This window comes from Taudactylus pleione, unplaced genomic scaffold, assembly GCF_031769625.1.
Source record: "Taudactylus pleione unplaced genomic scaffold, aTauple2 ptg000093l, whole genome shotgun sequence".
NCBI classification, from domain to species: domain Eukaryota; kingdom Metazoa; phylum Chordata; class Amphibia; order Anura; family Myobatrachidae; genus Taudactylus; species Taudactylus pleione.
The window spans coordinates 23,680,093-23,962,500 of NW_028284495.1; the positions used below are offsets into that span (position 1 = coordinate 23,680,093).

At 44.8% G+C, this 282,408-nt stretch overlaps 4 protein-coding genes and 1 pseudogene across 7 annotated transcripts in view; 3 read left to right on the forward strand and 2 right to left on the reverse strand.

Annotated features, from left to right (window-relative positions):
- Positions 1-22,580: 22,580 nt before the first annotated feature.
- On the forward strand, positions 22,581-115,272 carry NPC1 (NPC intracellular cholesterol transporter 1). The gene is made up of 25 exons (XM_088469609.1): positions 22,581-22,834; positions 52,541-52,663; positions 54,112-54,218; positions 60,615-60,790; positions 61,806-61,973; positions 63,058-63,307; positions 73,302-73,378; positions 74,746-75,113; positions 82,953-83,182; positions 84,632-84,732; positions 86,950-87,052; positions 87,320-87,509; positions 90,445-90,627; positions 91,760-91,874; positions 92,161-92,288; positions 93,404-93,544; positions 93,984-94,073; positions 94,203-94,393; positions 94,508-94,623; positions 95,646-95,775; positions 96,907-97,107; positions 97,439-97,670; positions 101,940-102,053; positions 103,388-103,550; positions 114,466-115,272. The coding sequence occupies exons 1-25, from the start codon at positions 22,772-22,774 to the stop codon at positions 114,546-114,548; spliced, it is 3,843 nt and encodes a 1,280-aa protein (XP_088325735.1). The 5' UTR covers positions 22,581-22,771; the 3' UTR covers positions 114,549-115,272.
- Positions 114,805-173,419, reverse strand: RMC1 (regulator of MON1-CCZ1). Its single transcript, XM_088469610.1, has 20 exons — positions 173,091-173,419; positions 169,329-169,405; positions 168,627-168,711; positions 166,314-166,370; positions 154,085-154,171; positions 148,874-149,014; positions 146,915-147,015; positions 146,629-146,718; positions 143,236-143,341; positions 143,047-143,158; positions 142,793-142,837; positions 140,941-140,994; positions 139,940-140,068; positions 139,744-139,850; positions 139,440-139,559; positions 134,934-135,011; positions 134,081-134,185; positions 133,673-133,741; positions 131,917-132,142; positions 114,805-115,109 (listed from the first exon to the last, which is right to left on the reverse strand). The coding sequence occupies exons 1-20, from the start codon at positions 173,382-173,384 to the stop codon at positions 115,030-115,032; spliced, it is 2,163 nt and encodes a 720-aa protein (XP_088325736.1). The 5' UTR covers positions 173,385-173,419; the 3' UTR covers positions 114,805-115,029.
- Positions 160,559-162,337, forward strand: LOC148526887 (uncharacterized; annotated as a pseudogene).
- Positions 173,420-183,557: 10,138 nt separating the features above from the next.
- On the reverse strand, positions 183,558-196,803 carry RIOK3 (RIO kinase 3). The gene is made up of 13 exons (XM_088469611.1): positions 196,362-196,803; positions 193,687-193,808; positions 192,753-192,898; positions 192,562-192,669; positions 192,181-192,290; positions 190,375-190,518; positions 190,106-190,233; positions 188,578-188,760; positions 187,654-187,813; positions 187,322-187,402; positions 185,478-185,567; positions 184,794-184,901; positions 183,558-184,612 (listed from the first exon to the last, which is right to left on the reverse strand). The coding sequence occupies exons 1-13, from the start codon at positions 196,398-196,400 to the stop codon at positions 184,499-184,501; spliced, it is 1,533 nt and encodes a 510-aa protein (XP_088325737.1). The 5' UTR covers positions 196,401-196,803; the 3' UTR covers positions 183,558-184,498.
- A 16,855-nt stretch (positions 196,804-213,658) lies between these two features.
- The window catches only part of SLC35D4 (solute carrier family 35 member D4), a 159,338-nt gene continuing 90,588 nt past the window's right edge, over positions 213,659-282,408 (forward strand). For 3 of the 4 annotated variants that reach the window (XM_088469789.1, XM_088469793.1, XM_088469792.1), the window contains exons 1-10: positions 213,659-213,928; positions 226,320-226,366; positions 238,490-238,567; positions 250,443-250,524; positions 256,626-256,703; positions 259,724-259,749; positions 262,066-262,117; positions 272,783-272,831; positions 278,135-278,180; positions 279,658-279,693. In XM_088469789.1, coding sequence (XP_088325915.1) covers positions 213,857-213,928; positions 226,320-226,366; positions 238,490-238,567; positions 250,443-250,524; positions 256,626-256,703; positions 259,724-259,749; positions 262,066-262,117; positions 272,783-272,831; positions 278,135-278,180; positions 279,658-279,693 — 566 coding nt within the window. In that variant the 5' untranslated portion in view covers positions 213,659-213,856. The remainder of the gene's footprint in view (positions 213,929-226,319; positions 226,367-238,489; positions 238,568-250,442; positions 250,525-256,625; positions 256,704-259,723; positions 259,750-262,065; positions 262,118-272,782; positions 272,832-278,134; positions 278,181-279,657; positions 279,694-282,408) is intronic. The other variant, XM_088469790.1, reaches the window with a different exon arrangement.

Genomic DNA, 282,408 nt, shown 5'->3' on the forward strand with positions numbered 1-282,408 from the left:
CGGCTTCCCGACTGCTTCCCCTTCAGATGGCATTAGCTGCAGGGGCCAATATCCGGAATGCATTGCACTCCGGAAGTTGGTCAATTTGGCAGCATCGCATGCCCTATATGGGGGAAACGGCTGCCAGCAGGAATGGAGGGATTGCAGCAGGTATCAGAGATATTTCCTGTGGTTCCTCCTTTATACAGTACATCTGCCTCCTGTCAGAATACCGACAGCGGCATCCTGATGATTGGTAAGTATAAGTATACTTACCCACCCCCCTTTCCCCCCACTGCAATTTTGGTGGCCAGTTAAGCTCATCTAGACCTAGTTTACCAAAATTTTTAATTTGCATGGGCCCAAAAGGGTGCAGACGACACTTAGGGCGGGATGTAATAGAGATCGAGTCTGCCAGAGGTGCGGGATGCAGACTGATCTCGATTGTTTTTTTAAAATTGCAGTCATTTACAGGGCAAAGCCGAACTGCAGATCGAGATCAGTCTGCATCCCGCACCTCCGGCAGTCTCGATCTCTATGACATCCCGCCTTTAATATCTGAGCAGGTAATCGTGTTGAGCGTGAGTATGAACTGAACTGAGTGCTGATCTTCCAGAATTGGCTTTTTAAGTACATGTACTGTACTGTTAAGTCTTTCAGATAGCCAAAAGATGGACAATTGCTCTGTGTATGGGCACATTTTACAATTCAAACCAAGAGCCTAAATAAATCTTTACTCAAAGAAATGTAACTCTAATATATGTGGCAGGGGTGCCGGACTGTAGATAGACAGTAATTAGACAATGTCTAGATCGACCCCAGATGTTAGACAGTCAATAGATCGACAGGTACAAAAGGTCGACACACTAAAGTTTGACATGTAAGGTTGACAGGTACAAATGGTCGACAGGGTCAAAAGGTCGACATGAAAATGGTCAGCACAAAAGTGATTGACACATGATTATTTTTTTTTAGGTTTAGGGTTAGGCACTTTAGATGAGCCAGTGTCCAACGTCATTCACTACCATCCAAGTGGGCATGGAGGGGGAATAAATCCATGTGGCGAGCGAAGCGAGCCACTGTGCCCGCAGCGTTGTGAGCGAAGCAAGCCCACAAGGGGCCAAATGGTATTTACGGGAAAAAAAACATGTGTCGACCATTTTCATGTCGACCATTTGTACCTGTCGACCTTCTAACATGTCGACCTTTAGTGTGTTGACATTTTGTACCTGTCGATCTATTAACTGTCTAACATCTGCGGTTGATCTAGACATTGTCTGTCTAATTACTGTCTATCTCTTATACCAGACCCATGTGGCAGAAGGAGCAGGCAACAGTGTTATTATAACCCTGTAATAACATATAACACCGTCACTACCGTCACAGCTTGTCTCTCTCTTTCACTCCTACTAGCTGAAATGATTTTAATAAAGGTGAATGTAAGTACTGCATATGGCCACTGTCACTGGCACTTCACCTGGGAGAGGCATCCTCTCACTGTATAAATACAATCAGAAGGCAGCCGTTCCTGGATCCTGTGTTCCCACTTGTTGCAAAACTTTACTAAATCAATAAACCTTTCCAATATAAAGTGCTTAACACTAAATAGCATTAGGTAGACGTCATATCAGATCATTGGGTGAGACAAGGCGAAAACTGGAGAAAAAAGACTTGTGCAGTAATGACATAAAACAAACAAAACATTGTGTAATTTATCATTGCACAGCACAGCTCAGATTACAGGTGGTGTGATACTAGTCCCTCCTACAAATAACATTTCTATGAGGATAATAACAGACTAAGGGAATACTGCTGTAGCACATGGTATAATAGCTTTTAAAATAGCATAGCATGCCGATTGTATAATGTACATTTCTATGGTCTACCCCCTACCCAGCCGTACAAACCCCAAAACCTTGTGGAAAATAGTATGACTTCCTAAACAACATGTGTACAGAACTGGCTATGGCTTCTCTACTGTGAGATTTACAGTAATTAGTCCCTTTGTTGTACAGCTATTACTGAATGGAATGGGATTTTGTATCAGGGGATACTAATACATAAAGTAGCATGTCTGTGGTTACTAGTATGGCAACACAAGCCACCTGTAAAGATATTCACTTTAAAATGTGCAGCTAGACATTACAGTATACGTTCAGGAAGCCGACGGACGCAATGCCGACTGCCGGCTTCCTGACTACTTAATCCCGGCTAGGGTTAAATGACAGGCATCTAAATCTAGACGCCTGTCATTTTACCGACGCCGGGAGACTGGCGCCCGGCATCCCGATCAAAGGTATGCCGGGCGCCGAGTGCAGACAGCCGTGGGGGGACAGGGTTTGGTTTAGGGCTCCCAAGGGGTGGATTTAGGTCTAGGCACCCCCCCCCCTCCCGGGAGGTTAGGGTCAGGCTAGGGGGAGGGAGGGTTAGGCACTTAGAGGGGGGATTAGGGTTAGGCACGGGGGGGAGGGGGGGTTAGAGTTAGGCACCCTAAACGAGGGTTAGGGGATAGAATTAGTTTGGTTTATACTTACCTTTAGGACGATCGGGATTTCCTCCTCTGTCGGGCTGCTGCTGCCGGGATTTGAACTGCCGGCCGTAAATCATACCGAATGCCTTTAGAACATTAAGAATAAACAGAACAAAGAACTTAGAATTCGATGATACAATGTAATTGAATCTTCATGCAGTTTTTCTACCTGCACATTGCATTATCTGTCAGGTTGTTTTGTTTTTTTCTGTTTTTTGTTGATATTGATTTGTTTTACTGTTTCATGTATCTATTATATCCCTTTGATCTAGAAAAGTGCATTGCACATTATAATTTTACTAATAGAATTATTGCTTCTTTGAGTCCTATGGGAGAAAAAGCGCTATATAAATAAAATTATTATTATTATTGCATATGAATTGCATACTGTAAATGTACTAGCATGTCATAAAGATTCATGCTGAAAAACAAGCTGATCATACAGTAGGTGTTCCTGGGATTGGCAGCGCTAATATATACACTGTATCTATTTGTTACCCTTTTATTAAACTATGTGGCCAGGGTGGTAACAGTCACTAGATCCCTTTACTTATTTACAAAGTCACACTTACCAGCCTGACTGGGGAATGTACCGCTGTGAGTGAGGCTGCTGAGCAGGGTCCCACACAGGGGAGCATTTATGAATGATCATCTGAGCATGACATTACCGCCCATGATCACATTGCAACATGCGATCATAGTGCCAGCATGTATCATCAGGCACACGTAGGTACAGGGGCTCCGAAAGGAGGCTATCCCTGCGATGTGCCCGGAGTGCTATCGGGGATACTGTGCATGCGCAATCCCGATGACTGCACATACGCGGCCGCCATTGTCAGGGGAGGATTCCTATGGAACTCTCTCTCTCTGTAAGTTTGTGATGTGCAGCCCATTGGCTATAATGGGCTAATGCTATCTTCAGATGACGTTAGCTGCAGGGGCCAATATCAATTTAGCAGCATCGTATCCCCCATATGGAGGAAGCAGCTGCCAGCGAGTATAGAGGGATCACAACAGGTATCAGATATTTCCTGCGGTCCCTTCTTTATACAGTACATCTGCCTCCTGTCAGAATACCGACAGCAGCATCCTGATGGTTGGAATCCCCCTTCACCCTCCCTTCTTGTAGCCTAACCCTAGCCTTCGCAGCCGCCGGTCTCATAACTACATCCTGACATTTATTGGTCATGTAGCTCCTATCTCCCTGCACTTATACACTGAGAAGCACAAAACAGGCTGTAAAAAGTACACTTTCTAGGGAAGGGGAACTACCCTGGGACGAGCTGAGCTGCAGGGTTAGTAATGAGCTGGGGGGCTCTCGGGTCATCACATACCTCCCCCACTTTTTCAGCCGCTGCTTCTCAGTAACTCCAGGTTACCCTGCCGCATTTGCACAAATAGAGTCGCCCCTCGCTCACCTGGGTCAAACAATTGTGGGCTCAAGTCACCATCTGGGCCCACTAGTCCTTGTTCTGGGTCTAGTGGATCTAGGATCAGCAGTTCATAGTTTTTACAACTCCATCTATGCGCTTGGTTCAACTACCCAGCTCAGTAATTGGGCAACCCAGGAAAGAAATAAAGGTGAAGAAAGAAAAACATGCATGCGCACCTGGAATATAACAGCTTCTAGGGCTGCCCAGTGTGCAGCCCCTAGAAGCACATTATAGTCGGTCAGTAGCGGCTCTAGGCCCGGGCAAGCTGGGCCATCGTCCGGAGCGCCATTGTATCCACCGGGCGCTGGAAACGCCCACCCTCCCTCCCGGCACTATAGTGATTATGTAGCTTCAGGGGGATGGAGCGGAGGAGGGAAGGGGCGGCAACACAGGACGGCGCTGGGCGCAGCAAAGCCTAGCGCCGGCCCTGTAGTCGGTGAATCAGCACAGTGTTGGCTTCCTGCTGGAATCTCTTACTATGCTAATCACACTCTAGACTGGCTGGCAGTCCCACAGGGGGAGGAGTTTCCTCCCCTGAGACTGCTGGCCCTGTATGAAAGGGTGTAGTAGGTATTACCGCCGGACGCAGGGCAGGCAGTTCAAATCCTGACAGCGGCAGTTCAAATCCTGACATCAAGGGTGATAATCCTGATCGTCCCTAAGGTAAGTATCGCTAACCTAATTCCCCCCCTAACTCTCCCTTAGGGATGCCTAACCCTAACCTCCACCCCAAGTGCCTAACCCTAATTCCCCTTCCCCGCAGCCTAAACCTAAGTCTCCCAGGGGGGTGCCTAACCCTAACCCCCCTTCCCCTAGCCTAGACCTAACCATCTCGGGGGGGTGCCTATCCCTAAGTCCCCCCGGGAGCCCTAAACCTAACCCTCCCCCCCCCCCCCCCCGCGGCTGCCCGCGCCCAGCTTACCTTCGTTCGGTATGCCGGGCATCGGTCTTTCGCCATCTGGTTAATAACGTCTAGAGTTCGACGCCTGTCATTAGTACCACGCTGGGATTACAAAGTCTGGAAGCCGGCAGTCAGCATTTAGACCACCGGCTTCCAAACTACATCCCGCATGAGATCATCAGTTAGGGCTTCCAAAATGTTTATGTGGCTAGGATTCACGATACAGTAAGAAACAAATGTTTCAGTTTTATTCTTGTTATGCCATTTGCTTTTTATGTGAAGATTTGTCTTTTTTTTTACAAACCTTTGTTATTGTATTAAACTAGTGATTTATTAAACAAGCCTCATGTGTTCCTATTAGAGAGCAGATTTATTTATCTATATTAAAACATATTGTGGTCATATTATACTGTATATTTCTCAAAACCTGGTGCAGTAATCAATATACATTGGATTGGGCTTCCAATAGGAAGCCCCTACACTGCCTACACATGCAGGGCAGATCCACACAGGGAGACGTTCTCCTGCTCCCTGCCCTGCTACCGATATTGTACTCACGCAGGTAAGTGTGGGGGTTCCAGAGCCTTTAAAGGTGCAGCAGAGCACACTGGGGACACGCAGTTGTAGATTTTTTCTGGAGGGCTGCAGACCCGCAGTCCCTAGGTAGAATGCACCACTGGTAAAAGGTACAGTCTGGCTTACTACCCTTGGACAAGCCAAGCTGCACAGCTAGTAATGAGCCGGGTGGCCCTTGGCTCGTCACACTCATTATAAGCTATAAGCTCATACCAGCAGGTGTATTTTACTTGCATTTGACACTGAACAGGTAATACACTAAAAAAACAATGCCCCTACTGTCTACATAGCCACTACAGCTTCTATTAGTGTTTGCTAGCATTGAAGTAGTGCACAATTTGGATTCTGGTTTCATAATACACTGTGTTCTGTTTTTTTGCATTAACACAATGGAAAAAACTATAGTATACTTGCCAACATCCCTCCGTGAGGTCCCTGGAGGTGAGGTCCACGTGAGACGCTTGGATGGCAGACAAGGCTAAGCAATTTGTGCTGCACAGTGCTGTGAATTGCAGCAGCATGCAGTGGGTGTAGAGCAGGGGTGGGGAACCTTTTTTCTGCAAAGGGCCATTTTGATATATACAGTCAGGTCCATAAATATTGGGACATTGACAGAATTTTCATATTTTGTCCTCTATTCACCACCACAATGGCTTTGAAATGAAACAAACAAGATGTGATTTAACTGCAGACTTTCAGATTTAATTTGAGGGTAATTACATCCAAATCAGGTGAACGGTGTAGGAATTACAACGGTTTCTATATGTACCTCCCACTTTTTAAGCGGCCAAAAGTAATGGGACAAACTAAACAATCCTAAAACTAACTTTCACTTTTTAATACTTTGTTGCAAATCCTTTGCAGGCAATTACAGCCTGAAGTCTGGAACGCATAGACATCACCATACGCTGGGTTTCATCCCTGGTGATGCTCTGCCAGGCCTCTACTGCAAATGTCTTCAGTTCCTGCTTGTTCTTGGGGCATTTTCCCTTCAGTTTTGTCTTCATCAAGTGAAATGCATGCTCAATCGGATTCAGGTCAGGGGATTGACTTGGCCATTGCATAACATTCCACTTTTTAGCCTTAAAAAACTCTTTGGTTGCTTTTGCAGTATGCTTCGGGTCATTGTCCATCTGCACTGTGAAGCGCTGTCCAATGAGTTCTGAAGCATTTGACTGAATATGAGCATATAATATTGCCCGAAACACTTCAGAATTCATTCTGCTGCTTTTGTCAGCAGTCACATCATCAATAAATACAAGGGAACCAGTTCCATTGGCAGCTATACATGCCCACGCCATGACACTACCACCACCATGCTTCACTGATGAGGTGGTATGTTTTAGATCATGAGCAGTTCCTTTCCTTCTCTTCCCATCACTCTGGTACAAGTTGATCTTTGTCTCATCTGTCAATGGGATGTTGTTCCAGAACTGTAATGGCTTTTTTAGATGTTGTTTGGCAAACTCTAATCTGGTCTGTCTGTTTTTGTGGCTCACCAATGGTTTGCATCTTGTGATGAACCCTCTATATTCACTCTTGTGAAGTCTTCTCTTGATTGTTGACTTTGACACATATACACATACCTCCTGGAGAGTGTTCTTGATTTGGCCAACTGTTGTGAAGGGGTTTTTCTTCACCAGGGAAATAATTATTTTGTCATCCACCACAGTTGTTTTCCATGGTCTTCCAAGTCTTTTGTTGTTGCTGAGCTCTCCGGTGCTTTCTTTCTTTTTAAGAATGTTCCAAACAGTTGATTTGGCCACACCTAGTGTTTTTGCTATCTCTCTGATGGGTTTGTTTTCATTTTTCAGCCTAATGATGGCTTGCTTCACTGATAGTGACAGCTCTTTGGATCTTATATTGAGAGTTGACAGCAACTGATTCCAAATGCAAATGTCACACCTAGAATCAACTCCAGACCTTTTACCTGCTTAATTGATATTGAAATGACGAGGGAATAGCCCACACCTGTCCATGAAATAGCTTTTGAGTTGATAGTCCCATTACTTTTGGCCCCTTAACAAGTGGGAGGCACATATTGAAACTGTTGTAATTTCTACACCGTTCACCCGATTTGGATGTAATTACCCTCAAATTTAATCTGAAAGTCTGCAGTTAAAGCACATCTTGTTTGTTTCATTTCAAAACCATTGTGGTGGTGAATAGAGGCCAAAACATGAAAATTCTGTCAATGTCCCAATATTTATGGACCTGACTGTATATAACATTATTCGTGGGCCCAACGCAGACCATGCCCCCTCCGTGTGATGTCACACGGGGGTTGGGCCACAATCAGGGCCGGCTCTAGGTTATGTTCGAACTGTGCAGTCGCACAGGGGCACCACCCATAGAGGGCACACCCCTCCCCAACATCCCGCGGGGTGGTCAAATCGGGAGCTTTTTTCTGCTAGCCTCATCTGGCTATCAGGTTGCCTAGAATGGCATCCTGCAGCCAGAATCTACAGTATGCAGCAGTGCCTGAGTTTCCCCATCCCTGCTGTAGAGCTTAATGATGCTATACACCACAAATTGCAGCATCAAGTCATGGACTGCCCCTCAATGGGATCTGAGAGGTTGGTCTTCTTGTCCTGGGAGTCTGGGAGAGAACTTGCCGAAATTCAGGTGTCTCCTGTGCATTTTGTGGATGTGGTATATGAGAATGTCGACATGCAGCATGTCCTTATGTATCATTTGGACACTGCTGAAAAGTCATCATAATAGAATATTAATATGTTTTGTGGTCTACAGGAGGCAGCGGAGTCTCCAGCGGTGGCTTCCATGTCTCGGCCATCATGTGTGGTACAGCTCTTGTGCTGACATCTGATAGAGCGGCAGTTCCACTGAGTATTCTCCCTCTATCCATAATCCCTACCCCTAAATCTCCCTAGTCCCTAACCCTCCCGTCCTGCAGCCTAACCCTAACCCTCCCGTTATGCAGCCTAACCCTAACCTCCACTAGTGCCTAACCCTCCCATCACGCAGCCTAACCCTAACCTCTGATAGTGCCTAACCTTAACCCTCCCATCATGCAGACTAACCGTCCTGTCATGCAGCCTAACCCTAACCCTCCCGTTATGCAGCCGAACCCTAACCTCTGCTAGTGCCTAACCCTCCCATCGCCCAGCTTAACCCTAACCCTCCCGTCACGCAGCCTAACCCTAACCTCCGATAGTGCCTAACCTTAACCCTCCCATCATGCAGCCTAGCCCTAACCCTCTCGTCATGCAGCCTAATAATAACCTCCGCTAGTGCCTAACCCTAACCTCCGATAGTGCCTAACCTTAACACTACCATCATGCAGCCTAACCCTCCTGTCATGCAGCCTAATTCTAACCTCCGCTAGTGCCTAACCCTCCCATCGCGCAGCCTAACCCTCCCGTCATGCAGCCAAACTCTAACCTCTGCTAGTGCCTAACCCTCCCATCGCGCAGCCTAACCCTGCCGTCATGCAGCCAAACTCTAACCTCCGCTAGTGCCTAACCCTCCCATCATGCAGCCTAACCCTCCCGTCATGCAGCCAAACTCTAACTCAGCTAGTGCCTAACCCTCCCATTGCGCAGCCTAACCCTCCCATCATGCAGCCAAACTCTAACCTCTGCTAGTGCCTAACCCTCCCGTCATGCAGCCAAACTCTAACCTCTGCTAGTGCCTAACCCTCCCATCGCACAGCCTAACCTTCCCATCCTGCAGCCTAACCCTCCCGTCATGCAGCCAAACTCTAACCCTCCCGTCATGCAGCCAAACTCTAACCTCTGCTTGTGCCTAACCCTCCCGTCAGGCAGCCTAACCTTCCCATCCTGCAGCCTAACCCTAACCTCCGATAGTGCCTAACCTTAACGCTCCCATCGTGCAGCCTAACCCTCCCGTCATGCATCTTAATTCTAACCTCCACTAGTGCCTAACCCTAACTCTCCCATCACGCAGCCTAACCCTCCAGCCATGCAGCCAAGACCTAACCTCAGCTAGTGCCTGACCCTAATCCTTCCATCGTGCAGCCTAACCCTCCCGTCATGTAGCCTAACCCTCCCATCATGCAACCTTACCCTAACCTCCACTAGTGCCTAACCCTAACCCTCCCATTATGCAGCCTAACCATAACCTCCGGTAGTGACTAACCCTCCCATTGCGCAGCCTAACACTCCCATCATGCAGCCGAGCCCCAACCTCAGATAGTGCCTAACCCTCGTGCAGCCTAATCCTAACCTCCACTAGTGCCTAACCCTCCCATCATGCAGCTTAACTCTAACCTCCACTAGTGCCTACCCCTCCCATCACGCAGCCTAACCCTCCCGCCGCGCAGCCTAACCCTAACCTCCGCTAGTGCCTAATCCTAACCCTCCAATCACGCAGTGTAACCCTAACCCTCCTGTCATGCAGCCTAACCCTAACGTCAACATTCTGAGAATGTTGGGATTTCACATCGACATTTCAGATGTCGACACTGTGAACATGTCAACATTCTATGGATGTAATACTTTCTGAAATCACTCAAATCATTGGTAAAATCGTTCATCTGACAGATATGACCGTGTGTATGCACCATTAGACAATGCACGCACTCGGCCGATGTTTTCGCATGCGTATGCATCGCAATGCATGCGCGTGAACCACCAACTGTGACGGGAACTGCGTGAGCAGAGGCTAAGCAGACCCAAGGCAGAGTGATTGACAAGAAGTGCCATTTGTGGGTGGTGGTCGGGCAAACGCAGCTGTTGCATACATAAATTAACCACTGTGGTGCCGCACACAGCCGGGCGCCTCTCTGCATGCAAGAATCTCTCAACTCCTGTGGCAGGGTCAGGTCTACCTTTAGTCTGCGTGCAGCTCCGATGTTCCTGATGTTTACTCAGCCTTGCGAATCAGTACGGACATTACTGAGTGTAAAGGGGGCATCATTTTGTATTGCTGGGCGTCTGCCTCTTGTGCTACAATTGCAATGCGTATGCATTCATTAGCATATTCTCGCAGCAAATGGGTGCATGCGTACGCACATTTGCGTTCCTTGCTGAATCAGGTATTAAGACTGCACAAGCATAGAAAACTACTTCCTACCTTGGACTGCGTGGTTACAAACACAGGTAATATGCATATTTACAAATAGGGAGGCCAATCCCGGAATCGGAGGGATCCCGGGATATGGGGCCAAAGAAGCCGGGATTTGAATCCCGGGATTGGTGCTTCCAATCCTGGGATTTCTGAGATTGAATTGAGCATGCGCAGTTTAGCCGGGCAGCTCTGAGCACTTGGCTCAAAGCGCGCTGTTCTGGCGCGGCGGGAATGCTGTGTGTGATGTCAGAAATCACTCTGCGCAGCCCTACGACAATCTACCCCCACAGCCGCACCTGCCCCCCTGTAGAGGTGAGTGACTTGAGTGCCACGGCCGCGAGGGTGTCTGCTGTGACATGTTGAGTGACACTGTCACTGTGTCACTCTGAGGAGCACAGGGTGGACTGTCACCGCCATGCTGCCAGGTACCTGCTGTACTGACTGCTGTGCTGAAGTGAGTGCCTGGGCTGGCCTCCCTGCACTCTCTCCTTATACTTGGGTAACATCGAGTAACATCGGACCGATACCAACAGTTAAGGCAGGCCAGACTTCACTCAGGAAATGCTAACTTCAGCTCACGATATGATGCCCCTGGCTGCATATGGCCACGAAGTGGATAATTTATGCACGCCCCTGAAACGGCGTTGCAACGCACCGGAACGCCTGCATTTGCCCGACTCCCCCACGTCACCACCCACAAACAGCACTTTCTGTCAATCACTCTGCTTTGGGTCTGTGAAGCCTCTGCAAATGCAGTTCCCATCACAGTTGCTAGTTCGCGCCCATGGATCCGGGGATTGAGATTTTTCTTATCCCGAATCCCAGGATTGAAAAAATGAGGCGGGATTGGCTTTCCTATTTACAAGCAACAGCAAAACTTGTGATATTCCTGCAGAGGTAACAAATAGAGGGATGGCAGAAACCTTATTGGCAGTAACCATTGCACTAGCAGCACTATACAAATATTGACTTCTTAAAGTTACTATGCACTTTATGTTGTAGATACTTGTAACAATATTATTCTCATCTCAAAGCAACTATATGGTAGGGATGGACATTGGAAGCTGATGGTTAGCAACCATAAATGTTTCTGATTAGATGGAAGTACTTTTTTCATGGAAAACTGGAAATTACGATGGTTGCCAGTCATCATATGCAGCTTTTCGATGTTGTGGGGGTGAGCACACACCACTGCTCTGCTATGCAGCAAAAGAATAGAAGCTGTGCGTATCTTAGCTTCCTGTGTGGAAGTGTATGGAATCTGACAGTTCTGGACTTCCAGTGGTGGGTCCTTGCAGCTGAGGCAAGTCACCTGGCTGAATGGACACAGGATAGCAGGGCCGGCTTGAGGCATGTTCGATCAGTGCGGTCAAACAGGGGCACCACCATATTGAGGACACACCCCTGCCAGCCATTCCCGATTTCAGCAGGACAGTCCCGTTTTTCGGGCACTGCCCCACTGTTCCACCCGCGGGATACTTCGGGATGTTGGGCACCCCCACCGCCGCAGCTGTGCGCGGTGCCGGCCCTGGAGAGGAGGAATGGATGCATACATTCAGTCCAGGAAGAGAGCTGGGGGCAGCCCAGTTACTGACGTAGTGCTCGGCTCGTAGAAATAGAGATAACAAGGGTAAGTTCTTACCATATCTCATATTTTCTACTTCAGGGTCCATAGGGTATCCACAGGATACCTTGGGGATGTCCCAAAGCAGTATCCTTTAAGGGTGGGGACGCTCCTGTGCTGTAAGGAGAATCCGACGCCTAAAGGAAGCATCCTGAGAGGCGAAGGTATCAAAAGCATAATACCTTACAAAAATATGGACAGATGACCACGTGGCTGCCAATCACCGCTGAGGCGCCACGTCTAGCTGCCCACGAAGGACCCACAGACCTAGTGGAAGAGCTTTAATAGAGGATGGAACAGGAAGACCTGTGAATCCATCCTGCCAAAGTTAGCGTAGTGGCAGGCCAACCCTTTTTATGGAAACCAGAAATGACAAAACCGAGAGTCTGATTTCCTAAAAGGACTGGTACGGTCAACTTAAATTCTTAGCGCCCGTACCACAGCCAAATAAGCCTCACCAGCAGACAGGACTGGGGAAGTAAAGGCAAGCACTGCCCTGTTCCTAGGAAAGATGAGAAAAAGGCAGGTCTACATGACAGAGCCTCCCATTCTGAGATCCTACTAGCCAAATTAAGAGCCAGAAGGAATACAGTCCTAGCCGTAAGCCATTTGAAATCCACTGAGCCCAGTGGATCAAATGGCGGTCCTCAGAGAGCCCTAAGGACCACAGCCAAATCCCAAGGAGCCACAGGTTGAACAAAGGGATGCTGAATATAACGTACACCCTGCACAAAGGTGCGGACATCAGGAAGAGTAGCAATCCTACACTGAAACCATACTAACAGGGCAGAAACCTGCACCTTCAGGTAAGCAAGGCGAAGACCGTTATCTAAGCCCACCTGTAGGGAAGCCAACCTCTGGATATCCGGAATACCCGAGGAGCCTAGCCTCTAGGGCGACACAACTGAAAGTAAGTATACCATACCTAATGGTAAATTCTTGCAGATAAAAACTTCCGAGCTCTTAGCATGGACAGAGCCCCTGTTAACTATAGAGCTGGAAAAACTCCTAGACCTTAAGAGGGCAGTCTCCACCGCCACACCGTCAAGGACAGACAACCCAGGTCTGGGTATCAGCCAGGATCCTGAGACAACAGGTCCGGGCGTAGAGGCAACAGCTTCGGAGTGTTAACTGAGAGGCTCTGAAGATCTGAGTAATAGTGCCATCTGGCCTACGCTGGAGCTATCAGCAGGAGCGTGCCTCCTTCTTGCTATTACTGGAGGAAGAAGGGATAACGGAGGGACGAGGTACACAACTTGGAAGGTCCACTGGACCTACCTACGTCTATCAGAAGAGTCTCATCTCTGAAAGGCTCCACTTGTTCACTAGAAGATTGAACACCTCCTGATACAGAGAACATTTCCCTGAATGTACGTCTTGACGGCTGAGAAAGCCTGCTTTCCATCTGAGGATTCCTGAATGAACACTGCCGATGACGGCAGGGATATAGCCTTTCACCCAAGCCAGAATTCGGGACACCACTGTTAGTGTCACCCGACTTCGGGAACCTCCTAGGTGGTTTACATAAGCCATCATGATGGTGTTGTCAGGCTGTACCTGCACGGTATTTCCGTGGAGGACCTGTCCTGCATGCTGGAGAACCCTGAATACTGCTCAGAGTTCTCAGATGTTTATGGGAAGCGCAAAAACTACTGGTGTCCACCTGCCCTGGAACAAGTGTGGACCCGTCACTGCTTCCCAGCCACGGATACTGGCGTCCGTCGTCAGAAGGACCCTGTCCGCAATCCCAAAGGGGGTGCCCCTTGTTTAGGTGAGCTTTCTGCAGCCACCAGGCCAGAGAGAGACAAACCTCCGGGGAAAGCCTATTGACTTTATCCTATGGGGCAACCCATCCGGAGAGGATCAAGTTCTTTAGAGTGAAGCTGGGTACTCTCCACCATGTCGAACAGCGACATCCTGGAACCCAGGAACCACATTGCCAAGTGAATAGACACTCAGCAACTCTGCAGGCAACTGCGTACCTTTGCCTGTAATGCAGAGATCTTTTCCTCAATCACAAAGATCCTGGGATATGGAGCATCCTCTGTGAAGAATCAGAGAGGACCATTTCCAGTTTATCAGTCAGCCCTAACTTAGCAACACAGATATTGTCCGTTGCATATGGCACTGAAGTATCTCTGGAGACCGTGGTAACAACAGGAGGTCACTCGGATAGGGCTAACAAGCGGACCCCCTGCATCCGCAGGTGGGCTGCTATAACTACCATGACCCTGGTAACCGTGAGGCGCGGAGGCCAGACCAAGGGGCAATGCCAGAAACTGGAAATGCTTATCGACCACTGCAAACCTGAGGAAAACACTGGTGTGCTAAGAAAAGAGGGATATTCAGGTAGTCACCCTGAATATATCCAACGACACCACCAAATTCCCAGGCTCCATTGAATGATGGAATGCAGGGTCCCCCTCCCGAACCGAGGAACCCTTAAGAATTTGTTGAAGGATTCGAGGTTGAGAATGTCCTGGTAAGACCCATTGGGTGTCTGTACCAGAAAGAGGATGGAGTAATACCTCGTTCCCCTTTGGGGCAACGGAATAGGTACTATAACTCCTGCCTGGAGCATAGAGTGTAACACCCTCAAAAATTACAGGGCCTTGTCCTGAATTGACAGAAGACCTGTAACGAAAAACCGCCTGGGAGGCTTTTACCGGGAGGAAAGGACATACCTTCAAGAAAATACTTCTCTTACCCCAGTGTCCGTGGTGGTCAGACACCAGCACTGGGCGAACTGGAGAAGCCGGCCTCCAACTCTGGGGTCCCCCGAGAGGAGGCCCGTCCCGTGAGGATGAAGGCTTATAGTCCAACTTGGGAGTAGGACGTCTTGTACTCCAAGCCTGCTCTTATGGCTGAGCAGATTTCCTGGCTACTGACTGTCTTGGAAAGCTGTATTTTAGACTTACCCTGGCCTCACAGGGCCGAAAAGACAAAGTCCCAGACCCTGATGGGACTGTAGCCGATGGCAGACACGCAGACGTAGCTGCTGCCTGCAGGGCCACAATTGCGTCCAGACGAGGGCCAAACAGGACTTGTCCCGTAAAAGGCAAAGCATTCCAAATGGAATCTGCGTCCACTTTCCAAGAGCGCAACCACAGGGAGCGGCAAGCCGCTACTGCTGCCGAGGAGATTCTGGAAAGGAGTAGGCTATATGTAAGACCGTCTCATTATGAACGTGGCAAAGTCTCTGAGAATCTGCCATTATCCACCTGCTCTGCTAGAGAGTCAGTGTGCAGAGATCCAGTTACCTACTCAGTGTTCCATGGCTCTGGCCCCCCAGCACACGGCCATAGCCGGCCTGGAAGCCCCTCCAGCAAGGGAATATTGGATTTTAGATATATTTGCACCTTGCAATCTGGAACCTCCTTCAAAGAGGACCTGGAGGGCATGGGCAACGTAACACTCCTCACTAGGCGTGTAACATGAGAATCTACCCGTAAAGGTAACTCCCATTCGGAAATGTAATTATCCGCAAAAGGGGTATGCAAAAGGTCAACCGTTTTTGAGGCTGGAACCGCTTACCCGGATTTTCCACGCCTCCTCTAAATGATCCACCTGACCAGATAGAGGAATTACAGTGGCAACACCCTTATCCTTAAAGAAGGCATATTTGGATTTAGCCACGGGGGATATATGTAATAACCAAAGCCGCACGGACTGCCCGTAGAAGGCCAGGTATATAAACTTTAGACCCAGACTACGCCTCCTTTGCACTAAGGGGCTCGTGTCTGAAAAAGTCAATAATGTCACCGTCATCAGACGTCATGTCTTTACCCGTCTGAGACCCGAAAGGCCGTTTAGAAGGCCGAAATGGTGACTCCCCCTGTAAAACGTCCATCAGGTGCTATACCATTTGGACAATAAATTCACCCACACAGGCTCCTGCGAGACCTGGGGGGGGCGAAAAACAGGATACACTGGGGTACCATCAACTGTCCAGGGACCCCTGCATGTGATGAGACCACCACAGGCTGCGATAACCCCTATGGGGAAACGCAGGGGGCGTTGCCCACAAAGGCTGTAAGCATCTCAGCCAGCCGAGGGCGGTCCCCTTTTTTGTGCAGGCACAGTGACAGAAATGGGGCGTGATATATAATACAACATGCCCTCCATAAACCCTCAGCGTCTACATATCCCTCCGCTAACTGCACATGATATCAGTACATTATAGCTGGAAGAGGATATCCTCGTTCACTTTCCGACATGAGGAGTGTGAACGGAGCGTATGTGACCTCCCACACAGAAAAACCACGTTTACTGTGAGGTAATAAACACCCTGCGACACCGCACCGCAAGGGCTGTAGCAGAAGAACAGGGATAGGAAAAGGCTGACAGAAATGAAAGTACAGGCAAACAGCGCTAGCATTTAAGTCACATACAATGCACAGATAACATCCTGCATTACAAGCACTGCGATCAACTACACAGACCAGAGCCTGGTAGGAAACAGTGCTGCATACACTGACCTTAATTGAAGGAGAGGTATGCGGGGGACCCGGACCGCAATGGCATCTGTATCAGCTTCCAGCAGCGTTTGCCATCCCCAGCACATGTAGTGAGAAAATGGCCACCGAGGAGCAGAGAGAAGGCAGGGCCCGGGGGAGGAGCGCTGACACAGCCCGCTCAGACCGCTGTGGAATGGCACTGTGCAGCGGGGGAGACGCCGGCTGTGAGACAGGGAAGGCGTTCTCCCCTGGCGTGCTATCAACCCCTGGGACGCCGCGCTGTACTGCACATGCTGCGGCCCGCTGTCCCTGGTGGTCTAGTGGAAGGCGCAGGATCAGTACCTGGCCCCACGCACAGCCGGTCCCCAGGGTGCCCCATGCCTGGGGACCAAACAGGACTGTGTTACCGGCGGGTGCCCACCGCGGAACCCCGCCGCTTACCTTGTTCCCCGTGCATCCGGCCACAGTCCAGGTAGCCGGGGATCACCGCTAGCTGTGACCCCAGCTACCTACCAGCATCCCCGGATCGGTACCGGCGTTCTGGTACCGGCGGGGTGTAGGAGTGACAGCATGGACGTCAATACTGACTGTCCTATGCTGGAGCACTCTAGTTGTGCAGCCACAGCTGCGAAGAAATATTCAGGGGCCTTAAAAAGACCCCCTCTGTACGGTGCGACTGGTCCGGCCAGGCACCTACGAAAACTGAGTGGCCTGAGGCTCGGGGGCGGGGTATAGGAGAGGGACCCCAGTGCATCCTGGGAGGCTGAAAATTTTACTCTGTGGTGCCTGGATGTCTGCCGCCATCGCCTATACCCCAAGGTATCCTGTGGATACCCTATGGACCCTGAAGTAGAAAAATTACTTTCTGAGGATGTTTTGTAAAAAAAAAAAAAAAATATCAATAATGTGGTTAATGTCCCTCCAACATTTGAGTCACAGTTCTTTGGGCCTGATTCAGCTTGGATCGCAAGTCTGCAATTGCACGCACCTGCTCTCTGTGAAATTATGCAAATGAATGTGATTGCAATGTGACCGCCACACGATATAAAGCCACCCACCTCCCATTACATACATCTGAAAGTCAGCAAATCATCGGACCCAAACCAGTATGATTATACATACACACATATATACATACATAGACACACACATACCTTACACACACACAGTCACATAATTACAAAAAACTTACCTTGCAGCAGATCTGATAGGGACAGGGTCTAGCAGGCTGGCACCATGTTCTTAAGCCCCGCCCCCTCGTGACAAATTGCAGCTATTTGCGGGTCAAACGGGAGAGGGCGGGGAAAAAATGGCTCGAATCTAATTAAATTGTGTCATATTTGCACCACCTCCTCATATTGACCTGCAAGTCGCGACAAAGTTGCCACAAGGGGCACGGCTTAAGAACACATTGCCTGCACTCCAGTCTGTCAGGGGAAGTTTCTGGGTATTCAGAAAATCTATGCTTCTTTTTTTTCCTTCTGAAGAAACCGCTACCCTTATATAGTGGAGAAATACGTAAAGGGATAGGGACAACACCACCGATGTGCAGCTACTCCACAAAAGACTTTACACTTGTTGCCTGTCTGCTAGCCGGAGGACTCTAGCCGTGTGCCTGTCGTTTCATCAGCCAGAGGTCCCTGCAAACCTGCACATTTCCCTTCTGAGTGAAGTGATGGCGCCGTGTGATATCGGTTGCCTGCTGCATAAATATCAAAGCCCGAGTACTGGGAGCGGTAAGAGGCTACTATAAGAGACATTGCTCTTGGACTGAAATTAACTTACACCGCACAAACCCCGGGTGGGCTAATAACAGAATTTGTGGGTCATACACGTAAAAGGGAAACTGGAGATAAAGAAATAAACCTGGCAACAAATATTTTGGAGACAAAAGGCTTAAGTGATGGAGAAGCTGCACTAATCATGTCAGCTGCACAATAATTTATAGACAAAGGTGGATTTTTTATATGACCTTTTTACTGTCTTTCATTTTTTAAATAATGCTTTGTACAACCATAAAGTGTACGTTTACAGTATAACATTGAATGTATATGTATTTATATAGATATTAAAATATTGAATATAATCTACACCTGTGCTCCTTGTTGATATAGGCCCTCATTCAGAGCCACTCGCTAGCGGCAGTACGCTCGTTCCGAGCGATGTTCGCACATCTGCGCATGCGTACGGATCGTTATACGCATGCGCGAACCAGTCAGTGCGGCTGAAATTCATGTGCTCGCAATATAGCGAATGCCTGCTATTTTGAGTGACAGAATGAGGCGTATGTGGGTGGTAACAGGGGAAGGTTCTTGAAAATGGGGAGTGGAGATCCGAACGCAGGCGTGCTTAAAGGTCAAAACGGGCGTTTTATGGGTGTGCATAATTAAAACAGCAGCGTCATTGACCACGTCACTGGGTTATTTTATAGCCAGAACTGCTCGCAAGATTGTGGTAGCAAAAACCAACCACAAGAATAGCGAGCAGTTCATACGCTGGTCGATGTACTCGATTAATCTAATAAATAGCGGACATGACGTATGGTGCGAGCGGCCAGGGGGCGTTTTTAACAAATAACCGAGCGTATGTTTTGCTCGCTCGTTCAGACTTAGAGGTGGGAACAGACTGCAATTTGCGAACGGATCATTTGAATAGCCACCCCTTGTTTTTGAACGAACGACCGCAAATAGCGAACGGCTCTGAATCAGGCCCATAATCAGCTGTGGAATATTCAAGGGAGTAGATCAGAACTACTCAGTAGGAGCTGCAGTTATATTTATTATCTATTTTTATAAGGAGAAACATTTTCACAGATATTTTTAATTTTGTTCAAGCGCCTGAATATTGATAAATGAATAGTATTTAGAACCCCCCCCTGCATACGCACAGCTGTGGTTGAGCTTGACCTGACTCACAAACTGCGAAACTTCCTGTCACCATCTAGACCTCTGGATGCATATGCCGTAACAGGGGCTTAATTATGCACGCTCATGTAACGGTGTTCAAAAGCGCAGACATTCCTGCGTTCTTTCGACCACCCCCCCTCTCCACCCCCAAACGGCACTTCCTGTCAATCATTTCTTGATGCCTCTGCGTATCTGTGCATTCGCTTTCGCAGTGCCCGGTTCACGCACTGCGGTGCATACGCATGCCCAGAACGCAAACATTGACCAGGCCCTTTATCCATAAATTACTGAACAGCAAGGGATCCATTTAATAACAACTCATCACCGCTGTAGCATTCGCTAAAGGGGTTATGACATTTTTTCAGTATTTAGCAAATAGCGAATGTACCACTTGCATCATCTATAGATGGAGTTGGCGACATGGAGATCGGGATCTTTGCCCAGGGGGATTACCTTGCAGGAAATAGCGTAATCGCGAGTCATGTCCCAAGTTTTCGTGAAATCGGGACGGTTAAGAGGCATGGGTATGGTGCCACAGTAAAAGCCATTCTGGCTTCAGCAAACCCTTCCAGGCTATGTCGAGTCCCCTCCATTAGACAGTAACCCACTGCTGGCAGTTCAGCAGAGGATGTCGGTGAGGAAGAGGACACAGCTGGACCTTGCAGGACAGGTCAGTTATGGTAAATACTTGCCGATACCTCTGGACCTTGCAGGACAGGTCAGTTATGGTAAATAATGGCAGATATCTCTGGACCTTGCAGGACAGGTCAGTTATGGTGAATACTAGCCGATACCTCTGGACCTTGCACGACAAGTCAGTTATGATAAATACTGGCATATACCGCCGGACCTTGCACGACAGGTCAGTTATGGTAAATACTGGCAGATATCTCTGGAGCTTGCAGGTCAGGTCAGTTAAGGTAAATACTGGCAGATACCGCCGGACCTTGCAGGACAGGTCAGTTATGGTAAATACTGACAGATAACGCTGGACCTTGTGTAGCAGGGCTGAGTGTACCAGTGCGGTCACTCACCTGCTACTGGGCATCCTCACCTTCCACGCCTGGGGTCAGAGGGAGCCCCGGGCATCAGAGTGGGGAGGGATCCCAGCCCCGTTCGAGGGTGTGGCGGGGCCCAGCAGCAAGCCGGGCCGGAATCGGTCGTGATCCCGTCCCCCATCCGGTGCAGCAGGCGTGGAAGTAGCGGCGGATTGCCGCCGCTGCTCCACGTACGTGATGGCAAGTCTGAATCCTGGTGGATTCAGACTCAGCCAATCAGCACACGCCCCTTTGAATTTGGCGCCGGCTGTGAACCAATCAGGGCTCACAGATCGGCAGCCAGCAGGGGATGACCGCGACGAGCCAATCACAGCTCGCCGAGTCATCGCCCCGCCCCCTGGCGTCGGCTTGAAGTAGCTGGCGGGAGGAGGGTACGGGGAGTTCGACAGTCGGGACGGAGCGAGGAATAGCTCCCGAAGCACAAGGAAGATGCCGGAAGTCCCGCAGGGCGGTGGCCATTGATAAAGAGCTCACCCAGGCCGCCCGTCGGGCGAAGAGCTGCAGACCAGCGCCCACCAGGAGTGAGGACGGAGAAGGCAACGGAGGCCCTAGGGCAGCAGTGTGCAACGCAAAAGAGCTAGCCCCGGCCACTGCTGCCCAGGTGAAGACTGCAGAAAGCCCAGAGGTGGCAGAAGTTGTTACGCCTCCGGCGAAGACCACGCAGAGGCTGGGCCAGTCTCGGCTCAGCCAAAGGCCCCAGGACTGGTAAGTCCCTCATACCTCCCTAGACCACCAGGGTTTGGTAGTAGGCCGCGGGACATGTCAATTCGGCGCTAGGCCGTGTGTCATGGTAAAGTCGGCGTAGGCCGTGGGTCATTGTAATTCAGCGCTAGGCCGTGTGTCGTGGTAAAGTTGGCGCTAGGCTGTGGTCACCGTAATTCGGCACTAGGCCGTAGGAGTTGTTGCTGTCTGCGTTAGGCTGTGATCATTGGAGTTTGGCGCTAGGCCTAGGGTAAGTCAGACTAGGCCGCAGGTACATCAGGGCAGAAGGCCCTCGAAGCATCGTTGAATTTGGTCAGGCCCCCATCGAAGGTAGACCGGGCTGGGACCAGTACGTTCTCCCCCGCAGTCAGGCCCCCATTAAAGGTAGGCTGTTGGTAAGTCGCTGTATCTCCCACAGTCAGGCCCCCATTAAAGGTAGGCAGTGGTAAGGCATCTGTTATTGTATCGGGTCCTGAGCAAAGGGACAAGATTATTTTAGGTGAGCGTAAACTGTTTTGTGGCTGTTTGTGTCGTGTGTCATCCATTTCCCTGTCGGGTGTTTTCGTTCGTGGTACACCCTTGTGCTTGGCACGTAGGTGTAGCCAGTCTGAGGCCTAAAGTGCCAATGATGACCATCCACAGATCCCAGTGGAGGTCACCCCGCCTCAGCACCTTGTTCTTTTCCAGGGCCAGGAGTGGAAACCCAGTTTGCGACTGTCCGCGTCCGACCTGTGTTCCAGGACCATCGACGGGAGCGCCCTTGACTGCCTGAAGGTGAGAGGTTGGGAGTCAGGAGGTAAGTGTCCGAGTACACTGGCACCGCAGCTGAGAACCATTCCAGTCCAGGGGTAACCCCCCACCTCTTACACTTGCAGGACAGGTCAGTTAAAGTAAATACTGACAGATAACGCTGGACCTTGCAGGACAGGTCAGTTATGGTAAAGACTGGCAAATAACGTCGGACCTTGCAGGACAGGTCAGTTATAGTAAATACTGACAGATAACACTGGACCTTGCAGGACAGGTCAGTTATGGTAAATAATGGCAGCATATTTGTCAGTATCACTGTGATACTAACCGAAATATGCCACAGGAAACCAGTACAGTTATTAAATGAAGTACAAATTTCAAAATAATATTAACCCCAGCTCTTAGTAACAAGCTGATGTCCCTGGTATGTAACCAGCCATCACAAGAGGATGTCAGTCACACAGCGCAGATGCAACGTTATTGCCGCTTTACTCTGCGACCTGCATCTGCAGCACTATCGCTGTCTGTGACCATCTACAGGTCAGATGAGGCCAGACGTGCGTGTTCCTCCCGCCTCCCTGTGACAGTCCCGGTGAATGGTAGTGACTAAAGGTCGGTGTAGGAGGGAGGGAACTGCGGACGGGAAGAGGAGGGGCGGCCGGGGCTGAGCCCTGTGCTTGTCATCAGCCAGTGACCGCCGGTGTGTGTGGTAACAGGGAGCGGCTTCCTGCACACACGGATACACAGCCGGGGCATCCTCAGCATTACACACATCGTCCTGGTCCGTGCTCTGCTTGTGCTGTACCATGCCCGGCTGCAGCCTCATTTCCTCCGTCTGCCTGCTCATAGCATTGCATCTAGCTAGCAAGGTAAGTGTCCCTATGCTGCGGGCGGGTGTAAGCTTCTGAGCACATCTGGTATCAGAGATTGGTGCTGTATGTGGTCTGCAACTTTACAGTATTTCATTTTACTGTGAATTACTACAATAATCATCTTTTTGCTGATGGAATGTGTGTGTAGCCTTCACAGTGCAGTAATGCTGGAGGTGTACACTTATTGTATTATTACTACTGCTGTAGTTATGTGCTCTGGCTGTACAGAGGTGGCAGTGATACCACTTGTGGCATGTGCTCGCTGGCAATAGCAGAAGCTGAGATTCAGTTTCAGTTCATTTGCTAATATCGGTTCCTGTAACCTAATTTAAGCCAAAAAATTTCTCATTTCAGTAAAGGTTTAAAATAACATAATGGAACTTGAAGCATGCCCATTAGAAAGGAAGTTTAGTGTGGCTGCCCTGTGCCCACAAAGCTTTGACATTAAATAGTTCCAGTCTCAAATCCTGCTAAAGTGGAGCACACCCTAGCTGGATGCACGCTATATGAAATGTTGGGCAATCTTGCGATCTGCAAAGGATTGCTTTGACCCTCATATAGAGCGTACCCACAATTCCACCCAATGTGCTGTACATCAGATGGGACAGATGATGCGGTGCAGTTACATTAAGCATGTAACGATATTGCATTGTTGTACGGCAGACTGTGTAGTATGCACGGCCATGCGATGTATCGATGCATCACCACATTGCTGGGCTAAAGTGAGAGTTTTTAGAAGTGGAGATGTTGCCTATTGCAACCAATCAGATTTTACTTAACATTTAACTAGCACCTTCAAGATAATAGCTAAAATGTGATTGGTTGCTATGGGCAACATCTCCATTTCTAAAAACTCTCACTTTAGTAAATATACCCCTAATAGTCCAAGAATATTAAGCTTATTTTTTTTATCCATTCACTTTTTTTAATAAAAGTCAAGAGCGTGTGTTTTACTAGAGTAACTTTGTGGTCTTTCCAGCTTGTGCTGTACTTCTCTGTTTGGACTCCTGGAGGTGTTAGTGGCTACAGGTGGGGCTTTTTCTATGTCTGTATGTTATTTCAAAAGTAAGCTAGTAAGCAGCTTGTATCAATAATTGTTAAACATTCCATTATGACTTTACTAATTATCTGGTGACAACAGGTCTTTGGATAGTTGGACTTGAAATCACTGATGATTAAGCAGTTCTCCGAGCCCTTACCTGCTGTCCCAGATCCTTTTTTTTATTGCTCGTTTTATTTGTTATAACTTGTAACACTTGTTCACTATGCCTGCTGAAACACTTCTACAGATGGGTGCAATAGGTATTACCGCCGGCCGCATGTAAGTATCGCTAACCTATTTCTACCCCCTAACCTCCCCCACTTCCCCGCTGCCAAACCCTAAACTCCCCTGGGGGGGGGGGGTGCCTAACCTTAACCCCCCCTTCCCCTAGCCTAAACTTAACCCTCCCGGGGGGAAACCTAACCCTAAGTCCCCCCGGGAGTCCTAAACCTAACCCTCCCGCGCCCCCCCCACCCGCGGCTGTCCGCTCCCGGCTTTCTTCTGGCGTATGGTTAATGACAGGCTTTGAGTTGTCGACGCCTGTCATTAGTACCACGTCAAAAACTCGAAGTGAATCTGAATGCCAGCGGTCGGCATTTAGCCCATCGGCTTCCAGACTACATCCCCTACATATAACCCCTGCGCTCCACTTTTCCCCCACATGCCTCTTTACTCTATGGAAGAGAGTCCCACGCGTCCTCCACAGAGGTGTTGGGGGAGGTGGGGGGTTTACCTTACCTCCATCAGTACTACTATTGCATTACTGACAACCAATGAGGACTCTGAACACCCGGAAATGCAAATTGGAAAATAACGTATTCCCTTTTTGTTTCAAAATGTAATGAATAAAACATATATGGGAGTCCCTATATCTCCTGTCATCCATGGCAACTACAAAGATGGGGTCAACCTCATTTGAAAGAGGTCAGTCCCCTTTTTCGAATTTTGTACCCCCCCCCCCCCCATACAAGTTTCTACCTGGCCTTGTTTGGCTTCCATATTATTCCTATACATAGTAACAGTTTAAATTGAGACAGGGAAAGTAATATTTTAAAAAGTAGTGTAACGGTTAGAATACTTACCTAATCTGTCTGGATATTTACCGTTGTGATGCCGCTGTTGGTATTCTGACTGTCTGCATCTTGACTGCTGAGATCCCGTACCCAACCCTACCATACTAACCACACATAACACAGGACGTCCTCTATGGAGACAACCTGGTGACAGCTTTGTAACTATAGAACTAATTATATCTGCTGTCTGACATACTATACTGTTTAGGTGTGACTGCAGTCAAGTCAGATTATCATATGCATCAGACCTGCTATTACATTTTCACTTGGCAAAACCAGTTTGTCATAGCTTGCCTGCCATTTACACCACCTTGTCCAAGTCACATCACCTATAGCTGGTAACAATCTTTAAGATGTAAGAAAAAAAAGTCTTTCTAAAGGTCTTCTTCCAATATTCACTGTAGCATGTTCTTCCTGTCTCATGCTTTTAATTTTGTATAACCATCCAATCCCAGATTAGCTGCGCTGACTGAGTGAATACGTTTCGCTCAATTTGTGAATTACTAGCAAAGGATCAAAATTGCTTTGGTCAGGAGGGCCACCTCTCGCCCGTTTGTAGGCGTTCTATTTCCCTTGGGGTGTCTGTTGTGTAGATATCGTCTAGTGTGTACCCACAGTACACAGACTGTTTAATCATCTAGCTCAGTGGTGCTAGTGCTATATCTGGGGCTTAAACCTATTTGAGCTGTTCACATTTGCAGTCAGGATTACCTGTGCTATCATTCTGTCTCCACTATCTAACTGGCAATGTATCTGCTCAAAGCTAACTGGCCTTCTACAAAAAGATGAGCATTCTCACCCAAGGGCTTGTTTTTCTACTTTGCTTTAGCTACAGTTCCATGTGTGTGAATGCAAGTTGCACTTGTTTCGTTACAATCTGTTTCCCTGGTTTACAGAGTGCCGCTGGGAAGGAGGACTTGATAGACCTATAATGTAATGCTTTCGTTGTTGACATAATATTGAATTAGAATAATATAAACTTCATGAATTTGTGTAAAAGCATTCCTTGAAAATTGCTAATGCATTCTTTCATTTGACATTTTAAATTTTGTTTCAATGAAATAGAACAATTTTAGGAATCTAGTAATAGCATTAGTAAGGGTCAATCACGAGATTGAAATCTAAAAAGGAAAATAATTCTGTGTATTAGCTGCAACATATTTTTATATTACAGTATTTTCTTACTGTTCAGGACTTAATTATATAACTATTTTATATGTTTGTATATTGAAAAATGACAATCCTTGGTCATTGGCACCTTAATGTTTTTGTCCTGGCTACTTTTGTTTGTTTTGTCTGCTGTTTTGCAAAGGCCACCAGACTGGTAGGAAACAAGTCAGCCCTGCTGACTATCATGTGCTCTGCAGTCATTACTGACTTTTAAAGATTTGTAATGCAATGAGCCAGTCACAGTGTTTGTGCCTAGTCAGTCACTGCTTTCTCCTTGTTGCCATACACAAGCATGGTGTCCTTTTTTTTTTTTTTTTTTTTCTTTTGTCAGACGTTCTTTATTACTGTACACTAATATTTGTGCACTTTTGGACTTTATATTGTTTGTTTATAATCTATGTATGTTTACAGTCTTGTTATGAGCAGGCTGCAGGGAATGTCATGGTATTCTCATAACACATTGCAATTTATTTATTAATACAGCCTTAGATATTGACACTTTGCCAAAGATATTCCCAAATATATAACATTCTGAACATATAAAATTAGTTGTAAAGAAGTCTTTATCAGCTCCTTGCTGTCACATAATTTGTTCCCAAGTCCCACTACTGTCTGTGGTTTTTTTTTTTAATGTTAGTTATATACCCTGTTTAAATACTTACTTGCTCTTACATTTGTATCTGTCTTTTGGATGCCTCTGTTTTATTTGGTTGCTCCCTATTCTCCTCCTTCCTGATTACAACTGGGAGTGCTGGTTAACAATGCTTGTCAAAGGGAATTGTAGAGAGAGGGGACAATTGTTCACTCTTGCTATCGCCTTTTAGACTGGTCTGCCCTGTGGATGTTTCTGCTACTGACTGTAGCAATGAGTGGGGGATGTAGTTATGAGACGGTATCAATCCCAACAGTGTCATCCCGGCAAGGGATTTAACATAGGCGTAGAAATGCCGACGCCTATGTTAATCCCGACGCCAGGACGCCAGACCGATCGTCCTCCTGCTGGGTAAGTATACACTTAGCCCAGGGATGGGAGGTTAGGTTTAGGGTCCCCTGGAGGGACTTGGGGTTAGGCTAGGGAAAGGGGAGTGTTAGGGTTAGGAACCCCCCCCAGGGGACTTAGGTTTAGGGTGTGGGGAGGGGGGGTAGGTTTAGGCACCCCTGGGGGGAGGTTAGGGTTAGAGAGGGTAGAGGGGAGGATTACTATACTTAAAGGCACCCGTCGGGATCTTCATTTGTCAGTCTCACTGTCTGCATTAGAACCGGCGGCTATTAAGCCTTTAGTATTTCAAACACATTCCATGAGTTGGGTGCATGTTACATGAAGACTGCTACTAACAGCCATCTGGTTTCATGAAGATCCTGCATTCTATAAAATAAGTAGAATCTGATTGCTATGGGCAACTTCTACTCTTGTCTTTTGCGGTTGTTGTAGCACTTATGTTGGCACAAGACTTGGTGATGGTGAACAGTTTTTCCAAAAGTTAAGTGTTGGCAGTGACTGTAGGACTGATTGTTATATTAGGCATATCGGGTTGAGTACAGGATCCTGGCGCACAGAATGCCGGTGGTCAGAATCCCAGCAGAGTAATCACGAACGTTTGAAGTCTCAACGTATGCAGGTAAGTATTGTAACCCTACTACTAACCCTAACCTTTCCCTCCGTCAGCCTACCTTAAACCTAATACTAATACTTAAGGTGCCCATCCACTAGACGATTAAATTGGTCGTTCAATCATTTGCAAATCGTTAGGAAAAATGTCTAAAACGACCAGCGATGCGCGCTCCCACTGGTCGTTAAGACATCTATCATCGGGCAAACATGCTGGACAACCTGACGATAATATCAGATTCAGCATGTTTTCAGATGACTGATGTGCCTACACTGAGCGACTGTCAGTCTGTGATGTGCCTTCATTGAACGAGCAAACGACTGTACGATTACATGTACTAAAAACACACAAACGCGTTTTGCTATGATCTTTATTTTTCTCAAGGCCTTGGGAAAGATAGACCAAATCGAAACGCGTTGGTAAAAGGGGATTTAGAGGAGGAAAAAGGGGATTTAGATGAGGAAAACTTGACTCCAAACCAAGGACGTTGGAAGCTGTATTGTATCCAGGGATGCTTGATGGACTGCTGCTAACACCTATTTGTCTACTTTGTGTTAAAGTGGATCACTACATCTGGTGAGGGGCCAAGCATTTTCTGTGTTTTTTAGTACATGTGTTTCTGTTTAATAAAAACTGTATAATACCATATGGAGCTTCTTTTCTATTTATATGTATGGAACTGGGTTCTAAGACAGACAATATAGTTACCTGACATCTTGAAATCCTGGGAGGTTAAAACAACCATAAAAGTCGATTTATGTCTACCTCATGGGTAGACTTACTTTCTGGTAGGGGTTTGGAATTACATATGACCAAAGTGGATTAACCATTTTGACTATATTACCCTATGTACTTTTTGTATGTTTTTTTTTTTCTGGGTTAAACACGCCGCTTTATTTGAAGAAGAATTATTATCCTATAGCACCTGAAGATCTATTTGGTGATATTTTTTACAAAAAGTATTATATTTACAAACAAAGTAAACATTAATTTTTTTCAAAGTATTCAAAAGAGGAGTCCATGCAAAGTTGCATGAGTTCAAACTACTTGGTGAAGCAGGTATGTATTCTACATGCTGGACGAAGGTCTCCATTGCAGCTTCCGGTGACTCAAAATGAATCCCATGCATCTTACACTCGATTGGTCTGGGCTGTACAGCGGGTGACCAAGCTACTGGATGCGTTCATGGGCCTGAAATTCCATCACTTTCATGGACTTGTGGGCAGGTGCATTGTCGTGATGAAGAAAGGCAGCGCAAGTTCTTGGGACAGTGCCAGGAAATGGCTTCCAGCACGTGCCGCATTCATTGGTTGGTATACCAGTCCTTTGTGATGTTGCGCTACTGCAGAGTGGTACAGTAGCTACATGACCAGTCTTGGCCACAAAAACAGCCACCATCTGCATGGCTATGCTGCGCTCACGTTGGAATTTCTGTGGTGGCGCACCTCCAGCTGTGGTCCACTGGGCTGACTGTTCTTTGGTCTTGGTCGAAACTGTAGATCCAGGATTTAGCGCCACTGATCTCCCAGAGTTTGAGTGACTGTCCTCAAACCTGGTCAGCATGTTGCAGCTCCAAGTCACCCGAGCCGCCTTCTCCTCTCGAGTCAGCTGATGGGGCATCCAGCATGTGGAAACCTTGCTTAGGCCAAGCTTTTTGTGAAGTATTGCGGGATGTGCACTTCTGTTTAACGTGCAATCCAATTGGAAAGGCTTATCCCAGCGCTCACGTAATTCTGGCTGATAATACCCGCATTAATGGGGTATCCAATTAGCAGCGCTGCTAATTGATCGCGGCAGGGCTATCTTATTAGCTCCGAAGTGCTGTCTGGCGCCGGCACTTATCGTGGATAATTTTAGGGACCTGATGTGTCCCTAAAAATAATCCACTATAAGTGTTTTTTCACCACCTAAATGGCGAAAACGCATAGATCTGTGAGCTTATCGCAGGCCCTTTGTATTTTCAGGAGAATTAACTTATTACTTTGATCGAAATAACAGTATAGTTTGAGCGGCTATCCATTAGTGCCCAAACTATGTTCGGGGCTAATTGGATACCACCCTCAGTGTGGGGAAAAATGGGGAAATCAGCCTGTACCCCTAAAAAAGTACAAACTAATATTGGATAATGGTATAGAAGTCTATTAGCTTAAAACACTTATCCCATCAATACAACACCCTATATACCTGTCCCACATCTTTTAAACCATTCTTCTGCATTTTGCAGAATGTCACCCTAAAAATGACATGTCATTATTGCCCAAATTAAGCTAATTAAAAAATATTAAGAGCTTAATCATTTAGGGGGGGAAGGTTCAGAGATTAATTTTGAACTAAGTCCTGACATATTTACCTTTTAAAATAGGATGTTCCCCATCCTTTCTCCTAACCTGTAGTAACTCTCTGAAGGATAACTTGTATGGCTAATTGAATAGCGAAAAATGTACGCTCGACGCATTTACCTGTGTAAACCCGTGATGTGCAGAAGTGCACGTCACCATATATTACAGTAGCCCAACACCACCAATTTTCCTGCGCAGTATTATGGGGTGTGAGGCAAAATTTACAATTTTGGTGGTCAAGATGTGGTATTCCGGAACACACATAATTGAGTCGCCCCGCTAAATGATGAAAAGTCTATTGGGACAATCCAAGTATGTGTGACCTGAGTCCTGGGAGCTGTTCTCATAGTGAACTCCCACTGCTTATTACATTTTCTATCCGATTCCAAACTCACTTATTTTACAGATGAAATTCATTGTTGTTGTTTGTGTGCACCCCCTGAGAAGGTAGGGAAAAATCTTGATTTTGAGGTAAAAATGTTGGCAGAACCTCTGGTACACCCCTCCCAATGAATAATTACGTACTTGGAGGGGTTTATATAGCATTGTTTGCCCAATAAAGACCTGTCAGTTTTCAGGTGAATTTCTCTAAAAAGCTTAATAATGGGTTAAACATGTGGGACAGGTATGCAGAACTATACATGAAGCAGAAAAGAGCCCTGTTTAGCTGAAATCAGGGCTCTTCTCTGCTTTGTGCTATTCATGGAGCAAGTTACCATGGAGAAGTGTATTACTTCTCCAATAGCACCCCTGCTCCATGCCTGCATCACATCACCATACTTTTGTATGGTGAGTGCTGTTCATAAAGTACAGTAACGGAAGCTCCGCTTTCTGTTCCTCTCCTGCGTACAGATTCGCCATCTGAGGATAGCGTTATCTGTACTGCAACCCGAACAGATAAGCTGCATACTTCCCTACTGTCTGCCCAGCGCTGGCTCCGCCCCCTTTTCCCAGAGTCCATTGCAGCAGGTCTGACGTGACCTGCTGCTCTCGAACGCCGGGGCATGCGCAGTGAGAAGCGGGCGTAACGGGCACCCGATATGTCTGTCTTCTCACTGCGTACAGGGATCGTGGATGGGCCGGATAGCGCATGAAGACGTCGGAGAGGTAAGTATACATGGATGGCTACTAAACTTCACAATATATCGCATTGATGTGATGCGATGCGATATATAGTGAAATCTTTTAGGAGCCACTTCATGTTGTACATGAAGAGACCCCACAGCGAGGTGTTTTATGGATGGTAAAGGGTTTTTTTGAACTTGCAGATGAGAAGTAAAATGGGGGAATTAAATTGTTTTTGCCTGCCGGATTGTGCCTTATCCACTGCCTAAACTGACAGAGTGATACTAACTGTCCGTTGCACAATACTGCTGCAGGCAGCGAAAACAGTTGAATTTCCCCAAGAGTGTTTATTTAATATTTTTTTACAAGCTTGTATAAAAACACTGAAAAGGTGCTATTTAGATATTTTTCTGTACCTCAAAATGCTGATAAGAATTTATTTGATGCAAAAACCCTTGCTTGCTATAATTTTATCCACCATTAATAAAAGTGCAAAAATCAGACATTTTACACATTTTATAAAGATCCAGTACTTTCCTTATGGCCACTAACAGCCTTATATATGGTCCTGCTATCTCATTTGTCACTTTTTTGGGGTCCAGTATGGTTTCCCCACTTTTTCATGCACTTCTCCCAGGTCGCATTTTGTAGAAAAGTCGCACACCCTCACCACAAGTCCTGCAAATTAGCATTCCTGCGATCTCTGCACGTTATGATGAAACAAACTGACATTTGCAAACTCTCATCTAATTGGATTGAGCCCAGTGTATAATGAAGGTGTTAACTGCGATCTCCTCAACAATATCAGTTCATTGGCAGACATACATGCTAGTATGTGTTAAGTCACATAATAATTGCCCTTTTAACCACTGAGATTCTGACAGATGCAGACATGGGTTGCAACAGGGGCGTAACTAAGTATTTAAGGCCCCGTTGCTAAAGTTTGTAAGGGTCCCCATGTACAAAAACATTTGAAAAATGTATATAACATATGTAACTTTGACAAGGAAGATGGGCCCCCCTCAGCTCTGAGCCCCATTGCGGCTGTACCCCTTGCAACTATGGTAGTGACGCCCATGTGTTGTAAAGTAACAAAGAAAGCCCTCCATTGTAAAAGACTCCTAAAAACCGAAGGTCTCAGCAGACTCTGTTTTAGTTTTGCCATTTGGCTGTCTATTGCATGAATCACAAGGCCACTCCAGGCCCATATCTCAGAGAGGACAACCTTGATCTTAATGTTTTTTTCCTTCTTATAACATTTTATATTTAAGCTCCTATTCAAGGGTACTTAACTGCAACACTTCATGGAAATTGGAGAGCAGAGCCTAACTGTATTACATCATTCTCTGTTAGAGGACATAACTATACAACAAGCTAATTCTATATGATAGAGATTTCATATGTTAGTACATGATTGTCCAGATACCCTGTTTCCCACCTTTCCTATTGCCAGAAATGCCAATGAGGTTCGAAATGATGGGACTAAAAAAAGTATTGAAGCGTAATCTTTGAGTGTGAAGCAATTTTAATATTGATTAGATAGTAATGTTTTGCTCCTCCAATAGCTATATCTGTCTCTGACGCGCCCCCTGTTCATAACTCTTGGGGGTGTGCCCGGCACTTAGGGACATGCTGGGCCACCCCCAAGCTCTCCTCTTTGTGAATAGATGCCATGCGCACAGCATCTATTCACTGGCGGTGAGTGCTTCACTTCTATTTTTCCCACCCGCAGGACACTGCGGCCCGCAGGTGGGAACGACAGCCGCCATGTTATTTTAGTGGGGCGCCGCCAAAAGGGTAGGGCACAATCTGCCCTTTTGAAATGGAGTAGGGCACAGCGCCCCGCTAAAACAGCCTAGCGGGAACGCTAATATAATAGAACAGATGGTCGTACACAAATTAATGCGGTGAACATACGCTATACATAGATAGATATATATATATATATATATCTCTATCTCTATTTATTTGGGATGCCGGTAATGGTCAGGGCTCCCAAGAGAAATCCTGGGCCCCGTTACAGGAACTATCCAGGCCCCCCCCCCCTTAGCAGCGCATGACATTGCTGCTGTCTGTTGGAGGGGGAGACAGGAGAAGATCTTATTGGCCGCAGCACATAGCAGCCAGGTTAGTGTTTCCGCTAGACCGCGGGCAGGGAGTCTGTTTGCGCTTTCTGAAAAGTGGTTGTGGCCAACCAGGAAGGGTATGTCTTTGTGACACGCTTCCAATTCATCACACTTCACTTCACACAAGCTCTCCCCTCACGGTATAAAAATGCTTTGCGCACACAAGCATGGCTTCTATTAACCTGCCGGTGATCAGTCACTGAAAATTTCCCACCAGTGGGACACGGCGGCCCGCTGATGGGGAAGGCACATGGCAGGCTGTTTTAGTGGGGCACCGCTAAAAGGACAGTGCGCATTTTGCCCTTTTAAAACCGACAGGGCATGGCATCTCACTAAAACAGCCTAGCGGGACCACTACCGGATGCTATCGTCATGCTGTGTATCTCAGCTGTCATTGGTTGCATACCGCAATCCCCAGGACCCCTAAATATATATGTATACCGTATAAGCCGACCCGAATATAAGCCGAGGTACCTACTTTTACCCCAAAAGTATAAGCCTAGTGTGGGAAATGAAAAACAAAAAAATAGCAGCTGCTCAATCAATCCAGCAGTACTAATCAGGTGCATGAAAGGGAGGGGTCACACTAAGTAGAAAAAGGAGGGGGATTTAACCCCCTATTGTACCTTAGCACACTGAATAATACCTGCAACAATATATGAAGACTATATGGTCATAGAAATTCAGAGATATTAGTTGCATGCATTTGCAAATACATGGGAGGCTGCTGGGCCACGTCACGGCTTCTCTGTTACCAGCAGTCCCTAACACTAAGGGGTTCACGTCCGGGGCGCAGTGCACCCCAAAAAACGTCCAGCCCAGGGCCCCCCCAGGGCATCGCCTCGGACGTGAACCCCTTAGTGTCAGGGACTGCTGGTAACAGAGAAGCCGTGACGTGGCCCAGCAGCCTCCCATGTATTTGCGAATGCATGCAACTAATATCTCTGAATTTCTATGACCATATAGTCTTCATATATTGTTGCAGGTATTATTCAGTGTGCTGAGGTACAATAGGGGGTTAAATCCCCCTCCTTTTTCTACTTAGTGTGGGAAATGGCAGGAGCTGGTAGTGACCCCAGTAGTAATTCCCCCTGGTTGTGCCCCCAGTAGTAATCCCTCTTGGAAGTGCCCCCTGTAGTAATCCCCCCTGGTAGTTCCCCCAGTGGTAATCCCCCCCCCTTTTAGTGCCCCCTGTAGTAATCCCCCCCTGTAGTAATCCCCCCCTGGTAGTTCCCCCAGTGGTAATACCCCTTTTAGTGCCCCCTAGTAGTGCCCCCTGTAGTCCCCACCCCCCAGTAGAGAGAGACGTGACAAGATTAAAAAAAAAAAAATCACTTACCTGTAACTCCCGCTCCTGGTCCCGCCGCTGTCCGCTCCTCCGGCCGCTTTGCATGGGAGAGACATCGTCATGACGTGTCTCCCATTACCCACTGCGGGAGCCGGAAGATGGCTCCCGCACTGGGAGCAGCAGCAGCCGCTGAGAGTCTGACAGACTCTCAGTGGCTGCTGATTACACCAAACACGCAGCTGCCGGCTCCGGCGGCTGTGTGTTTGGCAGTGTGTAGTGCTGACCGAACTCCGTCCGGTCAGCGCTACACTTGACTCGAGTATAAGCCGAGGGGGTACTTTTTCAGCACATTTTTTGTGCTGAAAAACTCGGCTTATACTCGAGTATATACGGTACTTATATCACTAAATGTATATCCACATATATACTGTACAAAACATTTATAATATATATATATATATATATATATATACACACATATACACAAATGTGTGTGTGTATGTGTGTATATATATATATATATATATATATATATATATATATTTATTTATTATATATCTAGCATCCGGAAAGTGTTCACAGCGTGTCACTTTTTTCACATTTTGTTATGTTACAGCCTTATTCCAAAATGGAATAAATTAATTTTTGTCCTCAAAATTTTACACACAATACACCATAATGACAACGTGTAATAAGTTTTTTTTTTTTTTTTTTTTTTGAGATTTTTGCAAATTTTACTAAAAAAGCTTGGCACACCTATCTTTGGGCAGTTTCGGCCTGACGATATTAAAATTGAACCTCTATATACCCCTGCCTGTACCTTCTAATATCCTACCTATCAACCTCAAAGGATGATGCCAATTTACGTACCCAGTCATGCAGTAAATAAAAGACTTCAGACTTGGAACGTGTGGTTCCGAAGCACAAAGTATTATTCAAGTAAAAAGTACAGTCAGTTACACGCTATTGATCCATACACAATTAGACGCAAAGGAATTATACAGACCCCAAGTACAGTATACATACGCATGCGCTCTGGACCAGATCCCGGCATTCAGAAAGAAAACCTCCGTCAATCAGCATTCAGCAAGAAGACTAAAGACCCAGTGTTTTAGAACACATGTTTATACCCCCCCAGAATAGACAGGACAATAGAGAAGTTTCTTGCTTATGCCGTTGGTTCCCATGGGGGAACCATCTGTTACAGAGCGTTTAACAGGCTGGTTCAAATAGACTCAACCCAGCCTCCAACAACTGGGGGGTCTCTACCCTCCCGCCCCCCTAACAGTCATCCTAACAGTTATTTATATCATATACATTTTGTTGCTTGAAGTCTCTGCGGTCCATAACTCGAGGATGCATGATGCGATCTCCCCACCGATATCACCGGAATACTGTGGAAAGAGTACGCATCAGTACAAATCCAAACACTGCTTACTTAGCATGTATAAAACCTTAGTTAGGTGGCCATTTCGCAAAATGGCGTCTTGCGGCCAGTCGCAAGATGGTGTTGCTGCAATTCAATTTTAAACTGATCTTGTCTCAGCCAATAATCCAGTTTCGACAGGCCATTCCTCTTTGCACCACCTCTCAAGCTCCATCAGGTTGGATGGGAAGCGTTGATGCACAGCCATTTTCAGATCTCTCCAGAAATGTTCAATCGGATTCAAGTCTGGGCTCTGGCTGGGCCACTCAAGGACATAAACAGAGTTACCCCGAAGCCACTCCTGTGATATCTTGGCTGTGTGCTTAGGATCGTTGTCCTGCTGAAAGATCAACAGTCTCCCCAGTCTGAGGTCAAGAGCCATCTAGAGCAGGTTTTCATCCAGGAAGTCTGTTTATTGCTGCATTCATCTTTCCCTCAATCCTGACTAGTCTCCCAGTTCCTGCTGCTGAAAAACATCCCCACAGCAAGATTCTGCCACCACCATGCTTCACTGTAAGGATGGTATTGGCCTTGTGATGAGCGGTGCCTGGTTTCCTCCAAACATAACTCCTGGATTTCAATCTTTGTCTCATCATTGTCTGAGAGTCCTTCAGGTGCATTTTGGCAAACTCCAGGCGGGCTGCCATGTGCTTTTTACTAAGGAGTGGCTTCTGTCTGGCCACTCTACCAAACAGGCCTGTTTGGTGGATTGCTGCAGAGATGGTTGTCCTTCTGGAAGGTTCACGTCTCTCCACAGAGGAATGCTGAAGCTCTGACAGAGTGACCATTGGGTTCTTGGTCACCTCCCTGACTATGGCCCTTCCTCAATCGCTCAGTTTAGACGGACAGCCAACTCTAGGAAGAGTCCTGGTGGTTCCGAACGTCTTCCATTTATGGATGATGGAGGCCACTGTGCTCATTGGGACCTTCAAAACAGCAGATATTTTTCTGTACCCTTCCCCAGATTTGTGCCTCAAGACAATCCTGTCTCGGAGGTCTACAGACAATTCCTTGGACTTCGTGCTTGGTTTGTGCTCTGACATGCACTGTCAAGTGTGGGACCTTATATAGACAGGTGTATGTCTTTCAAAATCATGTCCAATCAACTGAATTTGCCACAGGTGGATTCCAATTAAGCTGTAGGAACATCTCAAGGATGATCAGTGCAAACAGGATGCTTAGGAGCTAAATTTTGAGCTTCATGGCAAAGGCTGTGAATACTTATGTACATGTGATTTCTTTGTTTTTTTTTTTTTTTTTAAATTTGCAAAAATCTCAAAAAAACTTTTTTTACACGTTGTCATTATGGGGTATTGTGTGTAGAATTTTGAGGACAAAAATTTATAAAATAAAAATATAAAAACCGCAGTGTCAGTCACTGGGCACTCCTCAGGCTCTTCACTTCCCCCATCACATTGACACCACTCCGTCTCTGAGCCCAGGGTCATTCATTCAGCCCTCCTTCCTGTTGTCCCTCCTAGTCCCCATCCGCCTTCCGGAGCCTGGTGTAGAGTGAGTGAGTCTCACGAGTTGATGTAATCATCCCGCGAGAGCATTCGCTGCGAGGCTGCAGAGTGCAGGCTGCTGAAACAAGCAAGTGACACCTGATATGCTGTCAGTCTGTGACACACATTGACACAAGACAGTGCGGCCAGTGACCTTCCCAGCTGTATGCGACCCTTAACCTATCTGGTACCCCCCATTGATGGGTTGGTATTAATGAAGGTTCTCCAAGTACAGTAGCTGGAGGGAAGGGGCTGCAATACAAACTATAAATTAAGTGTGGTCTGTATTTTGTTTCATAGTCAAAAATATATTTGTTCAATACAGTATCTCAAAAAATGTGATCTATAGACCAGAAAAGTGGGTTTTTGCAGGAAACTGCAATATATTTCTTGCCAACAGCAAAAAGCCACAAAAGATCTGATTGGTGTTTTCACTTGGCTTGACCAAACTCGCAAAATATGTGTAGATAATGCGTTGAAATTAGAAAGCAAGTCTGATGCTCCATTTTGACAGTAAGATAATTTACACCAGCCTGGTTCCTAGGAATCCGATGTCTGATGTATCTAGATGAACAGGGCTGGACAGTATAGTGACAAAATGGGGTACATTCAGTAGTGGTGATGTGCTGCCATACTTTTCTGCGTATCTTAGCGTTATGAAGGATAAAGTCAAAGTGCCGTTCCACATTGTCACTAATTTAATCCACACCTATTTTTTTTTGTTTTTATTGTTATGCTCAATGAGCTGTGATGACAAAAGTCATGTTCTGCTCATTAACCCCTCTACCTAGTAGTTCCTCATATCTGGGTGTGTTCTGTCATTACTAATTGTTTTATAGTATGCTGAATTGTGCCTATTCAGAAGCAGGGCATCAGCACATTATATGGGTTTGGTACTGGATGCTGGCACTCTGGATCCCGGCGGTCAGAATCCTGACACCGGTATCCCGACAGGGTTAGGATACCGACAACTGTTGGTCGTTATCCTAACCCCCTCCCTCCCACAGCCTAAACCTAACCTCCCCCTAGTGCCTAACCCTAAACCCTTCTAACCCCAGTGTTTACCTTTTGGGGTGTCGGGATTCTGGCGTCTGCATTCTGAACGCCGGAATCCCCGCGGTCAGGATTATGACCGCATCCCCATTATACACACCGCATAACAGCTTGTATTGATAAGAGCCATATTCTCCATACATTACTCCCCATCCCAAGTACATTCTGGAGGAGCTGTATCAAACCTAGCAGCCTATCAGCTTCTTGCCATTATATCTAATACATTCTTTAAAATGATAGCTGACAGCTGATTGGTTGCTATGGGCACCTTTTCCATCTGACCTCTTTAGAGGGTTTGATACACCTCCCAGTTTGTTCTTAAAGCAGCAGTCATTATTGTAACTTAACATTGCAAACACAACTCAATATTCATATAGGAAGCCTCTCAGTCAGTCCAAAGTCCATTAGATATGTTGTAACTATGAAAGAAAAAGCAAATGGAGTGCAAATTATGCTTTTTACGAAATTCCTCTGCAGAACGGTGACAATGTAAATTCACTACGGATCCCGCCCGACCCCCGTTTTTGTCATTTCTACTGATGTCAATGAGAGCACAACTTCCTATGCCCAAACCACATCCATCGAATGTGCAGCGCAGCCAGTGCGATATGTTTGTGAACGACATCGTTCAGACATATTGCTGGTACACACTGGCCGATGTGCAGCAGATATATATATTGGCCGATCAATTGATCGGCCAATATATCTGTCAGTGTGTACCCAGCATTTGCCTACTGGCTCCTGAGTTCTTCATTATCTGTCCACTCCATTTTAATTACATATCATATGCTTTAAGAACTCTGTGTATATGTGTGTATACATATATAACTATATCTATAGTATGTCTGCTTGTTCTTGTGTAAATTAGCACTATTATGTTAGTTATTAAAAAATATCTTCACATAAGTGGCAATTTTAAACACATTTGTATCTAGTGTTTTGCAATGGACAGAGGATAACATAATTATCAGCCCTCATTGTTTCCATGTGTAACAATTGGCTTTCTAAGGACTAAAGGCCCCCATACATCAGAGATGGATTGCAGCAATCGTGCAATATGCAATCGATTGTGTATAAAAATCTTTCCCTTTTTCAATCGATTGTGGCAGTTCTGCAATCGATTGAAAAAGGGAAAGATATTTATACACAATCGATTGCAAATTGCACGATTGCTGCAATCAATCTCTGATGTATGGGGGCCTTCAAGGCCCCCATACATCAGCAATCTGAAAACCACAATTGAACAATTTGCTAGATTGGGAAATCCTAAAATCGGACAATAAATCTTCAATCTGCGCCCATACATTACAGACATTTTTCAGTGATTTGCAGATCGATTGCAGCAAACACAGATCTGCCAATCTTGAAAGGCCCATTATTTTACTAGTAACGGTCTGCAAATCTGCTGATCATCTCCATACACTAGCAATCTACAGCCCCATTCCATCTGTGACATCCAACATGTTGGACAATCTGATTTAACAATTACAATCACTTTTCGATTGCGATCTGTGAAGCCCATACACTGCAGATTGTGTATAAAAATCGATTGCAAATTGCAGAATTGCCACAATCGATTGCTGATGTATGGGGGCCTTAAAGCTCCAGGGTGACCTATATAAAGATTGGTGCACACTACGGGTTGAGTCTCCCATATACAAAATGCTTGGGACCGGGGGTATTTTGGATATCGGATTTTTATGTAGTTTGGAATATTTGCATACCATAATGAAATATCTTTGGAATGGGACCCAAATCTAAACACAGAATGCATTTATGTCACACACACACACACACACACACACACACACACACCATAATTTTATACAATATTTTTAATAACTTTGTGCAACAAACAGTTTGTGTACATGCATGAAATGAATTTGTTTCATATACGGTACACCTTAGACACACAGCCTGAAGGTAATTTTATACAATAATTTCATAATTTTGTGCCTTAAACAAAGCGCATGTACATTGAACCGGAATGGGATTGAAATACCGGCGGCTGTTCAAATCCAGACTGTGGAAGCCCGACACGGGGAGATCCCGACGCCGACTAACCCTCAACCCCCCCACTCCCCTCTCCCTTTACCCTAACCCTCCCTTGATGGTGCCTAACCCTGTCCCCCATGGGATGCCTCAACCTGACTCCTCCTTCCCGCGCACTAAACCTTACCCTCCCGGGGGGGGTGCATAACCCTAAGTTTCTTTCGGTATTTCGCCGCCTAACTTAAGTCCCGTGTCGGGCTTGAACCGGCGGCATTTAGACCGGCGGCATCTCGTCCGGCGGTTTAATAACTACATCCCCATTGGACCATCAGAAAGCAAAGATTTCACTATCTCAGTCATGCTAAAATAAAATCTGTATTTCGTAATATTTGAATATGGCTTGGCATTTTCTGTGATCTGAAGAGAATGTGAGGGGGTCAGCTGAGAGTACCCCTTTCCCGTTAATGCACTGACCACAGGGGAAAGAGCTGGTTACGTACTGCACGACAAACGCAATTGTCATGGTGTCACTGCCATTTTCATAATGTTCGTGTATAATCCACCTTATAATGGAATAATATAGTGTAGTTAACAGTATTATTTATCCTTTATAAAGTGACAACACATTAAATCGTGCTGTACATTGAGGAATCTTGATACAAATAACAGTGACATGAAACTGAAGGTAAAGATAGCCCTGCCAAAATGAACTTACACTCTGTGCAGTAATGATATGTAAGATACCAGAGTAATAATTATCTATTGTTGCTGGTGGGGAAAGTGTATGTGTGTGTGGGTAGTGACAGAAGCATCATCAGCCACCAATTTTCAAGCTGCCATTGGCGACAGCCATCATTGTGTAGTTACTAGACGTGGTGTGTTTCAGTTGGAATGAAGAGAGGGTGGAAAGTGGATTTACAAAAGTTGTTATACAGTAGTCACTGTAGAAATATCAAAACAGGCAGCTGCTGGCAACCACATCTCTCCTTCACCATTCCTCTTAATTGAAAGCCTTTTCCCTTTTGTACTGCACGGACCGTCTTGTGGTTGTCCGCCAGCTCTGAATGGTTGTGTGCCTAGTGTATACGTTGAGGAACAGAGATGGCCACAGCAGCTCTCTGGAACCAGCAGCAGAACTGAGATAATCTTTTTAACAACCTTGTTCTTTGTGTGATGACTTGTCAGCCACTACCATACAATTCATACTTGCTCACTCTTTTGGGGGATAGTCTTCCAGCTACCGATAGTGTAGAAATTCCCTATCCTGCTGGCCAACAGTTAAGTAAACGGGTTGTGGGTCTTGGTGTCGCAATACGTAGCATCGCAGAGCCGGTAATCCTGGTAAAACATCACAGATGATGGGTCCACGATGATATGATTCACAGCATTTCGCCCCTCCCCCGTCCATTATCCTCTTTTCTAATCTCCAAGTTGGAGACTTGCCATTGTTGGCAAGTATGAAATATTTTGCCACAATTTTCTTAAAAGTTGACCTGTTGAATATTTTTGAGACTATGGTCTCAATCCTATTAGGTGCAAGTTGGGTCCTGCGAGCCGTTTTCACTGTGAACTCACTGTGAATTCCAAACTCGCATTGATTATCCAGAGGCAATTAGCTTTTTTTTTTTTGTGCGCATCCCTCTGAGCAGGTGAAAAGGTAGGGAAAATTGTCGGGGCACAGTGCAGAACCACTTGTACACCCCTCCCAATGAATAATCACACACTTGGAGAGGTTTAGATAGCACAATTTGGCCAATACAGACAGTTTTCAGCTGAATTTCTCTTAAAAACTCAGCAAATGATGTGGGACAGGTACGTGGAGGTGTAAATGCTGTGGGACAGGTATGGCGAGGTGTAAATGCTGTGGGACAGGTATGGCGAGGTGTAAATGCTGTGGGACAGGTATGGCGAGGTGTAAATGCTGTGGGACAGGTATGGCGAGGTGTAAATGCTGTGGGACAGGTATGGCGAGGTGTAAATGCTGTGGGACAGGTATGGCGAGGTGTTGTATTGATGGGAGAAGGATTTTGAACTTGCAGATGAGGTGTTTCAGTATTTTTATGCAAGTTGGTCAAAAGTTGAAAGTACTATCCAGACATTTTTCTATACCCCAAAATGTCGACGTCAGAATCCGAAGAAGTGTCTGTTAGAATCCGGGCGCCAGCTTCCCGACTGCTGACATCCTGATGGCAAGTATTAGTGTTAGGGGGAGGGTTAGGTTTAGGCTGCGGGGAGGTTTAGGAGTAGGGATAGTGTACTTACCAGGTAGGTGTCTGCATTCTAGCCCAGTCAGGTTGCGGGCGTTCCCGTACCCAACCCTATGGTCCTACTATCTCAGTAGTCACTTTTTGGGGTCCAGTATGATTTCCTCACTTTTTCATGCACTTCTCCCCAGTCGCACTTTGTAGCACCTTTGCTGAGACTATCGCGAATTGGCATTTTTTTGGATCTCGCATGTCTAAGGTGAGCGCATCTGTGCATGCTAATAGGATTGAGCCCTATAATTATGTGGGAGGACGAACACAGAGGTGATTTAACTATGTGCAGAATAACGTCTAGGGTGAGTGCACAAACCTCTGAATAATACTTGTAACCTATTTAATTTATAGTTGTCTCTTTTAGAACTGACTGTTTTACAAGAAATATTGATTCCCTGAATTAATTCTTCCCCTCTAAAAAAGTGAAAGGTCAAGGGAATGCTAGCGCTCGACAATGACATTTGTGCAGCTTCAGCAAAAAGCAGCCTACTGAAAACCACATGCCTTGCAGAGTCCTCATCTGGTCTCCTGATTGTCACATGCAATGTGTTACATACTGTACGTTTATATTATTTCCATTTAGATGCACTGTGGCAGTATAACACTCTATTAACCTTTTCCCTATTAAAACAGAAAAGGCTAGAAAGGAGTTGTCTTTCTTATGGCGCACTAAATTATTATTAAAATATAACTTTTATTTCTTTCCAATAAAATATACATTTTAACAGCGAAATATTAAAAATGCAACATCAAGAAAACAAACATTTGCGAATACAATATAATTAAATATAGAATGTCATCAAAACAAAAAGGGAATTTTACCAAGGCCTATAACCCCCCAGCAAGGAAAATGGACATATTAATCTCACTACCCACAAATTCTTTACAGATCTGTGCACGTAGCTGCTATATTTCAAATAAAAGATGCACACATTTTTATTTGATCTGTTTTGTACCATCTAATAATTGCGAAGTATATTCAAGTTGCGGACACAGGGCCTGATTCAGACCGGCTCGCGAGTCAATGGTGGCCCAGTGCGCATGCGCACGACGGAGCCGGCTCCATCGTGCGCATGCACGAGACCCGTATAGCGACGGGCAAACCGTCGCTCCGGGTCTTGTACCAAAGGTGGCGTGCTATCTATGTTGAGTGACAGCACGCCCCCTTTGGTGGGCGGGCCAGGGGAGTGGCTGCCCAAACGAAGGCGTTCCCATGTGATGTCAGTCCGAGAGATTTCGACTCTGTCAGAGCCGAAATCTCTCTGGGGCTCGCGGCAATGAGACCCTACCACAAGGGTCTCGTCGCAAGCGCGATGGTCTTGACCATCGCGACCATCTTCCTGGCCACTCGCTATAGCTGTGGGTGGTCACCCACAGCTATGCGAGCGGCCAGGAGGCCGCTCTAAAAAACAAGAAGGCCGGCCCTGATTCAGAGCGAGCGCTCTGTCAGAGCGTCCGGCTCTGAATCAGGGCCACAATACAGTGTTCAATTTCTTAATTCTTACCAGAATACAATACTAGGGAATATATAACATTACAATTGTAGAGTATACCTGGATACACATTATAGGTAAACTTGATGATAATGCTCAGAAGAGAAACACACAGTGGGACTTTTTTGTTTTAATCACATTCTTTAATTATATTCACAATTTTTTTGTTTTCTTATGTTAGTTTTAATATTTCGCTGTTAACATTTTATATTTTATTGGAAATAAATAAGTTCTATTTTGATAACTATTTAGTGCACCAAAAGAAAGACCACTCCTTTCTATCCTTTTCTGTTATAAATATTCTTATCAGTTGTTTAGTCAGCACCCCCGGCTCATTATAAATATTAAGACAACAGTGTCGTGTATATATAACTTGTTCACATGGGGTTTTTCACATATAATGAGATTAATACGAAGACTGGTGCCGTAGTCATCTTCTTTTGAATGAATATGAATAATAAAACAGGAAATTTGGATTTTTCTCTACAGAAATATAATACTGTGCTGGACAGATTTATTCAAATTTTGTGGGCCCATGTACATAGGAACTAATAGCATTAAAAGTAACTGACCAACAAATGATGGCTGTAAATGTTATGTATATTACAGTCCAAATGGCCAAAATATTACACAAATGCCAAACACATTACACAACATAGGGCCGAATTCAGTTAGCCTGCGGTAATAACCCATTAACAGGTGTAAATGTGACTTTTTATGGGAGATGCGAAATTGAAGCTTTTCAATTATAACGTGCGTTAATTCTCCATAGGAGTTAACGTGTCTTTTTTATTTTTTATTTTGGGACCTCCTGAGCAGGTGGAAAGTTGGGGAAAATCCCTATTTTAAGGTATAAATGTGGGGACTGGGTTCAGAACCACTGGCACACCCTCCTTAATGATTAGTCACTTAGAAGTTATTAGCTTACTTTAGCAAATAATGACATGTCATTTTTGGGTGGAAAATCTGCAAAATGCAGAATAATGCGTTACAAGATGTAGGACAGGTATAAGGGAGTGCTGTATGACTGGGACAGATTTTTTTTTTTTTTAAGATTGCAGGTGGTAGTTACAGGTGTTTTTTTAACACCTTTTTTAAAAGTGACTAAAAATGACACACATCTACTTACAGGCATTTTTATGCGCCCCAAATTCATCTAGATCAAAACACGTTCTTTCTATCATTTTTTTTTTTTTTACTGTCTTGAAAAATGTATATAACAGCCATTTGACTCATTTTAAGAACCACATATATTTTGCTATTGGCCACTTACAGACCTCTATATTAGTATAATTTTTTATTTTATTTTTAAGGGTACAGGCTCATTCCCCCATTTTCACACACACAACGCGGGTATTACCTGCAAAAATTAGTGTGATCGCCAGAATAAGCCTTTTTTAATTGAATTGCACGTTAAACAGGAGCACGCATACATGCGTTGCGTGAAATTACTGGCTGATATGCCTATTAAATTAACACGCGATAACAAACATTTTCATTGCTCCTAATTGATTTCGGGTCATAGTATACTTGCCTGCACTTAACACACACCCTTGATATTACTGCAGCAGCCAATGCCACATCACAAAATGCTTACCCTGCATGCGCTTTATTTAAATGTTCTTCCACAATTACCTTTCAGAATTGCTGAATTCAGTTACCATTACTGTGGCAAATGCCCCACTACCTTTTAGGAAATCCAGAGCAGTGCAGTAACTGAAATTTCTGATGAGTTACTAGCCATACTAGTAGCATTTAGCGACACTGTAAGATGTACTAAACCCTGGAGAGTGATAAACTACCAGCCACTCAGCTCCTAGCTGTCATGTTACAGACTGTGTTTGAAAAAATGACAGGAGCTGATTGGTTAGTACTTTATCATTCTCCAATTTATCACTTTCCAGAGCTTAGTACATCTGCCCATTTGTGAGAGAGCTAAACATATGGACTCTGTTAGTACATAGGCCCTGATTCAGAGCCGGACGCTCTGACCAGAGCGCTCGCTGTGAATTAGGGCCCTCCTCCATTAAAATGGAGCGTCCTCCTGGACGCTCGTATAGCTGTGGGTCACCACCCACAGCATATACGAGCATCCAACAAGATGGTCACGATGGTCTTGACCATCGGACTTGCGAGTGAAACCCTGTGGTTGGGTTTCTCAACCACAAGCCCTGGAGTGATTTTGGCTCTATCAGAGCCAAAATCACTCCCACTGACATCACTAGTGATGTCAGTGGGGCCGGCTTCAGACGGTAGGCGTTACCATGGGAACGCCTCCGTCTGGCAGGCACGCCCCTGGCACGCCCACCAAATGGGGCGTTCTGTCAATCAACATCGACAGCACGCCCCCTTTGGTGCGAGACCCGGAGCGATGGAAAGTCCTTCGCTCGCCGGGTCTCGCGCATGCGCACGACGGAGCTCCCTCCGTCGTGCGCATGCGCAGTGGGGACCATCGACCCACTTGCGAGCGTACTGCCGCTCGCGAGTGGCTCTGAATGACCCCCATAGTGTGTTGGAGATGAAGCTGCTGCCTAGATCACATCTCCAGGGTATTTGAACAGGGGACATTTCTTTGGGGAGTATTCAATTGGGATCGAGGATTTGTCTGCAACAATAATCACGCGGACCTCGTGCCCAATTGTGGAATACCGCGGGTATGCACACTCCCGATACCCGCTGTATTACATTTTTTTTAAATGCATGCTGGGTTTTCAGCACTGAAAACTCCATGGTGCGGAAATAAATAATAAAAAACCTACTTAACTCTCTGGTGGGTCCACCTGTCCTGGTCATCTCCCCTCCATGTTTGCACTGGGGAGGGGGCTGCTGAAAGACCAGGGGGCTACTGGGAGGGGAGATGCCTGCTGGGAGATGTAGTTCTCCCTGCTGTTACCTCAGAGTGGGGCTCTCGCACACACACAGGGGTCACACAGACCCTCACACATACTTACATTCACACAACACACTTAAGCTGGGTACACACTGGCAGATATATTGGCCGATCAATCGGGTGCCCGTTGGTAAAGTGTTTACCAGCGACATGTCTGTTCAGACATATCACGTCGGCACTGCTGCACAGCCGATAGCCGATATAATAAATCGGGCAGTGTGTACGGGCAGCAGAGGCCACGGGGAGGGGGACGGGACATGCCCCCCGGCCAGTGGGACCAGTGGCCAGAGACAGATGATGGTCGTTCAGGGTGTATGAATGACCATAATCTGCAGATATCTGTTCAGTGTGTACCCAGCTTTACACACACCGCTGTTGCAGAAGACCGGGTCTCGTCGCTGGAGGGAGAAGACAGCGCTTCAGAAGGAGTATTTACTGACTAATTAAGCAGTATCCAGCCCTGATGTAAAAGGTGATGTTTTTTTACATGGGTTATCAGACAGATCTGACTAACAAGTCAAATAAGAATTGAATGCAATCTTTGTTAACGCAATAAATTCCTGGTTGTTCACATTTAAGTTTATTAGACCTAGGGAAACCTTTTGAATAAGGGTTGTGTGGATACAAAAGTACATTTCTATTATCAGAAGTAACATGATGACTTACCCAGATAAGTGTGTCTAGGAAGAAATCTAGTGTTACTTGTTGTGAATTTATGTTGCCTTTGTATTTGCAACATTTGAGACATCATTTTCCTATATTGTATCTTTTTTAAGACTAACAAATATTTATTTGGCAATATTTCTTGGACATACTACATTTGATGAAGCAAAACCAGAGATGGCATTGTAAAGGAAAGTTGGGATTATAAGAGAGCAAAAAACAGACTTTTGCGTATGGGATGGGGCGAGAAGGAATATGGACTCCCCCCGCCCCATAGTTGTCAAGTAATCAGAGCAACGTAAAATATTTCACTTTCTAGTGTCCCCCTTAAGCTTTGCACTATGCCTCTGATTCATTTGCACTGCACAAGTCCCTGGGGTCGAAACTGGATTAATTTATAATAATTTTTTTTTTCCTTAAGCGGCCCATACACTGTGCGATATGCACTATGTATGACGACGGCCGATCCGATGCCTGACAAATCGGACAGTCCCCACACATGGAGCGAAGTGATGGCCGACCGCCCAATATGCCGGCACCTCCCTCCCTCATCCGCATAGCGCAACATGGGGTCGTACATCGCATCCCCTGATCGAGTGAATTTTCCGTAAGATCTGGGGATGCGATCTACGACCTCATGGGATGGCTCACGGGATGATATCCTGCCCATACGTGGTACGATATAGCAGCTATATATAGTGCCAATCCATTGGATCGGCTACTATATCGCACAGTGTATGGCCGGCATTAGTCAAAATGCAAATGTAATTTTGTGAAACAGCGCTAATGTGTATTGCAATGTCTTTCAGTAATGGTATTGTCGTGATCCCTACTATTTTCTCTTTGTTTATTATTTAATACCATAATTTCTCCTTCATCCACTAGGGGACACTGGAGTCTACACTGGGGTATAGACCATACTTAAAGACTTCTGTGATTCCCTTCCCGGGAGAAGCCGATGGGTAGTGTTTGGGACGAATTGATTGCGTCATTAAGCCCCCATTGAAGCGCGTCATAAGAACCCGCCGCCTACGCATGGACCCGCAGATCCCGGCAATATTCTCCCCATTCTGCCTACTTCACTAGGAAGTGGGCAGAATGTGGGAGAAGTGCATACACTTCCGGGGGTGTGGGGGGTTACCCGAGAAATCATGAGCCTCCCACAGGTCCCAGGAGGTTAGGAAAGTATGGTATAGACTGGTGATGAGTGGAGCTTGGCACTTTAATGTTTTTACAAATTCAAGTTGGCTCCTCCCCCCTCTATACCACATTGGCCTCTGTTTTAGATTAGTGTCCAAGGGAGTTGGGTGCTTGTAGTGCTGTCTCCAGTCCTTCTTTACTTTTTACATTTTTATTTATTTTTCTTCAACTTCACTGAAGATCCACAGGCAGACTGCAAGCCTGCACCATGGGAGACACAGGAGGGATCCGCCACGGCTTACTGTGGCCAGTGTCTGGGTTCCTGGCCACAAGGTCATTGGATCTTGTGTGCCCCCGGTGCACCGGCTGCTGGTAGCGTTAAGTAAATCCCACCCCTCTTGGTTAGCAAGAGGGGTGGGATCAATTAGGTGTGGGTACCCCTAGCCCATAGAGAGCAGTGCTAACATCGGCAGTGGCGCAGCACTCACAGTATAACTCGCTGTGACCCTATAACAATGCACCTTTAATGTGCCAAACATCAATTAAAAATTGCTGCAGCTACCTGGCTGGGGACGGGGCTTAGCAATGGCGCCACAAGTCCCGCACCTCCACTCGGATGGCTGCGCCAGGACCTCACACTAAGGTTTGGGGCGTCCCATTAGGCCAGCCATCCTTACAGCCCTGTAAGGGACCGGTCGTCTTCTCCACCTTGGTGCGCTTCCTCAAGTAGACACACGCCATTTCCTGCACACTGAGCTTTCCAGTGACCCCTGCAGCCAGATCCTCTTAATGAGTCGTGAGTATTACACTGTGGGGTTTTGTGTTAGGGTGCGGGACATAGCCGATGCTAATGCTGTGGGAAAGAACACTGCAGGCAGCAGCTGAATCTCTGCTCTTATTGCTGCCCATCATTTAGTCTCCTGCCTCATACCAGGGGATTTTCTGTGAGCTACAATGGGATTACTGTATTATATATACATTAGTTGTGTGCATCTACTGTAATAGCCAGCTTGGTGATTTTTTTTTTTTTTTTTTTTTTAGTTCCCTTCTTCTGGGCTGCAAATTGTTGTCGTCCCCCATCATGTGTAATGCCGGGGGAACACTGGCCAACATATCGTGTCCGCGTCGGCGGGTGTGTACCAGTAAAATGTCTATTCAACCATGGTGTGATATGGGAACACTTCACACAAGTAATCATCTTTGTGAGTGTATAAGGTAGCACGGTTGCTCACATTTACAGGGGTAGGTTTATGTTGCAGTAATGTAGATATTTATATGCTAATTTCCCTAATCCTCCTACAGGTTTCATGACCATTTTCTGACACCTGCTGTAACTAGAGCATCTTTTAGTCCCTGCCCCCCCTCTCTCTCCCTCCTTTGTTACATGTCTTTCTTGCGGGAGTGTTTATAATATGTCATTTAAATGGGTGTGGTGGTGTTTGGTTTCGCTATGTTTTTTTCGTTGCGAGTGCTACAGTATTATGTTTTGTACAGTACTGCTGGGCCTGGCTATTTCTCTTGGCAGATAGGTTGGCTGTACATCGCTTTTGGGTTTTTTATATATGTATCTAGGTACAGTTTACATTTTAAATTTACACGAGTATTCTCAGGTTAATGGACTTGAAAGCCTTGGTCTGTCTCCTCATCCCGTTATCCCTTAGCCTGAGAATTCACTTTCTCTTCCCAAGGGAGTAGATAATGATTTTCTAGTTATGTGCGCTGTTGTTGTTCTGTGAATCATAGCCTGTGGTCTATTAGTAACCATACATGTCTCCCTGACACCTATGTTAGTTTTGCAATAACACCTCTCTTAGTTTTCTACACAGGGCTCATTGTCTGCTGGAGCAGCTCCAGTACACAGACCAGGATGTAGAGAGTTGGGTCTCTGAGCTACTGCGGCAAGACCTTGGTACTCTACCTACCTGAAGATACTTGTGTCTGAAACGTTCAACACAGGTCTGCTTATCTACAAGGTGACCAGGTGACTTTTGGTCGGTTACTTGTTGGGGCTTCCTCACTCTTGCCACAGAATCTGTTTTGGTTCCCTTCAGGAACTAAGTTTCGGATCAGGCAACCAGTGTAGGCTGCATTCTAGCCTCACATTTGGAAGCTCTACATCACTTGGTGTGAACACCATGTTTTCTCATCTACCTCCTTCCGTCTGTTCCGTCTTCTCTTCTACAGACGGGAGCGTATACTGGTTTTCGCTTAGGCGCGCTCAGGATGCAGATTGCTGTTTTTGTCCATTTTCTTTTAGCTTCACTTGGCCCTGCTACTAGGTTTACAAATTTTCTGCAGGGAGTTTTTAGGGCCCAGTCATTATTAAGGTCTCTAACTGCCCCATGGGATCTCATACTTGGGTTGACTTTCCTTCAATCAGGATGTGTTTGAGACCCTAGACTTGGTGAATCTCCACTATCATCCTGGAAGTCAGTTTTGTTTTAGCTCGGTGGGTGTCAGAGCTTTCATGAGTCGGGCTGGGGTTCGCATGCAGCTGGCCGTTTGGCCAATGCTGGTCCCTGCTTTCCTCATAATTCAACCTATTGTGGTTTTCTGTTTTGTTGGCTGACAATGCATCTTCACGGTGGTTAGAGCTTTCGAGTTTTTCTCTTACTATTTCAGGCACAAAATTCCTTCTTGTTTGTGCTTTATCATGCCCCCAGACGGTTCTGGCCTGTTTCCAGACGACCCTTCCAGGTGCATCCATCTGGTTATTTGCCGGAATTATGTGGCCTTTTGTTTTCCGTGGGGACCTCTTAAGCTGCAAGGCATTGAGCTTCATCACCTTTGTTGTGTGGCTACTTGGTCCGCAGGTCATGCTTGCTGTTATGTTCAATTGGTACGTTGTTTCCTTTGCTACAAATAACTCAGGATTTGGTTGTAGGGTTCTGCAGGTTCTCGGCGCCTTATCACACGGGAGGTCAGCTGTGGGATGTCCCCTGTGTATACTCCAGTGTCCCCTAGTGGATGAAGGATCCCCTAGTGGATGAAGGAGAAAATAGGATTTTAGTACTTACTGATAAATCTGTTTCTCAGATTCCAAATGTTACACTGGACGATCCCCTCCCAAAGCTGTTCCTTGCTGCAGTGTTTTCTGGTAGGTTTAAAGCTTCGTCTTGGTTATCTGCGGTGTGTTGCTTTGTTGTAGCCTTTATTTGCTGTTTCGGTTCTTGGACTTTTCTTGGTTTGTTACTCCTCCTCCTTTTCTCTCCTTCCTCTCCATCTCCGCTCGGGCTTGGTTAATCTTAACGGAGGCCAGTTGTGTATAGAGGAGCCAACTTCAATTCTTAGTGCCAGGCTCCACTCATCACCCGTCTATACCCCAGTGTATACTCCAGTGTCCCCTATGGAATCTGAGAAAAGGATTCAACGGTAAGTACCAACATCCTATATTTTTTTTTAATAAAAGAAACTTGTATTTACTTTATTGTTTGCAATGTTTTTTTAAAATATACATTAAAACTGAAACATATTTTTTTAAGAAAACAAAGTAACTATAAAAAAAAATAAAAAAAAATGTGGATTATAAAATAAAAATTTCTGTATGTAACATTGTATGTTTTATCATAGGTATCTGCCCAGCACTGTGTCTGGTATGGACAATGTGGAAAAGTGCCACCAGAAATGCGATACAACTGTGAATATCTTGGACCCCCAATACCCTTACCGGAGGAAGGGCATGAGCTACTTCAGGTAAACTGCTAGATCTTGATGTAAGATAGTAAATGCTGCCAATCGCGTAACAAATTTGTTTGTTGTAGACCAAATTGCTGTGAATATTGGCTCATATGATGCAGAATAGAGTAGAAAACCACACGATTGGTACAAATTATGTGTAATCACAATCGCCGCACCCAATAATCTAATCATCACAGAGCTCTTATAGTATAAGTTTATGGGAGGTGCTCCCCAGTATAATCCATTGTTGGAACTCAAAGGAAGGAAGAAATTTTGTTCTCTTGTGGGGAACTCGCCTTATGCAGTGATATTAGTTAAAATAAAAGTTTTTTTTATTATTATTATCAATTAAAACTGTGAGTTCTAAAACCCTGAAGTGATGTACACAATGGTACGAGAAATCCAAAAAATGTCTGTTAAATGACGGTTATAGTGACCTTATTCAGATATGCAATTTTTTCCCTTATAGAATCTGTAACTATGGGGGGAATTTAATTGTTTTATCACACCCTAACACGTCTAAATTGATGGAAGATTGGAGTGCGAGATTCAGTTATTTTTAGGCGCCCATGCATATCGACAAATAGACACTATTTAGCCTCGTAAAAAGGCTAAGCTCGTCTAAACTCCTGCTCTTGGTGCCCAAACTCCCGACTTATCGCACATTTCTGCTCTCCTGTCCTTGGGTGAAAGCAATTGAATTTCCCTATATGACTTAGGAAGTAATATCGCCCTCAATTGAAAAATAGTGTGTTAGCCTATTACATATAGCTCTCAAATATATTTTACCTCTTGTTCCTACACTGAAGCTGGGTACACACTGAGACTATGTCGGCACGATATGTTGTTTCCGTCCAAATCTGAACAACATATCGACCACATCGCTCAGTGTGTATGGCCAATATGCGCACTCCTACTTGCAACATCGTCCAGTCGGCTGTGCTGCACGTCCAACCGGACTATATCGCAAGTGGCCCCGTTGCAGTAATGAAGGACGAAACAAGGTATCGGTCCGTCGTTCATTACCTCGGTTTGATGTTTACCCAGGATGCGATATGACGGGCCGACATAATGGCTGGGTACACATCGCTCAGTGTGTACCCAGCTTAAGATGATTTTACCAACCTCACTGGTATTTTAGAGTTCAGGCATTATTGTTATCGACACTGTTCTTTGGCTTAATACCATAAATTACCAAGTTTGTGGAACTATTTGTTTTTTAAAACGCACGATCATACACCATTGCCACTATGCAGTGGAGAATCATCACAATATCTCATAGTAAGTGTCACATAAAATCCAGAGCGATATAATTTCAATATCAATAACACCTAAATATTTTAGGCTAAGATACATTTTTATCATAATAGATTAGTTTGTGCCCTTTCTGTGGACCCCTTTTTTTATTAAATACTTGAACCACACATTCCAACATTAGTTTAATTTGCTTTCTTATTTTGCAGCAATTGTGTCCATCCTTAGACTATGGCAATGTCAGTTTGTGCTGCGATGTGCAACAGCTCAATACTTTGAAAAACAACCTACAGCTCCCCTTGCAGTTCCTGTCCAGGTATGTGGAACCTGTTTTGTATGTTGTGCTCGATGGTCTTGGTAATTGTTATTAATGGAAGCGACAGCATGTAGTGAAGAACCAGTGATCTGTTGTGGTGGCATCCTAAGGCACTGTACCCTCAGTCTACTAAGAGTCCTTGCTTGATTGACATCCTGTCATATTCTAAGCTTTTACGGTCACTCACACATTCTTTGTTTGTGTGTGTTTTATTGGTTATACTGATTGTATGAAGAGTTTCTGGATTAAATTGTAGACATACAATAATTGGGTTTAAGTCATGAGATATAGACCTACTGAGCCTATTCTCGTAATACTGTACAATTGTAGTGAATGTTTTAACGAAGCTTAGTAGAATCTTTATACAACAAGTAGTTCTTCTTCAGGGTCCATAGGGATCCACATGGGGTGTAGGTGGTTGGAGCTAACTGGGCACCAAACAGTTAAAGCTTTAGCTCCCAGGATACCCCAGGCCCCCTCCACATATACCCCGTCCTCAGCCAAAGGCAGATCAGTTTGAGTTTGGTGTCGGCAGGATTCGGTTGCACCTTTAGACAAGGGGACTGCATTAGGCAGCCCCAAGCTTTATTTTTAATTTCTTAGTTTTTGTTTTTTTCTCTTCAGAGCAAGCAGCACTGGGCGTCCTACTGGGCGCCTGTGCGGCTGCTCCAACAACCTCTGCCGGTGCCGCAATACTGCTGAGCGGTCCAGTGATTACGGCGGGCGCCAACAGGGCTTAGCTAGCCGCTCCATTGGCTGCAGCCGGATAAACGGCGAGACCAGGCAGGTCAATTCCCCGCTTGCGGGCAATTGTGTTTTATGCAGTCCTTACCTCCAGCTATGGAGACGAGTCGGAGGACACTGCAGTTGGGCGTCCTGTTCACCCGCACTGCTGCAGCACTGAGGATTTAGGCTCTCCCTTGGTAGCTCCTCCCCCAGCCCAGAGCCCGATACCTCACAAGAGGTTTCCTGCCTCTGAGCTGTTCCTCCTCCTCCCACTGTGAGACGCTCAGCAGCTATTGCGCACAGCAGTGCTGGAGCTACAGGTCTCAAGAGAATCGGGTCTGGTCTCCCTGTATACCTCTCTCTGGAGCCAGGTTATACAGCGCTCAATCCTACTAGCCTAATATTGATTAGTTGACTACTCAACTGAGTAGTTGATTCAGTGCCCATTGCACGTATTTTTATATGCATTGTGTGTGACTTGTGCTAGCTCTACTGTTGTGATATACTGTTTTAAACTTTGACTGTCAGTTATATCTATCTCTGCTGCTCTGTCTTAACCCTCAACTACCAGGTGTATAGGGGTTCATTATTACTTCATATTTACTTGTATGTGTGAAGGGTGTCACATTGCATTACTAGCTATACACTGGTATTGGGCTGCTGGCTGGCTGGCTGGTTATTACTATGTTTTCTAAAGGCAAGGGTAAAGAGGAGCCTGCAGCTCCTGTGCTAGTTATTTGCAGATCTTGTTCAGCGGGCTCGTTCCCTCAGGATTCCGTGCAGGATGGTCTGTGTGCTATTTGTTATGTACCACCTCTCCAGCCCACCGTACCAGCCCCTGTCCAGGAGCCACCTTGGGTGTCCTCCTTATCCCAGGTTATGACGCAGCTAGTGAACCGCTTGGCAGCCCACACACTGCCTCCCACCATGGGATACCCACAGCTATTAGTCTACTATGTCGATACCCCCTATGCATCCTCCTTGGATGGATATCTTTGCCCACTCAGTTCAGAATATGGCTCAAACGTCTGCTGCCTATCAGCAAATGTTACAGGCGGACCGACAGTTAGCCGCCAAAGCACATAGGCGGACTGTATCTTCCTCTCAGTCCACCCATCTTTCGGATTCTGACACATCATCTGAGGAGGCAGATGATGCATAAGGTTCTCTTCCCGGGTCGCCCTCGGGGCGAGGAGGACAGTCATTCAACAGTGGATGTCCCTTCTTTAGTGAGGACGGTTAAACCGATCCTGAATATAGAGGATGATGAACCGGCCCCTAAGCCTAAAACCCTGATGTTTAAACGTCAAAATGTGGTTAAGGCTGAAATCCCTCAATCAGACCAGCTCACTGAGCTCATGGGGGAAGCTTGGGGTAATCTGGGCAATCTGTTCCATGTCCCAAAAAGTTTTGCGTCTATTTACCCTCTCCCTACTGCTAAGTGTACGAAGTGGGTAGTCCCTCCTACTGTTAATGCGCATGCGGCACGCTTAGTGAGAAGCTCTATGCTGCTTTTAACGTCTACATCTTCCCTTAAGGTTGCTAAGGATAGAAAACTGGAAACTTGTCTCAAGTCCGTCTACTCGCTTTCTGGCGCTATTACTCGTCCGGCTATGGCCGCGGCCTGGGTAGCTAAAGCTATCGAAGGATGGACAGAGGCACTGGAAGACAGCCTGCCATCAGACACTACCAGGGAACAACTGGCCTACATCTCCCATATTCAGGAAGCTGCGTTGGATGTTTGATTCCTTGCCTCTAAGCCATCTGCGACCTTTGTAGTCGTCCGCCGGGTCTTTTTGCTATGATCCTGGAAAGCGGACACTGAATCCAAGAAGGCCCTCGAAACCTTACCCTTCTCTGGAGACAGGCTGTTCGGCGCACAGTTGGACAAAATCGTGGCTACAGTTTCAGCCTCAAAATCTGCCTTTCTGCCATCAGCAGCTGCCCCTAAGCCTAGGCTGTCCTCTTTCAGTCTTTTTGTCCCCCCAGGGTAAGGTAAAAGGACCGTCCATTCGTAGGCAGCCTAGTTCTCACAAGACCAACAAGCCACGATCCAAGCAGTTTTGGTCGGCCAGACATCCAGCTTCCAAATCTGATAACTCACTCTCTGCCTGATAGGACGGGCCTCCCCCTGGGGGATCCCAGGGTGGGAGGCCGACTTCTTTGATTTGCCGACTCTTGGCGTCAAACAACAACAGACACCTGGGTCTGAGAAGGGGTCTCTCAGGGGTATGCTCTCACCTTCCTGAGGCGTCCTCCCCAGTAATTCTTTGTACAGGTCCCTTATCAGACCCCATCAAGCCACTGGCACTCCACAAAGCCATTCACTCCTTGGTACATTCAGGTGTGATTAAGAACTGGTTTTTATTCCACTTTTTTAGGTTCAGAAGCCGAACGGGTCTCAAAGGCCTATTCTGAATCTCAAATCCCGCAACAAATTTATGCGAGTGCCCAAGTTCCGCATGGAAACTCTACGATCAATTGTCCCTGCAATGAAGCCTGGGAATTTCAAGGTTTCTGTGGACATTCAGGATGCATACCTGCATGTGCCCATTACTCCAACCCACCAACTGTTCCTACGGTTTGCTGTTCTGCAGCAACATTACCAGTTTCGGGCGGTGCCCTTTCGTCTATCAACGGCCCCTCTGGTTTTTTCCAAAATAATTGCAGTTTTGGCGGCCCACCTCAGGCGCCAGGAAGTCCGAATCCTGCCATACCTAGACGGCCTCTTAATATTGGCACATTCACTGGCTGTGTTACAATGCCATCTCCAGCTGACCATTGCCTGCCTGCAAGCACACTGCTGTCTCATCAATTGGAAAAAGTTCTCCCTCTCTCTGACACAGAGGATGGCACATCTGGGTGCACTCCTGGATTCTTGAATACAAATAATCTTTCTGCTAGCAAACACAATTTTGGCACTACACTTGCGTACACGCAACTTGCTCCGCATCGAAGGGTATCCATTCACTCAGCAATGCAGGTTCTGGGATCCATGGTATCTACCTTCGATCTGGTGGAATACGCACAGTTCCACTCCAGGCCCCTTCAACAGCGGATTCTTTCGCGGTGGAACGGGCAATATAATCTGATCCGATCCCAGACGATCCTCCGGAGGTCAGGCTTTCCTTCTAATGATTGCAGATGTCCTATCTGGACAAGGGTCGCCCCTTCTGAATTCCAAATTGTTTACTTCGCTCTACAGATGCCAGCCTTCGCAAATGGGGCGCTGTAACCGGTCATCTTACCTTTCAGGGTCGGTGGACAATCCAGGAAAGTCGCCAGCCCATAAACATTCTGGAGCTTAGAGCAATGTGCAGAGCGCTCAATCTGGCACGAGATCTTCTCTGGGGCAAGCCGGTCCAAATCCAATCCTACAACGCGACTGCGGTAGCCTACCTCTACCATCAAAGAGTCTCGCAAAGTCGGGCAGCCATGCGGCAAGTAGCACTCATCCTGGTCTGGGCTGTACATCATCTCCTGCCAATCTCGGCAGTGTTCATTCCCGGAGTTCTCAATTGGGAAGCGGACTTCCTAAGCCGTCAGGTGGTACATGCTGGAGAATGGGTTGTACACTCGGATGTCTTTCAACTCATGGTGGACAAATGGGGCCTACCAGGTGTAGACCTCATGGCCTCGTGTTACAGCCATAAGGTCCCCCAGGTACTGGTCCAGGATCAGAGACCCCTCAGCAGCTTTCGTGGATGCTCTGGCAGTGAGCAGTGAGGTGGGACTTCCTCCGATTTCCCTCCCCCACAGGGTTCTCCAAAAATTCAAACAAGAAGGCTGCACAGTGATACTGATAGCTCCAGCCTGGCCCAGGCGCCATTGGTTTACCGACCTATGTAGTTTCTCCATAGACACTCCTTTTCCACTTCCTCTACGGCTGGATCTATTAGCGCAAGGTCCTTACCTGTACCCGGACCTACCTAGTCTGTCTTTGACGGTGTGGCTCTTGAGTCATTCCTCTTAAAGGCCAAGGGTTTCTCTCGCTCTGTCGCCCAGACCATGCTCAGGGTGCGTAAGCCTTCCTCAGCCTGCATCTATTACAGAGTTTGGTACTCTTACTTTCAATTATGCTCCCCCAGAAACTATGACCCCACGGTTTTTAGAGTTTCCCGGGTGCTTGCCTTTCTCCAGGCTGGGTTAGACCTTTGCTTCCGCCTGGCCTCCCTTAGAGTTCAGGTTTCTGCACTGTCAGTTTGGTTCCAGCATAGGATCGCTCCCCTGTCTGATGCTAAAATGTTTTTCAGGGTGTTCTTCACCTTCTACCTCCTTTTTGTTTCTCCGGTAGCCTCATGGGATTTGTCCTTGGTTCTCCTGGCTCTACAGGCTTCCCCTTTTGAACCTCTGGACTTAGTACACCTCAAGTGGCTGACGACGAAGATGGTCTTTCTCCTCGCTATCTCCTTTGCCCACAGGGTATCTGATTTGGCAGCGCTCTTCTGTCGCTCCCCCTTCTTGATCTTTCATCCAGACAGAGCTATCCTTTGTACCTGGGCTGGTTACCTCTCTAAAGTGGTATCCCGGTTCCATTTGAATGAAGAGATTGTGGGTCCGGCCTACCAGTCCTTGGATCTCTCTGCAGGTGAACCCTCCCTGGATGTGGTTCGTGCTTTTCAGATCTACGTGGATCGTACCAACTACGTTAGTTAATCAGATTCTCTTTGTGTTGTATGGCTTTCACAAGCGAGGCTGGCCAGCTAACAAACAGACTCTGGCTCGATAGCTCCGCATGACAATCTCTCAGTCCTACACGCAAGCTGACCTTCCAATTCCAAACAGGGTTACAGCACATTCTACTCGGTCTGTGGGACCTTCATGGGCGGTTCGACGTTGCGCTTCTGCTGAACAATTCTTAGCTTTAGGACATCCCCATGGTATCCCTGTGGATCCCTATGGACCCTGAAGAAGAAGGAAGAAAATTAGACTTACCTTTTTTTTTTTTCTTCAAGGTCCACAGGGCTCCCACCCTGACACATCTGGCTTCATTGGGTACTTTCCTCTTGGTCACTGATTCTCTCATCTTCTGTGAGTGTTTCTCGTGTGTACTGTTCTTCTTTCTCCTCTTTCCTGCTCCTGCCTTGGGCTTGTTCACAAAACGGATCTGCCTTTTGGCTGGGGGCAGGGTATTTGTAGAGGAGGCCCGGGGCATCCTGGGAGCTAAAGCTTTAATTGTTTTGTGCCCGGTTAGCTCTAACCACCTACACCCCATGGTATCCCTGTGGACCCAATGGACCTCGAAGAAAGAGTTAACAAAGTAAGTCTACCATAACTCTTATTTTTGTCAGTAGATAAATATGAATTGCAGCATACTTTAGTCATATCTAGGGAGATGTCTGAGAATATAATAGATATGTAGAGGTGCTTTACACCTAGTAAGTATTGTAGTGAAATGTGCAGAATATATACATCCCCAAGACCAATGCACCAGCTATACCTAATAATTCTACAGCAGCTACACCTAATAATTGTGTCCTCTAACACAAGTAAAGCTGCACAGAATTATTGCAATATAGGTATTAAATACAGTCTATACCTATATTGTCATCAAACTGACTTGGTGGGTACAGGGGTTTTTGGACAACTGTCATTAATGTGTGCCAGGGTTTCAAATAAACGTGAATATTCATCAACCATCTGGATATCTATCTGTCTTTGTCTTTGCAGGTGCCCTTCTTGTTTTTATAATTTAATGACTTTGTTTTGTGAGCTGACCTGCAGCCCTCGCCAGTCAGAGTTTCTAAATGTTACCGAAACCATCGACTACATCAGCCCAGAGCCACACAAAGGAAACAAAAGCATTGTAGCTATGGATTGTTTCATTGGACAAAGCTTTGCAGATGGCAAGTAATCTTAATGGAGATTGTGCACATTCCCGGTCCTGTTAATAAGAGGCTATGGGCTAACTCAGAGGTAGATGAACAATTTGCCGCGGTGCAGAAACTATTGCTGAGCAATCCGCGCAATCCGTATTGCTCTACACGGGGTGTAAAGTCTTGCGTGATGTGCATACTTACTGGACCACTCCTTCTTTACACTGGGTTTTAGAGTTGGGCTTTGGTTAAATGAATGTGAATATCTTGAATTTGGCTTTTTTTTTTTATTGTTTTTAAATATTGCTAATGGTGCATTTCCATCTATTTAAAACAAATTCACTCTCATATCTGATGCTTCCTCTGTTAAAAATTGTTGATGTTGGTTTTTATATTTGTTTGCGAACTATGCATGACATTTCTGGGTACACGCTATACGATCCATCGTACCACCGTGGATCGGAATGATCTATATCGTACAATGTATTGTGTGAACGCTCGAGCTGTCGTTGACCGCATCATCCCATCAGCTGTTCTGCACGGCAGATGGGACGATGCAATGAACGACACTGTGCTGTTGCATGCAGCATGTAACGATACATCGCGCCATCGTACGCTGGATTGTGCAGTGTGTACAGCACGCGCAATGTATCGTTACATTGCATTGCACTGTCGATGGGTCGCACCATCGTATGGTGTTTACCCAGCTTATGTCCACATGCCCATCTTTTGTGCTGCCTTTTTTGATCGGTGTAGAACTGAATGTGAGTTACTATGTTTGGAATATTCTTGGTCATGTGCAGTACACTCTTCAGTCCATATTTTTTTTTCTTTTTCTATGAAGACGGATTGGTAACTTTACTGTATCTTTAAGAAGCCATGACAGTAGCATCAGTCATTGTGTAACAGACACATTCTCATGATTTTACTAATGGATGATGTGTATGTAGATCACAGAAAGCACCATCTAGATTAATGTACTTGTGTACTATATCCCCATGCTTCTAAACTTGTTCCATTTGTAATGTCTGTGTCTCCTCTTCAGCAATGTACGAAGCCTGCAAAGATGTTGAAGCTCCATCAAGTAATGTCAAAGCTTTGGGCTTGATGTGTGGGAAGGAGGCCAAAGACTGCAATGCCACTAATTGGATCCAGTACATGTTTAACAAAGACAATGGACAAATTCCTTTTACCATAACGCCCATATTCTCAGGTAGAGTATTACTGCTATTCTGTGACCTTTTATAATCGGCCTCCTAATTTTTCCTAACTTGCCAAAAGCCAGTGGGTCCTGTATATAAATGAGCCACGGGCAGATTCAGAATCTTCTCAACACTGTTTAGGCTGAACAGAGACAGAGGGCCAAATGTGATAGGGTGAGAGTTTAGCAGTAAACTCTCAAGCTGGGTACACACGGTACGATGTGTACCCAGCGATACGATCCGACAGCCGATACATCAGGCGGTCCCCACACACAGGGCGGTCTGGTGCCTGACCACCCAATATCCCGCCCCCGAAGCCTCCCCCCCCCCCCCCCCCCCCCCCCAGCATAAACCAGCATTGGATCTTTCATCACTTCTCCAAATTTCTTGTGCATGCAGAAATATCTGTAGGAGTGATGGACGACCCCACGCGAGCACGCAGCGGGCGATATCATGCTCCCACACAGAACGATATAGCTGCAAACTCGTTTCAATCCGTTGGATCGGCCGCTATAATGCTCCGTGTGGGGGGGCCTTCACACTTTTTAAACTCTGCCAACATGCAAACTCTCATATTTTTAGACTCAAACTCTTACGATTTAAACTCTAATCCAGATCTTTTCCTATTTTAAAGAAAAACTCAACCAATGTCTAAACTCTCACATTTTCTAAACTCTCACCCTATTACATTTGGCGCAGAATGTTTTTCATAACCTATTACAAAATAATTTGCCAATATGTATGTCTTTATAAGTGCTTCTAAATACATTGTGTTTAAATATTTTGATCAGTGTTTCATTTTTTTTCTTTCTACCATTTTTCAGTCTGATCTATCTTCAGCATCTATTGTCACTATCAAATGTAATTTTCATTCATTCTGCGCTCTAGAATAATGCAATCAGTTGTTGTCTCCAGATTGAAATAACTCTATTTATATTTTATAGATTGGATTATTTTGCAGAGCAGTTCAGTTTGTATCCGTTTATGACAGCCTTCTGTATTGCTGTCATGATGCCTTTTTCTGGGATAGTAATGACCATATATTTGCTCACTAGGTACCTGACTGCGTAATTAATTTATATATGTACTTTACAGATCAGTCATTGCCTCCAATGATTCCAATGAACAATGGCACAAAAGGATGCAATGAGTCTGTGGATGAAGACAGTTCCCCCTGCAGTTGTCAGGACTGCACGCTGGTGTGTGGGAGCAAACCTGCACCTCCTCCACCCCCGACACCTTGGCTTATTTTGGGTTTGGATGCTATGGCTGTCATTATGTGGATAGCCTATGTTGTGTTTTTGCTACTCTTCTGTGCAGCTGTCATTGGTGCTTGGTGTTACAGGTACATTTACCCACTTGATATCTACATTGTGGCTAGACAACTAATGTATACCAAGGTTAACGCATGTTTTCTGGAGGAGTTTTTCAAATGCTTGTGTTCAGAACAAAGCAAAGGAAAAACAAATACACTTACCGCATTAATAAAAAATACTGTAGTATGTGTGTATAGAACTAATAAAGTGTTTAAATGAATAAAACAATAAACAATCCAATCCAGTTACATAAGTGTAGCAAGTTTAAATGTATTTGGAATTGCAATATAGACACTAGGTGTTTTTGATCAGAGCAAAATGGTTCCTACCAATATAACTTGTATTTCAGAGGCACAAAATACGGTAAAGCTGGGTACACACCTATACAATCGTCAGGCCATTCTTTTGATATCGATAGAGTGTGTACGCATGTTCAATCCTGTTTTGTCGGATGAAAACTGGTTGAATCGGAGGATCGCATCTTCTGTGCAGGTTCATTTTCATCTGATTCGACAGGGCCTGGTCGAACCGAAAGTGGTGTGTATGCACCTTCCACCATTTTTGCGACCATTCTTACGATTGTACACCAAACCTGGGGCTGCCTCTCAGGGCGTGCATAATTACATGCTCCTTTTCATGTACATAATCGCCATTTTTTTACCTTTACTCCACCACCTATACTGCTAGGCTTGGCTTGCTGGAGAGTGTAGTTCCACAACTTTCTGGGCTGTGTAGTAATGCAATTGTTAGTGGACTCAAGCATACGTCCTTTTACCTTAATACCTTTACCCGCTCCATATTGGTATCAACTAAAATCAGGGCATTATGGCATGTTGAAGCCCAACATCACCCTCCTATAATTAGCCATGTATTTACTTGTATACAAAAACTCCAGTTTTGTACTAATAAACTTTTTATTTATATAAAGGAATAATACACCACTTTGTGTTGTATCACGAGCATTTGTAAACACAGAACTCCCAAGGGGTCTTTTACAGCAATGATTTTTTACATAAAAAAAAATACGGAAACTATGGTTTCCATATTTATTATGTAAATCTCCTATTCAGCCATGGGATAATGGAGAAGATAATGCAATTATCTTCTCCATTAATTCCCTGCTCGCAGAGCACTGCACTGTAGGGATCAGTCATTGATCTCTACGGTGCTTTAACGCTTTTTGCTATTCAGCAAAGCAAAAAGTGTTAGATCACTCGAAAAATATTGACTTTATATAACGCTATCTCAGAATATCATTATATGAAGAAAATACTTAAATATCCCGTAAACTGCAGGAACAGAGGGAAATTTTCCCATAAGTCCCTGCAGCATTTTATATACCCACCCAGTCTCCGTGCCTGCTTCCCGGTGACCGCTGATAGGTAAGTCCAACTAGAGCCTGTTAAACCTGCCGAAAGTGATTGACGTGTATACAGGTTGTATACCAGCCTGTATACATGTATATTTATGTGCGATTTGTATATAATATATATATATATATATATATATATATATATATATATATATATTATGAAAGCACATAAATATACATGTATACAGGCTAGTATAAAGCCTGTATACACATGTCAATCAATTTGGACAGGCTGGAGATGCAGTTACCTCGTCGGCGGTCACCGCAAGCAGGGACGGAGACTGTTCCCGAGCGCATGACTGAGCATGCGCAGAAGAACAAACAGAAGGTATTGTTTTCGGAATTCTGAAAACCATGCCTTCGGTGACATCACAGGGACAGCGTGTTACCGCAACTGCTGTCCCTGCATAAAATATTGCTGAATAGCCGCAATAAATTATCATAATTGATAACTCGTGACGATGTTGTCTGATAATATTCTGAGCAACATAGTAACTCTTGCGGAATAGACCCCCAAGTGCGATTCTGCAAACATAGTGGTGTGTGTCGGTCATGCGGTCCCATGGCAGCGGCGCATCACATGTCTACACCCCGGCCTGTTTCCATGTGATGTGTCACTGCCATGGTCCCATATGTACATGTTTGTAGGCTTAGAGATTTGCACTTTAAAATGGCAGGTGCCTAAATTGATAAAGACAAAAGAACGTTCTGTACTAAAACTACAGTAGCTAGTTCAGAAACGAACGGACGTAACAGCTCTGAAGATGGTCACGTAGGCTTGTTTTGGTCTCCTAATCTCACTCCCTCCCTGCCCATTATGTTAATTTTAGGTACACCCACTGTGAGCGCAGCCTGAAATCGGGAAAATGTGTACGCTGGTACAATCATTTGCTTGCGATATTTCGGCAGTGCGGGATCGAATGTCGCACATTGGATTGTATATGTGTGTATGCTCGTATCAGCACTTCCGAACTGGAGCATTATCGATCGAACTGTCGCATTGAATGTGTGACTGTATAGGTGTGTACCCAGCTTAAGTCCTACAGTAAAATGATCATGTTAGTGTAGGGTCCCATCTGAAAGAGGTCACCCTGCCATGGTAGATGGGCATCCACAATTTGATAACACATTTAATTATTTTAGGGGCCAGTTCAATTCTGCGTAATAGCTGCAATGTGCCAAATGATATGGCACATCATGGCCTTCAACTTTTTAATTACCCTAATAGGCAAATAAGTACACAGATGATCATCACATCATGATCAGCGGCACATCACAGAAAATTGAATCAGTCCCTTTGTGTCGTAAATGTGCAACTTTTTATATGCGCTTTGGATTGTGTATTGTATCTTCGGTCACAGCAGTGTAGCACCCTTATATGTATTTGGAAATTAGGGTATGTTGACCAAACCCCACCTCCTCTTAAAAAAAAAAGAAAAAAAAAAAAGATGGATGTAGAGAGAGAGATCTCTCTATAGCTATTTATATTTCTCTATCTCCGTCTCCTCAACAATGATAGTTAATGGCACTCATCCCCTCAGAATTATCTGTTAATAACACAATAAGACCTTGTTGACACTATCCAAATATTGATCCCACAGTCCCCTAAATAAAGAAAAGGGGTTTTATCTTCAATTCCTCCATATTTTGTGTAATACTTTAACTTTTATAAATTAATTTAGGGATCAAACAATGAAGTGCATTTGTGTCAGTCACTCAAAAGAGGTGTTTTAAAACTGCATAAAAATACATCTAAAACAAATATTCTAACTATTGAACCGTGTGGAAAATTATGTGTGTATATAACTTGGTATTGCACCAAACATAGTGTACATCACACAACCTGGTAGGAGTACCAGAAAGCTACACCAGATCAGGTCCTCTAAGATCCCTTGCTTGTCTAGGCTATCACACCACCTAGGCTTTTCTCAGAACATGCAAAAAAAAAAAACCCCATCTTGTGCAGTATGTGTATAAGGTATACTATATCGACATATGCAAGTATTTATATGCAGTGCGTTTGAGATAAAAAAAAAAAAAAAAAAAAATTGTGTGGGGATACATTTCTTTAAAATATCTGTTTAGTTTTCTGTGTATGCGTCAGTGCTTGATATGTATGATGTGGATGTGAAACTGTTTTGTTTGTGTTACTGTGAAGATTGATAATCCCTGCTATGTTTTTTTTTTTTAGTTTCAGTTCACGTTTGCTTGTTGCCTTCTGACCCACCTCTGTTTACTGCTCTGAATTCTTTTTCATTTTGGTATTTATTTCGGGATGAACTTTAGTTTCTGTCTTGCTAGGTCATGGTTGTGTTTTGTGGTGGTACAGACAAAAAGTGTCTTTCAGACATACTGGTTAAAGTTAACCAATTTGTCATAATGACCATTTTTGTCCATTTTCCGGCGTTTGGGAGCAAATGGTCGATTGTCATTTGCATACATTGTCAGATTTTTGTTCCAACCAGCCAGATTGGACAGATAAGCTTATGCTGGGTACACATTAGACGATATTTCTGATCCGGCGGATCGGAGCGAAATATCGGACACATCGTCTTGTGTGTACTCACTATGTCGCTGACTGTGCGCTCCTGCACGTAGTCAGCGACAGCTCCCGTCAGACCTGCATGCAGGTCCGACAAGTGATATCGTTAGGGAGGGCCATATTGCCGGATGCAGCATGGCCCCCCGCGTCGCTCCATTGCCCCTGGCATTGGCAAGTGTGTAAGCACTTGCCGATGCAGGCACCGCACTGGGTCCCATCGCTAACTAGGCCGGTACACACTAGACATCGTCTAGTGTGTACCTATCTTAAGTCATTTCTCAATATGCCCATACCTATTGGGTCACACCCATTACTGACATGTGAAATTATGAGCTTTTGTTTGAAATTATAAGGTAATGTCATCCATCTTCAATGATCAGACTTCTAAAAGTTCTGCTTTGGCACCCAATTTACTTCATTTACTTCTCTTTAGTTTCACAATTAGAATGATTCTACCATTTATGTTTCAGTGTAAGATAGAAGTCTTGTATTGCTTTATCCTCTTTCTCTTTCTTCTGGGCTGGGGGACACTGGACCATGGGGCTGTAAGTGGGAAGGCATGGATTTGGCACTAACACTGAAATCTATAACTCCTCCCCTCTGCAACACCTGACTTCAGTGTAAGTTTAGTGCCTGTGGAAGTAAGGCATGTTTTTCAGCAGCCTTGGTTGTCTAGGATAGGATTTTTATTTGTTTTGTAATTGATTTAGTTTTATCTTTTACTAATAGGTGCTGTGCGCTGCTTACAGCAGAGCACAGCAGGAGTGATGCGGTGGTAAGCGGCTGCCTGAAGGGGGGGGATAGCTCTTCCTACCTGGTACACAGTCCGGTCTCTGTGAGACCACCTGGGCCAGGGAATTGTGCGCTGCTGTACTTGGTAGAGGTGCAGGCATTTAGAGTGGTCCTGGGTGGCTGGCGCCATATTGCCGGGTTTCTCCTGCCGGCGGCGACTGTGGGGAGAGCGCCGACTATGATAAGCGCAGGCTAGTCCAAGTGTTTCCCCACAGAGGGGAGTAACACTTGAAGGAAGGAGCAATGAGGCTCGCTCAGTATGACGGTGGGAGGAGCCATGGCTGCTGGTTCCCCCCGCTCTCCAGTGACAAAATGCAAGCTCCCAGGAAGTCTGATCACAGCTTTTTAAAGGACACAAGCCTGAACAGCATGGAGGGAGGACAGAGCAAGCTCCTTTCCCTCTGCAGCGTACAGCTAAGTAGCTTTCAGTATTACTGTAATCTGTTCTTGTGCCTGCTTGGAGTGTTTGCATATTCATTGCCACTTGTTAGATATTTTTTGTATTTTGTTTTCTTTTCTGGGCTGACTGCTGCGGCAGGGCAGGAAGGGGGGTGCTCTAATGACTGTCAACAAGTCCACAAAGGGCCAGAACCCCACTATGGCTATATTTTTTTACATGTGCCCAGTGTAAGGCTAAATTGCTGTGTGGACAACTGGATGCAGGGGCTTTGTGTATGGACTGTCAGCTGGGGCCCACGTGTGCGCAGCCAGCTGGGGGAGCCACTCCGCTTACGGAGGAGCCGGCATGGCCTCAGGCTATGATCCGTTCACTCTGACCTGGTGACGTTGCTCCGTTGTAGAGAGGAACTAGCCCAAGCAGCGCCAGCGCCTGTTTTGCCCTCACTGCCTGCTGTTGCAGGGGGTTGATACCAGGGTCCTGATCCTCCTCGGGTTCGTACCATGGAGCGCTCGGCGGAAGGGGTCGAGAAAGTATTGTCCTTTATGGAACGCTTCTTTGAGGAGTCAAAACTACGCACATAAGAGTCTTCCTCCATCCAGTGTCTTGTTGGAGTCAGATCCTGAGGGGGAGGAAGAGGGGGAACTCCAAGAGGAGGTTCTGCCCAACGAGGAAGCATCAGACTCTGCGTCAAGTCGGGGCGTAGAGGACCTTATTATGGCAGTACGACAGTCTTTGGACTACCTGGACCTTGATGCCTCAGCTAGGGCGGAAGGGCCATTTATGCGTAGGTGTAAGAGGGTTGTTTGTTTCCCAGTGTTTCAGGATCTTTCAGATCTGGTAGAGGAAGCCTGGAAGACCCCAGATAAAAAGTATGCTGCTACTCGTAACTTTGCAGCCCTTTATCCCTTTCCACAGGAGCAGGTTGCTAAGTGGGAGCTGCCTCCGAGAGTGGTTGCGGCTGTGGCTCGTTTAGCAAAGCACACGGCTCTGCCGGTCCAAGGGGCGGCCTCCTTTTAAGGATCTGCTGGACAAAAAATTGGAGGGATGTCTTTAGGAGTATTTTTATGGCTGCTGGAGTGGTTATTCGCCCATTATTGGCATCTGCATGGCTCTCTCGAGCCATGGAGAAGTGGGCTGACAAATTAGTGGCAGTGAGGACTTACTGACACTGGCGGAACAGATACATGTAGCTGCAGACTGTGTGTGAGGCCGCACAAGATGGAGCGCAGATTTCCTCTAGAGTCTCAGCCACAGCAGTTGCGGCACGCAGAGCACTCTGGCTTCGCGCCTGGGAGGTGGACGCCAAATCTGAACGCGCTTTAGAGTCTCTGCCTTTTTGTGGAGGCATCCTGTTTGGCTCTGAGCTCGATACTATTCTATCCCAGGCGACAGGTGGAAAGAGCACTTTCCTGCCAGTGGTGCCCCAGAAGCTTAAGGGCTCACGTTTCCAAGTCTTCCGTTCTTCCTTTCGAGGAGGGGGAACGATTAGAGGTCAGGGGGCCCTAGGACGCTCTTTTTCCCACTAGGGGTTCTGCCCCCTGGGGTAGATTCTCCGACACATTCAGGCGCCTGGGTGCTAGGGCATCTGGGAAGCCAAGTACCTAACAGGATCTCAGCCCATCCGGTCTCAGGGAAGGTAGGGGGCCGTCTCCTTTTCCGAGACAGGTGGGTAGCTTCGGGAGTAGATGCATAGGTAAGGGGCATTTTCTCTCGAGGTTATGTGATCGATATAAGGGGGCAGACGCCACGACGTTTCTTTGCTACAGCATTACCCAGGGAGCCTGAGACTGGCCTTAAACCAGGCTATCAGTTCCCTCTGTTCAGAAGAGGTTATAGCTCCTGTTCCACAGTCTCAACAGGAACAGGGATTTTACTCCAACTTGTTCCTAGTCCAGAAACCCAGCGGCACTTATCGGCCTATTTTGAATCTACGAGCCTTGAATGCCAGCCTGTGGGTGGATCGGTCTCGCATGGAGTCGCTCCGATCAGTGATCCAGGGTATATCGGTAAACGAGTTTCTGGCGTCTATCAACATCAGAGATGCATATCTCCACATACCGATCTTGGCGGGTCATTAGTCTCTACTCAGGTTCGCGGTTGGAAGAGCCCATTACCAGTTCCAGGCTCTGCCGTTCGGTTTGGCTGCAGCTCCGCGGGTCTTCACAAAGATCATGGCAGCAATGGCAAGCTTACTGCATTCCGAGGGAATAACGGTGATTTGCTAGTAAAGGCGGACTCAACTGCCCAACTTCAGCTCCACCTGGATCACACTGTGCAGGTGTTACTGCATCATGGGTGGATACTGAATCCCGAGAAGAGTCACCTCAGGCCGTGCCAACGTCTGCCGTTTTTGGTTGTGATCTTCGATACAGCACTGGAAAGGGTTTTCTTAACCAAGCCCAAAGCCCGGGACCTTCAGGACTTAGTAAGGAAAGTGTTGTCTGCCCCTCGGCCATCCGTTTGGCTGGGGATGAAGTTACTAGGCACGATGGTCTCTACCTTCGAGACCATCCAGTACGGCCGTTTCCATTCACGGATTCTCCAGTGGGAGATTCTCCGGAATTGGACGGGCCGCTCAGACGACCTTTCTTCTCAGATTCTGGTTCTGTCAGACAGCACTAGTCAGTCACTTCGCTGGTGGCTGATTACCGATCACCTTCTCCAGGGTCTGTCCCTGGTGACTCCCAACTGGATTATTGTCACCACAGGCGCAAGTCTCAGAGGTTGGGGAGCGGTGACTGAGAACCTCTTGTCTCAAGGGGACCTGGTCGTCATCAGAGATAGGTTTCCCAATAAATATGCTGGAGCTCCGGGCCATTTATCAGGCATTGTGTGGGGCTCAGGCCCTCCTGGCGAGCCGCCCAGTGAGGATCCTATCAGACAACGCCATGGCAGTGGCATATGTAAACCAATAGGGCGGAACCAAAAGCGCACTTGCCATGGCAGAGGCAAGTCTCATTCTCTCTTGGGCAGAGACGTTCCTCCCAGCAATTTCAGCAGTCTTCATAGCGGGGGCGGAGAATTGGGAGATAGACTACCTCAGCAGGACTACGTTCCTGCCAGGGGAGTGATCTCTCCTCGCGGAGGTTTTCCAGCAGCTGGTCCAGAGATGGGGGCTGCTGTAGGTCCCTCGATTTTGTGCAAGGTCCAGAGATCCTTTGGCATTTGTAGTGGATGCCATGACAGCTCCCTGGAACTTCCGTCTGGCCTACATTTTTTTTTCCCATGTTACTAAGAGTACTCCCGTCGAGTCAGGGAGCAGCAGGTTTCAGTCATCCTAGTGGCTCCAAACTGGCCGCGCCAGTCCTGGTTCGCCACGGTTCTCAGGCTAGCCGCATGGCCGGCTTGGAGTCTGCCTCTGTGTCCAGATCTTCTGCTACAGGGGCCATTCTGTCACGAGGGCCTACCTCAGTTGGCTTTAATGGCCTGGTTGTTGAGACCGGGCTGTTGAAGGCCAGGGGTTTTCCCCTTCAGTCATCAGAACCATGCTTCGGGCGCGGAGGCAGGTTTCCGCGCAGAATTACCACAGGGTTTGGAAAACCTATATTGTGTGGTGTGAGCAGCAGGGAGTACATACTGCCCAGTTCCGTCTGCCAAGGTTTTTAGCATCTCTGCAGGTCGGTCTGGAAGCCGGCTTACAGCTTCAATTTTTGAAGGTACAGATTTCGTCTCTCTACATTTACTTTCAGCAGCGTCTGGCTCTCCTCCCAGAGGTGCAGACTTTTTTACAGGGGTCTTGCGAATACAGCCTCCGGTTCAACCGCCAGTAGCGCCATGGGATTTGCCCCTGGTTCTGTCGGCTCTTAAGCAGGCTCCTTTTGAGCCTTTGGCATCCGTGGACCTTCGGTTCGTAACGTGGAAAGTGGTTTTTCTTATGGCCATTGCCTCGGCTTGGCGGGTCTCTGAGTTGGGCGCCTTGTCCTGCAAACCACCTTTTCTAGTTTTCCATGACAAATAGGGCTGTGCTCAGGATGGTTCCTTCTTTTCAGTCGAAAGTGGTTTCATCTTTACACTTAAACCAGGAGATTTGTTTTTTCTGTTTTCTCATCTTCAGAGTCCTCAGGGGACCAGGATGATCTATCACTGTTGGATGTTGTCCAGGGTCCCGCGCAGTTATTTAGACAGAACTTCGATCTTACGTAAGACGGACTCTCTTTTGGTTCTCTACGATGCCCACAAACTGGGCCGGCCAGCCACAAAGCAGACCATTGCAAAATGGCTCCGCTCAGTGATTTCAAGGGCTTACTCAGAGGTGGGGCGCCTGGCACCAGCTAGGGTGTTGGCTCATTCCAGTAGGGCCGTGGCGCCTCCTGGGCGGGGCGTCACAGGGCCTCGGCTGAACAGGTTTGTCACGTAGCCACCTGGTCCTCTTTCTTTTGTGCGGTTCTACAGGTGTCATGTTTTTGCCTCCGGGGACGCCCATTTTGGGCGTACAGTTCTCCGGTCAGGCAATCTGAGCGTTCCCTCCCATGGGGGCGGCTTTTGAACATCCCATGGTCCAGAGTCCCCCAGCCCAGACGAAAGAGAAAATAGGATTTTTGGGTACTTACCGTTGAATCCTTTTCTCTGAGTCAGGCTGGGGGACACTGCGTTCCCTCCCTCACGCTTGGCGGTATTGAGTATGAGTTATGATTTTGGGTCGTATTGACCGTAAATTTAAATTTTTTTTTGGAGTGACAGTATCACTGAGTATTGCTTCTCCTTACCAGGCACTTTTGAAGTTGTACTGAAGTCAGGGGTTGCAGAGGGGAGGAGTTATAGATTTCAGTGTTAGTGCCAAATCCACACCTTCCCACCTACAACCCATGGTCTAGTGTCCTCCAGCCTGACTCAGAGAAAAGGATTCAACGGTAAGTACCCAAAAATCCTATTTTAACCAGTTCCGTTTTAATGTGTCCTTTTGCTTAACTGTTTCAGGAAAAAGAATATAGTTTCAGAATATGCTCCAATTGACAGCACTTTAGCATATTCCGTCAATTCCACTTCTATAGCAGGTATGTCTGGAAATTGAAGCAAAATTTTATATCGAAGTATGTTTTATTCTAATTATATAATCTAATCATCACTGTTACAATTTACAATAAAAATACTGGCTTTATTCTATATTGCCTCACAGCAGCTTAGAAGTAAGAATCTGCTCTGGTTAGCCAGAAAGTGGGTATTTGGGTGGGGGGAGTGAAGCAGCCAAACCAGTTATCGCCGAATTCTATTAAATGGGGCATCCAGGTATTTAGAATGTGTTATGCAAACAAAGCGGTCCGCTGTAATCGCGTGGCCATGCTTAAACAATATGCAGACTCAGTATATTACCGTGCAGAGAGACCGGCCAGAGGTAGAAGGATTAACGATTTGAGCGGGTGAAGGTGAGAGCGGTAACTGCCGCTTGATGTTATTGGCGTGCTCAGGCTGCTGGATCATAGACTCCCTGGATAACGTAACGCTGAGATAACAACATCCAGGCTAGAGTAGTTTAAATGTACAGCGTCTGTAAGTATAGTGTTTGACCAGCTCAAACAATAGCTGCAGGACACAGGATATTTACCGGCTTATTGGATATGCGGTAAAAAAAACATACTGCAGAAAAGTGGTGTAGACCTATAGTGAAGCTGGGACATCAGTTTCATATATCAGTCACAGAGTCTGCTACCTATTCATGTGCAGGATATAGGATTATTACGAAAGTAGCTATTACACATTTGATACAATAAAATCAAATTGAGTATTTAACTATTAACATTGTATCTGGGATCATTTAATAGATATTTGAAACGCTGTCTCATAGCAAATTCTTTAAATGTATTTTTAAAAATCTTTTTATGTGGAAATCAGGTGTTCCATTGAAATATATTGTCAATTGAACTAGTGCTGCTATTGTAATTTTTTTCATATATATATTTTTCATATACTTTTTGTGTTATTGTTCACATGTTGATGCCTTTTATTAAAAACATTTTTGGTGTAATTAAAACAAGGCTCCTGTGTGTCAATTAGAGAGCACACTGTTTTCCTAAAAAATCTAGAGATACAATTGACTAATATGATGAATCACCATGCGGAGTAACTATTTATAAGTTTTTCCAGAGTGTTAAATACGATAACCTAATGTTAGGCTTGTTGAGTGTCCATATATAAAATGGTGTCAGTGTTTTTTTTTTTTTTTTTTTTTTAAGTATGTTTTTATGGGCTTGGTATAAATTCCCCAAAAATTTAAAGTTGTAGAATCCATTATAGAGTATATAGAGAATATTTTCATGCATTAGATATCAAATTCAAAAGTTGGGTGTGTTTTTAAATAAAATATAGTTGCACAAAACTTTAGTGGCCGGCTGTCTTCTAATGCCTGTGTGTTTGTACATTGCAGGCGATCCATCGTGCTGTGATAGAATCGGGGAGCGGCTTGAAAATGGTCTGCGAGTGGCTTTCACAAAATGGGGTTCCTTCTGTGTCCGACACCCCTGGATTGTTATCTTCTTCTCTCTTGTTCTTATTGCTGTGTGTTCCGCTGGGCTAAAATTTATGCGGGTAACAACAGACCCTGTGGAACTTTGGTCTGATCCACATAGCCAGGCGCGCAGAGAGAAAGATTACTTTGACACACACTTTGGCCCTTTCTTCCGTACAGAGCAGCTGATCATCACTGCACCCTTCAGCTCTGGAGACATCTATTCTCCAACTACAGGAGATGACATACATTTTGGTCCACCTTTAACGTTTGACATTCTGTCCAAGGTAATTGAATTCTGATCAGACTGCGTGAATGGTTACACTTTACATGGCATAAAATTTATGGAGATTACTTTGGAGCAAACTTGATTCAAAATGCATATAAAGCAGGGATGTGCAGGCTTGGTTTAGTTCTGATTTTCCCGCCAAGTTTGGATTTTCCCCGCCAAAAATCAGGTCTCAGAAAGGGGCAAAACATCATCTTCCATGGACAAACATCATCATTCCTGGACTTTTGTCTGGCGACGCATGACAATCTTTCAGATGTACACACAGGTTGATCTCCCTGTACCAAGCACGGTGACAGCACATTCTACTCGGTCTGTAGGGCCATCGTAGACACTTAGTTGTGGTGCCTCCGCTGAACAGTTGTGTAAGGCAGCCACATGGTCTTCTGTCCACACTTTTCTTAGGTTCTATGACTTTGATAGTTTTGCTTCTCAGGATGCGTTCTTTGGGCAGCGAGTTCTCCTTTCTGCTCAGGAGCGTCCCCCACCCTAGGGGAACTGCTTTAGGACATCCCCATGGCATCCCTGTGGATACCTATGGACCCTGAGGAAGAAAATTAGAGTTAAGGTAGACTTACCTGGATAACTCCTTTTCTTCGAGGTCCATGGGGTCCACTGGGTACCCACCCTGACACACCTGGCTGCATGGATACATTTTTTTTCTTTCAGTCACAAATTCCCTCATCTTGTGTAAGTGTGTTTCTAGTGTGCGATTTCTCTTCCTTCTCCTCTTTCCTTTCCTGCCTTGAGTCTTGTTAAGTAAACTGAAGGCCTATGGCTAGGGGCGGGGTATATATGGAGGAGTACCCGAGGCATCCTGGGAGCTGAAGCTTTAACTGTTTGCCTGGATCTCCCTAACCATAATATCCCCATGGTATCCCTGTGGACCCTATGGACCTCGAAGAAAAGTTATCTAGGTAGTCTACCATAACTTTCATTTTGCCTACCCCTGAACACCATTGTTAGACTGTGTGTGAATTTTATTAGAGACTATAAAGATTTTCAGAAATAAGACTCCCAAGGATGTGAGTGCTACAGTGCTGTGCACTTGTAAGAAATGTGTTAATGTAATCTCTCCTCGGGACCCGGAGCAGGATGGCAATTGTCAGTTGCTCTACAGTCCTGCAACAGGCGATGTCAGGATCCAGTCAGGAACCGGCTTGGGTGTCCATGTTAACACAGTTAATGTTGCATTTGGTAGACCGACTGGTAGCTCCAGTGCCCCCTGTCCCTAGCTCTGCGCCACAGCTTCCTATGCTGGAGCCACCTTGGATGCAATAATTTTCTCAGTCCGTACAGGGGTTAGCTCAAGTGTCAGCATCTTTTCAGCAGATTGTAGATAAGGATAGAGTTCCCAGACGCATTCCTGCTGCAAGCGAGAGTTCTACGCCACTATCTGGGGGAGGTTTGGAGTCTGAGGTGTCCTCAGATGGGGAAGTAAGTGCTTCTATTACCTCTGAAGTTGAGCATTTTTTTGGTCCCAGAGGAAGCTATATCCCCCAGTAGACGTAGAGGCTCTTATCAGAGCAGTAAAATCTATTCTCCTGGTTGAGGGTTCCGAGCAACCTCCTAAATCCGAGGCACCTGCATTTAAATGGGGGTACACACTAAACGATATCTTGAGTGATTTGGCCGATTCCGTCGCATCGGAACGACAAATCGTTTTGTGCGTACCCACTATCACGATGCCGATGCGCGCTCCCGCGGGTGTCCGTCGCATCTTCAGATTTTTGTACATGCAGAAAGATCTGAGTATGTCACAAGCGATGCCATGCTGACGAATGCAGCATGGCCCCCACTATCACATACCCCCGTCCCGCCGACGCTCTGTCGTTGCCGGCATCAGCGACTGTGTATGCACTTGCCGATGCCAGCACCCCAGCTGGGTCCATCGCGAACGGTGTCGTCCTGGGTACACATTGTCTAACAGGCAGTAGAAGGCGGTAACTGAATTTTTTTTCTGTGGCACAGCTAGAAGACCTCATAGCGGTGGCGTGGACTCACCCCAATAGACTCTTTCAAATTTCTAAGATCATTGCTACCTTTTACCCTCTCCCAGCAGTGGATAGGGCTAAGTGGGAGTTTCCTCCCCCAATGGATGCCCATATTACCGGTCTTATTCGGTTGTTTCTTTTTCCTATTAGTACTGCTTCACTTAAAGATCCTACGGATAGGAAGTTAGAAACATTTCTGAAGACCATTTATGTTCATGCAGGTGCTCTTGCTCGCCAGCACTCGAAACTGCTTGGATGGCTAAAGCTGTCTGCCCCTGGGCTGATGCTTTAGAAGACTGACATACTTCGGGTACTCACAGGGGAGATCTGGTGTCTCTGGTGGGGTAGGGGCATTTTCCTACCTGTCCGAGCCGGACAGAGATACAGGAATTTTGACCTCTAAACTGTCTGCCTCTGGGGGTGTAGGTGGTACTTGGAGAACCGGACACAAACAGCAAAGCTTTTTCTGTCCCAGGATGCGCCGGTTCTTCCCTCTATACCCCGCCCAACTCAATTTTCGTTGTTGTCCAGCAGGAGCTGGATCACCGTTATACAGTGGAGCTGCTTTTAAGCAGCCCAAGCTTTATTTTATGATTTTTCATTTTATTTTACTATAATAGAGCAAGCAGTCCTCTGGACGTCTGTACTGCTGCTCCATCACCCCTCCGTGGCGCCGCGACTCCAGACGTAGTCTATGTACTATCGGCGGGGCTCCGGGGGACCTAGCTAGTGTGGCTCCTCGGGCCCCAAGCTGCAGCCGGGACTCAAGGGGACAGATCAGGTGGGTTCCCGCTTGCGGGAACTCGAGTCTATGCGCAGTCTTACCTCTGGTCTCAGAAGACCGGAGGCGCTGATGTAGACACCGGTTCGCCACCATGGCATAACTAACTGTACTTCACATCTACTTGTATTTGTGAGGGCTGTCACATACTGCATATCTGTGTTGCACACTGCACTGTGCCGTATTATGCATATATCTGTGTTGTTCACTGCACTGTGCCATATTGTGTGTTATACTATCCTTGCAGCTATGTCTAGCAAAGGCAAGAGTAGCAAGCAGTCTACTGCTCCTACTCTGGTTTCTTGTAAGTCCTGTTTAGCAGGTTTAACTCCAGAGGAACCCATTCAAGATGGTCTGTGCATCTCGTTATACGGCACCTGGCCCGTTGGCCCCTGCAGCACCTCCTCAGAAACCCCCCTGGGCTTCCTTTTCATAGGTGTTGGAAAAAATGGCGGACCATCTAGCGGTCCCTGTGGTAGCTTCCCCTATGGGATGGCCACAACAGGTAATTCCTGCAACTCCAGTACCTCCTTTGCCTCCTCCATGGGTAGCTGTACTTTCTACCTCAGTGACTAGTCTGGCAGCTGCCTTTACGGCCTTTCAACAATTGTTGCTAAAGGAGAGACCCTTACCTAGTAAAACTACTAAGTGTGCTGTTTTATCTTCCCAGTCCACTCCGCTATCAGATTCTGCGTTATCGTCTGAGGAGGCAGAAGACGCAGACCTCTCTCCCTCTCTGACTCACCCTCAGGGGTAGGAGCCTCCATCTAAATTGAATATACCTGCAATAGTGAAAGCTATAAAATCAATTCTTCAAATAGAAGATACAGAACCCACTCCTAACTCAAAAGAACAACTCTTTTTTTAAACAGCAGAAGGTAGTTCTGCCGGAGTTTCCTCACTCTTATCACCTTTCTGATCTAAAGAGTGAAGCTTGGAATATGCCAAATAAAAAGTTTCAGCTGCCTAAACGCTTTATTTCTTTTTATCCTATTCCAGCTACTGATTGCGCTAAATAGGAAGTTCCCCCAGCCGTAGATTCCCACGTGACACGCCTGTTTAAGAACTCTACCTTACCTATCCATACAGCAACCTCCTTGAAGGAGACCACAGATAGAAGGATTGACGCTTGCCTGTAGTCTATATACTCTCTTACAGAAGCTATTACTCGTCCTGCCATGGCTACAGCCTGGGTGGCAAAAGCCATTGAGAGCTGGGCTGAGGCCCTAAAATACACAGTTCCCTCTGATTATTCTCGGGAACAGCTGTCCTACATATCGCACATTAGGGATGCAGCCTCCTATTTAGGTGAAGGGACTTTGAATACTATTCTCCTAGCTTCCAAGGCATCTGCTACTTTGGTGGTAGCCCACTGTGTAATTTTGGCTTCGGTCGTGGAAGGCAGACTGACTCTAAAACGGCTTTGGAGTTTCTGCCTTACTCTGGGGAGATCCTGTTTGGCCCAGAATTGGACAAGATTGTGGCTACCTTGGCAGCTTCTGATGGCTTTTTTGCTCTCTGCATCTACCACGAGGCCTTGGATGTCATCCTTTCGGCCCTTTTGACTCCAGGAAAGTCTAAAGGTCAGTCCTCTCCACAGCAGCCTTCATCCACAAAGGCCTCCAATCCTAGGACCAAACAGGCCGGGGCTACTAGACGTCCAGCTACCAAATCTGAGGACAAGCCTTCTGCCTGATGGGGCAGGCCTTCAAGCTCTCCAGAGGTCCTTTACCTCAATCTTCAGGTAATCATTGCCTTTCTACAAACACACGGCTGGCTGGTCAACTGGAAAAAGTATTCCCTCACCCCATTCTCAAAGGATGGTTTATCTGGGATCCTTTCTGGATTCTCAGGGTCAGAGAATCTTCCTGACAGCAGACAAAATCTCCTCACTGAAGCACAGAGTGCGCAGGTTTCTCCACAATCGCCGAGTGTCAATTCACTCAACAATGCAGACCTTGGGATCCATGGTATCCACCTTCGACATGATGGAGTTCACTCAGTTTCACTCCAGGCCCCTATAGCTGTTCCTATCCAGGTGGAAGGAGCTGCCTCATCTGATCAAATCCCAGACGATGGTCCTCTCTATGGAGGTTCGCCTGATTATCTCCTGGTGGTTATAGACGTCCCACTTGAACAGGGATCATCCCTTCTGGATCCTGGTTTGAGTGCTCTTCAGAACGGACGCAAGTCTCCGCGGATTGGGCGCAGTGACAGGCCAGCACTCCTTCCAAGGACGTTGAACTCACAGAGAGGGTCCTCCAAATAAACGCCCTGGCGTTTATACAGAGCCCACACTTTGGCTCAGGACATTCTCCAGGGCAGGCTAGTACAGTCCAAAAACGCCACGGCGGTGGCCTACCTCAATCACCAGGGAGGCAATGACAGCAGTGACACGCTTCCTCACATGGGGCCGAACATCACCACCCAGCTAGTTCTGCAGTCTTCATTCCGGGGATTCTCAATTGGGAAGCAGATTACGACGTGCACATTGGGGGGTGGTCTCTACAACCAGAAGTCTTTCAACTCCTGGTGGACAAATGAGGCCTACCGGTAGTGGACCTCATGCCTGTGCTGGATCAATAGGAACTGCTGCTCGTGGTGGGTGGAGTGAAAGCATAAAGCTGCAGGTGTGAAAATACATTGGGTCATCGATGAGAGAGCATGAATTGCATTTGATGATGAGAGAAGATCAAGCAGTTTTTATTTTTCTGTTTTCTCAACTCTGTGTGTGATCCAGAAGTTATAATGGGATTCATGAACAGTCTAATTTAATTTGGCTATTGCTATGTCCAGTTGCTTCTCTCTTGTACAAAAAGTATATTTTGTTTTGTTTGTTACATAGTGTATTGGTTTAATATAACTATAGCCATGGTATAATGGTTTTCATTGCCATTCACCATAAGGAGGGGGGTTTAACCCCCTATTGTTGCAGGTACTATTCAGTGTGCTGAGGAACAATATATGAAAACTATATGGTCATAGAAATCAGAGATATTAGTTGCATGCATTTGCAAATACATGGGAAGCTGCTAGGCCACGTCATGGCTTCTCTGTCACTAGCAGTCCCTAACACTCAGGGGTTCACATCCGGGGTGCAGTGCACCCCGAAAAACGTCCAGCCCAGGACCCCCCCAGGGCATCACACGAAATTTGGAAAAAGAGTGGCAGTGCAGTGTAAAGTATAGGTGTGTAAGACTAATTAATGAGTGTTGGAAAAAGGGGTTAAAATATATGTGAATTATTACATGAAAAAAATACAAACATAATATGTGATGTAAAAAGCAACTATGTGTATTAAGTGGTGATGCCATGAGGCATGGTGGTGGGTGGAGGCATCACTGGCAAAGTGAAAGGGGTATATCTGAACAAAAATAAAGCTATATAGCTAATAGATTGTAAAGACAACCCTTTGGTGATTGATTACACAAATTAGTCATTCTTGAATAGTCCACGGGTTCCCAAATGTCGTGGCACCCAGAGGTGCCTCGGGGAACTTGCAAGGGTATCTCGGAGTGGTGGTCCATTATCAAATAAAATAATTTTAGTCAGTGTGATAGGCAAAACCAGTGCTAATAACTTCCAATCAAAAAATATATGGACAAAAAAGCGCAGCCCTGTAAACCACCACATAACTGACCCTAAGGGTGACATATAAGCACGATTTACTTCATTTAATTTTTCCTTAATTTCTCAGTAAGAAACTGTTGACTCAGGGGTGCTGTAGAAATAATGCTGATACTCTGCTCTAGGGTGCCGTGATTCAAAAAAGTTTGGGAACCACTGGAATAGTCTCATCTATTTTGTTTCTGAACAACCTGTTGAATTTAGGACCCACAGTATAGCGATTCTTTTAATCATTTATTTTCAATCTTTTACACATACACTTAACTGTTTTAATATTCTGCTTTTTATATTTTTCTTCAATGGATGGTTTTATTAAAAAACAAATTAAAGTTATGTTTTAATAATGCTGTGGACATTCACATAGACCTATATTCTTTATGTGCTCCATTCTTTGTGTATAGTCTGTAAAATAACACGTTTATAATTTAAGCCATGTTTTGTTTTTTAAGTGCAAGTTGGTTACAAAAGGTGCTAGTGGTCTATTTAGTAGTGTTTTGTAAAAATGGCAAATTTGGGTTTTGTAGTACAAAATTTAATCTGTTAAACAACATATAACAGATTGTATATGTAGAATTATTCTGCTTGCATGGGCTATTTAAGTGTAATAATATATAACACATTGCTTTATTCTGTATATGTGTGTGTGACGATACAGTACCATACAACTTATGCTGAGCATACACGGCCAGATAAAATGTCTGTCAGACCGACAGACATTTTATCTGGCAGCCTGCCAGCCGCAGATGTCGCCGGCATACACTGTGAGAGAAATCTCAGTGTATAGCCCGACATCTGCGCTCCGCCCCTGGGGGAGGAGACATTTCCCTGTTCCTTCCGTAGGAAGGAACACAAAAAATGTCTGTCGGCCGCGGTTGGGCATACACTGCCCGATGCGGCCGACAGTTTACTGGTAAATATGGCATCGGACGGGCATGCTTGACAATCCGGCATGCCCGACCGAGCAATATTTAACCCTCGGTCGCCCCACCACACGCTACAATTATCGGGGCGATCCGTCGATATCAGGCGGATCGCCCCGATAATTGTAGCATGTATGGCCAGCATTAATGATTATTTTTGCTTACAAACTAGAATAAAATGTTGTATTTTTATTATATCTGTGCCCAATTGTGGTGATACATGTCCCTCCTAACTTCCTGTGTCAGACTGTGGGGACTGCATATAGAATTGTATAAGGCTGGGCTGCCTTGACTTTAATACATCTGATCTATACTGTAAGAATGTAATCACAGACTTTCTGAAACCACCACTTACTGCATTCACAGCATGTTTTTCATTAGTGTTGTATATGACATCTTGTAAAGTTGATATAAATAATAATTTATCCAGTGTCTTTGTATATAAACCTTGATAATCTGGATGACATGCATCTTGTGAGGACACTTATGCAGTTGTGATTTTGTTTCCCCCCCAGGTCTTAGTATTGCAAAATGCCATTGAAAACCTAACTGCCTCCTACCAAAATGAGACTGTGATGCTGAAAGACCTGTGCTTGGCTCCGCTGGCACCATACAATAACAACTGCACAATCCTGAGTGTGCTGAATTACTTCCAGAACAGCTATGATGTGTTGAACCATACCGTGTTGGACGAGTTTAACCAAACAATTGCGGATTACCACACCCACTTCTTATACTGTGTACAGTATGTTGTCTTTACTTTGAATTATTGTTCTACCCTACCTTCTAATGCTTGCACCGCAATACTGTCACAGCAGCAATATTGGTGTTTGGTCCTATACTGCAGCATATATTTGCTCCAATAGGAGCAAACATGATTTAAAACAGACTATTATTGGGCATGCTGGTTAATGTATCCAGAAGGTGACAGCTCTCATGCGGGGTCCTCTTCCAACTGCGCTAATGGTCTCTAGGGGTACAGCACAGGTGCTTCTAGGTATGGTTGCATAAAAATCTAAACTGATTTATTTGATTTAAATCCTATTTTTTGGATTTAAATAGGATTTTTTTATTACATTTTAAATTTTTTAAATTTTTTTTTTTAATCCAAAAAATTTATTTAAATCAAATAAATCAGTTTTTTTTTTTTTTTTTTTTTTAAATCCGATTTTTATGCAACCCTGCTTCTAGGTACTGCTATTGCTTTCCTGTATGAACCACGTTGAACCTTGGATCGTTCTTATGTTGCACATTCCAAAGCACTGACTTTAATCAGTAAATGAATTGGTAAATATACTAAAGCCCATTTTATATTGCTCCTTTATCTGTTGCCAAATGTGGATAAAGATCTTTTGGAGTCTGTTCACACCTTAATTCCATTCCTTTTGCATACCCCTTTCAGCCACCCCTGCACCTCTCAATAAGTAGACAGGGCTTAATTCTTATGCTGCAACTGTAACAAATAAAAATGATAAAATTGACCTAATTACAATAAGAATGCACGGTGTGGGTTCACTCTATGTAAAGTTTCGTAATAGCCATTTGCTCCATAATAGTAATCATCTACTTTAGGTTTGCAATACAGAACCATCTCTTTGGTTAGACGCCATCCTACTGACATTACAGAATCCATTCTTGGCAATGAGAATTTTGATTGGCTGCTAGAGGTCAGTGCTTTAGAGGAAATGGAGTGATAACAGCCAAAGTTAGTACTGCCTGATTGCAGCTTCAGAACCCTTTTAAATTGAAGTCCTGACTAAATACAATGATTAAATAGCAAATATGGTCCTAGCCTTCAGATCAGGGAAGCACCCTGGTCTTTCATGAACTAATCTGAAGCACATTATCTCCCTCTATACAGTCACTGGGTGACTGCTGCACCTACACCTATAGGTATATCTCTACGTGAGTATTAGAATTTCAGCAAAAACCGTTTCATAGACTCTTCATTGAGCACTTTATAACCCACTAATGATAGCTATAGCATCTTCTAGTCCATATTACACTGGGCATAGATTACCATTACAATTATTGTATTGCATTTTATATTGTATCATTGTGCCATGTGCTTGTCATTCAGTACATGTATAGCATGATTATTCTGCACTATTTCCTTAAGCCATTAACAAAGACCTGTTTTATGTATATATTTATATATATTTCTTTAAATCTAATAATCTTAAATCTTTTACAGATCTCCAGCATCTTTAAATGATACCACTCTTCTTCACGATCCGTGCCTAGGTACATTTGGTGGGCCGATCTTCCCATGGCTTGTACTTGGAGGGTATGATGGTATGGATCTATACTTATGTAAACATGTGCTCCTTATTCATGACTCTTGCCAACATTTCATTGTACATCTCGCACTAATATCAAGACAAACCAATGCATTACATTTCATATCTTAACCAGCAATTGTCTGGGTCACTCATGTATTTCATTACTATATAAACATGTACTCTTACGACACCTGATTCCAGTGTTTCATTTGCATGCATGTCATCGGTATGCAGTCGGGAAGCCGGCGGACCTAATCCTGACAGCTGGCTTCCCGACTGCTTTATCCCAGCGAGGGTTAAATGACAGGCGTCTAAATGTAGATGCCTGTCATTTTACCGACGCCGGGAGACCAGCGCCCGGCATCCAGATCAAAGGGATGCCGGGCGCCGCTGCGGACAGCCGCCGGGGAGGGGGAGAGTTAGGTTTAGGGCTCCCGGGGGGGACTGTGGGTTAGGCACCCCCCCCCGGGGAGGTTAGGGTTAGGCTAGGGGAAGGGAGGGTTAGGCACCCCCTCGGGGATCTTGGGTTTAGGTGACGGGGTAGGGGGGTTAGGGTTAGGCACTGGGGGGGAAGGTTAGGGTTAGGCACCCCTAAGGGAGGGTTTATTGGGTTAGATATAGGTTGGCTAATATTTACCTTCGACGATCGGGATTTCCTCCACTGCCGGCCTCCTGGTGTCGGGATTCCAACCGCCGGGCAGGGGTCTGGCGGTAAATCATACCGCTTCCCATGTCATCTACATAATTCTTAAATATTTAAAACTGGAATCACAAATCTTGAATATATAATATAAGTAAAGTAAAGATGAGTAAGATGTTGTGCAGTTGGGTTCTGTGTTTGCCATTTGGCAAAGGTACATTGTTCTAGTGATCCTTAAGTTCCGCTTCTGCTTTGTCATTCCACAGAACACCGTCCATGACTAGAGGTGGGATGATTACATTTAATTCAGTAGGCTGTGTTGTGTGTTAGGGGTCATACTAGGATTAGCTGAGACTAACTACATGTTCACTTTCTCTGCCAATGGGAACAACTAGGAAAATATTTAGCAGAACAGTTCTGAAAGTTTTGCTTGTCTCGAATATGTAAATGTGTGATCGTTATACATGTGTTGTGTTATGTCACTGCAGTGGCACTTACAATACCATGATACTCACAGACTGCAATAAGTATGGTATATTATTGTACTTCAGGCAGTGTTCCTTATATGGGGAGAGCCATGTTAACAAAAATGGTCAAACCCACTATTGATTTATGTTTTCATTCTGTTTAATCGGAATCACATTGCTTGTAGTTACTACGGCTATAAGAAGGTTGAGCACGAATGCTCGACTCCACTGTTTGTTATACATCCAGCTCAGGCCCCTGATGCGTGGGAATAGCCTGGATTAGGGGACACATACACGACTAGAATTACAATTTGGATGAGGTGATTTTAAGAGTAATGTGTAACCTTAATGGCCTTTTAATACTGAAGCCATTTGGATACCACTGCCATAAAACACCATTGTCTCAAATAATAATAAAGGATTTAATCTATAGTTATACGTCCCTACTGACCAAATAGGCATTGTGCAAAGAGAACATTGCTCATCGCCATGTTCGGCAGCTGGGGTAATGCTTATGGTGGCTGCAATATAAATCTCTCATCCATGATGCTCCTGCCCTTCCCAACACATCCAGTAGCCGGAGTAGCCGGGCCCAGCCAGCTGTAGGGCAGCGGTAGTGGGGGTTGTGAGATGCAGAGGTCTGTGGTGACATGGGGTAAGCTGTTTCATCTCGCCAAAGCTCCATGCATCTCATGTGTGACGCTGGGGTGGGTTACTAGTTATTAGTAATAAATACTAGTACTTTATATGCCTTAACGTGTAGAGCAGAATACCTAGATAACCATTAGATAAGGCAGCAGCAGCAAACGTTCTACCACCTGCTCTGGGGGAAAGCTGTGCCAAGCATCTGTTGAGAACGGTGTTACACTACCCAGTCACTGAACCCTAAATTAGTGAGCAGGGAACAGACTGATTGTTGGTTTCAACTGAGAAGGGGGCAGCACCTGACCATTTAATACAGATTGTTGTAACCACAATACATATAATGGCATTGTGTAAAAGGTATTATTTAATTGAATGAATTACAGATATCTTTGTACAGTGAGTGCATTGGCAAGAAGTGTATTTAAAGTGAGCATCCTCCAATGTGCAAAGTATGTAAAAGCACACCTTTTTATTGCAGGTGAGAATTATCATAATGCCACAGCACTTGTGATTACTTTCCCCGTGAACAACTTTCACAATGACTCTCACAAAGTAAACAAGGCCAAGGCCTGGGAGAAAGAGTAAGTTGTTTTCATGTTTCTCTAGGCCACTGACCCGAGTAACCTCTACCCTACATATACTGCACTTGCGGAATCTTACTGGGAAACTTTTACCTTAATGACTTAGACCTAACATCCGCATGATGAACAAATCACAGTTTGCTTCACTTTTCTGTTTGATTATCCATATATGATATAGAGGTTTTTCCTAAGCAGAATCACTTTTTCACAGTATTTGATCTTAATTGTTAAATATTTAATTTTTGTCTTTGTTTCCACTCTGATTAGATTTATCAGTTTTGTGAGAAGTTACAACTCCTCCAATTTATCCATCGCTTTCTCTGCTGAGAGGAGCATTGAGGATGAGTTAAACAGGGAAAGTTACAGTGATGTGAGGACTGTTCTGATCAGCTATGCTCTAATGTTTGTCTACATCTCGCTGGCCTTGGGTAACATCAGCCACTGCAGCAGTATCTTGGTGGGTAACCTTTATCAGTTTATGTTTTCTCATTTATGAACTTAATTGCTAAGAATAAAGCGTATTCTTGTTACTGTGTTGTAAATTCTAATAATGTTGAATAGCATATTTAGGTTGTGATATGTGTTTAAATGCCAGACTGAAGAGTATTATTATTATTATTCTGATACGATTTAGGGCCAAATTCAATTAGCCAAGTACAGCTGCTGTAATTGTTTTTCGCTGATTTCACAGAATGTGGGGTCAATCCAATTAGGTGAGATGCAAGGTGTGAGTTGCTGATTTCTCTGCAAATTCGCATTGCAAATTCATTTTGCAATCCAATTAGCAGTTCCCATTGGTGATGGGTACAGGATCCCGGCGGTCAGAATCCCGACGTTGGCATCCAGACAGGGTTAGAATATAGACACTTGTCGGTCAGTATTCTAACCCTCCCTCCCGGGTGCCTGAACCTAATCTCTCCCCTCTAGTTCCTCAACCTAACTTCCCTTTTCCCACACCCTAAACCTAACCCTCCCCCGTTTGTGCCCACCTCTAACCCAAGTGCCTAATGCTAACCCTCCCTCCAGCCTCGCTACTTACCTTCGGGATTCCGGCGGTCAGGTTTCTGACGCCAGCATTCTGAGCATCGGAATCCCCGCGGACAGGATATTGACCGCATCCCTTCCCATTGAACCAGTCGGAGTAAACTCGCATATTTTTGTTCGCGGGTCCCTGAGGGTGAGAGATGGTAGGAAAAATATTTTAAAGTTAAAATGTCGGGACACTGTGAAACCCGTGAATACTCCCCCCCCTTGACTTACTACCCAATGGGAAGTTTCCAATAATCTAGATTAGTCCAATAATTACTAGTACTTTTTTGAGGTTTAAAAAAAAATGGCCTCAAATTATCCCAAAATGATTATGCAAACAAAATTGGAGATTTTTTGTAGTCCACTTTTTCATGCACTTCTCTCGCATCGCATTTGGCTGACATATCGCAACCCCCTCTGCGAGTACCGCTAATAGGCATTTTTAACTGAATTGGGAGAAATTACAGGTGTGTGCATTTGTGCAGTCTGCGAGTTTCATGAAACAAACTCGCACTGAATCAGCTACCGTAATGGGCAGCAGCACACATGTAGCTGCATCTGCCCCTTAATATTAATAGGTGATCCACACCAGTGTAAAATAGAATTGGATAGCATCTCTCAAATGGACCTGGTTTGAATAACTCATAATACAGTTTAAAAAGCAAATTCTGATTAGTATAAATTGGTAATCATGAAGGTTAGAGACCTAAAGTATACTAGCACCAAGGTCAGTGTGAAAGACTAATTTATTGTCCTTGTGTCCATGGTGTTGACTTTAACGAGGACTCTAAACTTCATGCTTACCTGTAGGTTTTTGCTGATTATACATCTCTGTAATAGATGGTAATGTACATAAGGAATAGATGGTCCGTGGAGGTTATCTGCTCCCACAGATGTAACAAGCTCTGTGGATAGGTCCATGAACTGTAAATACACTAAAACGCTCTCTGTTACGTATTTATTGTGACATTATTATTATTATTATTCTCCATTATTGTAGAGCATTCGTGCACAACACGTGACCTGATAAGGGACTTGAAATGCTGGGACTGAAATACTACTGCAATATTTCTGTATCGATATCCTGTTTCCCTCTGTATCTGTCCTGCTGGGGGGGTGGGGACTCTGCATTGTTATAGGGTATTTGACTTCTACAGATATAGGAGCTCATTCAGACCCGCTTGCAAAAAGGGGCCGTATATTTCAATTAAGCGCTCGCACTGCGTCGCGTAAGGATGCCCACTATGTTTAGTGAGCTACGGCAAAGTGCGCTCGCAAATGTCTGTAGACGCCCCCTTACCACTCGCAGCACACGTCATCTCCAGGAAATGAAGGATTAATCAGGACCATCGTGAGCCATTGGAGCTGCTCTCTCAGCCCTTGGGGTTGCCTTAGCCTTCCGCAAGCACAGCGATCAGTGCTGGCTGAAATACATGCAGGTGACGTGTACAATGACGCTACTTTGCTAATTATGCACGCCCTTTAAACGGCCTTTTGGCGGCCAGACACACCTGCGTTCGCACATCCACTCCCCTGTTCACAAGCACCTTCCCCTGTTACCTCCCACAAACAGCACTATCTGTCACTCAAAGCAGCGACCTGATAGTGGCTTACGAGCTACCAAAATCAGATCGCAACGAATGGCTTGCGCACACGCACTGTGAATTATACGCATGCGCAGATGGGCGAAAATTGCTCAGAGCGAACGGGTCTGAATCAGGTCCATAGTGTACTATGAATGCCGGTTACATTATTGGCATACATACTTTTGTGCACCCTTCAATAAGTATACTGCTTTACCGCAGTGTCTGGTTCCATTTTTTTCATTAATATATTTATATTAGGAAGATTATTCTTCAGGGCACTTCCTGCCACACAGTAGACCTAACAAGAGTTTGTATGGGGTCCTTTAGTATCTCTGGTCCCGGGCTTACTTACTCCATTAGAGTAAAGACCTGGCTACTGGTCTTCTCTCTGGGCTTATGGGCAATGGGCGCTCACCTTGTGCTCTTTAGGGACTCCAGTTCGCGGTCCATGTCTAATAGTTAAATTTTCAACATTGTGAACCCATTTTCCTAGCACTTGCATATAACACAGCTCTCTGCATGTAATGGAATGACTAGAGTAGAGGCTGCATTTATGTACAGTAGCATCCACGGCGAACAAAATGAAACCATCTGAAAAACATGTGGAAGCCAAAAGATAAATCCGTGTACTAGGTAAAAGTTGCACAAAGGCATCTGCAAAGTAATATAAATAATCTGAAGGTGCAAAAAACCCCTTTGTTTCACCTGCCTTACTCACTATGCCTCTTCATGTGTGGAAACTAATAATGTTGGTCTTGGCATTTATTTATGTTCCAGGTGGACTCTAAGATCTCCCTCGGCATTTCCGGCATCCTGATTGTGCTGAGTTCGGTGGCTTGCTCTCTGGGCATCTTCAGTTATGCCGGTGTTTCACTGAGTCTCATTGTCATAGAGGTCATCCCGTTTTTGGTTCTTGCAGTTGGAGTAGACAATATATATATCATTGTGCAGACACTACAGGTACGATGTTTTTGTATTTTCTAGTATTGCATAATGCTTCAGGAACACCCCTCCTAATGGCGCCTAACCCTAACTGTCTGCATTCAGAGAATGGCGACATTTCGTATGGCAACATTGAACATGTTGATTTTCTGAAGATGTTGACATGTTGAAACATGTCAACATTCTAATGTCGACCATGTGACTGGAATCCCAAAAACCAATGTCCATATATAATTTGGACCTGTCAGCGTGCGTTACAAATGACAAGTTCAATAGCGAATGGAAAACAAGTTGTCATACTTGTTGCTCATTTTATAAATGACTGGTTCCATTTTGTTCCTTTTTCCATTTTAGCTGTTTTCTTACATTTACTGGCAGCCCAGGTCTAATATATCAGACACCTATCCACAAGGAAAATAAAGAGATAGAGGCAAGCATTCTCTTGTAGGTCTGAGAGAGAGATGGGGAAGTCTCAGGGCCTAATTCAGCAGTGCACGCTAGATTCCAGATGGTCGGGAGTCTGGGCAGGCACCTGAGCCGTACTGCGCATGTGCAGTACAGGTCCTGTGTGTTCGCCCACAGAGCGTCAGCAGACTGTGATTTGACAGTATGCTGCCATTTGGGGGTGGCAACTGCCGCCATTTTCCGTAGCGGAGAGGCGTCGCCACCATTGCGGGGAGGGGAGGAAAGAGGCCAGGATGGCGTTGCCGCCATTTCGGGGGGAGGGGAGGAAAGAGGCCAGGATTGCTGACGGAGATTTCATAGCTTCTTTCTCTCATCTGCAGCGGCCGGGCGACAACCCTTTTGTCACTTAGCTGGCCAATGTTCCCACAGATTATCCGAAGTTGCGTTGTACAACGCAGCTCGTATAAGTAATGCATGCATGAGGCGTGGCGCTTCCTGCTGCATTACCATAATTGCAAGGATGCAATTACAAAGTTGCTTGCTTGCAGCTTTGCAATTCCGTCCTAAGCTGAATCAGGCGCTCAGTCCACTAAGCCAATCATTTTTAATTTACTTATTTTTTGCAGTTATGTGATTTGCATATTACAGGTCACTTGTAAGATACTTGGTTATGTTTTATATTGTTTATAATAATTATAGTCATCATTACGCTAGATATTACAGAAACAGGTTTGTGCTTTTACAGAGGGATGAACGTCTCCAGGGCGAGAAACTTGATGAGCAGATTGGCAGAGTCCTGGGAGAAGTTGCACCAAGTATATTCCTGTCCGCGTTCTCCGAAACCGTGGCCTTTTTCTTAGGTAACTGTCTTTTGGTATCAACTTTTTGTGAAACAGTTGAAGTGACTTGTACATCTGGTGTTTCTGACACTCCAAATAAATTTACATCTACCTTTACTTTTATTAGTTTTAATTGTTCACCTTTGTTTGTTTTATTTTTATTTAATAATGCATGTATTGTTCCTATAATGTGATCTTCCTTTCACGCACATACATGCCCGTTATTCCATTTCTTGCTATGTTAGCTTTCCTTACATTCCCTAATAAAATGATTGGAAAAGTTGATAAGTGAATGTGTATCTGACAGGGGCCCTGTCCTCTATGCCGGCCGTGCGCACCTTCTCTCTCTTTGCTGGGATGGCCGTCTTTCTGGACTTTGTGCTGCAGGTCACCTTCTTTGTCAGCCTGCTGGGTTTGGATATCAAGCGCCAAGAGGTAAATACAGGGGTATAATATACTTGAAGTGTTATAATCAAATCATCCTATTGAGTGGAGTGTTTAGCAGGATAAAAAGTAAAGCACTGAGGTCTTTATCAGTAGGCTTATGTCTATATAAATACAGTATATCTGTCAATGTTATTAACATTTAAAAAAGGTATCATACAATAATGGAAGTAATCATGGGTAGAGACCACCCCACCCCCCCATGCAAAGCAGATTTCTTGTCGAAGTTTACTAGTCACTTACCAGCATAGCAAATATCAGATATATATATGAAATATCTCAAGTTCTAAGTAAGGTATAATAACTTTTGCCTATAATAATGCTTTTTTCAAGAACAGTCTGCTTTTTAGGATGGAAGTTGTATTATTAATAGGAGTATCACCTTTGTTTATATTGCCATAATGTGCTTTCTGATTTTGCTGCACTGATGTGAGAATGTTTGCCCTGTTGTTATTAGACATAACAATCCCCATCTGTGACTTCCCCATTCTCCTCTGTTCGCAATGTCAATATTGGCCCTGTTACTGATAATAATTTAGTAGCATGCCCCTGACCCTCATACCTTATAGGTACTAAAGATTAATCAGCAGGCTGTGTATACCTGCTCTTGTTTGTTTTTTTTATCTATGGAGCAAAGGTTGAATATTGGTTCCTATTATATTACATAGCGAACTAAATAAGCAATAATCTACATATACAGTGCTCCCTCCTTTTATAAGGTCTTCTTCATATATAGCCTAAAACTGGTTAGCATAAATGGCTTTATAAAGCAGGGTAATATGTAAACAGGGACCATACAGTCCTACAGTATGTGCACAATACCTGTACATGTTAAAGCAATATTTGCATGGTGAGAACGTAGAAGGTGCCTGCATGTAAAGCCATGCACCCTCATTAGAGTGGGATTTGGTGAACAACTTTATCAAAAGCCACAAAGTTCTCAACCCATGTATTATGTATGTATATAATTCCACTAACCATAAGTCAATGTTGGTGTTCATATGCCTACAACCCCACAATACAGCTTCTATGTGATGACTATTAGTACATACATGGCTTGAAAATGCTGACCCATGGGACTTGTAACATTTTTCCCCTTTCTGTAGAGAAATAGACTGGACATCCTCTGTTGTGTCCCAGGGTGTAAGCGAAGCCGCGAGACAGAGAAGCCCAAGAGCTGGCTGTTCCTGTTTTTCAAAAAGATCTACTCCCCACTATTAATGAGAGACTGGATGAGACCCACAGTGGTGCGTGCCATTTATACACTGTATAATAATAACCTTATTCTGCGGTGCTAAGTGTGTTTATACACCTAGCATATTGTGAAACAAAATCCAGGAACATGTGTAATCTATTAATTTATTTGCCAAATGACGGATGAGAAGTGTCTTCTGGTAAGCTTGGTCTATTTTTTTTCTTTTTCAATATGAAATGTACATATTAGGACCCCTTCTTGTGGACAGACTGAAGAAGAACCTTGTAAATTTTGCTTACAACCAGCAGTCAAGTTCTTATAGGTCACTTGATTTGCTTAGACTATGTCAGTATGTAGAACCATTCATTCCATTTATACAAATGGCTGGGAGTATGGGTTCTTTGTTCAGACTGTGCATCTTGTAAAGAAGGATGTAGAGAAAGTTTGTGACGTTACATTTGGAGTATTGATAAATGTTATCTGTGTTCCAGGTGTCCATCTTTGTTGGAATGCTCTCCTTCAGTATCGCTGTGGTCAATAAAGTGGAAATCGGTTTGGATCAAACCCTGTCCATGCCTGATGTAAGTGTACTCTCTAATTGATACTCTGTTTTAGAATCGAAGGTGTTCACTGTGCTTGTTGTTGTAGCAGATGCAATGGGTCATTGGTAATGGAATATTTTTGACCTCCACTATTTTTTCTTGTTGTAGGATTCTTATGTGTTAAAGTATTTTGACTCGCTGAATACTTACTTGCACAGTGGTCCTCCCATGTATTTTGTGGTGGAAGAAGGGCATGACTATAGGACAAAGGATGGCCAAGATATGGTGTGTGGTGGAGCAGGGTGTAATAATGATTCACTTGTGCAACAGATTTACAATGCAGCACAAATTGCCAACTAGTAAGTAATTTGGGACTTGTACACTGTTGTGTCTAGTGTTGGTGTATGCGGTATCTGTCCTATTACTATACCCAGTGTAGTAGGTCAGAACATATCTCTTTGCTCTTGTTCCAGCACAAAGATTGGGTATCCCCCTTCCTCCTGGCTTGATGATTACTTTGATTGGGTGAAGCCCCAGTCTACGTGTTGTCGATTGTATAATACCACACAACAGTTCTGCAACGCTTCAGGTAATGAGCTTTCACATTATAGGTTCAATCAATGGTTCCCAATCTGGGTGCCATGACACGCTGGGGCATCTTGCAGGGTTCTTATGGGTTGGTGATCCAGGACCAAATCAAATTATTTATAGTCCATGTTGTGTTCCCACTAGCCTGTTTTAGCGGGGTGCATCGCTCTGCCTGTTTTTAAAGATGCAAATTTCGCCCTGCCCTTATAGCTACTCCCCGCTAAGAGGCCTGTCCTATCCCCACCTGCGGGACACTGTAGTGTCTCGTGGATGGGAAAAGTTGCGGTTTACGATGGCCGCCAGGTGAATATATGCCACGCGCATGCACATGGCATCTATTCACAGTGAGGGAAGAGCTTGGGGGAAACAAAGCACCTCTGTAAGTGCTGGGCACATCTCCGAGAGTGACGAATTGGAAACACGCCCCCTCCCTGGTAGGCACATAAAAGCCCTACCCGCACCTAAGGGCCCTGCCCCCCGGTCTGGTGGGAACACTCTCCATGTGATAGGCTAAACCAGAGCTGGTGACTGTCAATCCAAAAATATGTGGACAAATCCTGTCCACCATCACATAATGGAACCTAAGGATGACATATAAGCACAATGTACTTGATTTAATCATTTTTGATAACTTTTGGCCTAGAAGTGTCATGAAAAAAAAATGCTGATACTCCATAATTGCTGATACTGGTGCCTTAATTCAATAAAGTTTGGGAACCACTGGTATAAAATTCCCTTAGCCATATTGATTGCCCACTGTTAACAGATGTGGTAGATTGTAGAAGACAAGGATTAAGCTGCTGACTTTCATACGTAAGTTGTGAAGTTGATGAACCAAATAGCGTGCCGCTAAATATTTCAGATATGAAAGAAGAGGCAATACATGAGGGTTTCAGTGGTGGCTTTATATTAAAAAGGGCAAATTTTGTCAAAGTTAATCATCCTAAAAATGTTGTCATGTATTCTGTAATGGAATTAATGTAAAACGTTTAGCATGTTACCTTTTCTGTCTCATTCCCATAGTTGTGGATCCATCGTGTGAGCGCTGTCGCCCGTACACACCAGCAGGGAAACGGAAGCCGGTGGGAGAGGAGTTTATGAAATTTCTGCCGATGTTTCTCTCTGATAACCCGAACCCCAAGTGTGGTAAAGGGTACGTCTCTAATGGCAGTAGCTTCATGCCAAACACCAAAATGAATCGTGGGGGGGGAAGAACATGGAGGGTAGAACCCGTCTTTTTGCTTGCTAAGGCCACTAATGTCACTCGCTCACTTACAGGCTGTCCAGAATGCTGAGGACTCTGTTTTTCCATTATTGATGCACGTGCACCACACTTACACTATACTAACTTACGTTTATATAAGACCTGTATCATCATTCTGCTCCTTACTGCACTTTCATTAGCCTCGCTCCTCCAGTAGGAGACACTTGGTGATAAAAGACAACTGCTATATAAAGAAACAGGCTCTTGAAAACAATCCCAATTTTTTCTTTGTATAATGGTATGTATTAAGCAAATATGCATCAATTCAAAATAATAAAATTGTTTCAATTTTTAAATTATGGTATTTTAACCATGTATCAGCCTTTGTTACAATCTAAAGACAAAATACTTGCAACTATCTTATAATCTTAGACTATGTAGCAACAAGTGTGCTGCAAATAATGGAAAAAAATGCTGTGGATACACACTCAGTCCCAAAGTCTTAATGTAAAACTGTGTGTTTGTGATAGTATTTGACTGCCAGGGATGCTGAAAGGGGGGGGGGGGGAGCGGGTACTAATTACCGATGCCCCCTTCCCCCCTCTTACCTGTCAGCAGCCCAGCACATGATGCTGTGTGCTGGGCTGCAGCGGTAGACTGCGCCTCTGCCTTTGTATGTGTGGGGCGGGGGGAGCTATTGTGACACCCCCCCCCTGGATTTGCGCCAGGCTCAGGGACTCGCAGCGCCCCCCCCCCCCCCTCCCAGCGCGTAGCGCTGCCTCTTGGTGCTCCAAAGTTTTCTCTTTAGGCCACGCCCCCTTCCCCCGAGCCAGCTTTCTACGGCCCTGGGCACTGGGTAACCCCTTCTATGAATAGGAGGAAGCAGTGAACAGCCCTGTTATCACTGACTAAGGGTTTTCACTGCTCCATAACTCATAATTATTTAGGGTGAGGATCATAAAGAGTTATTTTAAGTTGCATGTTTGTTTTTTAAATTGTTATCGAGCACTTTATCCTTAATTGGCACTTGGTATGTTGTGCGCAGGAGCCGTCACGATTTCTTTTTCTGTAACCTTTTAGCGGACACGCAGCGTATAGCTCTGCTGTTGGCCTTCTCTCCAACAACACTGAGGTGGGAGCCACCTACTTCATGACCTACCACACAGTGCTGCATAACTCCTCAGACTTCATTGATGCGTTACGGAAAGCTCGAATGGTAGCAAAAAATATTACAGACGGCATGGACGTCCAAAGCAAGAATTACAGCATCTTTGCTTACAGGTATTTTCTATGTGTGCACATATTTGTATTAAAGTGATGAACAATTGGAATGATAACAAGTGCTGTAATTGGCCAGACCATGCCTGATTTATGTACATCCATATACAGTAAGACATTGGCCACACTTTTGTTTGACCTTAAGCTCCATTGTCACTGATACTTTTCTCCTATTGGATGCTGATTAATGGCATTTCCTTTTCACTTTAAGCATGGAGGTGGCTAACGATTAGTTAGGTTGCTTGAATGCTATCTGCTATGTATAGCTGCCCCTGCTTGTAAACTCTCATGTGATTCCCTTATGTAATATTTGTGTCCTCTCCATCTTTTACAGTGTTTTCTATGTGTTCTACGAGCAGTATTTAACTATCGTGGATGATACAGTGTTTAACCTTTGCGTGTCACTGGCCGCCATATTCTTTGTGGCAGTCATCCTGCTGGGCTTTGAGATTTGGTCGGCAGTTCTCATGTGCGTCACCATATCCATGATTCTCATCAACATGTTTGGAGTCATGTGGTTGTGGAGCATCAGCCTAAACGCCGTTTCTTTGGTGAATTTAGTTATGGTGAGTTATTGGGCTTCTGTCACATCAACACACAAGTAAAAAGCTGCCTTAATACTGCACTTAGTGATAGATAAATATCCGCACATACCTATTATATAAATTGTCCTTCCCAAAACATAAATCAATTATCTAACTATCTTTCCTATATTGGGAGGTGCTCCCAGGAATAAAGAATCATAGTAAAGTAGCAAAAAGAAAGTAAAGTATTCCTATAATGGGGCACACACGGACTAATCTAAATGGAAAAACAATAATAGATGACCCATCAATATGGTAGTATTTGAAATTAATAAAATATAACTTATTGTATATTATTAAAATAAGTAGGCGAAAATAGAGAATATATATAAAACTTATAATTAATTAAAACACTAATCTCCACTAAACCTAACTCTATCCACTGTGATAGTTATATTATAATATTAGTATGGTGTATACCAGTTCTGACCTTTAATCAAGTGTGAGCCACCCTGCTGTGTATGACCTCATAGTATCAGTAGAGTTAAATATGTTCATACTATTAATCACTAGATGCACATCATATGCTACTCATCCAGATACTAAGTGTCATTGGATATTAACAAAATCGTACTATATGAGATATCCACAATGATATAAATAATAGATATTAATGCTATACAATTAGCTAACTAGCAATGTAATTAATAACACTCTGACGCCGGACAGCGCTAATTGTATCAACTATGCTACCAAATGGTATCAATCTATCATCCTAAGTGCTGTTGCCAAATCACATATAATGTTGCTACACGTACTGAATAGGCAGTATCAATCTGCCCAAGCAATTCACTATTTCCCTAGGGGCCACCCTGCTAGTCTCTGCCGTTATTGCTAACGGAATTATTCTGCTAGAATCAGTATTATTTTAATACGCAGTCACTGTTATCTGAACCCTGCGTCCCGAAGTTAACACAGCATATCGGCCGCTCATATTACATATGATGCTCTCATAGGTTTATTATATACTCACAGTGAATTAAGTCGGATACAATTATATTACTAGATGATATTATTCTGTCATCCCTTCTTACAGGCGGTATAATTCTGCCCAAATCATTAACTACATATGCAGGGATAAACTCTCTTAAATCACTACTATGTGTAGCGGAGTGTGACTACTACTTTCTGAACCATACGTCCCGTAGTTAACACAGCATATCGGCCGCTCATATTTCATATGACGTTCTCATAGGTTTATTACACTCTCAGTGAATTAGCTTGGAAACAGTTATGCTACTAGATGGTATTAATCTGTCATCCTTTCTTACAGGCAGTGTAACTCTGCCCGAATCATTAACTATAATTATAGGGATAAACTCTCTTTAATCACTGTCTTGTGTGGCGGGGTGTAACTGCCCTGCTCTTCTCTGCCGCTATAACTGGCAGTGTTGCTCTGCTAGGATCAGCGATTCACTGATATATATTCACACTTATTGTTCAACTTTGCGTCTCGGTGCTAACACATTACATCGGTGGTTCACATCACACATAGCTCTTATTCACAGTCAGTAGGTTTATGTAGAGACATAGATATTTAAAAATCACAGAGCACGCTATGCATCGCGTGCCTGTGCAATCCTAACGCGCGTTTCGCCCATCAGCTTAATCATAGGATGCATAGCGTGCTCTGTGATCTATCCATCGACATTGTCAACATTGCGAATTTAGGAAGTGCAAGACTGAAAAAAGTGATTGTTGTGTCACAAATGTCATATTTCCGAAAATAAGTCATCAGTAGGGACTTTTGTTGACATATGAATTTAATATTATTAGCTGTTTGTACCTTTTTTTTAATTTTTTTTATTTCTCGAACAAAAAGCTTTCTAATTGCATTTATGAACAGGAAAGCGGAGAAAAATGGGAGGGTAGAGGAGGGAGGGAGAACATAAAGACTATACATAGTGCATGGCTGCACCCTTAAGAAGTACAGACCGCAATGGACCCTTGCCAAATATTAGATTTTATTTATTTATTCTAGTACATTTTTGTTTACATCTATACCAAAAAAAAGAAAAATAATACAAAGTTAGGAATTCATACCAAAACATCTCACACCATTGAAGAAAGGGCATTAAAGTGCTGGGTCGACGACCATATAGTTAAACCTCACTTGAACGGGAGAATATACAAATAACATAACAAATTGGTTATTCTCATTACACCATCCATGAATGTCAGCATATAGGACCAATACTTCAAAGTCAAATCTTGCATGGGTGGTGAGAGGGAAGTAGTATGTGAGTTAAGGCGCATATCCACTACATGATAAAATTGAACGATTTCGACATCGTTATTGTTCAATCGTTCATTAATCGTGCAGTGAATATGGCGGCAATGATGCGCGCTCCCGCTGGTTGTTGCCGGCATCTGTCATCGCCTGAACATGCAGGCCAGCCTGCTGATATCGACAGCTTGTGCATGTTCAGGGATGAGGAAGGGTACCTGCACTGAATGACATATCGTTCAGTGTGTGCACATTATCCACTGCACAGGATTATCGATTACGATGTTGTAATCGTACAGTCATTCTACACTCGTGGTGTGTAATGGTGCATATCCACTACACGAGAGTGGAACGACTGTACAATTACAACATCGTAATCGTTCATCATACTGTGCAGTGGATAATGTGCCCACACTGTACGATATGTCATTCAGTGCAGGCACCCTTACCTCATCACCGAACATGCACAAGCTGTCTATCGGCAGGTTGGCCTGCATGTTCAGGCGATGACAGATGCCGGCAACGACCAGTAGGAGCACGCATCATTGCTGGCATATTCACTGCAAGATTAATGAATAACTATGTTGTAATCGTTCAATTTTATCGTGTAGTGGATATGCACCTCAAGGCGTCTGAGTAAGGAAGAGCGGTGAATTGTGACCTGTACCAAGGGGACCAAAATGGATGATATTTATGTAGAGCCTTCCTGCTATCATTTATGAATTACTCAGTGTCATTGACAAGTGCTATCCAGGTCTAAGCAACAATAAAACCTTGCAGCAATATTACATTACAAATATCTAAATAGTAGTGCATGAAGAGCTTCCTGCAGTGCAACCAAGGATGAACAAATCTTAGGACAGAGAGGGGAATAGCAGCCACCGGGGCTGCTCAGGTGACTATCCAGCAGCTGCTGGGGCTGCTCAGGTGACTATCCAGCAGCCGCTGGGGCTGCTCAGGTGACTATCCAGCAGCTGCTGGGGCTGCTCAGGTGACTATCCAGCAGCCGCTGGGGCTGCTCAGGTGACTATCCAGCAGCCGCTGGGGCTGCTCAGGTGACTATCCAGCAGCCGCTGGGGCTGCTCAGGTGACTATCCAGCAGCTGCTGGGGCTGCTCAGGTGACTATCCAGCAGCTGCTGGGGCTGCTCAGGTGACTATCCAGCAGCTGCTGGGGCTGCTCAGGTGACTATCCAGCAGCTGCTGGGGCTGCTCAGGTGACTATCCAGCAGCTGCTGGGGCTGCTCAGGTGACTATCCAGCAGCTGCTGGGGCTGCTCAGGTGACTATCCAGCAGCTGCTGGGGCTGCTCAGGTGACTATCCAGCAGCTGCTGGGGCTGCTCAGGTGACTATCCAGCAGCTGCTGGGGCTACTCAGGTGACTATCCAGCAGCTGCTGGGGCTGCTCAGGTGACTATCCAGCAGCTGCTGGGCCTGCTCAGGTGACTATCCAGCAGCTGCTGGGCCTGCTCAGGTGACTATCCAGCAGCTGCTGAGGCTGCTCAGGTGACTATCCAGCAGCTGCTGAGGCTGCTCAGGTGACTATCCAGCAGCAGCTGAGGCTGCTCAGGTGACTATCCAGCAGCCGCTGGGGCTGCTCAGGTGACTATCCAGCAGCCGCTGGGGCTGCTCAGGTGACTATCCAGCAGCCGCTGGGGCTGCTCAGGTGACTATCCAGCAGCCGCTGGGGCTGCTCAGGTGACTATCCAGCAGCCGCTGGGGCTGCTCAGGTGACTATCCAGCAGCCGCTGGGGCTGCTCAGGTGACTATCCAGCAGCCGCTGGGGCTGCTCAGGTGACTATCCATGTATGTAAATTTGAATATCTAGAAAGTAATTTCTAATATTCCTTAATCCAGGCTGCACATTTTTTGTTCTCTTTAGATGTTTCCAGTTAGTTGTAATGTTTTTTTTTTTCAAAATGAACCAGTTGAAAAACAAATGCAAATGTACAATATAAATATTTTATAACATTTCATCTATTTTTTCATTTCTTGCGTGCAAGCAGTAATTCTTACATGTCTTGCAGTGCTGCGGCATTTCTGTGGAGTTCTGTAGTCATGTGACCAGAGCATTCTCAGTCAGCACAAAAGGAAATCGAGTGCAGCGTGCAAAAGATGCGTTGGCACACATGGGCAGTTCGGTAAGTGGGTACATCTGAGTGTTAAGAACTTGATAGACACGCACACAATTTTGAATTTTGTCACTACACACCAAACTGGTTAGGCAAGTGATCCTGGGGCAGAGAATGCCGGCGATCAGGATCCCTGCGCCGGAATCCTGATGGTTAGAAGTAGACACCAGCAGGTAAGTAATTTAACCCTTCCCTTAACTCTCCTTTCCTGCAGCCTAACCCTAACCTCCCCATCCCCCTCACAGCCTAAGCCTCCCCATAGTGCCTAACCTTAAAACTTACCTTTGGAATCGCAGCCGTCGAGATTGTCGAGCCGGGATTCTGACCCCTATCAGGATTCCAGCGCTGGGCTTGTGAGCACAGGCATTTGGTAAGCCGGGATCCCAGCTACATCGCACGCCAAGCAACAAATTCACTTTTGCTGATAGAACTTTCACCACATTTTATAAAACGCTGTAGAGATCACCACTGGTAACTAACAAAATGTAGAGTCTTAGGCCCTCATTCAGAGCCGTACGCTCTGAGCAGAGCGCACGCTCTGAATGAGGGCCGCCCTCCATAAAAATGGAGCGTCCTCCTGGACGCTCGTATAGCTGTGGGTCACCACCCACAGCCTATACGAGCGTGCAGTTTGATGGCCGCGATGGTCGTGACCATCGCGACCATCGAAACTGCGAGCCGGAGCCTGCGGTTGAGGTTTTCAACCGCAAGGCCCGGAGTGATTTTGGCTCTATCAGAGCCAAAATCACTCCCACTGACAAAACTAGCGATGTCAGTGGGCCGGCTTCTGACGGTAGGCGTTCCCTTGGGAACGCCCCCGTCAGGGAGGCACACCCCCGGCACGCCCACCAAAGGGGGCGTGCTGTCAATCAACATCGACAGCACGCCCCCTTTGATCAGACACAACGAGCGAAGGACTTTCCTTCGCTCGTCGCATCTGGCGCATGCGCACGACGGAGCTCCCTCCGTCGTGCGCATGCTCAGTGCAGACCATCGACCCACTTGCGAGCGGACAGCCGCTTGCGAGTGGGTCTGAATCAGGGCCTTAGTTCCCTGGGAATGTATCTCAGTAGTGTCACTGGCCTTGAAATGAATATTGCTTCAACAAACCATATGGGTGCTTTTATACATATGTCTATCTTGACCAACCCCATAGAGCACTGAGAACAGGAGAGCCTACGTTCAGAGAATTTGGGGGGCAGGAGGGTTAAATGGGTCCACACATCCGCGTTAATTAACAATTAAAAAAAATGTGTATATGTTTTATGTATTGGATCATTTAATAAACATCCATATGATTGCACAGAAAATAGTACTGATCTCACACTGTTTTTGTTCTATAGGTCTTCAGTGGAATTACCTTGACAAAGTTCGTAGGAATTGGTGTGTTGGGCTTGTCCAAGTCTCAGATATTCAAGGTCTTTTACTTCAGGATGTACTTGTCTATAGTGCTTCTGGGGGCTTCCCACGGTCTAATATTTCTACCAGTTCTTCTTAGTTATGTAGGTGAGTGTGGGATCATTGATGATGACTAATAGAAAATATATATGTATATTTAAAAAAGGTTGGTAATGTTTTCTGTTTGCTTTTTTTTTTTTTTTTTAACCCTCCCACAATACTTAAAAATGGGAACACTCTTAAATTACACAGGTTCCAGGGCCGGCTCCAGTAGAAATTGGCAGTCTGCCAAAAACCTGTAAGAAAGCTACAAATTTATCTTTTTAACTTGTCTGAGCAAACTTGATGACTCATGCAAGTTCATATTAAATCCAGAGCTGCTGTGTTTGCATGCAAGATCAGAACTAGAACTTTGTGGGCCATATAGCATGATCTTAAAAGCCCCCTCCATAGGTTAAAAAAAAAAAAAAAAAAACCACATACATTTTCCCCCACATGACCATTCAGGTCATGCTGCACAGTAGTACCCCTTATTCACATTATGCCCCGTACATATTATACCACACATAATGCCCTTTACAGAATATGCCATATACTAGTATTGCTCCATATAACACATTATTCTACACAATAGTCGTGCCCCTTACACATTATGCCTTCCCCACCAGCCTCTCACCTATCCCTGTGTGCCATCAGCTAGCATGTATGGATGTGGGGCTGGGCCGTCAGCTAGTTACAGCTGGCACAGCGGCAGAAATGGATAGACAGCGCCGGCGCAATTTGAATCTGGTGCCGGTTGCGAGCCAGTCAAGAGCCGCCAATGCTGATTGGCTGCTGGTCCGCAAACTCTGATTACCTCGCAACCGGTGGCGCTGTCTCTCCATGACTGCCTGCACCAAATGAACATCGCTCACTCCCGGGTCCCCCTCGTCGGCCCTGTCTGGTCCGGCCCACCTTGTGTGCGTTACTGGGTGTAGGGGGAGCAGCAGGCCACAGAGGCAGCTCGAGCACCATAGCAGCCACACTTCTTGCACCCAAGGTATTTACGCCACTGTTTGCATGCCTGTTAGCAAACAGTGGGGTCCTTTTCAGGATCAATGGAATGGGGTTATAAGCGAGGACAATGTAAACAAAGGCTGCAGGTGTACTTCAGGGTCCAGTCTTCAATCTGGGCAACGCCGGGTATCCCAGCTAGTTGTAAATAATAAACCAAACCTTTTTAATTTTTGTGGGATTTCAAAAAGGAAAGTTATTTACACATTACAGATTCACAATAGTAGTTTTATTATGGAGAAAGCTATTATTGCATTGCTACAGTTTAATAAACTGTCTATATGAAAATATAGGCCATAACCTACTGTATTAAAGTTACGATGTAAACTGTCTGTAATTATGCAGGTGATGGAATATATTACTTCTAACATAAAATGAATGATTTACCTTCTATAAAACTGAACTGTACCAGGTCAGCAAAAGCTGATGTTGAGTAGTTATCAGTTTACGTTACTTGTCATTTCTACTGCAGGGTCCATAGGGTATCCACAGGATACCTTGGGGTATAGGCGATGGCGGCAGACATCCAGGCACCACAGAGTTACATTTTCAGCCTCCCAGGATGCACTGGGGTCCCTCTCCTATACCCCGCCCCCGAGCCTCAGGCCACTCAGTTTTCGTCGCTGCCTGGCCGGACCAGTCGCACCATACAGAGGGGGGTCTTTTCAAGGCCCCTGAATATTTCTTCGCAGCTGTGGCTGCACAACTAGAGTGCTCCAGCATAGGACAGTCAGTATTGACGTCCATGCTGTCACTCCTACACCCCGCCGGTACCAGAACGCCGGTACCGATCCGGGGATGCTGGTTGGTAGCTGGGGTCACAGCTAGCGGTGACCCCGGCTACCTGGACTGTGGCCGGATGCACGGGGGACAAGGTAAGCGGCGGGGTCCCGCGGTGGGCACCCGCCGGTAACAGTCCTTTTTGGTCCCCAGGCAGGGGGCTCCCTGGGGACCGGCTGCGCGTGGGGCCAGGTACTGATCCTGCGCCTTCCACTAGACCACCAGGGAGAGCGGACCGCAGCATGTGCGGTACAGTGCGGCGTCCCAGGGGTTAATAGCAGGCCAGGGGAGAACGCCTTCCCTGTCTCACAGCCGGCGTCTCCCCCGCTGCACAGTGCCATTCCACAGCGGTCTGAGCGGGCTGTGTCAGCGCTCCTCCCCCGGGCCCGCCTCCTCTCTGCTCCTCGGTGGCCATTTTCTCACTACATGTGCTGGGAATGACAAACGCTGCTGAAAGCTGATACAGATGCCATTGCGGTCCGGGTCCCCCGCATACCTCTCCTTCAATAAGGTCAGTGTATGCAGCACTGTTTCCTACCAGGCTCTGGTCTGTGTAGTTGATCGCAGTGCTTGTAATGCAGGATGTTATCTGTGCATTGTATGTGACTTAAATGCTAGCGCTGTTTGCCTGTACTTTCATTTCTGACTGTCAGCCTTTTCCTATCCCTGTTCTTCTGCTACAGCCCTTGCGGTGCGGTGTTGCAGGGTGTTTATTACCTCACAGTAAACATGGTTTTTCTGTGTGGGAGGTCACATACGCTCCGTTCACAATCCTCATGTCTGAAAGTGAACGAGGATATCCTCTTCCAGTTATAATGTACTGATATCATGTGCAGTTAGCGGAGGGATATGTAGACGCTGAGGGTTTATGGAGGGCATGTTGTATTATATATCACGCCCCATTTCTGTCACTGTGCCTGCACAAAAAGGGACCGCCCTCGGCTGGCTAAGATGCTTACAGCCCTTGTGGGCAACGCTCCCTGTGTTTCCCCATAGGGGTTATCGCAGCGAGTGGTGGTCTCATCACATGCAGGGGTCCCTGGACAGTTGATGGTACCCCAGTGTATCCTGTTTTTCGCCCCCCCAGGTCTCGCAGGACCCTGTGTGGGTGAATTTATTGTCCAAATGGTATAGCACCTGATGGACGTTTTGCAGGGGGAGTCACCATTTCGGCCTTCTAAACGGCCTTTCGGGTCTCAGACGGGTAAGGACATGACGTCTGATGACGGTGACATTATTGACTTTTTCAGACACGAGCCCCTTAGTGCAAAGGAGGCGTAGTCTGGGTCTAAAGTCTATATACCTGGCCTTATACGGGCAGTCCGTGCGGCTTTGGTTATTACATATCCCCCGTGGCTAAATCCAACTATGCCTTCTTTAAGGATAAGGGTGTTGCCACTGTAATTCCTCTATCTGGTCAGGTGGATCATTTAGAGGAGGCGTGGAAAATCCGGGTAAGCGGTTCCAGCCTCAAAAACGGTTGACCTTTTGCATACCCCTTTGCGGATAATTATTTTTCCGAATGGGAGTTACCTTTACGGGTAGATTCTCATGTTACACGCCTAGTGAGGAGTGTTACGTGGCCCATGCCCTCCAGGTCCTCCTTGAAGGAGGTTACACATTGCAAGGTGCAAATATATCTAAAATCCAGTTATTCCCTTGCTGGAGGGGCTTACAGGCCGGCTATGGCCGTGTGCTGGGGGGCCAGAGCCATGGAGCGCTGGGTAGGTAACTGGATCTCTGCACACTGACTCTCCAGCAGAGCAGGTGGATAGTGGCAAATTCTTAGCCACGTTCATAATGAGACAGTCTTACATATAGCCTACTCCTTTCCAGAATCTCCTCGGCAGCAGTAGCGGCTCGGCAGCAGTAGCGGTTCGCCGCTCCCTTTGGTTGCGCTCTTGGAAAGCGGACGCAGATTCCATTTGGAATGCTTTGCCTTTTACGGGACAGGTCCTGTTTGGCCCTCATCTGGACACAATTGTGGCCCCGCAGGCAGCAGCTACGTCTGCCTGTCTGCCATCGGCTACAGTCCCATCGGGGTCTGGGGTTTTGTCTTTTCGGCCCTGTGAGGCCAGGGTAAGTCTAAAATATAGCTTTCCAAGACAGTCAGTAGCCAGGAAATCTGCTCAGCCATAAGAACAGGCTTGGATTACAGTGCCATCTGCAATGGACAATATCTGTGTTGCTACGTTAGGGCTGACTGATAGACTGGAAATGGTCCTCTCTGATTCTTCACAGAGGATGCTCCATATCCCAACATCTGAGGATCTTTGTGATTGAGGAAAAGATCTCTGCATTACAGGCAAAGGTACGCAGTTGCCTGCAGAGTCGCCGAGTGTCTATTCACTCGGCAATGTGGTTCCTGGGTTCCAGGGTGTCGCTGTTCGACATGGTGGAGAGTACCCAGTGTCACTCTAGAAAAATTGATCCTCTCCGGATGGGATGGGTTGCCCCATAGGATAAAGTCAATAGTGCTTTCCCCGTAGGTTTGTCTCTCTCTGGCCTGGTGGCTGTGGAAAGCTTACCTAAACAAGGGGCACCCCCTTTGGGATTGCGCACCGGGTCCTTCTAACAACGGACGCCAGTATCCGTGGCTGGGAAGCAGTGACGGGTCCACACTTGTTCCAGGGCAGGTGTACTCAGATGTTTATGGAAAGCGCAAAAACTACTTGAGAACTCTGGGCAGTATTCACGGTTCTCCAGCATGCAGGACAGGTCCTCCACGGAAATACCGTGCAGGTACGGTCTGACAACGCCATCATGATGGCTTATGTAAACCACCTAGGTGGTTCCCGAAGTCGGGCGACACTAACAGTGGTGTCTCGAATTCTGGCTTGGGTGGAAGGCTATATCCCTGCCGTCATCGGCAGTGTTCATTCAGAAATCCTCAGATGGAAAGCAGGCTTTCCCAGCCGTCAGGACGTGCATTCAGGGAAATGTCCTCTTCATCAGGAGGTGTTCAATCTTCTGGTGAACAAGTGGAGCCTTTCAGAGATGACACTCTTATGGTAGACGTATGTTGGTCCAGTGGACCTTCTAAGTTGTGTACCTCGTCCCTCCGTTATCCCTTCCTCCAGTAATAGCAAGAAGGAGGCGCGCTCCTGCTGATAGCTCGTGCGTGGGCCAGACTGCACTATTACTCAGATCTTTGGAGTGTTTCAGTTAACACTCCGAAGCTGTTACCTCTACGACCAGACCTGTTGTCTCAGGATCCTGGCTGATACCCAGACCTGGGTTGTCTGTCCTTGCCGGTGTGGCGGTGGAGACTGCCCTCTTAAGGTCTAGGAGTTTTTCCAGCTCTATAGTTAACAGGGCCTATGTCCATGCTAAGAGCTCGGAAGATTTTATCTGCAAGAATTTACCATCAGGTATGGCATACTTTCTTTCAGTTGTGTCGCCCTACAGGCTCTGCTCCTCGGGTATTCCGGATATCCAGAGTGTTGGCTTTCCTACAGGTGGGCTTAGATAACGGTCTTCGCCTTGCTTACCTGAAGGTGCAGGTTTCTGCCCTGTTGGTTTCATCGTAGGATTGCTACTCTTACTGATATCCGCACCTTTATGCAGGGTATACAATATATTCAGCATCCCTTTGTTCCTCCTGTGGCTCCTTGGGATTTGGCTGTGGTCTTTAGGGCTCTCTGAGGACCGCCATTTGATCCACTGGGCTCAGTGGACTTCAAATGGCTTATGGCTAGGAATGTATTCCTTCTGGCCATTGATTTGGCCGGTAGGATCTCAGAATGGGGGGCTCTGTCATGTAGACCTCCCTCTTTCTCATCTTTCCTAGGAACAGGGCAGTGCTTCGCACTTGCCCTGGTTTTGTACCTACGGTGGTGTCTAGTTTCCACATCAATGAGGAAATTATAGTACCTGCCTTTACTTCCCCAGTCCTTTCTGCTGGTGAGGCCTCTTTGGATGTGGTACGGGCTCTAAGAATTTAAGTTGACCGTACCAGTCCATTTAAGAAATCAGACTCTCGGTTTTGTCCTTTCTGGTTTCCATAAAATAGGTTGGCCTGCCACTGCGCTAACTTTGGCAGGATGGATTCACAGGTCTTCCTGTTCCATCCTCTTTTAAAGCTCTTCCACTAGGTCTGTGGGTCCTTCGTGGGCAGCTCGACGTGGCGCTTCAGCGGTGATTGACAGCCACGTGGCCATCTGTCCATATTTTTTGTAAGGTATTATGTTTTTGATACCTTCGCCTCTCAGGATGCTTCCTTCGGGCGGCGGATTCTCCTTACAGCACAGGAGCGTCCCCACCCTTAAAGGATACTGCTTTGGGACATCCCCAAGGTATCCTGTGGATACCCTATGGACCCTGCAATAGAAAATATGAGAGATGGTAAGAACTTACCCTTGTTATCTCTATTTCTACGAAGTCCATAGGGTTCCACAGGACTCCCGCCCTGTCGCACCTGTACTGCAGATGGGCTTTGATCTGGTCACCGGTTTCTCAGTCTCCTTCTGGTGCGAATGTGATTCTTGTGTGTTCCAGACTTTCTTCTCTCTCTTTTTTGCTCCTGCTCCGGCCTATGGCTTGTTACGAAACTGAGTGGCCTGAGGCTCGGGGGCGGGGTATAGGAGAGGGACCCCAGTGCATCCTGGGAGGCTGAAAATTTAACTCTGTGGTGCCTGGATGTCTGCCGCCATCGCCTATACCCCAAGGTATCCTGTGGAACCCTATGGACTTCGTAGAAATAGAGATAACAAGGGTAAGTTCTTACCATATCTCATATTTTCCTTTACTAATGTGTGAAATTATAGATGAGGCTTAAAATTAGTACCGGTAACAGTGGTTATAGAGTACATTGGCAAGAGCTTGGGCACTTTAAAATTTTCATGGCAAAAGCCTATATCCCTCTATACGCCCATTAGCTACCTGGTAAACTCAGTATTTTTCCAACCTGCAAAAGATGGAATCAGGAGAAGACAGCACAGTGTTCTCTAACAAGAACAATGGAATGGAATGTAATGGGATGATGTCCAATGTCCCTCATGGATTTAATGTAAGCCCAAATTACAATTTTCTCATTCATCCGTTGGGGGCACTAACCAGGAGGATGTCACTAAAGGAAGGAATGCCCAGAATTTGCATCACAAGGTGCTACTCCTTATGTGCAAAACTGGCATATTTGAATGCTAAAGTGTTAAATCTGTAGTTACTTGAAGGTGTGCATTGTAGAGCAGGTGAACTCTTGGCTGAAGCCCTGTGTTGATCACCCATCGACCTAGTGGAATGAACCTCACATTTTTAGGTTCATGAGGTCTTTCCCCAAATTAAGCCTGGAAAATTGCCAAAGTAGTCTACCTGTCAATGAACATTGTAGAGAACCAACAGGACATCCATTATGTGCAATTCCCTGGTAATATAGACATACTCTTACATCCATAATGCCCTAACCACACCCAGAGAGCAAATGAAGCCCTCTGCTTTAGAATGGCACAAGACTCCAGAAGAAGAGATCATAATGTATTGTATGAAATGGAATTGGAAACCATCTCAGGCTGAATACAAGGTTTAGTTCTAAGAACCGCTCTGTCCTTGTGAGATATGAGGAAAGGAGGAGACCTACAAGACAGAGGCCACAGCTTAGAAACTCTACTAGCTGTGGCAATAGCCAAAAGGAATGCAGTCTGCCATTTAAGAAACCTTAACTCCACCAAGTCAAAAAGGTTCAAAGGGAGGGTGCTGTAAGGCTGGCTGCACCAGACTGGGATTTTAAGGAGGGTATGGAGACTGCATAATTCCATGAAATTAGATCTATACATTAAGGTAAGAGGCAGTTTTCTGTGAAAGAAAACCAGTGGACCTGTACCATCAACAAGCTAAGTTTTAACTACCCTTCCATACTATCCTGAAAGTGCAGCAGTACTTGTACAGCTGCAAGGAATAGGTAGGAAAACCTTTTGCTTCACCACAGGGGCATGTAAATCTTCCAAACAGTGTGGACATTTGTAGGTGAAACCCACTTCCAAGCCCTAAACATGAACCACACTGTCAGAAAAATCAGCTGTAATAATCATGGTTTCTATAGCAATGTCATTAAAGCCAAATGAGGTGAACTATGGAAGAGGTGCTGATCTGGTCAAAGTAGGGCACCATGCTGGGCCCGCTGCCATGTTTACAATGTATGTGAACCAAGATCTTCTGGACCATTCTTCTGCTAGAAGAATTGCCAGAACTACCTCGGTTTTACCTTTTAGAGCACCACTAATAAAGGGAACAGATAAATCTGATAAAAGGACAGGCATGGCAGCTACAGTAAACACATGCATTTCTCTCGTAATGGAGCAGAAGCGCACCAACTTTTGATTCAGCAGAGATATTATTAGATCATCAACTGGTTTCTCTCATCTGACCACAATCTGCTGGAATCCTTCAGAATAATGGGACCTTTTGTGTTAAGGAACTGCTCAAGGGAACATCTATTTACCAGTTTTCTATCCCCTGACTCAAAGCTCTGAGATCGAAATGCTAAGAGGTCTGGAACATTTAGCTCCTCCAAATGTTTGACCCTGTAGGTCTCCTTCATGGCTAGGCATCTTAGTTCCCCCTTGATGTAATTAATTGCTGTGGCATTTTTCAGCTTGAAGGCCCTTCCTTGCTAAAACAAGTGTCACACTAGAACATTGACAACTACTGTGAGCTCCAGCACATTTAGTGGGAGATTTGACTCTAAGTATCCATAACTGTGACTAGAGACTAACTGGAACATAGCCTTGACAACTGGTGTTCATTGTTACTATCACTCAGTTCCAAATGGAGAACAGGTGACCTTCTCAGCCACCAGCAGTGTGATAGACCCACCTTGTTTTGGCAATTGTTCCATTTTGAAATTAGCTTGGTCTGGTCTGTGAATGGAACTGTGAAAACTGCATCGCCTCAATCGTGGAAACTATTTTTCTCATGATGTACATGTACAGAAGACTACTTTTTGCAGCAAGCATTTAGTCCTATGTTAAGAAACCCCTCTGCTGGTGAGTGCAGAGCAGGAGGTCAAGGAAAATCAAGTAAGGAGTTGGGGTGTATATCTTGGTATCAAACTGTGAGCAAGGTCTGGGCTGTGCCCACAACATGAGCTGTAACAAGATCGAATAGTTCGCCACAATCAACAGTTTTGAGAAGGACAGTTGTTTCTGCCATGATCTTTAAAATTTTTGGTGATATAGCCAGGCCAGAATTTGAAAGAGGCAGGGCTTAAAGTTGAGGAGACACCTTGATGGCCTACCACAGAATTCCATCTTAAAGCTACCCACCCGGAACTTGTTTAGTGATCTCAGGTTCAGCTATAGGACAAAAGTAAACGTCCCAGGGAGCAGGAAAAGATTTAAAATAAAACATAATCCTTTCTGATGTTGTGGGACTATAATGAAAACTCTAGACAAAACTAGGGATTGAATAATGATGTAAAAACCATCAAAACAAAATTTTTATGTCTGGGCACCCGAGCCATGACAAATTACCAGTCAGCTGGTAACTGGATCAGACCCTAGAAAACTGAAGGGTTCAGGGGAAGATCAGATGCCTGATATGGCAGGATGGAGAGTCCTTGCTCTGAACCCTAGGGTTCGTAGATAGCTGCATGAACTCCAAAATAGCCTGAGCAGAAGACTTGGCACCCACTGAAATGGCAAAGACAACATGGGCACTCACAGACCACCGATCCTACGCTTCACGTGTTAAGCACATGGAATTGTGAATGACTGATTTAGAAGATGAAGGATTTTGCCTCTGATGAAAGAAAAGGATATAACAGCTGCACAACCTGGGAGGATGTGGAGTTGTAAAAGATACAGGCCAAAGAAAAGCTCACAGAAAACATAGCACATTCCCAGCAGATTAGAAGGTAAAGGTATTGCTGCCACTGCTTGCTTCCAAACATGTATATCAACTCCCTTCAGGTTGTCTTGCCGACTTATGAATCCACACCAGGAAGGAAAGTGCTGAAGGGATGGTACCTCTTTCCACAGCCCAGGATTGAGGTATTGCTGCCATTCCAAAGATTACTCCCTTAACTATCACCCATTTTGGCACTGGGAACCCTGCACCCACAACTTCTATATAGGTACTGGTGCTAGGGGGTGGCTGCAACTTTTGTTTCCCAATTGCATGCTCCAGGAGCCACTTTGCTGCCAGGCCCAATTGTTAGATTAGCAAGAATACCTGACTGCATCTGCAGTGACCGGGGCCCTCCCCAGTGTTCTCCATGGATGAATGACAAATAAGGTTTTTTTTTGAGGTTCCTATTAAGCTTAATGTGAAATTCTGTTACTAGTTTGCCAACAATATCCAGCTCACCACCTATGGTATATATTATGCAATATAAAATAGCACATAGCTGCTGAGTACTGTACCTCTGTGTTAACCTTAAAGCCACACATGACTACATAAAACACCTTCTGCAGTTAATATTACCCGTTGCACTAATGCAGAGGTTCTCAAACTCTGCCATTGCAGTCCAGGTTTTAAGGATATCTGTGCTTGAGTGCAATTAAGTCATCTCTGATCAAGCATGGATAGCCTTAAAACATGGACTGTAATGGCAGAGTTTGGGAACCTCTGCACTATTGTGTAAGTGGAGCTGAAAATCACTTATGTAAGAGAAACACAAGGGAAGGGAAATGCAGAAATGAAAAGCGCCTCTTGTCCTGAGTTACATTTTAAGAAACATGGTTACAAATCTGTAACCAGCGGGTGGCATAGGTATGCAGAGTAGATTCAGACCTCTCTTCTAATTAATAGAGGATGCATTTGTTTCGGATATAGGAATATTTTAATTTATCTCAAGAGAAAGTCCAGCTCATGCTAAATGCAAATACTGAGAGAAATTAGATTCTATATGCAGTATAAGGTTCCCATTTGTCTTGTTATCCTAAAACGGTTTTCATAAGTATTTTCTGGTATTTATACAAGGTCAAAAGTTCTTATTGTGTAAATGAACAGATTAGTGTTTCTGATTACCGAACAAACTTTTACATTAAGAAAAAAAATAGTGTATAATGTTTCCATAATCTCATGTTCAAAGATTCTCTCCTTGTATCAACTGTGATTCCTATTTTGTAAAATGGTGAGTCAGAAAATAAATAAATTAATACAATGTAATAAGGTGATTTTTTTCCATTGTTCCTATGCTATGACAAGGTTTTTATTTAATCTATTGGTGACTTTGACTTTATATTTCTTCCAGGGCCACGGGTGAATAAAGCTAAAGCACAGGCTGCACAGGCAAGACTGAGAGGCACAGAGCACGAAAGACTTCTTAACCACTAGCGTGATGTGTGCACTATACAGAATCCAATCACTGGACAAGGGATACATGGGTGCAGGTGACACTGATCAGGCTCTGCAGCCGTCAGTCTCAGGAAAGGACTCTTCCAGGACAGCAGTGTTATAGCATATACTTACGGGATTTTTCACTTGTATATAGATGTTATATTAACATTAGGAAAGAAGCTTTTTCTTTTCTTTCTTTTGCATACAATGTTTAATTTATAGGGATACCTGATTTGTTTTATAAATGCAAAACCAATGCAAGTTATCCAGCTCCTTTATTTCTGATAAAACCATATGTTTAACAGAGGCAAATACTATATTTTATTAATTGATTTGCTAAAACGTAAACTTTTTACAAATGAGAAAATATATGCAAGATGAAGAAACAAAGGATCTTACATCGTTTTATAAGCAGAAGGTGCATGGACTTTATTATTAGAGTAATAAATAAGCTCTATACAGATCGTTCATATGTGGTCTAGAAAGCGGAAATCTTCAGCAGAGATTGTTCCCCGAAGAGCTGCTTGAAGAATAGGACATGTTCCTCGCAGTGTTCTCCTGCAGGGAAGAAGAGGGCGGTTACTCTGATCCTGGCCGAGATGTAGCTCACCCATCGCCAGTGGCTTTACCTTTTATATAGGATGTACACTGACCAGACATTTCCAATTTTAAGGGAACTAAAATGTATAGTTTTTATTCTAATTAAAACATGCCAAATAAACAGCCTGTTTTCATTCATTAGGTAATGGATGGTGCACATAACACATTAATAATGATGAGTTCGCTAATACACTTAAGTATCTCATGCCCACAAAGTTACATTCAGACTAAAATACTACAGAAGTAACCATAAACGTGTTCAATTCACCACCATACCCACCAATGGCGTGGCGTGGTGAGCCAAGATCAGAAGACGTCTTCACTAGCACTATTACATAAATATACATATACAGTACTTCACATTTTATGTTACAGCTTTATTCCAAAATGGAATCATTCATTTTTGTCCTCAAAATTTTACACACAATATTCCATAATGGCAACGTGTAAAGTTTTTTTTTTTTTAGTTTTTTTGCGATTTTTGCAAATTAAAAAAAAAAAAAAAAACCTAAGAAATCACATGTACATAAGTAGCCACAGCCATTTCTCAATACTTTGTTGATGCACCTTTGTCAGCAATTACAGCCTCAAGTCTTTTTGAATATGATGCCACAAGCTTGGCACACCTATCTTTGGACAGTTTCGCCCATTCCTCTTTGCAGCACCTCTCAAGCTCCATCAGGTTGGATGGGAAGAGTCAGTGCACAGTCATTTTCAGATCTCTCCAGAGATATTCAATTGGATTCAAGTCTGTGCCACTCAAGGACTTTCACAGAGTTGTCCTTAAGCCACTCCTTTTGATATCTTGGCTGTGTGCTTAGGGTCGTTGCCCTCAAACTGGGGAGACTGTTCATCAGCAGGACAAGAGCGCTCTAGAGCAGGTTTTCATCCAGGATGTCTCTGTACATTGCTGTATTCATCATTCCTTCTATCCTGACTGGTCTCCCAGTTCATGTAGCTGAAAAACATCCCCACATCATGATGCTGCCACCACCATGCTTCACTGTAGGGATGGTATTGGCCTGGTGATGAGCGGTGCCTGGTTTGCTCCAAACATAACACCTGGCATTGACGCCAAAGAGTTCAATCTTTGTCTCATCAGACCAGAGAATTTTGTTTCTCATGGTCTGAGTGTCCTTCAGGTGCATTTTGGCAAACGCCAGGTGGGCTGCCATGTGCTTTTTATGAAGGAGTGGCTTCAGTCTGGCCATTCTAACATACAGGCCTGATTGGTTCTCCTCTCTCCACGTAGGAATGCTGTAGCTCTGACAGAGTGACCATCGGGTTCTTGGTCACTTTCCTGACTAGGGCCCTTCTCCACCCGCTCACTCAGTTTAGACGGCCGGCCAACTCTAGGAAGAGTCCTGGAGGTTCCGAACTTCTTCCATTTACGGATGATTGAAGGTCCCAGTGAGCACAGTGGGGAAGGGTACAGAAAAAATATCTGCTGCTTGGAGGCCAGATATGTGCCTCGAGACAATCCTGTCTCGGAGGTCTACAGACAATTCCTTGGACTTCATGCTTGGTTTGTGCACTATAAAGTGTGGGACCTTTATATAGACAGGTGTATGCCTTTCAAAATCATGTCCAATCAACTGAATTTACCACAGGTGGATTCCAAATAAGCTGTAGGAACATCAAGGATGATCAGTGGAAACAGGATGCACCTGAGCTCAATTTTGGGCTTCCTGGCAAAAGCCGTGAATACTTATGTACGTGTGATTTCTTAGTGGGTTTTTTTTTGGTTTTTTTTTTTTTTTTTAAATTAAATTTGCAAAAATCTCAAAAAAAGAGATATGGTAAGAACTTACCTTTTGTTATCTCTATTTCTACGAAGTCCATAGGGTTCCACAGGATACCTTGGGGGGTATAGGTGATGACGTCAGGCATCGAGCACCATAGAGTTAAGTTTTCAGCCTCCCAGGATGCACTAGGGTCCCCCTCCTATACTCCGCCCCCGAGCCATGGCATCTTAGTTACGTACCAAGCCATAGGCCGGAGAAGAAAGAGAGAAAAAAGATCTGGACACACACAAGAATCACATTCTCACCAGATGGAGACGGAAAAACCGGTGACCAGAGTAAAGCCCATCTGCAGCACAGGTGCAACAGGGCGGGAGTCCTGGGGAACCCTATGGACTTCGTCGAAATAGAGATAACAAAGGTAAGTTCTTACCATATCTCATATTTTCTACTTCAGGGTCCATAGGGTATCCACAGGATACCTTGGGGATGTCCCAAAGCAGTATCCTTCAAGGGTGGGGATGCTCCTGTGCTGAAAGGAGAATCCTGAGAGGCAAAGGTGTCAAACGTGTAATACCTCACAAAGGTACGGACAGAGGACCACGTGGCCGCCTTGCAGATCTGGACTGCAGAGGCACCACGTCGAGCTGCCCACGAAGGACCCACAGATCTAGTGGAATGAGCCTTCACAGAAGGAGGAACCGGCAGGCCTTCATGAAGATAAGCTTCTGAAATCGCCATACGGATCCAGCCTGCCAAAGTTTGCTTTGAAGCAGGCCAACCCTGTTTACGGAAGCCATAGAGGACAAACAAGGCGTCAGACTTCCTAAACGAAGAAGTGCGGTCAACATAAGTCCTTAAGGCCCGCACAACATCCAAAGTGGCCTCACCCACTGAAAGGCCGGGTGAGTTAAAAGCCGATACAACTATTTCCTCGTTAACATGAAACTGGGAAACAACTTTGGGAAGAAATTCAGGACGAGTGCGCAGCACTGCCCTGTTCCCATGAAAAATCAAGAAAGGGGTCTACAAGAGAGCCCCTAAATCAGAAACACGTCTGGCTGAAGCTATGGCCAGAAGGAAAACAGTCTTAGCTGTTAGTCATTTAAGATCCCCTGAGCCCAGTGGTTCAAACGGCGGTCCCTGGAGAGCCCTCAGGACCACAGCCAAGTCCCTAGGCACCACAGGTGGGACAAATGGCAGCTGAATTCGCAGAACACTTTGCATAAAGGTGCGCACATCAGGGATTGTAGTAATCCTACGATGAAACCAGACAGGGCAGAAACCTGCACCTTCAAAGAAGCAAGGCGAAGCCCATGGTCTAGTCCTGCTTGTAGAAAGGCTAGCACTCTAGACAGACGGAACTCCCGCGGTGCATAACCTCTCGGTCGACACCACTGGAAGAACATATGCCACACGCGATGGTATATTCTCGCGGAAGACTGTTTCCGAGCTCTTAGCATGGTTCGCACTACAGAGCTGGAAAACCCCCTGGACCTTAACATGGCCGTCTCAACAGCCACGCCGTCAAAGACAGCCGAGTCAGGTCCGGGTGAAGATAAGGACCCTGTGACAGAAGGTCCGGTCGTAGCGGCAACCGCAGAGGACTGTCCACGGACAGACCCCGAAGGTCTGAGAACCAGTGCCGTCTGGGCCATGCGGGAGCTATCAACAGAAGCATCCCTCCCTTCTGTTTGAATTTCCGGATTACCCGTGCAAGAAGGGAAAACGGAGGGAACAGATAAGCGAACCGGAACGTCCACCGGACGGACAGAGCATCCACCAGAGACGCCCCTTCGTCTCTTGTGCGAGACCCGTACACCGCCAACTTGTTGTTGTGCCGGGATGCCATGAGGTCGATCTCTGGAAGACCCCACCTGTCCACTAGCAGTTGAAAAACGTCCGGGTGCAGGGACCATTCCCCCGGATGAACGTCCTGGCGACTGAGAAAGTCCGCCTCCCAGTTTAGCACTCCCAGGATGAAGACTGCTGATATGGCCGGGAGATTGCGCTCCGCCCATACCAGGTTTCGGGACACCTCTACGAGAGCCGCCTGACTTCGGGTTCCTCCTTGCCGATTTATGTAGGCCACGGTGGTAGCGTTGTCCGACTGGACCTGCACTGGGTGACCTTGGAGAACCCGATGTGCCTGTCGGAGGGCATTGAACACCGCGCGGAGCTCCAGAATGTTTATCGGAAGCTCTGCTTCTGCCTGAGTCCACCTGCCCTGGAACAAGTGTGGACCCGAGACTGCTCCCCAGCCCCAAAGACTGGCGTCCGTTGTTAACAGGACCCAATTAGCCACCCAGAACGGACGACCCTTATTGAGATGGGTCGTCTGCAACCACCAGGCTAGGGACAGGCGAACCTCCGGAGTGAGCACCATCGTCTGGGATTTGAGACTCTGAGGCAGTCCATTCCATTTGGACAGGATCAGGTGCTGCAGAGGTGTGGAGTGAAACTGGGCATATTCCACCATGTCGAATACCGACAACATGGAGCCCAGTAACCTCATCGCCAAGTGCAGAGACACGCGGCGGCTCTGTAGACAACTGCGCACCCTCAACTGCAAGGCATAGATCTTTTCCCCCGTCACAAAGATCCGCTGCTGACTGGAGTCCAACAAGGCTCCGAGGTGCAGAATCCTCTGAGACGGGATCAGGGTGGACTTCTGCCAGTTTATTAACCAGCCGTGCCGTTGCAGTACCGCAATGGTCAGGTCCAAGTGGTGTAGAAGGCGCTCCGGAGATCCTGCCACTAAGAGAAGGTCGTCCAAGTACGGCAACATGCGGACTCCCTGCAGCCGCAGGGAAGCCGCCATGACCTTGGTGAAAACACGTGGCGCTGTCGCCAGGCCAAAAGGTAATGCCCGGAACTGAAAGTGTTCGCTGCGGATTGCAAACCTGAGGAACTGCTGATGGCGTAAAAGAATAGGGACATGCAGGTAAGTGTCCTGTATGTCCAATGATACCATGTAGTCCCCAGGTTCCAGCGCCAGAATGATGGACCGTAGGGTCTACATCTGAAACTTCGGTACCCGCAAAGACTTGTTGAGAGCTTTGAGGTTGAGTATCAGACGAAACGACCCATTGGGTTTCTGCACCAAAAAGAGATTGTAATAGAAACCCAGGCCCCTCTGGGAGAATGGAACAGGCACTATAACTCCAGCCTGGAGCATAGTGTGCAAGACCTTCCGCAGTTTGTTCCGGTCTGAAGGAAGACCCGTGGTGAAGAATCGAGACTGGGGTCTGTGCTGGAAGGAGAGGGCATACCCGTGGGAGACTACCTCGAGAACCCAAGTGTCTGTCGTGGTGACCGACCAACACCGGGCGAACTGCAGCAGGCGGCCTCCCACTTTGGGATCCCCCAAAGGGAGGCCCGGACCGTCAGGCTGCAGGCTTGTCATCTGGCTTAGGGGCCGGACGCCTGGTACTCCAGGCCTGCTTCCGGGGCTTGGCCGATTTTTTGGGGCCAGCCTGTCGGGGAAAGGATTGTGCTTTAGGCCTACCCTGGGCCCTATAAGGCCGAAAGGATGACGTACCTGCAGCAGACGGGAGACATGCCGATTTGGCTGCCGCCAGTGTGGCTACAATTTTGTCCAGGTCCGGACCAAATAGAACTTCTCCGTTAAAAGGCAACACTTCCAAGCCCTTTTTGGAATTAGCGTCCGCCTTCCAAGATCGCAACTATAAGGTGCGACGAGCAGCAACAGCTGCTGAAGAAATGCGAGATGCCAGGGTACTGATATCCAAGGCCGCTTCATTGATATAAGTGGCCGAATCCCGGAGATTGCCGATCAACTCCGTCTGTTCAGCCGAAATCGAAGGACGCCTCCAAAGTGTCAGCTAGCTGTGACCCCAGATGCTTACCAGCATCCCCGGATTGGTACCGGCGTTCTGGTACTGGTGGGGGTCTAGGGAAGACAGCATGGACGTCAGTACTGACTGTCCATGCTGTACATCCAGATGTGCAGCCACAGCTGCAATGAAGAAAACTTCAGGGGCTCTTCTAAGCCCCCCTCTAGCAGGTGCATCCGACTCCGGCCGGGCACCACACGAAACTGAGATGCCTTGGCTCGGGGGCGGTGTATAGGAGGGGGATCCTAGTGCATCCTGGGAGGCTGAAAACGTAACTCTATGGTGCCCGATGCCTGACGTCATCACCTATACCCCCCAAGGTATCCTGTGGATACCCTATGGACCCTGAAGTAGAAAAAAAAAAACTTTACACGTCATTATGGGGTATTGTGTGTAGAATTTTGAGGACAAAAATTTATTTATTTCATTCTGGAATAAGCAAAGCATTGTGAATACTTTCCAGATGCACTGTAGGTGCGCTTTTAAATAAGAGCTGTCAGCTGCAAGTATTTACACAGGACAACAGGGATTCTTTCCACACCCTCACAAAAAGAAAAGCATCTGCACCAGTATAAACACTAGAAATTCCCAAAAGCTGTTTGTTAGAATAAAATTAACAATGTAGTACAGGTCTCCCATATCCAAATATTCTGAAATACGGAATTATTTTGGCATGACAGATAATGAAACCTTTGATTTTTGATGGTTCAATGTACACAAACTTTGTCTAAGGCACAAATTATTAAAAATCTTGTATAAAATGACCTGCAGGCTGTGTGTATAAGGTGTATATAACAAATAAATGCATTGTGTGTGTATATTTGGGTCCCATTCCCAAGATATTTCATTATGATATGCAAATATTCCAAAATATGGAATATTCCGTTTATTCAAAATACCCCTGGTCCCAAGTATTTTGGATGTGGGAGACTCAACCTGTATATTAAACTGAACTGCAGTCATATAAAAACAATTTGAAATATACTTAGTATCATTCATTAAAACAAACTATGTATCAAAATAAATATCCTTCAAACAGCCCTGTGAGCGCACTAAAAACTGAATTGTGTGTGTGTGTGTATATATTAGGGATGTGCAGGCTCGGATAGGTTCGAGTTTGCACGTGGAGTTCGGATTTTTCCCTCCAAAAAAACGGAACTCAGAACGAGGCAAAACGTCATCTTACATGGACGAACATCATCATTCCTGGTCTTTTGTCCAGGAATGATGATGTTCGTCCATGTAAGATGACGTTTTGCCTCGTTCTGAGTTCCGTTTTTTTGGAGGGAAAAATCCGAACTCCACGTGCAAACTCGAACCTATCCGAGCCTGCACATCCCTAGTATATATATATATATATATGAGAGAGAGAGCATGGATCCAAAGTATCAAATATATGGGCTACTTGTTTAGCCAATATTGTATGCTAAGCACCTGCTGTAAGACACAGTCGGGAGCTGCTGTTCGAGTTGAAGGAGACTGAGCTAAGAGATGTCCGGTGCAAGCCTGTAGTACATTGCAGATCCCGTGATGCACGGCCTGGAGATATGTTTCTGATCTCTGGGGAGACTTAGTCGGCGGCTGCTGGAGACGAGCCGCGGCATTAACATTTACATCGATATGTTTCTACAGCGCTACACGCTATTTGCCCACCCGGTGGACTGGTGAATATTTGACTTTTCTTCTGATTGGTGCATGATGCGATCACATTTCTGGTGTAGCATACCTAATATTGGATTAGAAATCAGGAAGCTAAACAAGGACATTTAGCCCATATATTTAATACTTACTAGATCCAAGCTATCAATATATACTATTCAATTTTTAGTGAGCTCACAGGGCTGTTTGAAGGAGGATATTTAGTTTGTTTTAACAAATGATGCTAAGTATATTTTACATTGAACTGCACTCATATAAAAACAGTTTAATATCTTCACTAGCACCCCTGTCCTAGAGACCACAGATTCTCAAACTGTGTTTTCAGGACCCCAAACAGTGCATGTTTCCCAGATCTCCTCACAGAATCACAAGTGAAATAATTAGCTCCACTTGTGGCTCTTTTAAAATGTGTCAGTGAGTAATGACTACACCTGTGCACCTGCTGGGTGATCTGGAAAACGTGACCTGTGTGGGGTCCTGAGGACAGAGTTTGAGAATCTCTACTATAGCCTGTGGTTTCAGCTTACTAGGAAGATGACATTTAGGCAATGTGTGAAGCTGGACAAAAAGGCTTCCAACACTGGGTTATGACAGGAAGAATACAAGATAAGTGCACTTTTTTTTTTTTTTTTTTTTTAAATGTTAACTTTCACCTATTTCCCAAATGTATCTACTCCCTCCCCCACTGCATCTGGCTGATGGCAGCAGTTTCAATTGAGATACAGCTATGTACAGTTCTCAGGTAAATGCTTTAAGTTGGGTACACACTAATAGGTCTGTTAGCGACGCTCATCACAGACCTATCAGATCGGCCCTGCAGCACAGCAGTTGGCTGATTTTATTTCAGATATAATCAGTAATCTGCTGACGTGTACGTGTGACTCGCTGATCACCTATACACCTGCTGCAGGAACCCACTGATGAGTGACAGCTCAACTGGGCAGGCAAATTTAAATGTCCGCCCAATTGTGACGTGAAGCCTGACACGTCAGGCAGACTATTTGTAAGTGTGTATGCGCTTACTAGGTCAACGGGTCTGATAATTTGTGTATACCTAGCTTTAGGGCCAAATTCAATTCACTGCGAAAAGCTGCAGTTTAGCAAAAAGTTTTTGCACAAATAGACATATTATGTAATCCTATTGACAAAGTTTTCGCATTTGTGTGAATTCTCCATAGACAAAAACCGGCAAAGTTTTCACCATCTCAGAGCAGGTAAAAGTTGTGCAAAATTCCTATTTTTGGTTAAAAGTGTTGGGACTTGTTTCAGATCCCTTTGGACACCGCACCCCTAATGACACATTTTTTAATTCGCTTAATTTGGCCAATAAAGACAGGTCATTCTTGGGGTGAAAATATGAAGAGTGTTTAATAATTGGTTTAAAGTAGTGGGTCTGGTATTTTGGGGCTATATGGGTGGGACAGGTGTATTTTGAAAAGAGCACTTTTCTTCTTCAGGGTCCATAGGGCTCCACAGGGAGACATTGGGGTGTAGGTGGAACCTGGAGGACCAGACACCAACAGCAAAGCTTTTCAATCCCAGGATGCTCCGGTCCTTCCCCCTATACCCCGCCCACAGCCTGAGGGCACTTCAGGTTCACTGGTGTCTGGCAGGAGCTGGATCACCATTATAACGGGGCTGCATTAAGCAGCCCAAGCTTTAATATTATGATTTAATGTAGTTTTTCCTTTTACCATAATTGGCGAGCAGCAGCAGACTGTCCTCCGGACATCTGTGTTGCCGCCCCATCACTCCTCCACGGCGCAGTGACACCAAGCCTGTGCTAGGTACTCCCAGCGGTGCTGTGAGGGGTCCAGCTAGCAGGCTCCCCAGACTGCAGCCCGGAATCCAGGGGACAGGTAAGGCGGAAGCCCGTTCACGGAAACCCACGTCTTGGAGCAGTCTTGCCTCCGGTCTTAGGAGACAGACCGGAGGCACTGATGTGGACACTGGTTCGCCCACGACTCCACTAGACCACCGGGGCACAAATATACTGGTGCAGATGCATATTATAAAGGCCAGGGGACCCAGTGGTTAACGTCAGCCATGGGATAAGGCGCTTTCCTTGCAGCCCTCCCCCACCTCAGGGCCCCTTTCCACTGCGATCTTGGTGTTCCCTGAGCTGCTCCTCCCTCACCCTCTGCCCCGTCAGAGACGCACGGCAGCCATTTTATGCAAGCAGATCTCCGGGAAATACTGGGTCCAGTCTCCCTGTATACTTCTCCCACAGGCCAGGTTATATAGCGCTATATCCTACCAGCCACTGCGGTCTGTGTAGTTGATTTTAGTGCCCATTACAAACATGTAATGTTTTTTTCTGCGTTTGTATGTGACTTGTGCTAGTGCTAATCTCTATTTTCTATACTGTCAGTTTATACCAGTCCCTTTTTTCTACTAAACCCTGACATACTAAGGTATACGGGGTTTATTGTACCTCACATCTTCTATATAATTGTGAGGGCTATCACATACTAGATAGCGCGGTTGCACACTAAATTGTGCCATATTACACATACTGCAGGGTGTTCACTGCACTGTAACATATTGTGTATTCTATTATGCTTGTGGCTATGGCTGGCAGAGGAAAGAATAAGCAGCCTGAGGCTGCTGCCCCTACTCTGTTGTCCTGCTTAGCCCCAAGCCTCATTCAGGATGGTCTTTGTACTAATTGTTACGTGGCCCCGGTGTCTCTCCCTCAGAACCCACCTGTGGCTCCCCCTGTGGTATGGCCACAGCAGGCACTCCCTACAAATCCTTTGCCTTCCCCATGGGTAGATGTACTGTCTACCTCAGTAGAGAGTTTGGCTAATACCACTATGGTTTTTCAGCAAATGCTTACGTGGGTAAGGAAAAGCCTTTACCTACTAAACGTGCTCTGTTATCTTCCCAGTCCACTCAGTGATCGGATTCTGATCTATCATCTGGGGAGGCAGAAGACGCAGATCTCTCTCACTTTGACTCCGTCTCAGGAGAAGAGAAGCCACCCTCTAAACTAAATATACCTGCTCTTGAGAGCTGTAAAATGTATTTTACAAATAGAAGAGGTTGAACCCGCTCCTAAGAAAAAAACACTTTTTAAACAACAAAAAAGTAGTTTTAACAGACTTTCCTCACTCTGACCAGCCATCTGATCATGAGTGAAGCTTGGAATATGCCCGGTAAAAGGTTTCACATTCCAAAATGGTTTAGTTCCTTTTGCCCGCTTCCGGCTACTGATTGTACTACATTAGAAGTTCCCACAGCAGTGGATTCTCATGTAACACGCCTGGTTAAAAATGCCACATTACCCGGGAGGAATTAGTATGATTTACCGCCGGCCGGCAGCCAGACAGAGGAGGCAATCCCGATGATCCTTAGGGTAAGTAGAACCTAATTCCCCCCCTAACCCTCCTTTAGGGGTGCCTAACCTCGCCCCTAAGTGCCTAAACCTAACCCCCCCAAGGAGCCCCTAACCTAACCCTCAAATCCCCCCCCCCCCACACCTTCGATCGGTAAGCCAGGTGTCGGGCTCCCGGTGTAGGTCTAATGACAGGCGTCGAGATGTCGGTTCATCCCGCAGCGCCAGTTCTGCTTACCAAAAGAGTCCCACTAGGCGCTCGCATTCCTTGCCGAGATTAAGCAGTCGGGAAGACAGCGGTAGGCATTCAAGGAGACTACAGATAAACATATAGAAGCTTGTCGTGAATCCATATACTGTCTTACAGGAGCTATTACTCATCCTGCTAGGGCAGGGGTGGGGAACCTCCGGCCCGCGGGCCGTACACGGCCCGCAAGGTGGAATCGCCCGGCCAGCTGTCAGCAGCAGAATCAGCGTAGTGTAGCGGCTGTCAGTGGCGGCAGGTAGCGCAGCGGGGGAGAGGGGATGTCAGGATTATCATCGGCGGCTGGTAGCCAATGACAGTCCTGACACACCCCTTCCCCCCCGCTACGCTATCAGCGACGGCAGGTAGCACAGCAAGGGGAGGATGTGTGTGTGTCAGGGCTATCAGCGGAGGGAGGTAGCGCAGCGGTGGAGGGTGTCAGGGCTGTCATCGGGCAGAAAAAAGGTTCCCCACCCAGGCCCGCTGAGAGCCGCGGCGGGCCCGGGTAATAGGGGGCGTGGCCTAATCGCGGGAGGCATGGCCACACCCCTTTCCCAAAAAAAAAAAGATTTTCAGCTGGGGAGGGGGGCGCTCTGAGCCCCCTCAGCCCTGCTCAAAGCCATGGGGGGCGCGATCAGTGTGATCGCTCCCCCCCCACAGGCATAGGAGACTGCTGTGGCTGCTGCTCAGCAGCCATGAGCAGTCTCCACTGCAGCTCAGCACACGCTGTGTGCTGGGCTGCTGTGAGGGAGGGGGAGCGGCGCCGGGCCCCTCAGAAAGCCCGGGCCCCGGTAATCTGTACCCGCTCCCCGCCCCTCTCGGCACCCCTGTCCCCACCCCTGTGCTAGAGCTACGGCCTGGGTGGCTAATGCCATTGAGAGTTGAGCAGCGGCCCTTGAAGAGACCTTTCCCCCTGATGTTTCGAGGGAACAGCTGTCCTACATATCTCACATTAAAGATGCAGCCTCCTACTTAGGTGAAGCAGCTATGGGTACAGCTCTCCTGGCCTCCAGGATATCTGCCACTTACGTAGTGGGCCGTCGTATTTTTTGGCTACGTTCCTGGAAATCAGATTCAGACTCAAAAAGGGCTCTGGAGTCTCTGCCTTATTCTGGTGACATTCTATTTGTTCCAGAATTGGATAAAATTTTGATTACCTTGGCAGCTTCCACTACGGCGTTCCTGCCCTCCGCATATAATACAAAGCCGCGGATGTCATCCTTCCGTCCTCCAGGAAAAGCCAAGGGTCAGTCCTTTCCATGACAGGAGCCGTAAGCCAAGGCCTCCAAGCCTAGGCCCAAACAGGCTTGGGCTACTAGTCGTCCACCTGCCAAGTCTGAGGACAAGCCTACACAGTCTGACGGACCGGGCCTCTCCCTGGGGGCTCCAAGGGGGGGAGGGTAGATTTCTTCAATTCGCCCAGGTTTGGCATCAAACCATGTTGGATGCCTGGGTAAGGGAAGTGGTCTCCCACGGATACGCCCTCTCATTCCTGAGGCGACCCCCCCCAGCGGTTCTTTTGCACAGGACCTCCATCGTACCCAAACAGTGCCCTGCTGCTCCAAAAAGCCATTCAATCTTTACTGAATTCAGGAGTAATAATTCAGGTCCCCTCCTCACAACGGGGCAAGGGATATTCTTCTACACTTTTCTTAGTTCAGAAGTCCAATGGATCTCATCGTCCTATCCACAACCTCAAATCTCTGAACAAGTTTATCAGGGTGCCCAGGTTTCATATGGAACCCTCCGTTCCATTATCCTAGCTATGGAGCCTTGGGATTTTATAGTCTCTCTAAATATTCAAGACGCTTACCTATAGCGCCTTCTCATCAACAATATCTCCAGTTTTCTATACTACAGCAACATTTTCCAATTTCAGGCTCTGCCGTTCAGCCTTACCACAGCCCCCCGGGTCTTTCTCAAGATCATGGCAGTTATGGCGGCCTCTATTAATCGTCAAGGGATCAGACTGCTCCCATACTTGGACGATCTCTTGCTGTTGGCCAGCTCCCCAGAGACTCTTCACCGCCATCTGCAAGTAACCATTGCCATTCTTCAAATGCATGGTTGGCTGATCAACTGGAAAAAATCTTCCCTAACACCCTCTCAAAGAATGATACAATTGGGAGCCCTCCAGGACACTCGAGTTCAGAGAATCTTCCTAACGTTGTACAAGATTTCTGCAATCCAGCTCAAATTACGCAGACTGCTCCACAATCGCAGAGAGTCGATCCACTGTGCAATGCAGGCCTTGGGATCAATGGTGTCCACCTTCAACATGGTGGAGTTTCACTCCTGGCCCCTACAACACCTGATACTCTCCTGATGGAACGGGCTGCCCCCATCTGCTCAAATCCCAGACGATGGGCCTCCCCCTAGAGGTTCACCTGTCCCTAGCCTGGTGGCTACAGACTCCCCATTTGAACCAGGGTCATCCCTTTTGGATCCCGGATTGGGCTCTCCTCACCACGGACGCAAGCATCTGAGGGTGGGGCGCAGTAACCAGCCAACACTCCTTCCTGGGCCGATGGTCCCCAATCGAGGCAATGTTGTCAATCAACATCCTGGAACTTCAAGCCATCTACAGAGCTCTCACTCTGGCTCAAAAGGTTCTGAAAAACAGGCCAGTACAAGTAGAGTCCGACAACACAACGGCTGTGGCCTACCTCAAACAAAAAGGGCACACTCGAAGTCCATCAGCAATGACAGAAGTGTCATTGCTGACTGCAATCTACCAACCATCGCTGCAGTATTCATTGCAGGAAATCTCAATTGGGAAGCGGATTTCCTCAGCCGTCATGATGTGCATGCAGGAGAATGGTCTCTACATCCAGAAGTCTTTCAGCTTCTGGTGGACAAATGGGGTCTTCCAGAAGTGGATCTCATGGCCTCAAGATACAACAACAAGCATCCAATTTATGGAGCCAGAACAAAGGATCCCGAAGCGGCCTTCATAGACGCCTTGTCGGTGACATGGACTTTCCATTTGGCATATCTCTTCCCGCCAATATCCCTACTTCCTCAAGTGCTTCAGAAATTCATACAGGAAGGAGGTACAGTCAGATCTTCTAAGACTCTCCATAGAGTCCTATTTATATAGTGTCAGTTTATTTGGGGTGAGCGTTTGGGCGTGGGGCCCCCGGATATGTTCTGGCTGGGCCTCTTCATGGCATCACCACTTAATACACAGTCACTTTTCATGTTTGTTTATTATTCATGTATTTTTTTTCACATTTTTTACCTTTATTACTATTCCCAACACTTATAAAGTATCAGGTGTGTGAAGGTAGCTAATAACACTTCACTGTCACTTTTTTTTCGTGTGATGCCCTAGGGAGGTCTTTGGGTGGGCTGTCTTTTGGGGTGCCCTGCACCCAAGATGTGAACCCCAGAGTGTTAGGGACCTGCTCGATGAGGTGACCTGGACGCTGCTGGGCAGGCCTGTAATATTGGCCCCTGATCTGCTAACTACCTCTGAAATTATATTTAGTTACAAAATACATATAAATGTGAACAGTAATGATCGCATAGCGCATCTGCCATTTCTTTTCCTGTGTATATTAATTTAAAATCTCTGCATGATAGCACCTTTCATTACTATTAGGGTGTGCAGTTTAGAGCCCCTCCCTATACTCTGCCCGCCACAGTAATGATACAATGCAGTAAACACATTGCAGTATGTGAAATATGGCACAATGTAGTGTGCAAATGCGCTATATATGGCCCAATATCATATGAGACAGCGCTATATATGCCACGATGTAGTATACAACAGCGTTAAAAATTACAGCATGTAGTAGGTAACAACGCTATATATGGCACAAGGTAATGTGCAACAGCGCAATATATGTATATAAAAGGTAGCACAATATAGTGTGCAACTGCACTGCTGGCAGCCCCCCTGGAGTGACAGCGCTTTATAAGGCACAAGTTAGTTGCAAATGCGCTACATCTGATACCAGAGAGCGTGCAACCACGTTACATCTGGTACCATGTATTGTGCAACGCGGTGTCAAGTATGTGATAGCCCTCACAAATGTGAGGTACAATGACCCTCTATACCTTTGTATGACAGGGTACAGTAGAAGAAAGGGATAGTTATAACTGACAATATAGAAAAGGAGAAGTTAGCGCTAGCACAAGTCACATACATATCAGAAGGAGAAATCACATTTTCTACAATGGGCACCAAAATCAACTACAAAGACCACAGTGGCTTGTAGGAAATAGCGCTGTAGGACCTGGCCCTTGGGAGAGGTATGCAGGGAGACTGGACCCAGCGATTCCCAGAGACCTGCTTGCCTAAAATGGTGGCCGTGTGTCTCTGAGGGTGAAGGAGGAGCAGCCCAGGGAACACCAGGACTACAGTGCAACGGCACCCTGAGCTGGGGGAGGGGTTGCAGGGAGAGCGCCCTGGCCTTAAATATGCCTCTGTGCCAGTATGTTCAGTAGACCACAGGGGCATTGAGTGGTGGGCTGCCTCCCCAGTGTCCACATCAGCGCCTCCGGAGGCCAGAGGTAAGACTGCACTATTATGCGGGTCCCCGCGAACGGGGTTCCGCCTTACCTGTCCCCTGGATTCTAGGCTGCAGTCTGGGGGTCCGGGGAGCTTGCTAGCTAGTACCCCCTCGGTGCACCACCGGGAGTACCTAGCACAGGCTTGGAGTCACAGCACCACGGAGGGCTGATAGGGTGGCAGTACAGACGTCCGGAGAACAGCCTGGTGCTGCTCACCCTTCTGGTAGAAATAAAAATGTAATAAATGAAAATAAAATCTTGGGCTGCATAAGGCAGCCCCCTGTTATGGTGATCCAGCTTCTTGCTTGACACCAACAAAACTGAAGTGCCCTCAGGCTGTGAGCGGGGTATAGGGGGAAGGACCAGAGCATCCTGGGATTGAAAAGCTTTGCTGTTGGTGTCCAGTCCTCCAGGTCCCACCTACACCCCAATGGGAGATGGGTATGATTTACCGCCAGACGCATGCCCGGCAGTTCAAATCCCAACACTGGAAGACCTGCACCAGTGAAGATTCCTAGGTCAGCTAGCCTTTTTATGGGGTACAGACAAATTTCTCCAAATTCAGCTGTACTTTTTGCAGGTTACATCACGGACTGTTTTCAGGAGAATGCCGCATCATGTCTTTTGTAATAGGATAGTGCAAAAAATGGGAGCGCGCATAGACCTAAAGGCGCAAACTTATGGTCTAATTGAACCCCCCTTAAGTCTGGTATACCACAGAGGTCTGCATGTACCTGGACAACCAAAGATGAAGCTGCTGTGTTTGAGTGTATCTAGCTAATAACTGGACATTGGATAAAACATCTTCATTTCACTTTCCATTTATTATCTTTATTTGTAAAATGTTGTTGCAAATAAACAATGTCCTGTTTACCCTTGGGGAATGGAGACCTTTTAGAACTCCACTTCTATTCACATCTAGGGGTATATTTACTAAAGGTAGATTTCGATCGATTTAAAATCGATGTTGTGTTTCTGGGGCTAAATCACACATTTACTAATACTTAACTAATCAACACTTTTTGATGTGGTTTTATTAATGTGCGATTTAGTCCCAGAAACACAACATTGAAGTTGCTCGATTTTCATAAATGTTAAATGAATCAAAATCAACCTTTAGTAAATATACCCCCTAGACCAGAGGTTCCCAATCGCGGTCCTCAAGGCTCCCCAACAGTTCAGGTTTTAGATATAACCATGGTTGACCACAGGTGACTTAATTAGTACCTCAGTCTACCTGTTCTCAACCATGGATATCTCTAAAACCTGAACTGTTGGGGAGCCTTGAGGACCGCGTTTAGGAACCTCTGCCCTAGACACTTGCCCAATGGACCCTGTCCAAATGTAAAAAATACAAACTATGATGAAAAGAAAATGCAAATATGGACTTTTAAGATTTTCTCCTAACCTGGTGTGAAACTAGGATTTCCACGGAGACGCTGGTTTCTTTGTTCAAAGAATCTGAAGACTGTATAAAAAAGCATATCATCGCAGGTCTGCTTTGCAGCATCCAAGAACTTGCGGGCTGAGGCACTGTCATGTCCTCCAATGCTTCGTACAAATCTCAGGGCTGCCAGCACTTGGTGTTTGGATAATAAAACCTCAACAATTTCATCATTGGCTGTAGAAAGTCTCTGTTGAGACACAGACAAACTGGCACTATATTATACAGTAAGTGTAAGGGTATAGCCAGGGGCTGGCTGGCAACTTAGTCTGGGGGGCACATGCAATCAAGTGGCCCGGGCAGGGGGGCGTAGACAGAGGCCTGGCACTGTAGATGCAGAAGGAGGGCCGGGTCCCGGGATGGTCCGGGCCCCATAGCATCTGCAGTTACTGCACCTACAGTAGTTACACCACTGCACACATATACAATAACACACATACATACACAATTTGCAGTCACACACTAATACACACATTCATACAGTCACACACTAATACACACCTAGTCACAAATGAATACACACAGTCACATACGCACATACAGTTACACACACACATTTATTCACTGTCACACACTAATACACACAGTTACACACTAATACACACCTACAGTCACAAATTAATACAGTCCACATATAATCACATACACACAGTTATACACACACACACACATATATATATAGTCAGACATATACCCAGTCACAGACATACATACACACAGTCACACACAAACATGCATAAACACTTAAATATAAACACATACCCAGACATACATACACAGTCAAACACACATACATACAGTTACAGAGACACATATATACACACAGATATATGCATACAGTTACAGAGACACATACATGCATACAGTTATACACACAGATACAGTTACAGAGACACATATATACACACACACAGATACATGCATACAGTTAGAGACACACATACATGCATACAGTTACAGAGACACATACATACACAGACAGTTACAGAGACTCATACTTACACACACAGATACATACACCATCACAGGATCCCCCCTCTCTATCACCTTACTGTCAGACAGAGTACATAAACAGTGAGTATACTGTATCCTGTCTCATCCATGCTGCTGCTGGCCTGGCACTGACTGCCGTGTAGCCCCGCCCCCTGTCCCGACTCCGCCTCCCTGTTAGCCTACTTGGAACTGCACTGCACTGTGACACTGTCACTGACTGCAGCTGCAATTAATGGCCTGGGGCCCGCTGCGAGAGAACGGAGAACAGGAGGCGGGGTACGAGGTAGGAAGTCCGATGGAGCAGAGAGCGGAGGAGGACCAGCCCCAGCCGACGGCCTTCCACAGCCTGCGCTGCTATGTATATGCAGAGCACGGCTGCGGGAGGCCCTGGGACACTAAAATGTTACCGGCCTGGGGGGCACAGGGCACCCTGCCCCCCGGCCCAGCCCGCCACTGGGTATAGCTAACCACTGACAATGAAGTTTAGCTACAACTAGACCAGGGCCAAACAAACTGGGAGGGAGGCATACCACCTAGTAACATTTGTGTTATTGGATTAATGCTAGGTTTTGTTTTAGATAAGCAATTTAAAAAGACATTCATAACCTAATTATGAGTTCTTCAAAGTTAACCAAGCCCTAAAGGATTCCAAAGTATATGACATATTTCCCCTGCTCTCCTATACAGAGTGGATGGTAGACTGTATTGTAGTATAAATTCCTTGTACCTTTAACATATCGAGGGACAGCTGATGTGCTGGGGGATAGATGCTCTCTAAGGACAACAGCAGACAGGCCTGGAAACAAGGGTTAAGAAATTAGAGTGGAGATGGCAGTGCCATGTTTTCCATGTCATGCTACATTGCTAGCTTTTAAGAACAGACACTTTTCAACTTTGACTGAGCAATATAAAGTTACAGTATAGATTTTATTCTGTAGGTTGCATATTTAGTATGGGATGGTAAAACCATCAGAAGGTCAATTACATAAGAGAATAGCACCTTTTACTGTGACTAAATGCAACATAGCAACCGATCAGTTTATACAAGATGATAGCTGAAATATGACTATGCACAAGTTCAGCAGGTTTGATAACTCCCCCCATTGACATGAAACATTGAATGATAAGCACATACCAGAGGTTTGGAGTCACTGAGCACATGATACTGCAGGAACTGGTGGAGCATGTAGAAGAGATTGTGTTGTACCAATGCCTTGATCGCCAGTTCATAGAGATAGTGCTAGAGTATAACAGAACATAGGCTTTAGGTAATAAAATACACCAGTTAACGCAATGCATTGGAAGATGGCTTTTTGTGGTCTTATTTCACTAATGACACCAAAGTGACGTGGGGCTTTAGTGATGTCACCTGTTCCCAGGGAATTAAAGGCTGCATTCTCACGAATATTGGTTCCACCTAGAAAATGGCTGCTGAAACTCAAGGTAACAGAGTCTCTGGTTGTATCTTGACAATAGAACATACATATCAAAGTTTTCAAGGAGTAAAAGAAAAGTTATTATAAACAAATCAATATAAAAGGGAGTTTTATACATTTTGGCATAGGACTCAATGAACACAAAGTGACTCCACATCTCAGCCCTATTGGAAAGTGGTCATTTATCAGCAAATATGGCTGCCCTTGTCTCTCACACAGTTCTACAATGAACCTGTTGCCCCGTGCCGCCAGGTTAATAGAATTTATTTCAACAATAAAACACTTAAGTCTACTGTGCAAATGTTATATGTACAAATAGGACAACTACTACCGCATTACCTGGCTTGTGTATTCCACATATTCATGTCCGATTTTAGGTAAGAAATGATGACTACTACTTCACAATTTTAAGTAATGAGATCAGTAAATATCAAACATAACATTTAAACTGCTTAAAACGGTTGGTCAACACAATACAGTTGCCAAGATATGAAGAAGACGATATCCATTATATATTTTCTGTAGGTGGGTAAGTATATATTTATAAAGTACCTGTACAGGTATCTGGAACTGGTTTAGAGACCGGATATATTCCATTAGAACAGCTATGATGAACTTATGCGGAGCCTCCTAGTAATATAAAATAAATTAATGTAAATAAAACATCCTTATACATAAGAAAGCAGTACGAAAAAAGCGAAACACAAATGTGCATTTGTGTTAAGATAGAAAAAAAAACACCAATTATCTTATATTTATATAGTGCCAAAGGGTATATGCAGCGCCGTACATTGGTTAACAATGGAACTGAATATCAAAACATAGGATATATAAGAAAATACTACAACCACAAGCAGGATGTTGGTGCTGCTAGAGGACGGGAAGAGCGACTCATTATGGCTAGGTAAAGCAAGTATTGAAAATGTGGTTGGGGCAGGGAGTAGGAGGTAAATAACCGTTCGATTAACTTGTACCCAGAAAGTAGCAGGCACAGGATTAGTGTCACTTGTGGGGACAGCGACAATACTAAGAGTAAAGAAGAGGGACCTGCCCAAGAGGGCTTACAGTCTAAAGGGAGGGGTGTAACCACAAGGATGAACTGAGACAGAGAATAGATGGGAAGTCAGAGTACTGAGTTAGGAGGAGAGCTGATAAGCGTTTATGAAGAGGTGTGTCTTAAGGGCCCATTTCAATGTGTGGATACTGAAAAGAGTCAGATGAGGATAGAGTTGCGAGTTACAGAAGCCTGGATCAGCACAGGAGAACTCTTGGATACAGGAATGAGAAGAGGTGACCAGAGTTAGATGTGATATGGTGGTCAGTGGAGAGGACATGTGAACAGAAATCAGGAAGGGGAGGCGTGATCAAGACCATCGCGCTTGCGACGAGACCCTTGCGGTAGGGTCTCACTGCCGCAAGCCCTGGAGTGCTTTTGGCTCTATCAGAGCCAAAAGCACTCCCACTGACATCACTAGTGATGTCAGTGGGGCCGGCCCCAGACGGTAGGCGTTCCCATGGGAATGCCTCCGTCTGGGCAGCCACGCCCCCGGCACGCCCACCAAAGGGGGTGTGCTGTCAATCACTATCGACAGCACGCCCCCTTTGGTGCAAGACCCTTAACGACGGCTTGGCCGTCGTTATTCGGGTCTCGCGCATGTACACGATGGAGCCGCCTCCGTCATGCGCACTTGGGCAACATCGACCCGCATGCGAGCGGGTCTGAATTAGGCCCAATGTCCACTCCTTGGAAAGACTACACCATAGTTTAGTACACCACAAAAGGGAATACTGCAAACTAATACTGCAACACTGGGGCTGTTGTCTGCATGGCAATTCTCAATCATTTCAGATTTCTGTTGTATGCAAATATGGTAGGAGGTGTTCTGGAGAGCCACAGTTACCAGGAATACCCTGGGGTTCAACAAAGTCGTGGTGCTAGACAGGATCTTGAATATCTTCTATTCAAATGGGTGTAAGAGTTTTAAACTCAATGTTGTGCAAAAAAAAAAAGTCTGCCTACAGATAATGATTATTTTAATATTATTATTAATTATTATTATTAACACAGGATCTTCAGCTCCAGGCTGTATTCCTCTATGTAATACACTGGTTTGATATGGAATTTCTCCTATTGGTAAGATGGAGTCTTGGCAACATTGTATTTTCAAAGCACTGTCACAACTGTTTGGGATAAAGAGATTTTTACCTATGCCAGGTCCAGATGAATTTCAGACAATGGGGCATATTCAATTAGGTGCGAAAAGTCCCGTATCGCGCGCGTCCCTGCTTATCTCGGGATTCAATTAGAAATCAGCATACACGGCACCTGGCAAATTCGGACCTGGCGAAAAGTACTGTCAAAAATGGGGAAAACACTCTGTACCCCCCGAAAAGTTGCACTAACATAGGGGATCACTATAGGGGTGTTCTAGTACCCCTAGTTAAGGTAATCTGTTTTTTTTTTCTCCAAAAGCTTGCTTTTAGCGTGTTTGCATAAGTGGTGAAAATAGCATTAAGCAATATTTTTTCATCAAAATAAATAGTCCCAGCAAATTTGGGGTACATGAAAATGGGTGCTAGCATATTTTGAAGTTGCTAATGTAAAGTATTAAAAAAAGGTTAAAAAATCCACCTGCCGCAAGCACCTGCAATCTTAAAAATACCTGGGGCATACTTGGGGACCCCCCCCTGGAGTATATTTCGCTAGTTTTTAAGTTTGTCCCCCAACTATGGGTTTTTTCGCCCCCAACTTGAAAGTACTTTTTTGGGTGCATGGTGGTTCCCTGGGTGCAGGGTGGTTCCTGCAAGTTAGCACCCTGAACCCCAATTCTGCATTTTTTTTTTCGACAGCTTCCATAGGCAAATCTTTTTCGCCTATTCCAATGCATTGACTTTGCGCACTGGCGAAAAGTATTTGGAATTGAATACGGAGATAAGTTTTCACCTGGCGAAATGACATCACCGGCAAAACTTTTTCCCCGAAAACGGCTTTTGGCACATAATTGAATATGCCCCTATATGGCTTATTGTTTTGGACTTGGAAAAAAAAAACCCTCTGAATATAACAGATTTCTCCTTTACTGGAAAACCCCTTTTCTTCTCTTATGCTCTCTCTAGAATACGATCTAAAGTAATTTGCTTAGAAGAGCATCTTACACAGCATATACATAAAGGAATGCTTCCACCATACATGTCTATAATCACGTGGTCATTTGGCAGCATTTGACATAGTTGCATCTCTGGCAGATATTCTGATATTTTCCACTGAAATATCAATTGCAAAACTCGCAGCCGTCTTTTACAGGTGAGAAAGCCAAAGTCTATTCCCAGTACAAACACAGGATTTCCGTGAAATCTTTATACATTTCTGTCAACAACTGTAGTTTGGAGGACTCAATGGTTCCTGACGGACTAAGGCCAGAAACTCTTATTTGAAGTCTACCATTCTTTCTTAAAATACTCTTTGAAGAACATTAGATACTTGAAATACATTAAAACCATGGAACATCGGGTCTTGTACAGATTGTATTTCTTTTTCAACTTCAGATGACAGACTAAAAGAACCTGAAGGAACATAGGTTTAAAAAAAACAAAAACAAACTAATACTGCAGACACAGATTGCTCAGATAAACCCCCAGGGCCAGCAGCAGCTTCGGACACATCAGACACAAACAAAAAAATGGCAGCTGCTCAATCAATCTGTTAGTACTTTTTTCAGGTGCATGAAAGGGAGGGGTCATACCAAGTAGAAAAGAGAGGGGGGTTTAACCCCCTATTGTTCCTCAGCACACTGAATTATACTAGCAACAATATATGAACACTATATGGTAATAGGAATTCAGAGATATTAGTTGCATGCATTTGCAAATACATGAGATGCTGCTAGGCCTCGTCAAGGCTTCTCTGTTACTAGCAGTCCCTACACTAAACGGTTCACGTCCGGGGCGCAGAGCACCCCAAAAGACGTCCAGCCCAGGACCTCCCCAGGGCATCACACGAAAATGGAAAAGAGTGACAGTGCAGTGTAAAGTATAGATGTGTGCAAGTAATTATTAAGTGTTAAGGGGTTAAAATATATGTGAAAATTACATGAATAATAAACAAACATAAAAAGGTGATGTGAAAAGTAACTATGTGTATTAAGTGGTGATGCCCTCAGGAGCCCCAGCCAGAGTAGCCTCGGGGGCCCTACGCCCAAACGCTCACCCCAAATGTAAAATTAAAGCCTCATAATAAAGGCACATATATATTTTTGGCAAATGTAAGGCCTCATGATAAAGGCACATACATAAATGCATCCAAATTGAGAGCCAGCTTACCTGGGAGTCCCCCCTGGGAACTCCAACTAGCACTACTAGAACCAGCATGCCCTGCTAATGCTGGCTCATTCATGCATCTCATAACCACAAACAAAAAACTGGCAGCTGCTCAATCAATCTGGTAGTACTTTTTTCAGGTGCATGAAAGGGAGGGGTCATACCAAGTAGAAAAGAGAGGGGGGTTTAACCCCCTATTGCTCCTCAGCACACTGAATTATACTAGCAACAATATATGAACACTATATGGTAATAGAATTTCAGAGATATTAGTTGCATGCATTTGCAAATACATGGGATGCTGATAGGCCTCGTCAAGGCTTCTCTGTCACTAGCAGTCCCTAGTGAGACGACATACGCAGCTTGAGTTCTCAATGTGTGCGGTAAGGTTAGTAATTCTGAGTAAGGTCAGACCTGTTGTAATTGTGCGCGAGGCTTCGATGTTACCGATAGTTTTACAGACTTGCAAAGTATTACGGATGTGAGTAAGGGGAAGTGGCCATCTTTATGTTGGGCTGCGGCGATGGCATAGTGATTGCAAACATTAGCATATTTTCGCAGTGGACCTGCGTGCGTAATAACCGCTGCTATCGCAATCCGTAGTGAATCAGGACCAGGGGCTTAGAGCAGAACGCTGATTGACTGGCAAGGCTTAGAGCCTCTGTCTCCTGGTCACCAGCTTATATAAGCATCCCCAAATGTGTGAACATGTTTCTTGTATGGAAAGCCAAGTTTACTCACCTTTAAGTCAGTGAATACAGATAATACATGGGTGTACATGTCTGACTGGTCTATGACAGCTTGTCCTCGCACAGGCCTTTTCAAAAGTGTGTTGCTTCTACCTTGACTCGTTTCAACAGCCTGCAGCACATAAACATGCCTCACATTAACAGTATAGCAGCATCCTAATATTTCTGCAGCTCTTTTTAAGCAATCTTGTCTAAATGAAGTAACAGTCTCTCAAATATAGAGGACTACTTTCTCCAATTACACCTCGCAGATATCTGCAAGAGAGGACAACTACTGACCTCCTAACTCAACGTACCAAAGTATAGCTGTGCTCAGCCTCCAGATATTTCTTATATTCACAATTCAGTTTGTCAAACACTGTTGCAATGACAGGTAGGGAAGCTCTATCAGACTCGGATAACACTGCAGAACAAAAGCCATCACATTTGTTAGGAGAGCACACTTCTACCAGCACATGCTTCCTGCCACATTGTATAGCTGGTAACACTTACTCTGCGAGCACACTGATAATATAACAGATTTACAGTCCTTGCGCTGAAGCAAGAAATCCATCAATCGCCCTTTGTCTGTAAGCAAGTGCACAATTGGCTGAAGCTTGATACGTACGTACCACAGGTATCCTGAGGATACAAAACAAGGAGTGAGTGATCTTGGATTTGCAATCAGATATAAAAGTTCTCATTCTAATCAGTCTTATTCTGGTGAAATAATTTTCTTTTTTGTTTCTTGTTGCTGTCCCAGGTTAATAAGGGGCTTATGTATTACAAATCGCGGAAGTGACAATTTTCTTTCAGTGTACATCGCAGCAGGAATAATATTTTTTTACATGGTTATTCCAGCTATGTAATAAATGTAACTTGCAGGGACAGTGGTAGCGATAACTCTCCCTGCAAGTTACATCCCAGGGGTATAGGAGGAGTCTAACAATTTTAAAAGGTTCCTCCTGGGAAACAGACAACGCATAATACATGGGGGTCAGTCCCCACTGATAATAATGGGGAATATGGTCTGCAGCTGTAGTTAGCCTTTTGCAGGAGATTTCTGTGAAATCTGCATTAGGCTGTTGTTACATAGAGGTGGTGCATACAATTATGCAGCATCATTTCATGAAAAAACTACTTGAAAAATTGTCCCCTCAATCATTTCAATTGCAATGCAATTGTTTCTTAAACACACATGTAGGTAATATAAACCATCTGTTTACATCCTCAATGCTAAATATAGATCCTCCCCTGTTAAAGGGTTGGGTTAAGTTCCCCCCAATACAGAGGAAAGCCAAGAGACTATTTCTAGTATTTGTGTCTCTCTTCCATTAGAGCATGCTGCCTCTTTGTAATAAAACAATGACTAATTTTATCACATTTATGGCTCTATTTACTACAATATGCATTTAAAAGTGTGCATGTTCCCTGTACTGTATTCCTATAGGGGTAGGGAACACATTTCCTTCTAAACAGGTATAAACAAACTCTACTACATCAGACAGCCTTACCTTCACTAGCACTGATTATTATATCTGGCTGAAAGACAATCCAGGATGAGGAATCTGTTTCAGTAGTTAAAGGGAATATTTAACAGGGTATCAAGATAATTCTACACAAATCCAAACAACTGCAGTAAAATAGCAACGGATTGCTTGGACTGTTACTAGAACAAATAGTAAGCAACGGTTACAGCACATCTACAGATGTGTCCTTACACATCTTTGGCGCAGTTGTGCTAAAAAGCCAATCTTGGTGCGCCAGATCCCGGTGAGACTCTTCTAGTGCCGGGGCAGCCTTTTTTGCCCAAGAATCCATCTAAGTCACAATGCAATATGACTAGTACGCACCAGCAGACTGTGTTGATTAATTTGATATGCAACACTTTTATATCTGTATGTGATTGAGTCCCTAAATCTGTAGAAGTGCTACAATGCTGCAGCTTTTTTCATTCTAAGTAAAGGTGCATACACACGGTCAGATATGTCAGATGAACGATTGAACGATTTGCAAACGATTGAATGATTTTTTATTGTATTATGGTGCATACACATGGTCAGATTTTTCATCAGATCTGAACGATAATGATTTAAAAAATCGTTCATATCTGAAGGAAAATCTGACATGTCTGAACGATGCGCGTTCCCGATGGTCAGATAACGATATCTGACATCTGATGTGTTTGCAGTCAGATTTGGACGATTCCATTCATTTTACTGCAGTCAAAAATCGTTCAAAGTTCAAATCGTTGGTCAAATCGTTCAACTGACAAATATGACCGTGTGTATGCTCCATTAAAATGAATGGAAATTGTCCAAAACTGACTGCAAACACATCAGATGTCAGATATCGTTCTTTGACAAACGGGAACGCGCATCGTTCATTGTTGCACACATCAGATTTTCCTTCAGATATAAACGATTTTTAAAATCGTTATCGTTCAGATCTGAAGAAAAATCTGACCGTGTGGATGCACCATTACATTAACGTTCATATAGAGATTGGTGCACACAGATATACAAGTGTCACTTATGAAATTAATCAGCACAGTCTGCTGGTGCGTCTTAGTCGCATCACATTGTGATTTAGATGCATTTCCAGCAAAAAAAAGTAGCGCTGCGTGGTGTATTGAGGCTAAATGCATGAGGACACATCTGTAGAAGGCTTGTGCTGCAAAGAATGAGGAGAACTGGAATAGGACTATATTCAGAATGGCAGGGGGCTTGTCTTCATGATTGTGTAAACCCCCCTCCCAAGAAAAAAAAAATACACAATATTATTTTACTTCAGTGATTGGTGATTTAGTGATAATTGAAATTAGATTTTAATCGTGTTTGAATGCCATATTAAAAATATTGTAAGCAGATATAAATGATTGCCAGATGTAAGAGACAAACAGAAAAAAGATATTTTATTAGAATCGTACAAATTGATGCCATTCATTTATTTTAGTCACTTAAAGAACTTGTGGTAAATGTATAAACAGTATAGTATATATGTATACCAGTGTAGTATTAGTGTAGGAAAGCATTTACTGAAAACCTGCTTGTGTCATGCTTACAAGGCACTATGTAAAAGTGACAATAGTTTATAGTGAAATGGCGAATGCACACCCAGATCACAAGCGAGTACCAGCTTGCCTAAGGAAGTGTAAGTGCTACCCTTGTTCTGTTCGGACCCTACACTGGGGAACACTTATGAAAATGTGGTGTTGCTCAAAAGGAGCCACAATGTCAGTTACTAGTTTGGTTAAAAAAATAAAATAAAAGTGGAAGGTAATGTCCGGTTGCTATGGGAGCAGGCATCATAATGTCCCCAACTAATGTCACATATGCAACATAGCTCCTGGGTTACAAAGGATACAGAGTTTACACTGTGCAGGAAGCTGTCCAGCCACAGCTGACGGGCCTGAAAGATAGAGAACATATTCATTATTTATTTTTTAAGGTTAATTAACAAACTGAAATGAAATGAAATTATTTCCTTGAATTTTTATTTATTAAACAACAAGTTTTGTTTCAGTTTTCTATTAATAAATAAATTTTATATTAATATATTGAGCCTTTATTTACATTTTTATTCACTACATTTGTTAGCCTGTTCATGGACATAGGTACCTGCCATGGGGATCTGGTAAGGCTGTATAGATTGGGCAGGAAGCACCGGCTGATGCAAGGTTAATGTGCCATCAAACTCCCCCCGTAATCGGATGTCAAAGATTACAGATGTCTGACAGAGGAACAAGACAAATGGTGTCAAATACACATCAATTGAGTCACTAGCTAACTTACACATGTTGAACTTACCTCTGTATCCTGGTGATGGACAACAACCAAATTATCTACAACATTTAGAGCAAATTTTCCAGTCCTGTTGAGCTTCAAGATGTGCATCTTTTTACATGGACCTTCCCTATGGAGAGACAAATACCAAGACACTGGTGCAAACAGGCGATGGAAACAAATGATTGAGAATTCACGTCAGTCAAGATAATTAACCAAGGACTACACTACAGTCAGGGGCCTCTCTACCCATTAGCCAGGATGGCACTCGCCAGGGGCGCCGGCCGGGGGGGGGGGCACCATCCGGTGGTGCCACCTGTGGACAAGGGGTAGAATCAGGCCAGGACTGGAGTCCCGGCACCCAGGCATTCCCCTGGCTCCTACCCGGGCAAATGTTTAGGGCCCCGTAGCTCCTGCCGATTGCCGTCGGCTGCCTGGTATGAGCAGATGATTAATAAAGTTTTTTTATACACAAGGCGCGTGTGACGTCATGCGCGCCGCATTCCTGCTCTCACTGAGGAGCCTGCCGCAGCCACACCACAGCAGGAGGATACGTTAAGTATCAGTGTGGGCTGGATGTGGGGGGAGGAGTAGAAGGGGGATGCCTGGGGACACAGAAAAGAGATGGTTGGGGAGACAAAAAGGGGGATGGGCTGGGGAGGCAAAAAGGGGGATGGGCTGGGGAGGCAAAAAGGGGGATGGGCTGGGGAGGCAAAAAGGGGGATGGGCTGGGAAGGCAAAAAGGGGGATGGGCTGGGAAGGCAGAAAGGGGGATGGGCTGGGAAGACAGAAAGGGGGATGGGCTGGGAAGACAGAAAGGGGGATGGGCTGGGAAGACAGAAAGGGGGATGGGCTGGGAAGACAGAAAGGGGGATGGGCTGGGAAGACAAAAAGGGGGATGGGCTGGGGAGACAAAAAGGGGGATGGGCTGGGGAGACAAAAAGGGGGATGGGCTGGGGAGACAAAAAGGGGGATGGGCTGGGGAGACAATGTAATTATTCAGAAAATATGGAGGGAGGGGGCACTAGTCCATTATTTTGCCAGGGGCGCACAGACCCCTAGATACACCCCTGATTACAGTTAATGTATAATCATTGAAGTGACAGAAAGATATACCCTAACATTACGAATAGTATAGGGGACACTTTATGCCTCATCCAAATTCCTGTTTTCAAAATTAAAAAAGTTCATAAACCACTTTAGGCCTAGGTCACCATTGAAACTGACTTGGCAAAAGGTTTTGAAGGGCACAAGATTTTGTAGTTAATGAAACATTTTGTTCTTTCCTCTGATGCCCAAAGTTGGAGAACGCAAAAATTTAAAATTTAGCAGCTCGGGTGGCGCCAATTGTGTCAGGCCTAGAATGTAGTATTGTGAGATAGCATCACTCCTTGCTGCATGTTGTGCAGCCTTGGGGGGAAAGTAATGTAGCAAGACTGCCATGGGTACTGTGTGATGAGGGGGCAGGGTCTGAAGAAGCACCTGGATCCCTGATGCCCAGTGGCACTTATTCCTGGCAGCACTGTACATGTGATGTACTGATGTTAATTGCCAGAGAAGATGAGCTGTCAGGTGAGTGAGGATCAAAAATATGTCAAGTAAGACAAGTCAATTACTGGGCTGAGAGAGCACAATAATAAACACATAAATGGGGCTGTGCGGGGTGGGTCTGAGCACAATAAAAAACATATAGGGGGTGGGGGGGGCACAATCAATACATCAGGTTGTCGTTTTTATCATTATTGTGCATGGAATGCAAACTGGATGGAAACATTTTATTTGATGATGATGTTGATGTGTTTGCTACTGTAGAAACCCAAAGACCGACATTATCTGCATGCAATGTTATACATATTGTATGTAAGCTGTTACAACTTTAAATAACATTTATTAGAGCTTATTATTATTCTGCTGTTTAATAAAAGTGTTGAAATCCTTGTGCCTAGTACATATTGATGTCCAAAATGTTAAACCAATGAGATTGTTTTGTTTTGCTAGGTGATGTGCCTTAGCCGTAACAGCTGGGTGTAGTGCACACTGTGATGCGCCTTAGCCGTAACAGCTGGGTGTAGTGCACACTGTGATGCGCCTTAGCCGTAACAGCTGGGTGTAGTGCACACTGATGCGCCTTAGCCGTAACAGCTGGGTGTAGTGCACACTGTGATGCGCCTTAGGCGTAACAGCTGGGTGTAGTGCACACTGTGATGCGCCTTAGGCGTAACAGCTGGGTGTAGTGCACACTGTGATGCGCCTTAGCCGTAACAGCTGGGTGTAGTGCACACTGTGATGCGCCTTAGCCGTAACAGCTGGGTGTAGTGCACACTGTGATGCGCCTTAGCCGTAACAGCTGGGTGTAGTGCACACTGTGATGCGCCTTAGGCGTAACAGCTGGGTGTAGTGCACACTGTGATGCGCCTTAGGCGTAACAGCTGGGTGTAGTGCACACTGTGATGCGCCTTAGGCGTAACAGCTGGGTGTAGTGCACACTGTGATGCGCCTTAGGCATAACAGCTGGGTGTAGTGCACACTGTGATGCGCCTTAGGCATAACAGCTGGGTGTAGTGCACACTGTGATGCGCCTTAGCCGTAACAGCTGGGTGTAGTGCACACTGTGATGCGCCTTAGGCGTAACAGCTGGGTGTAGTAAACACTGTGATTCGCCTTAGGCGTAACAGCTGGGTGTAGTAAACACTGTGATGCGCCTTAGGCATAACAGCTGGGTGTAGTGCACACTGTGATGCGCCTTAGGCATAACAGCTGGGTGTAGTGCACACTGTGATGCGCCTTAGCCGTAACAGCTGGGTGTAGTGCACACTGTGATGCGCCTTAACCGTAACAGCTGGGTGTAGTGCACACTGTGATGCGCCTTAGCCGTAACAGCTGGGTGTAGTGCATACTGTGATGCGCCTTAGCCGTAACAGCTGGGTGTAGTGCATACTGTGATGCGCCTTAGCCGTAACAGCTGGGTGTAGTGCACACTGTGATGCACCTTAGGCATAACAGCTGGGTGTAGTGCATACTGTGATGCGCCTTAGCCGTAACAGCTGGGTGTAGTGCACACTGTGATGCACCTTAGGCATAACAGCTGGGTGTAGTGCATACTGTGATGCGCCTTAGCCGTAACAGCTGGGTGTAGTGCATACTGTAAGCTAGAGTCATTTTAACATTTTTTGGACCCAGCAAAAGGCAAAAACTGGTCCACAGTCTCACATATGGAAATCCTTCAAACATTACCTCTTGTGGGTATTTCATGAGACGATTGAGAAATCTTAATCTAAAACACACGCTCATAATTGGCATTTTATAAAATCTACACCTTGCAACATTGCTCTTGCATCTTATATTAAAATACAGAGAGTCTGAATAAGCATTAAATGTCATATACAGAAAGTAATACCAAAAAGTTTATTTGCCTACCGGGGTAAATGATAGAGGACGACCTCAGCTCCGGGACTACTAGAGGCCTTTGCATGATGTCTCAGGAACAGAACATAGAGCTGCCCATAGCTACCAACAAGAAAAACAATGTCAGATGAGTGGCTGCCAACAAATAAAGTAAACCTGGTTGAAATATTGTATCAGTATAAAAAAAAGTCACATCTCTCCTATGTATGGAATGTACATGAAAATAGGGATCAAAAAACAAAGCACAGAAGACACAGAAGACACCCACTTAGGCAATATAGAGCAAATAAACACTCACATTGTCGCCATTGCTATGTCTCTTTCGGAAATCTTTGCCATCTTGGTAGTAGATGCTGGCAACTCTATTTCAAACTTTGCCATCTTTGACATTGTACCACTCTGATGAAAAGAACACACATAGGATGGAATTAATGCAGGCTACAATGTAAAGGTCAAACACATGAGGACATCTGTGAGAACAGGTAAAGGAAAAGGGTACTGTCAGATGCCACCATGTAATTCTCCAATTTAAAAGGAAAAAACAAGTACCAAACAGAAATGATGGGACTTACACAATTACTATGGAAAGGTCCAAAGACAATCTCACTGGTTTCACACAGCTGAGAAAATCAGTGAGATGAGCAAGATTTCACATTGATTTCAATGGGCCATGCATTTCAATGGGGAAAGAATAAGGAATGGAAAAATGGTTTGTCTTTTTAAGTAAACAAAAAACAGCAATTTTTTTTTACTATAAATGAGGTACTCTTACAAGCTGTCCTGGACAATCCTATAAATTTCCCTTCTATGGGGCTACTTTTGCAGCTAAAAACGGGGGGCGTCTAAGGAAGCTTTACTGTTGGACTTAGACTTTTGGAGGATGGTCTGGTATCAAGAAGGGCAGCAAAGAAGCCACTTCGCTCCAGGAAAAACATCAAGGACAGACTGATATTCTGCAAAAGGTACAGGGATTGGACTCCTGAGGACTGGGTTAAAGTTATTTTCTCTGATTGTTTGGGGCATCTGGAAAAACGCTTATCCAGTGAAGGAAAGGGGAGTGCTACCATCAGTCCTGTGTCATGCCATCAGTAAAGCATCCTGAGACCATTCATGTATGGGTGTTTTTCTCAGCCAAGGGAGTGGGCTCACTCACAATTTTGCTTAAGAACACAGACATGAATAAAGAATGGTACCAAAACATCCTCCAAGAGCAACTTCTCCCAACCATCCAAGAAAAGTTCAGTGACAAAGAATGCCTTTACCAACATGATGGAGCACCTTGCCATAAGGCTAAAGCGATACTGAAGTGGCTCGGGGAACAAAACATCAACATTTTTGGTCCATGGCCAGGAAACTTCCCAGACCTTAATCCCATTGAGAACTTGTGGTCAATCCTCAAGAGGCGGGTAGACAAACAAAAACCCCAAAATTCTGACAAACTCCAAGCATTGATTAGGCAAGAATGGGCGGCCATCAGTCAGTATGTGGCCCAGAAGTTGATTGACAGGATGCCAGGGTGAATTGCAGAGGTCTTGAAAAAGAAGGGTCACTTGACTTTTTGCATAAACTTATGAAATGCTTGTAATTTTACTTCAGTATACCATAGTAACATCTGACGAAAAGGTCTAAAAACACTGAAGCAGCAAACCTTGTGAAAACCAATACTTGTGTCATTCTCATAACTTTTGGCCATGGGTCATGGGGGTGTCAGGGAGAGAGGCAGCATGGGGCAAGACATACCGCAACTTTAGTGGAGGAGAAACAAACAAAATATTTTCCAGATGTCAAATATCTACTGGTCGGATGCATTTCCAAAACACAGTATACATATTTGTTACAGTACACGTACCTCTGCACACAAGTACATATTCATATGTAGCAGTACTTTAAAGAAGCAAATTAAAATGTATGTTAAAGCTCCACATCTATCAAGAGATAAAAGTGATAAAGGAGTACATGATAAATATGGACACTTTCTACGACTTCTTCATTCTCATCTGGGTGCTACTAATATGAGGTCTTGTTTAAAGACAGTACTGCTCTGCAAATATAGAAAAAGCTCTGATTGTCTACAAAGGTAAATTCATACATTGATAATAGGGCCAGTTCTAATTGGCTGTAAGTAATGCTGGCAATCTGAAAGAGAAACAGGATAACTAAGCAGCTGGCTCACATCAGAATAAGTCATGTATAGCATATTAGCTATATTTTGTGTACTGTAAGATATAAAGGGGAGGGTAGCGGGATCCTGCCTCACCTTGAAATGAAAAGGCTGCAGCACATTACAGAGGTTGGCAGTAGACAGCAGTATAACACAGCTCTCTGGGCAGTACATGTACCAGTTCACATTGATACTCTGGCTCTTCAGGAGCTTCAAAGATCTCTTTTCAGCCAGGACCTGAAACAAAGGGGCAACAGCATTATAGGTCTCACCATATCATTCTATAGGAAAGTTTCCTTTTATTCAGACAACAAAGTGGAGACAGCAGCCGAAAATGACCTTTTCTGATCAGTTAGTACATTGTAAACAATCAGTAGCTCATGCTAGGAAGTTGCTTTTGAAACATTTTGCTTCAAATCGCCTATTACACTGGAAGTGTATGCAGATTAGACAGAGCAGACTAGGCAGCCACATAGTTATATGAAGCTTTAACTACTTCACTGACAAAAAAGGTCAGAAATTGTAATTTTTTTATTTAAAAAAGTTTGTAATGTATTTTTAAAAATATATTTAAAGATTTTATTTTAAAAATACATACCTTGGGCAGGGCCAAAACTAGAAACTGTGTCACCCGATGCAAGGCAGTAATTTGGGGCCCTTTCCCCCCTCGCCTTAATTATAGACTGTCCTTTCATAAACTTCCCCTAGTGTCTCTACAGCAGTCTGTCCGCCCACCCCCTTCCGGTATCACTGCAGCAGCCCGTGTCTCTTCCCCCCTATATCTCTGCAGCAGCAGCCTGTGTTTGTGTTACCCTTCCACCCACCACCACTTACCTGGATCTTCTCCTTGCTTTTGCATAAGGCAGCGGTGGCCACAGGCTCCTCACAAATTGTTCTTCAGCGCGCGTAATGTGTCGCGCTCAGCGCAGATAGGGGTAAAAAAAAAAACCTTTATTGTGCCCTATGATCCTGGTCCCTCTATGCCTGCACACTGCTGATTAGTCCAGCGGCGCAGGCACAGAGACAGGTCACAATCACCTGCACAGACATCAGCTAAAGATGGGTTGGGGAGTTCTGGCTTCTGAGAGTGGGACCCGGGGGTAATCCGGCTTTGGCCTACCCCCACCACGGCATGTTTCCAACTCATCGCGGATGTCGCGCTTTTTGTCTGCAACATCTCGGCGCATTTGCCCCCCCTTCCTGGTTGCGGCCCCATCTAGTGGGTATTTTTCAGCCCCGTGTCTATAGGCCCCCACTATAAAATCACTTCCTACCCCCACCAGAACCAGTGTTAGAGCCGCCACTCTTACCCTCAGTGTCAATGGACCCCCACTGTTTAGTGCTCCACCCTCCCCATGTGTCACTGGAATTATCAAACTGGATCTTGAAAGCCTTTCCTCACAAGCACCGGCATCTGCAGAGCGGAGCGTTGAAACCTGCTCTTGGCTCCAGGACGTTAATCAGGAACCTTCCACTGAAATCCAAAGTCCCTGTAACTGGGACTGAAGAGCAATAGTGTCCCTGGTGGCCACTTTCTCAGCCTAAAGCAGAATAATAGATGCACCACTGGGCATGGCCTGAAGATAAGACTAGACAAGTACTGGTGAGATTTGTTCCACTACTAAATCCGAATGCTCTTGAATGAAACTATGGACACAATCTTTCCGGAGATCTTCATGCACAGGTAAACGTACACTTGCTGAAAAGCTAACAGGAACTTTTAGTGAGAGGTTCTTGTCCTCCAATAAGAACACCCTCTGCTGATGGGTGACGAACAGAAGTCTCAGGACAGTCATCTGATGAAAAAGCAACTGTAAGATTCCAAGGTCCTGGCTGTCTAACGAACATGAATCTGCAGCAAGATCTGATAGTTTGCCTTGATTAGCAGATCCTCCAAATAAGGAAGGACAGTCACCACCCTAGTTCTGTGACGGACACTCATTACAGCCATGGTCTTAGGAAACAACATCAGTGCAGTGGCCAAGCCAAAGGGCAGGGCAAAAAACTGTAAATGACAAGACAGAACAGTAAATCTGAAGCGTCACTCCCAGTCTGGAAAGTGCAGAGACATGTACTTGATGTCCATAAACAGCATGAACAGTGTGGTTTCTGGACAAGAAATAATGCAAAAACTGAAATCTTTCTGCTGTTCCAGGACTATAGTAGCCATTCAGTCCCTTCTTCCACATGATTAGCTTTCCTCAAGTGGGCAGACTTCAGGAAATCTGCGTTGTATCCCCAACTTATAATGCATCTCACCCAGGTGTCTGTCATGGAATTAAACCACATCCCAGAAGAGAAGCAGACAGGCACCCACAGAAGTGTTCAGACAGCCTGATGGCTATTCTGACTGCTTATTACTGTCCTTTAGAGCTAGCGATCCAGTTGCCCAAGCCTGTATACCTATCAGCAGCCTTCCAGACAGCGGACGCTCCTCTGGAAGGCTGAGGCCCTGAAGGTCTGTGTACCACGCCATTCACTGGCAATTGGGAGCCACTAGGATCAACTTGCCCGTGGAACCAGAGAGATGGGAGGGAAGATGTACAGGATCGGGAAGGTCCACTGAACCGCCAAAGCGTCCACCAGAAAGGCCTCCGGATCACTGGTGCGAGAGCAGTACCTCGGAACTTGGCGATTGTGTCGGGATGCCATCATGTCAATGTCCGGAAAATCCCTGTAGGGACAACGGCCGAGGGAGTCAGCCCAGGGGCTGAAAGCCTATCAGCTACCTTTAACATTACCTGGGATAGCGAGGCAATCCAAGCAGGTTCTTGGCTATCAGGTGAAGCTGAAGGACCCGCCTGCTGTGGGGTTGTAAAACAGCGAGCACAAAGACAATTGTGGTCCGGAACCTGTGAAGAGAACACAGCAGCACAAGCTCTGCATTTACCCAGTACCGAAGCACTCACCTCCTTGGCAACTTTACCCCTGGAAGACATAGTACAGCAATAAAGGAGGACCCCACACACGGTAGAGAAATGAATGTAAATGCACCACAAATAGAAATATAAGTGGGGCTATGCAGAGACTATAGCAAAGTACATTAAATAGTTAAACACACGGTCACATTCAATGCAATAATAAAGGAAATATTAAAGGCAATAAATGCTCGACAAACCACCCCAAGAGGGTGGAAAGGAACTAAGTGTATAACCTGACCACTGAGGGCGACGAACACGGGGAGTTTGGAGCCAGCACTCGCCACAGACAAGCTGCACCAGCAGGCACTCAAATGGCTGCCCAGCGTCTTTGAGGAGGGGAGAGAGAAAGAGGGGTGACCTTGGGAGGAATGCCCCTAATGAAGGGAAAGTGCCCAGGGGTGGGGGAGCAGTCAATGGGGAGAGCCTACCTCCCGCTTCTGGCACGCACCCTAGGGCAATGGCCGCCAGCTACCGCTGCTTAAAAGTGCCCTGGTGGTCTAGTGGGGATGTGGAGAAGACCTGGTCCCCTCCCCTGCCACGATCACGCGGCTCCCTGCAAGTCTTACCTAATGCCTGTTGCACTGGCTGCTGCTCCCTGCTGTGTCCGGAGCAGCGGCCGAGGACACTGACCCACTCGCCAACACCACGGCCGCCGGCGCTGGGGTTATGGAGCAGCAGCACAGGAGTCTTATAGGAGGATGCCTAGTGCTGCTTACTCAACAGAAAAAGAAAAAGTTTAAAAATTAAAACCTATGAAGCTGTTAGCACAGCTTCCACAGTGTGCCTCATCTGTAGGCACCAACACTAAAACTGAGGTGCTTGTGGCTGGGGGGCGGGTATAGGGGGAGGGGGAGTCTGGGCTGTGCTCAACAAGTTTAACTGTGTGGTGCCCGGACTCCAACCCACCAACCTATACCCATTGTAAAGCCTGTGTCCCCTATGGAGGAAGAAGAAATATTGTTTCTTGCTTTTCATGGCCCTTAAAGTAAATAGATATTTACATAGCTATGATACCAAAGGAGAGCCCGATCCATCCTGAAACAAAATGATTATGCAATTTGCTTCAGTAAATTTAAAAAATAGAAATTTATTCCTGGTAAAGCAGACGGTGTAAAAGCGTTAAGCACAGAAAGAGAACTGCGGTTACATTGCCTTAAAAGCAAAATATTTAGGTACATTAAGCCTATTATACTCAGGCCTGTTACATGAGGTTTGTAAAAAAAAAAAAAAAAAATGATGTATGAATAATGAAGAATTAACACCCACTCTTATGATGTAATAAACATACTGTGACTGAATAAGATAAATCTATCCAATATAGAGACTGCTATTAGGAAGGCCATGATGATTGAGTCTCCTTTTGCTTATGTACGATGAGACTAGGGAGGTCCTGATGAGAGTCTGAAATTGACGGCTCTTAGATAGACCTTGCTGGGGTTTTACGCCATCATGAAATTAATCAATACAGTCAAGATGACAGTGCACTAACAAAGGACTGTCCACCTTTACATCAAATTTATTGGGCAAGAGATTATAATCCAAAACACCTAACCATTCAGGATTATAGACTTTAGACTTGAATAACCAGCAGGCCAGTACAGTATATATGGCAGTATTTTTATAAATCCTTTTGTGGCATTCGAGTTAGACACTAAAAGTGCGTACACACACAACGATTTTTTAAACGATTTAACTATAACGACGTCGTTATTGTTCAAAAAATCGTTCCGTGTAAAACGATAATCGTTCATGCGCGTTCACATTTGTCGATTGCAGTTTGTAGTTCAGTCAGACTGGCCAACTGAACGATTTTCAATAGAAGTTGCAACATTTTTCCTTCAACACACAGAAAATCGTTTATTAAGTAAAACCAACCACTTTGTAAAACGATTTTCGTTCACTTTTTCAAGGGAAAAACTGAATGAAAATCATTCATTACTAACATCGTTGTGTGTGTATGCACCTTAAAGCTGCATACACACACAACGATTGAGTTAATGAACGATTTTAGTAAACGATTTTCTACCTTGAAAAAATGAACTAAAATCGTTTACTAAAGTTGTTCATTAACTATGTTTATTTATGATTTTTATGAACTACAAACGATTTTTGCATACTAACTTAATGAAAATCATTGAGTTGACAAGTCTGACTGAACTACAAACTACAAACGTGAACGCGCATGAACAATAATCGTTCATCGTTTGAATCAGAAAGTGAACGATATTTTCAAACGATTATCGTTAAATGATAATCGTTCAAAAAATCGTTGTGTGTGTATGCACCTTTATACATGGATTTTTTTAAATAATATGTTACCATGTAATAAAACATTCCAAAATGTCACTGCTTAATACGGAGTAATGGTGTTTCATAGGTACTATACCTGATAAAACTCAATTCCTTGGTCAGTTATGAAGACAATCTCTGTAGCACTTGTCCAGCAAAATCCCAAAATTTTAGCATTTTTCATCTTGGGAAAGAAAATAAAAAGGTTCTCAATTAATAACACTACTGCACTGAACACATCAAGGTGTAAACAATAAAAACATTATAGTACAGCAGGGGGTACCACCTTTTCTTTTTTTTTTTTATTATCTAGAAAGATACACAACATAGCCAAAACTATGTGGACAGACCTTCTAATTAGTCCTGTGTCAGCCACACCAATAGCTAACAGGCGCATAAAATCATGCAATCGCCATAGCCAAACATTAGCAGTAGAATGGATTGTACTGAGAAGCTACACAACTTTCAATGTGGCACGGTCATAGAATGCCAACTACCCAACAAGAAGTCAGCTTGTCACAATTCAGCACTGCTAGAGCTGCCTCAGTCAACTGTAAGTTCTCTTATTGTGAAGATTTCTAGGAACAGCCACCTCTGGAAGCAACGCCTGCACAAGAACTGTTCTTTGGGAGCTGCATGGATTGGGTTACCACAGTGGTGCAGCTGCACACAAGCCTCAGATCGCAATGCGCATAGGCAAACATCAGCCAGAGTTTTGTAAATCTCACTGACACTGGACACTGGAGCAGTGGAATTTTATAATGAAAGGAAATCTAAACATTCAACAACATTCCTGTGAATTGTGTGGCAAGTTTGAAGGCCCTTTCCAGTTTCAGCATGACAATACCCCATGTACACATAGTGACGTACATAAAAGAAAAAAGTGTGGAAGAACCGGACCAGCCTGCACAGAGCCTTAACCCAAACCCCATGAAACACATTTCCAAAAGCCACCTCCCAAAATCTAGTGGAAAGTCTTCACAAAGAGTGGAGGCTGCTAGGGCCGCAAACGCCATATTAACGACAATAGTTTTGAAATGAGTTGTTAAACAAGCACAGTCTATTTTGATGATCAGGTGTCCACATAATTTTGATCATGTAATTTAGCAGCCATATGAAGGGACTGAATTAAAAAGTAACTTATTTACATATGTACAACTAAACAGAAAAGAACAACCCTTGCAGCATTCCTATACAGGTTGAGTCTCCCATATCCGAAAATCCAAAAACCGGAATATTTCAGGGCATCTGTGACGTCACGACGTGTCCTGACGTCACTAGTATAGTGGCCAATGAATAGCGGCGTGGGCGTGGTCCACATGCCAGGCCACCCCCCGCAGCACCCCCAGTTGCAGCCGCCAGACCCTTCTGCGTCACCCGATGGTCCCCTCGTGACTCCCGCCGCACCCTTTCACCTTACCCGCCGGACCCTTCCGCCTCACTCGCCGGACCCCTCACGACACCTGATCCACCCGCCGGACCACCGCAACATCCACAGCACCCGCCCGACACCTTCCGGACCCACCCGCAGCACACACCAGGCCTCCCGCTGTGCTCCCCCTCAGGTATTCCGAAAACCGTAATAATCCAAAATCCGAAATGCTCCTGGTCCCGAGCATTTCGAATATGGGAGACTCAACCTCAACATTGCTAATTGCGAATAGTGTTGTCACTCACATAGGTAACAAGCCCTGTGCCTCCTCTGTAAAACATTAAGGCTGGGTTACACACGTAAAAAATTTCTGTCCAACCAGACAACTAGTTGATTGGTTGGAATGAAAATCTGGTAAGGTATGGGAGTAACTGATGATCAGCAATTTGCTCCTAAATGCCAAAAAAACAGATGAAAATGTTCGTCAGACAAATTTGTTAAATATTTGATCTAAACAATTTGTTTAAACAACAGTTTTTGTCCATTTTCCGGCATTTGGGAGCAAATTGCTGATTGTCATTTGCTTTCATACCTTACCAGATTTTCATTCCAACCAATCAACTAGTTGGATGGTTGGACAGAAAATCTTTACGTGTGTATGCACCATTGGGTGCATACACACACAACGATTTTTTGAACGACTATCAATAACGATATTGTTTATCGTTCTATCATTGAAAAAATCGTTCACTTTGAGTTAAAACGATGAACGATTATCGTTCATGCGCGTTCACATTTGTAGTTTGCGGTTTGTAGTTCAGTCAGACTGACCAACTGAACGATTTTCATTAAGGGAATATGGAAAAATTGTTTGTAGTTCAAAAAAATCGTTCATTACACCTTAAAAAATCTGACAGATAATCTGACAGAAAATCGTTCATAAAATCGTTGGTAACAAAATGGTGTGTGTATGCAGCCCTTACTTACTTCTGTAGTACCATATTCCCACCATACACACACCTCTACACTAAAGCTGCATACACACAGAACGATTTTGTTACCAACGATTTTATGAACGATTTTCTGTCAGATTATCTGTCAGATTTTTTTAAAGTGTAAATGAACGATTTTTTTGAACTACAATTTTTGCATATTCCCTTAATGAAAACCGTTCAGTTGGCCAGTCTGACTGAACTACAAACGTGAATGCGCATGAACAATAATTGTTCATCATTTTAACTCAGAAAGTGAACGATTAACGATATAGTTATCGATAATCATTCAAAAAATCGTTGTGTGTTTATGCACCTTAACACATTACCCCCACACCTATGTAGAAACAGACTTCTCCTGTTGGGATTATTGAATTTATCACTGTATATACATTTTATTTTAATAAAGCAAACACACATTTATACTAAAGAAAATATTGTCTCACACAGAGGGGAATTCAATTAGAGGCGAAAAGCCATATTCGCCCGTTTTTTTGTGAAAAATTTGGCTAAAAACAAATTTGCCAAATTCAAGTCCAGGACAATTTCGCCTAAGCGGAAACAATTCTCCAAAAAAAATTCTCAATCAATAGCTGGTGAAAAGAAATGCAAAATCTTTATTTTGGGGTGCAAACATGGGGAAACAACTCAGACCCCTTGGGACAGCCCCCCAAAGGACAAATCTGCAAAAAAAAAAAACCTAAGAACACCCCAAAAAAGACATGTCATTTTTGGGGTGAAAATTTAAAAAGGGGGGGGGATAAACATTAAAAGTATCGAAATAGACTTCTTGGGGGTCCCCAAGTATGGGTCAGGTGTTTTTGGGATTGCAGGTGAATGCAGCAGGTAGATTTTTCACGTTTTTTAAAAGTTCACTTTAGAGACATAAAAATATGCTAGCACCCATTTTCAAGCACCACAAATTTGAAAGGACTACTTATTTTCACCAAAAACTACAGCTTTATGCGATTCTTCATCACTTTTACTTAGACACTAATAACAAGCAATTTACACAACCCAAGTTCGCAAAATAGTCTTATTAGGGCTATTAGTACACATCTATATTGATTGCCTATGTTAGTGCATCTTTTTCTGGGGTACAGACTGATTTCCCCAATTCTTTCAGTACTTTTCGCCTGTTCCGCATTCGCCTATTTCCGTTTTCGCCTGTTTTGCAATTGAATTAGGCGAAAAGCGGGGACGAGCACAGAACAAATTCGCCTCTGATACAGGCGAATTAAGCGAAAAGTCGGACAGGCGAAAACTTTGCCTCTAATTGAATATGGCTCTAAATGTTTACTCTGTTTCCACATCTAAATGACCTAATGTCCTAAAGAATGTTTATAGTGCCCAGCTGTACCAGGTCCTAAATTGCAGTAAGCCTTTGGTAATATTATTTATTACTAATACAAGAGAAGACCTACACATTTTAAATTGACGGTTTGTATACATTTTTCTACACAGGGATAGGGATTAACATGACCAGGTACCATAGATGATTTATTACTATGTGAAGGTCATTATCTTTAGTTATACAGTGTATTGCCAAAATGTTACATGTTGTTAAATGTCGCTTTACTGTCATCTACATCTAAAGGTCATAACTGGTTTTCTCTGTAAAGAATCATTAGGGACAGGGAAAGTGAAGTGGATATGGTGTTAAATGAGCCACCAGTCCAAAACATATCTGTGTGTGGTTTTTATCCTCTCAATGCTTCCTTTACAAGCTGTGATGCTAAAATCTCTCTGGTACTTCCAGGATAAGCAAACACATGCAAATAGATCCAGATTAGGCAACACACCTTCAGACAGCCTGTGTTTCAGAAGGGCTCTTCCAGACTGCTTTATTTTACATGACAAGTGTGATTACTGAGTGCACAACGGTGTGGGTGCTCCTCTCTCATCCTTCGGATGCCAGTTAATCATGTAATCATGGACTGCTAGCACTTAAAGAAATGGAGATTAGGGGGAGGGGGTGAAGGGATAGAGTATTGGGACCCCCTACCCCTAAATGTTGTGCACTCTTTAAGCCTACTGGTCATGTAAAATAAACAAGGCCCTAAAAGCCCTTCGGAAACACAGGCTGACTGAAGAGATGTTGCCTTATCTGGAACGATTTGCAACAGTTTGCAAAAAGCCATCAGTACAGCCAGAAGAGGAACTTGAAATGTAACATTTTCCACTTTCTGGCAAATTGGCAGTATGGCAATTCTCCTTAATATGTAAGAATTGTATGAAACACTCCCACACACTCTCACTGTTCTCCCCCAATTCACCTCTATTAGTAACACTTATTCCCATTTTCACCACACACCCCCTGTTGCAACTCATTCCCCCTCCTGCCAACAACAATTCCTCATCTCACCAAGTAGTGACACACTCCACCTCTCATCCCCTTCCAGGTAGTAACACATTCTTCCTCTACACCCCCTGCCAGGTGCAACATTTCTCCTTCATCCACAGGGGACACTGGAGTCAAGACTGTGGGGTATAGACGGGTGCAGAGTGGAGCCGGCACTTTAAGAATTTAGAAGTGTGACTGGCTCCTCCCCCTCTATGCCCCTCACCTCTTCAGTTTTCAGAAAAGTGCCTTCTAGGGAGCCAGTCCCTAGGGCACTCTCTTTAGGTCCAGGATTCCTCCCCTCCTTGGGCCACCCTCGCTGGGGTCATGTCGGATCTCTCTGCGGAACTAGCAGAGTCCCGCAAAGAAAGGGAGGCTTCTAGAAAAATAGCTGAGCTGGCCTGGGCTCAGGCCTTAGCACGTTCTATGGAAAGTTTAGTTCAGAGGGTACATACTGGTTCTCAGGTCCAGGTGGCACCTACACTCCCTCCGGCCAGAAAGAAAGCTGTACCAGCGATTCTGCAGTTGGATGACTCGGAGGACAACCGAGTGTCTTTCGTATATGAGGGAGATCTTCAGGATTCAGAGGAGGAGATTCTTCAGGTGGACCCCCCCTCAGGAGTTGGAGGGTCCTCAAGGGCTAGACACCCTCATTTTAGCAGTACGCCTGGTACTTAAAGTCTCGGATGAGGAGTCTCCGGCTCAGACATCCCTTTTCGCTAAGCAACAAAGATCACCTATCACATTTCCTATTTCAAAGAAACTTGATGATCAGATGGCGGTGGCGTGGAACCATCCAGACAAGAAGTTCCAGATTTCTAAGCATTTTCTTTCATCCTATCCTTTTCCTACAGACAATATTACTCGATGGGAATCTCCTCCTCCGGTGGACTCATCGGTATCCCTTCTCTCCAAGAAAACTACCTTTCCAGTTCCGGGAGTCATTTCATTGAAAGAGCCTGCTGACCACAAGTTGAAACTTTAAAATCCATATATACCGTAACGGGGGTCCTCCTTCGTCCGGCCTTTGTAGGATCTTGGGTCAATAAGGCTATTGAACGATGGGCTGAAGAGTTAGCAAGAGGTTTGCGTTCAGGAACGTCTAGATCAGAACTCCTTACTTTAGCGGAGCATAGTTTAGAATCAGCCATCTATCTTGGCGAGGCTTCCAGGGATGTAGGCTTACTTGTTTTCCGGATTTCAGCTTCAGCAATAGCAGCTCGCTGAACTCTCTGGCTTCGCTCCTGGCAAGCTGATGCCGAATCTAAGAGGGCGGTGGAGGCTTTACCTTTCACAGGAGGCAAATCCACTTTCCTACTGTCCTCTTCCTTGTCGACCCTGCTACCAAGTAGGTCTCATTCTGGGACTTCCTTTCACTCCTTTTGGGTTCCCACAAAGTTCTGAGGCTGTGCAAGAGGCTCCTCTGCGGCTTCACGAGGAACAAGAGGTTTTAGTGCCATCAGGACACTAAACCTGCCAACAAGACAGTGGCATGACGGGCTACCAGCCCACCTGGGGGTTCCCATGGTGGGAGGTCGTCTTTCTCTGTTCAAGGAAATGTGGTTTCAAACTTGTTCTGACGCCTGGGTCCAAAATCTAGTTTCACAAGGTTACCATATAGATTTCTCGATCCATCCTCCTCGTTTCTTCATGACCGGACTTCAGACCTCGGAAATGAAGAGAAGGGTGTTACAACGGGCCAACACAAAGCTCCTAGATTCAGAGGTGGTGGTTCTGTTTCCAAGACACCAAAGTAATCACAACTTCTATTCAAATCTTTTCGCTGTCCCGAAGTCGGGCGGCTCGGTTCAACCTATTCTGAATCTGAAGTCATTAAATCCTCATTTGACGTTCTTCAGATTCAAGATGGAATCTCTGCGCTCGGTGATAGCAAGCCTGGAACCAAGGGAATACATGGTGTCTTTGGATGTCAAAGATGCTTACTTACACATTCCCATCTGGGAAAAACATCAAGCGTTTCTCAGATTTGCCATTCAGGATGCACACTATCAGTTTTGGGCTCTTCCATTCGTACTATCCTCTGCCCCCAGGGTATTTACGAAGGTTATGGCCACCATGGTGGCTCTTCTTCCTCTTCAGGAAGGGTCACTATAATCCCGTATCTGTACGATCTTGTGCTCAAGGCTCCGTCACCAGAACGGCTTCTTCTGGATCTAACTACCACTTATCACCTTCTGCTTCAGCATGTCTGGATTATCAACTTTCCAAAGTCACAGTTGGTCCCTACACAGCGTCTCTTATTCCTGGGGATGATTCAGGACACCACTCTTCAGAAGATATTTCTTCTGGGAAGACAAAGCTGCGGTAATCAAGGAATAGACTCGTCCTTCAACCTTGGAGAGTCCCCATACATCTTTGTATCAGACTTCTTGGCAATGGCAAGATGCTAGCGGCTCTCGAGGCCTTAGAGTTTGGTCGTTTTCACTCTCGGACCTTGCAACTGGATCTATTGTCCCAATGGTCGGGATCTCATGTCCACATGCACCGCTTAGTGCGCCTGTCTCCAGAAACGAGGATTTCCCTTCTTGGCTACAGTCCAATCATCTCTTGGATGCAAAGCGCTTCGGTCTGTGGGACTGGGTTATTCTGACGATGGACGCCAGTCTCAGAGGCTGGGGAGCAGTGGTTCTGGATCATCATTACCAGGGACGTTGGTCAGGTCAGGAGGCCCTTCTTTCGATAAATGTTCTGGAACTCAGGGCAGTTTACAACGCCCTTCAAGACTCCTTTCCTCTTCTGCGGGGGCTGGCCATTCGAGTCCAGTCAGACAACGCAACCTCGGTGGCTTATATAAATCGACAAGGAGGAACTCGAAGCCGGGGAGCCATGAGGTAAGTATCCCGCATTCTCCGTTGGGTAGAAAGGCACGCTGTGGTGCTGTCAGCTGTCTTCATTCCAGGTGTCTAAAACTGGGAAGAGGATTACCTAAGTCGCCAGGATCTTCATCCAGGGGAATGGGCTCTTCGTCCCCAGGTTTTCCAGGAACTGATTCAGTGATGGGGCAGGCCCCATATCGATCTCATGGCGTCCATACAAAACCATTAGCTCCCTTCTTTATTGCTCCCACTCCTAGAGGCATTAGCGGTGGACGCACTGACAGCTTCGTGGCCGTTCCAGTTTATCCGTTTCCACCTTCTACCCCAAGTGCTCAAGCGCATCAAGCGGGAGAAGGTCAGGGCCATTCTGGTAGCTCCGAACTGGCCTTCCAGGGCCTGGTTCTCCAAACCTAAAAATGCTTCTCGCAGCGGATTCTTGGCCGCTGCCTCTTCATCCAGACCTCCTTCAACATGGTCCCTTTCTCTACCCCACTTTACACAGACTATGTTTGAGGACGTAGCTGTTGAAACCGTGATCTTGAAGTGGAAGGGTATTCCAACCATGATCCAGGCTAGGAAACCTGTAACCTCAGCCCATTATTACCGGACTTGGAAGGCCTATGTAGCATGGTACAAAAGACAGGGGTGTCATACCTCGTCTTTTCATTTGGGCCGTCTTCTTGGGTTCCTTCAGTCTGGTCTGGACGTGGGCCTTCGATTGGGATCATTGAAGGTTCAGGTTTCGGCTCTCTCTGTTTTCTTCCAACAGAAATTTACATTGTTTCCCGAGGTTCAGACCTTTTTATAGGGAGTCCTTCGCATTCAACCACCCTTTGTTCCTCCAACGGCCCCTTGGTATCTTAACTTAGTTCTTGCTTTCCTTCAGCCTTCCGTATTTGAAATTTTGGAGACTGTTGATTAAAAAAATATCTTTCTTGGAAGATGGTTCTGTTGCTGGCCTTGGCATCTTTGATCGCTGTCATGCCGCTCTCCCCATCTGATTTTTCATGCAGATCGAGCAGTCCTGCGTACTCGCCCTGCCTTCTTGCCTAAGGTGGTTTCTTCTTTTCATGTGAACCAACCTATTGTGGTCCCGGTTTTGAAAGAGGACCTTCCGTCCTCGCATTCCTTGGATGTGGTGCGGGCCTTGCGTATCTATGTAGACTGGACGGCTACATTGCGCAAGTCCGATTCTTTGTTTGTTCTGTACGAAGCGGCAAAACAAGGGTGGCTTGCTTCTAAACAGGATCTGGCACACTGGATATGCCTGACTATTCATCAGGCTTATTTAGCAGCATCTCGGTCTCCTCAAGCTTCCATTTCAGCGCATTATACGCGTTCTGTTGGGCCATCTTGGGCGGCTGCCCGAGGAGTTTCTGTCTCTCAGCTCTAACGAGCGGCCACTTGGTCGGGGACTCATACGTTTGTTCGGTTCTACCGGTTCAACACTTTTGCGGCTTTTGATGCTCAGTTTGGCCATTCAGTTTTGCAGGTGTCGCAGCGCTCTGCCTCCTGTCTGGGTGGCTTTGGGACGTCCCCACAGTCTTAACTCCAGTGTGTGGATGAAGGAGAAAACAGTATTTTGGTACTCAACGTTAAATCTGTTTCTCTGATTCTACAGGGGACACTGGACGCCCTCCCTGCGCTGCTGTTGTTTTTTTTGTTGTAGTGTGACTGCTTTGTTCTTGCAGTTTGTTACTGTTCTTAATTTTCTTCTGCTTGTTCTAATTTTTTCCTCCTTCTCTAGAGGTTCTTCCTCTCCATCTCCTCTCGGCTCTTCTCTCTAAATGAAGAGGTGAGAGGCATAGAGGGGGAGGAGCCAGTCACAGTTCTAAATTCTTAAAGTGCCGGCTCCATTCTGCACCCATCTATACCCCACAGTCTTGACTTCAGTATCCCCTGTGGAATCAGAGAAACACATTTAACGGTGAGTACCTAATCCTGTTTTTCCCCCATCTAATCTGCTACTTTCCGGGCAGCCACTTATTCCCCATCTACCACACACCTCTCCCTAAGTTGCAACAGACTCTCTTACACCCCCCCTTTCCTCCTGGAAACAATAAATATCCACACCTTCCCAACCCCAGATACCGACACCTTCCCCCAGGTAGTGACACCTGCTCCTTTCTCACCCAAAAATAGCAACACATACCACCCTACCACACACAGGTAGCAACACAAGCCAAATATTAAGCACTTTGTGTCACCACTGCATCTCCAAATTATAATTATACTTTATTTAGATAGTGCCACAAGGGGTCTGCATTGCCTTACATAGTGTATATGACTATTATATACTATCATTTTGCACGGTGAGGTACATTTGCAAACAAGGACTTTTACTTATTTAATGGATTCATTAGAGCAGGGGTGGCCAACCAGTCAGAGGCAAAAAGCCAAATAATACCTGTAGCTAAGCTAAAGAGCCGTCAGGAAACGCGCACCTTTGGGGCGTGCCCTAGCTGTTACAAGGCCACGTCACATTTTTGTGCGCATGCCATATGAAGGAGCAGGACCTATTTGTGTCCCTTATGCAGTGCCCCCTGTATTTGTGCCCCTTGTAGTTTTGGCACTTATGCAGTGCCCCCTGTATTTGTGTCCCCTAAAGTAGTGCCCCTTAAGCAGTGCCCCAGCCCAGTACTTACCTGACCATTATTCTGGCTCCCGCTCTGTCGTGCGCTGATGCTGCCTCTGACTGGATCCAGCAGGCGCGCAGGGCAGGCTCCTCACATCGCGGGTGACGTCATGACATCAGCTGTGCAATGCATCACTGGGAATGCTGGCCTCTGAAGCGATCAGAGGCTTCTTTAGTCTCTGATCGCTTCAGAGACCAGCGGTCCCAGTTCCAGTGGAAGGAGCCGCATCTTAATACCAAAAGAGCCGCATGCGGCTCGAGAGTCGAGGGTTGGCCACCCCTGCATTACAGAATTTAATAACCTGTGGAACTTTAGTAATGTGGTATGTGTTATCTTTCAATTATATAGTCTGCGATTTCTCATCAAGTCATATGAAGGAACAAAATTAAATTATTAGTTTATATATGTAAAGAGTAACTTATACAATTATAAAATGGCAAACAAATTAGAAACCTGTTTACACTGTATGGTAGTTTAGCCCTAAACCCCTTAAACCAAGGGGTAGATTTACTAAAGCTTCTAAAACAGACAAGTGGTGGTGTTGACCAAAGTAACCAGATTCTATCTATCATTTTCTGAAATGCAATGGAGCAATGATAGCTAGAATCTGATTGGTTGCTATGGGCAACATCACCACTTGTCTGTTTTAGAAGCTTTAGTAAATCTACTCTTAAGAGTGAGCTCATTTTTACATGAAAAAAAGGCCCCCATTTATCAATGAAGGTAAACACAAGTGCAATATTTTGTTTAGTATCACGGTGATACAAACTAAAAATCCACTTGTATTTACCAATACTTAACCGTCCGGCGGTTAAGTATTGGTAATCCTCCTCTTCCTCGAGGTCCTCTGCTGGGCTGCTGGCAGCATAATTCTGCCAGCGACGGGGGTGTTGTGTAATGCGCATGCGCGACGGTCCACATGCGCTTGACACGGGGACCCGGCAGTGCCCAGAAGGCTTCGCTGAAGCGCCGGGTCCCCATTGCGATTCATCGTGAGAGCAATGCTGTGACAAACAGCTGTAATCTTAGATTAACGCTGTTTGTTAAATGCAGAAAGGAAATCATAACCCCTTTAGCGAGCGCTAATGGGGTTATACTTAGTTGATAAATGGGGGCCTAAGTGTGATGGGAAAATATCCAGGGACTTTTCCAGATCCATGTTTAAATTTGGATGAATGTAATTTGTTGTATTGTCATTCTACTAGGCCACAGGTTCTCAAACTCAGGGCCTGATTCAGAACCGGTCGCTCTGAGAGAGCGCTCGCTCTGAATCAGGGCCGGTCTTTTTTTCTTTTTTTTAGAACAGCCTCCTGGCCGCTCGCATAGCTGTGGGTGACCACCCACAGCTATAGCGAGCGGCCATGGTGATGGTCAAGACCATCGCGACCATCGGGCTTGCGACGAGACCCTTGTGGTAGGGTCTCGTTGCCGCAAGCCCCAGAGAGATTTCGGCTCTAACAGAGTCGGAATCTCTCCACTGACATCACTTGTGATGTCAGTGGGGCCGGCCCCAAACGGTAGGCGTTCTCATGGGAACACCTCCGTTTGGGCAGCCGGCCCGCCCACCAAAGGGGGCGTGCTGTCACTCTACATCGACAGCACGCCCCCTTTGGTGCGAGACCCGGAGCGACGGATTGCCCGTCGCTATCCGGGTCTCACACATGCGCACGACGAAGCCGGCTCCGTCGTGCAAATGCGCTCTGGGCCACCATCGACCCGGTTGCGAGCGCTCAGCGCTTGTGACCGGGTCTGAGTCAGGCCCTCAGTCCTCAGGACCCCACACAGTGCATGTTTTCCTGGTCTCTTCACAGAATCAATAGTTAAATAACTATAACTACCTGTGGATCTTTTTGTGTCAGTGAGTAATGACTACACCTGTGCAACTGCTGAGTGACCTGGAAAACGTGACCTGTGAGGTGTCCTGAGGACCGAGTTTAAGAACCACTGTACTAGGCCATAGGATGAGGTGCCAGCTGTACATGCGTTAGTCTGCCTTAGAAGCTTTAGTAACTGTACCCCAAAAAGTGTATTCCCTTCATATAACAAGCCAAGAATGTCGGTGCACAAGAAACAATGCACTCTCTTCCTATGCACCAGTTTTTCTGTTGCAATTTGAATCTCATTCCAAAATGTATAAACAAAACACACCTTACATTCCTGTGAATATTCCAACTGAGAAAAGTCTTGAATCAAGTTGATAAAATCCTGAAAAATGAAAATTATTATTCATAAAACAAAAGGATAAAAGGGAGATGTATGAAAAAGGTACCAAAATCAAAATGTATATAAAACAATACATTAAATTTGAAAACAGAGGTTTTCTAAATCACATAGTGAATAATGGTTAAAATAATGCTTTGGGGTCATTCCATGTCAAGTGGACCAGGGGTCCCCACATGACCATCTCCAATTGTGATACAATTTTACATGAAGGTTGGCATATACAGTACCAGTCATAAGTTTGGACACACCTCATTCAGTGGTTTTTGTTTATTTTAATTATTTTCAACATCGTAGATTAATACTGACGACATCAAAACTATGAAAGAACACATATGGAACTATGTTGTAAACAAAAAGTGGTAAACAAATCAAAATATGTTTTATATTTTAGATTCCTCAAAGTAGCCCCCTTTTGCTTGGATGACAGCTTTGCACACTCTTGGCATTCTCTCAATCAGCTTCATGAGGTATGCTCCTGGAATGGTATTGAATTAACAGGTGTGCCTTGTCAAGAGTCAATCTGTGGAATTACTTGCCTTCTTAATGTGTTTGAGACCATCAGTTGTGTTGTGCAGAGGTAGGGTTAGTACACAGTGGACACCTATTTGACTACTGTTGTAATCTGTATTATGGCACCAACCACTCAACTCAGTAAAGAGAAACGACAGTCCATCATTACTTTAAGACATACAGGTCAGACGATACGGAAAATTTCAAGGACTTTTAATGTATCCTCAAGTGCAGTGGCAAAAAACATAAAACGCTATGATGAAACTGGCTCTCATGAGGACCGCCCCAGGAAAGGAAGACCAAGAGCTACCTCTGCTGCAGAGGATAAATTCATTAGAGTTACCAGCCTCAGACACCGCTACTTAACAACGCCTCAGATTAGAGACCACGTAAAGTCATCACAGAGTTCAAGTAGCAGACAAATCTCAACATCAACTGTTCAGAGGAGACTGCGTGAATCAGGCCTTCATGGTCATATTGCGGCGAAGAAGCCACTACTGAGGATGAACAACAAGAAGAAGAATTGTTTGGGCCAAGAAACACAAGGAATGGACATTAGACCAGTGGAAATCTGTACTTTGGTCTGATGAGTCCAAATTTGAGATTTTTGGCTCCAACCGCTATGTCTTTGTGAGACGCAGAGAAGGTGAGCGGATGGTTTCTGCATGTGTGGTTCCCACTGTGAAGCATGGAGGAGGAGGTGTGATGGTGTGGGGGTGCTTTGCTGGTGACACTGTTGGTGATTTATTCAAAATTCAAGGCACACTTAACCAGCATGGCTACCATTGAATTCTGCAACAAGACAATGACCCCAAACACACCTCCAGGCTATGTACGGGCTACTTGACCAAGAAGGAAAATGATGGAATGCTGCGTCAGATGACCTGACCTCCACAATCACCCGACCTAAACCCAAGTGAGCTGGTTTGGGATGAGTTGGACCGCAGAGTGAAGGAAAAGCAGCCAACAAGTGCTCAGCACCTCTGGGAACTCCTTCAAGACTGTTGGAAAACCATTCCAGGAGACTACCTCATGAAGCTGATTGATAGAACGCCAAGAGTGTGCAAAGCTGTCATGCAAGCAAAAGGGGGCTACTTTGAGGAATCTAAAATATAAAACATATTTTGATTTGTTTAACACTTTTTTGTTTACAACATAATTCCATATGTGTTCTTTCATAGTTTTGATGTCTTCAGTATTAATCTACTATGTTGAAATAATTTAAATAAACAAAAACCATTGAATGAGAAAGTGTGTCCAAACTTTTGACTGGTACTGTATGTCAGACTAACTTTGCAATAGCAGCAAAACTATGGCCCTCAAAGTTGGAGTGGGTGCAACTGTCCCCGACTCCGAAGTTCACAATCAGCAGGTGGGGATGATCTTCTAAATCTAAAAGTAGTTGCTTGGTAATGCCACTACAGTATTCACCATTTACAGAATAAAGCTCTATAATTCAATTAATTATATTAACTTAAGTTTGGAAGAGCAAGCAATATTCTAGTGTGTACTACTAAATGCAGATACAAAATATAAATAAAAAAAAAAAAGAGTCAGGTAAGCCAGGACAAACAGCAAATATGATCCTGCTTTCCCTATTGTAGTCTAAACTGAACCTAGTACTGTCGTCAGTATATTAACTTCTCAGGGGGTAAAATGGGGAGGATGTCCACGTTTCATGTATACATAGGAGTTACATGGTTATATAAATATTAGCAAATGACTTACTACAGTTTTAATGGTCCTCTGCACAGCCAGAATCTTATTTCCCAATGAAAACTTAATACACTTCACTTCTCCCTTGTCTTCCATTCTTAGGAGAGAATACAAAGCAATAATAACGGACAAAATGCATTCAGCCAAATTGATATAATAAAGCTATATATGAAACTAATGATGGAGTTATTTTTGTCATTTAAAAAAACACAGATCAGTAGGTTATATTAAAGTTAAGTCCAGATTGCTACACTCTGCATTTACATTGATTTATACATGAATGAGTTTGATAAATCTTCAGCATTCACTCAGCCTCCATTTAATTTGATATATGCACTTCCGAGAATGGCAACCAAAGCCTTGTGTATCAGAGGTCACGTGATGCGGAAATCGGCTGCTCAGTCTAATCTTTGCTTTACAACTACCAGAGCTTCACCTGCAGCCCTAGCCTTTACTACGTGATGCTCAGTGTTGTATAAAGCTAACAATAAGAACTGGGATGAACTGGAAGAAATGGACCAAGAGGAAAGCTGATGGCTGCAGGTTAAGGCACAGCAGGTCCCTGACTGCCCGAGGGCTACCAGTTACCCATTAATGATGCACTTACAATTTCGTATTTTTTTGTTTTGAGATATTACACTTTTAAATTAAATCTTTCATTTAAATATTTTTTTTTAAAACAGCAATAATGTTTTATCAGTGGAATCCTATTACCTGAAAGAGATGGGAATCCTGTCTTCAGGACCCTTAACCACAACACCAATAGCTCCTCCAGACCGTACTGCAAATACCTTTAAGAGAAGATTTATTATGACTATACAATTAAATATTACAAAATAAATTACAATGTTTTGACAAAAGAAAAAATGTAGGAATCAAGATTTTTTTTTTTGTTTCAATCTAATTTTGCATACATGCTTTTCATAAAAAAAAAAAAACAGAAAAAACAGGTACAACCTGTGAATATTTTTGTATAATATGAAAATGGATTATTCACTTAAATGAAAGCATATATCAGAGATAGAAACATGCATTCCTTGTAGTTTCCACAGTCCTAAAATGATTTGACTGTACTTTAATGTTGCCATTACTTATACAAGGGCAAGTAAAAATTATGCACAACCAATATAACAGGAATGGTGTATTATTCCAAATGTATAGTAAATCACAGGCATTCTAGAATTGGGCTGTGAATATCCTCTTTTAGAACAATGTAATTACCATTTTAACATTTGAATATAGTTTCTACAGAAAGAGCTTAAAGTTACATGCGGATTTCGCCACAAAGGGTGGTTTCATCTGGAGTAATAATATGCATATGGACACTGCTGATGAAATGCTCATCATTCCGTACGCTGGGTACACACTAGACGATTTCTCGGATGATATGCCAGATTGGACCAACATATCGTCCGGATTGTCTAGCGTGTATGCACTATGCGTGCCGAAATCGGGGTCATTCTGTTGGCCATGCATGCACGGCCGACGGAGTGACCCAGCTGCCGACGCCAGGAAGGTGAATGGTGCAGGTGGACAATATATCAGGCGGATTGTGCAGTGTGTGCCAACCACCCAATATATCGTGCCATTGGGCGTCGCATTGGCGGGTCGCCAGTGTGTACCTAGCCTTAGATCACTGCACTTATCTGACATGATATGTATGTTTTTGGTTTACTGGACAAAGATGTAAATTAATGTACCGAATGAAGAAATTAATCCTGTCTTAACATTCAGGGGCATATGTATCAAAGGCAGATGTGGGATAAAATTGTGAGATATACAGTATATCATCAACCAATCAGCTTGTAACTTACATGTTGCATGCTGTGTTTAAGAAATGATAGTTTGGAGCGGATTGGTTGGTGATATATATTTCACAATTTTATCTCACATCAAGCTTTGATACATATGCCCCTAAGTCTGAACAGCCTGATTCTTTAGTGCTGCAAAAGCTGTAGTAATGAACTAACGTGTGTGTCAGCAATCTATCCTAGCAATAGACCAGCTCACAGAAATGCGTGCATATCTCATGTGCTAGTGGCAAGCAAACAGAACAGAAGCTATTTATTTAGCAAGAATAATAATCACTGAACACAGAAATTACCATAAAGGATTATACCACCATTGAATGAGGTTGGCAATTAATACTTTATTAACCATACATCAGTCCTTGTTTTTAAGTTATTAAAATATAATTTGTAAAGTGTGATCATCAGTTGTAGCTAGCACACAGCTGGTGTCAAATGTGTCATGTTATTCTACTGAAATACATTTTTCATAGGTGGAATCACACAGGCAGCCATCCTGCTCTAGGTATTTGGGTATATGAATATTAAACCAGATGCAGGAAACAAATCTATTATATAATAGTCTTAGAGTCTATCTCCACAGTAGCGCACTGGAATTGAGGGGTGGCTCGTCCACCCCCCCCCCCCCATCAAAGCTCTTAGGGACAGCTGCAAAGACATATTGCCCGGCCCTCTTCCCCACGCCCATGTCAGTCATTGACCCACCTTTGACCTAAACTCCATCCACCTGGTAATGCATTATGTCCAAGACCCACCCACCTCTTCTTAGATGTAAGAGGACTGCACCACCTCCCTCCTCAACGGACGCAGTTGAACTCGACTAATGCGCTCATTACACAAGCATGTCACTCGTTAGTCCAGTCCCTTTTTGTCATTGAGGAGCCCCACCCACCTCTGTCTTTTCTGATAGTTAAGGGGCACATCCACTAGACGATCTACTCCCTGTCCAATCTCTAAACGATTTTCCCTTGATTTTTTTCCCTTGAAATTTTATCTTTCAGTCTGAACGATTTGTAAACGATCTTTAATAGATCAAGTGAAATTGACCTGCATGTTTGGTCGACTGACGAGACGATCAAACGACCAGCGGGAGCGCGCATCGTTGATCGTTAACGACCAAACACTGCACGATTTATAAATGATTGAACGATAACGACGTCATCGTTCAATCGCCTGATAAAATCGTGTAGTGGATGCCCCTCTTGTGTGATTACATAAGCGTGATATGCAATAGTATAGTCCCTCTGCGTCCAATGAGGAGGAAAGTTGTGTAGTGCAAAGAGTTCTTGTCAATAGCGGTCTGGATCAGGGCAAAGCCATTAGGGGAGAAAGGAAAAAAGTAGGAGAGGGATATGGTGGGGGAGAGAGAGATCTGAAAGGGAGATGGGACTAGAGAGGGAGAGAGATATTTGGGAACAAACTTAAAGGAGAGCGAGATAGGAAAAGGGGTGGAATTGGGAAAGCCAGATAAGGAGGTTACATGACAGAAGGAGAGAGACACAGATGGGGGAACGGACATGGAAAGGAGGGAGTTCAGAGAACCCCACACTCTCCCCAGCAGCCGTAGCAAGAAAAGAAGACGTAGGGGAGAGACGAGAAGGAAACCAATACTGAGGTAAGGACAGCACATAAACAGCAGCCAAAAGGAAACAGGGGAAGGAAGAGGGGAATAAATACAGGTTGAGTCTCCCATATCCAAATATTCCAAAATACGGAATATTCCGAAATACGGAATATTTTCAGCATGACTGAGATAATGAAACCTTTGATTTTTGATGGTTTAATGTACATAAACTTTGTCTAAGGCACAAATTATTAAAAAGATTGTATAAAATAACCTTCAGGCTGTGAATATAAGGTGTATATGAAACATAAATGAATTTCATGTATGTACACAAACTTTTTTTGATGCACAAAATTATAAAAAATATTGTCTAAAATGACCTGCAGGCTGTGTGTATAAGATGTATATAACACATAAATGCATTCTGTGTGTATATTTGGATCCCATTTCCAAGACGTTTCATTATAATATGCAATTATTCCAAAATACGGAATATTCCGATATCCAAAATACCCCTGGTCCCAAGCATTTTGGATATGGGAGACTCAACCTGTACTGGCAAATATAGGGGGAGGAGGAATAGGGCAAAACAGGTTGAATAAGGGTTTAAAATAGGGGAAGATGGGAGGAACAGGGAGATGGGAAAAATAGGGGGGGGAGACGGGAGGAACGTGGGGGAGAGACGGGAGGAACGTGGGGGCGAGGGGGGGGGGAGACGGGAGGAACGTGGGGGCGAGGGGGGGGGGAGATGGGAGGAACGTGGGGGAGACGGGAGGAATATTGTGACAAGTAGGGGCAGACAGGAGGAATAGTGGCAATAATAAGGGGCGATAGGATGAACAGACAGAGAGAGATGGGAAGGTGGAGGAAAGGAAAGAAAATAACCATGCACAATAACTAGCGACATGGCAATTTATGGTTCCAAAATACCAGTGCTTCATATGTCTATATTATTTATCCAGCACTGATTACACAGCTGCTCAGATAGTATAAAAAGCTTTTCAGGCATTATTATTATTGGGACATTAAAATACTGAAAAGCTTTCCTCCTAACTACAGCCCAATACAAGGCAAATAATTATCACATATCATTCACTCTATCACCTGTTTATTGGCCTCATCGAAAAACACGCTATTGACATTGGTGGCTTTTTCAAACAGGATGGGCCGGTCACACAGCTCCAAGTAGTAATCTTCCTTATCCATAACTGTTAGGCAAGCTAATACTGATCTATCTTCTGCGGGGACCGTCTCCACTAAAGTGTGTGCATTGCGCTGGTCCTGTGACAGCACTTGTATACAATTTACTCCATTAGGCTCTACTACTGGCTGCCAACCCGGAAAAAAAAATAGTTTATTTTGTCCGAATAAATGCGTCATGTTATTGCAGCCACACATACACTTTGCGAGAGGATGATCTCTTCTAAAATGGCCGCCTTCGCGGAGAATCATGTGAGTAGGAAGACAGTGAATCACGTGAATGTACAGCTGCTATCACTAGAGTGTGCACTGCGCTCTCGAAAAGCGTCTCGGTGACAACTCGGCGGCCATTTTGTTGGTTGTGAAGACTTGCTGAAAATTTTTAACGACTTGTAGCCTTACTACAGTGTGAAGCAGAGGGCGGGACCAGCGGGGCCACCCCCCCCACTGCGGGGGATCTTCTTAACACCTTTGGGGGGTGGGACAGAGGAGTCGGTGGCTGGGGGATCTAGCTATAACCTTGCCGGGGGAGGCTTGCTTGCCTTTCTGTGGGGCCGGGAGCGGCACCCGATTTTCGGGTGGCTCCCGGCCGCATCGGGAGGGTGGGCAAGTATGTTTCTTTAATAGCCAAGGTTCCTTATACATGTTTTCTGCAGAGTTTAATGCAGGCTTACCTACCCTCCCGATTTGGCCAGGAGCCCCCAAATATTGGGTGCCACTGCCGGCCCCCCGGATAGGAAGGCAAGCCTCCCGGCAGACGCTATCCCTCCCTAGCCCCCCGCAGAGTTAATATCAAAACTCCTGCAGCGGGGGTCAACGAGGCCCAGCCCCCCGTATTACAACGCCGTTTATTCCGGCATTGTAAAGAGTGGACGGGGCCGCGATCTCACAGCCACTCCCCCCACTGTAAGCTGACATTCAGCTCCCTCCCAGAAGGAGGGAGCTGAATTTCAGCAAGTATGGTTTAATGGAGATATCTCACCTATTTTATGTAGCAAAATATTTTATATAGTCAAAGCAGTTTAAAGGCCCCCATACGCGGTGCGATTGCACTGTGCAAGGCGATAGGGGATCCGTCGTCCGACATATCGGGCAGTTCACACACACACACGGTGCGATCGGGTGGCCAACCATCTGATATGCCGGTTCCCCCGTCTCACCCGCATAGCAATCGGGGTGCGATGTACGACCCCGCGGGAGCGCGCTCGGCCCGATATCAGGGTCATACACGGTGCGATATAACAGGCAAATCGCACCAGTCGGATCGCCTGCTATATCGCCCCGTGTATGGGGGCCTTAAGAATGCCAATTTTATTATGTTAGCTAGGCATATGCACCATGTCAAACATTTGAAATAACTATTCAAACCCTCCAAACATGATCCGTTCCATTAGGTACAAAATGCTCTGCTCCTGGACTTTCTTCTTAATTTATGATTGCAGCCACCTGTGATGAAACATCCTTCTCATCAGTTCAACACAGGTTACTGCAATCATAAAATAGGTGGGAAGTCCAGGAGCAGAGCATTTTGTACCTGATGGAAAGGGTCATGTTGGGCAGCTTGGTCGGCACTGCAGGGGAACGGAGCTCGATGGACGTGGGCGGGTCTTTGGTCGTGACCTATCGCTTTGATGGGTAGGATTGGCAAGTCACTTATTTAAAATAGGATTCCGTTACAATTATCTTATTATGGTTGCTATATTTCAAAAATAAAAATCCGGGACACACTCCCACGAAGTATCGGTATGGTCGATTATAGCAATGCAGTTAATACATCCTTACTGACAGGTGCCCAGGAGAGTAGTGTCCATATTCCATGGTATTGGAGCTCAAAAGCATACTTACCTGCTCTCCCGGAACCTTTGAGAGGCTCACGATATTTCGGGTAGTCCCATGCAACCCCGAAAGAGAAGGCACTTCTCCTGCAACCCACCAACTTCATAGTGGGCAGAATGGGGAGAATGTTACTGGGAATCCAAGGTCCACGAGGAGGGGGTGGGGCTTGACACATCGATGATAATCACATCATTTGGCCCCTGCGAATCACAGCATTATTCCTTCAGGGTCACCCGGAGAGGAAATATCTAAGGTCAGCAAGTATGCTCAGAAGTATTCAGCGATACCATGTTGACTGTTGTGTCTAGCTGTTGGAGGATATAGCAGGTGGGGATGTATCTCCCTAGGGGCGGGATGCATCAAGCATCGCATTTTGCACACGATGCATCCTGCCACTGTTTGCAAGCGGTGTTGAGTAACACCATATGCTTGTACAGTTGCTGCAAAATTTGATAAGAGCTGTCCTTTGCAATATAAGGACTTCCTGGTTTATGACCTGGGAGTCCTTCTGCCCATGCGTGGCCATCAGCCAGTGAGCCACAGGGGGTACTGGGAGGGAATAGATTGGATTCCTCTTAGGAAACTATGCGGAAAGAAGACCATAGTCTTCTTTAAGGCAACACCATCTTGCGTATCGGTTCCAAACTCCGGAGTTTCGCTTTCCAGAGCTTGGTGTATATGGGGAATTACAAGCCTCCGGAAACAGCTTTTTGAAGGTTTGACCACATTTTTGGTGTTGATGCATCTTGCTCTAAAGGTCTGTATCAGATACTGATGGGTGGTGCTTTGTACTTAAAGTGAAAGTCAAACTGGATGATTTTAGAAGTTCCATTTCTACCCAATTCAAACAGAATTGGGCAGAAATGTGCAAGTATGATAGGCAGCCAGCGTGCAGCATGGAGAGTGCGAAATGTTGTCTATAGTATGTCCATCGATGCTGCTGTATGCCCAGTGTGGTCTACAGGGAGGAGGGTTAGAGCCAGCCCTGGCGCAGTGTGTCTTTGGGTGACTGCATGATACTTCCTGGTTCTGGCTGCTGTGGGCTCTTCACTGGTGTGGGGAAGGGGGGGGGTGGCATAGCACCGGGGACCACAACACTGTGTAGGAGCATCCCACGCTTCTGTGCGGCCTTTTCTACCCTCAGTGACCGTGGCTGTCCCTCCATTCGCCCTCTCCATGAAACTGGGACATTTGGGTGTCTTCGAGATGCTGGGGCACAGGAAACCAGGACATATAGCAACCCTAGCTTAGAATCATGCTTGCATACATAACAATTAGTAAATGTACCCTGCCAGTATAACAGACCTTCCAACATGACACTTCCATCAGGTACATAGTGCTTTAGTCTTGGACTACCAACTTAATTTATGATTGAGGTCACCTATGTCAAACTAGTTAATTGACGAGAATTGTTTAAACACAGATGACTGCAATCATGAATTAAGTGGGAAGTCTTGGACTAGATAATTCTGTACCTGATGGAAGGAGTCATGTTGGAGGGTAAGCATTATATGCCAGGTCACCTCAATTTACATATTGATCCACTCCCCTCTGATACCCCTATCACACATAGAGCAAAAATCTGGGTTTTTGCACGTGAACGCACATCAACCCAGGTATTTGCTGTGTGTGAATGCAAACAACCCGGGACAAAGTCCCAGGGCCATGACCCTGCTCTTTACTAGGGTCGGACTGGGACCTGGCAAATTCCTAGATCTTTAGCCTGAAAGGGGCTTCATTGGCATATCTATTAATGGGTGCACACAGGAAGGGTCCAGGGGGCCCACACACAGCACCCATATAATTATACCTCTCTAGAGCCCCACCATTTTCCCAGAGATTTGCGCATGCGCAGTAGAGAAGTCTCCTTGAACATAGCGTGGGCACCATGTTCCTGGGGTCCTGTGTAGCAGGCTCTGGCACAAAGCCAGAGTTTACTGCGCTGGCAGGGAGGAGAGGGCCTGCATCGAGGCTACACAAAGGCCCCTCTTCTACTCCACTCTGCACTGTCTGTCTGCTGCTCTGACCCCTTCCTTCCCATGGCTGCTTACTTACTTCCCGGGGGTTCCTCCTCCTCTCCTTCTATGGTCTGTCCCATCACTCTAGAAGTGTGAGCCATTGGAGGCGTTCGCCACGGCTCCAACTGTGCATGCATGTTGCAGATGGGACAGAGTTTAGAGAGTTATTATATAGATAACCGGAGTAATGCAGTATGTATCATAACCATATGCAATGAGGTATGATGCGTGAAATTTGTAACACGTAGTTTAAATGGCAAGTGTGCCAATTCTAGGTACAACCACCAAATGCGCTAAAATATGTACTAAAATACATAGTGGGCTCTAATATACATTTGGGGGCCAGAATATTTATCATCAGTTATTTATATAGCACCTATATATTACAGTGTTTACAGAGAACAATCTTTCATATTAGTCCTTGCCATTTTCTACCACAGGGACACCCACAAAGTTGGGTTGAGTTCCTCAGAAGAAAATAAACCAACCCTATGTTGTCAGTATGAGCATGAATGTTTACTCTGAGAAACATCTGTGAGGACTGAGTGGCCTATTAATTATTCATCTGGTGTTTTCCCCCAATCCATAACAGATAATATTACTCAGATTTCTCAGTGCTATTTAATAATGCTTTCTTCTGAAAAGAGGCTGTCCCAAAGAAGCACTTTCCCAATGTGAAATCTTCAGCAAAATACTTCACTTCCTAGAGGCCAATCGGTCTGAAATCCCTCTCCAACAGTACTGTAGCCCTTCCGTTCCCAAATGGCCAACATCATCTGATAATGGCTTTAGCCAAGTTTTTTTTGTAGCTTGACAAATTGGGGCAGATGGCAATCATTATTGAAATATTAGGACTGAGGTATATTTACCTACTCTCCAGGAACATACGTGAAGCACACAAATCTGGGAAGAGTGGACAAGTCTCCTGGAGGCCACCCACCTCCCATGATTTGAGCAGAATCTTGTCATCAGAGATCAGACCCCCAACTTCACAATGTCAGCAAATTTTTAAGTTGTCCAGAAGGACCAGAGAGGAGATCTAGAAACCTGCTAGGTGGTGTTCTTGACCATAAGAGCCATTTGCTGTCCCTACAAGCAACAGAATTGGATGCCTCCACTAAAGTTAATTCGGGAAGCAGTCAGCATTCCACCATGCTCCAGTATCCCGACTGCCGGCATCCCGATAGGCAAGTATCAGGGGTTAGGTTTAGGCGTACCCAACCCATTAATTCAGATGCATGCTGTATGGATGCAGTGGTTACCATGCATATTAACAAATATTAAAAAAGGAAATATTTATAAACCTGGAGATGTGTGCCCCTGAAAATTCGCATAGGTTGGGAATTCTGTAAGTTTACCCTGTGTTTTCCTGCACATAAAGTCAGGTGCATAAATATTGGGACATTGACAGAATTTTCATATTTTGGGCTCTATTCACCACCACAATGGCAAACAAGGTGTGCTTTAACTGCAAACTTTCAGACTTAATTTGAGGGTAATTACACCCAAATCAGGTGAACGGTGTAGGAATTACAATGGTTTCTATATGTGCCTCCCACTTTTTAAGGGGCCAAAAGTAATGGGACTATCAACTGAAAAGCTATTTCATGGACAGGTGTGGGTTATTCCCTCGTTATTTCATTATCAATTAAGCAGGTAAAAGGTCTGGAGTTGATTCTAGGTGTGACATTTGCATTTGGAATCAGTTGCTGTTGACTCTCAATATGAGATCCAAAGAGCTGTCACTAACAGTGAAGCAAGCCATCATTAGGCTGAAAAATCAAAACAAACCCATCAGAGAGATAGCAAAAACATTAGGTGTGGCCAAATCAACTGTTTGGAACATTCTTAAAAAGAGAGAACGCACCGGAGAGCTCAGCAACACCAAAAGACCCGAAAGACCACGGAAAACAACTGTGGTGGATGACAGAAGAATTATTTCCCTGGTGAAGAAAAACCCCTTCACAACAGTTGGCCAAATCAAGAACACTCTCCAGGAGGTAGGTGTATATGTGTCAAAATCAAGAATCAAGGGAAAACTTCACAAGAGTGAATATAGAGGGTTCACCACAAGATGTAAACCATTGGTGAGCCTCAAAAACAGGAAGACCAGATTAGAGTTTGCCAAACAACATCTAAAAAAGCCATTACAGTTCTGGAACAACATCCTATGGACAGATGAGACAAAGATCAACTTGTACCAGAGTGATGGGAAGAGAAGAGTATGGAGAAGGAAAGGAACTGCTCATGATCCAAAACATACCACCTCATCAGTGAAGCATGGTGGTGGTAGTGTCATGGCGCGGGCATGTATGGCTTCCAATGGAACTGGTTCCCTTGTATTTATTGATGATGTGACTGACAAAAGCAGCAGAATTAATTCTGAAGTGTTTCGGGCAATATTATATGCTCATATTCAGTCAAATGCTTCAGAACTCATTGGACGGCGCTTCACAGTGCACATGGACAATGACCCGAAGCATACTGCAAAAGCAACCAAAAAGTTTTTTAAGGCTAAAAAGTGGAATGTTATGCAATGGCCAAGTCAATCCCCTGAGAATCCGATTGAGCATGCATTTCACTTGATGAAGACAAAGCTGAAGGGAAATGCCCCAAGAACAAGCAGGAACTGAAGACATTTGCAGTAGAGGCCTGGCAGAGCATCACCAGGGATGAAACGACTAGTGATGTCTATGCGTTCCAGACTTCAGGCTGTAATTGCCTGCAAAGGATTTGCAACAAAGTATTAAAAAGTGAAAGTTAAATTTAGGATTGTTTAGTTTGTCCCATTACTTTTGGCCCCTTAAAGTGGGAGGCACATATAGAAACCGTTGTAATTCCTACACCGTTCACCTGATTTGGATGTAATTACCCTGAAATTAAATCTGAAAGTCTGCAGTTAAAGCACATCTTGTTCGTTTCATTTCAAAGCCATTGTGGTGGTGAATAGAGGCCAAAATATGAAAATTCTGTCAATGTCCCAATATTTATGCACCTGACTGTAGTTTAGTGTTCAGGTGTCAAGGACTTCGAGCTTATACTGCCTGATAAATTGCCAGGAGAACAGCATATAAAACCAGAGTAACCTATACAGTTAGGTTGCTCCCCGGTGTGTGCACTCTCTCAAATTGGTTCCCATCATTCTTAGGGGCTTCTGAATCAGCTGTGCGGGACCTTAATGAATGTTTATTGTTCCTGGGTATCGGGGTGGAGAAGGAAGAGCCCTTCAAAATAAATAAAAAGTTTTTCAGAAAACCTAGTAGTCCCTTGTTACCCGTGTAAATCCTTGTTAACACCAAAACATAAATATATATTGTGGCCAGATACTAATTCATTTGGAGTCATCCTGTCTTCGATTTAACTGTACCAATATTGGCTCTGATCTGGTGTTCAGTAAATTAAGGAGTGCATTTGTTATAGGGCCTTCATAATTTGCCACTCCTGTGCAGATCTGATAGGGTCTAAAGCAGAGATGAGCGGTTCGGTTCTACTCGTTCTTTTCGCGAAATTAGCGCAAGTTGAAATTTATTTGCTATCCAAAACTCGTGAGAGCTGAATATCCAATATGATTCAGTTTTCAGATCCAAACTTAACAGAGCCAAAACCGAACCGCTCATCTCTAGTCTAAAGTATAAATACAGCTCCTCACTGCCAAAGCCAATGGGGGGATTTATGAGTGGGGAAAAATATAGTAAAATAATTTTTCATTATGGCAAACACTTGGCTTTCATGTGCATATTCTTTTTTTTTTTTGTGTGTAAATTTAAACAAATATACACACACACTTAAGGCAGTTGCTAGAAGACCGCTGGTAAGTCATAGGCTGTCCCAATTTAAGGTACTACTGACTAACTTTCTGATGAATCATAGTCAAATGCTTTCTGGACTGTTGGATGTTTGGGTCCACACACTCACCAATGGGGACAATATGGTATAAAATACAAACGTGTTGGCAAAGCAACACTGCTACCGGAGTATCAAAGTGAAAAAATAACTAAGGTATGTTATACCATAACTCTCAACTCTTTCTTCGAGGTCCACAGGATCGACCTTGGGGTATGTAGTTGGGAATAATCCATTGCACCAAACAGCTACAGTTTTCAAGCTCCCAGCATGCATAGGGCCTCCTCCCTATATACTCCACCCACAGCCATGCAGTTTGTAAACAAGCCTAAGGACAAGAGACAGAAAGTGGAGAAGGAAGTACAATGTACATAAGAAACACTCTCAAAAAATGAAGAGGGAATCAGTGACACAAAAAGAAGAACAGATCCCAACTTAGGCCAGGCGCATCAGGGTGGGCACCCTGTGGACCTTGAAGAAAAAGAGTTACCTAAGGTATGTTATACCATCACTGATTTTCTTCTTCAGGGTCCACAGGAACTACCTTGGGTATGTCCTAAAGCAGTTCCCTTAAGGGTGGGGATGCTCCTGAGCAGAAAGGAGAATCCGCCGCCCAAAGGAAGTATCTTGGGAGGCAAAAGTATCAAATGCATAGAATTTGATGAAAGTGTGGACTGAAGACCAAGTCGAAACCTTGCACAATTGTTCTGCAGAGGTGCCATGTCTAAACGCCCACGATGGTCCCACAGACTTGAGTAAAATGTGCTGTCACAGTGTTTGGAACAGGGAGATCCGCCTAAGTATACACATGAGAAATAGTCATACGCAGCCACCGAGCCACAGTCTGTTAGCTGGCCAGCCTACTTTATGAAAGCCATATAAAAACACAAAAAATGCATCTGATTTCCTGATGGAGCTGGTACAATCCACATAGATACGAATAGCTCAAACCACATCCAGTAAAGCTCCACCTACAGAAAGGCCAGAAGACTGAAAGGCTGTTACGTTTTCATATAAATTAAGAAATTGTAGTGACACCACCTTTGGAAGGTAACCCACCCTTGTGCAGAGGACTGCTCTATTCTGATGAAAAATCAAAAATGGAGAGCGACATAAAAGTGCTGCCAAATCAGAAACTCTGCGAGCTGAGGCAATAGAGAGGAGAAAAAAAAGTGTCTTTGCTGTCAACCATTTGAGGTCTACTGCGTCTAAGGGTTCAAAAGGGGGGAGCCTGCAGCGCCCAGAGAACTATGGATAAATCCCATGGTGCCACCGGAGGGCCAAACTGAGGTTGCAGACAGAGAACACCCTGAAAAAATGTTCTAACGTTTGGCAGTGTGGCAATTTTGCGCTGGAACCAAACTGACAATGCAGAAACCTGAACTCTCAAGGTAGCCAGACGAAGACTTAAGTCTAGTCCAGCCTGAAGAAATGCAAGTACTCTGGAGACCCTGAAACCTTAGAGTCATATTTCCTGTGGGAACACCAATGAAAAAAAAAGAATGCCAAATCCTGTGATAGATGCAGGCAGGAGCAGGCTTCCTTGCCCCAAGCATCATCTTGATAATGGAAGTAGAAAAACGGAAGCCCTTAAGACGGATGACTCAAGAGCCATGCCGTCAAAGCCAGCCGAGGTAAATCTGGATATAGGCAGGGACCTTTCACTAGCAATTCCGGCCGTAGAGGAAGAGGACTGTTTATGGATAGACATGTCAGATCAGTGAACCAATGTCTCCTGGGCCAGGCTGGAGCTATTAGTAACATCCTGCCACCTTTTTGCTTGAATTTTCTGACAACCCTTGGGAGGAGGGAGATCGGAGGAAACCGGAATGCCAACCAGTGCGTCCACGAGGATGGCTGAGGCGTTCCTTGTCCTGGACCCGTACCTGCAGATTTTGTGGTTGTGATGTGATGCCATGAGGTCTACATCCAGTAGTCCCCACTTGTCCACCAGGCACTGAAAGACGTCCGGATGAAGAGCCCATTCTCCGGCGTATATGTCCCGACAACTTAGGAAGTCCGCTTCCCAGTTGAGGATTCCTGGGATGAATATTGCAGAGATTGCTGGAAGATGGCATTCTGCCCAAACCAGAATGTTCGCCACTTCCCTCATAGCTGCCGGACTTTGTGTGCCTCCCTAATGGTTGATGTAGGCCACTGTGGTTGCATTGTCGGACTGAATCTGGACAAGCCTGCCGTGAAGGAAGTCCTGCGCCAGAAAGAGCGCCCTGTGCACTGCACGAAGCTCCAAAATATTTATGGGCAGGTGACTTTCCTGAGCTGTTTATCGTCCCTGAAAGGTGTGATGACCTGTCACACACCCCATCCTCACAGACTTGCAAATAAACTAGTCTCCATTAACATCCACCAATGCTTTACTAGATTGACACACCCTGGAATATGGGTAATATTACAATGGCCACACCCTGGAACAGGGAAGTGGACATTGAATTGTTAATGGCTATAGTGTTCATTTTCAGTCAACAATGGTGCTAGTGGCACTGTAATACAGCACTGGGACTTGTGTGCTCCTGTGAGAAAGTGCAGCTTAATTTCCTAAGCAGGAACTTGTCAAAAGAAAGTATATTAGAGTCCAGCCAAGAATATAAATAATAACCAGGTTATCAATCAATATTGAGTTGTGTCCAAATTATTAATAAACAAACCACCAACCTGAAACCATGATGCTTTATTTTCAATCATCTTATTACAGCACTGGGTAATTTTTCCATCATCATTATTACAGCACTGGAGAATTTTAACAACTGGAAAAGTTGATCTATCCGATGAATTACTTAACACACAGCTACTAACAAAACAGCTATAGAATAGTGATAAGATCACGTAATAAAGAAACTGTTAAAGACTATTTTCTTGTATAGGATTAATTTACTAAGAAATAAACAAGCAATGACTACTATTAGCCAGATATAAACACTGCTTGCTTCTGCAGAGATTTAAACAAATTAGATTTAATTTAAAAAAAAAAAAAATATATGGAAAATATATATTGAGTTTATGACTTCATGTTGTTTGCTGACAAACACATGTACAGCTGGCACCTTATCGTATGACGTAGTATAATGCCAATACAACAAATTACATTCATCCAAGTTCAAACATGGGAAAATATCCAGAGATATTTCCAGATCCATCACACTCTATTTCATGTCATAATGAGCTCACTCTGTATGGAATACAATAACATCATGAACATTGATCATCAGTAAGCCCATCTGATATGCAAGAGCTATAGTCAGCAAAGGAATTAAGCCTTTTTTCGTTTTTTTTTTTGTCCAGTCACCCTAAATACACAGCACTCTGTTTAACCCCTTTGCTTCATAGGTCAAACTGCACTCTGATTTCTACAAGTTAAAACCCATGCACAGCAGTATCTGCAGCTGGTGCCATTACGATCTGGCTGTGTATGCAGGTTATAACCAGCAGACATACACCATCAGTGTATGTTAGGGTGAGTTTTGATCTGGTTCAGCGTTTCCAACCTGCATTAGGCAGGGGCATTGACCACTGCAGTAATGCTGTCAGAACACAGCAACCGATTTTCCCTCTACTTTTTTTGCTTTATTAATTCTTTAAGCAAGCATGACACTAGGGTTATTCATCATATAATCTGGGAGGACCATCATCATCATCATCTTCCTGGAATGCAGAAATCTTCTTTCCATGATTCTGAACATGATCTTCATTGACTTTCTCCAGAGCTTCAATCTAGAGGAGGGTAAGAGAAAAATAAATAAATAAATAGAAATTAGACTTTTGTGAATTTAAGTGGGTAAGAAGCAGATCCTGGTTTACCTATTTCCGGTCATTTTATTATTATTTTATTAAATAGAATGGATTTGGCATGTTCTCCAGTTAGTCGTTTCAGTTTAGACATTACATTATTTACCTCTGCCATGAAATCCACTTGATTATCAGAAGCAATATTCAAACCAGACACCATGTTGAAGAGTTCCCGTTCATTTGGTGCCTCTGAAACACCACATTTTTGGAAGAACTATTCCAAGAAAAAGAAAATGTTGTCATTGTAACTCCATACAGAAACTTCTAGTAAGAAGTGGTAAATACCGGCACAGTTATCATACGCAAGAGTTACACAGTACTAAGGTACGCTATATGCTATTAGTCTCAGTACCTCAGTCCTACTAATCTCATCATCATGGAGGGGTGTGGGGGAGTATTATGCCAAATATCACTGTATATATAGGTTTCTAGTGATTAGTAACAGTTTCTTCTTTTCTATGCGCTTTAAAAGAGGTTGCCGAAATGCAGATCACATGGTCAGGAGAGCAAGGGCATTAGTCTATAAGAGGTCTGCGGAACCCGGCACTCTCAGCTTTAGGTAATGGGGATTCCCTTCTACATGTGCATGTTTTACTGGACTGTGAGAAGTGACATATCAAGGCGATGGAGGAAATAGAACTGCAACTGTACCATGTTCTACGATTAAAGAGTCAGTCAAAACGCAAACATTGTTATACAGAAGAGGCAGCTATACAATTAGAAAATGCTAAGCTTTACCCTAAATAAAGCAATGTTATAGTATCCCTTTATTGACATAGTTCGGATGTACCTGGGACACATTTCTGCAGTCCCTGTATAGAAACTCCAGTCCATGGGGGTGAGTAGGCTCCACAGACTGACTTACGTCAATCAGCCACACCTGCAGAGAGACAGTCTAAATGTTATAACAGGAAAATATTTCTACCAACTGATACTGTCCGTACAATTCAAACAAGCTATAATTGCAGAAACTTTATCATTAGGTCGACCGTATGTTTCCCATTAGAGGATAATTAGATTATTCAATTTAATTTAAGTTGTTATGCTTCGAATGAGTGGATAATTATTAAATCGATAATACATGAAAGGTGATATAAAAAATATTATTCAATGAAAAATAAGTATTATGGCTCCTACAGATGCGTCCTCATACATCTAGCCTCAATAAGTCCGGCCACACAGCGCGACTTGCCTGGCGCGAGAGAGTTGCCAGATCCTGTGCTATTTTGCTAGCGTCAAGCATCTTTTCTTTCAGAAATGCCTCTAAGTCGCAACGAAATCAAAATGCCATGTGACTAGGAATCACCAGCAGAGTGTGCTGATTAATTTGATATGAGAGACTTGTATTTCTGTGTGCACCAGTCTGTATATGAACCACAATTGAACTTGGAATGAAAAAAAAAAGCTGCGGCAGCTTCATTGTAGCATTTCGTCTACAGATTCAGGGACTCCGTCGCTCGCAGATATAAAAGTGTCGCATATAAAATTAAATCAGCACAGTCTGCTGGTACTTCCTAGTAGCATTGAGACTTAGGCCCGTATTCAATTTGGAGCAAAAAGCCGGAATCGTCGAAAAAGTTTCGCCGATGATGTCATTTCGCAAGGCAGAAAAGTATCGCCGTATTCAATTTGAAAGATCAATGCAATGTAATAGGTGAAAAAATTTCGCCTATGAATAGCAGGCGGAAAAAAGTGCAGAATTGGGGTTTTGGGGTGCAACGTTTCGGGAACCCCAGTGCAGCCTTCAGACAGTCCCCCCAAAGGGAAACTGCGTCAACTTTAAAAAAAAAAAAAAAAAACAATTTAGAACACCCCCAAAAAAAAAACTCACTTTCAATTTGGGGGGTGCGGAAGAAAAAAGTTGGGGGACAAAGTTAAAAACTAGCGAACTAGACTCCAGGGGGGTCCCCAAGTATTGCAGGTGCTTGCAGCAGGTGGATGTTACATGATTTTTTAAAAACTTAACTTTAGCAACTTTGAAATATGCTGGCCCCCATTTTCAAGTACCCCAAATTTGCTGGGATGTTATTTTCTGGAAAAAAAAAATCCTGAATACTTTTCTTCACCACTTATACAAAAACGCTATTTAGCAGCTATTGAGCCCGTATAGAAACACCAAATACCTTCAGCTAGCCAAATTGGGGGTAACCAAAGCTAACCCCATGTTAGAGCATCTTTTGGGGGGTGTCAGGCCGATTTCCCCAAATCTGACAGTACTTTCCGCTTGTTTCAGTTTTGCCGAGTCCCGTTTTCGCGTATTTTCAAATTGAATACGGGGATATGCGGCACGCGCGCGATACTTTTCCGCATGCGTAACAGGCGGAAAGTCCGGGAGGCGGAAAAGTATCGCAGGTCCGCTCAAATTGAATATGGCTCTTAGACGCATTTTCGGCAAAAATGATGACTAATCCTGGCAGAGTCTCACGGAACCTGGTGCGCTGAGAGGGGCTTTTTAGCCCAACTGCAGCAAAGATATGTAAGGACACATCTGTACCTTGTTTTAGCACTGTGTAATCTCAGATACTGTCCAACGTCTGCTGTTAATGTGCTACAGCACAGATACACCAATACAAATCTATTTCCTGATTTTATAGCATTACTGATCAATTGCCTCAATAAACAAATGATACAAACCTTTCCATCATGCCACAGCATGTTATATTCACTCAGATCCGCATGAACCAGACTACACTGATCATAGAGCTGCTTCATCATCTGAAAAAAAATAAAAATAAAGAGCACTGAATAGAGAAAACCCATCTAGGAGATAATAAAAGTTTTCCAAAATAAATATAAGCTAGATTTTTATTAACGGGTTCTATGATTTTGTGTAGTGTAATATTTGGGAGAAAAGCAGGAGCAGCACCATATTCAAGCTGTATGATATAACAATTATGTTAGTAACTATACATATGTTCATCATGTAGTAATAGAATGTCAGTACTGTAGGAGAACTGAAAACTTACAGCAAGAACCTGATAATAAGCTGCTTTAGAGTCCTCCAGACCAAGCTTTGCTTCTTTTAGAGTGGGAGCAGGCATCTGATCCTTTCCAATGAAGGACATGACCAAGACGTGCTTCTTTAACATGACCACTTCTGGACAAGGAATGCCGGCTTTCTCCATTCTGTACAAATATAGAAGCTATTTAAGGAGAGGGAGAGACACACAGATATATGTAGCACACAACAGTACTGAGAAACGGCTCCGCTTCACAATGTATTGGCACCATTAAATGTGTATGTGGTATGCATGTATAACAGGATCTGCATTAAGGTCCATATGACTAGTACTTTATAGCTGGCAAACTTTAAATGCACAACGTGTGTAGGATCGAACATGCCCTCCTTTGGGATATCCGGTGTGTTAAAGGGTGCCCACTTAAAATAATGTAAATTAACATAAAAGGGAAATTATTATACTGAATCTATGGGAATGACTACATATATCTAGGTAGCAGGCATAGAAAGGGAACTCTCAGAAAATCTTTAATTTGTATTCGATAACTTTAAATAGTGGAAAATGTACAACTTGTACTATTTCCCAAAACTTATGGAGATATTTGTTCTTATTTAGAAAGGCATCTTACTCTTAGCTTCTCCTACTTCAAAGACTTGTGGAAAAATTAAGCTGCTGAATGTTTTAATTGCCATTACCATCAGCTATAAGTGTACATGTCTATAAGCGAGGTAGTTAAAATCCCAGTTAGTAGTGGGATTTTGGGAAGGTTAGTGGTTAGGGTTAGGCACTAGGGGGAAAGTTAGGATTAGGCACTAGGGGGGGGTGAGGTTTAGGGTACCTACTAACATGTATCCTAACCGGCTTTGGGATTCTGACCACCGGCATCCCCGTACCCAACCAATCTATAAATGTGTATATAACTCTGTATACCTCTTCAAGTTGTGCTTCTCCTTCTCTGCCCACATGCGAATGATCTTGCGTGGATTCAGCTTGCTGAAACGATCCTTAAACCTGTAATCATCCTTTATATATTTGTCCCTGTTCTTGAACTCATTCAAGGTGGTCTTGAATACTTTGATGGCGCATTCAGAAGGCACTTCTTGGTCTTCCATACTTCAAAAAGAAGTGAACAATTATAGAAAATATTTTATACGTTTAAGAGCAGTTTGTTAACAAATGAATGTACCAGTTTAGCGCAAAGAATAGTTTCACCCAAAATAGCTATATTAGTATTCGATCCCACCTCCCACAACATCCTCATTGCAGAGGTGAACTAATCACTTGCTGGGAGAAGCTGTTTTTTTTTGCAAATCTGTCCACTTAACCTGCCCAATCAAACTCACCACCACTCTACAGTCAGGGGACATTGACAGAATTTTCATATTTTGGCCGCTATTCACCACCACAATGACTTTGAAATGAAACAAACAAGATGTGCTTTAACTGCAGACTTTCAGATTTAATTTGAGGGTAATTACATCCAAATCAGGTGAATGGTGTAGGAATTACAATGGTTTCTATATGTGGCTCCCACTTTTTATTTGCTATAAAAATGATATATGCTGCAGAGACATGCCACAAACAGAATGCTGGGACCGTGCATAAGAGTTACTATGTTGGGACTTCTTGTGTCTGATGTGAACAGGTGCTGGGTTGCTATGGAAGAGGTTTGCAAGGTGGAAGCTCTTAGGTGAAAAACATTTATTAAAACATCTAATTAAAAAAGGGAGATTAAGGGGCCTATATATCAAGCTTTTTTTTTTCCATAAAATTATATAGAAGCTGCAGTTTCTGTATAATTTTCTTAACTCTTGCTTTGTACTAATCGCACAATGCAGGAGATTTCACAGAAATCTCCAACAGAGTACTAATTAGCACAGCAGATCTAAGTCCCCATTAATATCAATGGGGACTGCAATCTCAGCCCTATGTACCAAACTCCATAAAGTTCACAATCTTCAGAAAGTGTAACCTGCTTTAAGCCTAGGGAGGCTTACGAGCAGGAGAGAGATCTTTCAATCTCTTTCCCGCAGCCTCTGGCTGGGTCTGGGAAGCTGACACTGTGTGTGTGCGCAGTGTCAGCTTCCACAGGGGATGTCATTCACAAACTTGAAAGACCTACTAAATGCCTGGGATGTAACCTGCAGTAGCAGCAGTTACCGCAACCACTTTCTCTGAGAGTTCCCCTTTGTACATAGCGGGGATATCATCATTATAAATGAAAATATCTACCACGATAATAATCGCGGCAGTTCTGCTATTATTAATACATAGGCCTCTAAAACTGTAACTATGTATACAGATTAAAACAAGATTTTTGCCGGGAGAAACTTTTTCCAAATGACTATGAATCACACATTACATTAAACCTGTAATTTCCACTAGACATTGTAAACTCAAACAGTACTGTTCTAGTGGAATATTACATATTTTAGTACTGTAGTATTTTTGCACATACCTTCCTCCATTAGCGTGAAAAACAACAGACTCTTTTCCAGTGCTCACACAGCCATTAATAGTGTCCAGAACTCCAGCATTCACCATTTTATATAACAGCAGTCTGGTCTTTGGGTCCACTACTTTCTCCTGCACACATCAAAATAGATGACGTGGGAGATTACTTAATCAGACAAAAATAAAACCGTACATGCCCGAGTCACAGAATGACAATCTCGTTGCCAATTGTTAATGCTGGGGGCATGGGGAATAAATAGGAATGCTACTTACAGCAGTTGAGACTTCCTTCTTGTCATGCAGTCTGGCACTCTTACGCTGCTCAGAAATAGAGTGTTGCTTCAACACATTGAAAACCTGATTGGACAACTTCAAATCCATTCCAATTCCATCTCCAACCTGAAACTCTGGTGCAAACTGGAAGAGAGATTAAATCAATGCAGATATAAAACAGCTGATATTTGGATAAAATAAACAAAAGCCTAAACATGAATAATAGGGGCTAATTCAGTGATTCATAAATTTTACAATTATGCATAATTTGGAGCAGATCTTGCACTTCTGAGGGTGCAATCAAACTTTTTTTTTATACATGCCCACTACAGCATGCTCTTGCAGGCTGCATACACACTGGTTAGCTATATTTCCACTATTGCTGGACTTCTGTTTGAAATCCATCAGCAGAGGCTGTTCTTACTGATGATCCTCTCCCTACAGGTACTACTGAAGTCAATGAGGTCTCACAAACAGGTGACAGTTCACTTTTGCATGACGGTTTGGGGAAAAATTATGACCAATTCCAGGGCAGTTCAATTTGCATTTTTATTTGTGGCCGTAGCCAGCACTCAACTAGTCAGCTCTTCACGCAGTCCCCAGGGGTGTATCTATTGCTCCTCTGGTGGCTGGAAGAAGAAAATCTCAACAGGTGCTCGCTATTCACCATCTGGGACTGGAGGCCGGTGACAAAGGGTGTCTGCAAAGCTGGAAGGATGTCACTCGTCAGTTTTCGGAACTCTCAAACATCCAGACAATTTTAAATATCCTTGTCAGTGACTGGCAGTTTTGCAAGAACAGCTATCAAGATCCAGTCCTATAACGCCATGGCTTACATAAATCTCATTCCCGGAGTAGACAACTGGGAAGCAGACTTCCTCAGCAGGCAAACTCTTAACCCAGCAGAACAGTCACTCCATGTGGAGATCGTCAAGCAGTTGGTGGAACAATGGAGATGGTCAGACTTTGATATGATGAACTACAACGTGGAGGATGCATGTCAGCGCCAGGATGAGAGATCTTCTGGCATTTCTGGTAGATGCCATTTCTGTTCTTTGCAGTTTCTGTCTGAACTACCTCCAATAGCGATGCTTAGAAGGTTCCTCAAAAAGGTAAAAAGATAGGGTGTTATGGCAGCATTACATTAGCCCTAATGCTTGTGATACACAGACGTTCTAGGCATGATCGAGGGCGCAGATAGCCCCTACCTCTGAAGTGAGGGTCCCTTTCATTGCTAGTACCTTCGGGGGACTTTATTGGCATGCCTGTTGAGGTCATAATCCTTACAGCGAAGTGTTTGAATCGCCTGGTGTGATGTAAAGGGGTTTCCTACCTATTCTTATCACTTGGACCGTTTGCTGCTGTTTCTGCAGGATAGTCAGGTGGGGGCTTTATTGGACAAAACTGAAGTTCCCAGGTTTATCACTGAGATATAGGGCGGTATTCAATTAGTTTCCAACCGAGGAAAAGTTTTGTCTGTCCGAGTTTTCTCTGTGGAGAAAAAGTATCGCCTATTTCAGTGCCTTGACTTTCCGCATAGGCGAAAACGGAATGAAATGGAATAAAAAAAAATTTAAAAAAAGGCGAAATTATCGCTAAACACCACTCGAAAATGGCTTTTTGAATCTAATTGAATACAGCCCATAGTGGGGAATGAGCCTCCACTTTTTGCCAATGTTAAAATGCCGAGACTCCCTGCACTGCACTCTGCACCCCATGGTTGCTGCAGTGTCCCACAATGGACTATGAGAATAGAACTTAACAAAAAGTTAATTTTTTTGAAACCTAGCAAAAACCTATACTTACATTTTCCATACGAGCTGTATTCTTCCTACCACACACCACCTCATCATGTTTAGTTGTAATGTCTTTCCCTTTTCCTACAAATCCCTTCTTTGGAGTGACGGTGGGCTTGTCTACAAAGGAAAAGAAAAAGTGGTGTCAGTTAAAATGCATGATTTCATGCAAAAATTGTTTTTCAGAAAGACATCAGCAGTTTATAGTATGTGCAGGAGGCTACTCTGAACTTCCTCCTTTGTGTGCAGAAGAATTAAATACAGCAAGTTGCATATCACAACCAAGGATGGAGCTTTAACACAGTATCAGCCTTACCAAGAAAGAACACTTGTTTTCTTACAGTAACAACTCAAAGGGAGATATAATACACAGCTGTCTCCTTGCCCTTACCTGCTTTGTATGGGTCATGGCGGGTGTCCTGCCAATCCACTTCATCCTCTGAACTATCACTGTCCTCAGATGGGTGCACCTTGCGGTAGTTTTCAAAGGATATGGAAACTAGAAACCATATGAAACAGTCACTGCACTGATGCTGGGCATGTCCATATACCTACTAATACTACTCTCTTCGTTTCTCTTACCTTTACTGTCACCATTAAATTTCTTTTCCTCCCTTCGCAGTTGAGCATCATATTCCTTGTCAAACTGTATTTGCAGCATCTGAGCCAACACTTCATCACTCGATGTATCAATGTTCTCACCAGTTAAGAAAGGTCCATCATCCAAACTAGAGCAACAATGTTCATGCAAATACTTTTACATGGAAATAGTAACAAATATTACCTTCAAATCTGAATAACCATTTACACAATTACTTGCTTCCTCCCCTTCTACAAAGCACTAAGGGTGGTTTAATGCATTGGATTTTACTGAGGCCGTGGTTCATCTCACTGACCCAAATGAGTTGGACATAATGTGGTGTTGGGTAGCTGAAGGACAAATCAGAGATCACAATCACAGAGGTGATGAATGATTTGTCCTCCCACTTACATCTGTCCAGTCATTTTAAAAGTGGCAAGCATAATACAGCTTTAAAGAGACTCAAAACGAAACACTCGTTTAATGTCAACAGAGAAATGTCTAAAATTTCGAAAACGCTTAACTCTCTAAGTCAGTGCCCGACTAAGGCCGAGTACTGACTTATACGACCGGCAATCTTGCTGATGGTCGGGACGATTTACCTTAGCCCCGGACCATGCTAGATTGCAGGTACACATTAGAAGATTTAATGTTTCATCCATTCATTAATATGCACTGCACCGAATGCGATATCGTGTGATTGGCCATGCAGCACAAAGAAAATAGACATTTACAGTTTGAGGTTTTCTTAGCTCTCAATAATTACAGTACTACAGTGCACACTTTGGGATAGACTATTGTACCACTAAGCAAAGAGTTAACCCTCTGATTTCTTTAGCATATACAGTGAGCTGACGGGTTTCTGGCACATTCTGAGATTCCCATTACAGTGATTTGGAGCAGACGTAGTTGCAGACAGCATGAAATATAACTTACAGTGCTTCCTTTGGGAGTACATGGCTCTCTTCCTCTATCTGGAGTTCTCTGGCCAGTTCCTCACTCATGACCTCTGCTAGGGAGCAGTGACTTACAGGCTTTGCAGCTAAACCCCAAGGGCTCTAAAAGGGAATATACATACGTTTTATACACAAGGAGAGAAGCAACAACTAACAAAATGTTAGATATCTTTAAAACATTCATTGTGTTCTGCTTTAGCCCACACCCAAATCACTTCTTTTTTTTGGCAGACACATAATTAGGGAAGAGAACAGAGGGCTTGATTCAGAGCCGGACGCTCTTTAAGAGTGCTCGCTCTGAATCAGGGGGGCCAGGTGATGGTCGCGACCATCGGGGCTTGCGACGAGACCCTTGTGGTAGGGTTTCGTCCATCGCAAGCTCCAGAGAGCTCACTGCTCTAACAGCAGGAAGCTCTCCACTGACAGCAGGGATTCCTACGGGAAAACCTCCATTTGTGTAGCCACCCCCCCCCCCCGCCCACAAAACGGGGCGAGCTGTCGATCAATATAAACAGCCGCCCCTTTTGTAGCGAGTCCCGGAGCGAGAGAATTTCTCTCTCGCTCCGGGGCTTTCGCATGCGTGCGCCGCACGTGCACAGTGACCCATCATCGACCCGCTTGCGAGCGCAGTGCGCTCGCGAGTGGGTCTGAATCAGGCCCTGAGTCCCTGAGGTCAGGCCCCAAAATTTAAATTCAGGTAAAGGGGAGCAAAAATAGAGCCAACCCCACAAAAATAACATTTCTGCTGACTGTTCTTCTATCACCACTCACATGAAGGTCATCCTGTTACAAATTGTGAGATTAAGGAACAGAAAAAACACTTTACTGTGTCAAATAGATTACAAACACTGATTCATTCGGAAACTCCCAATCACTTTAGTTAGTGCACAAAAGGTACACAAAGCAGAAGCTATATAAAAGCCTATAATGACAATAAGAATGAAATCGCAGCAACGATGCCTGAGGTGGCAGTGAGCAGATCAGCGGACTAAGCTGCCAAACCTCACCAGAAAGGGATTAGACCTGTGTCACCCGACTAGCTCTGATACAGCACTAATATCCTGAGCATAGAAATGGATCAAGCAGGGATAACAAATGGCATATATCATAGAACTGAAAAAGCCAATGATAGGTGCCAGAAGGCAAGTTACTAATACATTAGTGAGAAGTATAATAACATAGAGAAGAGCACATTCCCGATTCCTATATATGCACCACCACAAACAGGACACAACTACTAAAGACATCTCACTGAGGTATATGGTTACTGTAGAGAAAAGGTGCACAACATGTGGGTTAGGGATCACTAACTGGTGTCCAAGATATTGTTTTTGGAGTCCCTAGTTATGAAAAATAGATTACATCCTATTGGGAACTGACAATTCATGAACGGTGTTAAAATAAGGACACAATAAATAAATATTGTGTTAAAATAAGGACACAATAAATAAATAAAAGTATGCGCTCAAGAATAGTGGCACACTGGCACTTTGGAGTGCCAGCTACAGAAGAAAATACATGCCACCTGTGGTCCTGGGCTATTACACAGTATAGGACTCTCCAGTCAATTCTAATATACAGTAAATCGACTAGCTAATTTTCTATATTGTAGAGAAGATGCCGCATCCATACTATGACATGGAAGTTACCCTATTTCCACCTTTATTGGAAACACATGTTGGAGCTTCTGCACTAAAAAAATAAAATTGTGTGTATATATATATATATATATATATATATATATATATATATATATATATATGAGAGAGATCATAGTGTAGTACATATAGCCTCTTATTTCTTCCTTGGGTGCTAAATCACTGTGTACATTTAATAAAAGGAAGTAGGCATAGCTGATGGAACTTTCCGATCTTCCAAATCCAGGTAGCCAAAAATGCTGGTAGCCAGGAACATAATCTACAATAAATATTTATTTATGGGTTAAGAGGCCGCACGTACTACACTATGGGGTCAAGCCAATTAGCCATGATGGGTGCGAGTTGCCGTTAAGGACGGCACCTCATCTCGCACCGCTCGCGGCCGGCTCAAAGCCCGAATTCGCACAATTTTGCTCTAAACCCTACGGGGCTGCGAGCACTATTGAGCTGCTGTAAAGTGCGGCTATTGCCGTGATGACTCGCACCCGTGAGATCATCGCGGCTAAGTGGATCTAGCCTTGTGGGTCAATTCAATTACCCACAAGGGGTGCGTGTTGCTATTGGAAACACTGCCAATGGCACCTCAACTCACCCCCCTCGTGGTTAACAAAAGTCTGCCAATCTGGAGGTACAGTAAGTCCTGCATATGTAATTATTTATTACCAGTTATTTAAATGGTGCATACATTTTCTGCAGAACTTTACAGGGAATATTTGACCATTCAGTCCCTGCCCCAGTGGAGCTTCCAGTCTATATTCCCTATCACATGCACACACACACTAGGGTTAATTTTTGTTTGGAGCCAATTAACCTGCATATAGCCGTACTTAATAGCGCAGTGATGGGACTGACAGATAATGGAATTGATCATTATGAGCGCTCTCCTCTCTTTTAAAGAATTTCTCGACTTTGATCTGTAGCAGGTTGGAGGAGTGGTTGTTATAGGATATTTTCTACTTCTTATAGTTAGAACTAAAATGTAATATATATATCTCACCGGCCGGGTCTCGGGTGTTATGATCCCCACTTGCTCCATCTTCTCATTCAGGCTCGGGCTGGTGCCGGTCAGGTGCTGAATAGCTGGGGGTGAGAGAGTGCGGAGGGCAGGGAGCTGCTGGGATGTGCCCGGACTTGTCAGTCACACAGTGAGTAGGTAGCGGCCTGGCAGGCTGGCTGGCTGTATTGTATGATATATATAGTACGATGCAGATGTGCCCGGTCACAGTGATAGAACAGCAGCGGGTACGATGACGGTATATTATACAGGCGGGGAGTTGGTGATAGCCCGGTTGGTGCGGTTATTATATAGCAGCAGTAGTAGCACACGTCTCACTCTTAGCGGCTCCAGTCTGTCTGTCTCCTCCTCTCACACTGTGTGCTTATGTCACCGGCGCGGTGCTTGCTGGGAATGCAGTATTTCCCCTCCCTGCTCTGTACAGTCACCGCCGGAATGCAGTCTGACCAGTGACGTCCCAGCTCCCTCACCGCGGCTGCGCTGCACACCCTGGTTACTAGAGACTGTATGATGTGTCCCATTGCTGTGCCTGTGCCGCTCTGGGCTCCGTATTGGGTGCGCACACACGTAACATAGTATTAATGTTTACTAGTTAAGTTGCCCAAACACTGCACATCTTTCATGTCCGCCGGCAGCTCTGTGGGTGACAGACAGGCACTTTGTGAAGGAAACATTTGCTGTATACCCAGAGGTTTAGGTAACTGGCTTTAATAAGATGGCTGCTGTAAGAGCGACAAGTACCTGGATACTTGTGCGCCCTCCAGCGTTCATACTTCCCAATTATGTCATTGAGACGCTCCTAGTATCTGCTATATATAGGTCTGGTTGGGGGGGGGGGGGGAGCAGCATGTTGTTGGAAGAGCGAAAGTCGTCACCATGGGCACTAATGGCAGGGAGGCGTGTGGTATGGTTGGTGACATGTTTGCACAGGGCAGGTGTTGTCATGGACATGGCACTCCTTGCGTGACAAGGCGATTCCTGCTTTTATTCAGGACACTCACATGTCAGTCTCCACCTAGCTGACGTCACTTTGCATCGTGTTTCTATCAGATAATGCAAAAGTTTATAAATGCTCTGTGCTTGCCGTATCGGTTACCCGCAGTCAGTACGCGCTTTGGGGGAAATACTGGATTTTAGAGGAGCATTTCCAAATGTTCTGGAACAAAACAAATAAAAAGCACTTGGATAGTATAATACCATTAGGGAAGTACAATGTATATAAATGTAAAAACTATTAGAGTGTAGGATGACAGCAGATAGTAATAGCACACATACATAGCGGATTGTGCTTGATGCAGTAGGCCCCCGAGATATGGAGTTAAACCCAGGAATACTTGTGGCGTTCCGCATGCCAGCAAATATACTGATGGCATTCCCCTGTACTAAGGCCCTCATTCAGACCCGCTCGCAAGTGGGTCGATTGTGGGGCACTGAGCACGCGCCGCGCGAGTGAGAAATTCACTCGCTCCGGGGCTCGCAACAAACGGGCAGCTGTCGATAATGATCGACAGCTCGCCCCGTTTTGTAGGCGGAGAGGGGGGGGTGGCTGGACAAACGCAGGAGTTCCTGAAGGAACCCCTGCCGTTTGTGGACGGCCCTACTGACATCACTCGTGATGTCAGTAGTGAGCTTCCTGCTCTATTAGAGCAGGAAGCTCACTTGGGCTTGCGGAAGACGAGATCCTACCACAAGGGTCTCGTAGCAAGCCCGATGGTCATGACCATCACAGGCCGCTCGCAAAAGTTGTGGGTGGTCACCCACAGCTTAGCGAGCGGCGAGGAGGCCGGCTAAAAAAAGAAGCGGCTGCCCTCATTCAGAGCGAGTGCTCGCGTTTTACGAGCGGCTCTAAATGAGGTCCTAAGTCTATAATAGAGGATTAACAGTTGTGCTATGCACTTCTAATCATGATGGTCCAATATTGTTTTTGACTAAGCTTAGTTCTCATGAATATTTTTACTGCTGCTATTTAATGATTTTTCTTGTTGCAATTTATTATTTTAGAAATAGTTGCTACAACAATTTACTATTTTTTAATTGAGCAGTGTACCACTTTCTATTTTTTTTTCTTTCATATCTGAAAGCAGAGGTATATGCTCGGGCACCGAGGGGGGGGAGTGGGTACTACTTACCTGGGACCGGGCTTGCTAGGGGCCCCGGGTCCAATGTCTCCCCCCCCCCCTCCCAGCTCCCTCTTACCTTTCAGCAGAGCAGCCCAGCACATGCTGCTGTGTGCTGTGCTGCAAAGGGAGACAGCAGTCTCCTCTGGGGGGGAGCGATCATCCTGATCGCACCCCCCCTCCTGGATTTGCGCTGGGTTGAAGGGCTCACAGAGCCCCCCTCCCCAGCGCAGCACAACTAGTTTTTTCCCTAAGGGGTATGGTCACGCCTCCTGTAATTAGGCCACGCTTCCTTCATCCATGTTGGCTTTTAACGGCCCTGATTATGCTATTAGGGTGAATCAGCCAATGAATGAACACTACCAGTGAATTAACATTTTCAGGTTTAATCTTACATTTTAGTGCATAAAATTTAAGATCAGGGGCATATATACAATGGGTGCAGGGTGTGTGGTGCATATGGGCCCCTGGGTCCAAGGGGGACCACACCCTTCACCCATTTATTGAATACCTTTTCGGAGTCCCGCATTCGAAGGTAGGAGCCCTGTACAAATCAACGACAAAACAGCGCCACTTTCCCTGCATTTTGCGCATGTGCAGTAGGGAAATCAGGAAAATGGCTGCCGCATCATTTCCCCAGTGACCCTGCCCTCACTCTCCTATAATGAGGAAGGGTTGTCCCATTGGGACCTTACCTGCTCTGCCAACTTTGGTGGATACAGAAGGGTACCCTCTGCGCCAGCCCTTCCCCGCAGGGGTCAGTACCACTCCTCATCTTGCCAAGCGCTGGATCCTCACTTGCCTCTCGCTCAGCAGTAGCTTGAACACTGGCTACCTGACTACCGACGGATTTAACCAGAACAGCAATTCAATTATGGACATGCATGTCTGAAATAAAAAGCTCATATATGAAAGAGCAAGCACCCTCAGCAGGCACAATCAATGTTCATAGGCACCACACAGAGGGCCTGATTCAGACCCGCTCGCAAGCGGGTCGATGGTCCCTCACTGCGCATGCCGGAGCCGGCTCCAGCGTGCGCATGCTCGAGACCCGGCCAGTGACGGGTGCTCTGTCGCTACGGTCTCGCACCAAAACGGGGCGGCTGTCGATTTTGATTGACAGCTCGCCCCGTTTTGGAGGCGAGGGGGGGGTGGCTGGCCAAACGGAGGCATTCCCGAAGGAACGCCTGCCGTTTGGGGGGGGCCTCAGTTGTGAGCTTCTGGCTCTATTAGAGCCGGAAGCTCACTGGGGCTTGCGATGGACGAGACCCTACCACAAGGGTCTCGTCGCAAGTGTGATGGTCACGACCATCACCTGACCGCTCGCAAAAGCTGTGGGTGGTCACCCACAGCTTAGCGAGTGGCCAGGAGGCCAGCTCTGAAAAAAAAAATGCCGCCCTGATTCAGCTCTGAATCAGGCCAAAGTTCAGTTCCAAATGGAATCCTCCAGTTTGAAAAGTCAACTTTACCGGCTTAAAGAGTGGTCCAGCGGTATCCTTAATTAGCGATGGTCTTTGCTGTAAAGAGTCCCAACCGCAGAAGATTTCCCTGGAAACGTATATATAGGTCAATATATGAATAATTGAGGGTCCTTGGCCTGACCTCTGTGCAAAGTAAATGTGTAGTGCAGGAACCTTGGCCCTCATTCAGAGCCGTACGCTCTGAGCAGAGCGCACGCTCTGAATGAGGGCCGCCCTCCATAAAAATGGAGCGTCCTCCTGGACGCTCGTACAACTGTGGGTCACCACCCACAGCCTATACGAGCGTGCAGTTTGATGGTCGTGACCATCGAAACTGCGAGCCGGAGCCTGCGGTTGAGGTTTTCAACCGCAAGCCCCGGAGTGATTTTGGCTCTATCAGAGCCAAAATCACTCCCACTGACATCACTAGTGATGTCAGTGGGCCGGCTTCTGACGGGGGGCGTTCCCGTGGGAACGCCCCCGTCAGGGAGGCACGCCCACCAAAGGGGGCGTGCTGTCAATCAACATCGACAGCACGCCCCCTTTGATCAGACACAACGAGCGAAGGACTTTCCTTCGCTCGTCGCGTCTGGCGCATGCGCACGACGGAGCTCCCTCCGTCGTGCGCATGCTCAGTGCAGACCATCGACCCACTTGCGAGCGTACAGCCGCTTGCGAGTGGGTCTGAATCAGGGCCCTTGACAGCAAAATCAATCTAATGCCACATTAGTACGTCAAAGAAATACATTTAAACACCTGTTTTAAACTACAAACCCCATTGAGATTCATAAAATAATGGAAAAATATTAGATACTGATAAGTAAAAAAATAAATAACTGACCACCTCCTACAGGCTACCTTTAATATTGTGGGCCATGACAGTTCTGCATCACAAAGGGAGATCTGAATTCATACATTCAAAATTAGATATCTGGTCCTAACACCTCCAGAGAGTTTTACCGGAGGCGGAGTGGAAATCACTAAAAATCTTTTCTGTGCACCTTTAAGGAGTGCAACGAAGCATGTGCAATGGTGGTTGCTGCAAGATACCAGTTTTCCGACTGTTTATCCGTCAATTTGAGACCATTTGTGTTAATTTAATTGTCCCCAAAGACTCTTAAAACTAGTAAAAGCTTAAACCAGAATTCAAAGCTGGGATTCTGAAATTGAGGCTAAAGCACAGTCACAAGCGTCACACGAGACCCTCACTGAAACCAGATATCTTCATCATAGGTAACTACTAATCATAGGCGAAACTAGACATTTGGTAATGGGTGGTCCCAGTTCCAACCCATTACCAGAAATTATATTACCTTGGAAGTTTGGCACTGTGTTTTGTTATCATTATTTAAGCAACAAAGACTTATAATGTTATTACTATTAGTGTTCCACCCAAACTGGGGTAGGGCAGGGAGCTCAGGTGCAAGCAGAGTCTTCATGTGCGCGGTGAAGGCGCGCACGCTCCCGGTAAGGTGGCGTGGCTGACTGGAAGGGGCGTCTCTTTATGACACGTCCCCAATTAGTCACTCTTGAGGACAGAGAAACTGAGGTAGAGTTACAAGGAGGGTGAAGGTAGAGCACTGAGGTGATTTTAAGAGGAGGGTGAGTGTAGAGACACTGATTGGGAGTTACAGGGAGGGTGAGGGCAGGGACACTGAGGTGAAGTTACAGGAAGGGTTAGTGCAGAGACACTGAGGGGGAGTTACAAGGAGGGTGAAGATAGGGACACTGTGGGGGACTTACAGGGAGGGTGAAGGCAGAGGCACTGAGGTGAAGTTACTATGAGGGTGAGGGTAGGGACACTGAGGTGAAGTTACAAGGAGGGTGAGGGCAGGGACACTGAAGTGAAGTTACAGGGAGAGTGAGGGCAGAGGCACTGAGGTGAAGTTATGAGTAGGGTGAGGATAGGGACAATGAGATGAAGTTGCAGGGAGGGTAAGTGCAGAGACACACTGAGGGAGAGTTACAAGGTGGGTGAGTAAAGACACTGTGGGACTTACAGTGAGGGTGAGGGGAGACACTGAGGGGTACCCACAGGGAGGGTGAAGGCAGAGGCACTGAGGTGAAGTCACAGGGAGAATGAAGGCAGAGGCACTGAGGTGAAGTTACAGGGAGAGTGAGGGCATGGACACTTAGGGGTAGTTACAGGGAGGGTACTGAACCCATATATACATACACACTAGTCCACGGTTCTGCAAGCACTCATTCCAACATAACTCGCTCCTGTGTCCAAATAACCATATGTACCACTCCACAAAAAACGCCACTAGAGAGCATTATTTAAATGTAGCAAAAAGTTGTATTGACAAGGACATCAACGTTTCGGAGCTGCCGCCCTGTCCTCAGTGTCCCTGCCCTCACTCTCCTATAATGAGGAAGGGTTGTCCCATTGGGACCTTACCTGCTCTGCCAACCTTGGTGGATACAGAAGGTTACCCTCTGCGCCAGTCCTTTCCCGCAGGGGTCAGTGCCACTCCTCAGCTTGCCAAGCGCTGGATCCTCACTTGTCTCTCGCTCAGCAGTAGCTTGACCACCGGCTACTTGACTCCCAACGGATTTAACCTGAACAGCAAAGAAGCCGTTATAAGCTATATATGTATATATATATAGAAACGGGGGACAGGACGGCACTCGAGGCTTTAAACATCCATAGAAAAAAAGCAGACACTTCAACTGCCAAGTGAATAGTCAACGTTTCAGACCTATGCTCTTTTATTTATGTCTTATAAAAGAGCATAGCTCTGAAATGTTGACTATTCACTTGGCAGTTGAAGTGTCTTCTTTTTTTCTATGGATGTTTAAAGCCTCGAGTGCCGTCCTGTCCCCTCTGTTTCTGCATTACTATTGGGAAAGGCACCGGGCAACGTTATTATCTTTCTGTGGAGTGCCGAGCATAGAGGACTTGTGTGTGTGTGTGTGTATATATATATATATATATATATATATATATATGGAGAACTGTGGAGTGACTTATATGTATGTCCTAGGTTCCTGTCATATGTGTTCTGAAAGTCCCAGGAGAAGTCTGTTTGGGAAAAACAGACTAGAAATGTTGGCTTTAGAGAAAAGCCGGTTTGGGTCATGGGGGTGTGGATGTGAGGAGAAGGAGGGCTCCATCCACAGGCCACTCCAGGTTTTGGGCCTTTCAGCCTGGTAACAGGCTCATTAGGGCTTGCAGCTGGAAAATATGAGATATGGTAAGAACTTACCTTTGTTATCTCTATTTCTACGAAGTCCATAGGGTTCCACAGGATACCTTGGTGTATAGGTGATGACGTCAGGCATCGGGCACCATAGTGTTAAGTTTTCAGCCTCCCAGGATGCACTAGGGTCCCCCTCATACCCCGCCCCCGAGCCGAGGAGGAGAAGGAAGAGAGAGAAAAAAGATCTGGACACACACAAGAATCACATTCTCACCAGAGGGAGACGGAAAAACCGGTGACCAGAGCAAAGCCCAGGTGCGACAGGGCGGGAGTCCTGTGGAACCCTATGGACTTCGTAGAAATAGAGATAACAATGGTGAGTTCTTACCATATCTCATATTTTCTACTTCAGGGTCCATAGGGTATCCACAGGATACCCTGGGGATGTCCCAAAGCAGTATCCTTCAAGGGTGGGGACGCTCCTGTGCTGAAAGCAGAATCCGCCGCCCGAAGGAAGCATCCTGAGAGGCAAAGGTGTTAAACGCGTAATACCTCACAAAGGTATGGACAAAGGACCACGTGGCAGCCTTGCAGATCTGGACTGCAGAGGCACCACGTCGAGCTGTCCACGAAGGACCCACAGACCTAGAGGAATGAGCCCTCACAGAGGATGGAACCGGAAGGCCTTCATGAAATAAGCTTCTGAAATTGCCATACGAATCCAACCTGCCAAAGTTTGTTTTGAAGCAGGCCAACCCTTTTTACGGAAGCCATAGAGGACAAACAAGGCGTCCAACTTCCTAAACGAAGAAGTGCGGTCAACATAAATCCTTAAGGCCCGCACAACGTCCAAAGTGGCTTCACCCACTGAAAGATCAGGTGAGTTAAAAGCCGGCACAACCATTTCCTCGTTGATATGGAAACGTGAATCAACTTTGGGAAGAAATTCAGGATGAGTGCGCAGCACTGCCCTGTTCCTATGAAAAATCAGGAAAGGGGGTCTACAGGAGAGAGCCCCTAAGTCAGAAACACGTCTGGCCGAAACAATGGCCAGAAGGAAATTTGTTTTAGCTGTCAGCCATTTAAGGTCCACTGAGCCCAGTGGTTCAAACGGCGGTCCCTGGAGAGCCCTCAGGACCACAGCTAAATCCCAAGGCGCCACCGGTGGAACAAAGGGCGGCTGAATTCGAAGAACACCTTGCATAAAGGTGCGCACATCAGGGATTGCAGCAATCCTACGATAGAATCAGACGGACAGGGCAGACACCTGCACCTTCAGAGAAGCAAGGCGAAGCCCATGGTCTAGTCCGGCCTGTAGGAAAACTAACACTCTAGACAGATGGAACTCCCGAGGTGCATAATCTCTCGGTCGACACCATTGGAAGAACGTATGCCACACACGATGGTATATTCTTGCAGAAGACGGTTTTCGAGCTCTCATAGAGGGTACTACAGAGCTGGAAAAACCCCTGGACCTTAACATGGACGTCTCAACAGCCACGCTGTCAAAGACAGCCGAGTCAGGTCCGGGTGAAGGCAAGGACCTTGTGATAGTAGGTCCGATCGTAGCGGCAACCGCAGAGGAATGTCCACGGACAGACCCTGAAGGTCTGAGAACCAGTGCCGTCTGGGCCACCCAGAAGCTATCAACAGGAGCATCCCTCCTTCCTGTTTGAATTTCCGGATTACCCGTGGAAGAAGGGAAAACGGAGGAAAGAGATAAGAAACCGGAACATCCACCGGACGGACAGAGCATCCACCAGAGACGCCTTTTCGTCTCTTGTGCGAGACCCGTACACCAGCAACTTGTTGTTGTGCCGTGACGCCATGAGGTCGATCTCTGGAAGACCCCACCTGTCCACCAGAAGTTGAAAGACGTCCTGGTGCAGAGACCATTCCCCCGGATGAACGTTCTGGCGACTGAGAAAGTCGGCCTCCCAATTGAGGACTCCCGGGATGAATACCGCTGATATGGCCGGGAGAATGAGCTCCGCCCAGATCAGGATGCGGGACACCTCTACAAGTGCCGCCCGACTTCTGGTTCCTCCTTGCCGATTTATGTAAGCCACGGTGGTGGCGTTGTCCGACTGGACCTGCACGGGATGACCCTGGAGAACCCGATGGGCCTGCTGGAGAGCATTGAAAACGGTACGGAGTTCCAAGATGTTTATTGGAAGCTCCTTTTCCGCCTGAGTCCATCTGCCCTGAAACAAGTGTGGACCCGTGACCGCTCCCCAGTCCCGAAGACTGGTGTCCGTTGTCAATAAGACCCAGTTCGGCACCCAAAACGGACGACCCTTGTTGAGATTGGTCGTCTGCAACCACCAGGCAAGGGACAGGCGAACCTCCAGAGTGAGCATCATCGTCTGGGATTTGAGACTCTGAGGCAGTCCATTCCATTTGGACAGGATCAATTGCTGCAGAGGTCTGGAGTGAAACTGGGCATATTCCACCATATCGAATACGGACACCATGCAGCCCAGTAACCTCATTGCCGAGTGAAGAGACACCCGGCGACTCTGCAGACAACTGCGCACCCTCAACTGCAAGGCAGAGATCTTTTCCCTGTCACAAAGATCCGCTGCTGACTGGAGTCCAACAAGGCTCCGAGGTGCAGAATCCTCTGAGACGGGATCAGGGTGGACTTTTGCCAGTTTATCAACCAGTACTGCAATCGTCAGATCCAAATGGCGCAGAAGGAGCTCCGGAGATCCTGCTACCAACAGTAGGTCATCCAAGTACGGCAACATGCGGACTCCCTGCAGCCGCAGGGAAGTCGCCATCACCTTGGTGAAAACACGTGGTGCTGTCGCCAAGCCAAAAGGTAACGCCCGGAACTGGAAGTGATCGTTGCGGATTGCAAACCTGAGGACTGTTGATGGCGTGAAAGAATAAGGACATGCAGATAAGCGTTCTGTATGTCCAACGACACCATGTAATCCCCAGGTTCCAGCGCCAGAATGATGGACAGTAGGGTCTCCATCCGAAACCTCGGCACCCGCAATGACTTGTTGAGTGCTTTGAGGTTGAGTATCGGACGGTACAACCCATTGGGTTTCTGCACCAAAAACATTGGAATAGAAACCCAGGCCCCTCTGGGTAAAAGGAACAGGCACTATAACTCCAGCCTGGAGCATAGTGTGCAAAACCTTCCGCAGTTCCGTGGCTTTGTTCCGGTCTGATGGAAGACCCGTGGTGAAGAATCGGGACGGGGGCCTGTGCCGGAAGGAGAGGGCATACCCGTGAGAAACCACCTCGTGAACCCAACTGTCGTGGTTACCGACCAACACTGGGAGAACCGTAGCAGGCTGCCTCCCACTTTGGGATCCCCCAAAGGGAAGCCCGGACCGTCAGGCCGCAGGTTTGTCATCGGACTTAGGGCCCGGACGTCTGGTACTCCAGGCCTGCTTCCGGGGGTTGGCCGACTTCTTGGGGCCAGCCTGTCGGGGAAAGGACTATGCTTTAGGCCTACCCTGGGCCCTGTAAGGCCGAAAGGACGACGTACCTGAACTGGAAGGAACTGCAGCAGACGGGAGACATGCCGATTTGGCTGCCGCCAGCGTGGCTACAATTTTGTCCAGATCCGGACCAAATAAGACTTCTCCATTAAAAGGCAAGACTTCCAGGCCCTTTTTGGAATCAGCATCCGCCTTCCAAGATCGCAACCTATAAGGTGCGACGAGCCGCCACTGCAGCCGAAGAAATCCGTGAGGTCAGGGTACTGATATCTAAAGCCGCTTCATTAATGTAAGTGGCAGAATCCCTGAGATTGCCTATCAACTCGGTCTGTTCAGCCGAACAGTCGGAATCGAAAGACGCCTCTAAAGTATCTGCCCAGCGCTCCATAGCTCTGGCTACCCAACAAATGGCTATAGCCGGCCTGGCTGCCCCCCCCCGCAAGGGAATAAACGGACTTTAGGCAGATTTCCTCCTTACGGTCTGTGGCATTCTTTAAGCAGGACATGGAGGGCATGGGCAACGTGGCACTCCGGACCAGGCGTGTCACATGTGAATCCACCTGTGGCGTGGATTCCCACTTAGCAAAATAATTGTCTGCAAACGGATACGCCACTGCTAAACGCCTTTGAGGCTGATACCGTTTGCCTGGATGTTTCCACGCCTCCTCTAAGTGGTCCACTAATTGACCCAAAAGAGGAAACACTGTGGCGTCACCCTTAACATCCTTGAAAAAGGTTTATTTGGATTTTGACACCGGAGGCTCATCATTCTTAATAACTAAAGCATGGCGGACTGCACGAATAAGGCCAGGAATATAAACCTTAGACTTAGCGTCCGACTCTTTAGTACGGGGAGGTTCTTGGTCAGAAAGATCCAGAATCTCCCCATCATCGGACGTCCCGTCGCCATCCTCATAAGGAGCAAACAGAGACGCCACCGGCCGCTTGTGAGGCCGCAACACAGACTCCCCTTGTAACACGTCCGACAAATGCTGTACAGAGCCTGTCAGCGAATTAACCCACGCAGGCTCCTCAGAGACCTGAGGAGGGGAAATAGGGAGACTGTGGGGTACCATCAATTGTCTCGGGAAACCCTGCATGGGCGATGACACCACTGACTGCTGGGACAATCCCATCTGTGGGAAGGTAGGCTGCGGAGCTAACTGGCCCACGAGGGTTGTAAGCGCTTTGGCGAAACAAGCCCAATGCGGCTCCTGTACCGGAGCCGTGACAGTAATTGGCCGCGCCAATAAATAACACTGCCGACATAGCCCCTCCGCGTTACCCTCCCCCTCCGCTATTGGTACCTTACACTTAGTACACAAAAGCTGGAGAGGAAAGTCACTCTCAGACATGATGGCAAGTATGTGACCCCTCTCACTGATACTTGTTAGTATAGTGGGAGAACCACCCTGCAAGCACCGCACCGCAAGGGCTTTAGCAGAAGAAGAACAGGGACAGTGAAAAGGCTGACAGTAGAAAGTGAAAGTACAGGCAGCAGACGCTAGCAGAAGTCACATACAATGCAAAGAAATCAATTCCTGCACTATCAGCGCTGAATCTCAACTACGCAGACACAGAGCCTGGTAAGACACAGCGCTGCATACACAGACCTGAACCAACAGAGGAGAGATATGCCGGGGGACCCAGACCGGGATGCCACCGATCTTCAGCGTCCAGCAGCACTCACCATGCTTCCAGCAAAAGATGGCCACCGAGGAGCAGAGAGGAGGCCGGCCTGGGGGAGGAGTGCTGCCACAGGGCCAGTCAGCAGAGCGGAGAGGGCTGTGTGCAGCGGGGGAGGCGCCGGCTGTGTTACAGGGAAGGCGCGCTCCCCTGGCATGCAATTAACCCCTGGGACGCTGCAGCGCTACCGCTCAGCTGCGGTCCGCTGTCCCAGGGGGGTAGTAGAAGCGCAGGTCCGAAACCTGGCTCCACGCTGCAGCCAGTCCCCAGGGAGCCCCCTGCCTGGAGACTCTGGACCATGTGTTCAGCAGGGACCCACCGCGGAACCCCGCTGTTTACCTGCTGCCCCCTTGAATCTGGCCATGGTCCCAAACATCTGGGGTCACTGCTAGCTGTGACCCCAGATGCCTACCAGCATCCCCGGATCAGTACCGGCGTTCTGGTACCGGCGGGGGTGTAGGGAAGACAGCATGGACGTCAGTACTGACTGTCCATGCTGTACATCCAGATGAGCAGCCACAGCTGCTTGTAGAAAACTTCAGGGGCCAATTCTAGCCCCCCTCTAAACAGGTGCATCCGACTCCGGCCGGGCACCAAACGAAACTGAGATGCCTTGGCTCGGGGGCGGGGTATAGGAGGGGGGACCCTAGTGCATCCTGGGAGGCTGAAAACTTAACTCTATGGTACCGATGCCTGACATCATCACCTATACCCCAAGGTATCCTGTGGATACCCTATGGACCCTGAAGTAGAAATGGCTAATATAAGCTGGGTTTGTTTGTGGCTGAGTGTCTCACACCTGGGAGAGCAGGCAGACTAGCCTGTTCAGAGGCACTTGGTTACATTCCTTGTAAGTACTGTGCACGTGTTTTGTTATAGAGAGGGAATCTGCTGTGTAGCTAGTGCCTAGCCGGGCTAGGATTTATGTTTGTTTTGTTTATGTTTACATTCATTTGGCACAATAAAGACTGGCGCCGACTAGTTTGTACGAGAACCCCAGACTTGTGTCCTGTCTGTACGGCTGCTGTGTGTGTGTGTGTAAATGTAAAGAGGGAGTCCATCTACCCCAGGAGAGGGACCCCTACCCTGACTGTGTCACAATACACACACCTACTCATACACATGTTAAAAGAATACATATTATGATTGTATTAGTATGTTAGTATAATGTATATCAGTCCCCATTTTCCTTCATAAGATATTTTGAGGTATATATATATATATATATATATATATAGTATATCCTTTATACTAACATTACCATTGCCATCATAAACTATATTAATTTTATATTGTTTCCCATTTGTTTTTTCCTTGTCATGTCCTTTCATATATCTGTATGTATGTGTCTCCCTCTATATGTTCTGCATTGTGCCCCCTATATGTTCTGTATTTTGCCTCCCTTTCCCTGTCCCACACTGTGTTTCCCCTTCCCTAATCTCACCCACACTGTGCTTCCCCTTCCCTCATCTCACCCAAACTGTGCTTCCCTCATCTCACCCACACTGTACTCCCCCTTCTCTCATCTCACCCACACTGTGCCCCCCTTCCCTCATCTGCCTACATTCTGCCCCCTTCCATCATCTCACCCACACTGTGCTCACCCCTTCCCTCCTCTGCCTACATTATATGGCCCCCTTGCCTCATCTCACTCACACTGTGCCCCCCTTGCCTCATCTCACCCACACTCTACCCCCCCCCCTTCCCTCATCTCACTTACACTATGCCCCCTCCCTCACTTACCTATAACAATGCTGGGCAGAGAGGGAACTTCTTAGTCCTGCTCCTCTAAGCCTGGCTGCTGCAGCAGCAGCCATCAGGCAGCCGGGCCCCATCCCCACCCCAGTGTAGCTCTGCTCAGCTTCTCAGGACACCGACACGCTGATGCTGGCCTATACTCTCAGGGTCGGGTCCAGGCAGCCTCTGGGGGTAGTGTTCGGCGGCCGCAGGACCCCCCAAATGTCCGGCCACTGGTGTATGTAGGCAGAGCGGGAGGGCGCCCCCAAGTGTTCGGCCCGGGATCCCAGTCCCGGAAGACCCCCCTTAATGGCGGCCCTGAGTGGCTGCCGTTCTGCTCCTCACTAAAATGCCATTGCGTATGGCATGACGTCACCATGCGCTTGTGCATCAACAGGATCAGATGATTCTATTGGTGCCGAATGCTGATGCAGGGAGGCAGAATTGGAGAAGGTCATCCCGGTCAGGCGCCGAGGTAACGCATTCCTGACCGGGCATCCATTATTTAAATATAAAAGTGTTTAATCGGTGGTGGAGGCTAATGGGTGGTCCGGTGCACCCCTGGACCACCCCTTAGTTTCGCCTATGCTACTAACTCGCATCCAACTGAGCCCTTTCAGATTGTATTGAGGACACCAAAGAAGATGCACATCAAAAGTGTATTTGTATCTGGGCTTTTAAAGAATATAAAAGTTCCACCAAACATCTCACGCCCAATTTAGCTTATTCCTCTGAAAAACAAATCAATCTCAGTCAGTTCCCAATATACCATATAACCCACACATATGGGACATTGGCACAAAATTTACTTTCAACCTTTTAGGGGGTATCCAATTAGCAGCGCAACGGGGCTATCCTATTAGCCGCGAAGTGCCATTGGCACTTATCGTAGATATCCTTCGGGACCTGATGTGTACCGAAAAATAATCCACGATAAGTGCTGTTTTTTCACCACCTAAATGGCGAAAACACATAGGTCCACGAGCTTATCGCAGGTCCTATGTGTTTTCTGGAGAATTATCCTATTATTTCGACCAAAATAATAGGATAGGGTGAAAAGAAAACATCAGCGAAAAATGGGGATAATGTTCGGGGCTAATTGGATACCGCCCTAAGTGTAAAATTTAAGATAAAATAGTTATTATAGCACATTAGAATAGACATTAATAACTATTGTAGTCATCTACACACCCAAATCAAGACAAATTCCTTCTATCATAGAAGTATGTGAGGAGATACAGAAACACATTATTTTGATTAATAAGTCTAGTCCCCTTGCTGCCATACTGGCTGAGTATGACCTATATTATCTGTGAAGAATGAATGCACCCAAAGTGAGTGATAACACATTCATATTGTCACTTCCGAAGTGGGAAGTGGACCCAGACTGGGTGCAGGTAAGTCCTTGTGAGCATTATCCTGATATTGGAACGAGGCTGGACGCAGGGGGTACTTGTTCATGAACGTCTCTGCCTTTGCTGGATGATGCGGAGGACAGAGATTACAGAGAAAAGGGAACTAAACCCCACCGGATATGCAGAGCGCGGCTCCAGAGACGCTGAGGTACAGCAGGGGTTCTTAAAAGGAGTGTCTGTACCCCCTGGGGCTACAAAACATTCAAGCTGGGGGTACGAGACATGCCACTCCACACAGTTTTGTACGCTGTCATTTTTATTTGTGCAGTGCGTGTTCAATATGTGTTCTGTTCCAACAACAACAAAAGAGGCAGTAGAAACGTATCAGTGTGTACTTTGTATTACTGTTGTTGGAATCTGCGGGAAACAATCAAAGCAAAGTCTCCTATTTAGGGTTACTATCGTTAGTACCTCACACCTGATAGGCTTGCCAAAATGCACCCAGACACCTCCCCTCTCTGTTGGCGATATTGTGGCCACATAAGGACGTTTATACATGTTTGGTGGTCCTACCCACAGATATGTTCATTCTGGGATAAAGGGCCTGATTCAGACCCACTCGCGAGCGCTGAGCGCTCGCAAGCGGGTCGATGGTGCCCTAGTGCACATGCGCACGACGGAGGGAGCTCCGTCGTGCGCATGCGCGAGACCCGAATAGCGACGGCCAAGCTATGGGTCTCGCACCAAGGGGGGCGTGCTGTCGATGGTGAGTGACAGCACACCCCCTTTAGTGGGCGTGCCGGGGGCGTTGCTGTCCAGATGGAGGCGTTTCTATGGGAAAATCATTAGTGATGTCAGTGGGAGTGCTTTTGGCTCTGATATTTGTGAGGGGAAAATAAATGATGTTTTGGAAAAAAATATAAGCAATTTTCGGTAATAATATAATTTTGAATATCATTTATCAGCCCAACTAAATGTCCTCATCATTAATCCGAGATTTAGTTAAATTAGTAAATTGTGTAACTAATATGTGAGAATTTTTCAAATATCTGTTCTATTATTGAAGAAATTTAGATACCCTCATAGGCGAAAGTATCATGTTTGCATTTGATATTTTCTTGTTAAAGTGTTTATGACAGGATGGGCTGCCATCATCTGGCTCTCGCCAGTGGATATACCGATTTATTTTAGGGTTCATCTATCAGTAAACTGCTATTAATGATCACTTCTTCTGATGTCACTTGAATATCAGATACTCATTGGGACAATTCAATTAAATGCAATGTTGTATAGTGCTGGGAATGAGTTCCCAGAGCTTTTCAATTGCCTGCGCTGTTTACCCACGACTAGAGGATTTCTGCTTGCACCCTCCTGATGTGCGAGTAGATATCAGACTAAACTAGTGCCGCGATGGTAGTTTTGGGCTTAGCGCGTGCGCTTACAGCATCACGAGCGGCACTTAAGACAGAGAGTGGAGTTTACTGCTACTAAACACCCGGCATTAGGGCGCAATTGGGACAATTGAACAGCTCCAGGAACTCGGGGCCTGATTCAGAGCCGGACGCTCTGACAGAGCGCTCGCTCTGAATCAGGGCCGGCCTTCTGGTTTTTAAGAGCGGCCTTCTGGCCGTTCGCATAGCTGTGGGTGACCACCCACAGCTATAGCGAGCGGCCAGTGAGATAGTCGCGATTGTCAAGACCATCGCGACCATCGGGCTTGCAACGAGACCCTTGTGGTAGGGTCTCATTGCCGCAAGACCCAGAGAGCTTTCGGATTTAACACAATTTTTGTTTTAAATATTTCCCTTGATGTTGTTACAAGTACATTTATATTGTTTACAACGGTGCCATGTTTTTAACATTAGACAAGTTTTGTCCCTGGAAATGTCACTATTTATCAATATTATACAACTGCAAAACAATTCATCTTTTATTCTGCATGGTATATTTAATGAATTCTTAACGATTTGTTATTTAAGAGATAGGTTACACTAGTTTTATTCATTCCGTGATCTTCTTTCTTTGTTTTTTTAGTCATCATGTGCTAGGCTCAATATTTATTAATGAGGCATATACTGTATAAAATGCAAAAAAACAACATAAAACAAACTCAGAGTATACATGATATATGTAACACCCCTCAGAGATCTCTATATTATATATGACGTGCTCTCCCTTTGCAGTAGTGCACTCAGTACTGATAGAACTAGGCAGTATGACAGGATGACCTAATCCCGGGAGGAAGGAGAGTCGGGACGGAATGATCATGAGAAATCACTGTGCGGGATTTCCCCTCAGAGCCACGCAGGGAGCAGCACACAGAGGACCAGTACTGTGGCTGTCTCTCTGTAAGTGGGCGGGCCGGGAAAGTGACGCTCGGTGTTGATTGGAGAGTCTGTAGCAACGTGTCCCTGTCATGGCCGCCTCCATCTGATAGCTTTCTGTCTTCCTTCCTTCCCATTATAATGGCTATTACAGGGGTTGAGGTACAGGTGCCAGGTGCTATGTAATGCGGTGACAGATGTTTTGCAGGGGGCCAGCCGTGGGGCTCGCCTTCTGCATCTTCTATTTGGCGTTTCACTTCACAAACAAGGTAATGTCATAGTTATAATCTAATGATGTACAGTGATGTGCTCAGGTTATTTATTTTACTATAGTGGGGTTGTTATGTTAATTTATATATCAAGGAAATGGTCACCGCTACAATCTTGTGTTGCAAAGTGATGTACTCAGGTTTTTTATTCTGCTATAGTGGACATAGGCCCGTATTCAATTAGTTTCGCACCCGCAATACTTTTTTGCATGCCGGACTTTTTGCCTACATCGTGTGTTTTGCATGTTTTGAATACGCGCTCAGTCTATTCGCCGTATTCAATTAGAAATGCCGTGAAAACGGCATCCGGTGACACTGACACAGGTGAAAAGTCCTGTCAAAAATGGGGAACTCAGCCTGACAGCCCCCAAAAGAAGCACTAACATTGGGTATCACTATAGATGCCCTTGATTAGCCCTAATGAAGGTATTTGGGGTACTTAAGTTGTGACAATTGTTGCCAATTAGCGCATTAACACAATTGGTGAAGAATAGCATTAAGCGTTTTTTTGGGTGAAAATAACTGCTCCCAGCAAATTTGGGGTACTTGAAAATGGGTGCTAGTATATCTTTAAGTTGCTAAAGTGAAGTTTTAAATCACATAAAAAAATCCACCTGCTGCAAGCACCTGCTATCAAAAAAACACCTGCCCCTTACTTGGGGACCCCCCCAGAAGTCTATTTCGCTAGTTTTGAAGTTTGTCCCCCAACTTTGAACTTTTTCGCCCCCAAAATGAAAGTACTTTTATTTGGGTGTTTTTAAAGTATTTTTTAAAATTATTTAAAACAGTTTATCTTTGGGGGACTGTCCCAATGGTGCAGGGGGGTTTCCCGAAGTTTGCACCCTAAAACCGCAATTGTGCACTTTTTTCCGCCTGCTATTCATAGGCAAAACTTTTCCGCCAATTACATTGCATTGATTTTTTGCGTAAGCGAAAAGTCTTTGGAATTGAATACAGCGGAATCTTTCCGCCGGCGAAATGACATCATCCATGATACTTTTTCGCGGATTCAGACTTTTCGCCTCTAATTGAATATGGCCCATATTATGTTAGTATCTATCTATCCATCTAATTACATGTAGTGTAATTCAGTGGCGTCACAAGGGGGGTGCGGGCCGCACCCGGGTGTCACCCGCCAAAGGGTGACACCAAAGTGCAGACTTCCCCTCTGGTGACAGGAGCCGGGTGCTGCACTGTAGAATTACGTGCAGCACTCGGCTCCTGTCACAGTGAGGCAGCCAGCACTACAAGCACACTGGTCCCTGGGGGCAGCCCGCACCCCCTGGACCCCCCGGAGACACTAAAACTGGGGTTCGGATGCGTGGCCCCACCCCCACATGCAAGGCCACGCCCACTTGTCCCGAGACCCATCCCCTTTTCCCAGGCGCACACAGCTGTGCCGCACTCACTCTTGTACACCGGCACCGGGTGCAACCAAAGGTAAGGACGCCACTGGTGTAATTAAAGTGAAAATTGGAGCAAGCAAAGCCTGCAATGATTAAACACACTCCAATGTGCCAGTGATGGAAGGATGGCCTCATTTACTGATCTCTAGAACTCCGTCACAGACAGCATTTAACTGTTTTCTGATTGTCCGTTACAAACAGATTTGTTACTAATTATTAAAGGCTTATTTCTTTTAGTATCACAGTTACACTTCCGAATATGCAGTTGGTGCCTGACATTGCTTACCTGTCCGGCAAGTTCCAGCGGCGTCCTCATCCGTTCTGACCTCTGCCCAACTCCTGGCAGCCTAATGCTGCCAGCAATCATTTGTTCACTAATGCATATGTGACGTCCGCCTGCACATGCGCATTGTGCTTCCACCCAGCGTGGACTCGACAAAGCCTGGAACCCTTTTCCTGAGCCCCCATTGCAAAATGGATTAAGCAGTACAGACAGCGGTAAGATAAAGCTGGGTACACACCTGGCCAATGGGTCTGCAAGATATATCGCCATAGGCTATGCTGCAGGGCAGATGCGATATATCTGTGAACGACCATGTTCACATCACAGACATATCATTTGTACACACCCACCGATGCACTACAGATATATTGCCTGTTGGAACGGGCAATATGTATGTCAGTGTGTACCCAGCATAAGCTTACCACTGTTTGCTAAATGAGACACTAGATTCACTATGATGTCCAATTATGTGTTTTTCAGTCTGTAGTTACTTACACTATACATTCAGGGCTGGCACTGAGGGCACCTTAGGAAGCACCCCCACTTCTAATAAAGGGAAAGTGGTGCTTGGGTGTGACACTATAGCCAAGTGCAATCCACACCTGTAAGAAATTGCTGACTACTTCACTCCATGTCAGAGGCCAGTGCTCCGTGTGACTTCCACAGGGGCATTAAGAGCACTGAAAGAATGACATTATGCCATACTTGCCGACAATCAGCTCCAGCCTTCCGGGAGGGAGCTGATTGTCGGCTAATAGCGGGGGCGGGGCGGAGTCGGGGGCAGGACGGCCATTTTGGGTCACACTGGGGGCGGAGCCGCACGATCGCGTCATCGTGACTCCGCCCCCTCTTCACAATGCCGTGATTTTCGGCATTGTGAAGCAGGGGGCGGGGCCACGATGACGCGATTCTGCGCGAATCGCGTCACGAGGCCCCACGCTGCGGGGATTTCTGTTTTTTTCAGGGGGGAGGTGGGGAGGGTGTGAGACTTCCGGGAGGCTTGCCTGCCTTTCCGGGGGGCCGGGAGCGGCACCCGTAAATCGGGAGGCTCCCGGCCAAATCGTGAGTGTAGGCAAGCCTGCATTATGCCCCTTAACCGTTGGCACCTAAGTAAACTGCCTAGGTCCGCCTGTATTTATTTATTTTTTTTGTGCATGAGAAAGGCAGAGTAAAAAATTGGTATACAGAAAACTACCTTCAAGAAACATTGCATACAAGTAGTTTTTGCCATTTTCTGTGATTTGTGATTGGAATCATTGGCTTATAATCCGTATATTATCTGTCTGTGTCTGCTTCTACAATCTGCATGGTTCATATAAGTGGACAGTGGCCCTGATTCAGACCCGGACGCTCTGAATAAGGGCCGACCTTCCTGATTTTAGAGCGGCCTCCTGGCCGCTCGCATAGCTGTGGGTGACCACCCACAGCTATAGCGAGTGGCCAAAAAGATGTTCAAGACCATCGCGACCATCGGGCTTGCGACGAGACCCTTGTGGTAGGGTCTCGTCTGCCGCAAGCCCTGGAGTGCTTTTGGCTCTATCAGATCCAAAAGCACTCCCACTGACATCACTTGTGATGTCAGTGGGACCGGCCCCAGACGGTAGGCGTTCCCATGGGAACGCCTCCGTCTGGCCAGCCACGCCCCCGGCACGCCCACCAAAGGGGGCGTGCTGTCACTCACCATCGACAGCACGCTCTCTTTGTAGCGAGACCCATAGCGACGGCTTGCCCGTCGCTATCCGGGTCTCGCGCATGCGCACGAGGGAGCTGGGTCCGTCGTGCGCATGCGCACTGGCCCAACATCGACCCGCTTGCGAGCGCTCAGCGCTCGCGAGCGGGTCTGAATCAGGCCCAGTGTTAATAGCTCTGTATTATAATTATGGTGGAGACTTTTGATTGTCAAGGGACTGCAAATAGTGCTATGTACAATTACATGCAAAGGTTTTAGGGCCTGATTCACTATGGATCGCTATTCTGCTTATACATACTCAATGCAGTTGCTAATATCAGCGGTGCTATTTAAATGTTTGCACTAACATTGCGCTCGCATCCCAACATAAGGACGCCCACTGCCCCTTACTCACGTTCGTATACTAGGGGAACATAGCGAAACCATCGGTAACATCGGACTCATATGCACACTTGCACAAGCCCTGACCTTAGTCAGAAATTGCTACCAGCCACGCAAGCTATAAGTACTTTGGCTGCTTATTGCCGCGCAGTGGATAATTTATGCTCGCCCCTGCAATGGCTTTGAAACGCACTGGCACGCCGTATTTTGCCCGACCCCCCCCCCCCCCATCACCACCCACAAATGGCACTTTCAATCACTGTGCTGCTAGTTCATGCACTGCAACGCCTAAGCATGTGCAGAGCACAAACATCGACCGATTGCGTGCATGCTGAATCAGGCCCTTAGTATCCACCGGTCAGATAACCTGTTAAGTACTGATTATATGCTGCATTTAACCCTGCTAAGGGTTTCCCCGTACAGAGACCAAATTCTGACAGTACACAAATTATACCTTGTTAAAAAAACTTTTTTTAATGTAAAGTCTTTGGGGCAGATGTACTAAACTCTGGAAAATGATAAATTGGAGAGTGATAAACTACCAGCCACTCAGCTCCTAACTGTCATGGTGCAGACTGTGTTTGAAAAATTACAGTTAGGAGCTGATTGGTTGGTAGTTTATCACTCTCCAATTTATCACTTTCCAGAGCTTCATACATCTGCCCCTTTTGTTTTTGGAAAATTCCATTAACCTTTGTGTATTCTTAATCATTCTGGGTACACACTTAACGGAGCGTGTACCCAGCGATGCGACTCACGATCCCCCTGCCGACGGGCCGACATATCAGGGGGTTCCGTACACACTGGCCGACATATCAGGTGGTCCGATATGCCGGCCCCCGCCGCATAGCGCTGCATGGTATCGTCAGCCACATCGCCTGATCTTCCTGCATGTACAAAAGATCAGGCGATGCGGCTGACGACCCCACGGGACCGCGCATTACACGATGTAGTGCATACACACTGGACGATTTTAATGATTTGTCGTTCCGATGCTTCGGAATAGGCCAAATCGTTAATAAAATCGTCTAGTGTGTAGGGGCCTTAGAAATTGTACTAAAGTGGCCAAAAAGTTTTTTGGTTTTTTTTTTATTGAAATTTCAAATAAATTTAAATAAACACCACAAAGAAATACTTTGTAGTTTTTGTTTCGACATTAATCCACCTTTCCAAAATCGCTAAAAGCAGGCATCTATGTGTAGGTTTACATATAAAAATATGCCTTTGAAAATTATAATGCATTTTTTTTTTTTTTTGCTAATTATCTTAGCAATTATTATTAATCTCAATTTAGACTAATACTATCCAGGGTATTCAATTTGGAGCGAAAAGTCAGTTTTTGTGTAATTTCACACCGATGACGTAATTTTCGTTGGTTTTGGTTTTACACACTATTCAATTTCAAAGACTTTTCGCAGGTTCAAAAAGGCTTTGAAAAAAAACGGGGATAACTTTTCACCACTGACTAGGTGGCGAAAAAAAGTGCAGAATTGGGGTTTAGGGGTGCAGGCTTAAAAAAAAAGTATGCACCCTTCAGAATGACCCCCTTGAAACGGTCTGTGTCAAAAAGAAAAAAGAAAAAAATCGGGACACCCCAAAAAAAGCACTTTGAATTTGGGGGCCAAAAAAAAAATTGTTGGGGGACAAAGTTAAAAAATAGCGAACTTGACTCTGGGGGTGTCCCCAAGAATGCCCCAGGTGTTTTTTTCATTGCAGCTGCTTGCGGCAGGTGGGTTTTTTACGATTTTTTCAAGTCACTTTAGCAACTTTAAAATATGCTGTCCCCCATTTTCAAGTACCCCAAATTTGCTGGGCATAGTTATTTTCCCCCCCAAAAAAATCTAAATGCTCTTCTGCACCACTTTCTTCAAAGTCGCATTTATGCACTTGCCGCGGCTATTAGAAACCCCGACTTCCTTCAGTAGTTAAAAATGGGGGTACCCATAGTGATCCCCCATGTCTACACATCTTTAGGGGGGTCCCTAGAATATTTCCTGAAAATTCCCGTTTTTGTTGAACCTGTAAAAAACAAAGTTGAAAAAATGTACAAAAAAATGACATAAGGTCCCCCCCCAACAGCCAAACCAGCCCCAGGCTTGCCAGCCAGTGGTGGTTTCTAAAAATACGGGGAACAAAATGTGTAGGGGTCCCCCGTATTTTAGAAACCAACACCAGGCTGCATGGACTAGTGCTGGTTTTAAATATAGGGGGCAAAAAAGACGTGGGGTACCCCTATATTTAAGACCAGCACCAGACCCAACCAACCGGGGTGTAATGCCACAGCCCGTAGACCCAATCACCGGGGCTCCAGGTCCAAAGCATTACACCCCAAGTCGGTCAGCGCAAGCCGGTGATCTCGGGGGAGTCGGGGACCCCCCAAAAAGGGTCCCCCCTCTCCCGAGCACCACAGGCTTACGCTGAAGCCTGGGGCTCTTCCCCATATCCCTTGCTTGGTGGGTATGGGGCTAATAGGGGGACCAAATAATGTAACACTATTGTACTTTACAGTGGAACTACAAGTGCCAGCATGCCTGCTATTTTGCGCTTGTGGAACTACAAGTGCCAGCAGACTTGCGGCACCTGTAATTTCGCTGTAAAATAAATAGTTAAAAAAAGACAAAACACACACAACGTGCCCAGTATAAGTTTATTACAGACACCTACCCATTCACACATACTTGCCTATACCAGATGTTCGGTCCCCTTGTCCAAGTAGAATATCCAAAAATCATGGCCCTGTAAAGAAAAAATCATACTCACCTCTATCCTGGCGCTGGTCTCCGCAGTAATCCACGTACTTGGCAAAAAAACAAAACAAATACACGACCAACGAACGAGCTATGAATATGTGTGTTCCCACGCATGCTCATAGCTCCCGAATGCCAGCTGACGGCACAACAACGGAGCTGGCATTCCTGAGAGCCAATCAGCGGCCGCGCTGACTGTAGAGCGGCTGCTAATTGGCTCCGGCTACTGACAGTTCCCACGTGGGCCAGTCACACCACAATTATTTATAATCATTTGCAATTATTTCCCAAAAATTCCCCTTTGTTTTCGCCTATCCAAGTATTGCCAGGTGCCGTTTTCGACGATTTCATATTGAATACGGGGATAAGCGGGGGCGCGCGCGATACTTTTTCACTGGCAAAAGCTCCGATGTGCGGCGAAATTTTCAACGGCGAGGTTAACGTTTCATATTGAATACAATTCTATATGTAGAAATAATATGGTAGCTCAACAATGCCTACCACTTTTTTTGTTCTAAGTAGACAACCTACGCATTAAATGAGGGGGTCCCCTTGTTTTATTTGACGCAAGATGGGACTTTAGACCCCCCAGTCCCATCTGTGGAATTTTTTATTTTTTTTGTTTGGTGTACTGTATCAGCTGTTGTCTGGTGATCACCAGAAAATAACTGCTAAGGAGGTAAGGAGGTACATCATTTGAAACTCCCTCTTTCAAGACAGGGTTCTCCCCATGTGTGTGCGAGCCAGTATGAGGGAGATAGGACACAATGTGCCCTTCTCCCATATGTGGATAACATTTTCCCGTGGTGCTGGGTGATATGGTATTCTGACAATAGTGCTAAGGTGGCCACGTAATTAATAGGGCACTCCTCTCTTTCATATGTGAGTGACCCTACATATACAGAAGTCGGCCTTCCACCCATATTACGTCTGTTTTGCGTATTGCAAGATAATGTTTTCTGGTGATCACCAGACAATAGCTACTAGTGGGCCACATAATTTGAAAATTTTGACTCCCCTCTTTCAAATATGGGTGTTCACAAAGTTGCCGGTGTCATTGCGAGAGGGCACGTATATGGAAAACACACATTTTCCGTAGCGCAGGGTTACATAGTCCTGGTGATCACTAGTAGGGACTACATCATTTGAAAGAGTGGACCATCCTCTTTCAAATGTGAGTACCCCTGATTTGGATGTCAGGTTGAGGGGAGACCTTCCCCTATCCCTGGATTCCATGATGTTTGTGTAATATAGGGGTTAATACCTGGTGATCACACTGATCACCAGGCATACATTTCCTTGTGGGGCACATAGTTTGAAAGAGGGAACTCCCCTCTTTCAAATGAGGGTGCCCGATCTTTCTATTTTACAAAGTGGGGGAGATAGAGGGGCTCCCTGTAGCTCTCTAGAGATCCTGTGTTAGAGTGACACGGTGTAGGAGATTATATAATCGATTCTTTTTCATTCTTGATACATTTTTACCTTTTTGATGTGGTATTAAAAGTTACTATCAGATAACCATTCCATTCAGCCCATTATTACGTATGGAATGCTGTATTCCATGGCTGCTGCTCTGGTGTCAGATGAGCCTTCCAGCAGGTCTTTTGTATTAGCGTGTGGATTCGGCTTAGCATATATGAGCAGTGTCTGGGAATTCCCGATCTTGCCTTAACTTCCATTTATTAATGATGGTTCTGACATTGGAAATCTATTTATAACCTTGCCCTGCTTTGTAATAGTTGGTTACCTGCATTCTCAAGCCATCAGTCAGCTGCTTAGAGAAGCTCAGGGTTGTTGACAGATGAATCATAGTATATGTTCAACAATAGTAATAAGTTGGTGACGATTTTGAAGCCTTTTTGCATATGATAAATGTAGCAAGAAAATACTAATTGTGCAGGTAGGCCTATATGTTAGGTTTGTGTTATGCTGGTGTTTTTGTTTTTTCTCTTTTGCTTAATATGAAGTGAGCCATTTGACTAGAGGTGTAACGTTTAGATACAACCGTATTTTACTGGATAAAATTGTAGATCACAATTTGATTCCCAGATGCTGCATGTGACCGTGGACAATTCACTTCATCCCCCTACAGTCTGTGCACCAAAAAAAGTTTCTGAAACGCTTTGGAGCTCAGGTACTGTGACAGGAATGGGATGTTTTTGTTTTTATGTACATGTATTTTGATGTAACAGTGATTTTTTTTTTTTTTTTTGCTGTTCAGTTCCACAATCCAATCCACATTTAAGTGGAAAAGGTTATTCTAAATACATGTATAGGGAAGATTTCCAACACTGTGTATGCACAAGGGCTCAAACATTTTTCTTTAAATGCATCTTTTGTTGCACATAACGGATTTTGAAATTAGAAACCTAGGGGTATATTTACTAAAGTAAACGGTTTGGAAGTGGTGATGTTGCCCATAGCTACCAATCAGATTCTACTTAACATTTAACTGACACCTTCTAGAATAGGGGTGGGCAAAAAGCGACCCTCCAGCTGTTGTTGAAATACAATTCCCAGTATGCTATGCAACAGTTTTTGCATGGCCAAATAGCAAAACTTTGGCGGGGCATGCTGGGATGTGTAGTTCTACAACAGCAGGGGGATCGCCTATTGCCCACCCCTATTCTAGAAGATAATAGCTAGAATCTGGTTGCTATGGGCAACATCTCAATTTCTAATTCACTTTAGAGATATATACCCCCTAGTTTCTAATGTTACCACATCAATTGCCAGTTTTACCTGCATCACACTTTTTGGAACTCTACTGTTGTATTGTTTGCGTTTACTGCAGATTAATACATCAATAATGCCTACAAAGCGTAAAATTTTTCACGATAATGAGCATCCTATATAGAGCATTTCGTACTGAGCTGTCAGCCTATATAGAGCATTTCGTACTGAGCTGTCATCCTCTTGTGGGTGGTGCTGGAGAATGATTTCAGGCTGCTAGAATAGGTTTATGTTGCTAGAAGCGTGCTTTAGGACCATTAAGGACTAAGGGGGAAATTCAGAGGTGGATCCAAATTGGGTCAGTGGCTCGGATCTGAGAACTAAATGCAAATGCTGCTTTTGCTAGGAGATGCACACAGCCGGCTTCTCCGCTCCATGGCATGCGTCCGAAGACGCAGAATCGAACAAACATGGACCATCGGACCTCTCTGCACCCTAAGGTTGCTCAGAATCTCTGCCACAACTAAACTGCGGGTAATTTTTATCTGAAGATGCAGTTGCTGGCTTAAACGCACCCCCAAAATGGCAACTACACCCCTGCGTATTAAAGCCACTCCCCATCACTGCCCCCAAAAGGTTGCTGTCTGTCAATCAAACTGCTTCTGGCCCCGTACTGCGACTAGCGCCCACAGGACCATCGCGGCTCAGGCGCATGCGCAGAACAAACAACATTGGCCACTTACAAACTAATCGAATCTGCGTCCTCCTCTGAATCAGATCTTACATTATAGCCAGCATCCATCCCACAGAGAGCATTTTAACTTGGTTCAAAGCTATTTTTGACAATCCACCTGCTGCAATCTTGTTCAAAATGTTACTTGGCAAAGACCAGAGGGTTTATTTACTAAACAGCAACTCATCAAAGCCACCGATTATCAGCGTTTCCCCCACTCCCCTCATAATTAGAAATTGAAGTACTATTATTAGCAAAACACACATGATTTTTCACTTAAGAGATTTGCTGTTTTAAATTCCGTGGTCAAAAATGGATATAATCTTCTTCAGCTTTGAAAAGCTGCTGTTTAATAAATAATCCCCAAACGGCTGTGCAAATCTGTCCATCTCTGATGCAAATGTAGAAGGAGATGTTGGACACCTACTTGCTGCATTTGCGGTCCCAGCACTGTGACCGGTGTCGCAGGGTGGGATCACCATCGCGACCGATGGTTGCTCCTTTGGTCAGGCTGCGGGAGCTGAAGCTTCCTGCAGCCTGACCAGATGCTGGTCATGTAAGAGGCAAGGAATTTGCGTCTGTCGATGCAGACGCTGGCCTCATTCCTCCCGGAAAATGGGGACGACAATCCCCTGTTTCCAAAAACGGTGACCAGACATGCCCCTGCTGTGGCTTGTGGGATCTGCGAGCGAGATCGCAGGACCCGTTTCTGCACATGCGCAGAACGGGTCCTGCACAGATCTCTAACAATCAGAGATGTATGTTCATCAGACGAATGTACATCTCTGAATCAGGCCCCAGGTCCAGAAACTAGTAGGAGCCTGCAAAGAAGGTGCATTGATTACTGATAGGACACATTATATATACATACAGTGCTATACTTCAGCAGGAACTCCGTTCCTGAACCTATGACGTAATGTCCTGGGCCGAAATGTTGGGACCAGGGGCATTTTGGATATCGGAATATTCCGTAGTTTGGAATATATACATACCATAATGAAATATCTTGGGAAAGGGACCCAAATACAGCCTGCAGGTAATTTTATACAATAATTTTGTGGCTCAGACAAAGTTTGTGTACATACATGAAATTCATTTATGTTTCATGTACACCTTATACACAAAGCCTGAAGGTCATTTTATACCATATTTGTAGTAATATTGTGCTTTAAACAAGTTTGTGTACATTGAACCATCAAAAAACAAAGGTTCTACTATCTTAGTCATGCTCAAAAATTCTGTGTTTCAGAATATTTGGATATGGGAGACTCAACCTATAATTTGTTTTTCTGTAGCTCTACCCCGAGTAGCTTCTCCCACAGTTCCTGAACCTATTCTTCCACAAAAATGTCCCTGCATACCAGTCTTTGTAAAGGTTGAGTAGTGCTGCTGTTGCATATATTTAAACATTGATTATATATATATATATATATATATATTATCTATCTATCTATCTCTCTCTGCCGGCGCTCCAACTTGAGAGGTAACTAGCTCCGGGGCCTGTTTCAAAAAATTAATCCAATGCTCCAGCAAGAAAAACGGCACTCAGAGACTTAAATCAAGAAAATATATAAATGTATCTCCACGTCAACGACGTGGAAATACATTTTATATCTTTTCTTGATTTAAGTCTCTGAGTGCCGTTTTTCTTGCTGGAGCATAATATATATATATATATATATATATATATATATTATAATATATATATGTGTGTGTGTGTATATATATATGTGTGTATATATCTATATATCTAATATATATATATATATATATATATATATATATTATTACTTTTTTAGAGACAGATGAGGCTTACTGCGCCATTAATATGATTGGGGGAACTATAACGTTTCCCCAGTGGATCTAGTTGTTTTAACTCTGCTCTATATTTCAGTTTGTTATACTGTTTCTATAAAAGTGTATGGCCATCCTTTGGATGTTTTTACACAAAGTCCTCCTTCCCCCAGAAATCTAGAATTAATGAGAGCATGGTAGCACAGTAGTTAGAATAGCACAAAATGGTGTGTCATTATAAATAAAAGCTATTGGCACATGTCATATTTTCTTAAGGGAATAGACTAGGATTAATGAGATAGCCATAGCATTTGATTATTCAGGCACTTATAATACACAGTCCTTAGTCCTTTGAACATTTTTCAGCCACAGATAATTTTGTAGGTTGCATCACATGAGGTTGCTGGGGAAAGGAGGAGGAGTATCCTGTCACTTCTACTGGTCAAGAGAAGTGTAGGAGTTTGTAGACTTAATCCAAGGTGAAATTAGTAATTTCCGGTTATATCAATATATACATGATGTTTTTTTTTGTGTAACATTTGTGAGTTCTCTTTTCTATACAATATTTGTGTATTTGGTGTTCATTTTCTTTTCTTTTTTTTTATTTCATTTCATTTGTGTTGTCTTTTTAGGAATCTTAACCTAATTGATGTCTGTCCAATTAACTTGTTCTTTGTTTTCCAGTATGTTCTGTCTATTCTGAAATTCACCTATCCTACCCTTTTTCAAGGGTGAGTATATGCATGATGACATGTTAAAATATGATTTGTTGCAGATAAATGTTCCCAATTGTGTGTTTTTGACACCAGCACTGTATGTAAAATATAGAAATGAAAATGAAACGCCGTAGGGGGCGTTTCAGTTATCAGCGTCGGTAGCTATCAGTGCTGGGTGCCCGACAGAGCAATTCATTTGTTGCTCCGTTCAGGCGCGTGATAGCCGCCGGCATTCCTGCTTGCCCCCTACTGGGGAGGTGAGCAGAAATGTGCGAAAAGTCAGGAGTTTAGATGGGTTTACTCACTTTACGCGGCTAAATCTGGTCTAATTTGGCGCGACAAGCGGGATACTTAATGAGCGCCCAAAAACAATTGGATTGTTACATTGTGCACCCATTAATCAAGCACTTTAAAAAGCAATTGAGTCACCACCATAAGGTGCAATGATTTGACGAAGGTACTTTTTCTGTCTCCATCAAATGTTAAATATATACTTTCCAGGCTGGAGAATGTGGAAAAGATATGTTGTTTTTTTTTGTTTTTTTTTATGTGAAATGGGCACGGTAATCGAGAAAAATAAATTACTTTGTTGATAGAGTGCAGTTAATCATTGAGAGAGTGTAGTTATATGGTTAAAGGTGTTTTCTAAATACGCAGGTTTCACAAATGAAATTTCCTCAGGCATAATTCCCTGCAAAGCTTTATTTATTTATTTATTTATTTTTATATACTTGTATGGTCTCAGTAGATTATGTTAAATCAGTATCTCAGTTGTAAGGTTTTTCCGCAAATGCGAACTAGTCTCTCTGGGTTGTATTCTCTTTTTTTTTTTTTTTTCTCCTGCCTCCATCTGGGGCACAGTTCTTGACATTGGGGTGTAGTGAGGATTGCAGAGCTATCACTTAATAGGTTGACTTTTCAGAGTATACAAGCTTGATCCTAACCCAGTATTAATTTAAGTGCTGTAGGAGTAGATCAGCATTAAGTTAGCTTGTATATATTTTATTTCTATTTTTGTTGTTGTTTTGTACCTGCACCTTTTTTTCAAATGTTTTTTTTTTGTTTGTTTGTTTTTCTAAATCCGCAAAACATCAGATCAGAGTTAGTCCCTGTTAGACGTGGTAACATAAGTATGTTTCTGGAGAGGTCAATCAGTATAAGGAAAACTGATCCTTTACTTATCATGACACTAAGGGGGTATTCTATTACCTGTGGTAATTTGCAGCACGGAAAAAAAATGGCTTTTATAGTGATAAAAGCCTGATGGTCATTATCGGGCCATCCAATTATAGCCTGGTTTTTCATGTGGAAAATTACAGTTTCTCGCCCGAAAATACAGAGGTCTACAGCTTTTTGATGTTCCAGTGTACTTTCGTGGCAGTGATCGCCGATAAAATACCTTAGTTATCAGGGATTTGGATTTGCCTGTCCGAAGCAGGTGAAACAAAACCCCCGTTAAGTGCTGCATCGGGGCTAATTGAATAGCCCCTTTGGTGGTAATAAGCCTCTGCCATTTGCTATGACTTATAGGATACGGCCCTAAGAAAGAAGTTGGCCAGCTTCCGGGCGAACTACATCTAGGTGGATTAGGGCCACAATTGAGCAGATTATGAGTGGGCTGAACAATCAATACTAGAGGATCTCGGCTCATTCTATTCACTTGGTTGGTACTTTGTGGGTGGCACGGAACAGTTATGTAGAGCTGTTACATTCATATATTCATCGGGTTTATAGTTTCATGATTTTGCATCCAGGGATGTTTTCTTTGGATGGAAAGTATTGGGTGGAAAGTATTGGGTTCAAGCAAGGCAGAACATATCCTCCCCCAGCTTTTGTACAAGAAGTGTCCCCTGATGGATGAAGGAGAAAATAAGAATTTTGGAACTTAGTTAAATCTTTTTCCGAGTCCATCTGGTGGGCACTACGATCCATCCCTTATTGGGCTGTGCATGTGATGATACAATCCTGTCCTTATTCTTCAACCTATCCTTAGAGCGTATTAAGGGCCTGATTCAGCACGGATCGCAAGCCTGTGTTCGCAGGCACCCAGCCGATGCAAAATTATGCAAATGAATGTGATCGCACTGCCGCCGCAGCACAAGATGCAGACGCCCAGCGCTACATAAAGTCTCCCCCTTACCTTTACTTACGTCCGCATTAATTAGCAAGACAGCGATAACATCGGTAACATTGAGAACCATTGGACCCATACGCACAGTTGTGGTTGACCTGACCTTCACTCACAAACTGCTAAACTTCCTGCACGCAGTGAGTACTCAGACTAGGTATGCAATCATAGGGGCTTATTTATGCACGCCCCTGTAACGGCATTCAAACGCACAGGCACGCCTGCATTTCTCTGACCACCCCCAAACGGGCACTTCCTGTCAATCACTCTGTGAAGACTCTGCGTGCTCACTGCGATCGCTTCCTGATCATAGCAGCCGGTTCGTGCACGCGCACTACGATGCCTGCGCAGATGGATACATAGGCCAGGTGCGTGCGAATGCAGGCTCGCCATCCGTGCTGAATCAGGCCCTAGGTTCAAACTGAGGAAAGGGTTGGAGGGAGGAGCTTATGTACTCTAAAATGTTAACCTTTAAGTGCTAGCTCCTCAACCCTTTCTACACACCTTGGTCAAGAAGTATCCCCCAGATGGATCCTGAGATTTAACAGTAATTACCAAAAATTATATATTTTTTTTCTTGTTCAATTTGGAACGCCAAAAGACATGAAGGAACTAGCGAACTTGTTTACAAGAATTTCCTCATACACCTATGTGACACTGCTTGTGTATGACCTTTCATATTTGGTGAACAATTCAACTTTCATTCTAATTATTTTTGTGAATGTATATCATTGTGACTAATGGGTAAGCAAATACAGCTTTGCGTGTTTCTTTGTTGCAGGGTGGAAGGCACTATGAAACTCCTTGTTAATGCAGCTATGATATATTTCACTGTTCTAACGCTTCCACCTCTCCACTTCACAGCCCCCCTCCCCCCAAACCTAGCCCCACTAGACTCCCTAATCCTAACCCTTCCCCACCCCCCCACCTCTGCGGCTGACACTAAGGACGCCCCGGACTTAACTTCGTTTGGGCTGGCGTCCTCGGCGTTCTGGCATCGGGATTAACAAAATACTGACGCCTATGTCAAATCCTTTGCCGGGATTCCGATGTCAAGATTGAGACCGGCGGCCTCATAACTACATCCCGGTAGAAATTAGTGGCTAAGCTTTACAAGACTCTGTGGTCTTGTAAGGTAACATACACTGGTCCAAGAGGCTGCATCACTGTTTTACAGAAAAGCTATAAACTTGCAGATTCTCAAAGTCAACACCTCCATAAGAACAATTGGATTTAGCCCCTGTACCTAAGTTAGGTTGAAAGCTTTGTTATTGAGAAAATCATGCCTGCTGGTTTAGATTCTGAAGTACGTCGCAGTAGCAGCTGAAAGGGATAAACCCCATTTTCTGTGTAGAGACTAGTCTTATTTAAACACCATAACCACCAATTTGCCAAAGTGAGCGATATAAGCACTTATCAACATCTTCTTAAACGATGCCCTTTTACAGCAAAGCATTAACAAATACTATTTTGTTATATCAAAGTATTCCTTCTAAGAAGCCGGTGTATGTATTGAAATATTAGTAGCAACAGAAAAATTGTGGTATTGTTATAGAAGTGCATTCTGAAGAGGTATTGTGTTAAACGGTGAGGTTGATTCTGAAAATGTTACCTTGCTTAAAACTTTTATAGTCTTACAGCTAAAGTGATTCAGTGAAATAAAACTGAATTTATTTTTTAAAGACCCGTGTGACTCATGGGGCTAGGGTCAGTGTGCCGCCACCTCTCTGCCAGGGAAGGAAGAAAAAGCACCCCCGTGGCAGTGTAACCGTTTTTCAAACGAACGCAATCCACCGGACACAGTTGGCAAGTGTTAACACTACAGCAGAGGAGTGTCACACTTTTGCCAAACATGCACCTTATGTTTATCATAAGTAATCTTGCACATATATTGAGAGTTAAGACTAAAAGTGCCCATCCACTAGACCAGTGGTGTCAAACTCGGGCCCTTCAGCTTTTGTGGGACTACATATCCCAGCATGCCCAGCCACAGTTTTAGCATGCCCTAATAGCAAAACTGTGGCACTGCATGCTGGGATGTGTAGTTCCACTGCAGCTTGAGGGCCCGAGTTTGACACCACTGCACTAGACGATTAAGTTGAGCGATTGAACGGTAACGATCATTCAATTGTTCATAAATTGTTTGCAAAAATGTCTAAAACAGCGATGCGCGTGCCCGCTGGTCGTTTAGACATCTATCATCATGCAAACATGCTGGTCAACCTGACGATAACGTCAGGTTGAGCATGTTTGCAGATGATGCTCGTTCAGTGCAGGCTCATCACAGACTGACAAATGACTGCACGATTATAATGTCGTAATCATGCAGTCGTTTTCATGTCTGCTAGTGGATGGGCACCTTTACACTGGAAAACAACATTTTTGCAACTAGGAATACTCTTGGTGTAATTTGGTTGTGCTGATTCCAAATCTGAAATCGAAATGTACCTATCACATCAGGATTTCACGTTATAGACATTACCAATGTTTAAAATCTACATGTTTTATATAGTGTTTGCTATTTTACACAAATTAAACTTAAGCAGCATTATTTTACTTAAACATTAAAAAAATATCAAAAACACAGCTTGGATTGCACATAAAATATGTTTACACATTAGATGAATATATTAAAAAATGCTTTGGGGACTTGCTCTTGCATTTATGTGTTGTATTTGTTTCCCTGTACAGAAACCAGCAAAAGTCACCCATCTTATTGGGATCAAAGCGACCTTGGTATCTTGTTTCTATTAAAGATATTTCTTTTTTTAAATTCAATAATTTTTATTGAATTTTATTTATCATACAGATAAAATACAAAAAAATAATAATCAGCAGCTGTCATATTACAAAAACATAATGTACAGTTTGGTATGTATAAGAATACAAATAGTTAATTGTGTGGTCTCAGGGCCTGATTCAGACCCGCTTGCTCCAGGGCTCGCAACAAAACGGGGTGGCTGTCGATGTTGATCGACAGCTCGCCCCGTTTTGTAGGCGGGGAGGGGGGGTGGCTGGCCAAACGGAGGCGTTCCCGGAAGGCCTGCCGTTTGATGTCAGTAGTTGAGCTTCCTTCCGAGGCGAAAGCAGGAAGCACTACCAATGAGATGTAAGAACATCTCTTCGGCCGGAGAGGGGGAGCATTAACTCCCCCCTCCGGCGCTACACGCAAGAGACCACGGCGCATCAGCCTAGTGCTGATGCGCTGTGTCTCAGTCCCGGCCGGCTCCACTAAGCATGCGCGGGATCTCACAAGTCCAGGAATGATGATGTTCGTCCATGTAAGATGACGTTTAGCCTCTTTCTGAGTTCCGTTTTTTTGGAGGGAAAAATCCGAACTCAATGTGCAAACTCGAACCTATCCGAGCCTGCACATCCCTAAAGAAAATACATAATAAACCAAGTTAACAAAGTTTTTCATAATAGGCACACAGGCCCTCATTCAGAGGTGCTCGCAAGAAGCAAGCGCTCGTTCTGAATGAGGGTGGACGCTTGTATTCTTAAGTGCGGCCTCCTGGTTGCTAGATAAGCTGTGGGTTATCACCCACAGCTTTAGCGACCGACCAGGTTGGTGGTCGCGATGGTCAAGCCCATCGTGGCTTGCGACGAGACCCTAAGATTGGGTCTCGGGAACCGCAAGCCCCAGGGAGCTTCCTGCTCTGATCGAGCAGGAAGCTCCCCACTGACATCACTACTAATGTCAGTGCGGCTGCCCACAAAATGGCAGGCGGTCCTTAAGGAACGCCTCCGTTTGTGAAACCACCCCCGCTGCCACGCCTACAAAACTGGCCGAGCTGTCTATCGACAGCCGCCCCTTTTGTAGTGAGCTCCAGAGCGAGAGAATGTCTCTCTCTCTCCGGGGCTTGCACACGCGCAGTGCGGCCGCTGCGCGTGCGCAGGGCCTAAACATCGACCCGGTTGCGAGCACCCAGCGCTTGCGACCGGGTCTGAATGAGGTCCACAGTCTGAGAAGCCGAAGAGCATTGTAAAACAATACATCATGAGCAGAGTGTAAATGGCAAAGATATGACCGATAGGATTGAAAAACGTCACGGAAACCAGCATATATAGTTGTGTCCTGTTGGTGCAACAACACCCATGAAATGAGCTTGACAATGTAATCAAGTCTTAAAAAGTTTGTAATGATGGCCATACCCCTGCGCGACCAGCATCAGATCAGATTTACCATCCGACTCCTCGGAGCTCCCTGGCAGTCCCGGCGGCATATTTGTTGTTTTTCTTAGCACACGATCTGTCGTACGATCGATACTGTGCTTCACGCGCTCATAAGGGAAAAAGTAATTGAAATTACTTGAATGGACGCACAATGCATCGCATGCACAAAATACACGGCCTAATTCAGACCTGCTCACGAGCGCTGAGCGCTCGCAAGCGGGTCGTTGGTGCCCTAGTGCGCATGATGGAGGGAGCTCCGTCGTGCGCATGTTCGAGACCCGCATAGCGCATAGCTGTCGCTATGGGTCTCGCACCAAAGGGGGCGTGCTGTCGATGGTGAATGACAGCACGCCCCCTGTGGTGGGGGTGCCGGGGGCGTTGCTGCCCAGACGGAGGCGTTCCCATGGGAACGCCTACCGTCTGGGGCCGGCCCCACTGACATCACTAGTGATGTCAGTGGGAGTGCTTTTGGCTCTGATAGAGCCAAAATCACTCCAGGGCTTGCGGCACCGAGACCCTAACGCAGGGTCTCGTCGCAAGCCAGATGGTCGCGATGGTCTTGACCATCGCGACCATCTTTTTGGCCGCTCGCATAAGCTGTGGGTGGTCACCCACAGCTATGCGAGCGGCCAGGAGGCCGCTCCATTTTTAGGTAGGAGGGCCCTGATTCAGAGCGAGCGCTCTGGTCAGAGCATCCGGCTCTGAATCACGCCCACAGTACGATCTGCACACGATAGGATGGAACATATGTGCTGCACATCTGATCATACGATCCGTTTATAGGAGCTGCGGGAGTGCGCATCGGATTGTATCTTACTCCAAAAAATACACGATTTCCACAGGATCCATCGTAAGACTAGTTGAAAATCGGCCAATCGGCCCGAAATCGTGCAAGTGTATGGCCAGCATAAGGGAGGCTCGGCAGCAATATACACGGTCAAAGGAAACCACATTCAAACAAAGTAATCTGGAGTATCGTGCACAGTGGCAGTAGTGCTCTTCCTTCGGTAACTGACCAGATAGGATTAGTGGTAGCCAGAATGGAAGGTGACATAGTCTTCTTTCAGTGATTCCTGTCAATCTTATCCTACAATGAAGTTACCTTTTGAGTGCAACAGCTAGGAAGTCTATCCAGGACTGGACATGCAACTTTACTGGTCCTTTCTAAATCTCATTACCCCGCATTTTAATCCTATTATCAGTCAGGATTTTTGGTGTTGCAATAGGAACGTAAGGACCTTATGTAATAGCTTGAGAAATATGCACACACAGCACAATATTGACAAATCTGCCTGTATTTTAATGCAGCAGTAATTAATGGGTAAACCTTTGAAATTATTGGCGCTATAAAAATAAGGGCAGACTTGCTAGAAACGTGCCAGTGCCTACATTTTGCAGGTTATTACATGGACAGTTCCTGTTGCCGGATCTTGGTGATTAAGATACTACTTTACATGATGCATTTTGAACTTACCACAGTTGTATTTTTCTGATATCTCACCGCCTTCGCTGATTACGCAAATTGTATATTCATTTACCGCTGTTGTGCATCTTCATTATGTTTTTTTGGAGAACAATAATTTTTGTTTTATTTTCAAAAAACATATACACAATAAAATGGGTAATCACAGTAGCTGTGCAGTAAAACATCACAAAAATAAACAACAAAAACATTTTATTCAAAAAAGAAAATGATAATAAAAGCTCACTAGAACCCATATGGCATGCTTCTTCGTTATATTTGACATTGGAGATTGTGGTATTTTTTTTTTCTTACTTGTTTTTCTTTGCATGATTGATGTATTTATTACTCAGCTGAGTTACTGTTGCAGTTCTTTTCTATATTTACTTTATATATATTATCTAAGTAATAAATAGCAGTCATTTTGGAAGCGATTTTAAATATTCGTTACCAATAGAATATACTATACTAACCCACTCTATATTGGCACTCAAGCTCTGTAATACAGCATCTTTGTATAGTATAGTATCCCCTTGAATAGGAGTCTATTTACTAAGCGTCGGGTTCTAAAACCCAGAGCTTCCAGTTGTATTTATGCCTGAAATGTAGAAATGCAATGCTTTAGTAGCCAAAACATTGCTAGTAAAAACATTGCACTGTTAAATTTCGTGCATGAACACGATCAAGAGCACCAGGTTTTAGAACCCGACAATTAGTAAATTAACCCCCTATGCTACAACTATTTTACAACTGCTGAGACCATTAACTATCTTATTTAATATATTTACAATGGCTATGAAAGGGGATGTACCATGTACAATGGCTACAAAAGGTACACACCATAATGTTGAATGTCATGTCAACATGTTCAAAATGTTCACACATGAAATATCGACAATAGAAATTTGTGGGGTTAGGGTTCAAATTTGGTTGTCCACATTATGTAGCTGTCGAACATTTTGTATGTGCCGGTATTGTGGTTGTCGTCATTTTGTCATACGACATGTTGTATCTGTCGACATTATGGTGTCTAGCTAATGATTGCAGACATTGTGATCTTAGACAAAACGTACTGAACCCTATAAAAGGTATTCTCAACCCTTGCCCTGTTTCATATTTTGCTGTGTTACAACCTGGAACCATTTAGTTTAAATTTATTCACACTAATCAATGCATTGTACTTGATAATGTGCCAAAAAATGTAATCCAATCATTTTTCTAAATTAATTAGGAACAAGAAACAGAAAATAAGTGATTGCATTAGTATTCGCTCCCCTTGCTAAACCTATTATGAATATAGCAAGGTGGTAAATACTAATGCAATCACTTATTTTCATTTCCTCTGAAGTAACAAACTTTTTTCCCAAGACGCAACAGTTTATTGGAGTCTGTCTGTGTGCAGGTACTATGTATCACATGATTGCAGCGTACAGTAAATACACCTGATTCTGAGAACTCCCCCAGTTAGTTAGTACATTTCCAAGCAAAGACTGGAAAAGGAATATCAAAGAACGATCCAAGCGGAGCCGGTACAAAGGGGGTGATTCAGAAAGGATCATAATTGCAAAGCTGCACGTAGGTAGCTTTTCAATTCCGTCCTTGCTAATATGCACATGCATCAGGAGATGTATGACACCCCCTTCTGCATTTGCAGTCCCAGCACTGCAACGGAGGTCGCAGGCAAGGATCACCATCGCAACCATCTGCGAGGCCAGGAAACTGCGTTGGTCGACGCAGTCCCTGGGCTTGCCACTCCCGGAAAACGGGGCCAACACCCCCGTTTCCAAAAATGCCGGCCACCCCTACACCCACACCGCCGCTTAAATGCCTCTGTCTGTCAATAAGGCAGAGGCATCGAAGGGGCTGCATGCTAATAGCAGGACCCATTCTGCACACTTGCAGAATGGGTCCTACGAACGCGCAGTTTTCAGATAATCGGGAATCTGCGATCAGCTGAATCAGGCTTAAAGTCATTAAGAAGTACTGTTCAGAAAGAGGGTACAATAATATTTCTAAAGCCCCCATACATTGTGCGATATAGCAGCCGATCCGACAGATTGGTACGATATTGCTGCTATATCGTACCGTGTGTGGGCATGATATTGGCCAGTGCGCTCTCCCGTGAGGTAGTACATCGCACCTCCAGATCTTACTGCATGTTCACTTGATTTGGGGACGCGATGTACGACCCCATGCAGCGCTATGCGGGTGGGGGAGGGGGGTGCTGGCATATCGGGCGGTCGGCCAACCATTCGCTCCGTGTGTGGTGACCGCTCGATATGTCTGCCGTCGGATCGCAAGTCGCATCGCAAGATGCATATCGCACCGTATATGGGGCCTTAAGACATTTAATATATCCCATGGCCCAGTTAAGTCCATCATTTAAAAAAATTGAGAAATATGAAACAAGTGTGAATCTGCCTACAACAGGCTATCCTATTGTTAACAACACTGAGCACAACACTGAACAAAATCAATAGCGATTACGTTCAGTGCCGGACTCCCTCCCTCATCCCTGAACATGTTCAACCTGACAATATCGTCAGGTTGGACCGGAGGTTTGGGTGATGAATGGCAACTTCCAACTACAAACGGGAGTGCGCATTGGTAATTGTCGTTCATCGTTTTGGCCCTGAAACTGAACGATTTTTTTGAACAATAACAACATCGTTCTCGTTCTGTCGTCAGCAAATCGACCCGTGTGTACGCACCTTGAGTCTTTCATCACAGAGATGAGAGTAACTAATTAAGTCACCTGTGATCAAGCATGGATATCCTTAAAATATGTACTATTGGAGTGCCTTGAGGACTGAGTTTGGGAACCTCTGCCTTAGACACTTACCACAAAAGACTCAAATCTATTATTGCTGCCAAAGGCGGTTCTACCCAATGTTAACTCTGAGGTGCTGATTACTAATGCAATCCCTTATTTTTATCTTTTTTTTTTCGTAGTTCATTTTGTGATATAGTTGGATTACATTTGTTTGATACTCTACATTATTGGCTACTTTGTATTGATTACTGGAAGTGGATCCAATTTGTAACACAGAAATCACTAAAAAAAGCCCAAGTGGGGTAAATACCTTTATGCTGTCTGTCTATCCTTTTTCCTGTGTTTGTACATCACCACATTTAGAGTTTATGCTACAGTTTATGTGCAGGGAAATAAAATACAAAAAAGCACTGCGTTGCCTGGGCTAATCTATCTGAGAGCAGCGTTGTTAGAGGAGATGGAAGCATAATGGGGCCCATTATTCCTGATTACACGCCTGCCGCTATCAGCCTACCGCATTTTCAGACAAGCTGCAGAATAATCCAAACTATCTTTAGTCAGATCATTCTCAGGCACCATACTAGTTGTTACACCCCACTGGCAATAATAGAAGGATGTGTGGCCAGCATTAGGCTCCTCATTCTAGCGCTCTGCAAAAAAGATATCATTTTTTGTCATCTAACTTTTGACTGACATGTGGCTAAGTGAGTACAATGCATTCACACAGTATATGTAGCTGTTTACCTATTATTTCCATGGTATGCTGTATGAATAATGTTATCATGAGGTGATCTTTAACACAGTGGTAATGCGCTACAGTTAACATTTTAGGGGCCGGGAATAAATTTTGAGATCCCTGAAAAAACATGTCTCCCTTTACTGGGGTTCATTTTATTTTGTTGTCATTCATCATGTCGACCTGATAATGTCCTAATGTTGACATTAAAGCGGCAATCGGTTGCCTCCATTCAGCTCCGGCAATGCAGCTGTGTCTTCCGGGTCCAGCGGTGTCAGGTGGTACGTTGTTCCGGTACGCTATCCTCTAACCATCCCCCCACCAACTAAAGGGCCCCATACACAGTGCGATATGCACCTTGCGATGTGACGGCCGACATATCGAGCGGTCCCCACACACAGAGCGATCCGGTGGCCTACCGCCCTATATGCCGGCACTCCCTCCCCCACCTGCATAGCTCTGCATGGGATTGTTCGTCGTTCCCCCAGATCAGTTGTACATGCAAAAAGATCTGGAGGAGCGACGGACGGTCCCACGGGAGCACGCAGCGGACGAGATCATGCCCACACACGATATAGCGTGGGTCGATATTGTTTAAAACCATCGGATTGGCCGCTGTATCGCTCCGAGTGTGGGGGCCTTTGCCCTAATGCCTGCATTCTGTAGAATGTCAACATGTTCCATGTCAATATTTCAACATTGTCGACATTCTGGTGTTGACATTAGGTCTGTCGACATTTTGAATAAAGGCATAGTGATTGCAATCCTTGTACTGATCTGCTTGCTCCCTTCTAGGGTATGGTCAACATTTTTTTGGGTGTAGCTTCTGCTTTTTATTGATTTGCATTTATTTCTCCTGACAGGTGGCAAACCTTAGTGGGTGGTGTCTTTCTTCATGTCTGGTGGAAGCTGGGCTGGGTGGAGATTAATTACACTTCCAGGTAAATTCCCCGATCTCTCTGTGTGTATTATACTAAGCACAAACTCTGGGTACAATTGGAAAAAAAAAAGAGCAAATTACATGGTAATATCACTCTTTAAAAGTTAGTAGTTCTAGAATCTGAACATCTTGGTAAAAACCCAAAAATATGTATACGAGTTGGCTATTTAAGGAAATCCTGTATAGATTTCAATTGATATGTATTAATAATGGTGTACACATATAATTATTAGAAATTAAATGTATTCAATTATTTGTTAGAGATACTGGACCTAATTCAGAATCACATGCAAAGCGGCTGCATTGTGTGCATTAAAATAGTTACAGTTTCCGTCTGTAGTCAAAGTCGACTGCATCTATGTGGCTGCACTACCCTTATCCAGCCACTTTTGAGAGTTCCTATCATAAAGGATCTACACTAGCCCTATCCACATACTTTCTGATGTTCTGGCTTCCCCTCCCCAGGTCATCAAATGTTGATTGGGGGCAGAGTGGGGGGACGTGACTGCGTGGTTGCATCATCATTGCCCACTGCCCGCTATACAATGCAGAGATTACCGCCAATGTGAGGCAGGGATGGGGCCACAATGACACAATTCAGCACGAATCACATCATCAGCCCCAACGCTACGTGGGTGGGTGTGTGTGTGTGTGTAGTGGTGCGGGGGAGTCTACGGTTGGATGATGGCCGGCCGAGAGACTTGCCCACTTTCCGTAAAGCCGGGAGTGCCACACGATTTTCGGGAGCCTCTCGGCTGTTCTGGGAGAGTAGACAATTGTGTCTATCCTGGGTGCAACAAATCCATCTGAGATTACCACATCTTTGCGTACGCTTATCACTGAATAGGCCACTCTTCCATCTGCATTCCCACTGTAAGCTTATGCTAAGCACGAATGTCTCCATTACTGTGAGCAGAGCATGACTGGTTCAGCGAGTGTTGGAGCGTGTCACCGTGTCCTACCCGCCACTCTCCAGTCAGCCGCCTCCTTCAGCAGCGAGTGTTTGCCCCTCAGCTCCATATGGCTGGTATGAGATGACTGTACCCACCCACCACCACATGTCATACTGAAGTTGATCTTTGGGATCAACTCCATAGCAAAAGTTAAATGTATTTCCCAGTGTTTCTTCATGGTGCTCCAACAATATACTAGTATGCTAACTGTATGTTTGGTAGAGAATTTAGACTAAACTCCACTGGGTTAGTGAAATATTTCATGACCTTTTTTCATAATAAAGAAATGTCACCTAAATGATAGTAACCTTTGAATGAGGCACGTTGCAGCAATAGACTTGCACTGTGATTTTCATTTTAATGACTAATCACAACATGCCCTCTTGCTTCATAGTCTTTTTAGTGATAACTGATATGTTAACCATTTTCAGCACAAGGGGCACACAGCGCCCTACATAGTACAGAAACAGTATGAGGAAGACAAGATAAAAGTGACTTACAGTACGGAACATTGCAGCACACAGACAAGGTTTATAAACATTGCTGAGCAGCCGTCATAATACCCCAAAAAGCAGCAGGACGGCCAAACCCAAAGGTGGGGAGGAGATGATGGTATAAGTGAGGTAAAAGTACATAAGAGAGGAGGGCCCTGCTCGTGAGAATCTACATTCTAAAGGATTTAAAGTATATACAGCATCAATGCGTCATCGGCTGCCCGGTCCGCCCACTTTGCTCAGGAAGTGGAAGGATGCATTGTAGCTCCAGGAGACCTTAATGCTGTGGGCGGACCACCCAAGATTTGGGAGCCTCTTGACCATTCCTGGAGAGTAGGCAAGTATGCATATACCCTAAAACTGCGGTTGACGAGTTCCACTTGTCATCTGTATCTGCAGCAACTACTTTCCTTTTACCCACCAGCAATAACTTCTTTCTAACTATGTGCACCCATAGACATTATTGTAGTGGTTCCCGTACTTTCTCAGCTGGAAGCACCCTTAGGGTCTCCATAATTTTTCAAGGCACCCCTTAGCCAAAATAATTGAGAAGTCCTATTTTCTTTTTAAGTAGTTGGGTCAAAATAACGTCATAAGTATTTAAAAAAGAAAGAAAAACTGTGCTATTCTTACCCATTGCCCCCTCAGTCTGCTTCCCTTTGCCCCCACCATGTCTCTCCCTTTGCCCCCACCATGTCTCTCCATTTGCCTTTCTTCATGTGTCCCCCCCCTTACTTACCTTTTAGTTGTGATCGTCAGCGCCATTGTGCAGATCTCCTTTTTGATCTCCCACAATGCACTGTGTTGTAGGACTCCATTAAGCAACAGGCAGTCTCAGGATTCATCAATGCCTGTTGCATTACAGTGGCTACTCTCCCGCCGCTCATTGCAACCCCCTTCCTGCTGCTCCACGCTACTCCGCGCCGCCAACCCCTCCCTCACCCGTGCAAAAAAATGTATATGTAAATTTTACAGAAAGGGGAAAAAAAAATTCCCCTGCACTACAAAAAAATCATGAAGTCAAGGGATGCCCAACCTACTTATTATCCTTATTGTCTGGTGATCACCTATGTTCACCGGATAATGTTACTCTGCACAACAGAAAACATATGTGACCTCTCACCCGCTTAGTGACCATGGCAAATTTGTGCGCACCCATATTTGAAAGATGGGAGTCGGCTCTTTAAAATGATATGGCCCACTAGCAGCTATTGTCTGGTGATCAACGGAAAATAGACGTTTTCCATATATGGGTGGGAGGGCGCTACCTTTGCCTTATCACACTCATAATTAGATCTGTAAATGTGGGATCACTCACCTAAAGAGGGAAGTCCCTCTTTCAAATTATGTGTCCCCCCCCTTACTATTAATATTGTTAATTTTTGTATATGAGACTTTTAATTTTACTACGTTTATTAGGACTATGGAATATTGTATTTGCTACACATATTTTGTTATAATGTGATATTTGTTAACATTTGCTCTATGATGCCTTAATAAAAAATGGTTTATAAAAAAAAATGATGTGGCCCCATTATCAAAAAAATATATATATTCCATAGAGGGGGGAATTTCACATTGTACCATATCTCCCCCATACTGGCCCGTACACACATGTGGTCAGTTCGTCTTGAAAGACAGAAGTCTCCTCTTCCAAACAATCTGCCCTCTTAGTACTGTAGTTATTGTCTGGTGAATACAATACACAAAAAATTAATTTTCCACAGACGGGAAAGCCCTTTTCTCCCCCATCTTGTGCCAAATAAAAATAGTGGTCCCTCATTTCATGCGGTACGTTGTCTAGTTTTAAAACTGGTAGGCCTTGTTGTGATATGGTATTCTTCCTACACATAGGAAGCGTTAATACCGAGACATCAAAAATTTGGAATAAAAAACTAATTTTCAATTAAAGTGCAGATTTCTTTGTCAAAACCTACACAATGAATCCTGCTTTTACTATTTTGGACAGATTGCTTATTGGGAAAACAAGAACCATAAAGTATTTCAATAAAAAACACTGTTTTTGGCGATTTAGTTAAAAAAAAAATGTTGGCTCGTTAGAGTAAGTAAACAGACTAGTGGTATTTCCTGCAAATACAAAGTCTTCTGACAAAAAGAAGGTATAATTTGTGTGGGTCCCGCATAAAGTGATGTGACGAGCGCTGACGTCAGAAAATGTCTCGGCACAAGGGTGAGAAACCCCTCAGCAGTGAAGGGGTTAATGTAAGGTGTAGTGCTGTCTTTCCAGAGATTACTTATTACAAATGTGATGTCCTGTGTATGAGAAATGAGCCTTCTATTAGAAAGGCTAAATGGTAACAAGAAATGGAAACTGATGCAAAGGGCATTTTGTCAGGCGCATTGCTAAAGAGCAGGAGGACACACTGCCATGATTCTGGCCTTATACCTCATGTTAGCTGGACTATTTATTTCCTTTTTCGGGGTTTGAATAAAGTTGTCATTTTTCAAAACTAAATGCAGGTGATTGAGTTCAGGATAGTTGGACTTGAACATGTGACTCTTGATAACATGCCAGGGGACCCTGCCATGTACTTTTGTTCCGTCTTGCATGAAGCGCTGAAAAGTGATTTAACAATTTGTACTATCTGCAGGGATTTAAAGCCGCATGACATATATAATACAGTGTGTACTCTGTTTGTTTGCTTTGCATTTTATTTCAGTTCCTCTTTTCCAATGTTTTTATTATTCATGCTATTGGAAAAGAGGCATATTGTGTGGATGTTCTGATTAGTGCCAGCAGAGGGCAGCATATAACAGGCTATTGATGTTCGTAGCTCAGAACAATGGTATGTGGTGATAAATATTTGTAAGCCATTCAGTATGTAGGTACACAAAGCTGCAGAAAAACACCATTACATAAAATGGACGCCTCCTGCAAAATATTTGTGATGCAATCTAATAGTTTTGAGGAAGGCTTTGTTTTGTTTCTGATAAAAGTAAAATAAAGCAAATTTTACCCATTTCTGAATCCAAAATTTAGAATAGAGGGGGACATCTGCAACCCTAATACATCTTTGCATCAATAATTAAAAAATGATTGGCTTGTGAAACTGTAAGAACATTTTGCTCTGTGAGTGTTTGATCATTAAATTATATTGGGGGTGATTCAGCTTGGGACGGAATTGCAAAGCTGCACGCAAACATGAAAATGCAGCAAGAGGTGTATGACGCCCCCTCCCTCATTTGCGATCCCAGCACTGCGACTACCATCTGTCGCGATGGTGGACGACGCCGGGTCACCGGCCAGCTGGCTGGCTTGCAAGGTCTGGAAACTGCGTATGTGGACGCAGACCTTGTCCTTGCCACTCCTGGAAAACGGAGCAGACACTCCCCCATTTCCGGGAATTCCGGCCACCCCTACACCGCTCCTTTAATACCTCTGTCTGTCAGTCAGAAGGCGCTGCCTGTGATCATGCAGGACCCGTTCTGCACACACGCAGGTTCCCCATAATCTGCGTTCATTGCTGAATTAGCCCCATTGTATGGCACGATTCACATTCTTACACAGTAAAACCAGTTGCTGGCATGAGGCGATCCTCATAATCTAGGCGTGATTTGTCTTGACCGACTGGTCATTTGATACTATTTCTATTCAAGTGTTACTAATGGACACTGATTCCCATATCCGTCTGATAGCGTGCAACAGTGTAAACATCGGTAACATAGACGCACTTCGGCCAGTAACGCAGCACGTAAGTCAAGTCTGACCACCTGCAAACAATGCAGCTCTCCCGACACGCAGAGAGCTCTCATGCTGCGAAGGAGATGGCAATGACTAATTTATGCACGCCCATGTCACTGTGTTTGAACGGTCAGACACGCCTGCGCTTTTCTAACACCCCCCACCCCGTTACCACCGCCAAACGCCGACTACCTGTCACTCACTTTGCAAGTGATTCCTAAGAGCGAGACTAATCGCAATGCAGCTTTCACAGATGCGCATTCGCAAACAGTCGTTTCATCTGCGAAAACATCGGTTTTATGTAAATCTCCGATTCGGGCTCAGTGACTGTTTCCTTGGCATGTACAATTCACAAATGCACCTAATAAGCACAAATGGTCATTTTTGCATTTTGAACTAGTTCCCCATAAATTTGTATAGCTGTCAAAACGGCGACCTGGCTTAAATGACCCCATTCTGTTTTGGGCAGAACAAATGTTTTCAAGAAATGCTGGTGCCAGATATCTGATATACTATTGCGGGATGTAGTTTGAAAGCCGACGGTCTAAATGCCGACCGCCAGCTTCCAGACTTTCTAATCCCGGCGTGGTACTAATGACAGGCGTCGAAAACTCGACGCCTGTCATTAAACAGACACCGGAAGACCGACGCCCGTCATACCGAACGAAGGTAAGCCGGGCGTGGGCAGCCGCGCAGGTGGGGGGGTTAGGTTTAGGGCTCCCAGGGGGGATTTAGGCTAGGCACCCCGCGGGAGTGTTAGGTTTAGGCTAGGGGAAGGGGGGGTTAGGGTTAGGCACTCCCGGGGGGAAGTTAGGGTTAGGCACCCCCCGGGGGGATTAGGGTTAGGCAGCGGGGAAGGGGGTGTTAGGGTTAGGCACTTTGAGGGGAGGTTAGGGTTAGGCACCACTAAGGGAGGGTTAGGGGGTAGAATTAGGTTAGCGATACTTACCTTAGGGATGATCGGGCTTTTCACCCTTGCGGGCTGCCGCTGTCGGGATTTGAACCGCCGGCCATGCATCCGGCGGTAATGCCTACTACACCCACTATAGCAGTCCCCTTAATCATATGTCATGCAGTTTTGTCTCCTTCGTGTGGAGTAGTGATAGACCTTAAATAAACATGTGTCCTCCAAAACCAATAAGATTTGGGTGGAATTGCTCTCCCTAATAATTAATCTGTACTATCTCGCTGAGCATCTTGGGCTATCTGTGTTATTGTCATGGGGTAAAGGGCGATGCTAATAAGTATCTGCTCATAAAACATCAGGACCCAAGGATCACTGACCTAAAACACTTGCTATATGCCGCTCCTCTATAGGCAGTAATGCAAACACTGCATGTTTATTTGCGGCTTTTATAGTGAGAGGGGAGCAAAGGGTAAAAAGGCACCAGCTGTATAGCACTATGTGCTGCTGATTGGCAAAAGACTATTGCCCTGCTCACACAACTACGGCAGCACTGTATAGTCTGATTTGGGCAAAGTCCACCGGGTAGCCATTCAGAGACCTGTTCTAAAATCCCAATAGTAAGCCGCTTCTGCAGTCACTAGAAGAGCCACCACCGGCCAGGACTCAGTTAAGTCAGAAGACACCAAGCTCACCAAGATTTATGTATGTTGCTTCCTCCAAGGCTACATCACTGGTTTGGCATGCTGCTCAAATTTATTCTGTACAATGACTGCTGCTGAACTGCTGGTGTCAGAATACATGCTATCACTACCTTTCTTTTGTTAAAAGTAGTTTTATTTACAAACAAGGTTAAAAAAAACAAAAAACAATTCAAGACTATACTATCCAAAACAACATATTTGCATACTACATACACTGCGTGGATTTTTCTGTAAAATGGCTATATGTTTGTAACCTCTATCCTTATTTGTTTTTTTTATGTCTTCCTAACATTGGTTCCAATAATGGCATTTGTTCAAATAACCCCATACTTACTACCATGTGCACTTGAAGTCTAGAATCACTTGCAGTCTAGAATGGTTTGCATTGATGCAAACTGCCCCATTTACTTAGTTACTTATAAGAAATACACTGAGGTTAATGGAGTGTACTCTATTCACCTTTTCGATTGCATGCTGTGTCACAGGTATTTAACACAACATCAGCTGGTAATCCGCATTAGATTACACACGCCCCTCTTTGGCAGAACATTGCTTTACTTGAGCAGAAGTACATGAATGCAGGGAATCAGTATGAATGACCGCCGGACGTCAGCCTGGCGGTTCAAATCCCGACGCCGGCAGCCCGATGGGTGAAAATCCTGACAGCACAGGTAAGTATACTACCCCAAACCCTCTCCACCCCCCTTAACCCTAGCCCTCCCTTAGGGGTGCCTAACCCGAACCTTTCCCCCTAGTGCCTAAACCTAACCCCCCCCCCTCCCCGCACCCCAAACATAACCCTCCAGGGGGGGCGGGGGCCGGGGGGGATCTAACCCTAACCTCCCCCCCTAGTGCCTGAACCTAACCCCCCCTTCCCCTAGCCTATCACTAACCTTCCCCAGGGGGGTGCCTAACCCTAAATCCCCCGGGGTCCCTAAACCTAACACCCCCCCATCCCCGGCTAAGTGTATACTCACCCCTGGCAGAGGTCGATCGGTCCGGCGTCCTCTCGGCGTTCCAGCGTCCGGATTAACATAGGCATCGGTATTTTGACGCCTATGTTAAATCCCTTGCTGGAATTTTAGTGTCGGGATTGAGACCGGCGGCCGCTTAACTACATCCAAATGGGGTTAGTGTTAGTCATCACATATTCTGCATTTGGCAGCGGTTTTCCAAACGGTGTTTGGGACACTAAAAACACTCAAGCAGTTGGCTTCATTGATACTTGCAGCTGAGATGTGTTAGTGGTGCAGTTTGCACAGGCACATATGGCCTATCTCTTTGGTTATTCATTAGGCAACGGTGACTCTACTATACAGTATGTGCACATTGTGTCCAGTCCCTCGCAGACCAGTATATTGTGCCTCTCCTAGTTTGTATGCTGCTAGGTACATTCTTCAAGGCAATCATAATCCCGCAATATAGATTTGTTTTCTTGACCACATTCTCTCAGTTGTGACTTGTTTCCTCTATACACTTCAACTGTCCTACAAATATCATCCTATGGTTTTGTGCTTATTTATATTATTTACTGTTTCATAATGAATTCTGATATTTTTTTATGTTTAGTTATAATGACTGACCATGACTGTTCAGATTTGACACTTGATGTTACAGCCATATTGCAGCTGTACTTCTGTGACGTACCTCAGTATCGGTGTGGTCTTTTGTAATGCTGTTGTATAATAATATTTATAAAGAGCACTGGTTGAGAGATAAGAAGCAATGATGTTTTGGGAGTTGAAGCACTAGGCCAGCCCTCCCTCCTTCCTGTTATTGCCTTAGAACCCTGCAAGTTACAACACCCAGGTCAAAGCATAAGTGAGTTCAAGAAGGTTAATGTGAAGTTAGCCTGAAAAATAACTACAGATTTGTCACATACATCTCACTTCCTTGTGCGTTAAACAGCCCTTCTAATTGCGCCATGCCGTGGCGTGACTCTGTAGCACCAAGCGTCTTTTCATGCGCCCTTTTACCTTCAAAAAATGCGTTTTATTTGCAAGCGATGCGAGTAGAATGCACAAGAAGCCTCTGCTAATTAAAATGATATGTGGCCTATATTCTGTTTGCAACTGCGGGTGTATCTGAATGCTAAGCACTACGTTACAGTGTTATAGCCGCTGACACTGTAACGTAGCATTTCGCATGCAGATACATCCGCACTCGCTCAGAGAACATAGGCATGCTGCATATCAGTTTAATCAGCAGAAGCTGCTTGTGCAAGCTATTCACTTTGTGCATAAGATGCATTAGAAGGTAAAAAGTGACACGAAAAGACGCACTCTGCTACCAAGACGCACGGCACTCACTTGTTATGTTTAATGCGACTTGCAGCGCACGGAGGTAAGATGTTTGTAGACACATCTGTATATCTGTATAATGAATCTAGAATTTAAACTGTTCGTTTCAATGTCTGTATATTATTATGATTATATTATTATTATTAGATTTATTTATTAAGTACCACCATTTGACACAGTGCTATAGAGAAAATATGTGGGGCATTTACATGAAATAGTGTATATGGCAAAGTATAGGTGAGACAAATTCTAGAGCCAGTCAGTACAATATAAAGGCCCCCATACACGGTGAGATTCACAGTTGTAAGATCAGTTGTACGATTTCTCTTGAAATTCTTCATGAGATGTGGTGAAATGGTGTACGATTGCTCATTAAGATCATAAGATAAGATGCATAGAAGTGTATCACATCGTACACGATCAGTTGAGATCTCTCTGCAAAACCATCTGATCTGCGATCCAACTAGACGATGGCGGGGACGCGCATCAGGGTCGCAGAAGACTCAGAATACAACTATTTGAAAATGATTGGTCTGTCCAACCTGTTGAAATTGACAAAATCGTGTTAAAAATCGTCCCGTGTATGGCCAGCTTAAGGGTCAATAGGATCTTGTGATAAGGCTGGGAAGATGTGCATCAATAAAACCAGTTGGCTACCCAGCTTCTATAATTCCTACAGCCCTGTTCTGTTGTTACACTCTATCTTGGCACGAACCATCACTTCTACACAAGACATACTGTATATTATTAAAAGTAATAAAATAATATAACTAACAGAGATGAGCAGTTAGGTTTTACTCTTATGTTCTGATCTTAAAATCGGCATTTTATTGCCTCTCAGATGCTCACGTGTTTTGGTGAAAAGGACAGCGCCAAAACAGAACTGCTCATATATACTGTATATAAAAGTACATAAATATATCAAAATAAATGTTATGCATTAGAAAAGAAGGACCTGTCTAGAAGAGGAACACAAATATCTTAAAATATAATTTCTTCACTCCATAACTCCTAGTATTCATTCTAGGTCCGGCGCAGGGCAGGGCGCCGAACCGTAGAAAGGGCACTATCGTGCACGTTTCTGAAAAGGGGGCATGTCTTTAAGATGCACCCCCTTTTCATCACTCTTGTGGGCGTGCCCAGCACTTACGGATATGGTGGGCTGCCCCCAAGCTCTTACTTCACTGTGAATAGATGCCGTGCTCATGCGCACGGCATCTATTCACCGACGGTGAGCGCTGCACCGCAAGTTTTTCCACCTGTGAGACACTGCGGCTCACGCGTGGGGATGGCGCACGGCAGGTTGTTTTAGCAGGGCGCATTCTGCCCTTTCGAAATCGGGCAGGGCACGGTGCCCCGCTAAAACAGCGTAGCGGGAACACTCACTATGCTTGGCTTACTGACACAGGCTTGTGAAGAGTCAGGAGTTTTCTTAGAGTGGATACACATCAGGCATTATATTGGACAATATGTTGTTTTGAGGTAACTTGGAACAACATATAGTCCATATCGCTCAGTGTGTACCCTCAATTGCGTATTCGCACATGTGTCGTCAGCAACGTCGTCCCATCTGATGTGCTGCACGTCAGATGGGACAACGCCGCTGACAGTGGCATGCAGATGAATGCATGAAGGAAGGGTATACACCGGAATGTGCAGTGTGTAGGGCCACCCGATATATCGTTCCATCGAGCATCAGGACGATGTGTACCCAGCCTAACACCACAAATTTCCCTGTGCCATTCCTACTTAATACAACTTAATTAAAGAGGGCATTAACAAAAAACTGTTGTAGGGTTGGCCCTGTCTTTGGCCCTGGGAAGATCTCACTGTTTGCCTGTGGGTTTGGAAGTCATACAGTGGTATATTACAAGTAATGCCCTGGTGGTTTACAAGGTTCTCTCTGCTTAATTAAACACCCAAGTGCTCATAATTCTTTAAAATCCCCCACACTTGCGTTTATATTTCCATTCAAAGACACAGCACCTTCCTCGTGCTGAATGCACTGCTGCATAAAAAACAAGCCTTCTACTCAAAGCATTCTGCAAAAACATCAAGTGAATGCTATAAAATTGGTATTGTGGTATAAGTAGTTACTTAATAGGCTGCAATCGGATCTGGTGCTATTACAAAATGTCTGCCAGGACACACATGCAAGAAATACTGTAGCAAAAAATGTTCATGCGCAACAATATTACATTGTACATTTTTGAAATTAGATCATTTTGTTTTTTATTACTTAGCAATATGTGAAAATGTTTTCAAATATTTTGATTTTCAAATATATATTACTTTGTATATGTATTATTATACTGCATTGTGGATGTGTGTAAAAAATATTCAGTCTATATCACGTGCATTAACAAAATGTGTAAATGTAATGCGAAGTAGGGTGATTTCTTTTATATGATCTAACATTATTTAAGAAATATATTGGATATAATGAAAATCTAATGTTTAGTTCAGTGGTTCCCAAACTGTGCGCCCTGACACTTACAGGGGTGCCTCAGGTTGGTGGTCCAGCACCAAATCAAATTCTTTATGGTAAATGTAATTTAAATATATGTGCACAAAAAGAAGCACAAACCTGTCCCCTACTATGTAACCAAACCTAAGGATGACAGGTAAGCACAATTTACTTCACTACATTTTGTTCTGAATTTCTCAGTAACAAACGTTTGGCTTAGGGGTGCCATGAAAACAATGCTGAAGCACTAGGGTGCCGTGATTCAAAAAAGTTTGGGAACCACTGGTTTAGTTACGTATAGTATTATGTAAGAAATTGCTGTTCACTTGTAACCTTTTGATTGTTTTTCAGAGCTGAAATTGTGTCATGGCTGCCAGCGTCTGCTCTCTTTGTGGGCATTATTTATGCAGGTTCCAGGGCCTTGGCAAGGCTGGTAGGTAACACCCAGCTGCTCTATGTTTTCCTCCTAGTTACCAGTGGTTAAAGCTGTTCTGTGTAATGATCTCATATACCTTTTATTTCCTTTGCCTGTTATTGTAATGGTATGATCAGATGACTGGTACTTTATGCTTGCATTTTATGACGACTAGTTGAATTTATGTTTTGGTTTCTTTAGGACTATGTTTGTCTGTAATGTTTACTCTGAATTATTTGAACACCTGCAAACAATATACATGTTTGCATTGGTGTACTATAGAGAATGGCATCTCATTGTATATAATTTATCTCTCTTGACTTAAGTTGTTTATATCTTTAAAAATAACATTTTTACATTCCCCATTAGTTTTTAGGAAAAATAAATATTTTAAGAAATACTTACAAAATGGTCTTTAAATTTTTCTTAACCGGACAAATGTACAGATGATACATCCATCCTTTTTAGTAGCGATTCCCATTCTTGAGTACTTTTTCCTGAATTTTGTGTTATAGGGCCAGAGTCAGAGTTGTACGTTATTGCACAGCCACTGCAACTTAGGGCCTGATTCACTAAGGATCGCTGTTGCTAAAGCGTACGCAGACGGCCGGTTGTTGTGTTCTGCGCAGGCTTATGCATTGCAGTGTGCATATGCGAAGGCACCGTTGCGATTGCTTTGCAATCATACAGACCATGGAGAGCCATCGCAGAATGATTGACAGGCAGTGAGCGTTTGGGGGTGGTGACCGAGAATGGTTGGAGAAACGCAGGCGGTCAACCTGTTTGAACACCGTTGCATGGACGTACATAAATTAGCCAGTGCAATTGCATACGCAGCTTCAGTACTTACTGCATGCAACGAGGTTAGCAATTTCTAAGTAGGGTCAGGGCTGCTGTAATTATGCGTGAGGGGCCGATGGTACTCGATGTTACCGATGTTTATGGAGGGTAGAGGAAATGATCTCGTAGATGAAGACCTGCACATGAGCAGTACAGATCCTGCACTTGCGCAGATCTCCAAACATCGGAGTTGTACGTAAATCATTGGGTTTGCTGAATCAGGCCCTTAGTTCGCTAATTGTGTACTAAATATTATATTTAGGATTAGTATGTTTTGTCCCAAATAAATCGGTATAAAGTAGCAGATTATGCATAATGATGCGTTGCGCCAGTCACTTATATAGTATTTTATTTTTTTTACACAGATTACCGTACTTTCTTCTGAATTTTGCTTATTAGTACATATTAAGGGGGGAATCCAAATAGCTGCGGGCTAATTACCCACAGCCGGGAATTCATTTAGCGGGGTTAAACCCCCGCTTCATTTCCCAGAGGTGGACTTTTCCTTGCTGCTTCAGGAGCTACAAGGAAAAGTTAGCGTGAAGAGTTACCTGCGGCGGGGGGAGGGGGGGGGGTTAATGTGTTGCAATAACCCATTGATTCCGCACTTTATGGGGCTATTTGGATAGGTGCAAAGAAATGGAAATAATGAGGCGCTGTCAGGAGTGGTTTGACCAGGCAGCTGCTCAAAAGGAGATAGTAAGTCTCCTAGATATGACAATATAAAACAACTAAAGCAGGAGTACCCATTGAGAATAGCGCCACCAGTGATCGCTCTGAGGCATGCACGTCCATGCGGGACTTGATTGTTGTTCATATTGGCTCCAGCACCACAGAATAACCACTCCGGATGTATGGGTCTTTGATAGTCATTAGACCATCATCATTACAATTTTACACTGGAGAATACGACGAGCTGGTAATAACTTACAATTCTCACACTGAAGTTCTAACAGCACATTGAACTTTGTTTGGTGATTAACAGACTGTGCCTTTAAGGGTGTTTCTCTAATTTAAGAGCTCACATTTAGACATGCATGTCAGTTATTGAATATTATCTTTGCTTTCATTCATCGATATATATTGTTTGTGAGCTACAATGGTTTTTAAATGTATTATGTTTTATTAAAATATATATTGTCAATTTTAATTGGAGCACTGCTTTAGTTGTTTTATATTGTCCTATTTGGATAGGTGGACACATTTGTAAATTTAAATATTGTTTAATTATGTGAAATTTTATTATGCGATTTACGCAATCTATTTTCAGGTTTGTATTCTTCCCCCTCTTGAGGTGCTTCCCTGCATATTACTCTACATGTGTTTTTTTTCCCATACTGAAACAGTGGTGGATGTTGCTTACTGTTATGTGACTTGGAATCCATTACATACTTGCTCCTGACCACTTTTGGGTGTGCAGTATTCATTTTGCTGTTTGAAGAGCCTTTGCAGCATTATCTAAATGGTAGAAAGTTGCATCATTTCGTGAAAGATTTTTAAGACACAATGGGGGTGATTCAATTTTTTTAAGGATCTCTAATTAATGGGCGTCCAATACTGGGCGCCTCCTCAGGAGGAGCGAACAGAAATGCTGGCGCTGGTGGCTGTTCGCACCCAAATGGAGCATAAATTTAATTACCTCGTCGTGGTCCTGGCACTACCAACCGCCATTGCTAACAATTGAATTGCCCCCAATTAGTTTGCTAAAGAGACTCATCTAGCAGTTGAAAATGCAGAACATGTTGGCAAACTGCAGTTACCATTCCTTTTGCTTTGTACACAGGCTTGGGTTCTCATTGCGTTTTTCTGTGTGTAACCTAAGCTTTACTGAAGAGAAGTAATCAAAATACAATTCTCCCCTTGCATGATTACCTAAAACCAGGGAAGCTGTGTTGTTTACCTATGTGGTAGGCAATTTTCCCATAGAGTAGGTAGTGCTTACCAGTACTCGGTTGCCCCCGGGGCTTTTGCATGGTATTCGGTTCTAACACAAGTTCTATAGTCAGTACTAGGAAATAGATGGACACTAGTTCCAAAGAGAGTCTGTTCTAGTGGTGTGCTGTAGTGGTGAACCTCACTGGATGCTTCTTTGTGGAGAGGTGGTGCTCTCATCAATCAAGGTTTCATCACACCTGCAAAAGGTATCCAAGAAAAACTCACTTTTTTGTTTTTACATTAAGCTTGACGATGGACTTTTTTTAATGTGTCCCATTGTTCATTTTTTCGCAGTTTGTACCCTTTGTTCAAAACATGTTATAAACTTTCAATAAAAATAGAGCTACAAAAATAAACGTTCCAGACGGGGAGTGAATAGAAAGAAGACTAAGGTGCCCACACACATACCGACTTGCTCCCAATCAGCCGATGTACACGATTTCCCCTGAACTCTCCCCAGGCAGTCATGGTCACGATTTGGAGTTAAAAATGTCCAATCTGACTAAAGATCTATCTTGCAGCCAATGCATTGCATCCCAGATTGGCTAATCTGCCCTACAGCATGGCAGATCTGAAGATGCGAGGTACGACGAGCGGGGGCACGCATCAGCATCGTGATCAAGAGTAGAAACTTACGATTTGGCCATTTTTTACATGATCTGTCATCACGATCCGTCGAAATCGGCCAAATTGGATGAAAAGTCGGTATGTGTGTGGGCACCTTTACATTAAGCTTTGCAATAGTTCTAGCATAGTTCAGGGCTGGCAGCTTGCATCAGTATCCATATCCAAGCCAGTGGTCAGGACAGTTGATGCATAGAAAATAAGTTCAAAGGTTGAAGGTTATAACAGGCTGTCTGGGTATATGTAAACCTTCGTCTAGTTGAGGCAGAGAACAAAAAGGCATCATGTGATTGCTCTAGGAACTGGCCTCTCTATACAAGCTATGGAGCAGGGTCTAAGAGCAGCCATAGGTGTCCAAAAATTCAGAGACCTCTCAAGAACATTCCTGGAGGCTGAACGACTGCAGGAAGGGAAGCAGGAACCCAGCAAGGTGCAATATAAACCTAAATCTTGTAAAAAGTTATGGCTAAATCTGGCAAAAAGCTAAAATCTTTAAACATTGTAATGTCTAATTTGCAGGGGTATCCAAATGCATTACCGGTCAGGCAAATAAACAAACAGGCCAATTAATTTTATATATAAGATTGGACAATGCTGATTTAGGTTTCTTAGAATGGTGAGAACATTTAGAGTTTGATGTATGTCTTTCTTTTTATGTGTACAGGTTGAGTCTCCCATATCCAAATATTCTGAAATACGGAATAATTTTGGCATGACTGAGATAATGAAACCTTTTGATGGTTCAGTGTACACAAACTTTGTCTAAGGCACAAATTATTAAAAATATTGTATAAAATTACCTTCAGGCTGTGTGTATAAGGTGTATATGAAACAAATGAATTCCATTTCTGTACACAAACTTTGCTTGAGCCACAAAATTATTGAAAATATTGTATAAAATGACCTGCAGGCTGTGTGTATAAGGTGTACATAACACATAAATGCATTCTGTGTGTATATTTGGGCCCCATTGCCAAGATATTGGTCCCAAGCATTTTGGATATGGGAGACTCAACCTGTATTGAGAATTTTTAAAAGGGTATCTGTTTGCTCACAATCACTGCTGATGCCATTCGGTGCAACAAGTAAACGTGAATTTTTGGACTAACTCGTTTAGTTTTACCGTTCCCATTTTTTCTCTCCTTTTTTTTTTTATATTTCTGTATTTTAATTGCTGAGTTGGTGATATTTTTCTGACTGTTGTATATTATCAGAATTATATTGCTACATTGTTGCTATCTTGTCTAAACCATGGATGCACTGTATTGCTATTTTGTCATGCTCTTCCTGTTTGTCAAAATAATAATTAGATATTTAAAAAAAAAAAAAAAACTGCCAACCAGTTTGGTCTTTACTGGTATCAGTGTGTGGTTAAGATGTTGATATTCCTTCTGAATAGAAACATTATTACTTTTATCCTAGGTCTCTAATGCTGATTTTCAGGACAAGACATATTTTGCATTTAACCAGCACAGCTTGTAAATAAGTAGTCTGTTTGCTTTATTTTTCTCAAAACTACTTTGATAACTTGATTGGGAGGCTTGCTGTTGATGTGATCATGTGATTGCCTGAAGCATTCTGATAGGCCATCTGCATCCCCATGCAAGTCAGCAGCCTTTTTGTTTTAAACCTTTTTTATTTACTTTTGGTTTTCAAAGAACATGTGTAAGACACGGGTAGACATAAGCTTCTAAATGTACAGATAGTAATAAATGCAGTATTTTGTAGAGGTATGCTTTGTGTCTGGCAGGGGTATATGTCCTGACCTTCACCAGGCTACCATCAGGCATATGTAGAAACAAAGTAGTAATAAAAAGAACCGAAATATAATATAAAAAGAAACCGAAGGTTCAGGAAAAAGCAAGAAGGACGAAAATTGATAAAAGCAAGAACTCTACCTATATTAGACTCCCATGTCCCATGTGGCCAGAGTAGAGGTAGTTATCATGTGAGTCATTTTACTATTTTCTTGGGGGTACAGTGGGCCTCATTCAGAGGCAGTCGGAGGATGCAAGCGGTCGCTCAGAAACTGGGCGGCCACTTGCATCCTGCCCGCCCGCCTCTGTTGCGGTCATTAGGCTGTGGGTTAACACCCACAGCTCTAACGACCGCTCAGGTGATGGTCGCGATGGTCAGAGACCATCGTGACCATCGGGGGTTACGACGAGACCCTAGGGTAGGGTCTCACTTGTCGTAAGCCCCGGAGAGCTTCTGGCTCTGTCAGAGCCGGAAGCTCTCCACTGACATCACTACGTTTGGGTTGCCACCCCCCCAGCCCGCCTTCCAAACGGGGCGAGCTGTCAATCAACATCGACAGCTCGCCCCCTTTGGAAAGAGACCTGCTATGACCGACGCTGTCGGTCGTAGCGGGTCTCACGCATGCGCACGAGGGAGCCGGCTCCCTCGTGTACATGCACACTGGCAAAACAACGAGGCGGCCATGCGGTCGTAGACCGTACGGCCGCCTCTGAATAAGGTCCCGAATGCTGGCCAGTTGTTTATTTAATCCATATGCACATCCAAGTTATACATTCTATATAATTCTCTTTGATATGGCATATAAGTGGGGTCTCATACCCTAAGGGGTATATGTTACTTTAATTATTGCTGTCAGTTAAGCAGGAAAGTCTATAGAAGTGCTTTAACAAATACTATGTGATATGAGAACTCAATATTATTTTATGTTTTTCTAATTAATCATTTTATGTCCTTCTCTGCAGCCTATTCCTGTGTTCTTCACCCTGCACAGTGCAGCCGAGGTTGTAACGTATGGAATCCAGAGACTCTTGTTCAGAGAGGTGGGATTTTCTATTTTATTGTTTAATGAATTTCTTTGGTAAATGTACTTCATCATGGCTTATTCTGCATGCCAGGAACATTACATTAAGTTGAATTTAAACAGAGGTGTGTTTGGCACCACTGTGTTTTTGTGCCAGTTTGATGGGAGCCTAACATGACTATTACACACTGTTGTTGGGCCAAGCTCCTTTCACTCTATTACACGAAGGATTCCGCTCCTCGTATTATGACTCTGACCCTATGATAGGCAACCCTGCCCTTACTAATGTAATCATAGAAGCCAACCTGTGACTGCCCCCAACAAGATGGGCACACTCATACACCATGCTTCCAGTATCAAAGTGTTCTGTCCTATAGGAAACTGTAACACTGTAAACTAAAGATGTACTTACTTACTAAATGGTGATGATATGCTGTCCAAAAAGCCACCACTAAGGCTGTAACTTCTGTAGGTGTAGCGGATACAGCTGCTGTGGGTGGGCTGTCTTACTTGTCTGTTCTATGTTTCTATGTGAGTTTTTGCCATTGGGTGGGACATGGGGCCATTACAAAGGTTGCTATTGGGCCCACAAATGACTAGTTACGTACCTGGCCACCACACCTATTTCTGCTTTTACCTTTTTTATTTATTTATTACCAGTTATTTATACAGCGCACACATATTGCGCAGCGCTTTACAGAGAATATCTTACTATTCACATCAGTCCCTGCCCCAGTGGAGCTTACACTCTATATTCCCTATCACATGCTCACACACACACACACTAGGGGTAATTTTTATTGGGGGCCAATTAACCTACCAGTATATTTTTGGAGACTGGGTGGACACCGGAGCACCTGGAGGAAACCCACGGAAGCACAGGGAGGATTATACAAACGCCACACAGTTAGGGCCATGGTGGGAAACGAACCCACGACCTCAGTGCTGTGAGGCAGTAATGATAACCATTACACCATCTGTGTTTTAAAATATAGAATACCAAAATTATCTGTATTGTATGCATTTTAATATGATATATATATATTTTTTTGGTATAAGAGAAATTAATATAACAACATACAATATGATGGAATCGGTATGTTATGCCACCGGACCTAAGCCTGGCCGATTAAATACTGACGTCGGAAGGCCAGCAGATCAAGATCCCGACAGGGTAAGTATTAACCCTATGCCTACCCCCCCCAACCCTAACCCTCCCTTAGTGGTGCCTTACCCCCCCCCCCCCTCTAGTGCCTAAGCCTAACTTCCCCCCAGGGGCGCCTAAACGTAACCCCCCTCCCCACACCCTAAACCTAACCCTCCCGGGGGTGGGGGTGCCCAACCCTAACCTCCCCCGTGGCTGCCTGACACTATAAACCCCCTTCCCCTAGCCTAACCCTATCCCTCCCGGGGGGTTGCCTAACCCTAAGTCCCCTCTGGAGTCCCTAAACATACCCCTCGCGGCTAACAGCTCCCGACGCCCGGCTTATCTATGTTCGTTATGCCGGGCGTCAGGATTTCGGCGTGAGGCTGATGGGCATTGGCATTTAGACGCCTATCATTAGTCCCATGCCGGGCTTTCACTGTCGGGGAGCCGGCAGTCGGCATTTCGACCGCCGGCTTCCTGACTACATCCCAATATGGTATATGTTTATTCAGTATTTAAAAGCACCAGCATACTTGTCGTCTTACAATCTAAGCTAGAAAGAGAACAAGAGATAAACTGTATGGGCTTTGTGAGGGACAAGCTAGATGATGGTCTATTGCTTTTAAAAAAAAAAAAAAAGATTGGGTGATAAACCTGGGTAATTTTCTCTGTAAAAAGAGAATTGTCAAAGATTGTAAATATTTTCTGTTGTGGAAAGGATTCTTTACAGTACATGTATTAAATCAACTTTTGTTGCAGTAGTGTAGTGAAAATGTTTTCCTCTGCATTGCATCAAAATTTCTGTTATCTAATATGAGTGAAAGTCTATTACAACTCCTCACCTTTGTTCTTATTTCACTATTATTATTTATTTATGTACAAAGAACCTTAATCTACCATCTTTGTTGCTGCCCCACTGGAGCTTACAATCTAATTTTCTCAACACCAGGCAGACAAACTCCATGGCAAGTTAGTAAGGAACATAACCTAAAAGTATGCATAACTGCATGAGTCTCCTCTCATGGACATTAGTATAACATACAATCTCACATGCACATGGAATTCTGGTCAGTATAGAACACAGCCTCAGGCCAGCATTGTACAGGGCAATAAAGAGTGGCTCTCAGTTTTTGAATATTGATTAAACATTTTTAGTAATGATACCATAACAATAATTATTAATAGAGTTGTGCAGACCAGTGCATAGCCCCTGTGATTATAAACACTTAAACCCCTTTCACACCAAAATCCCGGGCTGTCCCAGGATTTTGAACAGGAGTCCATCCCAAATGAGACCCGGGTCAGACCCCATTTACACTGCACCTTCAACACAGGTTTTTCCCGGGTAGGCCCCGTTCACACTGAACCTGGGTCTGCCCTGCTTAACTTGTGAGGTTATAAAAAGTGGGTGGTGACTGCTCCACAGCTGCCAGTCAGCTCATTTGGATCACATAACCCAGATCGGACCGTTAACACTGCACTGTTATTCCCGTGTTGTCCAACCCTGCTCGCTACCTGGGTTGGATTCCCAGGTCACTCGACCCAGGTTATTTCTCAAAGACCCTTTCACACTGCGCCGAGACCCAGCTTGACCCAGCAATAACCCGGGTTATTTCGGCAGTGAGAAAGGGGTATTAACAACGGGAAGCTTTCAGCTGTGACCCAGCCAGGCCAGCGAAGTTCTCACCTTGGAAGAAAAATGCTGTGCACCAAGGCTGGTCACTATTTTTGTAGGGTGGTATACATAACATAGATCTGCTATAACCAAACCATACAAAAACCTGCAGCAACTTTGCCATGTGAATGATTTTGCTCTCAATGGGGCATATTTACTTCTGTTAGCTGGAAAGTCTAAATTAACAAATTGTTTTTTTTTTGTTTGTTTTTTTAAGCAAAGTTCTCGCACAAAAACGTGCAGGTAAGTGTTTGTGTTGAACCTTTAAACCTTGTTGTGCAATACGATTGTATGACTCATGTAAAACCTTTTCCAAAAATTATCTAATCCTAATATTTTTGCTTTAATCAGTGGTTCCCAATCTTTCTCAGTTCAAGGTACACTTAGGGGGTCTCTATCATTTTTCAAGGCACACGTAAGCCAAAATAATTACAGATCAGTCACTCTTTTTACTAGTTGGGTCAAAATAACGTAATAAGTATTTAAAAAAAGAGAGATAGAGAAAACGAAGAGAAAAACTGTGCTGTACTTGCCCATTGCCCCCTCCGTTTCTCTCCCATTGCCCCCTCTAGGTCTCTCCCTTTGCCCCTTCCATTTCTCTCCATTTGCTCCTCGCCATATCCCCCCGTACTTACCTGTTCTGCAGCATTGCTCCCCAGATCAGACAGTCCCTGTCTGACCTCCCACAGCACACTGCGTTGTAGGACCCTATTCAGCAACAGGCAGCATCAGGATTCACTGATAGCTCATCGCATATCCCGCTCTCCACTCTACACCGCGCAGCCAACTCTTCTCCCACCTGTGCAAAATAAAAAAACGCTAAAAAAATACACTGCCTGACCTCTTTAGGTCACCAGCCGTTGCGGCACCCCAGAGACAGCGTCGCGGCACCCCAGGGAGCCACGGTGCACAGTTTAGGAAACACTGGCTTAAATGAATTTGAAAAGATCACTAGAAGATCATGTTTACAAGTGATTTCAATAAAAATACTGTTAAGTAAAAAGCATTGCAAATGCATGGCGGCAGGTTGTGTCTCAGTCTGCATGTAGGATCTTGCAGACAAGTATTCTCAGTCTGTCTTCTTTCATAGATTTATGCGTGAAACCTTATTATTTTTGTAGCAACAAATTAAACTACAGCTACAAGAAGCATGTGTTCTTTGAACCATAGCCATTAATCCTGCTTATAGAAGGAAAGATCTTTGTAGAGGATGGGCACTAATCTCTGCAGGGTTTGCTTAGCATAGCGTCATTGTCTAGCAAATATGTGGATTTTTACTGGAAAAAAAACAAGATCCATTTTAAAGGTCCATTAAATGTAAATTGCTGTCTACTTTCTATAAAACAGCAACAAATAATATTCACATTTTGTATATATAAAATATTCAGATAAGTACTACAAATATTTCAGATAAAGGTTTCAAAATGGCAGAGACTTCCTGTTGACAACTTCTATGAAGGTCAATATAAGGGCTGTATTAGAACCTAAATGGATAACGAGGGAATTAAACTAGTTGCCGCTTGAAAGATATAATGGTTGCATACATTGTTAAATATATGAAATTATGGGCCTGATTCAGAGCCGGACGCAATTAGCGCTCGCTCGTCCAGAAAATAGGGGTGGCTATTCAAATGAACCATTCGCTGTTTGCGGTCTGTTCACGCCTCTAGGTCTGAACGAGCTAACAAAACTTGCGGTCGTTTTTTGGGAAACTACGCCCCCTGGCCGCTCGCATCCTACGTCATGTCCGCTATTTATTAGATTAATCGAGTACATCGAACAGGGTATGAGCTGCTCGCTATTCTTGTGGTTGGTTTTTGCTACCACAATTTTGCGAGCAGTTCTGACTAAAAAAAAACCCAGTGACGTGGTCAATGACGCTGCTGTTTTAAATATGCACACCCATAAAACGCCCGTTTTGACCTTTAAGCACGCCAGCGATCGGATCTCCACTCCCCGTTTTCAAGCACCTTCCCCTGTTACCACCCACATACGCCTCCTCCTGTCACTCAAATTAGCAGGCATTCGCTATTTTGCGAGCACATGAATTTCAGCCGCACTGACTGGTTCGCGCATGCATATAACGATCCGTACGCATGCGCAGTAGGGCAAACATCGCTCGGAGCGAACGAGCTGCCGCTTACGAGTGGCTCTGAATCAGGCCCTATGTCTTTATAAGGTAAATTTTTACAAAACTGTTATTCATATTGAATCAATGTGTGTAGTAGCTTTTAGTTGGCCTGTATGGACAAGCTTCGTATTGGTGCACTACTGAGGAGAAATTGTATGATGCTGTAGTGCAAAGGTAAGCAACCTCCAGCACTGCAGCTTCCACACATGCCTTGCCACAGATTTAGAATGCCTGCACAAAAACACTGTGGCAAAGGTGGGATGTGTAGTTCCACAGAGGCTAAAGTACCACAGGTTGCATGCCTCTGCTGTACTGTAACTTTGAGATCCAGTTTAGAGACACTTTATAGGAGTGGGAATTGTTATATTGTAATGACCCATGGTTATTTTGTACTGTAACAATGATGACTTGGCTCTCTTTCTGCACAGTGTAATACTATTGATGGTCTCAGCAGGATGTCTTCCAATACACGACTCTCAGGTATGTATTTTTTCCCCAAAATGATTACTTGCTGGTAAGCTTCCACATGTGTTTTGTGACCTTTAGGCCTAGTTATGCTTGTGCTGAAGTATGGGGTGTGAATTTGTGGATATATATTGGATATTCGCAGAGGATTGGTCTCTCAATTGTCAGCTGTCAACTGCAGCAAAGTTTAATTACTGACGGCTCTGACTCAGCCCCAGTGACTGTATAGTTTTCCAACAGTCCTAATGCACACTGGTGTGATATGTGCATAACAAGCGTTTCACTCTGAGAATCAGCCCCACCGTCTATAACGAGATTACTTTAAAGCATTTAATTGTATATTACCATTTCTTATGTTTTCTAAAATCATTCCTTACACATCTATGTGCGATTTACCTTTATTACTGCATCAGGCGATCAGACTACTTACAGTATTTAATAGTCTACAGTTACAAATACTATCGGCCTTAGCTGTCTGGAGGAGAGAAGGGACAGGGACACGGGAATGTGATGTAGCTGCATTACATCTGCAGAGCATTGTTCTTATGTGGCAACACACAGTTGCTCCGCAGTCTACAGCAAATACTATTGCTTTCCTGGTCCTGCAGCAGAAATGTTGTAAATAATTAAGACTTTAAATGGCTCAAATGATGAAAGAAGGATCTTGTCTAAAGTCTTATATGGAGCCAGGTCACTTGTAGTTAGGACCCTCAGGGGCACATTTACAGATGTGTTCTCATTCACCTAGCATTTTTTGCCAAATGGTGCGAGGTATTTGGTGCGAGATGCTCTGCCACAGGTAGCCACTCGTACATTTTCCTGCATATTTCAGCTTATTTGAATTGTAACTGTACTCAAAAGTCAACTACAGTGCATGAGGCACACTAGATTAGGTTTAATATGCAACTTTATATCAATTCCTTTGTGACAAAAGTACTAAAGATATGTGGCGCAAGTCATGTGCTTTTCTCCCGTATCTGACCTCTGTCTTTGGCGTTTTTACCCAGGTATGTGACTGAGTCGCACACAGAAGTACAGGAAATGCCCAAACATGATAAAAGTACTCTAAATGGAGAGGTTTGTGGGCCTCTAGCTGTATACTTATTATCATAGAGGCTCTACTTATCCATATATTTATCTCTACAATTAAATACCTCAAATACTGAAGGAATATCTGTGCCATATATTCCAGTCCCATGTCAATAGGAAGATGGGTATGAGCACTAAAATCCTTATCACTATATAATCGGTATCTACTTTGCCCTTCATATCTTTGCCCTCTGGATACAGTTTGAGAGATAATTAAAATGACAGTGTTCTTGATTAATTTATCCTCTTGAATAATGTAAAAGGGTCATTGTAGGCACAGTCGGCAAGGACTTTATTACTGAATAGAGGAGCATGCCTCTTAATAAAGTCTATGGCTAATGATCATTTAAAGCCTATTAACAATCCCACTTAATTCCAGCTCTATAATGTAATCATCAGCCAATATTACCTTGCTAAGGTGTTGTCACAATTGGAGTCAGCCATAGCTGAAAGTGCAGGATACTTTAATATCCAGGGAATCTTTTTTAAATAGAGTAATTTTTGTTCACTTTTTATATCCTATTAAACAGCAGTGCAAACAAAAAAAAACATTATTCAAACACAATATACAGTATACATTAGACCAGTGCTCGAAGTGGGAATTTAGAGGTGGGGGTATGGCGAATGAATCTCTTCCCCCCCCCCTCCCCTTGGGCCCCTGCTTCCATATCATCCCATTGTACGTCTCACACCCTGCCCTTCTCACTAATTCCCTCTCTGTCACCCCCTACAATGCTAACTGCCTGCCTACCTCTGTCTGCCCCTCTCTCTATTCCCTCTCTCTACTTACCTCTGTCCTGCGCTCAGTGCGCTGCTGAAACGGAGCTGCAAGGACTCAGGAGCACCGGGTCCCACGTTGCTGGTGCAGTTGTGCGAGCCAATGAGAAGCTGCCACTTGGCAGCTTCTCATTGACTGGCGGCCGCAAGCCCTGTGATTGGCTGGCTGCCGCGAGCCCTGTGATTGGCTTGCGGCCGCGAGCCTTGCGATTGGCTGACGGCCAGTGTGTGCTGACTGTAGCCGGGACCGGATGCTTTGTCCCGGCTACATGCCAGCGTGTCCGCTGCCGCCGATCGAGATGTGTCCCCTGCGGGACACATCTCTACACATTTCCGCCGCTGTTCCAGCACTGGGATGCCATACTGCATCCCAGCGCTGGTGCATTGTTTTCTGAGGCTAAAATCAAGTGGGGTCGGGAAGTGGCGGTATGTCATACCGCCGTATACCGCCCCACTTCGACCACTGCATTAGACATATAAGAAAACAATAGGAAAAACTCAACCACACAAGGTCAAGATATGTGACATTTTATCACTTATAGCAGAATCGTTAACAGCAAGTATAAGAACCCCAACATTAGTTGTCCTTCCAAAGGAAATAAATACACAAAACAGTTTTTACATATCTTCCAAATAGAGAAAAAAAAATGGAAAAAAGAAAGAAAAAAAAACACTGCTAATAGATATATAAAATATCAATAAAACAACATATAATATATAAAATAAATAGAATACAGATAAACAAACAACAATAACAAATGCCACACTCTGTATATATTTGACAAAGAACAAATGTAAACCAAAATTTGTTTTGTACAATATTTATCATATCTAAGGAGCAAATTTTGACTCTATCCATCTGGTCCAAATACGATCAAATTTAGGGGTCAATCCAGTTAGGTGCGAGTTTGTTTGTTTTAAAAATGCCTATTCGCACTACTCACAGCGAAAGGGTGCGAATTGACTGGCAAATTAAATTTGAGAGCAGTGCATGAAAAAGTGGGGAGACCATCCTGGACCCCCCAAAATGGATAATTTTCTTAGCAGGACCATATAGAAGGCTGTTTGTGGGCATTAGGAAGATACTATAGGCTTTTAAATGGTCTCAAATGGCTGATTTGTGTTGTTGTTTTTTTTTTTTTTTTTAAATACAAGAAAATGATGGGGGGAAAAAGAAAATGAGTAAAAAAAAAAAAACTTTTTTCATTTAATCTCAAATGAATACAACAAAAAATGCAAAGAAAGTAGGGAAAAAAGGCGATTTTGGGGTAATTTGAGGGGGAAAAAAATGTACCCCAAAAAATGACATGCAATTATTGGACTAATTAAGCTAACTGGAAACTTCCAATTGCCTAATTAGTCATTAGGGGGGGGGGGGGGTTGTCCAAGGGGTTCAGCACAGTGTCCTGACATTTTAAACTTAAAATAAAGATTTTACTTTCCATCTCTGTCACAGCGCGCCGGACACCGGTACACACTTACCGGGTCCGGCAGCGCTGGTCTCCGACGGGGCAGCGGACAAGGGGTCCCCGGCGCCCACTGCTAGATGCTGCTTGCCACCTCCTCCAGCATGGTGCAGGCGGACAGGCCCTACGGGCGCGCGCTGGCCTGTCATTGATTTAAAGGGCCATACATGCCAACTGGTGAAGTAACAGGAGGCGCCTAAATTCAACCCTTACCTATATAAGGAAGTCTCTGGGAGCACTCCAATGCCAGAGTATAGGCTCCATTACCTTACTCCAGCGTTCCTGTGTACTTTCTATCCGTTCCTGACCTTGGCTTCCTTCCTGACCCATTTTCATCTGATCCGTGGTACTGCGTTTGTCAATTTGGTTCTGACCTTGGCTATCCTCCGTGACCTGCATACTGGTACCGTCTTGTCCGTCTGGTCTTGACCCGGCCTGTTGACTACGCTGAAAGTCTTCCCTGCTCCATCCAGAGTTCACAAGCACCTGTATAGGGGAACCTATTCTGAGGACAGAGCTCCAAAGTAGCATGGGGTCCCCCAGTGAAGCAAGCCGCAGCTGGACAGAGCAGCAGCGTTAGCAGTCGGAAGCCGGAACTATGGAGCCTCACAAGTGCATGGAGTTCTTAGGAAGCTGGGGTGACTTATAACAACCGTGCAGACACAGGAGGGTAAATAATGATGTGGTGCCAAGGAACCCTCCAAGCCCATGTCCTACTTACTTATGCCTCCCAATATCCCAGAAATCTTACATGAAGTAGTACTGACCGTCAGTGAAGAGTCCTCATATATATAAGCAGTTGATTAGCAGGGTACTAGAGCAAGAGTTACCATATGATGATACTAAAAGAGAGAAACCAGGGTTAGGCCACCACTGGCCAACAGTCCTGGTAAGGGCTAGAGGCAGGGAAGGGAATTACTGTAAATGGCAGTTGATTCGGGGGAAGACTAAAACCAGTTCAGGCTACTAGTGAGGGTTGTTACTGTAAACTACATAATGACACATCTGCTGATACGGACTGTCCAGGAACACAAGAGAAATGGTATACACTATGCTTCTGAAGATTGCAGTGTATGCCAGGAAATCTAAAAACAGATCAGGACAGGGGCTGGCTGGCAACTTTTAGCCTGGGGGCAAGTATAAGACAGTGGCCCTGATTTACAGATAGTCACTCCACTCTGTAAACATTCGGTATTGCGTACAACTATGAATCAGGCCTCCAGTAGTGCCCCCAGTAGTGAGCCCCCCTATGTAGTGCCCCTAGTAGTAAACTCCTTATATAGTACCCCCAGAAATAGTCCGCCCTATGCAGTGCCCCCAATAGTGGTTCCCCTTATGCACTGCCATTTAACTAGTGGCCCCAGTTGTAGTCCCCCCCCCCCCCCATGCAGTACATCCAGTATTGCCCTTTATATAGAGCCCCCAGTAGTGGTCCCTGATGCAGTACCCCCAGTGGTAGCCCCCCTATGTAGTGCCCCTAGTAGTAGTCCCCTGCCCTTGTAGTGCCCCAGTAGTAGTCCCCCCCCTTTGCAGTGCCCCTAGTAGTAGTCCCCCCTTGTAGTGCCCCTAGTAGTAGTCCCCCCCTTGTAGTGCCCCTAGTAGTAGTCCCCCCCTTGTAGTGCCCCTAGTAGTAGTCCCCCCTTGTAGTGCCACTAGTAGTATTCCCCCCCCCTTGAAGTGCCCCTAGTAGTAGTACCACTCTTGTAGTGCCCCCAGTGGAGGTCCCCCCTTTGTAGTGCCCCTAGTAGTTGTCCCCCACCCCAGTAGACACACACGTAATTAATAATAAATAAAATAAAAAAACTTACCTGAATCCCCGCTCCTGCTCCCGCCTCCCGCTGCCACCGCCATCTGCTCCTCCACCCGTCCTCCCGGGCAGCTCTGCGTTATGGGAGAGACGTCATGACGTCTCTCCCATTACCCACTGCCGGAGCCGGAAGATGGCCCGGCTCCGGCAGTGGGCACAGCAGTCAATGAGAGTCTGACAGACTCTCATTGGCTGCTAATTAAAACAAACACACAGCTGCCGGTGCCGGCGGCTGTGTGTTTGTCACTGTGTAGTGCTGACTGAACTTCGTCCGGTCAGCACTACACGCGAGGTGCAGCTGTGTCACAGAAACAGTCTGCCCGCGGCCTGGGACGGTATATGGCGCTGCGGCCCGGGTGGCACATGCCCCCCGGCCCAGCCCGCCACTGGATCAGGATCTTCCTGTACATTGGAAGCAAGGGCTCACGAACACAGGATCTAATATCGGGGATAAGGAGTGTCCAGTAACCAGGATTGCAGGATCTACATATGTGTAGATGAATACGCAGAATGAAAAGCAACAGTGATCTGGCAGTGATAGCATGGCGAGCCAGACGACTAGAAAGCAAGTGCAGTTTGTTAATTGCAGGAGAAAGAAGTAGGACTAATTAACTATAAAGCTGCTAGAGTAGCAAAAGTCCAGGCGGCACCTCTGGTTGGAATGAGGTACTGCAGTAATAAGGTATAATATCTGCAGAAACCAGAACTCTCAAGTTCTGATCACTGTAGAAATATTATTTTCAAGTGCTAGTCACCCAGTGTTTTTAATACTCCGGCAGTGACCACACAAGGGTTCTGACAGGAAGTAGAAGCTTATATGGGAAGCTTCTGCTTTTATGTGCCTAGGAGTGTGCTGCTTGGCTGTCCTATAACAATTAAGCACCACTTTTGCTGTCCCAGAAGTCCAGATGCCTCCCCAGTATCCCACCTACAAAGGTATGCAGTGGAGTGGAGGTGCCACTTATGAGGGGAGGGGTGCACACCTCAGGGCTAGTTCTGGATCTGAATTATTATACAAACTGGAAAACACAAATGGGTCAGGTGTACGGCCAGGCCAATCAGGAATAAGATTGTGAAACATGAGCAAAGCTCAATATTTTAGTAAAAAGGGTCTAATAAACTTTTCTAGCGTTAGACTCCACCTCTGGATGGAGTCTTCTGGAAGTTGACTTTTTCTCTGTAGTAGTTTTAAAACTAGAGGCATGCGCTCCTTCTGTCAGGCCTACCAAACAAATGTTCTGCCCTCATTTCTATGCACATGATGAAAGCATAGAAAATCATATACATGGCTCAGCGGTTACCACAGAAATGATTATACAGATGTGTCCACATACATCTATTCTCCATGCGCTACAAGTCGCGTTACACATAACGTGTGAGCGCCGTGCGACTCTGTAGCGCCGAACTGCTTTTCGTGCAACCTTTTTCCTTAAAATATTTATTCTTATTCAAAGTGATGCGAATAGGATGAACAAAACGCATTTGCTGATTAGAATTATAAATGGCATAAATGTATTCTATGTGCAACTGCGACTGTATCTGCATGTGAAATGCTACGTTACAATGTCAGCGGTATCGCTTTGCAAATAAGACGCATTTTAAGGGAAAAAGTCGCACAAAAAGACGCTCAGTGTGACTAGAAGGGCTGTTTAATGCGCAAGGAGGCTAGATGTATGTGGACACATCTGTACATGTGGTGATACGTTCTGAGCACTACTGGCATTATGAGCCGTTACTGTTTGTGAGTTGTCATTGTTGTATAGTGTCTACATTTCCGACAGGTGCCCTGCTATATACTCTACACCCTGATGCTGTTTTGAACGGACACCAGTTTGTATAGGGTAAGTTTCACAAATTTACAATGCACATCCTCACAAAGAGAATGGACCCTTATAAGCCAACACTTTCACCTCCGTATGACTAGAGTAAAGCGGGCAATGTTCATGCCACTGTTGCCCATGCAGGCGTGCAGAAAATAAATATATATATATATATATATATATATATATATATATATATCAAACGTATGTGTTTTTGGGCAGATGCAAAATACTATGATGCTGATGATTTGGCCTAGACCAGGTACATATACTGCTCATGGAGAGCTGGACACGTCTTGTCATGTGTACTTCTCTGTATATGGGTAGAAATGTATCATATTTGCTTGCACTATTTCTTTTACAGTCATTTCTACCCATTTTGCAAATAACGATCAGTCCCTCTGTGTGCATGTCTCTCCTTGCATATGTGCAACAAGTTTCATCTACAGAAAACAAATTCTAATTTTGTTGTTGTAACAGCCCAATAAGTTTGCAACCGAGATTAACATGCACAAAACAGGCAGTTGTTTTTACAACGGAAAACTATACAAACACCCCCACAGCCTTGTGACTGAAATATCTATTAGCAGTGAAAGCAGAGTGTTTGCATGGCAAGCTGTATGAAGTGTCAATTATCCTGGCTGCATGTTGTGCTGCTGGGAATTTTTCGTAGGAAAATAGGAATTACTAAATTAGAGACTAACATGTTTATTATTATTTACTACAATTCAGCTTTGTTGTCAGCATGCCTATTTCATATCTAACGGAGAGAAGCGGAATTGTCTCTAGGGATATATTTACTAAAGTGCAGGTTTTTAGAAGTAGAGATGTTGCCCATAGCAACCAATCAGATTCTAGCTATTATCTTCTATAAGGTGCTAGTTAAATGTTAAGTAGAATCTGATTGGTTGCTATGGACAACATCACTTCTAAAAACTCTCACTTTAGTACAGTATATATACCACTAGGAGTGTTGAACCAGAGGCAAAGGAAAAATAATTTGTGCTGCTATTGCGTGGTTGACCATTTAGTAAAATACCATTGGCTCTATGTACTGTAGAGAAGAGTCCTTTGCTCATGTAGCTGTATTGTTATAAGCTATACTGGTACAGAAAGGAGGAAGCTGCTCAGACAGGGACTTCCTTTTCTGTTTCATTATGAGAGGACAGGTGTGGGTGTGCTACTGTTATTTTTAAACCATGCATTTTCAGCATTGTGCTGACCACATAGAACTCTTCATTCCTGGGTCCGACCAAAAAACCACTTTGCAATGGGCTGAATAGATTTTAGTCAGCAGATAAATGCAAACTTCCAGTTACAGACAAATCTCTACATAAGGAATAATGGTGAAATATTGCAGTTTTCAGCTCATTGGATTAATATAGTTTGTATTTGTACATTCTAGTACCAATGGACATTGGCTATTTTCCAACTACCGCTCTATAGATAAATGTCATCATTGGTCAACAAACTTAAAATCCTCATTGGGCCCAATACGGAGTTGAATTGTTTGTGTATCTTGTGTGTTTTCGCTCCGGAGCTCGGCAGGTAAGTACGGTAGATGCAGAGTAGTGCTCATTCCCATGACATCTCTATATGTGACTGATGAGGTGTAATGATGCATTCTCACACAGGAAACGATCAATGTGTCCTCACAGCTGCAGGCTATGCTGCGCTGAGTACAAGTGTAAATACATCTGTTTCCAGGTGTATCTTTTGCATGCAGTATATTGCTGGTGATAATGAGCAGCAACCAAGTGTACGGATATGATGTGGGAGCACCTCAGTATGTGCATAACTCTGCATATACACCTGATTTCCGATAATCTCTACATCGGCTCACTGCTCCTATATACAAGGGACGTTAGAAAATAATACTCCATAGTAGTGCCCCTAAATGTCTGGGATGTGGATACTGGGCCATATTCAGACACTAAGCAGTAGCAGCCGTGACTTGTGTCACAGCTGCTGCAGCTGATTGGTTATCCATTGAGAGTAGACGCTACCCGGCTGCAGTTCTCATCCCCCTTTGTTCGCACAAAGGCACACATCGAGTGGACATCGGCCGCACCATCAGACTTCTGAGCAACACTATGGTTGCTTGGAATGTCCGTTGGAATTTGGCTGCGAGGGTCAGAGCAGTTGTTTTCCAACTGTCTCAAGCCACCGCCACGCCCACCCAGGAGCGCCTGTCAGAACGGCATGGAACTCACACAGTGGGCACAGTCGGCTCCGTCGTGCACACGCGCGAGACCCAGATAGCGACGGGCAATCCGTCGCTCCGGGTCTCGTACCAAAGGGGGCGTGCTGTCGATGTTGAGTGACAGCACGCCCCCTTTGGTGGGCGGGCTGGGGGCGTGGCTGCCCAGACGGAGGCGTTCCCATGAGGCCGGCCCCACTGACATCACAAGTGATGTCAGTGGGACAGCTTTCGGCTCTGTTGGAGCCGAAAGCTCTCTGGGGCTTGCGGCAACGAGACCCTACCGCAAGGGTCTCGTCGCAAGCCCGATGGTCGCGATGGTCTTGACCATCGCGACCATCATCATGGCCGCTCACTATAGCTGTGGGTGGTCACCCACAGCTATGCGAGCGGCCAGGAGGCCGGCCCTGATTCAGAGCGAGCGCTCTGTCAGAGTGTCCGGCTCTGAATCAGGCCCTATGTCCGCTGGTGGTGACCATGGGGCCACATGTGCACTGTGTCTTGGATGCATGCTCATAAGGAAAACATTGTATACACAGTACATAAATATCTAACATATTACTTAAAACATATTAAGTCTTTAAAAGTTTTAAGTAGATATTTTGGAACTACTTTGTAGTATGCTTTTTCAGCTTTGAGCAATTGCCTTGTGACTTTAGTGGCCCTTTTTCATGTAATATTGTTTTCACCAAATTGTAAAAATCCAACCAAATAGTTCTGATAAGTTGTACATTTTAAAGGTAAGTAATTTTGTACTATGTAGAGAGTAATTAAATTAACCAACATATTGTATGATGACTACATATTGTTTGAGATCATAAGTTTAAGGATTTAGGGTCTCATTCAGACCTGGTCGCAAGCGCCGATGCGCTCGCAACCGGGTCGATGGTTAGCCCTGTGCACGCGCAGCGGCCGCACTGTGCGTGCACAATCCCCGGAGCGAGAGAGAAACAACGGAGGCATTCCTTAAGGAACTCCTGCCGTTTTGTGGGTGGCCGCCCTGACATCATCAGTGATGTCAGTGGAGAGCTTCCTACTCGATCAGAGCAGGAAGCTCCCTGGGGCTTGCGGTTGCCGAGACCCAACCTTAGGGTCTCGTCGCAAACCCCGATGGTCACGATGGTGTTCACCATCGCGACCATCAACCTGGTCGGTCGCTAAGCTGTGGATGGTAACCCACAGCCTAGCTAGCGACAGAGGAGGCCGCACTAAAAAAAAGGAAGCGGCCGCCCTCATTCAGAGAGAGCGATCGCTTCTTGCGACCACCTCTGAATGAGGGCCTTAATTTGGTTATACAAGCTGGTCTAATTAGTTTGAGACCTGTCGATAGCCACCTATGAACCTGTAACTGCCACCATAGTACTGTAATGTATATTTCACTAGCATTAACATTTGTGAATGCTGTCAACAATGTTGAATTTGATGCTAAATGGACATTTGAGAAACAATGCATTAAACATTATAACTTTGAGATTAGTGTGTATTATAAATTATTATTGTATTAACTTTTTTGTATTGTAGTTTGATGTAGACGGTTATTTTTGGGCTGTCATTCACCTGGCTTGCTCAGGTAAGTGCATATGATTGCAATGTATCTTGGATAATTTTGTTATAACCAATTCTGTCTTCATTATTCTGGTAAATGCTTGGATTGTATCCACAAGTTCAGCCTTACTATCATTACACATTGATTGCTAATTTATTAGCTAATATTGAAAGTGGAGATTTTTCATGGTCTATATGATTTAATTTTTTTGCTGGCTGTTATTTTGGTGTAATAATTACAGCTTATGATAATAAATGTGGTGTTTAATGTACTTAGGGGGTCATTCAGACCCATTCGCGAGCGGCAGTACGCTCGCAAGTGGGTCGATTTTCCCCACTGCGCATGCACACGACGGAGGGAGCTCCTTCGTGCGCATGCGCGAGACCCGGACTGCGACAGCCAAGTTGTCGCTCCGGGTCTCGCACAAAAGGGGCGTGCTGTCGATGTTGATTGACAGCACGCCCCCTTTGGTGGGCGTGCCGGGGGCGTGCCTGCCAGACGGAGGCGTTCCCATGGAAACGCCTACCGTCTGAAGCCGGCCCCACTGCCATCACTAGTGATGTCAGTGGGAGTGATTTTGTCTCTGATAGAGCCAAAATCACTCCAGGGCTTGTGGCAGGGAGACCCTACCGCAGGGTCTCCGTCGCAAGCCCGATGGTCGCGATGGTCAAGACCATCGTGACCATCTTTTTGGCCGCTCGCATATGCTGTGGGTGGTCACCCACAGCTATGCGAGCGGCCAGGAGGCCACTCCATTTTCATGGAGGAGGGCCCTGATTCAGAGCAAGCGCTCTGGTCAGAGCGTCCGGCTCTGAATCAGGCCCTTAGTTATTTATAGTCTGTTGTAGGTTAGCTGTGTGTGTCTATTTGAGATGTGGAATTATATTTTAGGATGTGTTGTGATAACCGGTTTGGCATGTTATATTGTTGGTTTGGAATGTGTACACCTATCCCCAGACTTGATGCCCAGAACTGGTGCTGCTACCTCATAAACTACCCTATTGCAGACTAACATATCAATAACAATTTAGGGAATGCACACTTTAAATTTTTATAGTGGGAATGTAAACATCTTTGTTCTAAAATGTAAAATTATTCTGGATGGCACCAGATGCATTACTGTTAGAATGTAGTTATTGTGTTCCCATATAGTAATTTGCAAGTTCCCAACACTTGGGGACCAATGTAGAAGCCTTGGGGAGAGAGAGAAAGTAGACAGACATAATGTACCAACCAATCAGATCTTTTGATTTTTCAAACACCTGTACGCCTGTAAAGTGACAGGAGCGGTTTGGTTTGTACTTTATTTCCGTCCACTTTATCTCTCTCCAAGGCTTAGTACATAGACACCTTAGAGAGTTCTTAATGGCGACACAGTGTAGTTATAACAAGATCTATACATGTGTTCTCACATGCCCACAATCTCTGTAGCCAAAGTGGTACGGGGCTCTAAGGGGGTCCACAAACGTCCACATTAATGTTTTTGTCTGTGCTGAACAGTGCTGTGCGCATGGTATACTTTCACCTTGCTGACCACATTGATACAGTACAAAGAAAATAGAGTAGGCATCGTGAGCACAACTCCCAACATGCACTGTTCCCAGTGTGTTGTATTTTAACAAGCTTTACAATGTAACAATGAAAAAGGAGTGGAGAATTAGCTTTATCACATAATACAGTTGGCTGAGAGACCTTTCTGATAATGTAAGTTTAAAAAAAAAAAATAATTGAGTTTTTTTTCCAACGGATGAGCGTTCACAAAATAATGATGTGCAATGGATGGTCAATGGACTGTCTTTGGCTCATGGGCCATCTACTACTATGCAGTAAAAGAAAAAAAATGACAAATGCAGACATAGAGGGCTCAAACCTATGCTGTAACCTCTATCAAACATACTCAGAAGTACCACATGTATAACCTTGATTTATTCAATAGATAAAATGTTTAATTATAAGTAGAACAAAACATTAGGTAAACACAACTTCTAAATTAATCACATGTGTAGCTATCAAGTGGCACAATAATTATCTCTATCCACCAAGCACAATAAGAATGCAGTATTACAGATTTATAGTGCTCATTAATTAATCCAATGTTGACAGATATAAAATCATAGTAAAGTTAATCTACATATTAAGAGAGCCAAGTAATTAATGTTGTCTATCTTTCTGTGTCCAATATATATATATATATATATATATATCTCCAAAGATTGAGGAGAAATGTAGCTGCTTGTTCCGTAGAAATAGTTAATGGTTAATGTCTGATAACTGGGGGTTAGGTTTGTTCAGTATTGTAGGAGTAAAGCGGCAAAGGCAGGTGTGGGAGCGGCCCTCCGGTTGTTAATAACTCCAGACTTGATTGCTGTTCACAAACCACAGTCAATACCCAGATGATACATAATGCTGCTTCTCAAATAAAATCTGGAAGAATTACATGTATGGGCCACGAAGGTATAGCAAGGTATTCCAGTAATATCTAACGCATTTCTGTGTACTTGACACTTTCTGCAGAAAGAATTAATGTGAGATCACCTTCATGTTGGTAGTATATTTAAGGTCAGGTGTCCAATGGTTAAAATCCTTTTGCAGTTGAAACATGATCTTTGGCACTTCTGATTTCCAACATATAACACAATATGTATATTTGCGAAATAATAATATTAATATCAGATATATTCATAACATCTCTCTACAAACCAACTATTAAAGACACAAAGATAAAATGATACATGTGTTTAAGAAGTAGTCAGAGCCGGGAACCGAACCCAGGTTTTCCAGAGATCAAACCTCTACGCCAACTTGTCCTTAGACAGATTCTATAACACAATAGTGATATTTATGTCATTCATTGATAAAGACTACAAATCTTATATGGATAGAAGAATTTGGTAGTGTTTATCATATGTTTTTTTCATCTTGAAGCGCTTGTCTGTCTGTTTGCTTCACATACAAGAGTAGAACTTGAAGATGAGGCTATCCAGGTGTGTGGCCTCCAAGAGACTTCTTCCCAAGCAGCTTTAGATATATTCCATACTCTCCCCTGTGCTGCTCTGCATAGCAGTGACAGAATGCCCTCCTAACCTTCCCCCTGCAGGACACTGCGACTAGCAGATGGAACATTGGGCCTGATTCAGAGCCACTCGCTCTGACAGAGCGCTCGCTCTGAATCAGGGCCGGGCTTTTTTTTTTGGGGAGCGGCCTCTTGGCCGCTCGCATAGCTGTGGGTGACCACCCACAGCTATTGCGAGCGGTCAGGATGATGGCCGAGATGGTCAAGACCATCGCGACCATCGTGCTTGCGACGAGACCCTTGCGGTAGGGTCTCGCCCATCGCAAGCCCCAGAGAGCTTTCGGCTCTAACAGAGCCGGAAGCTCTCCACTGACAGTGGAGCCGCCCCCAAATGGCAGGTGTTCTCATGGGAACGCCTCCATTTGGGCAGCCACCCCCCCGGCCCGCCCACCAAAGGGGGCGAGCTGTCACTCAACATCGCCAGCCGGGTCTCGTGCATGCGCACGATGGAGCCGGCTCCATCGTGCGCATGCGCTGTGGGCCACCATCGACCCGGTTGCAAGCGCTCAGCGCTTGCGACCGGGTCTGAATCAGGCCCATTGTTAATGTGCCCCAAAAGTGGGACAATTGGGGGATATGGATAAACAGCTTCTAGATTCTATGTTAATACAATCTAGAAGTATCCCAATCCAGACTATATAGTCTACCAACCTATCATCATATTACACTTCACTAAAGATGTTAAGTCACTTGTTTTTAAATGCTCACAACTTTATTGACGCTGATAAAAATCTAAACATAATCTAAAAGTTTTCATGTAGGTATAATTAAAAATCAGTTTCTATAGATTTGTTTAATCTCCCTCTGGATTCAAAGTATTCAAAACATATCCCATATGACTCTTAGGTTTCCAAAACTCTGCCTGTCTCCATCTTTTGGGGTTCTTATCCCTTCTGTGTACTCTCATGGCAAATTGAGAAATGGTGTAGAATAAATACTGTGATTGTACTTTTGATTGGTAATGTTCCATTTGCTGTTCCATATGTCTGTTCTTTAATGTATGATTGTTCGACAAACATATTGGTAACCTATTTACAATTCAATCGATAAATCACATATATGAAATGTATCCGCAACTGATATACAGTGATGCTTGAAAGTTTGTGAACCCTTCAAAGTTTTCTATGTTTCTGCTGAAATTTGGCCTAAAACTACCTCAGATTTACACACAAGTCCTCCTGGGGAGGGTAATAATGGTCTGGAATTTCTTCCATTTGTACACAATCTGTCTGACTGTTGACTGGTGGGGTCCAAACTGTTTAGAGATGGTTTTGTAACCTTTTCCAGCCTGATGATCATCAACCACTCTTCTTCTGAGGTCCTCAGAAATCTCCTTTGTTCGTGGCATGATACACTTCCAGAAACATCTGTTGTGAACATCTGACTTTGATAGATCCCTGTTCTTTTAAAAAGACAGGTTGTCCACTCACACCTGATTGTCATCCCATAGATTGACTCTAATTTCACCTTCAAAATATCTGCTAAGCCTAATGCTTCACATACTTTTGCCACTCACATATATGTGATATTGGATCATTTTCCTCAAACAAACAAAAAAAAAAGGATCATGTCTATTTTTTTGGTCTAATTTGTTTGATCTGGTTCTCTTTATCTACTTTTAGGACTTGTGTGAAAATCTGAAGTAGTTTTAGGCCAAATTTCAGCAGAAATATAGAAATTCTGAAGGGTTCACAAACTTTCAAGCACCACTGTAATTTTTGATAGGAAATTCTTGACCTTTATTAAAGAACACAAGTTTTTTGTTTGTTTTAAACATACCTACATGTCATGCATCCATTATGCTCTCACTTGAAACATCCTCTAGTCGTACTCAGAAATAAAGTGGCTGTCCCTCTTTTTTGTGGTTGTGTTATTTCTTTACCCCTAAAATAGCTTGGAGATGAGAAAGTCCTAAGGTTATGTTTATTTAAATAGATTTGTTAAAAATAGGAATCAAACTTTAAAAAATATTATATAAACTAGTATTTTCCATACAGTACAGTAGAACCTATTTCAATCATGATATCATGTTAATTGCTTTGACAACTGTATATAGTGTATAGCCACGGAAGTATGTAACTTCACCTGCAGCTTCTCATCAAATTGTTTTCATGTAACACATTTTAGGATCACTATTGGATTAATGCTATCTACTCCTGAGAATTTTCTTTAGAAAATATTAGTCACATTCCCATTCCAGTAATAATGTTTTTTTTTTTTCTATTATTGTTCTGTTGTCTCCCCCTTTTACCAGGATGTTACAAAGTATTTCAGAAGTCTCAAAAATCAAGTTTGCTAAGGTATCTGATCTGCATATTTGTAAATGTATTACATGACAACGAATATTTGGGCACACAATCAGAATTGGTCTAACATACTTATAGTCATGTTTCCGTGCTACTGGCCTCCTCCTCTGCCTGACACTATTGATCACCCGCTCCATCGTCACTCCACTGGCCTTTTTCACTCTGTTCTCTCTGTGTTAGCTTCCTACATCTTCACCCTCTGCATGCTAATAGAATAAAAGATTGGTTAATAAATAAAGGTTACAAAACAGACCTAAACATACAAAAGCAAATGCAAAATCAATGGGAATAAAAACTAGAATAATCCCCTTACACAAGGTTACTAAGTAGGCTGGCTTGAAAGCATGGATCAGACTTCCCATGTGGATTGGGACTGTAGAGAATTAACTATTTCTCCAAACATTTCAATATTACACTGAACCATCATGCATGTCACAATGCAGTCTCAAACTCAACTTGTCTAAAAATGAGCTCATCAAGTTCCCTTCTTTAATCTCTGATTCCCAACCTCCCCTCCCAATCCCTTACCACATCTCTCTTGCAGTGGACAACACAACCGTTGAATTTGTTCCTCATGTCTGTGGTCTGTATGTTGCTCTTTACATCACCTTCACTCTCGACATCCATCATCTTTCACAAGCCTGACTTTACCATACGCAAAGGACTGTCAGGGTAAGATCCTTTCTGCCCTTGCAGCTGACAAAGCTTTAATCCACCTCTTTCTCTCCCGCCTTGACTACTGCAACCTCCTTCATGCTGGTCTCCCTCTAACCATTTATCCACTATTCAAATCATCATCAATGCCATATCTTCTCTTACCGCTTACTTACATCAACTCACATTCAAACTCCTCACTTATAAAGTGCACATCCAGTCCTTGCCCTTTTCCTCACACAGCTCTTCCTTCATCAGTGGTTTAATCTCCTTCTCTTTGCCAATCACCATTGCCTAAAATTCCCACTGATAACTACATCCCACTACACCTCTAAGATTTCTCCCATGCCACTATACAAAATCAGCCTCCATAGATTTAAAATGTTCTTAAAAAACAAGCAAAAACCTGTTATTCAAAGCCTAACAGTCTCCGATATAATTACACCTTTGCCATCCTATGCTACCTTTGCCCATATTCTTGCTCTCTTTCAAGTTCTACACATACGTCTTTGTATGATGCCTCTTGCACGTCCTGTATGATACTTGTTGGTCCGGACCTTACCCATAAAGCCTTATATACAGTATTATGCTTAATTCCTTGCTATTTTAGAATGTCCTTTAATTTGCTGCTGCTTGTGTCTGTATTTTGCTTGATAGTTTTGTATCTTTCTACAATGCTCTACTTCCCATTGTACAAGGCGGCATAATTGTGTGGCACCATATAATTAAACAATAATAGTAGTAACTTGAGATCCACCTATTTGTGGCTGCCACCGAGGTATTAACATTTTGTTTGACATTTACTTTTCTTTTACAGTGACCTTGATCAACAATATATAAACTATTTTTTCAGGTATGTGTAGTATCTATTTCATCCATGCAGTAATAGGACATGGTGTAATTGGAATGTGAAAATCCAGGCGTTATTGATCGGGCATAAATTGTAATTATGCTTTCTGTTTGCTATTATGTAACAGTTGAGCTGCTAAGTGTGAACTCCATTTGTAAAGACTTGTAGTGCCATGCAGGATAATGAAAATGCAAGTGCACATTCTGAGCACTACAAATAGTCAGGGCAATATTTACTGTGAATGTGATTTTGATCGTGTTGTCAAACACGTTCAAAATCGCATCAGAGTAGAATAAACAAATAGACCTGCCTGTGAGCGACGGCTTTGTCCAAAGCACTGCACGGATCATACTGAGCTTTGTTGTGTTAAAGTGTAAAGAAAGGGTTAACATTTAACCAAAAGCATAAGCAGCCTCCGACCTCTGAGCCCGGTCTGGTGCTGGAAAATCTGTTAGAAAAAAACAGTGTGGGGTCCCACCCCCCACCATTTTCCCAGTAACTAGCACTGGGCAGAACCAGCAGGGGGTCTTACACTATAGCAGAGAGACACACAGCATGGGGTTCCCATGCCATAATGTCAAACCAGCCCTACACAGGTCAGTCCAGGGCTGGATTTCTTCTGAATGTTGGGACCCCAATAATAAAAGGGTCCCCTCTCCTTACAAAGCCACAGTTTCATAAATAAGCCCCTTGAGATACTAATATACATTTTATGGTTTTATGCTTTTATTTGAATCAAAACAGAATCATTTGTTTTCCTCTTAGAAACATGTTATGGAGAGTTGACACGCACCCTTACCATAACAAAAGCCTATTTCTTTGTGCCTTATTGTTAGTATTATTTTAATACTTGTAGCTTTTTTAGTATTGCCCCAGATTTCCCAAAGGCAAAACCATTCTAACACATTTTGATATGACTATACAGATATGTTTTCTTTTAATACTGGTTCCCTTCATTCTTGAAGCAAAACAAACACAGTTCAGTTTCCTGATACCGGCTGTATGGCTGCTCTTGTGCTTGTACAGATATAAGTTATGAGGTGATATCACAGCAGTTTAATGAACGTGCAGGGATTTCTTGCTAATAGATGACAGACTGTTTGATTGCTTAGAACCACAGGAATGTGGTAGGATTATTATAATCAGTGTAAGGAAACTGTTTAGAGTCTGCTAGTAAGAATTTTTGTATCAATTCTGTGTTTTAGATTTTAAATGAGAGATTCTGATTATTAAAAGGGGAACTACACCCACCGTAAATTAGGTTAGGGAAGTCTTGTTGAATCAACGTACCTCCACATTCACTGAGAATGTCTGTGGATATTTGCTGCATGACATTTTAATCCCTTAAAGACCTTGGGACTTTATAAAATTATGGCCATGACTGATTTTTTATTTGTAGTGGATTTACTAAAGCTTCTGAAACAGACAAGTGGTGGTGTTGCCCATAACAACCAACCAGCTTCTGTCTGTCATTTTCTAGGATGTAAAAAGAAAATGATCGATTGATCCTGATTAGTTGCTATGGGTGACACCACCACTTGTCTGTTTTAGAAGTGTTAGTAAATCTAACCGACCGTGTCTGTTAAATCTTGAATTATTTTAAACTAATTTGTGTTCCGAAGTTAATCTTACAAATTGTTTAGTTTTTTCTTTGGGTTCTTTTGTGACATGTTTTGAGCGGTCTTTAGTGATCAGGAAAAAAAACCCTTTTGTTATTATTTACAGTCAGGTGCATAAATATTGGGACATTGACAGAATTTTCAGATTTTGGCCTCTATTCACCATCACAATGGCTTTGAAATTAAACAAACAAAATGTGCTTTAACTGCAGACTTTCAGATTTAATTTCAGGGTAATTACATCCAAATCCAAACGGTTTCTATATGTGCCTCCCACTTTTTAAGGGGCCAAAAGTAATGGGACAAACTAAACAATCCTAAATCTAACTTTCACTTTTTAATACTTTGTTGCAAATCCTTTGCAGGCAATTACAGCCTGAAGTCTGGAATGCATAGACATCATCAGACGCTGGGTTTCATCCTTGGTGATGCTCTGCCAGGCCTCTACTGCAAATGTCTTCAGTTCCTGCTTGTTCTTGGGGCATTTTCCCTTCAGGTTTGTCTTCATAAAGTGAAATGCATGCTCAATCGGATTCAGGTCAGGGATTGACTTTACAGGATTGACATTGCATAACATTCCACTTTTTAGCCTTAAAAAACTCTTTGGTTGCTTTTTGCAGTATGCTTCGGGTCATTGTCCATCTGCACTGTGAAGCGCCGTCCAATGAGTTCTGAAACATTTGACTGAATATGAGCATATAATATTGCCCGAAACACTTCAGAATTCATTCTGCTGCTTTTGTCAGCAGTCACATCATCAATAAATACAAGGGAACCAGTTCACACTACCACCACCATGCTTCACTGATGAAGTGGTATGTTTTGAATCATGAGCAGTTCCTTTCCTTCTCCATACTCTTCTCTTCAGTTGATCTTTGTCTCATCTGTCCATAGGATGTTGTTCCAGAACTGTAATGGCTTTTTTAGATGTTGTTTGGCAAACTCTTATTTGGTCTCCCTGTTTTTGTGGCTCACCAATGGTTTACATCTTGTGGTGAACCCTCTATATTCACTCTTGTGAAGTCTTCTCTTGATTGTTGACTTTGACACATATACACCTACCTCCTGGAGAGTGTTCTTGATTTGGCCAACTATTGTG

Excerpts from the sequence above, each read along its gene's own strand:
- NPC1 (XM_088469609.1), top strand. The coding sequence starts at position 22,772 with ATGCCCGGCTGCAGCCTCATTTCCTCCGTCTGCCTGCTCATAGCATTG. Across the intron at positions 94,624-95,645 it reads ACAGTTCTGCAACGCTTCAG|TTGTGGATCCATCGTGTGAG; the intron begins GTAATGAGCTTT and ends TCATTCCCATAG. Across the intron at positions 103,551-114,465 it reads AGTTCTTCTTAGTTATGTAG|GGCCACGGGTGAATAAAGCT; the intron begins GTGAGTGTGGGA and ends TATTTCTTCCAG.
- RMC1 (XM_088469610.1), bottom strand. The coding sequence starts at position 173,384 with ATGTGTGGCTGCAATAACATGACGCATTTATTCGGACAAAATAAACTA. Across the intron at positions 154,172-166,313 it reads AATATTCACAGGAATGTAAG|ATGAAAAATGCTAAAATTTT; the intron begins GTGTGTTTTGTT and ends TTCTTTCCCAAG. Across the intron at positions 143,159-143,235 it reads TCCATCACCAGGATACAGAG|ACATCTGTAATCTTTGACAT; the intron begins GTAAGTTCAACA and ends TTCCTCTGTCAG.
- RIOK3 (XM_088469611.1), bottom strand. The coding sequence starts at position 196,400 with ATGGAGCAAGTGGGGATCATAACACCCGAGACCCGGCCG. Across the intron at positions 188,761-190,105 it reads TTTCACGCTAATGGAGGAAG|TATGGAAGACCAAGAAGTGC; the intron begins GTATGTGCAAAA and ends TTCTTTTTGAAG. Across the intron at positions 187,403-187,653 it reads CTTATTATCAGGTTCTTGCT|ATGATGAAGCAGCTCTATGA; the intron begins GTAAGTTTTCAG and ends ATTTTTTTTCAG.